This window comes from Papio anubis, chromosome 20, assembly GCF_008728515.1.
Source record: "Papio anubis isolate 15944 chromosome 20, Panubis1.0, whole genome shotgun sequence".
Lineage (NCBI taxonomy): Eukaryota > Metazoa > Chordata > Mammalia > Primates > Cercopithecidae > Papio > Papio anubis.
In genome coordinates this window covers 94,394-370,843 of record NC_044995.1, presented here as the reverse complement: position 1 = coordinate 370,843, position 276,450 = coordinate 94,394, and the positions used below count along the sequence as shown (strand labels likewise).

The window sequence follows — 276,450 nt, the reverse complement described above, 5'->3', positions numbered from 1 at the left end:
GATTGCCTGAGGTCAGGAGTTTGAGACCAGCCTGGCCAACATGGTGAAGCCCTGTCTCTACTAAAAATAAATACAAAAGAAAAAAGAAAAAAAAAAATAGCCAGGCGTGGTGGTGGGCACCTGTAGTCCCAGCTACTCGGGAGGCTGAGGCAGAAGAATCTCTTGAACCCAGGAGGCAGAAGTTGCAGTGAGCCAAGATGTGCCACTGCACTCCAGCCTGGGTGATAGAGCGAGACCTCGTCTCGAAAAATATATAATAACAAAGAAAAATTTAAACAAAATAAAAATGGAAGATACATCGTAGGTGGTGTGTTCATCACATCAGTGTAACTAGAATGGCTCTTTGTCCCTGTACAAGTCAAGCTAACATTGGTGGGCAGTTTCTGGAGGTGAGAGAGCCTCTTACCTCTTTTTTTTTTTTTTTTTTTTTTTTTGCTCTTGTTGCTCATGAAGTGAAATGGCACGATTTCAGTTCACCACAACCTCCGTCTCCCGGGTTCAAACGATTCTCCTGCCTCAGCCTCCCGAGTAGCTGGGATTACAGGCGTGCACCACCACTCCTGGCTAATTTTGTGTTTTTAGTAGAGACGAGGTTTCTCCATGTTGGTCAGGCTGGTCTCAAACTCCTGACCTCAGGTGATCCACCCACCTCAGCCTCCCAAAGTACTGGGATTACAGGCCTGGGCCACAGCGCCCACAGAGCCTTACCTCTTAAAGTTGCATCCCTTTATGCCCAGCAAGTTCTGAGTGACGCCTTCGTACCCTGCTAATGACTACCTCCCCTTTCTGTGTCCACTAAGTTGTCTTATTTCCTGAATCAGTTGTTTTATTAGGGTTGCAAAATGATGATTTTGGTTGTTGTTGTTGTTGTTGTTGTTGTTTTTGAGATAGGACCTCATTCTGTCACCCAGGCTGGAGTGCAGTGGTGCAATTATAGTTCACTGCGGCATCAACCTCCTGGGCTCAAATGATCTTCCCACCACAACCTCCTGAGTAGCTGAGACTGGAGGCGCACGCCAGCGTGCCCACTTAATTTGTAATTTTTTTGTAGAGACGGGGCCTTGCTATGTTGCCCAGGGCGGTATCAAAATCCTGAGCTTAAGTGATCCTCCTGCCTCAGCCTCCCAACATGCTGGAATTACAGATGTGAACCACCAAGCCCAGCCCAAAATGGTGATTTTTTTAAAACATTCAATTGTCCCATCTAAACATGTAGCTGGGGCCGGGCGCGGTGGCTCACGCCTGTAATCCCAGCACTTTGGGAGGTCGAGGCAGGCGGATCATCTGAGGTCAGGAGTTTAAGATAAGCCTGACCAACATAGTGAAACCCCATCTCTACTAAAAATACAAAAATTAACTGGGCATGGTGGCCCGAGCCTGTAATCTCAGCTACTCGGGAGGCTGAGGCAGCAGAATTGCTTGACCCCGGGAGGTGGAAGTTGCAGTGAGCTGAGATCATGCCACTGCACTCCAGCCTGGGTGACAGAATGAGACCCTGTCTCAAAAAAAAATTTTTTTTTAATATATATACATATATATATTAGCTGGGCGTGGTGGCAGGCGCTTGCAGTCCCAGCTACTTGGGAAGTTGAGGCAGGAGAATCACTTGAACTCGGGAGGCTGCTGTGAGCCGAGATCTCCCCACTGCATTCCAACCTGGATGACAGAATGAGACCTTGTCTCAAAAAAATAAAAATAAAAAATAAATATGTAGCTGGAATTCTGCACAGTTTTCTGTCATCCGTAAGGCTATTCCATTTCTTTTCTTACTGGAAAGGCAAAGTAAAGGCTTAATTTTTCCTCTTTATTAACCAAGGCTTGTGGTTTTTTTCCCCCTCTGGCTTTCTCTTTCTGGGTATCATTATGTGCCCAGGTATTTTTAGTGTTCACTGTGTTTCCAGCCATTGCAATGATTCACTTTGTAGTTCAAATCGGGCCGCTGGGAGACCTTTCCGGCCGCTGTGCATCCTCCTAACGCGGTGTCGAGCAGCTCCCCTGCCATCTGGCACCGCAAGGCTCACACTGGAAATTTCCTGTTCCCGGACCAGCCATGTCTCCAAGGGTGTTCATCGCTTCCTGCTTGTTAATTCTACTAAGCATTTTCTATGAATAGACTGACCAGGGAGACGTGTGTGTGTGTGTGTGTGTGTGTGTGTGTGTGTGTGTGTTCATGATATAAACCTTTTCATCTTATATTTGAAACTTTCTCTTACTAAAAATCTGACTTCCCAGTAACATAGTACTTTTCATCTTATATTTGAAACTTCTGGCCGAGGTAGCGGTGGCTCAAGCTGTAATCCCAGCACTTTGGGAGGCTGGGGTGGTAGGATCCTGGAATCAGAAGGTCGAGACTCCATCCTGGCTAACAAAGTGAAACCCCGTCTCTACTAAAACACAAAATTAGGCAGGCCCGAGGTGGGGCCTGTGGAGTCCCAGCTTCTTTCGGGAGGCTGAGGGAGGCAGGAGAATGCGTGGCGGGAACTCCGAGGGCCGGAGCTTGCAGTGAGAGCTGAGATCTGGCCACTGCACTCCAGCCTGGGCGACAAAGCGAGACTCCGTCTCAAAAAAAAAAAAGAAACTTCTTTTTTTTTTTTTGGAGACCAAGTCTACGCTCTGTCACCAGGCCAGGGTGTGCAGTGGTGCAATCTCCAGCTCACTGCAACCTGCACCTCCCAGGTTCAGCTGATTCTCCTGCCTCAGCCCCCAAGTAGCTGGGATTACAAGCACCCATGCCACCACGCCCAGCTAATGTTTGTATTTTAGTAGAGATGGGGTTTCCTGTTGGCCAGGATGGTCTCGAACTCCTGATCTCAAGTGATCCACCTGCGCATCCAGCCTCCCAGAGTTTTTGGGTTACAGGCGTGAGCCACCGCTGTGAATTCACCTTCTTAAAGGGTGCAATTCAATGGTTTTAGTATATTCTACAGACATGTCGTCCATAAAATTTAAGAACATTTCCATCACCCGAGAAAGAAGCCCTGTATCCTTCAGTGGTGGCCTCCCAGTCCTCATCTCCCCAACCCTGGACAGCCTCTGATCTACTTTCTGTGGGTTAGCCTATTCTGGACATTTGTTTCAATGGAGTCATACACTGTGGTCTTCTGTGTGTCTGGCCCCGTTCACTTGGCATCTGTTTTCAGAGCTCTCACCATTATTTGTAGTGTGTGTCAGTGTCTCCAGTCCGTTTATGTGGATAATATTCATAGATGCTTGAGGATAGACCACGTTTTGCTCTTTGTTCATCCATTGACCAATATTAGGTTGTTTCTACTTTGGACTGTAATGAATACGCTATGGGCCAGGTGTGGTGCTCACACCTAATTCCAGCACTTTGGGAGGCTGAGGTGGGCAAAATCACTTGAGGTCAGGAGTTGAGACCAGCCTAGCCAACATGGGTGCAACCCATCTCTACTAAAAGTATAAAAAATTAGCCAGGTGTAATAGCTAGGGGCCTGTAATGGCAGCTAATCAAGGGCACAGAGGCAGGAGAATTGCTTGAACCAGGGGCCGGAGGCTGCAGTGAATGATGCCATTGCACTCCAGCCTGGGCAACAGAGAACTCTGTCTCAAAAAAAAAAAAAAAAAAAAGCAATTAGATCAGCTGCCAGGGCTGGGTGAGAGGAGAATGGGAATTATTTGACTGCTGCTAAGGGGGATGGGGTTTTGTTTTGTGGTGGCCAATTATTTGGAACTAGGCAGAGGTGACATTTGTACAACATTGCAAATGCACTAAATGCCACTGCATTGTTCACTTAAAATGGTTAACTTCATGATATGCAAATTTCACCTCAATTTAAAAAAAAAAAAAAAATTGCTTGCTTGAGGCCAGGGAATTTGAGACCAGCCTAGGCAACATAGTGAGACCCCATCTCTATGAAAATAAAATATGAAAAATCAGAGGCGTGGGGGCAGCATGCCTGTGCCTTCAGCCTCAGGAGGCTGAGGCAGGAGGATCACTGGAGCAGAAGTTTGAGGTTGTAGTGAGCATTGTTTTCTGCCTCCAGCCTGGGCAACAGGACAGCAAGACTCTGTCTTTAAAACGATGGGAGTGCAAAATACAGGTGTGTGTGTGTGGGGGTGTGGGTGGGGTGTGTGGTGTGGGTGGGTGGGTGTGAGGGGTTTGGGGAGTGTGGGTGTGTGGGTGTGTGTGTGGTGGGTGGGTGGCTCAGGGGGTTTGGGGAGTGTGGGTGTGTGTGGGTGTGTGTGGGTGGGGTGGTGTGTGGGGTTTTGGGGGAGTGTGGGTGTGTGTGGGTGTGTGTGTGGGTGGGTGGGTGTGAGGGGTTTGGGGAGTGTGGGTGTGTGTGTGGGTGTGTGGGTGGGTGGGTGTGAGGGGGGTTTGGGGAGTGTGGGGTGTGTGTGTGGGGTGGGTGTGTGTGGGTGTGTGTGTGGGTGCAGGTGTGAGGGTTTAGGGAGTGTGGGTGTGTGGGTGTGTGTGTGTGTGGGTGGGTGTGAGGGGGTTTGGGGGTGGTGGGTGTGTGGGTGTGGGTGGGTGGGTGTGAGGGGTTTGGGGAATGTGGGTGTGGGGTGGGTGGGTGTGAGGGGTGTTGGGGGGAGTGTGGGTGTGTGTGGGTGTGGTGTGGGTGGGTGGGTGTGAGGTTTGGGGTGTGGGTGTGTGTGGGTGGTGGTGTAGGTGGGTGTGAGGGTTTTGGGAGTGTGGGTGTGTGTGGGTGTGTGGGTGCAGGTGGGAGGTGGCGAGGGGGTTTGAGGTGTGGTAGGTGTGTGGGTGGGTAGGTGTGAGGGGGGTTTAGGGGAGTGTGGGTGTGTGGTGTGGAGTGTGGATGGGTGGGTGTGAGGAGTTTAGAGGAGTGTAGGTGTGTGTGTGTGGGTGGGTGGGTGTGAGGGGTTTTGTAAGGAGTGTGGGTGTGTGTGGGTGTGTGGGTGGGTGTGAGGGGTTTTGGGGAGTGTGGGTGTGTGTGGGTGTGTGGGTGGGTGGGTGAGGGGTTTGGGGTGTGTGGGTGTGTGGGTGGGTGGGTGTGAGGGTTTGGGGTGTGTGTGGGTGGTGTGTGGAGGTGTGTGTGTGGGTGGGTGGGTGTGAGGGGGTTTGGGGTGTGTGGGTGTGTGTGGGTGTGTGGGTGGGTGGGTGTGAGGGGTTTGGGGAGTGTGGGTGTGTGTGGGTGTGTGGGTGGGTGGGTGTGAGGGGGTTTGGGGAGTGTGGGTGTGTGGGTGTGTGTGTGGGGGTGGGTGTGAGGGGGTTTGGGGAGTGTGGGTGTGTGTGTGGGGTGTGTGTGCACGCATGCATTTATATGCTGAGATTAATGTCAGGCAGGGTCCACATAGGAGTGTGGGGAAGGCAGGGTGCTTGGATTCTCACAGCTCCATTCTTCTCCCAAGCTCTACCTCGCCTGCCTCCTTGAAGGAAACACGGGGGAGCCAGGACTGGCCATCGCGTTGGTGACAAATATGTCCCAGGTAAGTTGGCAGCTCACCCTCCCCCAGAGGGTGTTGTTCCCACGAGTGAATGTGCCTCTGCCTGTGGCTGGGAGTTAGGTAAAGCGCGTGCAGCCGGGCAGGGCCCACCGCCAGCCGTGCTGTCCCAGGTCTCTGCACCTCTGCTTAGAGAGAGATGCTGCCCTGGGGATTCTCATGGGACCACCCCCACCCCAGTACTGACCAGTCCTTTCCACGCCTCATCCTGGCTGCCTGTGGGCTTCACGTTCTGCTGCAAAGCATGCTAAGAAAGGAGATGAAAGTGTCTTTGGTGGGGCGCAGTGGCTCAAGCCTGTAATCCCAGGACTTTGGGAGGCTGAGACAGGAGGATCATTTGAGGCCACGAGTTTGATACCAGCCTGGGCAACATAGCAAGACCCCTGTCTCTATAAATATATAAAAAAAAAAAATGCCTGGCATGGTGGTGCATGGCTGTAGTCCCAGCTACTTAAGAAGCTGAAGCGAGAGAATCGCTTGAGCCCAGGAGGGTGAGGCTACAATGAGGACTGATCACTCCACTGCACTCCAGCCTGGGGCACAGAGTAAGACTCTGTCTCTAAAAATCATAATAAAGTAAAATAAAAAGAAAGTGTCTTTGTCTTAAGGAACTCAGGGTCTTGCAGGGGACACTAGGCATTTATGCAGCGGGCAGGGCTCTCCTGGTGGCAGCATCCCCCGCGACTGTCGTGACCTGCAGATAACAAGGAGTGGACTGAGCCGTGCCCCAGTCCAAATTTTTTTTTTTTTTTTTTGAGATGGAGTCTTGCTCAGTTGCCCAGGCTGGAGTTGGGTGGCGCCATCTCGGCTCACTGCAAGCTCTGCCTCCTGGGTTCATGCCATTCTCCTGCCTCAGCCTCCCGAGTAGCGGGGACTACAGGCATCCACCACCACGCCCAGCTAATTGTTTGTATTTTCAGTAGAGACGGGGTTTCACCATGTTATCCAGGATGGTCTCGACCTCCTAACCTCGTGATCCTCCCGCCTCAGCCTCCCAAAGTGCTGGGATTACAGGCGTGAGCCACCACGCCCGGCCTACCCCTATGGATTTTTAAGCCACCCCTCTGTGATCGTTTGTTATGACAGCCTGAACAGGCTAATGCATCAGAAAGACACACAGCCGGTCAACTGGTGGAGACTGAAGTCCAGTCGTGGGACTCAGGTACTCTTTTTCCTGAGACGGGGCCAAAAACGATGGTGTGTGCCGGTTGTCCCAGCCACTTGGGAGGCTGAGGTGGGAGGATCACTTGAGCCCAGCAGTTAGAGGCTGCCGTGAGCTGCGTTTGCACCACCGCACGCCAGCCTGTGTGACAGCTCAAGACCCTGTCTCAGAAGAAAGAGCACCTGAGTCATACGACCGGACGTCAGTCTCTACCAATTGAGCGTATGCTCTTCCCGTTGCATTAGGCTCTTCAGGCTGCCGTAACTATCACAGATGGGGTAGCTTAAGCAACAGACATTGATTTTCTCACAATTCTGCAGGCTGGAAGTCCAAGATCAAAATGGCGGCGGGGTTGGTTCCTTCTGGAGGCTCCAAGAAAGAATTTGTTCCATGTTCTTACCTAGCTGCCGGTAGTCACTGGCATCCTTGGCATTCCCTGGCTTGTGGACCCATCACTCCAGTCTCTGCCTCCCTCACCAAATGGCATTCTTTCCTCTTTGTCCCTCCCTCTGTCCACATTTCCCCTTCTTTTATATATATATATATATATATATATATATATATATATATATATTTTGTTTGTTTGTTTGTTTTGAGACAGGGTCTTGCTCTGTTGCCCAGGCTGGACTGCAGTGGCAGGATCATAGCTCATTGCAACCTCCACCTCCCAGGCTCAGGCAATCCTCCCTCCTCAGCCTCCCGGGTAGCTGGGACTATAGGTGCCCACCCACATTCACGGGTAATGGTTATTTTTTGTAGAGACGGGTTATCACTTTGTTGCCCAGGCTGGACTTGAACTCCTGGCCTCAAGCAATCGTCCCGCCTCAAACTCCCAAAGTGCTGGGATTACAGGTGTAAGCCACCGCACCTGGCCAGATTTCCTCTTCTTATAAGGACACCAGTCATTGGATTAGGGCCCACCCAACCCCAGTACAACGTCACCTTTTTTTTTTTTCTTTTTTCTTTTTTTTTTTTTTGAGACAGAGTCTCACTTTGTTGCCCAGGCTGGAGTGCAGTGGCATGATCTCGGCTCACTACAACCTCCACCTCCTGGGTTCAAGCAGTTCTCTGCCTCAGCCTCCTGAGTAGCTGGGACTACAGGCACCTGCCACCATGCCCGGCTAATTTTTTGTATTTTTAGTAGAGATGGGGTTTCACCATGTTGGCCAGGCTGGTCTCGAACTCCTGACCTTGTGATCCACCTGCCTCAACCTCCCAAAGTGCTGGGATTACAGGTGTGAGCCACTGCGCCCGGCCACAGCCTCATCTTAATTCATTGACATCTGCAAAGACTCTAGTTCTCAAATCAGGTCACCTTTGCAGGTACCAAGGGTTAAGACCTCAATGTACCTTTTTTTGTGGAGAACGGGGTCACAGTTCAAACTGATAACAGGACACCCCACTGAGCCAAACCGCATGTGCTGTTTTAGGACTCAGTGACCTTCGCAGACGTGGCTGTGAACTTCACCAAAGAGGAGTGGACCCTGCTGGACCCAGCTCAGAGGAATCTCTACAGAGATGTGATGCTGGAGAACTCTAGGAACCTGGCATTCATAGGTAAGGAGGCCCCCTTCCTGCACTTAGTCAGTGATGGGACCAGTGCTACTTTGGAACCGTGATCTGGGAAGTGCATTGGAAAATGGGAACTGGGTTAAATTCCAGAGACAGAACTGTTGTCCCCCAGGTAGTAGATGTAGGGTTCACCATGAAACTGGAAATAGTTTGTTGCATTATTTTATTTTATTTTATTTTATTTTATTTTATTTTATTTTATTTTTTGAGACAGGGTCTCACTCTATCTCCCAGGCTGGAGTGCAGTGGCATCATCTCAGCTCACTGCAACTTCTGCCTCCTGGGTTCATACAATTCTCTTGCCTTAGCCTCTCTAGTAGCTGGGAATACAGGTGCACACCACCACACCTGGCTAATTTTTGTTTGTATTTTTAGTAGAGGCAGATTTCACCACGTTGGCTGGGCTGGTCTTGAACTCCTGACCTCAAGTGATCCTCCCACCTTGACCTCCCGAAGTGCTGGGATTACAGGCGTGAGCCACCACACCCAACCTTTATTTTTCTTTTCATGAAGGTGGGGTCTCACCCTGTCACCCAGGCTGGAGTGAAGTGGCACCATCACGACTCACTGCAACCTCCGCCTCCTGGGCTCAAGCAATTCTCCTGCCTCAGCCTCCTGAGTATCTGGGATTACAGGCATGCTCTACCATGCCCAACTAATGCATTACATTTTTATTCTCTTGGTGATCGAACAGACTTTGGGGGATCCTTATGTAGGTGAACATGGTACACAGGAAAAGGGTCGTTCTGAGCCCTTTTGGCAGAGTTTTAGTGCATTGATGAGAAAAGTAGAGGGACCACTGTTGCTCTTCTATTCACACATCGTCAGCTTCGGAACCCCCAGCAAACCACAGCTTGTGTCCCATTTCACAGAAAGTCTTGGCATAGTTCCTTTACACCACGTGCTTGCCCAGTGAACGGGATCTCCACTAGGCAAACCCAGTCTGCCCTCTCATTTGGAGCAAGAAGTGGTCTGAAAACAGTGCAGGGCAGTTTTGTCCAGGCATTCATGCATCTCAGTGCCAGGTAGATGTGAACATTACAGGACTGACAGGTTTGTAAACCAGCAGCATAGTAACAGAGCAACAGGCTCATGCCACTGAGACAGCAAGGTTTGCAACAGAGAAAGTTTCATGATTATCTGGTGCCGACCGAGGAGATGGGAGGAGATGCTCAAATTCTTCTCCCTGAGGGGTTTTGGGGTTCTTGTTTTTTTGTTTTTTGAGACTGTGTTTCACTCTTGTTGCCCAGGCTGGAGTGCAATGGTGCGATCTCCGCTCACTGCAACCTCTGCCTCCCGGGTTCAAGCAATTCTCCTGCCTCAGCCTCCCGAGTAGCTGGGACTACAGGCACACACCACCATACCCGGCTAATTTTTGTATTTTTAGTAGAGATGGGGTTTCATCACGTTGGCAAGGCTGGTCTCGAACTCCTGACCTCAAGAGATCCGCCCACCTTGGCCTCCCAAAATGTTGGCACTACAGGCGTGAGCCACTGCTCTCGTTTTCAAGGGGATCATGAAGGGCAAGGGACCGGAGAATTGGAGATGTTGATTGGTCAGAGGAAGGGGGATGAAATCGTCGGGATGAGGAAAGTACATTCTTTGGTGCGTCAGTTTCTCACGGCATTCCTCAGACCAGTTGGCATAGTCATTTCATCAGAATGCAGGACCTGAAGGAATATCTCAAAGTGGAAACTTAATGCTTTATAATTTTCAAGTTGTTATCTACAGAGCAGCTAAGGAGACCTATAGGCCAGGCACAGTGGTTCACACTTATAATCCTAGCACTTTGGGAGGCTGAGGCAGGAGGAGGATTACTTGAGGCCAGGAGGTCGAGACCACCCCAGCCAACATGGCAAAACCCTGTTCTTTTTTGTCTTAAAAAAGTTTTTTTAATTTAAAAAGAAAGGAAAAAACAGGTACCCTCTTGCCCAGGCTGGAGTGCAGTGGTGCAATCTCCGCTCACTGTAATCTCTGCCTCCTGGGTTCAAGTGATTCTCCTGCCTCAGCCTCCCAAGTAGCTGGAATTACAGGCACACACCACAATGCCCGGCTTATTTTTGTATTTTTAGTAGAGATGGGGCTTCACCACGTTGGTCAGGCTGGTCTCAAACTCCTGACCTCCGGTGATCCACCCACCTCAGCCTCTCAAAGTGCTGGGATTACAGGCGTGAGCCGCTGCGCCTGGCTGAGCTTATGTTTTTTGACTTTTATCCATCCTCTCATATATTCATTTTTCCCAGAGAAAGGCCTGTTCCTTTTCTCCTTAAAATTGCACATGGAGGCCGGGCGCAATGGCTCAAGCCTGTAATCCCAGCACTTTGGGAGGCCAAGACGGGCGGATGACGAGGTCTGGAGATCGAGACCATCCTGGCTAACACGGTGAAACCCCGTCTCTACTAAAAAATACAAAAAACTAGCTGGGCGAGGTGGCAAGCGCCTGTAGTCCCAGCTACTCGGGAGGCTGAGGCAGGAGAATGGTGTAAAGCCAGGAGGCGGAGCTTGCAGTGAGCTGAGATCCGGCCACTGCACTCCAGCCTGGACAACAGAGCGAGACTCCGTCTCAAAAAAAAAAAAAAAAAATTGCACATGGAGCCAGCTACTCGGGAGACTGAGGCAAGAGGATCACTTGACCCCAAGAGCTCAAGGCTACAGTGTGTTATGATTAAGCCTATGAATAGCCACTGCGCCCAGTGCCTGGGCAACCTAGTGAGACCCTCATCTCAAAAAAATAAAAATTTCACATGGACTTTCTGTACAATTCTCTTCCACTTAAAATTCCTGATCGTTTCCTTGATCTCTGCAGAACCATTCCTCAGTAACATGACGCTATCCATGTTGAACCCCTGACCTTACCATCCTCACATTCCTGACACTGCGGAATCCCTGAGGTCTTTCTCTGCTTCCTTCCTCTTGCTTTCTTCCCCTTCACGTTTTTTTTTTTTTTTTTTTTTTTTTGAGGCGGAGTCTCGCTCTGTCGCCCAGGCTGGAGTGCAGTGGCGCGATCTCGGCTCACTGCAAGCTCCACCTCCCGGGTTTACGCCATTCTCCTGCCTCAGCCTCCCGAGTAGCTGGGACTACAGGCGCCGCCACCACGCCCGGCTAATTTTTTGTATTTTTAGTAGAGACGGGGTTTCACTGTGTTAGCCAGGATGGTCTCGATCTCCTGACCTCGTGATCCGCCCGCCTCGGCCTCCCAAAGTGCTGGGATTACAGGCTTGAGCCACCGCGCCCGGCCCCCCTTCACGTTTTTATCATATATGTTGGGGGAACATCTAGAAAGAAATCCACACAGAGGCCGGGCATGTTGGCTCACGCCTGTAATCCCAACACTTTGGGAGGCTGAGGCAGGTGGATCACATGAGGCCAGGAATTCAAGACCAGCCTGGCCAACATGGCGAAACCCCATCTCAACTGAAAATACAAAAACTAGCCAGGCATGCTGGCACACACTTGTAATCTCAGATACTCGGGAAGCTGAAGGACAGAAAAAAGCTAAGGACATGGAAGGAAGGAAGGGTGTAAGGAAGCAAAGGATCATGCAAAGGTACTCCAGCCTGAGGCCACAGAGCAAGGAATCTGTTGAAAGAGAAAGAAAGGAAGGAAGGAAGGGGAAGGAAGAAAGGAAGCAGAGGAAGGAAGAAGAAAGGAAGGGAGGGAAGAAAGGAAGGAAGGAAGGAAGGAAAGAAGGAAGGGGGAAAGAAAGAAAGAAATCCGCACAGACATTGCCTGTGTTATCATCTCTAACCCACCTTTACTTTCAACAAAGAATTTAACTTTTGTGCCACTGTATTTCAGACTGGGCGACTCCGTGCGAAACCAAAGATGCAACCCCTCAGCCGGATATTCTTCCTAAAAGAACATTTCCTGAAGCCAACAGAGTGTGTCTCACAAGCATCAGTTCCCAGCTCTCCACATTGAGAGAAGACTGGAGATGCCCCAAAACAGAGGGACCACACAGGCAGGGGGTGAATAATGTGAAGCCACCTGCAGTTGCCCCTGAGAAAGATGAATCTTCTGTTAGCGTCTGTGAAGATCACGAAATAAGGAACCGCTCTAAACCTACCTGCAGGCGTGTGCCTTCACAGGGAGATTCCACAAGACAATGTATCCTGACATGTGACTCAAGTATTTTCAAGTATAATCCTTTCTTAAACGATAGTCAAAAAACACATGAAAACAACGGACACGATGAAGTCTTGGGGCAGAACATTCAGTGGGTTCCGTGTGGGAGAAAAACAGAGCTGAAATCAAGCACATGGACTGGCAGTCAGAACGCCGTGCATCATATACGTGATGAAATTGATACGGGAGCAAACAGGCACCAACAGAATCCATTTGGAAAAGCTTTCCATGAAGACGGATCCCTTAGGGCACACAACACTCGTGTTCGAGAGAAAATGTATGATTTTACTCAGGGCGAGAACACTTCCAGAAATAACTCAGTTCATGCCGTGCAGATGCAGTCGTATACCGCAGAGACAAATAAGAAGGATTGTCAGACTGGAGCAACCTCTGCCAACGCCCCAAAGTCCAGTTCACACAGGAGTCACTGCACTGGAGAGAAAAGCCACAAATGTCCCGAATGTGGGAGAGCCTTTTTTTATCAGTCATTCCTTATGAGACATATGAAAATTCACACTGGAGAGAAACCGTACGAATGTGGGAAATGTGGAAAAGCCTTCAGATATTCCTTACACCTTCATAAGCATTTAAGAAAGCACGTCGTGCAGAAGAAGCCCTACGAATGTGAAGAATGTGGGAAAGTCATCAGGGAGTCCTCAAAATACACACATCTAAGGAGCCACACTGGAGAGAAACCCTATAAATGTAAGACATGTGGCAAAGACTTTACAAAGTCGTCAGGACTTAAAAAACATCTGAAGACTCACAATGATGAGAAGCGCTGTGAATGAAAGGAAGGTGGGAAAATCTTCATCAATTTTCGAACTGTACTGAACATGGGAGGAGGACATATTGGAAGGGAGCTCAAGGGGCTAGCATGCATGAGAACATCTTCCCTGAACTCTCCTATCTTACAGAAATGTGAAAAAAAAAAAAAAAAACCCTGCCAAGGTAAAGTCTAGGGAAAGCCTTTCCTCTTCATTCATCTTGAGTAGACATTTGTTCTCACCCTGGAGAGAAACTGTGAATCTAAAAGGAACATGACAAAACCTTCAGCGTGGTCTCAAATTCATGGTTCATACAAGAACTCACACTGCAGAGCCTCCTTACGGAAGTAAAAACTGTAGGAAAGACCTGCTGGGCGCGGTGGCTCACCTGTAATCCCAGCACTTTGGGAGGACGAGGCGGGTGGATCATGAGGTCAGGAGATCGAGACCATCCTGACTAATATGGTGAAACTCTGTCTCTACTAAAAATGCAAAAAATTAGCCAGGCATGGTGGCGGGAGCCTGTAGTCCCAGCTACTCTGAAGGCTGAGGCAGGAGAATACCGTGAACCTGGGAGGCAGAGCTTGCAGTGAGCCGAGATTGCACCACTGCACTCCAGCCTGGGCAACAGAGCGAGACTCCATTTCAAAAAAAAAAATGTGGGAAAGTCCCCTTTAAACACTTACCACTCATGTTACATGTGAATCCACATCCTGGAGGGAGGCTACAATTGGAATAAAAATAAAGCTTTCAAGGCCGGGTGCGGTGACTCACACCTGTAATTCTAGCACTTTGGGAGGCCAAGGTGGGAGGATTGCTTGAGTCCAGGAGTTTGAGACCAGCCTGGGCAACATGGAGAAACCCCATCTCAACAACAACAACAACAAAATGCAAAAATTAACCAGGCGTGGTAGCACATGCCTGTAGTCCCAGCTACCTGGGGAGCTGAGGCAGGAGGATCGTTTGAGCCTGGGAGCCTGAGGCAGCAGTGAGCTATGTTTGCACCACTGCACTCCGGCCTGGGTGACAAAGTGAAGGAAGGAAGGAAGGGAGGGAGGGAGGGAAGAAAAGAAGAAAAAAGGAAAGGAAAGGAAAGGGGAGAGGGAAGGGAAGGGGAAGGGAAGGGGAAGGAAAGGAAAGGCAAAAGGCAAGGCGAGGCGAGGCAACTTGCGGGTCCAGCTCTTCACTTAGGCACAATGACTGCACAGTAGGACTGAAACACTATAAATGTTAATGATTTTCCAGTTTTTCCGTTCTAAAAAAAAAATGCTACAAGATGAAGGATATCCCTCTTTGCACCCTCCCAGCTCTGCCACATAAATGTTGATATATAGCAGGTTCATTACAACTCACTCACATACACATGTTCTCATTTTCAATGTGAAGCCTTCTTTGAGCCTCATTCAGTTTAGACTTGGGATTCATATGCTCCATGAGACCATTTTTGTCTTATCGGTCACTGCGCAACTGCATTATGGTCAGAGTATGTAGTCTTTTTGGTACCAACTTGGGGTACTTGTTATGACTTTGTCAGTCTGATGTGTCATATTCTGTCAGTTTCCCTGCCATCTCCATTCTTCTCATCTTCTTTACTAAGGGCACATAGATTCACTTTCCACAATGAGCACTGTTTAATGTCTTCTTTTTATTTTTACTTTATTTATTTATGTATTTATTTTGAGACAAGAGTCTTGCTCTATCATCCAGGCTGGAGAGCAGTGGGGCAATCTCGGCTCACTGCAACCTCCGCCTCCCAGGCTCAAGTGGTTCTCCTGCCTCACCCTCCCGAGTAGCTGGGACTACAGACATCCACCACCACACCCAGCTAATTTTTGTATTTTTAGTAGAGACGAGGTTTCACCATGTTGGCCAGGCTGGTTACAAACTCCTGACCTCAAGTGACCTGCCTGCCTTGGCCTCTCAAAGTGCCAGGATTACAGGCATGAGCCACTGTGCCCGGCCTCTTTTTAATTTTTTAAAAGTTGGGAAATGACCAGGCATGTTGGCTCACGCCTGTAACCCCAGCACTTTGGGAGGCCAAAGTGGGCAGAATGCCTGAGGTCAGGAGTTCGAGACCAGCCTGACCAACATGGAGAAACCCTGTCACTACTAAAAATATATAATTAGGTATGGTGGCTCATGCATATAATCCCAACTACTCAGGAGGCTGAGGCAGGAAAATTGCTTGAATCCGGGAGGCAGAGGTTGCGGTGAGCTGAAATTGTGCCATTGCACTCCAGCCTGGGCAACAAGAGTGAAACTCCACCTCAAAAAACAAATAAAAATAAATAAAAGTTGGGAAATATGACTACCTGAAAATGTATGAAAATGTACACATACATTTTTTTTTTTTTTTTGAGATGCAGTTTTGCTCTTGTTGCCTGGGTAGGAGTGCAGTGGTGCGATCTCAGCTCACTGCAACCTCTGCCTCCCAGGTTCAAGTGATTCTCCTACCTCAGCCTCCTGAGTAGCTGGGATTACAGGCACCTGACACCACGACATTTCAAAGTTAATAAAGTGATTGCCCTTATACCCACAATCCAAGCCCATAAACAGCTCATCATTAAACACCAGGCAATTCATGTCTGTGCCTCACAGATATCTCCAGCCCCCAGAGGAAACCACTGTGGTTCATTTTGTTATCATTCGCCCCCCTCCCTCATCTTTACATTTGCACCTATGCAGAAATCCCCAAATACCCTGTTTTCCAGTTTTGCTGATGTTTATGCTACATATGATGGCATGGCATAGAATATTTCTTTGTGCCTTCTTTCAGGAAAAGAAAGGCTAAGCAGGTAGGGTGCAGGTGGCATTCATTCTTTCTTAGTTATATTCATTCCAGAGACCTTGGTTCTGTATCTCACTTTAGAGATTAGAAACACGGCTGCTGATATCAATTTTGCAAAGCCCTCCCAATGAGCATTTTACAAAAGTCATTGTTGGCTGGGTGCAGTGGCTCACGCCTGTAATCCCAGCACTTTGGGAGGCCGAGGCGGGTGGATCACTTGAGGTCAGGAGTTCAAGACCAGCCTCGCCAACGTGGTGAAACCCCATCTCTAATAAAAATACAAAAATTAGTCAGGCATGGTGGCATGCACCTGTAGTCCCAGCTACTCGGGAGGCTGAGGCAGGAGAATTACTTGAGCCCAGGAGGCGGAGGTTGCAGTGAGCTGAGATCGCACCACTGCACTCCAGTCTGGGCGACAGAACAAGACTCGGTCACAAAAAAAAAAAAAAGAAAACGGGAGAGAGAAAAGAGAAATGCCACTGGTAAGAGCAGAGGTCCTCCTAGGCGCCCATTCTGCATGACCCAGCGCTGCTAAGTTCACCTTTCAGTGTTTGGGGAGGGCCTGCAGGTCGGGGACCCCCACTGTGACTGAGCGGGCTCCAGCTTGGCCCTTTCTCCCGGACCCCTGCTGCCTGCATTTCCCAGGAATCTGCCGCTTTATCATAGAATCTGGATGACTCGTGGCCCTCCCCATCCTGGAAGGAATAAAGAGGAGGAGGGGAGGCTGCTCCGCCAGGGCAGCCCCAGACCTTGCCAAGGGGCCTGGGTCCACTCCCACCCCCAGGGAGCGCTGTCAGGAGGAGGACTATGACTGAAATCAGAATGCCTGGATTCAGCTGGGGGTGGAGGGGGCCGGCGCGGGAGGCGGGAAACTATCTGTAGGTGAGGGAACACCCCTCCCGCCTCCAGTCGCTGAGGCTGAACTTAGCCGACTTTGGGGGTTCCCCACCCCCACCCCCAACTGGTCCTCAGTTCTCACAGATGTAAATTGAGAATTTTCAACAATCGGTTTAGCAAATATACGCCAGACCCCCTTCTGAGCCCTTTGCATCTATTAACTCATGTAACGCCTGCAACCCTATGAAGTGGCTGCTGTTATCACTATCACTACAGTGGGGGAAACCAAGGCAGAGCGAGGCCAAGCACGATGCCCAAGATCCCACAGCCAGCAGGTGGCCGGGAGGGGCTCGACCCCGTGCTGTCAGGCACGAGAGACTCGGCTCTTCAGCCCCAGGCCGGAGCCTCCCTGCACTGACGGGGTCGCGAATGGGGGCAGGAGGGTTCGTGTGTGTCCTTACCCCTGGGACGCCAGCTTCGGGGACGGGGACCTCGTCTGGCGTGGGAGGCATTTAATGAGCGCCGTGAACCGAAGCCAGGACGGTCTTAGGAGAGCCACTTCCCTTCTTGGCCGCCTGAAACCCCCTGCAGGGTTCTGCTTCTGGAACTGCATTCGAGGTCAGAGCTTCTAGAACGAGTAAAGCGGATCCTCCGGAAGAGACCCGAACAGAAGGAAATCACTGTCTTGGAAGATCTAAGTCCGGGATGGGACAAAACCCACTCCGGGCGGGGGGCGCGCGCCACCTGGCGGCGGATCCTGCTAAGGCGGCGCCGCCGGGAGACCAGAAACGTTCGATTTTGGCAGTGGGGCGAGGTGGTTGGAATTGACGAATAGGCAGTTGACTGAAAATCATTGTGTGAAACTAAGGACTGTCTACCAGTGGCTTCCAAAATTCTGACACCCAGTAAGAAATCATTTTGTATCAGCACTTTTTTTTTTTTTTTTTTTTTTTTGAGACAAGGTCTTGCTCTGTTGCCCGGGTTGGAATGCAGTGGCACGATCTGGGCTCACAGAAACCTCCGCTTCCAGGATTCAAGCAATTCTCCTGCCTCAGGCTCCTGAGTAGCTGAGATTACAGGCGCCCGCCACCGCGCCTGGCTAATTTTTTATTTTTAGTAGAGATGGGGCTTTACCATGTTAGCCAGGCTGGTCTCGAATTCCCGGCCTCAAGTGATCCGCCCGCCTCGGTCTCCCGAAGTGCTGAGATTGCGGGCATGAGCCACCGCGCCCGGTCGCATCAGCACACTGTTACAAAAGAATACCACCCTCTATAGTCAACAATAATGGATTGTATACTTCAGAATAGCTAGAACATTTTGCATGTTCTCACCACAAAGATATAACAAGCGTCTGGGATGATGGATTTGCTAATAACCTTGATTTGATCACTACATAATTTATATATGTATCGAAACATCACACCGCATCCCATAAATATGTACAATTAAAAACAAAATTTAGGCCGGCCACAGTGGCTCACGCCTGTAATCCCAGCACTTTGGGAGGCCGAGGCGGGTGGATCACGAGGTCAGGAGTTCAAGACCAGCCTGGCCAAGATGGTGAACCCCATCTCTACTAAAAATACAAAAAACAAACAAACAAAAAAAAAACCGGGTGTGGTGGTGGGCACCTGTAATCCAAGCTACTAAGGAGGCTGAGGCAGAGAATTGCTTTAACCCGGGGGGCAGAGGTTACAGTGAGCTGAGATCACGCCACTGCACTCCAGCCTGAGTAACAGGGTGAGACTCTGTCTAAAAAAAAAAAAAGTTTTAAAAATACCACCCTGTATTACACGATGCTTTATATTCCACTCTTTTTTTTTTTTTTTAAGACAAGAGTGTCACTGTCACCCAGGCATGATCTTGGCTCACTGCAACCTCTCTCCCCCAAGGTTCAAGCGATCCCCCTGCCTCAGCCTCCTGAGTACCTGGGATTACAGTCATGCACCACCACGCCCAGCTAATTTTTGTATTTTTAGTAAAGATGGGGTTTCATCATGTTGGCCAGTCTGGTCTTGAACTCCTGACCTCAGGTGATCCACCCGCCTCGGCTCCCCGAGGTGCTGCGATTACAGGCGTGAGCCACCTTTCCTGGCTCACTCCTATTTTTAAATGCTGGTCAGTTTCCCTTAAAATGGTTTCCTAACTCTCTAAGGAGCTGGGATACGGTTTTCCACTGTTCTAGACTATCCCCATGTTTTTTCACTTGACAGAGATTATGATGAAGAACAGGTTCACACCCACACTGCCTCCCAGTGAGCCTTCCTCACCACACAAAGCTGCGTCTGGGATTCACTGCCAGCTCTGGTTTCAGGATGAGTCACAGCTCAGAGTGCTGAAGACACTGGCCCAAGACCACGCAGCCTGGATGTGGCAGTGCCCATTTCTGCCTCACTCCTGGAGGAGGAAAATGATTAAATATCCCTAATTTTACTGCTATTGAGTACAATTTAATTCAGTCCTTCCTCCACTTTTGCTGATAAGATTGAGCTGCACTCACCTGCTATTCTCTTAGACTATACCACGTAAATTAAAGGCATTCCAGAGGTCAAACTTTAAAATGTCTTTTTCACTTTGGGAGGCCAAGGCGGGAGGATCACTTGAGGCCAGGAGTTCCAGACCAGCCTGGCCAACATGGGGAAACCTCCATCTCTACGAAAAATACAAAAATTAGCCGGGCGTGGTGGCACACACCTGTAGTCCCAGCTGCTCAGGAGGCTGAGGCATGAGAATCACTTGAACCTGGGAGGTGGAGGCTGGAGCAAGCCGAGATTGCACCACTGCACTCCAGCCTGGGCATCAGAGCAAGACCCTGTCTCAAAAAAACAAAAAGTAAAAAATCTAGGTTGAATTCTCAGGCGTCTCTAAAGTGGCCTTCGATGTATTCGGAGCTGGGTGCTGCAGGGTTGACCATCTATAAGTGGCGAGCCCAGCCCCGGTCCACGGGAAGGTAGAGGAGGTGAACCTGCTCGGTGTAGGACTAGGATCCTTGAGATGACAGACAGCTGTGGTTAGCCTGAGTCGGTCAAACTGTGGTGGTCTATGAGGCCGTTTTGCATGGGGAGCAAATCAGAAGCCTCAGTCTGCTGTGCTGGCTCTGCTGTCTTTGCAAGGAAAGAGGAGGAAATCGCTCCGAAATGGTAGTTAGGGCTGGTGGTCACGGACTCAGCTCCACACCAAGATGAGACTTTCTGGGCCCCCAGGGAGGAAGAACAGCAGCTCCACTGCCAGGAGCCACGGCTCAGAGGAGCTCCTTTCCACCTCCCTCCTGAAATGCCATTTTCAACTTTCTCCTTTACTCTCCCATCCCCAGAACCTAGTACGATATATGGCACACAGTACATGCTCAATAAATATTTATCAAATGAACAAGGAAAGCTGTGTGGATGTCCCCTCCTGTGCAGCTGTAAGCGGAGAAATCGAGTCTTTTTTTAAAAAAAAAAACTTTCCTACACCAGTTTTATTTAAAACACAAAAATAAGTATTTCTCTTTCTGTAAGGAAAACTGGCTCAAATATTGCTGAACACAGGCCAGACTCAGTGGCTCACGCCTGTATTCTGAGCACTTTGAGAGGCTGAGATGGGAGCATCACTTGAGGTCAGGGGTTTGAGACCAGCCTGGCCAACATGGTAAAACCCCCTCTTAAATACAAAAAAAAAAAAAAAAAATTAGCCAGGCATAGTGGCAGGTGCCTGTAATCCCAGCTACTTGGGAGGCTGAGGCAGGAGAATTGCTTGAACCTGGGAGGCAGAGGTTACAGTGAACCGAGATTACACCACTGCACTCCAGCCTGGGTGACAGAGTGAGACTCAAAAATGAATGAATGAATGAATAAATAAATAGAAAACACTACACTTTCATCTTTATCACTGTTCTACTAATAGTCACATATATTTCTGAGCTTTTACTACATGCCAGGTACTGTTCTAAGGCTGTGTATCAGTTCATTTTATTCTCACACAAAACAGTATGTACTATTATCAAGACAATTTATTTTTATTTATTGATTTATTTTTTGAGATGGAGTTTCACTCTTGTCGCCCAGGCTGGAGTGCAGTATCACGGTCTCGGCTCCCTGCAACCTCCGCCTCCCGGGTTCAAGTGATTCTCCTGCCTCAGCCTCCCAAGTAGTTGAGGTTACAGGCATGTGCCACCACACCTGGCTAATTTTTATATTTTCAGTAGAGACAGGGTTTCACCATGTTGGCCAGGCCGATCTCGAACTCCCGACCTCAGATGATCTGCCCACCTCAGCCTCCCAAAGTGCTGGGATTCCAGGTGTGAGCCACCGCGCCCAGCCACTGTTCTAAGGCTGTGTGTATAAATTCATTGTATTCTCACACAAAAAAGGATGTACTATTATCAAGCCATTTTAAGGGGAGGCTCAGGGTGCTACATTCCTGGATTAGGAAGGCGGATGATGGATTATCTGTTTGGATTTGAACTTTTTTTTTTTTTTTTTTTTTTGAGACAGTCTCACTCTATTACCCAGGCTGGAGTGCAGTACTGTGATCTCAGCTCACTGCAACCTCCGCTTCCCAGATTCAAGCAATTCTCATGCCTCAGCCTCCGGAGTAGTTTGGAAGACAGGTGCACATCACCATGCTCTGCTAATTTTTGTATTTTCAGTCAAGGCAGTGTTTCACATGTTCACCAGGCTGGTCTTGAACTCCTGGGCTCGAGTGATCCACCCACCTCAGCCTCCCAAAGTGCTGGGATTACAGGCGTGAGCCACCACGCCCAGCCTGATTTTTTAAAAAAGTTTTTATATAGCTTTGATACCAACGGATTAAATTTTGACAGGGAATTTGGCATGACTCAACTACAGGAAAGAGTTATCATGGTGTTGTAAGCCCTCTCACTCCTACACCCACCCCCGCTGCAGGAAAGGGTCAAGGTCAGCTTTTTCTCTGTGACCCTGCGACTGGAGTTAGGGCTGTCCATAAATAATCCTTCCTTTCTCTCCTTCCAGACACATGAAAAGACTACGCTTCCCGGTGCCCCTGTGAAGTTCGGGGTGACCAGGGGACCCACTCTGGCTGAGTGTAAGCTAAGAAGACAGGTGTCATATCAGGTCCAAGCCTCGCAAGTCACTGCCTGCTGTGCCATCCTCTCTTCTTCCCGTGCCAAAGGACTGGCAGCATTCCAGATGATGGCTGTGCCATGGGCCTGGGGGACACGGGTGATATGGAGGACAGCGCTTGGCTGGCCCACAAAGGAGAGAAACCTCTGCTGCCTGAGGACCACGGAGAATCTGCAGCTGTGACTGCCCTGACCAACACAGCTCCAGGAGAGGTCTCAGAAAAATGGATGAATAGGCCCGGCGTGGCGGCTCAAGCCTGTAATCCCAGCATTTTGGGAGGCTGAGGTGGGCAGATCACCTGAGGTCAGGAGTTCAAGACCAGCCTGCCCAACATGGTGAAACCCCATCTCTACTAAAAATACAAAAATTAGCCAGGCGTGGTGGTGGGCACCTGTAATCCCAGCTACTTGGCAGGCTGAGGCAGGAGAATGGCGTGAACCTGGGAGGCAGAGGTTGCAGTGAGCTGAGATCGTGACACTGCACTCCAGCCTGGGCAACAAGAGGGAAACTTCATCTCAATAAATAAATAAGAATGCTGAATAAGTGAGTGAATGAATGAATGGCAGGGAATCGGGACAGGGTCACAGATTACCCCCAGGCCGGAGGTAGAGGAAGCAGCCATGCCTGAAGCCGGCTCTCCACACATAGGCTTTATTTCCACAGTCCCATTTTCCCATGCTGAACCTGGCATCTTCGCCCTGACTTTTCCCATGCCCGTCAGCACTAGAGGGCTCTTGGGGAGTGAGGAGCTGCAGAGAGAGGGACACAGGATGTATGCAGAGCCTGGGAGATGGAGACGAAGAGAGAGAGCCAGCAACAGAAGGTGGGGAATCCACAGGGGGTCAGGGCTCAGCAGACAGGGAAGGGGCAGATATGGAGACAAGAAGGATGGACACTGACTGGGAAGCCGAGAGAACAGGAGATCGGGAGGCAGAGGGAAAAGCAGGGTCAGGAGCAGAGAGAAAGGAACCAGGAGACAGAGGTGAGGCAGTGATGAAGGGCAGATGAAAACAGTTAGAGGGGCAAAAAGACAGAGGCCTGGGACTGGGAGAAAAAGACAGGGACCCACAAGGCAAACAGGGAAGTAGAGACACAAAAAAAGACCCCTACAGAAAGCCAGGGCAGGGTGGGGGCTGCAGGCCCCTCATGTTAGCCTCGGGAGTCTTTGCTGGTGGAGGAGCCGGGGCCAGTGCTGGAGGCAGGGCCGGTGCTGGAGACGTGGCCTCTGCTGGACCCGGGGCCTCCGCTGGAATCAGACGCTGTGCCTCCGCTCTCCACACCACCCTCTGTGTTTTCTCCGCCCCTGCTGGACCCCACGTATCCAGTGGAGCCCAGGTAGCTGCTGGTGCTGACAGGTCTGAAGGTCACGTGGCCCCCACTCGAGGCACTGGTGGAGCCAAAGGTCACGTGGCCAGTGTTGGGGTCACCGTGCGTGACGTGACTGGGCAAATGCCCCGGGCTGGACTTGAGGGGACCAAAAGTGACGCGGCCAAGAGAGCCACGGTCTCTGCTAGTCTTGTGGCTCAAGATGGACCCGGGGATGGTACGGGGTTGCCTGGTGGGCACCAGGACGGTACTGGAGCCAGCCCTCTGGGTGCTGGCCAGGTCCGCGCTCAGGGTGCCGTCCAGCTTCGCGGCGGCGTCGGCCAGGTCCTTCTGTTGCTGCGCCTCCGCCTGCTCCTGGAGCTGCACCTGCAGGGAAGGTGAGCTGGGCCCCGACGCACACTGAGGCCTGGCCCCACCCCCGAGGGCCCCAATCTCACCAGCTTCTCCACTTGGCTCAGCAGCTCCTCCCTGCTCATGGGGTAGTCATCGCTGGCCTCAAAACCTGGGGGGTCTTCTCTGGGGAGGGGAAGGAAAACCGGAAAAGACTAGACTCCCAGCCCTCAAAAAGGCCAGTGGCCCTTCCTGCTCAACCCCAGGAACCTCAGTCATTCTCCCACCAGCCCTGAGTGCCCTCCCCTTCTGGGGTACGTGGGGCCCCGTCTTCCCACACAAAGGTGCCAAGCCCCTACTCCTTCTGGCTGCCTCAAAGCACACACCTCATATTCTAAACCCCCAGGGCCACATCCACCAGCCAGTCCCCAAAAGCCCCCCAAAACCCTCTATCCTGTGTGTTCCCTCTGCCCCCATGGAAGCCCCGCCCCCCCTGCGTCCCTCCTGCCCTGCGCCTCTCCTGCCCTGCGCCTCACAGATTGTCAGGGGGCTGAAGTGGGGCCATCTTCTTCGGAAGGTCCTCCAGGCTCTGGCCCAGCGCCAGGAGGGCAGCGTCGGCCAGGGAGGTGAGGCTCTGGAGGGTGTAGAAGCCTGTGGTCAGCTGGGCCACCCCTGAGACCTGCCTCCCGTCCCGGCTCCCTGCCGCCTCCCACCTGGGCATCCAGGAAGGCCTGCACTGTCAGGAGCTCCACCAGCCGCTTCTCGATGAGGCTCAGGAAGAGGCCCATGTCCCGGTCCGCCATGCCGGTCTTGACCCCAAGGAGGTCATCGATCATGCTGCCGTCGCAATGGGCCTTGGTGAAGAGGAGCTGGATATCTGCGTCATGGAGGGCCAGCTGTCAGGGATCTGGCACCGCCAGCTGGGTGCTAGCCCTCTCCCCACTCAGGTCCTCACTGCCCCATTCTACAGAGACTGCCATCAAGGCTCAGAGACCAAAAGGGAGTCACCTGAGCTCAGCCAGCCAGGCAGGGGGAGGGCACTGCTGTGCATCCCTCTCTCCCTGGCTTGTCCTTCAAAATCAGCCTCAAGTATCACTGCCTCCAGGAAGCCTTCCCAGTGACCCCAGCAGAGCTGGCTTGGTGAGTGTGAGACTCAGACGGTGGTGAGGGGCCTGCACTTGGCTTGACACACTGCTGCTCTTCCTATCTTGAAAGTCTCGGCAATTTTTCAATAAGGGGCCCCTCATTCCGCACTGGGCCCCACAAATTATGGTCTTGCACCGCAGACTGAGTTAGGGCCTCCTCTTGCCCCCAGAGCCTGGGCGTCCTCCATCCTAGCCCCTGAGTGATGAGCGCCCAGTACTCAGGTCAGTCCCCTCCAGGGCCTCTCCCCACTCTGCCCACATCACCTAGCACAGGGCTAGGCTCAGCCGTCACGACAGCGGGAAGGAGGACCTGCCCATATTTGAGCTCCTACGGTGTGCCCCGAGGGGGCTCTCCAGATCGCTCCCCACCACCCCCCACCTTTCTCTCCATCTGTCATCCCTTCTAATTCTCATGACAACCCTGCAAAGAAGGCACTGCCATCCCCATTCCCAGAGGGGCTCACAAGGAGGAAGCCACACACCAAGGTTCGTAATTGGTGGAGCTGAGATTCAAACCCAGGACAGGCTGGGTGCAGTGGCTCACGCCTGTAATCCCAGCATTTTGGGAAGCCAAGGCAGGCAGATCATTTGAGGTCAAGAGTTTGAGACCACCCTGGCCACCATGGTGAAACCCTGTTTCTACTAAAAATACAAAAAAACTAGCCAGGCGTGGTAGTGCATGCCTGTAATCCCAGTCACTGGAGAGGCTGAGGCAGGAGAATCGCTTGAACCCAGGAGACGGACATTGCAGTGAGCCGAGATCACACCACTGCACTCCAGCCTGGCTGACAGAGTGAGATTCCGTCTCAAATAAATAAATAAATAAATAAATAAATAATAAAAGCTAACAATAAATGTAAAAAAAAACAAAAAAAAACAAAAAAAAAACAACAAAAAACAAAAAACAGGACAGCCTGACTCCTGAGTGCTCTGCACGGCTACTTCCTGAAAAATAAGAAAGATGAGGCCAGGTGTGGTGGCTCACGCCTGTAATCCCAGCACTTTGGGAGACCGAGGCGGGTGGATCACCTGAGGTCAGAGGTTTGAGACCAGCCTGGCCAACATGGCAAAACCCGCTCTCCACTAAAAATACAAAAATTAGCTGGGCGTGGTGGTGCGCACCTGTAATCCCAGCTACTGGGAGGCTAAGGCAGGAGAATCACTTGAACTCAGCAGGGGGAGGTTGCAGTGAATGGAGATCGTGCCACTGCACTCCAACCTGGGGGACAGAGCGAGACTATCTCTCAAATTAAAAATAATAATAATAATAATAATAGAAAAAAAGAGAAAGATGGGAGGATGCACAGGTGGATGCAACTGATACCCACGGAAAGGATAAAAAAAAAAAAGGCCGGGCATGGTGGCTCAAGCCTGTAATCCCAGCACTTTGGGAGGCCGAGATGGGCGGATCACAAGGTCAGGAGATCAAGACCATCCTGGCTAACCCGGTGAAACCCCGTCTCTACTAAAAAAAATACAAAAAATTAGCCGGGCGAGGTGGCGGGTGCCTGTAGTCCCAGCTACTTGGGAGGCTGAGGCAGGAGAATGGCGTGAACCCGGGAGGCAGAGCTTGCAGTGAGCCAAGATCCGGCCACTGCACTCCAGTCTGGGTGACAGAGCGAGACTCCGTCTCCTACCTAAGAAAAATAAAATACTCGGCCAGGTGTGGTGGCTCATGCCTGTAATCCCAGCACTTTGGGAGTCCAAGACAGGAGAAGCACTTGAATCCAGGAGTTCAAGACTAGCCTGGACAACATAGTAAGATCCCATCTCTAAAAAAAAAAAAGGGAGGGGCCAGGTGCAGTGGCTCATACATGTAATCCCAGCACTTTGGAAGGCCGAGGTGGGTGGATCACCTGAGGTCAGGAGTTTGAGACCAGCCTGGCCAACATGGCGAAACCCCATCTCTACTAAAAATACCAAAATTAGCTGGGTGTGGTGGCGGGCACCTATAATCCCAGCTACTCGGGAGGCTGAGGCAGAATTGCTTGAACCTGGGTGGCAGAGGTTGCAGTGAGCCAAGATTGCGCCACTGCACTCCAGCCTGGGCAAAAGAGCAAAATTCCTCTCAAAAAAATACATAAATGAAAAAAATCTAAAAATTTTTTTAAAAAGGAAACTCTAGACCCCTACCTCATACCATACATGCAAATCAATTTGGCATAAGTCACAGACTTCAATGTGGGAGCTCAAACAATGAAACTTCTAGGAGAAAACACAGCACAATGCCTTTGTAAACTCAGGACAGGCAAACATTTCTCAGGCAGGCCACAAAGTCACTAACTACAAAAAGAAAATTTCATAAATTAGATCTCAAAACTAAGAAACTTCAGTTCATCACCAAAAAAAGTGAAAAGGCAAGCTACAGTATAGGAGAAAATATTTACCAGAAGTCTAGTGTCTAGAATATACAAAGAACTCCTACAACTCAGTTATAGCAAGAAAACCCAACTTTTAAAAAAACGAGTGCACAAGATTGAACAGGAACTTCACAAAGATATCCGAATGGCCAATACGATGCTCAATATTATTAGTCACTAGGGAAATGCCAATTAAATTAATAGAGATAGTACTGCACAAACGTTAGATGGCTAATATTAAAATGGCCAATGGCCAGGCGCAGTGGCTCACGCCTGTAATCCCAGCACTTTGGGAGGCTGAGGCGGGCAGATCACGAGGTCAAGGGATCGAGACCATCCTAGCCAACATGGTGAAACCCTGACTCTACTAAAAATACAAAAATTAGCTGGGCGTGGTGGCACACACCTGTAGTCCCAGCTACTCGAGAGGCTGAGGCAGGAGAATCGCTTGAACCCAGGAGGTGAAGGTTGCAGTGAGCCGAGATCACACCATTGCACTCCAGCCTGGTGACAGAGCAAGACTCCATCTCAAAAATAAAATAAAATAAAAAATGGCTGCCACTAGGAAACGGTGGAGAGGGTGTGGAACATCTGGGACCCCCATATGCTCACATAGGTGAGGGCATAAAATCTTGCGACCAGTTTGGAAAACTGTTTGGCATTTTCCAATAAATATCAACATATACCTACCCTAAGACCCGTCAGTCCCATTGCTAGGCATTTATAGACAGACAGATGTACACGGATGATCCATGGATGAATACTGGATAGATGAATGGATGGGTGGATGACGGATATGGGGCAGTGGGAGGGACAGCATCTGTTTTTCAGTGTTTTGTGAAACAAGTGGAATAATGCCTAAGTGCCTAGCAGAGTGAATGACACATAATAAACATTGCTATTATATTTTATCATCATTTTCTTTACAAATAATAACATTTTTGGTAACCAAGACTAAGAAGAAATTTGGTAACTAAGACTAAGACTAGGAAGACAAAAGTCAAATGTCATTGCAGATAAATGGATGAACAGATGGATGTGGGGCTGTTGGAGGCAGACGGACGGATAGACAATGCATGGAGGGAGGGCGGGATGGATGGATGGATGGATGGATGGATGGATGGATGGATGGATGGAGCAGACACTTGGTTTGGGAGCTGGAGAGGAGCCACCCATGGACAGACAGACTTGGAACAGGTGCAGAGGACAGTCTGAGATGGGTGGGCCAGACAGATGGGACAGAATGGAGCCGGACTGAATGAGACTTGAGCCAGGCCAGATACCAGGGGCAGGTAGTGAGAGACAGATGCTGGACAGACATGGAACAGTGAGACTGGGAAATGAAGGAGGCAGAATACAGATGGTGTGACTGGGCCAAGGCTGGTGGAAGGACAGGCTGGATGGGAAGCAGGTGGGACAGATGAAGGCTGGACAGATGATAGGGTGGGGTGGAGGCAGGCTGCAGAACGGTGGATGGAGCAGACAGGAACGAGCCAGAGAGCAGACGATGGGAGGCTGGAAGCAGATGAAACTTTGGGCTGTGAGATGGTGAGTGGAATGGAGACAGAACAGAGACACTGGGGCTTGAGAGGGGCGGAGTGTTCCTGGGACTGAGGAATGGGAATTGGGATGACCCAGACCTTGGGGCGTTGGGAGGGACATTCTGGGTGGAGGCAGAATTGCTGGGCTGGAGTGAATAAGATATAGGACGAATTAGAGAATCAACCCTAGATGATAGATGGATAGATACACTATTAAATTGCATTAGATAGATGAATAAATTCACACTGATAAGATAGATGGATGAATGGTCACACTGATAGATACAAATTAGGTAAGATGGATAGATGGATAACTGATGGATGGTGGGACAGATGGATGGATGCACTGATGGATGGTCGATTGGATGGATGGATGGATCACTAATGGATGCATTGGGTGGATGGATGGATGGATGCACTGATGGGATGGGTGGATGGATGGATGGATGCACTGATGGATGGGTGGATGGATGGATGGATGCACTGATGGATGGATGGATGGATGGATGGATGGATCTACTGATGGATGGAATTGGAATTGGATGGATGGATGGATGCACTGATGGATGGATGGATTCATTAGATGGATGGATCACTGATGGATGGAGTGGATGGATAGATGGATACTGATGGATGAATTCGTGGAATGGATGATTAGATACTATTAGATGGATGGAATGGAATTATTAGATGGTAGATGGATGGATGGATGCACTGATGGATACCGTTGGATGGATGGATGGATGGATGCACTGATGGATGGGTGGATGGATGGATGGATGCACTGATGGATGGAGTGGATGGATGGATGGATCTACTTCGATGGATGGGTGGATGGATGGATGGATGGATCCACTGATGGATCGATGGATGGATGGATGATGGATGGAGTGGAGTGGATGGATGGATCACTGATGGATGGATGGATGGATGGAATTCACTATTGATGGATGGAGTGGTGGATGGATGGATGGGATATGATGGATGGTGGGTAGATGGATGGATGGATACACTGATGGATGGAATGGAGTGGAATGGATGGAATGCAGTAGATAGGTAGAGTAGATGGAATGGAATGGATGCACTGTGGATGGTGGATGGATGGATGGATGCACTGATGGATGGTGGATGGAATGGATGAATGGATGCACTACAGTGATATGATTAGGTGGATGGATGGATGGATCTGATGGATGGATAGGTGGATGGATGGATCACTGATGGATCATTGGATGGATGGATCTGGATGATCTGGATATCATTGGATGGATGGATGGATCTAATGGATGGATGGATGGATCACTGGATGGGTGGGTGGATGGATGGATGGATTCACTGATGGATGGAGTACTTAGATGGATGATGGATGGATGGATACACTATGATATGGATGAATTAGATGAATGGATACACTATTAGATAGGTAGATGATGGAATGGATGCAATGGATGAATTGGAATGGATGGATGCACTGATGGATGGTCTGGAATGGATGGATGGATGGATCACTGATGGATGGATCGATTGGATGGATGGATCACTGATGGATGAATGGATGATGGATCACTGATGGATGGATGGATGGATGGATGGATGGATGGATGGATCACTGATGGATCATTGGATGGATGGATCTGATGGATCATTCGATGGATGGATGAATGGATTCACTGGATGGAATGGATGATGGAATGGAATCCACTAATGGAATGGAGTAGATAGATGGAATGAATGAATAGAGTAGATGGAATGAATCGTTGCACTGTGATGATGGATGGATGGATGGATGCACTGATGGATGGGTGGGTGGATGGATGGATGGATGCACTGATGGATGGGTGGGTGGATGGATGGATGGATGCACGGATGGATGGATGGGTGGATGGATGGATGGATGCACTGATGGATGGGTGGGTGGATGGATGGATGGATGCACTGATGGATGGGTGGGTGGATGGATGGATGGATGCACTGATGGATGGGTGGGTGGATGGATGGATGCACTGATGGATGGATGGGTGGGTGGATGGATGGATGCACTGATGGATGGGTGGATGGATGGATGGATGCACCCATCCATCAGTGCATGATGGATGGATGGATGCACTGATGGATGGTTGGGTGGATGGATGGATGGATGCACTGATGGATGGAGTGGTGGATGGATGGATGGATGCACTGATGGATGAGTGGTGGATGGATGGATGCACTATGGATGGGTGGGTGGATGGATGGATGGATGCACTGATGGATGGGTGGGTGGATGGATGGATGGATGCACTGATGGATGGGTGGGTGGATGGATGGATGGATGCACTGATGGATGGGTGGATGGATGGATGGATGCACTGATGGATGGGTGGATGGATGGATGGATGCACTGATGGATGGGTGGATGGATGGATGGATGGATGCACTGATGGATGGGTGGATGGATGGATGGATGGATGGGTGTAGGACAGCTGGAGGGACAGATGCTGGATGGATAGATGGACATGAGACAGTTGGAGGGATAGACCCTGGTTGGAAAGATGGACAGATATGGAGCAACCAATAAGCAAGTGAACCAGGTTGTCCATGCAATGCCTCCAAGCCTAATGGTGTCCTTCCAAGTGGAGAAGCCAGGCTTGGGAGGGGGCGCCCGTGGGTGCTCACCAGCCTTGAGCTTCTCCAGCTGTCCCCGCACATCCTGGAAGCGGGCCTCAAGGCGCTCAGCCTCCAAGCGCACCTTGTCCATGCGCTGCTGCAACGCATTCAGCTGCTGCTCCTGCAGCAAATGCCGGTCATCCTTGCTGGTACGTGCACTCACCAATGCCTCCTGCATCTGTGGGCACAGGGCTGAATGTTGGGCCAGATGGCAGCCTCGGGAGCTGGGGGGTGTGGAGCTGGGAAGAAGAGGCAGGAGGGGGGCTGAGGGAGGGGAGGGGGCAGGGAGGCAGGGAGAAGAGGAGGAGATGGAGAGGGCAGGCCTCACTCACCTCCTTGATCTCTTCCTGCACATGCTCCAGCTCCAAGTTCTGCTCATTGATGAAGTTGAACTCAGCAAAGTTGCGCTCCTCGACTGGGAAAGTTGGGCAAGGCGGGGCCCAGAGAGAGGAAGACAGAGATACAGATACAGAGAGAAGAGAGACAGAGAGGCACACAGAAGGCCAGAGAAAGTGAGGATGAGGAAGGCCACACAGAGACCAAGGCAGAGAGATGAACAGAGAGGAATCACAGAGACCAAGAGGCGTGGGAAGATACGGCAGGGGCGACACAGAAACACATACCAAGGCAGAGGGAAAGCCAGAGAGACTCGGTAACAGCAAGGGAGATGGGGAGATGCAGGCAGGGAGAACGGTAGATATGGGTAAGGAGAGAAACAGAGAGGGACAGGGTTGAGGGAAGGATGTGGAGAGTGACCCCAGGCCCAGGAGTGAGGAGGGGATGGGGAGAGGCAAAGACAGGGCCACAGTAAGACGCCAGTGGACATGGGTGGCGGGTCCCAGGCCTGACACCTTGCTCCTCCAGTGCAGGTGGAGGAGTCCCCAGAGCCAGAGCTGAAGCCAGCCTGCACTGGACTCAGGGGATGCCGGGGCCCCTGGGCCTCCTCCCCCCACCCAGGGCCCCACTCACTCTCCAGATACTTCTGCACCAACAGGTCGGGGTCGCTCTCCCCCATCAGCTGGGACAGTTTATTCAGGGCGTCCTCGTAGCGAAGCACTAGCCTCTCCTGGGAGGTCTTCCGGACGCCCTCGGCCACCTCCCGGGCTGGGGGAAGAGAGAACAGCAGGTCGGCCTCCTGGGTGGCCTCCAGCACAGAGACCTCCTGGGTGAGGGTGAGCAAAGCGTGGTCCTGCCCGGGGCACCAAGGAGCGCTGCAGGTGCCCCAGGGGCAGCCAGGCCCTCGAGATGCAAAGGCGGCAGCCCCTGCCTCACCCTGCTTTTCACGCTTCTCCAGGACATCAGAATCTGGCTGCCTGTCATTGTTTTTGAGCTTGAGGAAGCGGTGCAGCTGCTCCAGGTGTGAGATCTGCCGCTGCAGCACCTGCGCCTCCGTCTCACTCTGGGCCTCCTCCTTCTCCGCGCGCTCCCGCAGCAAGCCCATCTTGGCCTTTGCCTCCTCCCTGGGGGGGTCAGCCGGGGTCAGGATGACTGGAGGCTGGGCTGGGGTCGGCCTGGGATCCTGGGGATGGGTGGGGTCAGCCAGAGGTTGTGGGGGTGGGGTGGAGTCAGCTGGTGTCCCAGATGGGCAGGGCCAGCCTGGGGTCACAGGAATGGGGCTGAATCAGGTTGCAGTTATCCTGTGGTCACAAAAAGCAGAGAACTGGCTGGGCACGGTGGCTCAGTCTGTAATCCCAGCATTCTGGGAGGCAGGAGGATCACCTGCGGTCAGGAGTTTGAGACCAGCCTGGCCAACATGGTGAAACCCCATCTCTACTCAAAATACAAAAATTAGCCAGACCTGGTGGTGCATGCCTGTAATCCCAACTACTCGGGAGGCTGAAGCAGGAGAATCGCTTGAACCTGGGAGGTGAAGATTGCAGTGAGCTGAGATCGCACTACTGCACTCTAGCTTGGGTGGCAAGAGCGAAACTCTGTCTCAAAAAAAAAAAAAGACGGAGGCAAGAACTTCAAAAGAGTCCAACATCATATTAAAAACCCAACACAAAACTCTCAGTGTGCTGCTGGCTCACGTTCTTTCAGCAGCCTGCTCTCCTCATCCTTCAGAGTGTACTGTCTCTCTCTATGTAAACTCTCTGTTCTCTATTTGCCTTCAGTAAATTCTCTTTGTTGATTAAATCAGTCTCTAGGCAGAATTCTTTCTCCCAAGTAAGACTAAGAAGCGAGCATTCCTGCATTTCCCGGTGGCAGGTACAGTTTCCTTTTGGAGTGATGGAAATATTTCAGATCTAGACAGAAGTGGTGCGGTTGCACGACCCTGTGAATGGACTAAATGCTGCTAAATTCTGTACTTGAAAATGGTGAATTTTGCCATGTTTATTATTTTAACAGAGAGAGAGAAAGAGAGAAATCACAGAGACCCTAAGGCAGACCCAGGCCACAACTGATGTCAATCAGGGACCGTGAGAAAACAGAAGCCAGAGAAGAACTCAGTAGAAGGTAAGGAAGCGTTTGGAGCAAGAGGAGAAGAGGGCGAAGCTGAGAAAGAGGCAGGGATGGAGTTAGAGAGAGAGCCTGGAGCTCATGAGAGCCCCAGAGAAGGAGAGAGAAGCCAGCACCTAAAGCAGCTTCAGCTCTTCAACTCCTTACAGCGTGTCTCTATCTGAAGGTGGCCCGAGAGAATCTCTGTCCCTTGCAACCAATGCTGACAAATAACAAATTCGCCAGATGCTTCCAGGAACCCTGCGGCACTATATATGTGCTAGATGCACTTTTTTTTTTTTTTTCTTTCTGAGACAGAGTCTTACTCTGTTGCCCAGGCTGGAATGCAGTGGTGCAGTCTTGGCTCACTGCAACCTCTGCCCCCAGGCCTCAAGCAATCCTCCCACCTCAGCCTCCCAAGTAGCTGGGACCACAGACACTCGCCACCGCCACCATGCCCAGCTAAGTTTTTATATTTTTGGTAGAGATGGGATTTCACCATGTTGGCCACGCTGGTCTTGAACTCCTGAGCTCAAGCAATCTGTCTGCCTTGGCCTCCCACAGTGTGGGGATTACAGGCGTGAGCCACCGCGTCCGGCCACTAGATGCATTCTTATGTGCTAGATGGGGTCAGTAGAGGTTAATTTACATGCCCAAGGAAGAGAACAGGACCAGTGGGGTGCAATGGCTCATGCCTGTAATCCCAGCACCTTGGGAGGCAGAGGCGGGTAGATCGTGAGCTCAGGAGTTCAAGACCCGCCTGGCCAAGATGGTGAAACCCCGTCTCTACTAAAAATACAAAAATCAGCCAGGCGTAGTGCCGAGCACCTGTAATCCAAGCTACTCGGGAGGCTGAGGCAGGAGAATCGCTTGAACCCGGGCGGTGGAGGTTGCAGTGAGCCGAGATCACATCACTGCACTATAGCCTGGGTGACAGAGCCAGACACTGTCTCAAAAAAAAAAAAAAAAAAAAAAAAAGAACAGGACCAATGAGAGGGGGGGTGGGGAACTGGTGGGGGAGAGAGAGAAAAGGGGGATATTATGGGGGGAAAAAATAGCTTCTGACGTCTGTTTCATGAGCCCTGAACCTTCCCACCACTGCTTTATGGAAAGGTATGTCCTGAGTCATCTGGGTCCCACAACCCCAGGATACCCGCAGTCCCTACCTGACGGCGTAGGCAGAGGTGGAGGAGAGGATAAGGGAGCTGACCAGGTGCCGCAGGTGGTGGATCTCCTGTGGGGGGAGGAGAAAAAAATCAGTGCCACTTCTTACAACCTCATTGCTCAGAGTCTTTCCTTTTGGCCCCATGCTTCTCCAATAAAGAGCAAAGCTCTTGAGCCTTCCAAATGTGGACCCTCCTCATTAGTGACTGCCCATGAAAGGGATTTTAAAGAGGTATGAGACAAACTGATAAGCTGGATCAAAAGGCTCTTTCTGTAGATAACCACAAACTAAGAAAATATTTAGTAACCTATGGGGGCTGGGTGGAAATGAGGTGGGGGAGATGGAGAGGAAATGACGTTTCTCTAGGCAACCTTTTAGAACAGTTTTGATTTGAGAACCTTGTTAATGTTTTACATATTCATAAAGGAAATTAAATCAATAAAGAGAGGACAGAAAACTAAAACTGAATGCAAATGGAAGCAAGTGAACTTAACTGTATTTAAAAATACTAACAGGGCCAGGCGCGGTGGCTCACGCCCATAATCCCAGCACTTTGGGAGGACGAGGCAGGCAGATCACCTGAGGTCAGGAGTTTGAGACCAGCCTGGCCAACATAGAGAAACTCCATCTCTATTAAAAATACAAAATTAGCCGGGCGTGGTGGCGCATGCCTGTAATCCCAGCTACTCGGGAGGCTGAGGCAGGAGAATCGCTTGAACTCTGGAGGCGGAGGTTGCAGTGAGCCGAGATCATGCCATCACACTCCAGCCTGGGCAACAAGAGCGAAACTCCAACTCAAAAAATAATAATAATAATTATTATTATATTAATAACCACACAGAAGGTCAAAAGAAAAGGAACTAATCCAAATAACTTCTGAATAGAATAATTTGAAAAGATAGGCTGACGCTCATGCCTGTAATCCCAGCACTTTGGGAGGCTGAGGCAGGCGGATCACCCAAGGTCAGTTTAAGACCAGCGTGGGCAACATGGTGAAACTCCATCTCTACTAAAAATACAAAAATTAGCTGGGTGTGATTATGCATGCCTGTAATCCCAGCTCCTTGGGAGGCTCAGGCAGGAGAATCACTTGAACCCAGGAGACAGAGGTTGCAGTAAGCCAAGGTCATGGCCACTGCCCTCCAGCCTGGACGACAGAAAGAAACTCCATCTTGGAAAAAAAGAAAAGAAAAAAAGAAAAGATATATAAATACTCATATTCTCAGAAGACAAAACAAACTGCAAACAAATCCTGAACCCTATTCATCAGGTTTGGGGGTGGTGGTATGGCTGCGGCAATTCTGTAACTCTTATGTATGTATCATATGACTCAGCAAATGAGTAAGTATGTTGATGTGGTTGGGAACTGGTGTTCCCGCTGTGGGAGAAGAGAGCCAGAAAGATGAAATGAAGAGGCCAGGCGCAGTGGCTCATACGTGTAATCCCAGCACTTTGGGAGGCCAAGGCAGGCGGATCACCTGAGGTTGGGAGTTCGAGACCAGCCTCAACAACATGGAGAAACCCCGTCTCTACTAAAAATCCAAAAACTTAGCCAGGCGTGGTGGCGCATGCCTGTAATCCCAGCTACTCGGGAGGCTGAGGCAGGAGAATCGCTTGAACTCAGTAGGCGGAGGTTACAGTGAGCCAAGATCGCGCCATTGCACTCTAGCCTGGGCAACAAGAGCAAGACTCCATCTCAAAAAAGAAAGAGGAAATGAAGAATGCTCAGGAAAAACCTGGTGGTACCGGAATGGAATCAGAGGTATCAACGTGAACTCACTATTGTAAAATATGTCAGCCAGGCGCAGTGGCTCATGCCTGTAATCCCAACACTTTGTGAGGCCAAGGCAGGGGAATCACTTGAGCCCAAGAGTTTGAGAGCAGTCTGGACAACACAGTACTGGACAACACAGTAAGACCCCATCTCTACAAAAACTAAATAGAATTTTAAAACATATAAAATATGTGTGCTTCCTAGCTCTCTCCAGAGAAAGGGCCTCAAAGCAATGACACCCAAGTAGCAACGAAGTCTCTTAGTGCCTCCACACCTACTCTTCCCTAGAAAGAATCGGGACTCCTCAGAACAATGGCCAACCCCAGGGATGGGGCAGAACAAGGTCCAGATTACCTAGGCTATCTTCCTGTGCCAGAAAGTGAGGAAGTACTCCCGAAAAGTGATGGGGTGTGTCCAAAGGCCACAGAAGCCAGCTTGAAGGGGCCCCCCCAACCATATCTGGGACAATTTGAACACTAAAACGAATGGCAGTTACAGATTGTCATCTATAAAGTCAGAATACACTCATGCTCACTGACAAGGAGAAAGAAGAGTTTTTTTTCTTTTTTTTTTTTTTTTTCCAATGAGACGGAGTTTCACTCTTATGGCCCAAGCTGGAGTGCAATGGCGCAATCTTGGCTCGCTGCAACCTCCGGCTCCCTGGTTCAAGTGATCTCCTGCCTCAGCCTCCCAAGTAGCTGGGATTACAGGTGCATGCCACCACACCCAGCTACTTTTTTGTATTTTTAGTAGAAATGGGGTTTCACCATGTTAGCCAGACTGGTCTCAAACTCCTGACTTCAGGTGATCCGCCTGCCTCAGCCTCCCAAAGTGCTGGAATTACAGGCGTGAGCCACCGCCCCCGGCTGAGAAATGTTTCCTTAAGGAAAGTGCCATCTTATAAATGTGGGAGAAATGATAGAGTTTTTTTAAATCACCCTTTTGCAGCCATTACAGTAATAACCGTTCAGGGAAGAATCATTCATGGATGCTAAAATTGATGGCAGTAGCTGCTGGCTGGGGCTGCACACTCCATGCAGCCGGTGGGAGCCCTGCGCCTTCTGAGTTGGGGTGGGAGCTCCCCGGATGCAGCTGTAGCCATCTGAACCACAGTTGCAGACCCAGGCCTTCTGCTCCACGGAGCAGGCAGGATCCCCGCCCTCCTGGGCAGGGCCACAGCTGCCCAAACTGCTGCTGTGGATCTGAGCCTCTCTGTGCTCCTGCAGGGGGTCAGGAGCAGGCAGGGTCTGCCCTCCTGGGTGCAGTTGCAGCCACCCAACCCGCAGCTACAGACCCAGGCCTCCCACTCCAGGGAGCAGGCAGCAGCCAGGCACAAGCGAGGGTCCTGCCTCTTCCGAGTTGGCAGGGTGGGAGCTCCCGGAGCGCCGCTGCGGCCACCCTCCCAACCACAGGACCTAGGCATCTCTGAAGTTCTCTGCAGCCTGCACCCTCAGGAGCCCAGGAAAGCACCCCCCGATCCCTGCAGGCTCAGGGGTGTCTGCTCCTGCTGCTTGGCCTCTCTCCTCTCTTGCACCCACTCTGATCTCAGAGAGGGGTTGGGGTCCAGCCCAGTGCCATGAATGGCAGCAGGAGGCAGACACATTCCTGGGCAGAAGAGGGCAGGTCCCCGGTAAGGTCCCTCCTTTAGGCCAGGGAGGGCCAGGTTGCCAGTACTGCAAAACGAGTGGGGACTTGCAGCACCTCCTCCAGGCCTGCCCGTGGCCACCCGTGGAGCTACCCTCTCTGCTGAGAGCTTCAGAGGCCTGCAGACATCTGAACAACCTGCCTGCAAAGAGGAACCACCCTCTCCAGGGCCTCCTCACGGCTGATAGCTGAACACTAGACGAGACCACCTGCCTACAGAGGAGCTGCCCCCTACAGGTCTCCCCTGAGCTGTCTTAACACTCGATAAAGCTCCTCTTCATCTTGCTCCTCTCCACTTGTCTGCCTACCTCCTTCTTCCTGGACACAGGACAAGAACTCGGGCAAAGGCACCACTGGCCAAGGAGGTTTCCAGCGAGAAAAGTGACGCCCGAAAGATCCCGTAACAAAATGATTGAGTGAAGGTGTGTCAGGGGACAAGATATGTACACAGTCTCAGAGAATCTCCCCACGGACCACACATTCACTACGAAAAGGAAAACTCTCCATTGCAAAAACCTGGCTAGCCAAGTGACCAAAGACAACACCACTAGTCATGGGACAAGCTGACATCAGGTGCCTCCTGAGATCCTGCACAGGAAGGACACACTATCACTGCTGTGACATTCCCCCCAAAGTGCAGACACCAAGTCTAATCATGAAGAAATATCAGAGAAACCGGCCGGGCGCAGTGACTCACGCCTGTAATCCCGGAACTCTGGGAGGCTGAGGCGGGCTTATCACCTGAGGTCAGGAGTTCGAGACCAGCCTGACCAACATGGAGAAACCCTGTCTCTACTAAAAATACAAAATTAGCCAGGCGTGGTGGTGCATGCCTGTAATCCCAGCTACTCAGGAGGCTGAGGCAGGAGAATCACTTGAACCCGGGAGGTGGAGGTTGTAGTGAGCCAAGATTGCACCATTGCACTCCAGCCTGGGCGACAAGAGTAAAACTTCGTCTCAAAAAAAAAAAAAAAAAGACCAGATAAACCCGTGTCAGGGGACATTGCACAACACAACCGGCCTGGATGCTTCCAAAATGTCAACATCATGGAGAAAAAAAAGCCCAAGGGACTGACCCAGATGAACAGAGCCAGAACAACCAAATGCAACGTGGCATTCTGGACCGGAGCCTAGAGTAGGAAAATCAAGTTCACTGTAAAGGACATCACTGGGACAATCAGTGCCTTGAAATATGGACTATTTAGAATTCTAACAATGCTAATGTCCCTGACTTGGATAACAGCACTAAGTAAATGGCGTTGTTCTTAGGAAATGCTCACTAAAGTACTTAGGAGCATAATGTCGACAACATATTGTCAAACAGTTCAGCAATCAGGATAATAACTTATTTTCAGCAAAACAATAATTACACACACAAATAGTAAGAGTTGGGGAGAAAGAGAATAAATGTGGCAAATTATCAACTTGGTGAAAGATATATAGGAGTTATTTGTACAATTCTCGCACCTTTTCTATAACTTGAAATTATTTCAAAATGAAAGTCAAGACCAGACGCAGTGGCTCATGCCTCTAATCCCAGCACTTTGGGAGGCTGAGGCAGGCGAACTACCTGAGCTCCAGAGCTCAAGACCAGCCTGGGCAACATGGTGAAACCCTGTCCCTACCAAAAAAAAAAAATCGGCCAGGTGCAGTGGCTCACACCTGTAATCCCAGCACTTTGGGAGGCCAAGGCAGGCAGATCATGAGGTCAGGAGATCGAGACCATCCTGGCTAACACGGTGAAACCCTGTCTCTACTAAAAATACAAAAAATTAGCCAGGCGTGGTGGCAGGCACCTGTAGTCCCAGCTACTCAGGAGGCTGAGGCAGGAGAATGGCATGAACCCGGGAGGCAGAGCTTGCAGTGAGCCAAGATCGCACCACTGCACTCCAGCCTGTGCAACAGAGTGAGACTCCGTCTCAAAAAAAAAAAAGAAAAATCGTTTTAATTAGCTAGGCGTGGTGGTGCACGCCTGTAGTCCCAGGTCCTCAGGAGGCTGGTGCACGAGAATTGCTTGAATCTGGGAGGCACAGGCTGCAGTGAGCCCAGATTACCTCACTGTGCTCCAGTCTGGGTGACAGAGTAAGACTCCAACAAAACGAAAGAAAAGAGAAGAGAAAGAGAAAGAGAGAGAGAAAGAAAGAAAGACAGAAAGAAAGAAAGTCAAAAGAGAGGGGACAGGGCTGGTTCTTCAAAAGATCCCCGTGGAATGTATAATAAATGGTCTTGCAATAGTCAGGCAATAGATTCCCCTGGGTGATACTATTCAGAATGACACTCTGCTTTCTACAACTATAAATGAGGCCACTTTTTTGTTGGAAGTGTCCTCCAACATTTCCCAGGCTTCCATGCCTTCTGGACTAAAGCAAGCCTACAGCTCTAGTCAATTCCATACTTGAGGCCTGAGTGCTAGAGCAGGAAGGGCAAACAGCTGTGGGGAGGACCGGGGCAGAGGTCCCTCTCTCCTCCCCCGGATTTCAGGGCCACTGACCTTCTTCAGCTTGCGGTCCACGTTCAGACAGCGGTTCCTGTCGATCCGCAGCAGATCCAGCTCCTCCCGCAGGGCTGCGTTCCGCACCAGCTGGTTGTCAAAGTGACAGGTGACCTGGGAGTAGAAAGGCGGATGGAAGAGTGGGTCTGAGGCCAGGCCTGCCTGCCTCCTCCAAGCTCAGCCAAGGAGGAGATGCTTATCAGAGGTGGGGCCGGCCTGTTTCCTGAGAAACATCAGTTTTTTGGGGTTCCTGAAATCAATGTCCACTCCCCTGTAAGGACCCATCAGTCTCCTTTCCTTGGGAACCTCCATCCCTCCAGAATCCTGTGTCCTGACACACATGTGCACACACTGTCCACCATTTCCAGAGCCCAACGACCATGCCCCGTTCTTCCCATAACCCCACAATTCAGGTCGAGGGACCAGGAGGCTGACCCTCACCCTGTCCAACTGGTCTTCTAGGATCCTGATCCTTCGCCTGATCTTGACCTTCTGATCCAGGACGAATCCCGAGGACCTGACATTCTTACTGTGGGTAAAGATCCGTGTCTCCCACTCCTGGATCTAGAAGAAAGAGGACAGTACCTGTTTATGGTTGCCTGAATGTGGGAGAGATTAAATGGCCGAGGGAAAATGAGTCGCTAAGCATGGCAGACATCTGCTGTCCCTGTAGCCCCAGAATAACATCTACCCTTCTGCTGACACTATCCAGCCCTCCATGTGGTTCTGGTGGGCCTTCCACCCACAGTGTGTCACCCTGTCAGCCACAGGACCCAGGTCTGGACACTCACAGGGACTGGCCTAGAGATGGGAATGCGACCCCATGGAGCCAGCCTGACTCGTTTCCTTTTTTTTTTTTTTTTTTTTAATGAGACAGAGTCTTGCTCTGTCGCCCAGGCTGGAGTGTGCAGTGGTGTGATCTTGGCTCACTGCAACCTCCACCTCCCAGGCTCAAGCAATTCTCGTGCCTCAACCTCCCGAGTAGCTGGGATTACAGGCACGTACATCACACCCAGCTAATTTTTGTATTTTTAGTAGAGATGGGGTTTCATCATGTTGGCCGGGCTGGTCTCGAACTCCTGACCTCAAGTGATCCACCCGCCTTGGCCTCCCAAAGTACTGGGATTACAGGCAAGAGCCACAGCGCCCGGCTCTGACTGATAGTCGGGGGAAGCACATGAGAAGGGTGGGATTCCAGGACTTCTCCTGTCATAGCCCCACCACAGGGAGGATCCTGGGAGGATGAGGCCAGTGGACAGAAGTGGAGATGAGAGTTGGAGAGATGGTGAGAACGAACCCAATGACATTAGTATCCCTGGGTCTGCTTATGCCTAAAACCAGCTTCCAATCTGTCCTCATTTCTGTATTCATCGGTACTTATTGGGGTGTGCTGTGTGTCTCCAAGCAAACTGGGGGTTCCATGAGGACAGAGAGTCTTGTGTTTTCTCCGTGTCTGAGACAAAGAAGGTATTCAACATAACATGCGGACTAAACAGACAAATGAATTGCTTAACACTTCAATTTGTGTTCTGCTATGGGTTTAATCATGTCCCGTAAAAACTCATATGTTGGCCAGGCGCGGTGGCTCACGCCTGTAATCCCAGCACTTTGGGAGGCCGAGGCGAGTGGATCACCTGAGGTCAGGAGTTCGAGACCAGTTTGGCCAACATGGTGAAACCTCGTCTCTACTAAAAATACAAAACTTAGCTGGGCGTAATGGCATGTGCCTGTAATCCCAGCTACTCGGGTGGCTGAGGCACGACAATCACTTGAGCCTGGCCTGGGAGGTGGAGACTGCAAAGAGCCAAGATTGCACCACTGCACTCCAACTTGGGTGACTGAGCAAGACTCCACCTCGAAAAAGAAATACCCAAAATGTTGACACTGGGGGAAAATGCAGCAAAGTGTACAAGGGATATCTCTGCATTTTTTCAACTGCACATGAATCCCAACAAAATTTTCTTCCTTTTTTTTCTTTTTTTTTTTAGAGACAGGGTCTCACTCTGTCACCCAGGCTGAGTACAGTGGTACCATCACAGCTCACTGCAGCCTCCACCTCCCAGGCCAGACTCAAGCAATCCTCCTGTCTCAATAATTGCTTTATTAAAGAATAGATGACATACGGTAAAACTGCACATATTTAGTGTATAATTTGGGCTGGGCACGGTGGCTCACACCTGTAATCCCAGCACTTTGGGAGGCCGAGGTGGGCAGATCACCTGAGGTCAGGAGTTCAAGACCAGCCTGGCCAACATGGCAAAACCCTGTCTCTACTAAAAATATGAAATCAGCCAGGCACGGTGGCAGGCACCTGTAGTCCCAACTACCCGGGAGGCTGAGGCAGAAGAATTGCTTGAACCTGGGAGGTGGAGACTGCAGTGAGCTGAGATTGCGCCACTGCACTCCAGCCTGGGTGACAGAGCGAGACTCCATCTCTAAATAAATAAATAAATAAACAAACAAACAAACTGTATAATTTGATATGTTTTGACATAAAATAGTGAAAATATCCATCACCCCTAAAAGTTTCCTCGTGCCCTTTTGTAGTTCCTCACCTCATTCTCTTCCTGCAGTCAAGTCTCCCCCAGCAATCACTCATCTGTTTTCCGTCACTATAGATTGGTTTGCATTTTCCAGAATTTTTTTTTTTTTTTTTTTTTGACGGTCTCACTTTGTCGCCAGGCTGCAGTGTAGTGGCGATCTCAACTTCACTGCTTCCGCTCCCGGGTTCAGCGCCATTCTCCTGCCTCAGCCTCCCGGCTGGCTGTGCTAGCTGAAGACTGCAGGCACCGCCACCCAGCTAGCTTAATATATATATATTTGTATTTTTAGTAGAGGCGGGGTTTCACTGTGTTGTAGGATGGTCTTGATCTCCCGACCTGCGTGATCAGCCCTCGACAAAAATAACTGAGGATTGGCGTGTATCTTACAACCCTGGAATTTTATATTAATGGAATTGTATAGTATGGACTCTTTTGGGGATCAAAGGGGCTATCTGGTTTCTTTCACTCAGAATAGTTATTTTGAGATCCACCCATGTTGTGTGTATCAATAGCCGGGTTCCTTTTATTCATGAGTCACATTCCATTTGCGTAGCTATAGACCTGATTTGCTCGTCTGCCCTTTTAGGACATTTGGGTTGTTTCCGTTTTCGATTTTACAAATCAAGTTGGGTTATTACGAATATTCACGTAAAATTCGTTATATGGACATGGGCTTTCTTTCCTCTTGGGTAAACAACTGAATGTGGAATGTCTGAATTGTGGAATGTCTGAATCATATCGTCAAGTATACGTTTTGGTTTTTGGCAACTGCCAAACTGGGCCAGGCGTGGTGGCCCACCTCTGTAATCTCAGCACTTTGGAAGGCCAAGGAGGGTGGATCACTTGAGGGCAGGAGTTCAAGACCAGCCTGGCCAACATGGTGAAACCCCCCGCTCTCTACTAAAAATATAAAGCAGGGCGCAGTGGCTCACGCCTGTAATCCCAGCACTTTGGGAGGCTGAGGTGGGCAGATCACGAGGTCAGGAGATCAAGACCTTCCTAGCTAACACGGTGAAACCCCGTCTCTACTAAAAATACAAAAAAAAATTAGCCAGGCGTCGTGGCGGGCGCCTGTAGTCCCAGCTACTCAGGAGGCTGAGGCAGGAGAATGGCCTGAACCCGGGAGGCAGAGCTTGCAGTGAGCCAAGATCTCACCACTGCACTCCAGCCTGGGCGACAGAGCGAGACTCAGTCTCAAAACAAAAAAAAATAAATGAAATGAAAAAATAAAAATAAAAATATAAAAATTAGCTGGGAGTGGTGGCACACACCTGTAATCTCAGCTACTCGGGAGGCTGAGACAGGAGAATGTTTGAACCCAGGAGACAGAGGTTGTAGTGAGTTGACATTGTGCCATTGCACTCCAGCCTGAGTGGCAGAGTGAGACTTCGTCTAAGAAAAAAAAAAAAAACCTGCCAAACTGTGTACGAAGAGTAGTGTGCCATTCCACATTCCCACCAGTGGAGTATGAGAGTTCTACTTCCTCCTCATCCTTACCAACACTTGGTATGGTCCGTCTTTTTAATGGAGTTTGGGCAAGTTCTTAATATATTCTGGACACAAGTTCTCTATCAGATGCATGCTTTGCAGATACTTTCTCCCAGTCTGAGAGAAACTTGTCTTTCCATTCCTTGCCTTTGCCAGTTTCTGCAGGTGGGATTCCTTGACTTGCGGATGCCTTACCTGTGGCCACACCGCTGTTTTTTGTTTTTGAAAGGGGGTCTGGGCCAGGCACAATGGCTCACGCTTATCATCCCAACACTTTGGGAGGTCAAGGTGAGTGGATCACCTGAGGCCACGAATTTGAAACCAGCCTGGCCAACATGGCGAAACCCCGTCTCTACCAAAAATACAAAAATTAGCTGGGCTTGGTAGCACGTGCCTGTAGTCCCAGTTGCTCAGGAGGCTGAGGCAGGAGGATGGCTTGACCTAGGAGGCGGAGGTTGCAGTGAGCCAAGATCCTGCCACTGCACTCCAGCCTGGGTGATAGAGCAAGACTTTGTCTCAAAAATAAATAAATAAATAAAAGTAAAAGAAAAAGAAAGTGGGTCTCTCTCTGTTGCCCAGGCTGGAGTGCAGTGGGGCACTCATAACTCATTGAAGCCTCAAACTCCTGGGCTCAAGTAGTCCTGCCCCCTCAGCCTCAAGACACGCACCACTGTGCCCAACTCACAAACTGGTTTTTTAAATGAAGGGTAGACCAGAATTTAGCAGAATGAATTCCACATAAAAAAAAAAAATATATATATATATATATTATTTGCTAAAACTTCTGTTTCAGATATATTAATATGTGTGTGTGTGTTTACATCTGTATGCATCTTGGTGTGTATGAGCTACACCTCATGAGTCACGGTCATAAAAACTTGACAGATCACTGGCCTAGAAAAATCACATTGTTCGCAAGGTCAAATAGCAAGGTCCTGAAACAGATGGGATCCGCAACCTGTCTAGACTGCGGCATTACCACCATCCTCGTTTGCAGATGAAGAAACTAGGCCCCAGAGAGGTGAAAACCTGCCCGCCCGGGGTCACAGAGCTCCGATGGCAGGGCCAGGACTCTAATGCAGGTTTTGGGGACTCTACCACACGACTCTTTCCTGCTTAACCTCACCAGTCCTGTTTGCGAATGCCTGGGACTGTGCTAAAGCAGCAAACATCTATATTTCCACTGAACACAACTCTACCAGATGGATGCTTTCAATAGCCCTTATTTTTTTATTTTTTTAAGACAGTCTTGCTCTGTTGCCCAGGCTGGAGTGCAGTGGCACAATCTTGGTTCACTGAAACCTCTGCCCCCCGGGTTTAAACGATTCTCCTGCCTCAGCCTCCCTAGTAGCTGGGATTACAGGCATGTGCCACCATGCCTGGCTAATTTTTGTTTTTTTTGTAGAGACGGGGTTTCACCACGTTTGCCAGGCTGGTCTCGAACTCCTGACCTCAAGTGATCTGCCTGCCTCAGCCTCCCAAAGTGCTGGGATTACAGGCATGAGCCACTACGCCTGGCCCAATAACCCCAATTTCACATGAGGACGCTAAGGCTCAGAGAGGTTACAACACTTGCCTGTGAGCAGGATCTGCAGAACCCCATCTCGAACCCACCTGCTTGTCCAGGGCCCTGGTCTGCTCCTGCAGCTCCTCGATCTCTGCCTGCACCTGGTCCCGGCCCTTCAGCAGGCGGTCCATGTTCTCCAGCCGCTCACTGTCCCGAAGCCGCTTGACCTGGTTCTGGGCTGCGCTGATCTGCACCTGGAGATTGCCCTGTACCTCCTCCAAGCGCCGGATCTCCTCGCTACCCAGGAAGGGAGGTAGCGGGCCAGTAAGGGGGCAGAACTCAGCATTGCTAACGGCAGGACACACTGCTCCTGCGCTCCCCCTCAGACCCAGGAGTCTAGCTTCCAGCCCCTCTGACCCCCTCCTCCCCAGCTCAGGGCCCAGGCACCCAGCTCACAGTTGCTTGTTGATGCGCTGGTGGACTTCCTTGCTGTAGGCCCGCCTCTCCCCTTCCATCACCTTGCATTGGCGCTGCAGCCTACTCAGCTCCCAATCCACTGAGAACAGGGCCGGCCAAGGGACTCAGTAGGGATCCTGGCCACCAGCTCCTTCCAACCCAGGACCTAGGAATTCTGCTCCCTTTGGGGTCTCACAAACTGCAACTGAACTGCAGATCCAGCCCCCAACATCCCTCTAGGAATGCACCTCAGTTCCAGGATCCCTCGAGCTTCCTCATCCCTCCATACCCAAAACTGAACTCAGGGATTTTTCCCCTAAAACCCACTCCCATCCCACCAGGGGCACTTCTGGAAGGCCTCTGGGTCTTCTGGGACCTGGGCACACCACCCGGAACTGGGAAGGCTCTTGCTCCCTCCCTCCTTTTCTCCCCACCATCAGCAGCCCTCAGCCCCATCCTCTTCCCTCCTCCCTCTCTCAACCCATTCCTGGGCTCGGCCTCATCCTCTCCTACCTGGACCATCACCTCAACCTTTCTCTCAATTTCCAGCCTTCCCGCACAGTCCCAGAGGGTCTCTCTACACCCACAGCCGGCCCTACCCCACCCATAGCAGACCCTACCCCTCACAGGCCTCCCATGATGCCCCAGCACCTGCAGGATAAAGTCTCAGCACCTCAGCCTGGGATCCAAGACGCCAAATGACCTGACCTTACCCACCTCTCCAGCCTTGCCCACATGCTCCCCACCTCCAAAGGCCCAGTAATTTTCAATCGGGGGTGATTCTGCCTTCCAAAAACATTTGCAGTGTCTGGAGACTTATTTTTTCTAGACAGGGTCTCATTCTGTCCCTCAGGCTGGAGCGCAGTGACAGTCTCAGCTCACTGCAGCCTCCACCTCGCAGACTCAAGTGATCCTCCCACCTCAGCCTCCCGGGTAGCTGGGATTACAGGTGCACACCATCAGACCTGGCTAATTTTATTTATTTATTTTTTTGTAGAGATGAGGTCTCACTGTATTGCTCAGGCTGGTCTTGAACTCCTGGGCTCAAGTGATCCTCCTTCTTCAGCTTACCAAAGTGCTGGGATTACAGGCATGAGCCAGCACGCCCAGCCTGGAGGCATTTGTCATTACCATGACTTGTGGGGAAGGGAGGGGCTACTGGTATCCAGTGAGTAGAGGCCATGCACACTGCTTGGCATCCTACAACACACAGGACTGCCGCCACAACAAAGAATTATCCCACCCAAAAGTCAACAGTACTGAGGCTGAGAAAGTCTCCTCTAGCCACATTCTATCACCTCTGCAGAAACACCCTTCCTTCCTTCCTTCTCCCCTTGGCAATTCCCACGGGGAGTTCTGGGCCCCACTCAAACTTCTGCTGCCTGAAGTCTCCAGCCTGCCCCACCGCCCAGGCTTGGCCCACCCACGGTGGTGCCCGCCCCACCTCCCTCAGGGCGCATGTCTCTTCCCACCAGAGGGCGCCCCTGGACAGACACGCTCTCTCCCTCCCTACAGGACCTGGAACTGGGGAAAGCTGGGGGCTGGAAAAGAATGGGTGAGTGATATTAACAATGAATGAATTACCCATTCCCTCCAGAAAGGCTTCGCTTCCCTCCTCGGAGCGGGCGCTCCCTGACAAGCGTCCCAAAGGCATCCTGGCCAAAGAAGGTGGGGCTCCTGTAGGGATGGACATACAAGACCCTTCAGACAGCAGGCGAGCCAGAGTCCAGAGGAGGGTGGGCAATGAACTGAGAGCGACTGGGAATTGAAAGGGGGTGACCCTAGAACCACGCTGGCCTCATTCCTCCAAGAGGGGTTGGAGGGGGACCTCTCTCAGGCCTCGCCACACCTCTCCCGCCCTCCCACTTCTCACACTCTGGGTCTTGCGTCTCGGCTCTGATTCTGGCGCGGGTTTGGCAGGGGACAGGTCTCCTGGGCTCTCAGGATATCCGAGGCCAGGCTGTTTGGTCGCAGGGGAGAGGGAAACCCCGGCCTGCTGTAGGGGGGTTGGGCAGGGTCGGGGGAGTCCTGGGCCCTACCTGCCGACGGGCCTGACCTGTTCTTGGTGCTCCAAGCTCAGTGTTGTGGTCTGGTTACTGGGGAGATAAGGGACCAATGAGGACTGAGGACAGTGGCCAGGGAGGGACCGAGGCCGCCGGAGAAACTATGGAAGGGCGGAGAAGGATGCGAGGCGTAGACCTGCAGGGTTCCCACGGACTTAGAACTGATGGGCGAGGCCAGGCGCGGTGGCTCACGCCTGTAATCCCAGCACTTTGGGAGGCCGAGGCGGATGCATCACTTGAGGTCAGGAGTTCGAGACCAGCCTGGCCAACATGGTGAAACCCGTCTCTACTAAAAGTACAAAAATTAGCTAGACGTGGCGACTCGTGCCTGTAGTCCCAGCTAGCTACTCTGGAGACTGAGGCAGGAGAATCGCTTGAACCTGGGAGGCAGAGATTGCAGTGAGCCGAGATCGCGCCACTGCACTCCAGCCTTGGCGACAGCGAGACTCCTTCTCAATAAACAAACAAACAAAATTGATGGGCGGGGAGGTCTTGCGAGGGGCGGAGCCAGGAGGGCCTGTGGACCGGGGCTGCGGAGCCCTGCGCGGGGGAGGGGCGTGTGAGGCCTGAGAGGGGCGTGCCGTAGGGAGCTGTGATGGGCGGAGCTGAGACCTGTGAAGAGAGTGGGAGGAACTTCAGGGGCGGGGCTTCGGAGCCTGCGAGGGTAAGGGCACGGCCACCTGTACAGGACGGGCTTCGGAGACGGCGAGGGATGGGGCACGAACAGTGTACAGGGCCGGGCTTCGGAACTGGCGAGGGGAGGGGCACGGGCACTTGTAAAGGGCGGGGCTTCTGAGCTGACTAGGCGAGTGGCACGGGCACCCGTAAAGGGCGGGACCTCGGGGCTGGCGAGGGAAGGGGCTTCCCCGTAAGAGGCGGGCTGCGCGGGTCGCGTTTGGAAGGCCTAACGAGGGGCCTGGTGGGAGGCAGGTGAAGGGCGGGCTAATCGGGAGGCGCTCAGGCCTGGAAGGCCTGCGGGAGGTCGGAACGGTCCTGGGGAGCTCGAGGCTGAGGTCTCGGTAGTACCGCGGTCCTGGAAGCGGCGGGAGCTGAAAGAGCCTGCGGGGACCTGTATGGAAGCCCTCCAGGCCGGGCCGAGGTCCTACAAGACGGGGCCGAAGAGGTGCATGTCTTAAGATGACTATGACCACATTAAATTAAGGATTCATAGGAAGGAAGGCGGTGCCGAAGCCGCCAGTTGCTGGGAGAAGGAGCGCTCACCACAGCCTCAGCGATTCACTACGCAACCGCGACCAACGGCTTCCCGGGAAGCCGCCAAAAACCCTTGGCCCCCTACCACGTCCGCGCGCTGGAAGGCGGAAGCGGGCGGGGCCTCGGGCACTCCGTACCGCCCCCGCTTTCCGGCCACGCCCCCGCTGGTTACACCCACTCGCTCTGTAAGGCACGCCCCCTCCGCGGAGGTTGCTGCCCACGTGGGCCTCCCCGGGCGGGCGGGCAGTGGGCGCCTCTCCCTGCAGGCTGGGTGTGCCCGACGCCTGCGGTTTCCTGTGGGAGGAAGCGGCCTGCGTACGCTCAGCTCAGCTCAGCTCAAAGTCTCGGAGGCCCAGGATGGGGGGATCCCGCCGCCACCTTCAGATCCCCTGATTCTTCCCCTTCTACATAGCCGTAGTGTGGGGACCCCCCCTAATAGCCCCATGGTACCCAAGCCTGGCGCCGATTCCACTCAGAGAACTTGATTCTGAGTCCTAGACTCGTGTTTTTCACCTTCCCGGCTCAAGTTTCCATCTTCCTAGCCCCTAGCTCCCCCTAGTCGCCTCAAGAAGATGGAGCCCTCTTTTCCTGCACCCCAAAAGGAACACATGTCTCCCCAGCCCCTAATTTTTCCTTCAGTGACTCAGACTTTACAACTTCCGTAGGGATCTGAGTGCAGACCCCAGTTTCTGTCCCTCTCGGGCACTTAAGTTTGAAACTATTTATTCTCCTCCCCCAGGGACCCTCATTTTCAATTCCCAACTTTAGCCTTGAGACCCAGTGGACCCAAGAATTTGCCCCTTCCCCAACTCCTAGAGACCCTGAATCAGGGTCCCCCAGTACTGACTCCACTCAGAGCCCCAATGCCTGATATGACTAGCACTACCCTAAGAACTGCCCTATAATGTATTTACTATTATCTATTTTTCAGATGAAGAAACTGAGGCATAGAGAAGTTATTAGTAACTTGCCAAAAATTACACAGCCAATTAGTAAAACAGCTTGGATTTTGAGTCCAACCAGTGTGGCTCTACAGTCTGTACTATACTGGTATCCCAGCTTCCAGGTCTCGGGGTACCCAGCCAGGCACTGAACTGTCCATCCCTCAAATCACCAACAGCTATCCCAAACCCAGCTCTGGCCCATCAGATACCCAAACATCCCATCATCCAGTTCCTTTCCCTGGATCCAGGATTTGAATTCCCCTGCTCTCAATTTATCAGAGTCTTGGACACCTGGTCCCCTCCCCAGAGACTCGTGTACATAGTAATCATCACCCCCATCCTAATTTAATATCCCCAAAATGAATAATAATAATTAACATTAAACCTTTGAGGCTGGGCACGGTGGCTCACACCTGTAATCCCATCACGTTGGGAGGCCAAGGCGGGCAGATCACGAGGTCAGGAGTTCGAGGCCAGCCTGGCCAATATGGAGAAACCCCGTCTCTACTAAAAATACAAAAATTGGCCAGGCATGGTAGCAGGCACCTGCAATCCCAGCTACTCAGGAGGCTGAGGCAGGAGAATTGCTTGAACCCAGGAGGTGGAGGTTGCAGTGAGCTGAGATCATGCCACTGCACTCCAGCCTGGATGACAGAGCGAGACTTCATTTCAAAAAAAAAAAAAAAAATTTTGGTACTACACTCCGTTAAAACCTAATGGCTTCCCACTGCACTTAGAATGAAATCCAAGCCCCTCCCCTAGTCTTCAAGGGCACCCTTTGATTTCCCTTCTTACCATTCCCTGTGTCTCCCTATGTGCCAGCCACACTGGCCCTTCTGTCTGCTCCCTGAACAACCTGAGCTTGTTCTCAAAAGCTTTAAGAGCTTTTGCACTTCCTCTTCCCCCTACTTCCCCCCACTGCTCCCCGACCCCAGCGTTCAAATGACTCCTGTCTTCAGCTCAAATTTTACCTCCTCCAAGACGCCTTCCCTGATTCTCCTGTTTCAAGTAGTCTCCCCTGCACTCCGTCATTATCTCCATCACTCTGTTTGATTTATTATTTATTTCTTTTTCTTTCTTTTTTTGAGATGGAGTCTTGCTCTGTCACCCAGGCTGGAGTGCAGTAGCATGATTTCAGCTCACTGCAACCTCCGCCTCCCAGGTTCAAGCAATTCTCCTGTCTCAGCCTCCCGAGTAGCTTGGATTACAGGCGCCCACTACCACGCCCAGCTAGTTTTTGTATTTTTAGTAGAGACAGGGTTTCACCATGTTGGCCAGGCTGGTCTTGAACTTCTGACCTCAGGTGATCCTCCAGCCTCGGCCTCCCAAAGTGCTGAGATTACAGGCATGAGCCACCGCGTCCAGCCTATTGTATTTGTTTTGCAAGGCAGTTATCCCTAGCTGAGATTTATCTTCATCATTGATGTTTTCTCTTGTCTGTCTTCCTCTACTAGAAGACAAACTCCATAATACCAGCAGGGGTCGTGTCTGTTTTCATTATTAACTCCTAGATCAGAGTACATGTTCAATAAATGTTTGATGAAGGAACAGCTTAGGTGTGTGAGTGTACCAGTATTACCTTATTTATTCAGCATAAGTATCAGAATTATTATTATCAGTATTAGTATTTTGTCAGTATTATTATACTCTTGACATAGACTAAGATACTGGAGCCCAGGTGGGTGAAATAATTGGCTCAGTCACTGAGCCAGGAAATGATGGCGCTGGGATTCTTAACTTCTGTCTCCTCCTCCCCGCCTTCCAGAGTTTCACGCATTTCTTTTTTTTTTTTTTTTTTTTTTTTTTTTTGGCCACAGAGTCTCACTTTGTCGCCCAGGCTGGAGGGCAGTGGTGCAAACTCAGCTCACTGCAGCCTCCACCTCTCGCGTTCAAGCGATTCTTGTGGCTCAGCCTCCCGAGTAGCTGGGATTACAGTCGCCCGCCACCACGCCCGGCTCATTTTTGTATTTTTGATAGAGACGGGTTTCCACCATGTTGGCCAGGCTGGTCTCGAGCTCCTGACCTCAGATGATCTGCCCGTCTCGGCCTCCCAAAAGTGCTGGGATTACAGGCGTGAGCCACAATGCCCTGCCGGGTTTCACAAACTTCATCTCCCATCCTCTAACCCCCACCACGGGGCCAACTTCATCAGCCCAATCTCAATGCATGCCACAGAAATCTGGCCTCCTTTCCCAGACTCCTGTCCAGCCCCAAGCTCCATCAGGGAAAGCAGACATCCGGTCCCAAGACAAGACCTCAAAACCCAAGGGTCCTGAGAATCGGGCCCTCCCACCCCTGACGCTTGCCCCTCCCCAGAGCCCCATTCCAAGAGTTTCTCCTCTCAACTCTGGGAGGGAGCCCCAGATGATGTCTGTCTGAGGGGATTGGGTGGGGGCCCAAAGAAAGAGGAACCGGAGTGCCTGGGCCCTCCCACTGGCGGCGGACCTCAGCTGGGCGCGGTGAAAGTGGGTTTATAAAAGGGTCAGTATATATTGCGAGGAGGACAGAAAGAGAAACGGGAGCAAGAGAGAAGGCGGCCCAGACAGTGAGGGCAGGAGGAAGAGAGGAGAGGCAGAAGGAGAGCGAGCGAGAGAGAAAGGGTTCCGGATTGGAGGGGAGAGCAAGGGAGGAAGGCGGTGAGAGAGGCGGGGGCCTCGGGAGGGTGAAAGGAGGGAGGAGAAGGGCGGGGCACGGAGGCCCGAGCGAGGGACGAGACCGACTCCAGCTCTGACTTTTTTCGCAGCTCTCGGTAAGTTTCCAGTCCGTTATTCAGGGCTGGGACTTCTTAATTTACTTGGGAATGTAGCAGTTTGGGAAGGACACCCCCAGGCTGGGAGAGACGCCCCTTACTCTTGGAAATCCTTGTCATTTAATAAGTGATCTCTTAGCACTTGAGGTGGGGATATGGGAAGGGGTGGGGCCCAGCAAAGTTTTGGGGTCCCAGCAGAACCCTCCACCGAAAACTTCCTGCAGTTTTTTCCTCAGCGGTGTCCACTGTCCTCTGAGGGCCCTGAGATCAGGGCATTGCATGAGAACACCCCAAATCTGGGAGACCTCTAGGTCCCCTGTTCCTGGGCACCAAAGGGTCCTGGGAGGCTAACTCCTTCTCAGGCCTCTCTTCCCCGCAACGCGAATCCCATCCATTTCCTCCAGAAGATGTCCAGCAGTCACCAGTCTGGCAGCAGGGTGGGGTGAGGACCTCGTGGACATAGCCAGAGGCTGGGGTTTCCCTGGTGCTTAGAGATGGGGGGGAGCAGGAATGAGTCACCAGATGACTCACCAGGTCCCCCTCCTCCCCTCACCCCAGGAGAGGAGTGGTGTGAGTCAAGGATGCCTGTCGCTGGGGACAGCTCCTCCATCCTGATACATCAGGGTTTGGGGCGGGGGTCTCAACTTGAATTTTCACCATCTGGCCTGTATGTAACCCAGAGACAGGGTTCTGGGGAGAAAGGAGCCACATTGTGAGTCCTCCTCATTCAAGGACCCCAAGAATCCACCTCTGGCCCTCTCCACCCCTCCAGCCAATGGGGAACTCAGGAATCCAGGCCCCAGCGGCCTCCTCCCTGAGAGACCCAGGAGTCTGCACCCAAGCCCTTCCTCCATCAGGAGACATCTCACCTGCCTTTGTGCCTTTTTTTTTTTTTTTTTTGAGACAGTCTTGCTCTGTCACCCAGGCTGGAGTGCAATGGCACGATCTCAGCTCATTGCAACCTTCGCCTCCCGGATTCCAGTGACTTTCCTGTCTCAGCCTCCTGAGTAGCTGGGATTACAGGCGTGCACCACCACACCCAGCTAATTTTGTATTTTTAGTAGAGATGGGGTTTCACTATGTTGGCCAGGCTGGTCTCGATCTCCTGACCTCAAGTGATCCACCTGCCTCAGCCTCCCAAAGTGCTGGGATTATAGGCGTGAGCCACTGTGCCTGGGCTGTGCCAACCTCTTGAGACTCCGTCCCCTGCTCCCCCTCCCCAGGCTTCCACCGCAGCCATGTCACTCCTCTTGCTGGTGGTCTCAGCCCTTCACATCCTCATTCTCATCCTGCTTTTTGTGGCCACTTTGGACAAGGTAAGCCTACTTGGAGCTCAGGGCCCTTCTGCTCCCCTTTGGAATCTTGCCACACCCCTCCTCTAAAGGCACTCTGGCCCCGCCCCCTTTACCTAGTATTTATTTTATATTTTATTTATTCATTTATTTATTTATTTTTTTTTTTTTTTTTTGAGACGGAGTCTGGCTCTGTTGCCCAGGCTGGAGTGCAGTGGCCGGATCTCAGCTCACTGCAAGCTCCGCCTCCCGGGTTTACGCCATTCTCCTGCCTCAGCCTCCCGAGTAGCTGGGACTACAGACATCCGCCACCTCGCCCGGCTAGTTTTTTGTATTTTTTTAGTAGAGACGGGGTTTCACCATGTTAGCCAGGATGGTCTCAATCTCCTGACCTTGTGATCTGCCCATCTCGGCCTCCCAAAGTGCTGCGATTACAGGCTTGAGCCACCGTGCCCGGCCTTTATTTTATTTATTTTGAGACAGGGTCTCACTCTGTCCCCCAGGCTGGAGTGCAGTGGTGCGATCTCGGCTCACTGCAACCTTAGCCTCCCGGTTCAAGCGATTCTCCAGCCCCATGAGCACTGAGATTAGAGGCACCTGCCACCACGCCCGGCTAATTTTTTTTTATTTTGGTAGAGACGGGGTTTCACCATGTTGCCCAGGCTGGTCTCGAACCCCTGGCCTCAAGTGATCCGCCTGCCTCAGCCTCCCACAGTGCTGGGATTATAGGCGTGAACCACCAGGTTAACCCTTTTAGCTCTACCTCCGATGCCTCCTCCCTATCCTGACCCTACCCCCTCTCATATTAAATCCTAGCTCTCCCCAGTTCTGCCCCATCCCAGATACCCCACCCTTTTCCCAGCCCTTCCCACAGTCTCCCTGACCCTGTGCCCTCCCCTTTCCTAACCCTGCCCCTTGTTTCATTCTCTGTCCATCTCAGTCCTGGTGGACTCTCCCCGGGAAAGAGTCCCTGAATCTCTGGTACGACTGCACGTGGAACAATGACACCAAAACGTGGGCCTGCAGTAACGTCAGCGAGAATGGTGAGGGGTGAGGGCGGCGGAACTGGTCTTCAAAGGGGAAGGGAAACCCTTAGTGTCCTCAGGGAACCAAGATTGGGAACCCTCCCCCAACAAAGTTGGAGTGGGCGGGGTCCAGGCCTGAGTTGCTGAGTGCCTAGGGCTAATGCATGTCCCGCCTGTCTGGATGTACCTACGTCTTGGTTTTTTTTCTTTTTCTTTTTTTTTTTTTTGAGACGGAGTTTTCCTCTTGTTGCCCAGGCTGGAGTGCAGTGGTGCAATCTCGGCTCACTGCAACCTCTGCCTCCCAGTTCCGAGCAATTATCCTGTCTCAGCCTCCCGAGTAGCTGGGACTGCAAGTGTGTGCCACCATGCCTGACTAATTTTGTATTTTTAGTAGAGACAGGATTTCACCACGTTGGCCAGGCTGGTCTTAAACTTCTGACTTCAGGTGATCCACCTGCCTCGGCCTTCCAAAGTGCTAAGATTACAGACATGAACCACCGCGTCCAGCCAGTACCTCCTGTTCTGAAGAGGCCATATAGATAAAAGCCTCCTTCTCTGACTCAGAAAGGGTGAGACGGCATGCTATAGGTTTAAAGAATAGAGAGGGGAGGCCAAGGCGGGTGGATCATGAGGCCAGGAGTTTGAGACCAGCCTGGCCAAGATGATGAATTCCCGTCTCTACTAAAAATACAAAAAAATTAGCCAGGCATGGTGTCATACGCCTGTAGTCCCAGCTACTCGGGAGACTGAGGCAGGAGAATCTCTTGAACCGGGAGGTGGAAGTTGCAGTGAGCTGAGATTGCAGTACTGCACTCCAGCCTGGGCGACAGAGTAAGACTCCATCTTAAAAAAAAAAAAAAAAAAGAATAGAGAAAAACCTCCCAAGATTCTGATCCCAAGAGTATTTTTCAAAAGCCTTAAGGAGATGGGGCTGGTGCTCTGAATGGATGCCTGGGACCATTTCATCCAAGTTCCAAGGGAATGGGGCTGAAACCACTTAAGGTGCTAAAGGGGCGGGGCCAGGTGCATTGGAGTGCTAAAGAAATAGAGCTGCATCTATCTAAAGTTCTATGTGAAAGATTTAATGCAAAACTAAGATTAAAGGAAGTGGTCTGCTCTTACCACTTCTATTCAACGTTTTACTGGAGTAGCCAATGCAAGAAGGCAAGAAAAATAAATAAAAGGCATGGGAAATAAATTAGGAAAAAGTGTCTCTATTCCCAGTAAACATGTTGTAGAAAATCCATTAAAATTCTGCAAAGTGGACAGGCACAGTGGCTCGCACCTGTAATCCCAGCACCTTGGGAGGCTGAGGAGGAAGGATCACTTGAGCCCAGGAGTTCAAGACCAGCCTGGACAACATAGGGAAACGCTGTCTCTACAAGAAATTTAAAAATTACCCAGGTGTGGTGGCTTGTGCCTGTGACCCCAGCTACTCAGGAGCAGGGGTGAGAGAATTTCTTGAACCCTGGAGGACAAGGCTGCAGTGAGCCATGATTGCACCACTGAATTCCAGCTTGGGCAACAGAGCAAGACCTGGTCTAAAAAAATAAATAAATAAATAAATAAAATAAAAATCTGCAAAGCAACTACTAGAACTGAGACAGGAATTTAGCAAGGTAACAGGGCTCAAGGTCAACATAAGCAATAATCTAAGTGAGCTTGTATGGGTCTAAACAGGAGCAGGGATGGGGCAGAGAAGGGTCACATGGTGAGCAATCAGGTGGAGCTGGCACTCTGGACCCACCGTGATGTCCCCTTCTGTGTCCTCCTGACTGCAGGCTGGCTGAAGGCGGTGCAGGTCCTCATGGTGCTCTCCCTCATTCTCTGCTGTCTGTCCTTCATCCTGTTCATGTTCCAGCTCTACACAATGCGACGAGGAGGTCTCTTCTATGCCACCGGCCTCTGCCAGCTTTGCACCAGTAAGCACTGCCCCTCCCCACCCCTAATCCCCCAAGAATTGAGCAAAAGGGAAGTGGGGTGCGTCAAGATGCTGGGGGCCCTGAGAATGGGCTTCTCGCAGAAGAAAACAATTTTCAACACCCCAAGAGCCACAAGAGGTGCCTCCGTGGGCTACCTCTCTGCCCCCAGGGATTGCTGGGACTTGTAGTTTTCAGTGGCTAATGATAGTTGTGGCTTGTGCCTATGAGTCATCAGGGAACTTAGAGCTTCAGGGAGCCCGGGCTGGGGAAGGAGGTATAGGTAAATAGTTTTGGTCCCAGGGATTGGGGGTGACGTTGGGGGATAAGCTAATTAGTACCTCAGTAGAGAGCTCTGAATCATAATAGTAATGATATTTATGTCGGTCAACTGCTGTTTCTCGCGTGCCTATTGTGCATCAGACACTTCAAGGAGTTTTGCTTACTTTTTAATTTTTTGACTTAAGGTGCAAAGGGCTAACTTAATCATAGTCCTCAGTTTGGGGAACATTATTTTTCTAGGTTCTTGCAAAGCCTCTCTCTTGCTTTATTAATTTACTACTGCATGTTTGTCTTATAGAAACACATTCAAAAGTATTCCTTGGATGGATAGATATTATCGGACCTAGAGAGATTAAATCGGTTACCTAAGGCCGCGCTGCAGTTGCACGGCGCTGGGGAGAGAGAACCACAACTCCCAGCAGGCAATGGCGCTGCCCACTCGCCCTCCCGCGTTTCTTTGCCCCCATGGGATATTGGGAAATGTAGTCTTCTTGAGGGGCACTGCGTGACGCGTGATTTTCGTCTTCCGCAGGCGTGGCGGTGTTTACTGGGGCCTTGATCTATGCCATTCATGCCGAGGAGATCCTAGCGAAGCACCCGCGAGGCGGCAGCTTCGGATACTGCTTCGCCCTGGCCTGGGTGGCCTTCCCCCTCGCCCTGGTCAGCGGCATCATCTACATCCACCTGCGGAAGCGGGAGTGAGCGCCCCGCCTCGCCCGGCGGCCCCCGCCCGCTCCCGGCCCCCCTCGCCGCGCGTCCTCCAGAAAATAAAACTGTTTTACCGCGGGCTCTGCCTTGATCTCCTTCCTTCCTTCCTTCCTTCCGCCTCCAGGGCCCCAGGCTGCGCACGCTTGACTTCTCCTGAACCTAATAGGGTTCCCACCACCAGCTGCTCAGCCCTCAGAATGCCCATCTCCCAGCCCCCTATCCCTTCTTCCCGAGGACACAGGAGCCAGGACCCCAGTCACCGTTTCCCTCCCACAGACCCAAGAGCCTGGGCCTTCCCCTCTCAAGGCCCAAGAGACCTCTGAGAGGCACCTGAATCTAGACCTTCTGACACTTCTGGGAAGAACCTGGATTCTGGGTCCCAGCAAACCCTCTTAGGATAGGAAGCCTGCGGTGACCAGTCAGTCCTGTCTCTTTGCCCAAGCTTCTGTCACTCTGTTGCTCTCTCTCAGAGCCCCGGGCATAGTGTGTGTTTCTAGATTGTTGGACTCTTTTCTTTTTGTCCAGGCTGGAGTGCAGTGGTGCGATCTCGGCTCACTGCAACCTCCGCCTCCCGGTTCAAGCGATTCTCCTGCCTCAGCCTCCCGAGTAGCTGGGACTACAGGCACGAGCCACCACACCTGGCTAACTTTGGACTCTTTATTCTTTCTACTAACTTTCCATTTGGGAAGAGAGCTTTCTTTTTCCCTCTAGGAAACCAGTCTCTCTCTCTCTTCTTTTTGAGACGGAGTTCTCGTTCTGTCACCCAGGCTGGAGTGCAGTGGCGTGATCTTCACTCACTGCTACCTCCGCCTCCCGGGTTCAAGCAATTCTCCTGCCTCAGCCTCCTGAGCAGCTGGGATTACAGGCGCCCACCACCATGCCTGGCTAATTTTTGTATCTTTAGTAGAGACGGGGTTTCACCATGTTGGCCAGGCTGGTCTCGAACTCCTGACCTCAGGTGATCCACCCACCTCAGCCTCCCAGAGTGCTGGGATTATAGGCGTGAGCCACCACGCCTGGCCCAGTCTCCCTCTCTAGGGACTGAACATTTGGGGTCCTAGAGAGGGAGACTTCCCCTCTCTCCAAAGGCTGGCTCTAGCCCATATGACACGTTAGCAAAAATTAGAAGGCACCCCTTCTTCTTGCTGACCCAGCCCCACACCAGGACACATGCAGGGGTATGAGCTGGATCTTACAGCCACCCAGTCGTGGCTGTGTTCCTTTGTGCAGTTAACAATCTGCACAGACCGGGTTTGGTGGCTCACACCTGTAATCCCAGCACTTTGGGAGGCTGAGGTGGGTGGATCACCTGAGGTCAGGAGTTCGAGACCAGCCTGGCCAACATGGTGAAACCCCATCTCTACTGAAAATACAAAAAATCAGCCAGGCATGGTGGCAGGCGCCTGTAATCCCAGCTACTCGGGAGGCTGAGGCAGGAGAATCACTTGAATCCAGGAGATGGAGGTTGCAGTGAGCCAAGATCACACCATTGCATTCCAGCCTGGGCAACAAGAGTGAAACTCCGTCTCAAAAAAAAAAAAAAAAAAAATCTGCAAATCTGCATAATCGCACATGGCTACCCTATCTCCTCTGTTCATCAGGCCCTGGGACTCCTCAGGAATCAGATTCTCCTAAGATCCTCTTCTATGACTGTCTGTTTCACCAACCATGAACCCAGCCTCTTTTTAGGACTACAGCTTTCTCTGTCTGGGACCCCAAGATCTAGCTAGAGTCCCTCCCTTCTTTCCAGGATTCAATTGCTTTCCTTCCCTCCAACTCCTGCAGCCATTCTACTCATCCAGATTTCTTAAAATAATTTTTTAACTGCTCCTACACAGCAAGGTTACCCTAAAGGCAGTGTGTTGAGAGTAGCCTCATCCAGACTTATTAAACATGATTTATTACTTTGGGACAGGAGACCGGGGAGAAATTGATAGACTAATAAATATTGCACAGGCTGCTGGTGGTGGGGAGATCCAGACCGAGGTAGTTTCTGTAGAAAGGGTGAAGGACCTGGGCGAGGAAGGCACCTGAGATTGCTGGAAGCCAGGTTGGGAGCGAGTCTTGGTGGCGAGGGTGGTTTCTGGTTCACCTACCTAGCACAAGGTCTCCAACTCCTTCAGCCTAGACACCCTGATCAGCAGCTGACCAGCTGGCCTGCCATTTAAGCAGCAGCAATTGATAGCAAGATCAGGTTTCCTTTCGAAATTCTTATTGGTGGCTTCCCTGCAGCGACAACCGGCTGCCCAAGGTTGATGGAACCCAGCAGCTGTCACTGGCCGTTTGCCAGGAGGCAGGGCTAAACGGCCTTGGTGCACATGATGGGCAGTTTGCCTGGAGCGGGCTAAAAAAGACAATGATATATAGTCTCGGGAGGGCGCAGCTTTAACTCTACCTGGCGGTTTACAGAAGCCAGAGCTGAGCAGCTGTGATTGGCAGACACCCCCAGCTCCTCGGTCAAACCACACTTGGATGTTTATGGTGAAGGTGGGACTAAGAAATGGAATAGAAACCGAGCTAAATCGCTTTGATTGGCTGTTCATAGAAGGGGCGGGGGGAACTCAGCAACTGCTGGCTACTTTGATTGGCTGCTTTGCTCAAGCACACAGTGTAGCAAAAATAATTACCTGTCATTGGAAGTTGGAGTCAAAAAGTATAACAGCAATTGACAGCCTGTCGTGAACAAGGCGGGGCTTAGTTCCTAGTCTGCTGACTGGGCAGGAAGGTAGGTTCTACTCAGGGGGTGTTACTGCTGGGCGTGGCCTGCGGGAGCTCGGAAGTGATTGGAGTCATTGGGTCTAGTTTGGGGAAACCCGGGGGTGGGTACAATCCCATGCTGGGGGTCAGGGCCTGCAAATGCGCCAGGGCCCGAGTTCCGTTGAAGGCCACCTCACAGCCTGACTTGGCTAGGAGCCAGTTCTCCACCTCCGACCGGAGCCACCTGGAGGTCTCTGCAAGGGGAGAGGCAGGTGTTCTGAGGTCACACTGAGATCGGGGAAGATTTGGGGGACCAGCAAGGAGGGGCGTAGGGCAAAGAACAGGAAGGGTCTGGGTTTGGGAGAAGCGTAGGAGTGATCTTGAGGCTTGGAAGGGAACGGAACAAGGCCCAGGAGGCTTGAGAGGGCCAGAAGGCCCAGCTCTGGGACTCTCGTCTGGGGATCAGTCAGGGGCTCCTGCGCAGGGAAGGTGGGGGCTCCTGTAGGGAAGGGGACCACCTGGGGCCCGCACAAGGAGCGCACAGGGTCTCTTGTAGGGAGAGTGTCAGCTCAGGTAGAGGAAAAGAGTGACAGGAGGGGTCCGTGCCATGGAGCCAAGACTCCCAACCAGGCTGAGGTTAGGAAAGGGCGGTCACATCAGGGACCAAGATCGGAGGCTGGATTCGGAGGTCCTGTCTGTTGAGGGTCGGGGTCTCTTCGCAAATCCGTCAGGTCCACCCGTGGGAACTGGGGGTGGGGACGTGTCGCGCTGGGGCGGGGCCTCGCGGGGGTGTGGCCCCCGGGGGCAGGGTCCCAGGGTCACGTCCTACCTTCGGGCGAGCCTTGAGTGCCCCCTGGCCGCCGGGCCAGGAAGCTGTGAGCCAGCAGCGCCTCCTTGGTGTGCTCGTCCTGCGCGCGCAGGGCCAGGGCGCTGAGCAGCTCCGAGTTGTTGGACGTACTGCGGTAGTAGAGCATGTGCGCCAGCTCCAGCGCCTGCGCGCTGCGTCGCTGCCCGAACATCTGCAGGCGGGACAGCGCCCCGTGGGCTCAGTTCGGGGTGCGCCCCCACCCATACACAGCCACCGGGGTCACCCACGCTGGGTGTTTTGTTTTTTTTCTGACACGGTCTTGCTCTATAGCCCAGTCTGGAGTTCAGTGGCTATTCACAGGCGAACTCATAACGCACCGAAGCCTTGAACTCCTGGGTTCAAGCCATCCTTGGCCTCCTAAGTAGCTGGGACTACAGTTGTGTGCCACCAAGCCCGGTATTTTTTGTAGAGACAGGGTTCTCCCTGTGTTGCCCAGGCTGGTCTCAAACTCCCAGCCTGGAGCGATCCTAGCTCCTCAACCTCTCATGGTGCTGGGGTTTCACCATGTTGGCCAGGCTGATTTTGAACTCCTGACCTCAAGTGATCTGCCCATCTTGGCCTCCCAAAGTGCTAGAATTACAGGCATGAGCCACCGTGCCAGGTCTAATTTTTGCATTTTTAGTAGAGATGGGATTTCACCATGTTGCCTAGGCTGGTCTCGAACTCCTAACTTTAAGTGATCACCATCTTAGCCAGTCTGGTCTTGAACTCCTGACCTCGTGATCTACCCGCCTCCGCCTCCCAAAGTGCTGGGATTACAGGTGTGAGCCACCACACCCGGCTGGGCTTTTTTATTGTTATTTTTTGATTTGGGGTTTCACTATGTTGCCCAGGCTGGACTCCAACTCCAGGGCTCAAGCGATCCTCCCACCTTGGCCTCCTGAGTAGCTAGGGCTACAGGCATGTGCCACCATGCCTGGTGTGAATTGGGTTTGAAATAGGGTCTTTCAGAGCCTGACAGGCTCCACAAACCCCCTGAGGCCAGAGATGGGTAGGGCGGATGGTCACCATGGGCTGGGACTCAGAGTCTTCTCCCCAGAGGCACCCACCTCCCTGACTCTCATCTCGCCCCTCCCCTCTGCCCTCCAGGGTCGCAGCTGTCCCTCCATGCTTACAACCCTTCCACAGTTCCCTGCAATTCTCAGGATAAGACCTAGGGTGCCACTCTGGGTATTCGAGGCCCTCACCACCCTCTGGGGCCTCCTCTCTCTACCCTGCTCACTGGATCCAGCCCCATGAGATACGCCAGGATGAGCTCATGGGCTCTTTCTCCACCAGGCTCAATCCCCATCTTCCAGAGCTTTCTTCAGATCCTACCTGAGCCCTGGTCCCAAGCAGAAATTGCTCCCTCCCCAGCCCCTCTGTTGGCCCGAGTATCCCAGCACCATTTCAGGCTGTGCAGCCTGGCTATTATCTGCGGGATTTATTACCGGCCTTCCTAAGAACCTGTCAGCATGGCTGAAAACAGCTTGAAAACCAATGAGCCATCAGGTGAATGATCGCGTACGACAGATGCTTCACACCAGTCTACACTCCTGGGGCCGGTGCCAACCCTGGGGAGAATCAGTAAAAGGCAACTCCCCTCTGGGCTGACTCAGCCTCGAGACAGGACACGCATTTTGGCAAGTGGAGCACACGTTGGGGGTCAGCCTCCACCTGGCCCCTGGGCCACGGATCCTTGGATGGTGAACAACCCGTGCAACTGTTCAAGGCAGCCCAGCACTCACATGGAGCAGAATCAAAAGGGAGCTTGTTAAAAATATAGTTCCCTGGGCCCCAGTCCCAGAGTTTCCAATTCAGTGAAACTAGAGACAGGAGCTATAGGTGGCTGCATTTGTCAGCCTGGTCCCCCACATGCGCAGGGTCCACAGGCAGGATGTGGACATGGAACGAACATGCTCACCTTGGAGGCCCGCAGGCCCATGAAGATGGCAAAGAGCAGCAGCAGCAGGGAGGTGGCCACCTTGAGGTTCGGTGAGCACCACCATGCCTACGTTGACGAAGATCGCCACGCCGGAGACCACCAGCATGAGGTTGAGCAGGGCGCGCTGCAGGGTGGGCGTGCGCACCTTCAGCTCCGGCAGCAGCTGCTCCAGGCCCTCCAGTGGTTCAAGATGTACACTGTGAGAACTCTGTCAGTAGCCAGGTGTCCAATCCAGTTTGGTCCGCGCTGCCAGCACCACCCGCTTAAAGTATCATCACTGAGGCGACCAGGGACAGAGACAGAGGTCAGTGAGCAGCTGTCAACTCGGGACGTAGCACCTGCCCCGGGCCGAGCACTGCCCAGTGCTAATCCCAGGACTCACTCGCTTCATGGCTCTACAGTCGCTACAACGCAGATCTCGCTAAAAGCGACTCAGTAACCATGGGGAAGAAACCAGAGATCAGCTGTGTCCAACCACAGCGGATCAGTTCAGTCACACCATCGATCCCTGGTGTTGGACTTGCAGGTTGTTTGTTGGAATCCTGGCCGCGTTGCATCTTCAGAATGTGGACCTCCCTCTCCAAGACTTAGTTTTCCTTATTGGAAAATGGGGAGAACTGTCCCCATCCTTTCTCTTCCCCTGGGAATCGAGTGTAGTACTCACTTTCCCTTGGGAAGAAAAGACAGCGTTTGGATGAGTCACGCCTCCCGTTTCTCAACTTCCCGCCCAGGGCCCAGACACCCAAACCAGACACTGACCTGTCAGTCCCCTCTTGACTCTAACCTTGCTCCCTCTTGCTGCAGCTGGGGAACAAGAGCCGCCTCACCTCTCTGCAGGGGGCAGCCTGGTGAAGAAGCCACGCCTGGAGCCCACGCTGGACTTCCGGGGCATCTGCCCGACTCGCTGGCCCAGGGCCCAGAAGTGGATGTAGATATACTGATCCAAATTTACTGTCACCTGCCGGGGGGATGAAGGAAGCAGTGGCGGGTGAACATGGGCAGGGATGTTGAGGGCAGGATACCAGAATCAGATGCCCCACCCCTAAATAATTCCCCCGTTTCCCATTTATCACTGTCTAGGCAGGGCCATCACATATGGTTGTCCATGTAGTATACTGCACAAGGGTTCATCATCTAACATGGTGCCATTCACGTCGAAGTCATCTTTATTATCGTATTTCCTAGAATCTAAGGTGCCACAGACTCTGCCCGATTACTTTATGAAGCAACTAAAAACTAAATATGCTGCCGATTAAATGATGTCACAGCACCACCTGTAATTCACATCCCAATTTCAGAGACAACAAAACATAACTTTGGAAAAACTACAGTTTAAAATCACTAAAATGTGGAACTTTGGGAGATTTTAGTGTTTTTTATTTTGTTTTTATTTTTATTTCTATTTTGAGATATTGTCTCACTCTGTCACCCAGGCTGGAGTGCAATGGCACAGTCTCAGCTCACTGCAGCCTCCGCCTCCTGGGTTCAAGTGATCCTCGTGCCTCAGCCTCCCAAGTAGCTGGGACTACAGGTGCCCGCCACCATGCCTGGCTAATTTTTGTATTTTTAGTAGAGAGAGGGTTTTACCATGTTGGCCAGGTTGGTCTCAAACTCCTGACCTCAAGTGATATGCCACTTCGGCCTCCCAAAGTGCTGGGATTACAGGTGTAAGCCACTGCACCTAGCTGATTTTAGTATTTCTTATAATTTTGTTAGCATTTTGCGTGCTTTTTGGGGTTTGGGTTTGTATGTGTGTGTGTGCTTTGTTTTGTTTTTTTGAGACAGGGTCTCACTTTGTCATCCAGGCTGGAGTACAGTGGCAAGATCATGGCTCACAGCTCACTGCAGCCTTAAACTCCTGGGATCAAATGATCCTCCCACCTCCTCAGCCTCCCGAGTAGCTGGGACTACAGGCCCGCACCACCATATTCAACTAATGTTTGTATTTTCTGTAGAGACAGGGTCTCCCTGTGTTGCCTAGATGAGTCCGGAACTCCCGGGCTCAAGCAATCCTCCTACCTCAGCCTCCCAAATGCTGGGATTACAGGAATGAGCCACTGAATCTGGCCTTGTATTATATTATTTATTATTACAATTTTGGCAGATGGTGCTAAGTCTCTTGCCGTAAGAGAGCCATATCATATGATACTTTTCCAACAGATGGCAGTGAAGTGACCTGAGAAAGCAGCACCTCCTTTTTTTTCTTATTGCCCAGGCTAGAGTGCAATGGCAAGATCTCGGCTCACTGCAACCTCCGGCTCCCGGGTTCAAGAGATTCTCCTGCCTTAGCCTCCCCAGCAGCTGGGATTATAGGTACCCGCCACCACACCCGGATAATTTTTTATATTTTTAGTAGATATGGGGTTTCACCATGTTGGCCAGACTGGTCTTGAACTCCTGACCTCAGGCGATCCGCCCGCCTTGGACTCCCAAAGTGCTGAGATTACAGGCTTGAGTCACTGCACCCCGCCAAAAGTAGCACCTTCTTTGAGTTCACCAAGCGTGCCACATGGGCGGGAGTCCCAGGCTCAGGACTACAACTCCCAGCAGCCCCTGCCTCCCAGAGGCTCTGCCCCACCCTAGAGGCCTCTAGGTAGTTTCGTTCTCCTGGGAAGCCAGGTACCTGGACCTCATCCTGAGGGTGGTGGACCACCAGCGCGTAGGCCAGGGTGTCCTCGGACAGCGGGGAGAAGTTGGCCTGGGCCAGCAGGGGCTGCAGAGCCCGAAGCACCTCCTGCTCATTGGACAGACGCTGGGGGTCCGTTAGTGATGCCTCCTCGAGGGTCTCCCTGTCAGGGTTGATGGGGTCATACAAGGCCTAAGAGGAGAGTCGGAGAGAAAAAGATGGGTTAGGTCACTGCATGAAGGATTCTGGGGACACCTAAGGACGTCCCTTTCCAGATACTTCCATTTATTTACTTATTTATTTATTTAATTTGAGACAGAGTCTCGCTCTGTCACCCAGGCTGGAGTGCAGTGGCACTTTCTCAGCTCACTGCAACCTCCGCCTCCCGGGTTCCAGCAATTCTCCTGCCTCAGCCTCACAAGTAGCTGGGATTACAGGTGCACGCACCGCCGCACGGCTATTTTTTTTTGTATTTTAGTAGAGAGGGGGATTCACTATGTTGCCCAGGCTGGTCTTGAACTCCTGAGCTCAGGCAATCTGCCCGCCTTGGCCTCCCAAAGTTTTAGGATTACAGGCGTGAGCCACCGCGCCTGGCCTGTGTTTCTTTTTTCCTCTGTCTTTTTTTTTCTTTTTTGAGACAGAGTCTTGTTCTGTTGCCCAGGCTGGAGTGCAGTGGTGCAATCTCAGCTCACTGCCACCTCCACCTCCTGGGTTCAAGCGATTCTCCTGTCTCAGTCTCCCGAGTAGCTGGTGCACACCACCACGCCTGGCTAATTTTTATATTTTTAGTAGGGAAGGGGTTTTACCATGTTGGTCAGGCTGGTCTTGAACTCCTGACATGTGACCTGCCCACCTCAGCCTCCCAAAGTGCTGGGATTACAGGCGTGAGCCACCTTGCTCAGCCCTTTTTTCTTTTTCTTTCTCTCTTTTTTTTTTTTTTTTTTTTTAGGTGGTCTCTCCTGTGTTGCCCAGGCTGGAGTGCAGTGATGCAATCTCAGCTCACTGCAACCTCCACCTCCCAGGTTCAAGCAGTTCTCCTGCCTCAGCCTCCTGAGTAGCTGGGATTACAGGCACACGCCACCACACTCAGCTAATTTTTATATTTTTAGTAGAGACAGGGTTTCACTATGTTGGCCAGGCTGGACTCGAACTCCTGACCTCAAGTGATGCAACCACCTCGGCCTCCCAAAGTGAGATTACAGGCATGAGCCACTGTGCCTGGCAGATTCTTTTCTTATCACCCCCATATCCAATCCTTTGGCAAGTTCACTTACTAAAGCCCTTAATCTTCTTAAATCCATCCTCCTCTTTATTTCCTTTGCTGCTATCTTCTCACTGAAGTCACCTTCATCTCTCACTTAAACAATTACCTAGGGCTTCTGTTCCCCAACTTTTACTCTTGCTACTTTCTTTGTATTTATCTGTTTTGTTTTTGTTTTTGAGATGGAGTCTCACTCTGTTGCCCAGGCTGGAATGCAATGGCACGATCTCAGCTCACTGCAACCTCTGCCTCCCAGGTTCAAGTGATTCTTCCACCTCAGCCTCCCGAGTAGTGAGACTACAGGTGCCCACCACCACGCCCGGCTAATTTTTGTATTTTTAGTGGAGACGGGGATTCACCATGTTGGCCAGGCTGGTCTCGAACTCCTGACATCAAGGGATCCCCCCCATCTCAGGCTCCCAAAGTGGTGGGATTACAGGTGTGAGCCATCGCACCTGGCCTACTCTGGCTACTTTTGAACCAGTATCCACATGGCCATTGGGAAGAACTTACTGAGGCTGTAAACGGCTCCCACGATCCACCCCTCCAACGGCTTCCCACTGTATTTAGAATAAAATCTAGAAGCTTTCCATGACCTTCAAGGTACCTCACAACTGGCATCTACCCTGCCCGCCTCATCTTATGTTCCTACACATCCGCCCTAAAACAGTCTTAAAATGAATGTCGAGTGAGTTTCCAGCTGCCTAGCCTATTTTGCTCACGGAGAGACTGAGTCTCAGGATGACATGTAACTTGTCCCAGACTACAGGAGCCTCCAAGGAAATTTCCCCTCTAGAACACCAGGCCATAAACCTAACCCTCCATGTGTCTCTTGGGGGCAGGTGCCCTATGAAACAGCTTGTTCAGGCCAGGTGCGATTCTGAATTAATGGAAGGAGAGACGGCGGGTCCTCCAAGTGGGAGGAATGGCCTAGGCGAAGGTTTGGTGGTGGGGAAGCCCAGGGCCTCAGAAACAACTGAGCAAAGAGACTGGGATGCAGAAGAGATTCAGAGGCCGGCACAGTGGCTCATGCCTGTAATCCCAACACTTTGGGAAGCCAAGGTGGGAGGATCACTTGAATCCAGGAGTTTGAGACCAGCCTGAGCAACATGGTGAAATCCTGTCTCTGCAAAACTTTTGTTGTTGTTGTTGTTGTTCCAAAGTCTCGTTGTCACCCAGGCTGGAATGCAGTGGCGCAATCCCAACTTACTGCAACCTCCGCCTCCCAGGTTCAAGCAATTCTCCTGCCTCAGCCTCCCGAGTAGCTGGGACTACAGGCTCACGTCACTACGCCCAGCTAATTTTTTGTATTTTTTTTTATTTTTTTATTTTTTTTTTTGAGATGGAGTCTCGCTCTGTTGCCCAGACTGGAGTGCAGTGGCCGGATCTCAGCTCACTGCAAGCTCCGCCTCCCGGGTTTACGCCATTCTCCTGCCTCAGCCTCCCGAGTAGCTGGGACTACAGGCGCCCGCCACCTCGCCCGGCTAGTTTTTTGTATTTTTAGTAGAGACGGGGTTTCACCGTATTAGCCAGGATGGAATTTTTTGTATTTTTAGTCGAGACAGGGTTTCACCATATTGGTCAGGCTTGTCTCGAACTCCTGATCTCGTGATCCGCCTGCCTTGGCCTCCCAAAGTGCTGGGATTACAGGTGTGAGCCACCGCGCCCAGTATTTATTTATTTTTTTTAATTAGCCAGGCACGATAGTGCATGCCTGTGGTCCCAGCTACTTGGGAGGTTGAGGTTGGAGGATCACTTGAGCCCAGGAGATTGAGGCTGCGGTGAATCATGATCATGCCACTCCACTCCAGCCTGGGCGACAGAGCGAGACCCTGTCCCAAAAAAAAAGAAAAAGAGAAAGAGTCAAGTTAAGAAAATCCTCCTCTGAAGTAAGCCCTAGGGCTGTGCCCGAATCCTCCAGCCTAGACTCATTGAGCAGTTCTGGGACTTACAGAGTAACCTTGAGAAATTCCATTCCCAGGCTGAGCTGCAGTTTGAAAGCTGGAGGAGAAAGAAATCTGCATCGATCAAATGTCCACTGTGAACCAGATTCTCTTCTGGAAACTTCACATCCTCCCAGGGCTTTGGGCCAAAATCCTGGACGTTGCACGTGATCCCTGCTGCTCCCTTCCCTGTCACAATAAATCCTGCTGATTCCACCTCCAAGCAGACCGGCACTTCACCCAGCTCTCTCCTCCCCACCAGCCCTGTCCCAGTCCGTGCCAGCCACCACCATCTCATCCTGCCTGGGTGAGCCCAACAGCCTTCTCAATGGTCTCCCCAAATCCTGTAACGCACCCCATCCCCTGCCAGTCGGTTCTGTGCACAGCTTCCAGGGAGATCTTGTCAAATAATAACAACAACCATCATCAATGATAATGGTGCGTATTTACATAGCACTTACTGTGTGCCAGGCGCAGACTGAAGTATGTTACACGCACATTCTCACAGTGTGAAACTCCTCAGTTACAGATGTGGAAACTGAGGCACAGAGAGGTTAAGTAATTGCTCGAGGTCACATGACCAGGAGGTAGTGTAACCAGAATGACACATCTGACCATGTCAATCTCCTGCTGAAACCCTTCCAAGGCTTCTACTGCCCTCGGGAATCAGGATCATGCTTCATAGCAGGGCCTGCAACGCCTCACAGGACCACAAACCCCCTCGGTCACTCCATACCATCCAGACTGTCTTTAGGTTGCCTGGGTGCAATCGCTTATGCCTGTAATCCCAGTAGTTTGGGAGGCCAAGGCAGGAGGATTGCTTGAGCCCAGGAGTTCAAAGCCAGCCTGGGCAACATAGCAAGACCCCATCTCTACCAAAAAAAAAATATATATATATATATATATTTACACACACACACACACATATATATATATATAAATTAGCCAGGCATGGTGGTGCACACCTGTGGGGCTACTCAGGAGGCTGAGGCTGGTGGATTGCCCAGAAGATTGAGTCTATAGTGAGCCATGATCACAGTTTGGCACTCCAGCCTGGGCAACAGAGAAGACCCTGTCTCAAAACAGCAACAACAACAACAAACCAGATTGGTTTTAGTTCCTCCAGCCACAGAGACTTTGCACATGCTGTTGGAAGACTCTTCCTACCCCTTCCTGCCTTCTTCCCTTTTCACTATTGAAGTCTTACTCTCTCTCATATTCTAGCTCCATTATCACTATCAAAAAGCCTCAGAGAGGGGCAGTGGCTCATGCCTATAATGCCAACACCTTGGGAGAACAAGGCAGAAAGACTGCTTGAGGCCAGGAGTTCAAGACCAGCCTGGGGAATGTGGTGAAACCCTGTTGCTACTAAAAATACAAAAAAGTTAGTTGGGCATGGTGGCAGGCACCTGTAATCCCAGCTACTCTGGAGGCTGAGGCATGGGAATCACTTGAACCCTGGAGGTGGAGGTTGCAGTAAGCTGAGATCGTGCCAACTGCACTCCAGCCTGGGCAACAGAATATGTCCCTGTGTGAGGCTCTGTCTCAAAAAAAAAAAAAAGAAGAAGAAGAAGGAGGAGGAGGAGGAGGAGAAGGGAGGAGGAGAAGGGAGGAGGAGGAGGGAGGAGGAGGAGGGAGGAGGGAGAAGGAGGAAGAGAAGGGAGAAGGGAGACGGAAGAAGGAAGAAGGAAAAAGGAAGAAGGAAGAAGCCTTCCTCTACTCATCAAACTGAACAGGGCCACCCTGTGTGGTTGGGCAGGATGTGCACTGCACAAAGGTACCAGATCTAAGGGCAGACTTGTCCATTTATCATGATAGCCACCCTTCAGATGGAAATAAAGGAACAGAACAGCACCATCCACTAGAACTCCCTGCAGTGAGGAAAATGTTCTAGATCTGCACTGTCCAATAAGGTCGACACTGGCCATAGGTGGCTACTGAGCACTGAAACACGATAAGTATGCTGAGAAACAAAATGTTTAATTTTGTTTTAGTTATGTTAAATTTTAACAGCTAGTGTCTACATTTAAATTTTTTTTTTTTTTTTTTTTTTTTAAGACAGAGTCCTGCTCTGTCACCCAGGCTGGAGTGCAATGGCGCAATTTTGACTCACTGCAACCTCTGCCTCCCGGGTTCAAGGGATTCTCCTGCCTCAGCCTCCAGAGTAGCTGGGATTACAGGAGCCTGCTACCATGCCAGCTAATTTTTTTTTTTTTTTTTGGTACTTTTTTTAGTAGAGACGGGGTTTCACTATGTTGGCCAGGCTGGTCTCAAACTCCTGACCTCGTGATCCACCTGCCTTGGCCTCCCAAAGTGCTGGGATTACAGGCGTGAGCCACTGCACCCAGGCTACATGTAAATTTAACGAAGTTCGTGGCTACTATAACGGACAGTGCCAGGCTACAGAAAGAGGCACCTTTTTCTAATTTGCACATGGACCCCAGTATAGCAACCGAGGTCCACTCTGTTATCCGCCTGCAGGGCACCATGCCCATTGCCCTCATGGTCTGAACTTAACCATCACTGGGGAGAGCATCTGATTCATGACCGTCCCCACCATCCACGTTCAGCTCCCAGAGCGCATGATGCAGGCCCAATTTCACTCCTCAATGAAGACCCAGCACCTGGCACCCGGCCTCGCACAAACATCTGCTACAAGAATGACTTAATTGGAGCCGGCGCAGTGGCTCACGCCTGTAATCCCAGCACTTTGGGAGGCTGAGGCGGGCGGATCACTTGAGGTCAAGAGTTCGAGACCAGCCTGGCCAACATGGTGACACCCCGTCTCTACTGAAAATACAAAAATTAGCCAGGCGTGGTGGTGCACGCCTGTAGTCCCAGCTACTTGGGAGACTGAGGCAGGAGAATTGCTTGTACTCAGGAGGCAGAGGTTGCAGAGGTTGCAGTGAGCCAACACAGTGTCACTGACTCCAGCCTGGGAGACAGTAAGACTCCGTCTCAAAAAAAAAAAAAAAAGAAAAAAAGAAAAAAAAGAATGACTTAATTGGGTCTTCGTGGCAATTGCTGCTGCCATTTTCCACCATCAAGCATTCCCTTGTGGCTGTCACATGCCATCAGTCTACTGAGGACTCCCAGATTTCCATCTGCAGTCCAGATATCTCGCTTGAGCTCCAGATCCACACGGCTGGGCGTCTACTCAATACTTCCACACAGATGCCCCGTGGGTCTCTCAACGCCTCTGCAAGGGCATCCTCTTAAACCCACGATGCCCCAAACCTGCTTCTCTCACCGTCGTCCCCATCTCAAAAGATGTAACTCCATCCTTCCAGGTGCTCAGGCCCAAAGCCTGGGGGTCATCCTGGAGTCCTCCCTTTCTCACACATCCAACCCATTGGCAAATCCTGATGGCACCACATTCAAAACAGATGCAAAATCTGACCGCTTCTCACCCCTCGGTCTCAGCCACCCTCCTCCCTGGCCTGGGAGCCCCATCCCCATCCCCAGTGTGTTCCCCAAGCAGCCACCAGAGGGTGCCCGTTGGCACCTACAGCAATTCCGCTCTTTGCTTAGAACATTCCGCTTAGCCACCTGCTTACTCAGTCAAAGCAAAGTCCTCACCACCACCCAGGGGGCCCTGCAGGATCTGGCCTCAGGTCCCCTCCCTCTGCTCTCACCTCCTGCTCTTCCCCTGGTTCGCCGGGCTCTGGCCCCGCAGGCCTCCTGGCTGTTCCTCTACATACCATGCACACTCCTGCCCCAGGGCCTTTGCACGTAGGGTTCCCTCAGATATCCAGAGGGCTTGCTCCCGCCTCCTTCAGGTCTCTGTCTCTGCTCAAATGTGCTCTGCTCAGTGAGGCCTTCCTACCACCTTACCTGAAACTGCAAAACACACCCTCCCTTGCGTTCCTTTTCTCCTTATTAGGTTTTGAAAAAAAGAAAAATACAGCCATCCCTTGGTATCCACAGGAGATCAGTTCCAGGATGTCCCATGGATACCCAAACCTATGGATGCTCAAGCCCCTGATATAAAATGACATGTCTGCAGCCAGGCGTGGTAGCTCACGCCTGTAATCCCAGCACTTTGGGAGGCCGAGGTGGGCGGATCACGAGGTCAGGAGACGGAGACCATCCTGGCTAACACGGTGAAACCCCGTCTCTACTAAAAATACAAAAAATTAGCCAGTCGCGGTGGCGGGCGCCTGTAGTCCCAGCTACTCAGGAGGCTGAGGCAGGAGAATGGCGTGACCCCAGCGGGAGGAGCTTGCAGTGAGCCGAGATCACTGCACTCCAGCCTGGGCGACAGAGCGAGACTGTGTCTCAAAAAAAGAAAAAAAAGATATGTCTGCATATAACCTCTGCACATCCCCTCATATGCTTTATTTTTATTTTTCTAGAGACAGGGTCTAGCTCTGTCCCCCAGGCTGGAATGCCGTGCTGCAATCATGACTCACTGCAGCTTCGACCTCCCAGGCTCAAGCAATCCTCCTGCCTCAGCCTCCTGAGTAGCTGGGACCACAGGTGTGTGCCACCACACACAGCTAATTAAAAAAAAAAAAATGTAAAGGCCGGGCACAGTGGCTCACACCTGTAATCCCAGCACTTTGGGGGGCCGAGGCGGGTGGATCACTTGAGGCCAGGAGTTCCAGACCAGCCTGGCCAACATGGTGAAACCCCGTCTCTACTAAAAATACAAAACCTAGCCACGCATGGTGGTGCACACCTGTAGTCCCAGCTACTCGGGAGGCTGAAGCAGGAGAATCACTCGAACCCAGGAGGTAGAGATTGCAGTGAGCCAAGATCACGCCACTGCACTCCAACCTGGGGAACAGAGTGAAAATCTGTCTCAGAAAAAAAAAGGAAAAAAAAATTTGTGGAGACGGAGCCCTACTATGTTGTCCAAGCTGGTCTCAAACTCCTGTCCTCAAATGATCCTCCCGCCTCAGCCTCCCAAAGTGTTAGCGTTACAGGCATGAGCCACTGTGCCTGGCCATGTGTCCTTTAAATAATCATCTCTCTCTAGATTACTTATAACACCAAATACAATGAAAATGTTATGTAAATAATTGTAATGCTACATTGTTCAGAGAATAGTGACAAGGGAAAAAAAAAGTCTGTACACGTTCACTACTGATACAATTTTTTTCCCAAATAATTTTTATCCACGAGTTGGTTGAATCCACAGATGCAGAACCCATGGATATGAAGGGCTGACTGTGCAGGACACCAGTAACATCTGAATTCAGATCAACGACAAGCAATTTTTTTTTTTCAGACGGGGTCTCACTCTGTTGCCCAGGCTGGAGTGCAGAGGCGTGACTCTGCAACCTCCGCCTCGGCTCACTGCAACCTCCGCCTCCAGGGTTCAAGCAATTCTCCTGCCTCAGCCTCCATAGTAGCTAGGATTTCAGGCGTGCGCCACACCCAGCTAATTTGTTTTTTGTATTTTAGTAGAGACAGGCTGTCACCATGTTGGCCAGGCTGGTCTCGAACTCCTGACCTCAAGTAATCCACCCGCCTCGTCCTCCTAAAGTGCTGGGATTACAGGCGTGAGCCCCTGCGCCCAGCCCAGCAACAAACAATGTTTTTAGTTTATGTCCCCTGCAATATTGGATGACTGTATTGCACAAGACACACATACGCTACTAAAAAATGATCCATAGTTTATCTGACATTCAAATTTACTGGGTATAATGAGTTGAATGTTTTCCCTAAAAATTTACATCCCTTTGGAACGTCAGAATATGATCTCATTCAGAAATAGGGTCTTTGCAGGTAGAATTAAGGTAAAGATATAGATGAGATCATACTAAATTAGGGTGGAATCTAAATCCAGTGAGAGTGACCTTATAAGAGACAGAAAAGGACACACACAGGACACTGAGAAGACAGCCACAGGAAGATGGAGACAGGGGTTAGAGTGACTCATCTATAAGCCAAGGAACACCAAGGGTTGCTGGCCGCTACAGGAAGCCAGGAGAGACACCATGGATGGTTCCCCCTCAGGACCTCCACAAGGAAACACCTTTTAATACATTTCACTACTTTTTTTTTTTGAGACATAGTCTTGCCCTGTTGCCCAGGCTGGAGTGCAGTGGCGTGATCTCGGCTCACTGCAACCTCTGCCTCCCGGGTTCAAGTAATTCTCCTGCCTCAGCCTCCCGAGTAGCTGGGATCACAGGCATGTGCCACCACACTCAGCTAAATTTTGTGTTTTTAGTAGAGTCGGGGTTTCACCATGTTGGCCAGACTGGTCTCGAACTCCTGACCTCATGTGATGCATCTGCCTCAGCCTCCCAAAGTGCTGGGATTACAGGCGTGAGCCACTGCATCCAGATTTTTTCTTTTCTTTTTTTTTTTTTTTTGAGACAGAATCTTGCTGTCACCCAGGCTGGAGTGCAGTGGTGCGATCTCAGCTCACTGCAGCCTTTGCCTCCCAGGTTCAAGTGATTCTCCTGCCTCAGCCTCCTGAGTAGCTCGGACTATAGGCACCCGCCACCACACCCAGCTAATTTTTGTATTTTTAGTAAAGACGGAGTTTCACCATGTTGGCCAGGCTGGTCTCGAACTCCTGACCTTAGGTGATCCACCCACCTCGGCCTCCCAAAGGGCTGGAATAACAGACGTGAGTCACTGTGCCCAGCCAAATGTCACTCCTTTACCTTGTTGATGGTCTCTTCCTCAGTAGAACAGAGCCTGTGAGGCACATCTGTCACGCTGTCCACTGTCCCCTAGAGCCTCAAGCCATTCCAGAGACACAGTAGGTGCCCAGTAAATATTTACTGAGCGAATTCAATGAATGAATGAATCAGGGAAAAAAGATCAGAGAGAGGTCACCCACCAAGGTCACCCACCCCACTAGTGAACAACCAAGCTATTGTTGGAACCGAGGCGATGCTGCTTCTTTCCCTGCCCAGGCCACATCTTCAAAGGACTTAAGTCATCGGCTAATGGTCACCCAGCAGGCCTCACCCGCCTCTGCCACTTCTACCTTGCCTCTGCCTCTGTTTAAAACCTCCTGCCTGGGAGATATATGCTTATTCACTTATATTCTTTCCACATTTCTATATATTTACACATTTCTATAATAAAATGGGCTTTTTTAACTTTTTTTTTTTTTTTTTTAAGAGTCTCGCTCTGTCACCCAGGCTGGAGTGCAGTGGCGTGATCTTGGCTCACTGCAACCTCCATCTCCCGGGTTCAAGTGATTCTCCTGCCTCGGCCTCCCGAGTAGCTGGGACTACAGGCGCCCCCCCCACCACAACTGGTTAATTTTTGTATATTTAGTAGAGACAGGGTTTCACCATGTTTGCCAGACTGGTCTCGAACTCTTGGGCTCAAGTGATCCGCCCGCCTCGGCCTCCCAAAGTGCTCAGATTACAGACATGAGACACCGTGCCCGGCCTTAACTTTTAGAAAAATAGAAAAAAAAAAAAAAAAAAAAAAAAACTGTGGCTCCAGAGGCCACAGGTGCCCTGTGGAAGAGCTTGGAGGCAGGCAAACAGGGACTTGATCTCGACTCCACCAATTATGAACTGTGTGATCCTGGGCACAACCCAGGCCCTCTGAGACCTTCAGTTTCTCCCTGTACGAATGGGCTGATGGCGGCTGCCTCTCCGTACTGCAGGAAGGAGTCAATAAGCCAGACACAGCAAGCGCTCAGCAACGACGGGCTGTGATGCCGCCATTGCTGGGGTTGTTATTATTCAAAGCAAAGCAGGGAGCTGCAGAAGGCTGTGGTGGGATGCAGCGAGGGGTGAATGCAGCAGGCCTGAGTTGTCCAAACCCCGCACAGTCCAAAGAAAGGACAGGCCCTGGACAGCTTCTGGGAGGGAACCTCTAAGCCCTTGGAATGTCCTGACTGATAAGAGCATCTTAGATCAAAACCATCCTGGCTAACATGGTGAAACCCCGTCTCTACTAAAAATACAAAAAATTAGCCGGGCGTGGTGGCAGGCGCCTGTAGTCCCAGCTACTCAGGAGGCTGAGGCAGGAGAGTGGTGTGAACCTGGGAGGCAGAGCTTGCAGTGAGCCGAGATTGCGCCACTGCACTCCATCCTAGGCGACAGTGCGAGACTCCGTCTCAAAAAAAAGAGTGTCTTGATTTACCTGGGGCCTGGAGCCACACTGGATGCTGTAAGCTAATGCTGTGATCTATGGTCAGGGCCTGGAGCCACTTGGTATCAGCTTGGCCTCTGGAAGGGCTGGAGTCTCAGGTCAGCCACCATGCGTATGTGACTGACCCCCAGTAAAAACCCTGGACACCCAGGCTTACAGGAGTGTCCCCGGTTGGCAGTACTGCTTGCGTGTTGTCACACATCTTGCTGGGAGAATTAAGTGCCATTCATGACTCCACCAGGAGAGGACAGCTGGATGCTCACACCTGGTCTGTCTTGGATTCTGCCCCATGTGACTTTTTCCTTTTTTTTTGCACAGAGTCTTGCTCTGTTGCCCAGGCTGGAGTGCAGTGGCACACCCGCTCACTGCAACCTCTGCCTCCTGGGTTCGCTGAGCCTCCTGCCTCAGCCTCCTGAGTAGATGGGACTACAGGCACGCGCCACCATGCCCAGCTAATTTTTGTACTTTTAGTAGAGACAGGGTTTCACCATGTTGGCCAGGATGGCGGGATGGTCTCGATCTCCTGACCTCATGATCTGCCCTCCTTGGCCTCCCAAAGTGCTGGGATTACAGGCGTGAGCCACTACACCCAGCACCCATTTTTTTGAGACACAGTCTTGCTCTGTCACCCAGGTTAGAGTGCAGTGGCAAAATCTCAGCTCACTGCAACCTTCCACTCCTAGGTTCAAGCGATTCTCCTGCCTCAGCCTCCTGAGTAGCTGGGAGCTGGGATTATAGACACATGTGTCACCACGGGCCGGCTTTTTGAGACAGAGTCTTATTCTGTCGCCCAGGTTGGAGCGCAGGGCGGGATTCTGGCTCACTGCAGCTCTGCCTCCTGGGTTCAAGCAATTCTCCTGCCTCAGCCTCCTGGGTAAGCAGTGGATACAGGCACACGCCACCACACCTGGCTAATTTTTGTATTTTTAGTAGAGATGGCGATTCACCATGTTGGTCAGGCTGGTAATTTCTATATTTGTAGTAGAGACAGGGTTTCGCCATGTTGGCAAGGCTGATCTCGAACTCCTGACTTCAGGTGATCCACTTGCCTTGACCTCCCAAAGTGCTGGGGTTACACAAGTGAGCCACCACGCCTGGCAGTACTACCATCTATTAATAGATCCTCCCACAGCAGTTTCTCAGCCCAGACCTCTCCCTTCACCTCCAGATCCACATATTCAAGTCCATCTTTTCTTTTTTTTTTTTTTTTTTTTGAGACGAGTCTCAGCCTGTCAGCCCAGGTTGGAGTGCAATGGCGATCTATCTCGCTCACTGCAAGCTTCCGGCCTCCCCGGTTTACTTATTCTCCTGCCTCAGCCTCCCCGAAAGAAGCTGGGACTACCACGTCATCGCTAGTTTTTTTGTATTTTTTAGTAGAGACGGAGCCACTGTGTCAGCCAGGATGGTTCTCGACCTCCTGACCTCGGATCCGGCCCATCTCGGCCTCCCAAAGTGCTGGGATTACAGGCTTGAGCCATCACAGTCAGTCTCAAGTCCATCTTTCTACCTGGCTTTCTAAAAGGCAGTTCAATGGATAAAGAAAATATGGTCTATATATATCATGGAATACTACTCAGCCATAAAAAGGAACAATATAATGTCTCTTGCAGTAATTGGATGGAACTGGAAGGCCATTATTCTAAGTCAAGGAACTCAGGAACGGAAAACCAAATAGCTTATATTCTTGCTTATAAGTGGGAGCTAAGCTATGAGGGGGGGAAGATATACAGAGTGATATAATGGAATTTGGGGACTCAGGGAGGGGGGTTGGGATGGGGGTGAGGGACTACAGATTGGGTACACTGCTCTAGTGATGGGCACACCAAAATCTCAGAATTCACCACTATAGAATTCATCCATGTAACGAAAAAGCACATGTACCCCAAAAACTATTGAAATAAACATTTTTTTAATTCAAAAGAATAGGCCAGGAGTGGTCCGCCTGCCTCAGCCTCCCAAAGTGCTGGGATTAGAGGCGTGAGCCATCACACCTGGCCAAGTAGCTCAAATTCTTAAGTCCAAAACTGAGCTCTCAGTCCTCCCTGCAGATCTTTCTCCCCATCCCATCACGGTCTTCCCCATCCCAGTAAATGGCAGCTCCATCCTCCGGGAGGCTCAGGCCAGAACCGCTGGAGATGCACCACTTCTCCTCTCTTCCTCCCCACCACACCCCCACAGCCAGCACATCAGCAGAACGCTAATGCCTCCCAACATAACCAGCATCTGACCGCTTTTCACCACTTCCACCGCTATTACCCTTGTCAGAGTTTCCATTATCTCTCACCCAGACAAATATAATAGACTCTTTCATAGATGTCCTTGCCTCTGACAGTCTGTTCCTTACACTGCAGCCAGAGAAATCCTGTTAACACCTAAATCCGCTGCTCACATCTCCTTGGCTCAGAGCCCTCCCATGACTCCCGGCTCACTCGGAGTCAAAGCAAGGTCCTCGGCCTGCGCAGTGGCTCACGCCTGTAATTCCAGCACTTTGGGAGGCCGAGGCGGGTGGATCACTTGAGGTCAGGAATTCAAGACCACCCTGGCCAACATGGTGAAACCCCATCTCTACAAAAAATACAGAAATTAGCAGGCAGAAGTGGTGGACACCTGTGGTCCCAGCCACTCGGGAGGCTGAGGGAGGAGAATCGCTGGAACTGGGGAGGGAGAGGTTTGCTGTGAGCCGAGATCGCACCACTGCACTCCAGCCTGGGTGACAGAACAAAAACTCCATCTCAAAACCAAAAACAAATAAACAAACAAAAACAAAGCAAGGTCCTCACCGTGGCCCGCAAGGCCCAGTACAATCTGTCCCCATCCCCTCTGCCCTCATATCCCACCCTTCCCGCACATTCACTCTCCTACAGCCAGTGGCCTCCCTCACTGCCTCGGGAACACCCAGGCCCCTGCTCACCTCAGGGCCTTTGCACCTGCTCTTCCGTCTGCCAGGAACATCCTCCCCAGGCATCTACACAGCCTGCCTCCCCCTTCGCTGCTTCCTTAGCCCATTATTATCACCTCCTTGGGGAGCCCTTTCCCACCCACCCCATCTGAAACAGGCCCCATCTCCCACCCCCCTTTTTGAGACAGTTTCTTGCTCTTGTCACCAGGCTGGGAGTGCAGTGGCTCGGACCTCGCTCACTGCAAGCCTGCCCCTGCTCACTTATTCTCCCGCCTCACCGAGTAGCTGGGACTACAGGCGCCTGCCACCTCACTGGCTAATTTTTTGTATTTTTAGTAGAGACGGGGTTTCACCTCTAGCCAGGATGGTCTCTCGGACCTCCTGACTGCGGATCCACCCGGCCCGTCTCCCAGTGCTGGACAGGCGTAGCCAACGGTTCGCCCATCTCATCCCTCTTTATGCCACTACTCTGCCTCATTGTTCATGGCACTTATCACCAGCAGGCATCATATTTTATATGTATTTGATTCCTTGTCTCCCCAGTTGGAATGTTGGCTCCACGTTCACTGTTGAATCCCCAGCACTTAAAATAAGGGCCAGGCTCCAAGAAGGTGTCAGAGAATGTTTGCTGAATGAGCGGATGAGCGAACAAGCGCCGCAGGGCTGGAGGGGCTCCATCCTTACCTGCAGCCGGGCCAGGATTTGGTGGTAGTGGAACAGGGTGCAGAAGTCCACGTGGGCCGAGAACGCCTCCAAAGCCGCCTTTTCTGCCGGACTCGAGTGGAATTCCTGTTACCTCAGGAAGCAAAACTTCTCTGTAGGCCTTTTCCCCTTCCCCAAGGGAAAGAATTCTTCCCCTGGCAACCTAACTACACAATCAGAGCTCTGGACTTTGAAGTTTTGTTCTGGGGCTGGGCGCAGTGTCTCGCACCTGTAATCCTAGCACTTTGGGAGGCCGAGGCGGGTGGATCACTTGAAGTCAGGAGTTCGAGACCAGTGTGGCCAACATGGTGAAATCCTGTCTCTGCTAAAAATACAAAAATTAGCCGGGCGTGGTGGTGGGCACCTGTTGTCCCAGCTACTCGGGAGGCTGAAGCTGGAGAATTGCTTGAACCGGGGAGGCGGAGGCTGCAGTGAGTCGACGTCGCACCACTGCCCTCCAAACTAGACAACATGAAGACTCCGGCTCAAAAAAAAAAAAAAAGTTTTGTTTTGGTTGGAAAAAAAGTTTGTTCATTTTACTGAAACTGAGGCAGCCAAATATAGTGAAAAACTATACTGGGCTTAAAAAGCTGGAGGTTCAAGTTTTTGCTTTCACATTTCCTAGCCAATACTCACACAATCCCAGGAACTGTTTGACAGTGTAATGTCATCCTCCAGAAGTAGATGGAATTATTATTATTATTATTATTACATTGAGACAGGGTCTCGTTCTGTCACCTAGGCTGGAGCTCAGTGGTGCAATCTCAGCTCACTGTATCTTCATCCTCCTAGGATCAAGTGATCCTCCCACCTCAGCCTCCTGAGCAGCTAAGACTACAGGTGCCCACCACTATGCCTCGCCAATTTTTTACAATTTTTTGTAAAGGTGGAGTCTCACTATATTGCCCAGGCTGGTCTGAACTCCTGTGCTCAAGCGATCCTCCCACGTCAGCCTCCCAAAGTGCTGGGAGGCTGAGTCACCATCCCCCCAAGGTTGATGGAATTATAACTCCCATTTTTCAGCAGGAGAAACTGAGGCTCTGGAAAAGTCATTTGGTAAGGGCTGCAGTGTCTGTGGGAAGTGATTGCAATCTAGGTCTGTCTGGCTCCAGAGCATACATTGAACCATTTCGGGGTTTTTTTGTTGTTTTGTTTTATTTTTGAGATGGAGTCTCACTCTGTTGCCAAGGCTGGAGTGCAGTGGCCACGATCTCAGCTCACTGCAACCTCTACCTCCATAGTTCAAGTGATTCTCCTGCCTCAGCCTCCTGAGTAGCTGGGATTATAGGTGCTTGCCACCATGCCTGGCTAATTTTTGTACTTTTAATGGAGACGGGGTTTCACCATGTTGGCCAGGCTGGTCTTGAACTCCTGACCTCAGGTGATCCACCTGCGTCGGCCTCCCAAAGTGCTGGGATTACTGGCATGAGCCACCACGCCTGGCCTTGAGCCACTTCTTTATGTTTCCTATCTCAATGTCCTGGGTAATTGTCTTCACTTCTCTGAGCCTCAGTTTCCTCACTGGCAACAGAGGATCACAGCCCCTGTCTCAGAGGGCTATGGTGAGAATCTGATGAGATTACACGTGTCCTGTATACACATGTGTTTACATATGTGGGTATATATTTGTATATTTATGTGTGTGTATATTTGTGTATTTTTGTGTGCATATATTTGTGCGTGTTTGTGTGTGCGTATTTGTGTGTGTGTATTTGTGTGTATGCGTTTGTATATTTATGTATTTGTGTACATATATTTGTGTATTTGTGTGAGAATGTATTTGTGTGTGTATTTGCATATACTTGTGTGTGTATCAAGTCTAGCACAGAATTGAGTACATACAGTAGATGTTCAATAAATAAATGTTAAATGAATGAATGATGGTTGGGTGTGGTGGCTCATATCTGTAATCTCAGCACTTTGGGAAGCCAAGGTGGGCAGATCACTTGAGGCCAAGAGTTCAAGACAAGCCTGGCCGACATGGCAATCCCCTGTCTCTACTAAAAATGCAAAAATTAGCCAGGCGTGGTGGTGGGCACCTGTAGTCCCAGCCTCTTGGGGGGCTGAGGCAGGAGGATCACTTGAGTCCAGGAGGCAGAGAATTGCAGTGAGCTGAGATTGTGCCACTGCACTCCAGTCTGGGCAACAGAGTGAGATCCTATCTCAAAAAAATTAATAATAAACAAAAATAAATGAATGAATGAATAATAATCCTCAAAATCCTCAATAATGACAATGATGACGATGGTGGTAATAAGAACTCAGGTTCTAGAGTGAGACCAAGCCTAGGATGACGTGAATATGACACCCAAGGGTGCAAAATTTAATGGGGCACTCACTCTTAGGGTCAAGCGAATGCCTCACTTGCCTAACCCTAGTCCTGGGCCAGCTCTGGAGTCAGACCACTTTGGTTCAAATCTAAGCCACTATGCTGTGGCCTTGGGTAAGTCACTTTTCTTCCTATGCTTCCATTATCTCATCTGTAAAATGGGGGTGATGGTAGTATCTCTCTTATTGATGATTCAACAATACATGAAAAATGTCTGGCACAGTGCCATAGAGTCAGAGCACAAATTGTGTGATAATAATTATGATTACAGCGTTGTGACTTTATAGGTAGAATTCTTATCAGGTAGTAGACACAGTAATGATGAGGATGATTACTATACCCGTCTTACAGAGGGAAAAACCATGCCCCAGAGAGTGCCTGTTCGAGCCCTCAGAACAAGCCAGAATCGGGAATGGATGCTGCATCTGATCTCGGAGACCTGGCTCCTGCATTCCAGCTCATCTCCCGCCCACCAGGGAACCACGAAGGGACCCGGGAACTGCAACTCCCAGGAGGCGCCAGGGCAGTTCTCTGCAGAACTAGGGCCCTGCCGCCGTGAAGCCTGCTGGGAGCGGTAGTCCCCAGGCTCTTGGACCCGGGACGGGCGGTACCTGTATTAGGAGGCGGAGCAGCTGCTCCTTGGAGAAGGGAATGAAGCGCTCGCGGTACTGCTGGGCCCAGTCGCGGGGCTCCCTGGGGTTCCACATCTTGCGATACTCCCCCATCTTGGCTGCCAGCGATGAGAGGGCCCGGGGGGGCCCGAGGAGCGCGGGCAACAGTGGCCATACTCGGACCCTGAACCCCCAGACCCCCCGGGTCACATGCAGCATGGCTAGACCCTTTCCCTGGAGCCTAAGCAGAGGAAAATGGGCAGGGGGTCAAAGGCCATCTAGAGGAAAAGCGCCCTCTCCACCTCCACGTCCCACCCTCCAGAAGCCGTCTCTACCCCAGGCAGGGCGCAGAGCCCATCTGCTCGCCTCGAAGACCCTGTTGCCTGTCCCCTTCCCACACCGTTCAGTTGGCCTGGGTCCCACACAGGGGTCAGAGGTCTTAGGTTTCGGGGCGTTTTGCAGGCCCAGAGATCCTGTAGTGGTACAACGTTTGTTTGGGGTCTAGACAGCGAGGTAGATCTTAGGAGAGCAGGAATGCTCGGAAAGGTTACCTAGGGGGTGCAGGGCCGCCCTCCCTGGCCATGCAATCCCCCAATCTCTCCCTCACCTTAGCCAAAGCTCGACTGTCATTGAGCCTCCTGCGCATGTGCAGAAAGGCGTCCTGGGCTCCCGAGGTTCGGCTTCAGCCAGCAGTAAAACGCATGCGTAACGCCTGTATCAATGTGAGCTGTCCATTTCTCACTGCCGCCTCCCTATCTCAACTACGCATGCGCTATCTGCCTGCCTTTCTCCACTACTGGCCTCGTTTGGGCGCAACGCATGCGCCACAGGAGTGTATCCTTGTCAGCTTGCTACAAAGGAAAGGGGCGGAGTGGACGCGAGACACCCCCAGAGGAATGGGGCGGGGCAGGGCTCCCGCGCGCAGTACGCCAACGGCGCGCAGTCTAACGTCCGCCGAGGCCACGCCCCCGCTCGTGTCAGCTCCTGAGTAGGCGGAAAGCGGGAGGGGGCGGGACTTGAGCGCAGCCAATCAGCTGTGGAGGAGCGAAAAGGCGGGAAAAAGCGGAACCAAAAGAAGGCGAAGGTGGCGCCAGGGATCAGGAGAGGTGGGCGGGCGAAAGGAAGGGCGGGCCCTCCGGTGACGCAGATTGGCCCTCCAGAGACGGGGCGGCCTCTTCTTAGGCGGCGTCACCCCCAAACCCCAGCACTGCCATTCCAGGTCCTTAAAGGGGAGACCGCGATTCTAAGAAGGTAGCCTAGTGGCAGGGCGTGGCCTCATTCTGAGGTTCCCCACAAATCCGAGGTCCCGACTCCCAGCTTGAGGAAGTGCACTTTCATGAAAATGGAGCTGAATTCGAAAGGGAGGCCCTTATTCTGGGAAAATAGCCCCAAATGACACAAGACAGCCTGAAATATGCCCTGAGATACCTGGGTTCTCCACGAAGGGTGCTGTCACCCCCAAACCTGAAAGGGATTCTTCGGGTTCAGACCTCCCAGGGGCTCTGATGGCCGCACCCCCTAGTCCCCAGAAAATCCCACCTGTGTCCTCTCACAGAAGGACCCAGTCCTGCTCCTGGGTCACAAGACATGGTCCCCAAATATCCCAGCCCTCCCCTGCACTCCACCTCTGGGATCCCTGACAGCCCTCACCCCACAACCCCCTCAGCCCACATTCCTGACTTCTGGAACCTGAAGCAGCTCCTTCACTTATGTCCCCCCACTCCTGGGACCCCCAGAATCCCCCTAACCCCAGGCCCTCCCCAGAATCCCCCTAACCCCAGGCCCTCACCTCTCTGGAATCCTCCGTAGACCCCCTTAACCCACACCTCAACCTAGGGGACCCTCAGCGGCTCTCTCACCCTGCACCTCCACCTCTGCGACCCCTGGCAGCCCTCCCCACACAACCCCATTCCTGGGAGCCCCCCAGCACCCACATCCTATGTCCCCCACTTCAGGGACCCCTAGCAGCCCTCTTACCCCACACAACCCCATTCCTGGGACCCCCCATCACCCCCATCCTGTGCCCCCACTCCTGGGGCCCACAGAAGCCCCCTCACCACACAACCCCATTCCCTGGGACCCACCTGCATCCCCATCCTATGTCCCCACTTCTGGGGCCCCTGACAACCCATTCACCCCACACCCTGACTCCTAAGAGGCTCAGCAGTCGCCTCACCCCACACAACTCCCCTCCAGGGACCCCCCATCCCCACCCCATGTCCCCCAATCCTGGGGCCTCCAACAGCCCATCCACCCGGTTTCCCTGACTGGCATCCCCCATCTGTGTCATCCCACAGCAGCCAAGCCCAGGGCCGGCCTGAAGCCCCCGGACAGCAGTGCCCAGCAGGCAGCGCCCAGCACCCTGACTCCCACCTCCCAGTGGCCCCAAAGGAGAACAGCTGCCATGCACATCCCCGAAAGCCTCCAGGACCTGGCCAGCAGCGAAGCCGTGCAGTTGCTGAGAAGGCCCAAGACCATCACGCGGGTCTTCGAGGGGGTGAGGCCCTCCCGTGGCCCGACTATGCCCCTGGGTGACAGGAGCCAGGAGCTCTCAACTCCCAGACAGTGCGGGAGGTGGGAGGGGGGCAGGCAAGGAAGGGGTCAGACGGGGAGACAAGGCAACAGGGAGCAAATGCTGACACCACCTTTTCCTGAGCACCCCACTATGGGCCCGTGCTATTGAGGCACTTACAGACTCTCATAGTAAGGAACAGCCCTCAGAGTAGGTGCTGCAAGTCCCATCTCCGAGATAAGAAAACCGGCTCAGAAAAGTTAAGTAAATTTTTTTTTTCTTCGAAACAGTCTTAATTAGCCAGGCGTAGTGGCACACACCTATAATCCTAGCTACTGAGGAGGCTGAGGCAGGATCGCTAGAACCCGGGTGGTGGAGGTTGCAGTGAGCGGAGATCGTACTACTGCACTCCAGCCTGGGCAACAGAGCCAGACTCCATCTCGAAAGAAAGAAAGAGAGAGGGAGGGAGGGAGGAAGGGAAGGAGGAAGGAAGGAAGGAAAGGAGGGAGGGAGGAAGGGAGGAAGGAAGGAAGGAGTTTCGCTTTGTCACCCAGGCTGGAGTGCAGTGGCACAATCTCTGCTCACTGCAACTTCCACCTCTTGGGTTCAAGTGATTCTCCTGCCTCAGCCTCCCTAGTAGCTGGGATTACAGGTGTGCACCACTGCGCCTGGCTAATTTTTGTATTTTTAGTTTCGCCATGTTGGCCAGGCTGCTCTCGAACTCCTGACATCAAGTGATCCACCCATCTCAGCCTCCCAAAGTGCTGGGATTACAGGTGTCAGCCACCACACCCAGCCTCAGTAAATTTCTTAAATCTGGGATGTCCAATGGGGTAGCCACAACCACATGTGGTTACCTCACGTTGCGCTAATTAAAAGAGTTCATTCTTTAGTCATAGTGGCCACATTTTAGGTGCTCAACAGCCACATGTGGCTGGGGACTCTCAAACAGTACAGACTGGGTGTGGTGGTTCATGCCTGTAAAGCTAGCACTTTGGGAGGCCGAGGTGGGCAGATCACTTGAGGTCAGGAATTTGAGACCAGCCTGGCCAACATGGCAAAAACCTGTCTCTACTAAAAATACAAAAATCCAGGCATGGTGGCATGAGCCTGTAGTCCCAGTTACGTAGGAGGCTGAGGCTCGAGGATGGCTTGAGCCCATGTGGCGGAGGTTGCACTCCAGCGTCGGTGACAGAGTGAGACCCTGTCTTAAAAAAAAAACAAAACTGTGGCCAGGCGCAGTGGCTCACGCCTGTAATCCTAGCACTTTGGGAGGCTGAGGCGGGCAGATCACGAGGTCAGGAGATCAAGACCATCCTGGCTAACACGGTGAAACCCCGTCTCTACTAAAAATACAAAAAAATTAGCCAGGCATGGTGGCGGGTGCCTATAGTCCCAGCTACTCGGGAGACTGAGGCAGGAGAATGGCATTGACCTGGGAGGTGGAGCTTGCAGTGAGTGGAGATCACGCCACTGCACTCCAGCCTGGGCAACAGAGTGAGATTCTATTTCAAAAAAAAAAAAAAAAGTGCAGATATGGGACATTTTCATCATGCCAGAAAGTTCTGTTAGACAGTATTGGCTAAGGTCACTCAGTAAGAGGCAGGGGCAGGATTCAAACTCAGATCTGTAAGATGCCAGAGCCCATTTATTTTCCACCTCCCAGTTGAGGGAGGAGGAGGAGAGGAACAGGGGCTGGGGCCTCTAGGAAGAGAATAAGGAGTGCAGACCTAAAGTGCCAGATGTTGGGTGGTCACTGTGTGCCAGGCACCATGGCACCGTTCATTTCATCATCCCCACATTCCTAAAGAATCTGGACACCTGAAGTCAAATCCTCATTCAGCGCAGACTTTGCTCTGTGATCTTGAACCAATCACTGCTCATCTCTGGATCTCAGTACATGAAGGGTTAGAGCTGTGGCTCTGACCTTTAACCTGTGCTGCTTCCACCGCTCTGCTTTAACAGAATTGGAAACTAAGGCCTAGGGAGACGATGAGACTTGATCGAGGTCTTGGGAGTAGGTGGGGTTCCCCAGCTCAAACCCAGGGTCTCCCCTAAGTCCTAATCCAGAGTATCTCCTCTCTGCCCCTTCTAGAGCCTGAGGTTGGAGAAGGAACAAACAGGCCTGGAATCCTGGCTCAGCCACGTGCTGTCCATGCAAAGTGACTTACTGCCCAGTTTACCTGGGCCAGGCCTGGCATCATTACCAACAGCAGCATCTTTCTTTCTCAAAAGTGTCCCTTTTGTTTGATGGCTTGCGTGGTCACTCTGTGTCTGTGTGACCCTGAGCAAGCTATTTGATTTCTCTGAACATCTCCATACTCTCGTCTGTAAAAAGAGGATCCTAATACTCTACTCCTAGGAAGGACCATTGTGAAAATGAAACAAATTAATGCCTATAAACTGATTAGCGTGGGACAGGCAAGTAGTGATCTTTCCTTAGTGATTTTTCTTTTTTTTTTTTTTTTTTTCAGACAGAGCCTTGCTCTGTCACCCAGGCTGGAGTGCAGTGGTGCAATCTCAGCTCACTGCAACCTCCGCCTCCCGGGTTCAAGCAATTCTCGTGCCTCCCGAGTAGCTGGGATTCCCAGCATGCACCACCATGCCTGGCTAATTTTTGTATTCTTTGTAGAGATGGGGTTTCACCATGTTGGCCAGGCTGGTCTTGAACTCCTGACCTCAAATGATCCACCCGCCTCGGCCTTCCAAAGTGTTGGGATTACAGGCGTGAGCCGCCGCACCCAGCCTTAAACAGTGATTATTATCAAAACAAACCATTACTCGTGAGTGAGGAGAGGGCCTAGGATGATCGAGATTTTTGTCCATTGTCCTTCCCCAGGGAAAGAGGGGAATCTTGAAAACTACATCCCAGCCCCTGATCTTTTGCTGGTGTTAACTTCGCTACTCCTCACCACAACCCTATGACACAGGCATTATGATCCCTGTTTAACCCAAGGGGAAACTGAGGCTCACAGAGGCTGAGTGGCTTGCCCAAGGACATCACCCAGCTAATGAGCAAGGCCAACTCAGATCCACCCACCCATCTGGAAAGCCTCAGAAGGCAGGGCGGGTGGCAAGGGAGACGGAAGCCCAGCTGGTGTGGACTGATGCAGGGAAAGGGGAGGAAGAGCCGCCAACCATGCCAGACGTTCTGGTCACGGACTTTGCCTGCCGCCTCCATCCACCCTCCCCACCCCCCCGCCCTCTCCTCCTTCCCCCCTGGTCTGGCTCCTCAGTAGGGAGTCTCTGGGCAGCTGGTACTCTTGTCCTCACTGCCGCCTGCCAGCTGGTGCCTTAACTGATGAATCTTTGCTCCCTCCCTAGGGACAGGCCAGGGAGGGCATGGAAGGAGTTTGGACTGAGGCTTCAGAGGGATAGGGTCCCTCCAGCCCGGATGAGCCCCTGTTCCTCCAATCTCCAGTGCCCCGGGCTCATGCCACAGCCCAGGGTTTTGGGGGTCAGTGGACAGACAGCCCACCCACCTAGATGTCAGGAGGGCTGGATTCCAATCCCCCTTCCACCGCTTACTGACCTTGAGAGGACGCCTCCCCTCTCTGGGCAAATCACAAGAATGACCATTTTCCTGAGCACCTGGTAGACCCAAGCCCCTACCCCGCATTCCTCCTTTTCATAGCATAGAAACAGACCAGGAAACTGAGGCTCCAAGAGATGGGTGATTTGCCCCAGGCCATACAGCTGGCACAGTCAGACGCGTCTGGCTCTTTCCACTCCACCAAAATGGCTTCGATTTATCACCTGTGAAACAGAAATGAATTAATAACCTCCACCACGTGGGGCCGGTGTGAGGTTCCAGGGAGGTAGCACAGGTAAAATGAATATGGTCTCAAAAATGATCGATGTGCTTTCCCGTCCTCGACCTGGCTCTGCCTCAGACCAGCAGGGCCAGACACTCCCTCTCTATAGTCAGTTCTTCTGCTCCAAAATAGGCAGAAACATCTTACAGCCTCCCTCCAAGGGTTGCTGTGCGGATCAAGTGAGATGATGGATGTGAATACCCTTGGTTATTGCCGAAGGGCTAGGCAAAAACAGGGAGTCCGGGTGTTGCTGTTGTTGTTCACAGAAGGCAATTAAGGCAAAGGAGAAGGGAGGATGGACGGAAGCTGAGGAGTTTAGGGGTCAGTTCTTTGCCTCCTCCATCTCCACTCTGAAGGGCAGGGCAAGAGTCGAGACAAAACCAAAGTCATTCACTCTTTCAACATACATTTGCTGAAGTCCAGTCTAGTGCTGGATGCTGGGGATAGGGAGGAGGGGCCCGGCAAGGTGGCTCACACCTGTAATCCCAACGCTTTGAGAGGCCAAGGCAGGAGGATTGCTTGAGGCCAGGAGTTTGAGACCTGCTTGTGCAACATAGTGATACCATCTCTACAAAAAATTAAATATGAGTGAGGCATGGTATTTCGCACTTGTAGTCCCAGCTACTCAGGAGGCTGAGGTGGCAGGATCGCTTGAGCCCAGGAGGTCGAGGCTGCAGTGAGCCGTGATCACGCCACTGCACTCCGGCCTGCAAGACACAGTGAGACACTGTCTCAAAAACAGAAAAAAGAGAGAGAGAGTCCTGTGTGGAGCCTGTCCAGGAAGAGTTCCAGTTCTAACGAAGGGGAGATTTTCTTTTTCTTCTGTGTTGAGACAGGGTCTCACTCTGTTGCCCAGGCTGGAGTGCAGTGGTGCAGTCACAGCTCACTGCACTCCCAACCTCATGGGTTCAAGCGATCCTTCCGTCTTAACCTCCCAAAGCACTGGGATTACAGGCACGAGCCACCACACCAGACCAAAGGGAAGATTTTCAACAGTCTGTTTCCCTTGGCCTACCCACCCTCACCCCCAACCCCTATCGCCAACACTGCCACTTCCAATCAATCACCAAGTCCTATTTTACACGCTAAATATTACTGAATTCCCCAGGGCTCTGGCCTCAGCGTTTCTCGCCTGGGCCTCCCCGCCTCCTCTCAGGTGTGTTGGCCTCTTGTCTTGCCCACCTCCAATCCATCAGCCACGTGACCGCAGAGGGCTTCTCTAACCCCAAGGCTGACCTTGGCTGTCCCCTGCACAGAATCCTCCCATTCATAACATTGAATGCTTTCCATGGCTCCCCAAGTCTGGCTCCTGGCCCTGGTGTTCCAGGCCTCTTAGAGCCTGGCTCCCACCCACTTTTCCAGCCTCATCTCACACCAAAACCCTCCAGTGAGTTTCTCTCTTATCTCTGAAGCTGCCCGCTCTGCAGCATCTGGCTTTTCCACGTGCTGTCCGCCCTGCCAGGAATGCCCTTCCTCCTCTTGTCTGCCCAAGAAACTCCTTGTTCTTTAAGGTCCAGTTCAGAACTCACCTTAAATCCAGCCCTCAGTCCGGCTTCCGCCTTGACTCTCTCCCTGACCCCAGGCCCCAGCCTCCTCCCCACCGCCCCATCTACACACCAGCTCATCTTTGTCTGGCACAGACCTGCCCTGCTGCATTGTGACCATCTGGGACAAATCACTGGGGATTCAAATTTTCACTGAATTTCGTTGATAGGAGCCCCCCTACTCAAGGCGTGTGGTCCAGCATGAGGCAGGAGAGCAGGCAGTCAAGGGCAGACTCAGGAGCCAGGTTGCTTCGGTTCAAATCCAGGCTCTGACACTGACACTGACCAGCTGACTTTGTGTGTGTGTGTGTGTGTGTGTGACAGGGTCTCACTGTGTCTCACAGCCTGGAGTGCAGTGGCACTATCAGAGCTCACTGCAGCCTTGACTTCCGGGTCTCAAGTGATCCTCCTACCTCAGGCCTGCAAGTACCTGGGACTTCAGGTGCACGCCACCACACTGAGCTCATTTTTTTTTTTTTTTTTTTAAATTTTTTGTAGATACTAGGTCTCACTCTGTTGCCTAGGCTGGTCTCCTGAGCTCAAGTGATTCCTCCCACCTTGGCCTCCCAAGTGTTGGGATTACAGATGTGAGCCACCGTGCTTGGCCTTTTGTTTGTTTGTTTGGTTTGAGACAAAGTCTTGCTCTCTCACCTCAGCTGGAGTGCAGTGGCATGATCATGGCTCACTGCAGCCTCAACCTCCTGGGCTCAAGTGATCCTCCTGCCTCAGCCTCCCAAGTAGCTGGGACTACAGGTATGCACCACCACCCCCAGCAATTTTTGTTTTTAATATTTTTGTAGAGACTGGGTCTCACTCTGATGCCCAGGCTGGTCTCGAACTCCTGGCCTGACACAATCCTCCCACCTCAGCCTCCCAAAGTGCTTGAATTACAGGCATGAGCCACCTCGCCCAGCCAGCTAATTGGGTTCAGCCAATTCCTTATCCTCTCTGTGCCTCAGTTCCATTATCTGAAACACATGGCTGTGAGTCGTGCCCGCATCCTAGGGTGGCTGTAAGGATGACCTGGGTGAGGCTTTGTAGACTGTTTCTGTGGTTTATTTAGCAAATACACATAGAAGACAGGCATGGACGCAGACTGTGCACCATGCACAGACAAGAGGGACAGGGTTACCAGATCAGTGTCGTTATTTGTCTAAAACAAAATCCCGAAGCCATAAAACAAGGCAAAATGTTAATATGTGTTAGTTTGGCCAGTCGACACTGGGCGTTTATGTTTCTCTTCGTATTTTTCTGTATGCTTGGACGATTTTGCAAATTGAACCTAAGAAATGAATAGGAATTAGTGAGGCCAGGAGGGAGGAGACAGAAGTCGCAGAGGGAAGGGCTCTAAGTGCCTCCTCTCATTTAGTCCTCAGAACCACCCCAGAGGGAAGAGCTGAGAGGCAGAGAGAATAATCACGACTGCAAACACTGATTCAGCTCTTCCCATGTCCCGGGCAACGGGCCAAGCATTTTATACGGGTACCTGGGTTTGGTGGCAGAAGGAGAGTGTGGAGGAGGCAGGGGTGAGTGGGGAGAGATGAAACTGGAAGAGTGAGGGGAGCGGAGATTCTGCAGGGCCTCCAAGGCCAGGCTTCAGGGCTGGGACTCAGTCTTGAGGCACTGGGGAGCCATGAGGGACTGTGGGCAGGGAGGGGCAGGGTGTGGAAAGACTCCTCTGGGGCCGTGGTGGGGATGGGCTGAGGTGGGGGAGACTGGAGGTGGGAGGAGGCTGGGAGGAGGCTGGGGCAAGGGCCAAGGAGAGCGGACGAGGCCTGAGCCAGGATGCAGCGGAGGGGACGAGGGGCAGGAAGCTGAGGGCTGTGACACTATGACAATGACAAGGAGGGAGGGGCCCAGACGGACCAGTGACTGGGTGTACAGAAAGATCGACAGCACCAGGGAGGAAGGAGGAGCAACTTCAGGGAGAGACTGAGCTCCTCTCTGGCCCCTGGGAATCCACAGGTCTTCTCCCTGATTATCTTCTCATCCCTGCTGACCGATGGCTACCAGAACAAGATGGAGTCTCCGCAGCTCCATTGCATTCTCAACAGCAACAATGTGGCCTGCAGCTTTGCCGTGGTAGCCAGCTTCCTGGCCTTCCTCAGCTGCCTGGCCTTCCTCGTCCTGGACACCCAGGAGACCCACATTGCTGACACCCGCTTCAAGACAGCCTTCCAGCTCCTGGACCTCATCCTGGCTGGTAAGCCCCCAGGACCTCCCACCCAGAGCTGCCCCTCCTCCTGCTCACAGCCCTCCTGGCTCCCCAGGGCCTCCCGGGCACAACCCTTCAGCCGGCCTCCACCCTGACCGTCCTCCCAGCAGGAGGCATCTGACCACAAGTGGCCCAGAGCTTCTCACTGCTCCTGACACCTGCTGTCTCCTCCTGGGGAATTATTACTACCCTTTAGACTCTGGGTAAGGGTCACCTCTTCTGACCCCCAGGCAAATTATAGCAGCCTCCCTTCTGCCCTGTATTTTCTTTGCTTCCCTCGTTCACAGAAAATCTTTATTTTTATTATTTTTTGGAGGGGATGGAGTCTCACTCTGTCGCCAGGCTGGAGTGCACTGGCACAGTCTCGGCTCACTGCAACCTCCACCTCCCGGGTTCAAGCGATTCTTCTGTCTCAGCCTCCCGAGGAGCTGGGATTACAGGCGCATGCCACCATGCCCAGCTAATTTTTTTTTGTTTTAGTAGAGACGGGGTTTCACCGTGTTAGCCAGGATGGTCTCGATCTCCTGACCTCGTGATCTGCCCGCCTCTGCCTCCCAAAGTGCTGGGATTACAGGCTTGAGCTACCACGCCCAGCCAAAGTCTTGCCTCCTAACCACTGCCAAACACTCCCGATGGAGCCTGGCACACATCTAGCACAAAATGTGTGTCCTTCTTTGGGGCCTGACCTCCTTCCTCTCGGTCTATTTGATCTCAACTCCTCCCCACCCTGCCGCTCCTCCTCCCCACTGGGCCACTCCCAGTGACTTAGGGCCAAGGGAGCCCTGGAAGGTCATTCAATCTCCTGCTATGCAGGAGAACTCCCTGTGAGGGTGGAAATGTTCTGTGCCCGCACTTTCTCATGCAGGAGCCACTTCCCACCCGTGGCTACTAAGCACTTTAAAATGCAGCCACTGGCGGGACACGGTGGCTCACTCCTGGAATCCTGGCACTTTGGGAGGCCACGGCAGGCAGATCACTTGAGGCCAGGAGTTCGAGACCAGCCTGGCCAACAGGCGAAACCCCATCCCTACTGAAAATACAAAAATTAGCTGGGCAGGGAGGTGAGTGCCTGTAATCCCAGCTACTCGGAAGCCTGAAGCAGGAGAATCGCTTGAATCCGGGAGGCAGAGCTTGTAGTGAGCTGAGATTGCACCATGGCACCCCAGCCTGGGCAACAGAGCCAGACTCCGTCTCAACAACAACAACAACAAAAAGAAATGTGGCCAGTGCAGCTGAGAAACTTTTTTTTTTTTTTTTTTTGAGACAGAGTTGCACTCTGTCGCCCAGGCTGGAGTGCAGTGGCACAATCTCAGTTCACTGTAACCTCCGCCTCCCAGGTTCAAGCCATTCTCCTGCTTCAGCCTCCCGAGTAGCTGGGACTACAGGCGCCCGCCACCATGCCTGGCTAATTTTTCTTTTTTTCAGTAGAGACGGGGTTTCGCCATGTTGCCTGGGCTGGTCTCAAACACATGGCCTCAAGTGATCCATTTGCCTCAGCTTCCCAAAGTGCTGGGATTACAGGTGTGAGCCACCTCGCCCGGCCTAAAATCCTGTGTTAATGAATAGAAATTTAAACAGCTGCATGTGGCCGGCAGCTCCTGTATTAGACAGCGCAACTCTGCTCCAGCAGCTCGCTTTAGGGAAGGCAAGGAGGGATTGGGGAATGACTCCTGCGAGATGTGTCAACACAGAAGCTGATACAAAAAGTATTTTTCTTTTTTTTTTTTTTTTTTGAGACAGAGTCTCGCGCTGTCGCCCAGGCTGAAGTGCAGTGGCGGGATCTCGGCTCACTGCAAGCTCCGCCTCCTGGGTTCACGCCATTGTCCTGCCTCAGCCTCCTGAGTAGCTGGGACTACAGGCGCCCGCCACCGCGCCCGGCTAATTTTTTGTAGTTTTAGTAGAGACGGGGTTTCACCGTGGTCTCGATCTCCTGACCTTGTGATCCGCCCGCCTCGGCCTCCCAAAGTGCTGGGATTACAGGCGTGAGCCACCGCGCCCGGCAAAAAGTATTTTTCAATAACACGTAGAAGGTCGTGCAGCAAGACTGCCAGCCCCATCCTTCCCGTGCCTCAGCAGCCCTGCCTGAGCGAGCTTTCCTCCTGCCCCCTCTTCTCTCCCTGTGACACCGCAGTTCTCTGGGCAGTTGTCTGGTTCGTGGGTTTCTGCTTCCTGGCCAACCAGTGGCAGCATTCGCCGCCCAAAGCGTTCCTCCTGGGGAGCAGCAGTGCCCAGGCGGCCATCGCCTTCACCTTCTTCTCCATCCTTGTCTGGGTGAGGACAAGCCCCTCCACCGCCCCTCCCTAGGAGGGGCACCCTCTGCAGGGTGGGGTTGAAAGGGCTAGAACATTCCTGCTCTCACTTAGCTCCCCTGGGAGTCAGGGACGAGGGGGCTCCCCCAGGACTCCGCTGGTCCCTTCCAGGTGCCGCTTCATCTGAGCAGCCACAGCCCAGCATCAGGGCCTGTGCTTTGGCCCAGGGCTCCTGGACAGTGAGCAGTCCAAACACCGGTACCCTTTGTCTCCTTCCCAGGCCAGTCCCCAGCCCAGTCCCTCTCCTGACCTGCCCAGCCCAAGCCAGCCTTCAGCACGCTGTTTTCTGCCCACAGATATTCCAGGCCTACCTGGCATTCCAGGACCTCCGAAATGATGCTCCAGTCCCTTACAAGCGCTCCCTGGATGAGGGCGGCATGGTGCTGACCACCCTCCCCTCGCCCTCCGCCACCAGCTCTGTGAACATGCCCACCACTGGCCCCAACAGCCTGAGTTATGCCAGCTCTGCCCTGTCCCCTTGTCTGACCGCTCCAAAGGCCCCCCGCCTCGCTATGATGCCTGACAACTAAATATCCTTATCCACATCAATAAAGAGAGAATGCTCCCTCCAGAAGGGTTTCTAAAAACAGCCCTCAGTCCTTATCATGTCTGTTCCACTCTTGTCCCTTGAGTGGCGAAGGTGGGTAAGAATCCCACAAGGTCACCATTGGGGTCTCTGCACTGGGTCACATTTCCATAGCATCCCCTGGAGCCATCATTGGGGCACCACCTTGACAGTGATGGATTGGAAGTGGTGAGAGGAGGGAAGCACTTTTTTTTTTTTTTTTTTTGAGACAGAGTCTCACTGTGTCGCCCAGGCTGGAGTGCAGTGGCACAATCTCAGCTCACTGCAACCTCTGCCTTCCAGGTTCAAGCAATTCTCCTGCCTCAGCCTCCCTAGTAGCTGGCATTACAGGTACGCACCACCAAGCCTGGCTAATTTTTGTATTTTCAGTAGAGACGGGGTTTTACCATGTTGGTCAGTCTGGTGTCGAACTTCTGACCTTGTGATCCGGCCACCTCGGCTTCCCAAAGTGCTGAGATTACAGGCGTGAGCCACTACGCCTGGCCAGGAAGCACTTTTTTCAGGCCTGTTGCACACTAAGTCCTGTCATTACTCCTTGAGTCCCCACACTGGCCAGGGGAGGAGGCACAAGGAGCCTCCTCTTACAGTTGAGAGAGAGTTCAGAGAGAGAAAATGCTTCCGCCTGTGGAGAGAACACCAAAAAGAAGGGCCAACAATGGGACCCAGCCCTGTCACTCAAGCCCAAGCCCTTTCACTCCCCACGGTGACCAAAGACTAAAAACCATGGCGTGTGAGGAGTCGGTGAAGGAAGGAGGTGCTGAGTCCGCAAACGAGATTCAAGGGAGACCCTTGTCTTCAAATATTTCAAAGAATATCTTCGGGGAGGAGGGGTTTTTATTCCAGGAGAACCCCAGTGGTAAGCGGGGGACTCGGGCACAGGCCACAAACATTCTGACCTGTAGGAGCCAGGCAGGAAACCCCAGTGGGTGAAGCGCCTATTAAGGGAGTAGTGGGGACAGGGCCACGTCCAGGAGGGGCAGCCTCCAATCAGCGCACATTCGGTAACGGGGTCTGAAGTTTCTTTTCTTTTCTTTTCTTTCTGAGATGGCATCTTGCTTTGCAGCCCAGACTGCAGTGCAGTGGTACAATCATAGCTCTCTACAGCCTTGACCTCCTGGCATCAAGCAATCCTCCTGCCTCAAGCCCCAAAGTAGCTGGGACTACAGGTGTGTGCCGCCACTCCCGGCTAATTTTTCAATTTTTTGAAGAGATGGGATCTCACTGTTGCCCAGGCTGGTCTTAAACTCCTGGGTTCAAGCAGTCCTCCTGCCTTGGCCTCCCAAAGTGCTGGGATTCTTGGCATGAGCCACCACTTGGCCAGCCTGGGGTTTCTAGAACAGTGCTGTCCACTTGAAATCTGATGTGACACCCAAGGAGAGTTTAAAGTAGTCTAGTGGCCACATTGAGAAAAGTAAAACAAGGCTGGATGTGGTGGCTCATGCCTGTAATCCCAGCACTTTGAAAGGCCAAGGTGGGCGGATGACTTGAGGAGGCCAGAAGTGCAAGACCAGCCTGACCAACATGGTGAAACCCCGTCTCTACTAAAAATACAAAAATTAGTCGGGTATGCCTGTAATCCCAGCCACTTGGGAGTCTGAGGCACGAGAATCACTTGAAACCAGGAGGTGGAGGTTGCTGTGAGCCAAGATTACGCCACTGCACTCCAGAACGAGACTCTGTCTCAAAAAAGAAAAAAGTAAAATGAAACAAGTAAAATTAATGTTAATATTTTATTTACGTCAATATATCCAAAATATCATTTCAACATGTAATCAACATAAAAATAATTAGTGAGGCATTTTCCACTCTTTGGTACTAAGTTTTTGAAACCCATTGTGTATTTACACCAATAGCACGCCTCAGTGTGGACTCGCCAGGTTTCAGGGGCTCAATGGTCACACATAACCACTGGCCACCCTACCAAACAGTGCAGCTATAGAAACTCCAGTTTTTCTACGACAATTTGGACATCCATTCTGTGAGGGGGTTTTAAAATGTGAAATCTGCCGGGCGTGGTGGCTCACGCCTGTAATCCCAGCATTTCGGGAGGCCGAGGCGGGTGGATCATGAGGTCAGGAGTTTGAGACCATCCTGGCTAACGTGGTGAAACCCCGTCTCTACTAAAAATATAAAAATTCGCCGGGCATGGTGGCGGGTGCCTGTAATCCCAGCTACTCAGGAGGGTGAGGCAGGAGAATCGCTTGAACCCAGGAGGGGAGGTTGCAGTGAGCTGAGATCGCGCCACTGCACTCTAGCCTGGGCGACAGAGTGAGACTCCGTCTCCAAATAAAATAAAATAAAATGTGAAATCAGGCCAGGTGCAGTGACTCACACCTATAATCCCAGCACTTTGGGAGGCCGAGGTGGGTGGATCACAAGGTCAGGAGTTCAAGACCAGCCTGACCAACATGGTGAAACCCCACCTCTACTAAAAATACAAAAATTAACCAAAAAACACAAAAATTAACAAATACAAAATTTACAATTTGTATTTGTAAAAATACGAAAATTAACTACAACCAGCAGGTACCTGTAGTCCCAGCTATTCAGGAGGCTGAGGCAGGAGCATTGCTTGAACCCAGGAGGCGGAGGTAGCAGGGACCCGAGATGGCGCCACTGCACTTCAGCCTGGGTGACAGAGCAAGACTCTATCTCAAAAAAAGAAATTGAGGCCGGGCGCGGTGGCTCAAGCCTGTAATCCTAGCACTTTGGGAGGCCGAGACGGGCGGATCACGAGGTCAGGAGATGGAGACCATCCTGGCTAACACGGTGAAACCCCGTCTCTACTAAAAAGTACAAAAAACTAGCCGGGCGAGGTGGCGAGCGCCTGTAGTCCCAGCTACTCGGGAGGCTGAGCCAGGAGAATGGCGTAAACCCGGGAGGCGGAGCTTGCAGTGAGCAGAGATCCGGCCACTGAACTCCAGCCTGGGTGACAGAGCGAGACTCCGTCTCAAAAAAAAAAAAAAAAAAAAGAAATTGAAATCGGTGGGCAACAAATACAAAATAAACGTTGGGTAGGCCAAATGAAACACACCGCCTGGGGCCATCGTGGCCTGCAGAGCACTAGTTCACAAAGCGGACAAAAGGATACGAGATGTGGGGAATCAAATTTGGGTTCCATTAGTCCTTTTCTGGAGGCTTCCTGTGTGGCTGGCCCTGTACCTGGAGGTGTAGAAATAACTACGTGAGGCCGGGCACAGTGGCTCACGCCTGTAATCCCAGCACTTTGGGAGGCAGAGGTGGGCGGATCACGAGGTCAGGAGACCATCCTGGCTAACACGGTGAAACCCCGTCTCTACTAAAAATACAAAAACTTAGCCAGGCCTGGTGGCGGGCACCTGTAGTCCCAGCTACTCGGGAGGCTGAGGCAGGAGAACGGCGTGAACCCGGGAGACGGAGCTTGCAGCGAGCCGAGATCGCGCCACTGCACTCCAGCCTGGGCGATAGAGCAAGATTCTGTCTCAAAAAAAAAAAAAAAAAAAAGAAAAGAAATAACTATGTGGTCCCGCTGGGCGTAGAGAGAAAACAGCAGCAGCGCAGGGAGACAGGAGGTGTTCTGACATGGAAATGAAAGGACTCAGCGCTAGACATCCCTCTGGATAAGCTTGGGTGTGTCACTGGGTCCGAGTTGTATTGGCTATAAAACTAAATAATTAGACAGATTTTTTTTTTTTCCCCAAAGACAGGATCTCTGTTGCCCAGGCTGGAGTGCAGTAGAGTGATCACGGCTCACTGCAGCCTCAACTTCCTGGGCTCAAACAATCTTCCCACCTCAGCCTCCTGAGTAGCTGGGACCAAAGGTGCAGGCCGCCATGCCCGGTTAGTTTTTTGTTTTTTATTTATTTATTTTTTTTTGAGATGGAGTCTCACTCTGTCACCCAGGCTGGAGTGCAATGGCTCAGTCTCGGCTCACTGCAACCTCTGCCTCCCAGGTTCAAGTGATTCGCCTGCCTCAGCCTCCTGAGTAGTTGGGACTACAGGCGCATGCCACCCAGCTAATTTTTGTATTTGTAGTAGAGATGGGGTTTCACTATGTTGGCCAGGCTGGTCTCGAATTCCTGACCTCGTGATCCACCCACCTTGGCCTCCCAAAGTGCTGGGATTACAGGCGTGAGCCACGGCGTCCGGCCTCTTTTTTTTTTGTTTTAAAGAGGGTGTCTCACTCTTTTGCTCAGGCTGGTCTTGAACTCCTGGGCCCGAATAATTCTCTCACCTCCACTTTCCAAAGTGCTGGGATTACAGGCGTGAGCCACTGCATTCAGCTAAAGAATTGAACCGGATTCAGATGGATGCTTTTCAGACTCTTCAAAGAGATGCCAGCCGGGCACGGTGGCTCATGCCTATAATCCCAGCACTTTGGAAGGCCAAGGCGGGTGGATCACCTCAGGTCAGGAGTTCAAGACCAGCCTGGCCAACATGGTGAAACCCCATCTCTAAAAAATACAAAAATTGGGCTGGGCACAGTGGCTCACACCTGTAATCCCAGTACTTTGGGAGGCCGAGGCAGGTGGATCACTAGGGAAGGAGTTCAAGACCAGCCTGGCCAAGATGGTGAAACCCCATCTCTACTAAAAATACGAAAATTAGCCAGATGTGGTGGTGGGCACCTGTAATCTCAGCTACTTGGGAGGCTGAGGCAGAGAACTGCTTGAATCTGGGAGGCGGAGTTTGCAGTGAGCCAAGATCGCGCCACTGCACTCCAGCCTGGGTGACAGAGCGAGACTCCATCTCAAAAAAAAAAAAAAAGAAAATTAGCTGGGCACAGTGGCAGGCACCTGTAGTCCCAGCTACTCGGGAGGCTGAGGCAGGAGAATCACTTGAGCCTGGGAGGCAGAGGTTGCAGTGAGCTGAGATTGTGCCACTGTACTCCAACCTGGGCCATGAAGCAAGACTCGCTCTCAAAAAAACAAAAAAGCAAAAAAAAAAGAGATGCCTCAGGGCTGGGTGTGGTGGCTCATGCCTGTAATCCCAGCACTTTGGGAGGCTGAGGCTGGAAGACTTGAAGTCAGGAGTGTTTGAGACCAGCCTGGCCAACATGGTGAAATCCTGTCTCTACCAAAAAATACAAAAATTAGACCGGGTGTGGTGGCTCACACCCGTAATCCCAGCAACTTTGGGAGGCTGAGCCAGGTGGATCACCTGAGGTTGGGAGTTTAAGACCAGCCTGGCCAACATGGTGAAACCCCGTCTCTAAAAAATACAAAAATTAGCTGTGTGTGGTTGCGGGCACCTGTAGTCACAGCTACTTGGGAGGCTGAGGCAGGAGAACTGCTTGAACCCAGGAGGCGGAGGTTGCAGCGAGGTGAGATCGCATCACCGCAGTCCGGCCTGGGTAACAGAGGAAGACTCTGTCTCAAAAAAAAAAAAAAAAAAATTAGCCAGGTTTGATGGTACACGCCTGTAGTCCCAGCTACTCTGGAGGCTGAGGTAGGAAAATCACTTGAACCAGGGAGGCAGAGGTTGCAGTGAGAGAAGATCGTGCCACAGCATTCCAGCCTGGGAGAGTGAGAAAAAAAAAAAAAGAAAAAAAACAGGTGGCTTGGGTTGAGCAGGCAGCAATACAACCCCTTCCCCAGTCAACCCCAGAGAGTGAGCAGCCCTGCTCCTGTTTTCCATATTCGGCTTCCAGGCACAAATCTAAACAGAAGGTCCCTTGACTTAAGAGAAAGAAACAACAACAACAAAAAACACTGAAAAACCACATAGCGTTGGTTAAACACACAAGCCCTGGCATCACAAAGCCCAGGTGCAAAGCCCACCTTTGCCACTCACCGCCTGAACCTGTTTCCTCATCCACAAACTGCCCCCTCTGTAGGGAAGCCATGAGGGTCGCGGGAGCTCATCCACGCAACACACAGTGCCTGGTCCCTTTCAAGAAGAGCTCAGGAAACGCCAGCTCCCGGCCTCCTCAGGCTTCCAGAGCCAGGCTCCAGGGAAGCCGCAGGCAGTTATACAGTTTAGGAAGGTCTTAGAGGACATCTAGGAAGTTTGACCTAGTCAAGGGTCAAAAATCCAAAAGCTAACAACAGCCAGGCAGGTAACATAAGTGAAGAAAGTAGGCCAGGTGTGAGGCCAATCTGGAGAGAGACAAGGAAAATATTTCACTTTCCTCTTAACTTCGCAAACAAACAAAAATAACCACATGGCGTCAGCCCAATAATAAATGTAACAAGCCTGCAGCCAAGTCCTGGGGACTGTGGTGAAAAGAGCTGCGTCCCATCCATTCAGATCCAGCCATCTGTTGCCATCCAGAAATGAGGACCCAGCATTGTTAGACTGATGGTTGTTTTTTTTTTTTTTTTTTCAAGAGAAGCCAGAAATCTAGATTCTAGACTTTAATGTGAAAATCTGGTTTTTAAAGGCTAGTGACCCATTCTTGTTTTTTTTAAGAAAACAATGCCTCAACAGAAAATGTCAAGTTAGGGTGGGACGGGGGCTGCCCACGTGTGGTCCCTGACATACATGCTCTTTTTTGTTTTGTTTTGTTTTGAGATGGAGTCTCACTCTGTCGCCCAGGCTGGAGTACAGTGGCGCAATCTCGGCTCACTGAAACCTTCGCCTCCTGGGTTCAAGCAGTTCTCCTGCCTCAGCCTCCTGAGTAGCTGGGACTACAGGTGTGCACCACCACGCCCAGCTAATTTTTTTCGTATTTTTAGTAGAGACAGGGTTTCGCCATGTTGGCCAGGCCGGTGATCCTGACCTCAGGTGATCCACCTGCCTCGGCCTCCCAAAGTGCTGGGATTACAGGCATGAGCCACCACGCCCAGCCAATGCTCCTGAAGGTCCTCTGCAACCCTGAGGGTTTGGAGAACCATCAGACAAGTTCTGTGCCAAGGTAAGAAGACTCTTCAAGATTCTCTCCAAAACTTCTTCCCAGCAGCACCGCAAGGAACTGCACAGCTGAGAGTCTTGGGAGACCCAGTTTCTCCTCTTCCTGCTCCTCCCAGGCCTCGTCGCCTGCAGATGGTCAACAAGGCAAAAGCAGAAGCAGAAAGAAGGGCAGGGGCGAGACCCCACACACGCCAGAGACAGAGCGGCAAGGAGCAGCGAAAGAAAGGTTTCATTTTCTTCTGTTTATTTCAAGAGAACAAAGAATCAACCATCAGTTCTGTACAAAAACATGGTGTGAGAGCCATGGGACCCTCGGCCCAGCCCCCTTCCTGCACTTGAGCCCCGCGTCCCCCTAATTTGCCAAAAAACCATGAGAAGACCAAAAAACTCAAACTCTGGGGGAAAAAATTACTATGAAAAAAAATCAGGGGAGACCTTCCTGGGCCTCCCTTTCTCCCTATCCCCAACCTAGAAATTTAGGGGGGGTTGCGGTTCATGGCCATAGCAGGAGGTGGGGCAGATGGGTGTCGGTAGATTTAGTGTTTGGCAACCAGTGGGGCTGGGGGTGGGATCTGGGAGGGAGCCGAGGGGCCTGGGGAAGGGAAAAGATCTTGGACCCTGCCCTGGCCCACAGGACACTCAAAAACACTTTATAAAAATTGGGGCCACAGAGTAGAAGAAAAACGAGTCATCAGAATCAAAAACTAAAGAGTGGAAAGATTTTTTTTTTTCTTCTCTAAAAGGCAAAAAACTACAAACAGCCCAAGTCCTGAGCTCCCCAAGACCTGGATCCTCCACTGTCCCCCTGAAACCCGGCAGGAGGCGGGATGCGGAGCGCGAGAGGTGGGTTCTTAAAAAAATCACCCCTGGATGGGAAAGTTCTTCATCTTCTGCCGCCTTCCTCTGCCTCCCGCCGCTGCCGAGGAGAGAGATGGAGAGGACCGGGGCTATGCCGGCAAACTCAACTTCTTCCCCTTTAGGACTGTGAGGAGAGAAAACAGGGAGGATGTTACCGCTGGGGCCCCTGCAGGGAGGGGACAGTCTCCCACAGCCAGAGCAGGGCAGGCACGCTAGATGGGCAGGTCCACAGGGAGGGAGGTCCCCAGGACTCACGAATACATTCCTGGTTTCTTTCTTTCCTACCCCTTCTCGCTACTGGCAATTCTCTTTCTTTTTTTGAGACAGCATCCCACTCTATAGCCCAGGCTGGAATGCAGTGGTATAGTCACAGCTCCCTGCAGCCTTGACCCCCTCAAGCAATTCGCCCACCTCAGCCTCCCAAGGAGCTGGGAGCACAGGCATGCACCACCATGCCCAGCTAATTTTTTAATTTTTTATTTGCTGTAGTGACAGGGTCTTGCTACGTTGCTCTGGAACTCGTAGGCTTAAGCACTCTCCCAAAGTGTTGGGATTACAGGCATGAGCCACTGTGCCTGGCCAATTCTCTTTCTATGTATTTTTTTTAAGGGTTTTGTTTTGTTTTGTTTTTCTGAGACAGGGTCTCACTCTGTCACCCAGGCAATCACAGCTCACTGCAGGCTTGAACTTCCCAGACTCAGGGTATCCTCCCACCTCAGCCTCCTGAGTAGCTGGAACCACAGGTGCACGCCACAACACCCAGCTAATTTTTCCATTTTTTTGTAGAGACAGGGACTCGCCACGTTGCCCAGGCTAGTCTCAAACTCCTGGGCTCAAGCCGTCCACCCGCCATGGCCTCTCAAAGTGCTGGGTTTATAGGCGTGAACCACCACACCTGCCATGGCCTCTCAAAGTGCTGGGTTTATAGGCGTGAACCACCACACCCGATCGATTATTTCTCTTTACTTGTTCATTCACCATCTCCTCCACCAGAATAAAAGGGAAATAGAGGTCTTTGTCTGTCTTTTCTCCTCCTACTGTATCCCCAGAGCCTGGCACCTGGCTGGGGACACAGAAAGTACTCAATACGTTCGTTGAATGAATAAATGAACGAATCTCAGTGGGCTGAGTCCCTGCCCTGCCTGGCCTGCACTCCAAGTGACATGGGGGCTAAGGACAGAGGCTAACGGTCTGAATTCCTAGGAGGATGGTGGGCCTGCAACCCCAGAAACCAGGTGAAGAAACGCTCCCTCCTTTGCATAATACAGGGGTAAGGAGACAGACCCCAGGCCCCAGGCCCCAGGGAGGGCAGGAGCCGCAGAAATGGGAGGTTCCCGTCCAGCCGCCCCACATCCCGGCTACCTTTGGTGATATAGAGGTAGAAGAAATCGCAGTAGAGGACTGTCTGGACCAGGCCTGCCACGATGGCGATGAGGTCGAAGAAGCCCTCGAAATGGTAGCGCCAGATCCAGTTGAAGAGATAGAGCGTGCGGTAAACGCCCAGCGCAAACAAGTAGTGGCTGGTGATGGTCTCCGCCTCGCCAGTCTTGCTCACCATGAACAGCTGCGGCAAGATGGCCACCGACTCCAGGTAGATGGAGAAGGTCCAGAGGATCTGCAGAGAGACCAAGGACAGGATGAGGTGGGAGGGGACAGGGCGGGAGAGAAGGCAGAGGACGACATGGCAGTTACAGGTGCTGCGAAGGTGGAGAGAGAAAGAAGGTAGTCCAGGCGCTGCCACGTGCCACACACAGTTCTGCCTGAGTTACTGGTATCTCTGATTTAATCATCACCATGGCCCGGCGAGGAGATCCTATGATTAGCACACTTATTCTACAGATGAGGAAACTGACACCAGAGAAGGTAAGATACTCGCCCAAGACCATGTAGCCAGCAAGCAGCAGAGCAATGATTCGAACCAAGGATCTGCGGTCCGTCCTCATGAACACTTTGCAGTCGAGCCTCTCTGAAAGGCAGGCTGGGCTGGAATCTTGCCTTGGAAATTTCCCTTCCTTTTTCTTCTTTTTGAGATGGAGTCTCACTCTGTCACCCAGGCTAGAGTGCAGTGGAGCGATCTCAGCTCACTGCAACCTCTGCCTCCTGGGTTCAAGCGATTCTCCCGCCTCAGCCTCCTGAGTAGCTGGGATTACAGGCGCCTGCCACCACACCCAGCTAATTTTTGTATTTTCAGTAGAGACAGGGTTTCACCATGTTGGCCAGGCTGGTCTCGAACTCCTGAGCTCAGGTGGTCTGCCCGCCTCGGCCTCCGAAAGTGCTGGGATTACAGGCGTGAGCCACCGCGCACGGCCCACATGCCATTTCCTGCGGCATGTTGCATATGCTGTTCCCGCAGCAGGAAAAGCTCTTCCCCACACTGTCACACATCTGCCTACTCCATATTCTCCCAGCCTCAGCTCATCAGTCACCTCCTGAGAGGGACCCTCCCTGGCCATCCTTCCCCCAGGACTGTCACACCATCTTATCTCCTTCCTGGCCACCCGCACCAGCAATTGAGCTCTGTGAAGGCTGGGATCCTACTTCTTGTTCACCCCGCGGCCGTAGCACCTAGTACAGTTCTTGAATGAGTGAGGAAATGGGAGCGAGCATCTATAAAGGGGTCCCCATGTGCTCAGCACAGGCCACCATTTAGGCAGCAGTGACAACCATCATTCGTGAGCAGGACAGGACATCATGGGACAGGGGAGAAGACATCTGCCAGCCCCCTTTCAGTTCCCAGCTCCCTGAAAGTGCCACCTGGGGTGATGTGTGATCTGCAGACACACTGAAACCTCCCCTCAGAGTGCAAAGCCAGGTGGCAGGTGTGGCTCCTCGGCTGTCTTGGTTTGTGGGAGGAAGGTGGGGGCACCAGTACCTGTTCATAACAACTCCAGCTTTTCTAGCATTTACGACATCCAAGGCACCGCTCCTTAGGGTGTTCACTGGCCTGAGCCTTAACCCCATGAGGTAGGTACTGTTGTCATTCCCATTCTACAGATGAGGAAACTGAGGCCCAAGGGATAAGAAACATGTCCGGATTCCCACTGAGGCAGGTAGAGTCCAGGACCTGCTCCCAGAATCCTCCAGAATCCTCCAGGGAGGCTCTCGTCAAGCCAGGTTAGTTGATGCTGCTGGGACACGAAACCATGAAATTCATGCCCATTCAACTCTTACCCCTGGGGTTGCCCTTAGGGAATAGAATCATAGCTCAGGCAGAGATAGAAGGTCTGTTGCATTTTTTTTTTTTTTCTGAGGCGGAGTTTCGCTCTTGTCACCCAGGCCGGAGTGCAGTGGCGCAATCTTGGCTCACTGCAAACCTCTGCTTCGCGGGTTCAAGTGATTCTCCTGCCTTAACCTCCCAAGTGCCTGGAATTACAGGCACTCACCACCACACCCAGCTAATTTTTGTATTTTTTTTAGTAGAGACAGGGTTTCACCACATTGGCCAAGCTGGTCTTGAACTCCTCACCTCAAGTGATCCACCCATCTCAGCCTCCCAAAGTGCTGGGATTATAGGCGTGAGCCACTGCACCCAGCCTTATTGCATTTTTATCTATTCCATGATGTCGAATTTTTTATTTTTTTATTTTATTTTTTATTTTTTGAGACGGTGTCTTGCTCTGTTACCCAGGCTGGAATGCAGTGGTGCGATCTCAGCTCACTGCAACCTCTGCTGGCCAGGTTCAAGTGATTCTCCTGCCTCAGCTTCCCGAGTAGCTGAGATTATAGGTGCGTGCCACCACGCCCGGCTAATTTTTGTATTTTTAGTAGAGATGGGGTTTCAGCATCTTGGCCAGGCTGGTCTTAACTCCTGACCTCGTGATCCATGATCCACCTGTCTCAGCCTCCCAAAGTTCTGGGATTACAGGCATGAGCCGCTGCGCCCAGCCTATCTGAATTTTTAAAGAATATTTTCCTTAGGCCAGGCATGGCAGTTCACACCTGTAATCCCAGCACTTTGGAAGGCTGAGGCAGGCGGATCACTTGAGGCCAGGAGTTCAAGACCACCCTGGTCAACATGGCAAAACCGTCTCTCCTAAAAATACAAAAAAATTTTACCTGGGCATGGTGGCCGCTGCCTGTAATCCCAGCTACTCGGGATGCTGAGGCATGAGACTCTCTTGAACCCGGGAAGCAGAAGTTGCAGTGAGCTAAGATCATGCCACCCCACTCCAGTCTGGGCGACACAGCAAGGCTCAAAAAAAAAAAAGAGGCCTGTGTTCTGGTCTGGCCTCCTCCACCTTTAGCAAGCCGCACTACCTCCCTCAGCCTCAGTCAGTCTCCCCATCCTCAAAATGGGTCTAGTAATCCCTAGTCAACAGGACAGTTATGAGCTAAGTCAAGGGCTTGGATAAGTGATCCAAGCAAGGTGATAACAATATATTTGCAAAGTCCAGGATTCCCGCCACAGTATGATGCAGCCTCCCTCTGGTATCTCTGACCCATGGGCCAAAGTCACCCTCTGTTGGATTTGTCTGGCCTGTACAGTGCTTTTAAAGCTATATTTTGAAGGCCAGGCACAGTGGCTCATGCCTGTAGTCCTAGCACTTTGGGAAGCCGAGATGGGAGGATTGCTTAAGACCAGGAGTTTGAGACCAGCCTGGTCAACATGGCGAAACCGCATCTCTACTAAAAACACAAAAATTAGCCAAGCATGGTGGCAAGCGCCTGTAATCCCAGCTACTCAGGAGGCTGAGGCAGGAGAATCACTTGACCCGGGAGGCGGGAGTTGCAGCGAGCCAAGATCACGCCACTGCACTCCAGCCTGGGCGACAGAGCGAGACTCCGTCTCGAAAAAAGAAAGCAAGAAAGCAAGAAAGCAAGATAGTTTGAATCTGTGGCTAAAATTTTAAAATGCTACATCTTGCCTGAAAACTCCTGAATTATGGCTGCTGTTGAAAAGATCAGCACATCTGGCCACCCAGGCCTATCTTCCTATAAGGCAGGAGTGGGCATAGATAAGAAAAGGTTGCCCTGAATTTATTATTCCTGCCAGGCCCCAGGACGCAAGAGATCGCAAACTTAGCATTGGTTCTCCCAAAATTCCTCCCAGGAGTTTGTACAGGTTCCAGCAAAAACACCATGGAATAAAAAAATCATAACAGCAAACATTTAAAAGTATGAGAGATGGGACTAAACACTTCAGTCACTGAACACTGACACGGCACTTCCTACCTCACCCCAGACACTGTGCTTTATTCATACCAACCTCTCATTTGAACCCGATGACACAGGAACTGATTATCTCCATTTTACAGATGAGGAAACTGAGGCACAGGGTAGTTATGTGATTTACCCAGAATCCCATAGCTGCTACGTGGTAGAGGCAGGATCCAAATCTTTACACTCTGACTCTAGAGTCTTTATGTGTTTTGACACCAGGCAATGCTGCAAAATCTCAGTAAATTCTCACAATGCCCTGATCACAACTTTACAAATGTGGAAACTGAGGTACAGAGAGGTCAAGTCACATGCCCAGGATCATGCTAATAGAAACTAGCAGATTTGGGGCCAGGCGTGGTGGCTCATGCCTGAGGTCAGGAGTTCGAGACCAGCCTGGCCAATATGTTGAAACCCTGTCTCTACTAAAAATACAAAAATTATACTGGCGTGGTGGTGGGCAAATCTGCAATCTCAGCTACTCAGGAGACTGAGGCAGGACAATCACTTGAACCTGGAAGGTGGAGGTTGCAGTGAGCCAGAATCGTGCCACTGCCTCCAGTCTGGGCAACCAAGCGAGGCTGTTTCAGAAAAAAGAAAGAAAGAAAGAAAAAAGAAACTAGCAGATTTGGAATTCAAATTCAAGAATGCTGGGCCAGGTGTGGTGGCTCACACCTATAATCCCAGCACTTTGGGAGGCCAAGAGAGGCAGATTATTTGAGCCCAGGAGTTTGAGACCAGCCTGGTCAACATGCGAAACCCTGTCTCGACTAAAAATACAAAAATTAGCAGAGCATGGTGATGTGCACCTGTCTTCCCAACTACTCGGGAGGCTGAGGCAGGATAATTGCTTGAACCTGGGAGGCGGGGGTTGCAGTGAGCCGAGATCGTGCCACTGCACTTCAGCCTGGGCAACAGAGTGAGACTCTGCCTCCAAAAAAAAAAAAAGGATCCCTAAGCCTCAGTTTCCTCATCTGTAAAATGGGGCTGCTGAGAAAGGTAAGTAGGTGAAATGCTTAGGGTAGCGACTGACACATAGTGAGTCTTGCTGCTGTTGTGTGAATCTCCTCTGACCCCACAGCCCATGCACTGAACTTATGCGTCCTAAAATAAGGCAGTTTGGGCATACCCTGCAGAAGGAAGCCTGTGAGAGGGTCTCCTGTCACCGCTACTCTGCCACAACCATCCCCCCAAATAAGGAGTCACAGCAAGGCGCCTACCTCCAGAGGGGTGAAGTCATGATTGACCAGGAATGCCAGAATGGCTGTGGGAACGACCAGGAACTCCACTCTGAATGTGTCATGGTTCCCATCGTAAGTGGCTTTGAACTTGCTATAAATCAACCAGACCGTGGTGAAGGAGCAGGCTATGTAGACCACCTGAGGAGGAGGATGATGAAAAGGGGCCTCAACTCATAGGCCAGGGTCTGTGCCCCAGCAGGCTCAGACCCAGGAGTCCAGACCCCTCCCTCAGACCCAGGAGTGCAGGCCCCCAGCCCCTCCTCCCTCAGACCCAGGAGTCCAGGCCCCCAGCCCCTCCTCCCTCAGACCCAGCAGGCCCCCAGCCCTCCCTCCCCTCAGACCTTTCAGGAGTCCAGACCCCCAACCCCTCCTCCCTCAGACCCAGGAGTCTGGGACCCACACCCGGCTCCAGTGCTTCAGTGGGGACCAGAGGGGTGGGGAGGAGCCTCTACCTTCATACACGTGTTGTAGAGTGAGATGTAGTTGGTGAAGAGGTCCAGATATCGGGCAGTGAACACCACAGCAAACAGGACCTGGCTCTTCCCTGAAATTCCTGTGGTCCAGAGAGAGACAGAGAGAGGGAAAGAGAGAGAGGGAGAGAGAGAGAGAGCGAGCAAGAGAGAGGAGGCTGGGGGTGGGCTGCATGGGCAATAAACTAAGGCACGGCGCCCGGGACCAGCCTGGAGGCAGCTCTGGAGTGCAGCTGTCCCCGGAGGCCTCCCCAGCCGGCCCCGCCTCATCAGGGCCCTTTCCCACGGCCCACAGCCAGGGGGCAGCCCAGGCCCCCGAAGCTACTCCAGCCCGAGGCTCCGTCCCAGACTAGGCCTCATGGCCACCCCTGACCCCCTCGGGGTCCTCCTTCAGTCCGGACCTGAGCTGGGGCCTAGGGAGGACCTCCCCTGACCTCAGCCCCCCGATCTGGTCACCTTCCTCCCGTTCCCTTCCTGGCCGCCACGGTCCACGTCACCAACTCACAGCCACCTCCCCGCCTGCCATGGTTCCCTGTTCCCGGTCCGTGAACCCTCGGGCTGCCCAGACTGGGGCTGGGGGTGGCTGAATTGGGGGCCTAAAGCCATTCACATCAAACTGTATGCACCCCCGCCAGTCTGGGGAAGGGAGCTGATCCCCTGAAGACCCACAACCTAGAAGAGAGATCCCCAGCAAGCAGTGGGGGTGGAACCTGTGCCCCTAGTGCCCCCAAACCCTGCCTGAGTCCTGGGACGCCCCCAACCCCCGCCCTCAATCTCTCTCCTTCGCCAGCCCTGGTGGGCCTCTCACCGGCACACGAGCGGGACTTCCAGATTTTGAGCAGTAGCAAGATGATGGCGAGGAGGTGGGAGAGGTCTCCCAGGAATCGGAAGAGATTCATGGCTGGGGGGCCCTGGCAGGGCTGAGTGGGAGGGAGGCAGGCTGGCGGGGGGCTGCCCCCCGAGGCTGCTGGTCTGAACGGGAGGCTGGGCTGGGGGGAAGGGAGAGGGACCCTAGGTGCGCTCCGCTCCGGGGAGGGGACTCTGGGAGGGGGAGCAAAGGCCGGAGCTGGCGGCGGAGCTGGAGCCGGGAAGAGGGAGGAGAGCGGGAGGGGGAGGAGTCCGGGCCGGGAGGCTCCGCCCCCGAGGGCGGGGCCCGGATCCCCGGCGCCCCCTATCGTCCACCTCCTGCTTTGCCGTGGCGGCGCTAAATGCACCCCCAAAGCTGCCCCTTAGGAACTTGGGAGGGTCGCAGGGTTCGGAAAGTGCCAAATCCGGCACCGGCTTGCCCAGGCAGTCTGTGTCTCTGGAAGGGACGCAGTCCAGTACACCACCCTCGGCCCTTGCAGGGATGTAGAGGCTGCCCTCAGCTTTAAAAATCCTGCAGGAACCCAGAGGCTCAGCTGCCAGCTTCTGCCCCTTTCAGGCACTCTAGCTCAATCCCCCAGAAGACAAGAAAGATACCCCACCCACTTCCTCCCCTAGACCCAGGACTCAAGGCCCCAGCCCGTTCGTCAGACCCGAAAAGTCCTAGGTCCCCAGCCCTCCTCCTCCCAGACCCCAGGAGAGTCCCAGGCCCCAGCCTCTCCCTCAGACCCAGGAGAGTCCAGGCCCCAGCCTCCTCCTCCAGACCCAGGAGTCCAGGCCCCAGCCTCCTCGGGCCCAGGAGTCAGTGGCCTCCTCCTCAGACCCAGGAGTCAGGCCCCAGCCTCCTCCTCAGAGTCCCTCCATCCATTCCCCTCCATTCCATTCCCTCTCCATCCATTTCCCTCCCTCCATGTCCATTCCCTCCTTCCATTCCACTCCTCCTCCCTCAGACAGTCCAGGCCCTCTCAATTGCGTCCAGACCCCTGTCCTCCTCCTCAGGCCAGGAGTCCAGGGCCCAGCCCTCCTCCCTCAGACCCAGGAGTCCAGACCCCAGCCTCCTCCCTCAGGCCAGGAGTCAGGATACAGCCTCCTCCTCAGACCAGGAGTCGGTTGTATCCTCCTCAGACAGGAGTCCGGACTGAGCCCTCCTCCCTCAGGCCAGAGTCAGGCCCCAGCCCCTCCTCCTCCCTCAGACCCAGGAGTCCAGGGCCCCAGCCCCTCCTCCCTCAGACCCAGGAGTCCGGGCCCCCAGCCCCTCCTCCCTCAGACCCAGGAGTCCAGGGCCCCAGCCCCTCCTCCCTGAGACTCAGCAGTCCAGGGCCGCAGCCCTTTTCCCTCCTAGGATGCTGTTCTTTGGAACTTAGGGTCCCACCCCCACCATCTTATGGCTCAAGCTTCCTAACCTTAAGAATCTAGATCTACGGTTTCTTTCTCCCTTTACGACCCACACATTTAGGCCCTGATTCTCTTCTTTTTCAGGAATGTGCACCTCACCCTGCTCTCCCAGACCTTGAGGATGAAGGAAACAGGAACCCCACCCAGGAAGCTCAAGGCTGAAACTCTGACCCAAACTATCTCAGGAGCCCCTGGCCCTGGCTTCCCCCCTGCTCCAGAATTTCTGCCCTGCCCACACACACACACACCCTCTTCCACCCAGCTGTCCTGCCCCATGCTCTACCCTACAGCCGAACGGGTGGCTTCATAAAAGTGCCAGGCCCAGCCCCCTAGGAGGGGAATAGTGGGCATCTGGGTGTGGGACCCTCGGGGAACAGCCTGTGGTCTGGACTCCTGCGTCTACGAGGAGACAGATGCTGCTTCCCTTCTGGATGATGGGGTACCCACAGGTGATGGAGGCCAGGGTCCCTCAATAAAAGAAGGGGAGCAGGCATGTTGGTTTCTTCACAGGGTTGGAAGGACTGGGTACCCAAGGGGGACATCCACGAGTCTTGGGTCCCTGAAGGTGGCTTGTACTGGGGGAGAGTCTGGATGACAGAGTCCTTAAAAGAGACTCTGACTTGGAGGCGGGCCCCAAATCCCTGGGTCCCAGTGGAGAGGGGACTCCTGGGTCTGAGGGAGAAGGGACTGGGGGGCGGGACTCCTGGGTCCACGGTGGAGACCTGGTTTTCAGGCCTGGCCTTCTGGGGCAATAAAAGCCACAGATTGAGTCTTAGTATGGCGAACACTGAAGTCCGGGAAAGGCCTCCTGTTTCCAGAGCCTCAAGGCAGGGATGGGGCAGGGGGCAACAACCCCCAGACCTGAAGTCTAGCTCTGAAGCTGATGTCTCCATACCGGGTTCTGAGTCCCTGCCTGCCGGTCCCCAGCCCGACTTCTTCCTTCCGTTTTATTTTCAGCCCCTCACTCCCCTGTCCCAGGAGGAAGGCAGAGGCTGGTAGCTGGGGTGGGGGGCGGCCCCCTCCCCAAGCCTGGCAGGAGGAGGGGTCCCCAGGGAGGCCAGGAGGGGGGGCTGTGGGTCTCCCGGCAGTGGCGGACGGGGACTGAATGTTAATCGCATCCCGAGTGAGTGTGTGTGTGCGAGAACACAGCAAGTGTGTGAGTCCCTCCCGCTCCGGCTCCTCCAAGCCGCGGCCGCCGCCGCCACCCTCGCCCGCAGCCTCCCGCAGCCTCCCTCGGCCACCGGTGCCCTGCTGGGGGGTGTCGCCTGGGTGGGTCCGCCTGGCCCCCAGGGGTCTCTCGAGCGTCTGCCATCTGCCCGGTGAGGATCTGTATGTCCGGGTGTCTGAGGCTGGCTGGTGGAGGGGGGGTGTGTCTGTAAGCGCTGCGGCGGTGGAGGGAGGGAGGGGTCTGTCTGTCTATACCGACCCTGAGCCGCCTGCCTGGGTGTCATGGGGCCCCCACTCCTTCCCCCCGGCCCCCCCAAAGCCAGATGGATGGTGTGTACCTGGGTTCTGTGCCTCCTGCCTGCGTCCGGCCAGGCGTCTGGGCGTCCCCGGCTGCCTGTGTCCTCCTGTCTGTCCAAACAGCCCCTATTGGCAGTGGCAGCCTGGCCCCCATTAGACCCCCCACTCTGTGTGTGTGTGTCTGTGTGTGTGTCCCTCCTCAAGCTCTGGGGGTGTTGGGGAATCCCAGGGAAGTGAGGTCGTGCATGTGTGCGTGTGTGTGTTTCTGCCTGTGTTTGAGAGTGGGGGCATCTGGGGGGGTCTGGAGGTGGCCAAGCGAGGAAGGGAAAAGCAGTTCCCTAAGCAGGCAATCTCCCGCTCCTCACACACACACACACACTAGCCACCAGCTTCAGAGGTGACCCAGACAGACAGACAGACACAGACGCTGGAAGGGGGGGTGGGGGGGCTGAGGGCACAAAGCGGGGGTGCGAGTGAGCCAGGGAGAGGCGGGACTGGACACATGGAAAGGGGGGAGGAGCCGGGGCTGAAGCGGCAGAGGGGGGCACCCCGGGTGGGCGGAGGGGGGATCCCCACGGGGTCGGGGCGGCAAGAGGACACCCCGACAGCCTCCGCAATGTCCGGGGCCCAACTTCCAGAGCAACATGTGTAGCCACGTCCTCGCCTAGTCCAGGTGGCCGCAACCTTGGGGGAGAGACAGGGCAGGACAGGACCAAGGAAGAGGAAGGAGAGACGGAGCCAGGGACAGACAGGAGGTCCGGGCTGCCGCTGCTGCCGCCACCACCACTGCCGCCACCCCGGGGCCTGCCCCCCGACATCGGCTCTCTGAGCCCTCCTCGGAATCTTGGGGTCACTGGACACCGGGTTCCGGTCCTGGCCCCCCCACCATCCCCCCCACAGAACAGGGTCATGAAAAGGTAAGGCGGGGACAGGGGATGCAGGGGTGGTGGTGGGAATGTGGACCCCCAAATCTAGGACAGGGGAAGTTGGCCAGGAGCCTCTTGGAGGGAGGGGGGTTGAATGGTGGGCAGGGGTCTTGACCCCCACCTAGCTCCCCTGTCCCTCAGGGACTCTCCTCCACCCTGTCTCTCTCTCCCTCTCTGAGCCCCTTTTTCCTAGGTCCCTACACCTCAGACCTTTCACGCCCCCCATTTCTCTGACACTTGACTCCCTCTCCCCAGCCCCACATACCTGATGCCCCATATCCCTGTGCCTCCATCTATCTCACTTCTCCCTGTACCCCCCCCCCCGCATCAGTCCTCCCCATCGCCGGCCGGCCCTCTCCCTCTCTCCTCTCGCTCTCCCCTCCCATGTCAGAGCTATGAGTCTGCTATTAATACCCCTGCCAAGGACCTTGAGGGCATCCAGGCCCCCAGCACCCCTCGCCCCAAGCTTCCACCCCTTCCTCAAGGTTCTGGAACACCCTTACAGCCTCTTCCAAGCATCAGGATTCGGGTGGGGAGAGACCGGTGTTGTGTGTGTTGGGGGGTGAGGGGGGAGGAAACGGGATGCCGTCTGCAGCACAACTCGAGGTTGCGGGGGGGAGCTGTTGATCAAAGTGGCCGCTTCTCTCTTCTGTGTTGGATGCTGTGGGGGGCAATGAAGACAGGGACACCCTAGGAATTTCTGGCACCCTCCTCCTCCTCCCCGCTTGGGGACAGGCTGTGCTACGTACAGGATCTAAGTGGGGTGACTAGGGAGGCTGGAGCTGGGGGGGGTCACCCAGGATGTTGGGAATGATGGGGTTTGAAACCTTAAGGGAGGAGAAGAGTGGGAACCCAGACTCCTGGATCCTTGGGGGAAGAGGGGAGCTGGGGACCTGGACTCTTGGTTCCTGCGGGGAGAGGAGGCTGGGCACTGGAGTTCCAGAGTCTTGGGGCAGGAGGGCCCAGCCTCCTGGGTCCTGGGAAAGAATAGGACCGAATGCCCAGACTCCCAAGGCCTGGGGGAGGAAGGGTCTGCCAGAAGGACTCCTGGGTCTTTATGGGAGGAGGTAGGGGATAGCGCTTCTGACTGAGGAAGGACAGGCTGGGAGCTCAGTCTCCTGAGTCCCTGACAGGGCAGGGGATGAGAGTCAGGGACTTTAGCCTTGTGCAGATGGAAGTGGAAACGGAGGCTCATGAGGAGGTGGAGATGGAGGCGAGGGTGGGGGTGGGGGGTGTTGAGAGGCTGGACTCTGTGATCCCTGAGGGCGTGGGTTCTGGGGGCTGGGCCTTCAGAGTCCTGGAGGACTGGGGATGTCCCTCCTCTGTCCCTGGAGTGGGGGAGGCTGCTCTCCCTAATCCCTGTGGGAAGGAACTGAGCATGCAGCCCCCGTGAGAAGGGTGGGGCCAGGGGCTGCCCTCCTGGGCCTCGGCAGGGAGCAGGACCCGGGGTCCCTAAGAGCAGAAGCCAGGTAGGGGTGGGTCTGGGAGAGGCAGAGGAGGGGCTGGAGGGTGAGCAGCCACTGGGAAGGGAGGGGAGCGCGAGTGTTAACCCCGCGGGGGCCAGGCCACAGCTGTGGGTTATTTTGGGGCGGAGTGGGGGGGTTATTCTGAGCGCTGATTGAGCCAGCTGCTTGGGGAAGGGCAATGGAGAGGAGGGGCGAAGAGGAGCCAGGACTGGGGAGGGATGGGCATACTAGGAGCCCCCACCCCCTTCCCTGGGGAGACAGGGGCCGCGATCTCTAGGAAGGTGAGGTGGTGGGCAGAGGGGAGGGGCTGTGGTCTCGAGGCAGGGGGGTGGGGGTGGGCCTTTCCCCAACCCTGGCTGTCTGTGGGGTGGACGAGGCCTGCGCTACCATGGCAACCGGACAGGAGCCTGACAGCCAGGAGAGAACCCTTCCCTGTCTGGACCCTCACCCCTTCAGGAAGCCCCTAGTGCAGACTCCAGTCCTTCTCTGGGAACCAGGAGTCCAGACTCCCAGTGCCCTCCTCCCTCAGTCCCAGGCAGGACCCAGGAGCCTGGCTTCCAGCCCAACCACCCCAGGCGGCTAGTATTCAACAGGGGACACAGGAAGAGAGGCTGTATTTCCTCTAATTTACCAAATTGCTCCAGGCTGGGTGCCAGGGACCCCTCCGCCCCACCCAGCTCTCTACAGCTGTGCCCCCCAACCCCACATCCCAGCTGGGGCCATGACTCTCTTGCTTTGAGAATGAGGGGACAGGGGCAAGAGTAAGGGGACAAAATGGGTTAGGGGTCTGTGGTCAGGGTGAAGGGTAAGGTCACCCAGGGATATTCTCTCCTTGGGGTGCCCCACTAATTTCTCTTTCTCTCTCTCTCCCCACACACCTGACCCCTTTTCCCTCTCTCATTTTTTCTCTCCCTTTTATTTCTGCTCCCTCCTGCCACTCGCTTTCCCCGCCTTACTTTCATGTCTGTGCTGGGCACCTCCCTGGTGGGGGTCCCGATCTTGGCCTTGCCTCGCTATTTCTGTCCTCCTGTTTTCACTCCGCTCTGCCTGCCTCCCTCAATCTCAATTCTGTTTCCCCATCCCTTATGTGTGCGTGTCTCTTGGCGGCCTTGGGGTCTCCATCTCCCTCTTCCTGCCTTGCTGTCTTCTTCTCTGTCCAACTTTCTTGCCTCACTTATCTCTCCCGCCTTCCTGCATCTCTTCCCGCCTCTATCATCCTCTTCCTGGGCCTCCCTCATTCCCGTTTCTGTCACTCTGTCCTCTCTCTCTCCGTCTTCTCCCTGTCTCTGTTGCTTCTTCCGTCTCTCCCTTTCTTCCTGCCACTCTTTCCCTCCCTGTCTCCCTGGGTCTCTCTCTATTCCTATCTTGATCCCATCTCTGTGGGTCTCCCCATCCCCACCTCGTCTGTCTCTCTTCTTCTCTCCCCTCTTACTTCTGTATCTTTCCCTGACCCCATTATCCACCCTTTGCGTCTCCCCCAATCCCATACACCACTTCTTCCTACCTCTGTCTCGCCCTATCTCTGCGTCTCTCCCTGTTTCACCTCTTCCTCTGGTGTTTCTTCCCCACCTCTCTCTTCCACCTCCCTCTGTGTCTGTGTCTCCCTCTGTCTCTGCCTGTCTCTCCTCCATCTCTCTGTCCCTCTGCCCGTCTCTCCCTCTGTCTCTCTCCCCTCCATCTCTCTCGTCCTCCGTTCCTGTCTCTCCCTCTGTTCCATCACCCCGACCGCTCCCTGTCCTCCCCATCTCGGCGCCTGTCCCTCGCTGCATCTCCTCGGTGTGTCTCTCTATCTCGTCTCCCTGTCTCTGCGTCTCCCGTCTGTGCCTCCCTCTCCTCTCTGTCTCTCCCGGCCCTGGCGCTCAGAGGCCGCCCGGCGGGGCCCGCAGGCGATGCGCGGCGCCGGTGGCCCCCGCGGCCCTCGGGGCCCCGCTAAGATGCTGCTGCTGCTGGCGCTGGCCTGCGCCAGCCCGTTCCCGGAGGAGGCGCCGGGGCCGGGCGGCGCCGGTGGGCTCGGCGGGGGCCCCGGCGGGGCGCGGCCGCTCAACGTGGCGCTCGTGTTCTCGGGGCCCGCGTACGCGGCCGAGGCGGCACGCCTGGGCCCGGCCGTGGCGGCGGCCGTGCGCAGCCCGGGCCTGGACGTGCGGCCTGTGGCGCTGGTGCTCAACGGCTCGGACCCGCGCAGCCTCGTGCTGCAGCTCTGCGACCTGCTGTCGGGGCTGCGCGTGCACGGCGTGGTCTTCGAGGACGACTCGCGCGCGCCCGCCGTCGCGCCCATCCTCGACTTCCTGTCGGCGCAGACCTCGCTGCCCATCGTGGCCGTGCACGGCGGCGCCGCGCTCGTGCTCACGCCCAAGGTGCGCGCGACCGGGGGCGGGGCGGGGCCACAGGAGGGGCGGGCCTGGGACAGCCAGCGGGGGCGGGGCCTAGAGGGGGCGGGGACTGTCCTGTGGGTCCGCATCTGGGACAAGCCGGGCCCAGATGGCAGGCAGGGCTTAGGGCTAGGTAAGAGGCGGGGCTGACTTGGAGCGGGCTGGTCTGTAGGGTAACCTGGGCTGTTAGGGTCAGAAAGAGGCCAGTCCTCGATGATCAGAGTATAGGGAGGACGTGGGCCCATTCATTGTAGGTAAAGGTCTGTGGAAAAGGCGAATCGAGGGAAGGGTTGGGGACTGGTAACGAAAAGGGACTAGCCCCAGATGGCAAAATCTGAGGGAGGGGTGGGATCTAGGATCAGCGCAGGAAGAAGTCAGTTGAAAGGGAATGGGCCTGGGCGCGGTGGCTCACGCCTGTAATCCCAGAGCTTTGGAAAGCCGAGGCCGGCGGATCACTTGAGGGCACAGGAGTTTGAGACCAGCCTGGCCAACGTGGTGAAACCTCGTCTCTATGAAAAATACAAAAATTAGCCGGGCGTTGTGGCGGGCGTCTGTAATCCCAGCTACTCGGGAGGGCGAGGCAGGAGAATTGCTTAAATCCGGGAGGCGGAGGCTGCAGTGAGCCGAGATCGTACCACTGCACTCCAGCCTGGGTGTACACAGTAAGACTCTGTCAAAAAAAAAAAAAAAAAAGAAAGAAAGAAAAGAAATAGAGTTCAGAAAGAAAGGGGCGAAGTCTAGTGGAGAGGTGGCAGCCAGGAAGTATCAGAGGTATCAGGTACCAAGGACAGAGTTCAGGGAGGCGTTCGGCCAGTTGAGCCTAGGGTCTAGATGTAGGCTAGGGATGGAGGAACCATCTTCTAAGTGGAAGAGTCGGAAAAGAGGAGGAGTCATTAGAGAGAGGAGGACGGGCAAGGGGTAGAACTAGGAAGCAAGGAATTGAGGTTTAGGGCGAGGCCAGTCAGGGAAGGAGTGAGTCAGGGAAGGGGGCGGGGCTAGCCAGTTAGGGCGGGGCAAGGTAGGGGCGGGGCCTAAGCACTCTAATAAAGGGGTGGGTCTAGGGAGGAAGCCGGTCCTGAGAGTAGGGTTTGAGAAGGGGTGTACCCCCTGTGAGGTGTGGAAAGCTAGAGTCCAGAGGATGAAGGCTTATGGTGGAGACGGACTTGAAGTAATGAGGAACAAAAGGAGCCTGCTGGGTGGATGGAAGGAAAGGCTTGACTTTGGTGGTGGAAGGAGTAAGAAGAAGGAGAATGGATGAAGCCAATGGATGGAAGAATGGGTGGTGGGAAGGGGTGGAAGGAATGGATGGATAATGGAGGGAGCTCTCAATCTGCCCATTCCCTCATGCCAAAGGGCTCATATGCCGTGTGACTGCATCACTGTTGTATGCAGAGGCTCCTAGTACTCCTGTCCAGAGCGTTCTGGGAAGAACCTCTGTCCGACTTTTTTGTTCCCCTTGGCATGGTACTTTCAGGCAGATACCCTGGGAAGGCAACCAGCCCTTTGTTTGTTTTGTTTTTGTTTTTTATTTTTTGAGACGGAGTCTCAGCTCTCTTGTCAGCCCAGGCTGGGAGAGTGCAGTGGCCAGGATCTCAGCTCACTGGAAGCTCCCGGCCTCCCGTGGTTCACGCCTATCTGCCTCGCCTCCCAAGTAGCTGACCGCAGGCGCCCGCCACCTCGCCCGGCTAGTTTTTGTACTTTTAGTAGAGACGTGTTTCACTGTACAACTGTGATGGTCTCGATCTCCTGACCTCGTGATCCGCCCGCCTCGGCCTCCCAAAGTGCTGGGATTACAGGCTTGAGCCACCGCGCCCGGCCGCAAACTTATTTCTTAACTGCCACTTCCGAGGCATACTCAAAGACGTGATCCCTCGTGCCTTCATTGCTGCTGAGAAGTGTGGTCCGCTCTGTTTCATTGTCCGCTGGGCACTGTGGTCGGCTCAGTGTACGCCCATAGCATTCTGGGAAATGTAGTCCCCTTGCTGCCCCCGGATGGAAGAAAGAGTGATCTTCGCAGCTCCATCTGTGCCCCATTGAATGCTGGGAATGTGGTCCCCTCAGCCCACCTTCACCTACTGAAGGAAGAGGTTCTCCTTGCGTTACAGTAAGACCTCATTTCCGGCCAGATGCCGTGGCATACGCCTGTAATCCCAGCACTTTGGGAGGCCGAGGCGGGCGGATCACCTGAGGTCAGGAGTTTGAGGCCAGCCTGGCCGACATGAAGAAACCCGTCTCTACTGAAAATACGAAAATTAGCCGGGCGTGGTGGCGCGTGCCTGTAATCCCAGCTACTCAGGAGGCTGAGGCAGGAGAATCGCTTGAACCTGGGAGGCGGAGGTTGCAGTGAGCCGAGATCGCAGTGAGCCAAGATCGTACCACTGCACTCCAGCCTGGGGGAGAGTGAGACTAGGTCTCAAAGAAAACAATAAACAAAAAGACCTCATCCCCTCAGGACAGTTGCAGTGTCCCCTACGCATTTTACCACAGGCATGAGCCTAGGGAAAAAGCCCACTTGCTGTTCTCATTGCATTACAGGAAGATTTATTGAGAGCTGATTCTGTGCCAGGGCTGTTTTAATTCCTGGGGAATACAGTTCTAGAGGGGGGAAAAAAAGAGAGGGAGATGAGGTCCCTGCCTTATAGAGCTTGCATTTTAATGGTGAGACACACAAAACCAGTAACAGTAAAATCTGGCAGTCCTGGAGGAAATCAACACAGGATGTTGTAATGACTGAGGATGGAGTTTCAACAGATGGCAGTCAGGGGAGGCCTCCCTGAGGCGGTGACATCTGAGCTGGAGGTGTCAGGTGGAGGTCTGGCATGGAGGAGCTAGGGAAAAGTGTCCCCAGGAGAGAACAACGAAGGACAAAGCCCTTAAAGCAGGAAGGAGCTTGATGTATTTGAGGAAGAGCAAGAAGGGAGTGTAGCTGGAGCACATTGGGGGATTGGGGTGGCAGGAGATGAAAGGTCAGAGAAGCAACAGGGGCCAGGTCATGCAGGGCCATGGCGAGGACTTTGGCTTTGATTCTGAGGTAGAATCACTGGAAGGTTTTCAACTGAGAAGGGATGTGATCCAATTAATATTTTGAAACAATCACTCTGGCTGCTGTTTGGAGAATAGACTGGAAGATGCAAGATTGAAAACAGAGATGAGCTGGGCACACTGGCTCATGCCTGGAATCCCACCACTTTGGGAGGCCGAGGCGGGTGGATCACTTGAGGTCAGGAGTTTGAGACCAGCCTGGCCAACATGGTGAAACTTCTCTCTACTAAAAATACAAAAATGAGCTGGGCGTGGTGGTGCATACCTGTAATCTCAGCTACTCGGGAGGCTGAGGCAGGAGAATTGCTTGAACCGGGGAGGCGGAGGTTGCAGTGAGCAGAGATTGTGCCATTGCACTCCAGCTCAGGCAACAGAGGAAGACGCTGTCTCAAAAAAAAAAAAAAGGCAGGGGTATAGATTTGTCTGGAGCTCACACGAGAGGTTATGACTGAGGACAGGAGCCATTAGCATATCCAGCACTATCCAATAAAACCTTCCGCAAAGATGAAGGTGGTCTATAGCTGCTCTGTCCAATTTGAAAGCCACAAGCCACATGTGGCTGTTGAGTACTTGACATGTGGTTAGTGCAACCAGAAAACTAACTTTTAAATTCTATTTAATAGTTTTTTCCTCTGGTCCTTGATTCAGGATAAATTTTATTTAACTTGAATTTGAATTTGAATTTGAATAGCTATGAGTGGCTAACAGCCACCATATTGGATAGCGTGGCAGACAGTATTTTAAACTCATGGGCCTGGTTGAGATCACCAGGGAGAGAGGAATCAAGAAGACAAGAGAACACTAAGGCACTCCTATACTTAGCATTCTGGCTGAGGAAGAAGGGCCAGCAAAGGAGGCAGAGGAAGAGGTGACAGAGAGGTAGGAGGAAAACCAAAGAAGGGAAAGTACACTTTGCAAAGCTTCTTCCAGTTGGAAAATGCCATCAGCACCCTCATTGCATGCTGGGAGATGTAGTCTCCTCACTGCCTTCAGGGAACCAGTCCCTCTCAGTGGGTGCTGGGAACTGTAGTTCCCTTACTGGATGCTGGTTGTGTTAATGACAGTGATGTTAACTGCCGGAACAGATGAACTCCCAAATCTCAGTGGATCACCCAACAGGAGGTTATTTCTCATTCACATAAAATCCAGTCCAGGCGCAGTAGCTCACGCCTGTAATCCCAGCATTTTGGAAGGCCGAGGCGGGTGGATCATCTGAGGTCAGGAGTTCAAGACCAGCGTGGCCAACATGGAGAAAACCTGTCTCTACTAAAAATACAAAAATTAGTCGGGCATGGTGGCACACGCCTGTAGTCCCAGTTACTTGGGAGGCTAAGGCAGGAGAACTGCTTGAATCCGGGAGGTGGATGTTGCAGTGAGCCAAGATTGCACCATTGCACTCCAGCCTGGGCAATAAGAGCCAAACTCCGTCTCAAAAAAAATCCAAACAGGTGTTCCTGATTGGAGGTGGCTTTCCTCCATGCGGTGACTCGGGGTTTCAGGCTCTCTCTCTCGTGGCTCTGTAATCCCTTTCAGAGGACTTCAGAGTTTTCTGGGGCCTCTGCATCTGCCCTCAAACAGGGAAAAGAGTAAGCTTCAAGAGTAAGGTTTTGGCCAGGTGCAGTGGCTCAAGCCTGTAATCCCAGCACTTTGGGAGGCCGAGACGGGCGGATCACGAGGTCAGGAGATCGAGACCATCTTGGCTAACATGGTGAAACCCCATCTCTACTAAAACAATACAAAAAAACTAACCGGGTGAGGTGGCGGGCACCTGTAGTCCCAGCTACTCGGGAGGCTGAGGCGGGAGAATGGCGTGAACCAGGAAGGCGGAGCTTGCAGTGAGCTGAGATCCGGCCACTGCACTCCAGCCTGGGCGACAGAGCGAGACTCCTTCTCAAAAAAAAAAAAAAAAAAAAAAAAAAAAGAGTAAGGTTTTATTAGGCCGGGTGCGGCAGGAGAATCACTTGAACCCACGAGGCGGAGGTTGCAGTGAGCCAAGATCATGCCGCTGCTCACCAGCCTGGGCGACAGACAAGATTCTGTCTCAAAAAAAAAAAAGAAAAAGAAAAAGAAACAGTAAGGTTTTATGGATGAGTCTAGAATAACTCAGTCACGTGGCTAAGCCTAATCCAGATCTAGCCCTGTGCCCCAGGAGGAAAAGGAGATGGATTTAGTGAACCTATCTAGTCAGTCTGCCATATTGGGAGCTGTGGTCTTCTTATTCATTGCTGAGAAATGAGGTCCCCACATCGGGAGTCCTGACATCCTCGTCCCTCCTGGCAGGAGAAGGGCTCCACCTTCCTGCAGCTGGGCTCCTCCACCGAGCAACAGCTTCAGGTCATCTTTGAGGTGCTGGAGGAGTACGACTGGACGTCCTTTGTAGCCGTGACCACGCGTGCCCCTGGCCACCGGGCCTTCCTGTCCTACATCGAGGTGCTGACTGACGGCAGTCTGGTGGGCTGGGAGCACCGCGGAGCGCTGACGTTGGACCCTGGGGCGGGCGAGGCGGTGCTCAGTGCCCAGCTCCGCAGTGTCAGCGCGCAGATCCGCCTGCTCTTCTGCGCCCGAGAGGAGGCCGAGCCCGTGTTCCGCGCAGCTGAGGAGGCTGGCCTCACTGGGTCTGGCTACGTCTGGTTCATGGTGGGGCCCCAGCTGGCTGGAGGCGGGGGCTCTGGGGCCCCTGGTGAGCCCCCTCTTCTGCCAGGAGGCGCCCCCCTTCCTGCCGGACTGTTTGCAGTGCGCTCGGCTGGCTGGCGGGATGACCTGGCTCGGCGAGTGGCAGCTGGCGTGGCCGTAGTGGCCAGAGGTGCCCAGGCCCTGCTGCGTGATTATGGTTTCCTTCCTGAGCTCGGCCACGACTGTCGCGCCCAGAACCGCACCCACCGCGGCGAGAGTCTGCATAGGTGAGTGGGGCTGGAACGGGAGGGATGTGGGAGGGCTCCCAGAGCCTAACTACCTGCAGTACTCACTGAATGAGTGGCTCAGATGGTTCACATCCGCTCTTTGAGCCTCAATTTTCTTTTCTGTAAAGTGGGTGCAACTGGGTCTCTTTTCTGAGGTTAAATCAAGTAATTTGGAAAAAGCGTCTGAGATAAAGTGAGTGAATTACTATATTTCATGACTCTAAGACGCATAATTTTTCACATTTTAGTGTATTTGAAAACGAGATGTGTCTTATAACTGATGGCTTATCATGGCTTAATTGGCAGCACTTTTGTCCTTCTTTGTGGTGCATCTTTTTTTTTTTTTTTTTTTTTGAGACGGAGTCTCGCTCTGCCGCCCAGGCTGGAGTGCAGTGGCCAGATCTCGGCTCACTGCAAGCTCTGCCTCCCGGGTTCACGCCATTCTCCTGCCTCAGCCTCCTGAGTAGCTGGGACTACAGGTGCCCGCCACCTCGCCCGGCTAGTTTTTTGTATTTTTTAGTAGAGACAGGGTTTCACCGTGTCAGCCAGGATGGTCTCGATCTGCTGACCTTGTGATCCTCCCGTCTCGGCCTCCCAAAGTGCTGGGATTACAGGCTTGAGCCACCGCGCCCGGCCTTGTGGTGCATCTTACACTTGAGAGCATTTTAGATTTAGTCTAAATACCTAGACTATAAACTGAACTTCAGTAGCAAAAAAGACCCAACAATCCAGTGGCCCATATGAGGTCGAAGTTTGTTCCTCTTTCACATAACAACCCAGAGATGAGCATTCCTGGTTATCAGGAGACTGCTGATCCATGTGATCATTCAGGGACCCAGGGTCCTACCACCTGGTTGCTCTGGCCTCTCTGCATAGTCGAAGCAGGTCGTGCGGATGTCTGAATTGCAGCTCATGAGAGGGGGAAAAGAGAGGAAGTGGACAGCAAGCACTTTCCTTTTGAGTAAGTGAGGCAGAATGGACACACCTCATACCTTACTGTTGAGAAGGTAGTCATATGGTCAGGGCTGGCTTACTGGTTGTTGACAGTGGTGTCCATTCTGATTGGCTAGACGTCTGCTGGGATTGGCTAGACGTCTGCTGGGATTAGCTAGATGCCTGTTCTGGTTAGCTAGACGTCCATTCCCATAGGCTAGACTTCCATTCCTGGCTAGACGTCCATTCCGATTGGCTAGCGCCCGTGCAGTGCCGATTGCTAGATATTTTGGTTATTACTGCGGCTCATGGCATAGGCCAACTGCAAGGAAGACTGGGAAATGTCAATCCTAGCTGGACAAGTGTGTGCCCAATTTACACACTATGATTTTAGAAGAGGAGAACAGAGTTTGTTGGAAAACAGCATCTCCACGATAGGAAGCTCTGGGAGTGGAAAAATTGATGAATTTGGTGACAGAACTGTGAAAAGAGAGATCTTTAATCCTGAATGAGGATGAGGTGAATTTGGGAAGAGATGATGGGTGGGGAAGAAGACCTAAAAGAGGGGAATTGAGAACTGGTGAGATGGAAATCAGGATCCCCGAAAAAAAAAAAGGGGGTGAGAAAAGCATCCCTTCTTCATAAATACTTACTGAGCACCCGCTAGGAACTAGGGCTCATGCTGGGCGCTGGGAACATAGATGAATAAGACCATGGACTTATTCTTCAAAGAACGCAGGGTCCTGTAAGAGTGGCAGACAGGGACGGGGATAATGGCAACGCAGCATGATGCTTGCAGTAATGGAGGTCATGCGGGCATGGCGGGGGCACGGAGAGAAGCACTGGCTAAGCCAGGAGATTTTCGGATGCACGAAGCAGAGTCTCATTGGAATTTCCTTAGGGAAAAGGGGGTTTATTGGAAAAATAAACACAGAGAGGAATGAGAAGCCAGGAATTGAGGCTAAGCCTGGGGCCAGCTATTGTTTCAGCTCTGTCTGGTTCCTTCTTTTTATCTTTTTTTTTTTTTTTTTTCTTTCTTTTTTCTTTTTTTTTTTTTTTTTTTTTGAGATAGAGTCTCACTCTATTGCCCAGCTGGAGTGCAATGGCGCGATCTGGGCTCACTGCAGCCTCCACCTCCCGAGTTCAAGCGATTCTCCTGCTTCAGTCTCCTGAGTAGCTGGGGATACGGGCACATGCCACCACGCCCAGCTAACTTTTTTTGTATTTTTAAGAGAGACGCCATGTTGGTCAGGCCAGTCTGGAACTCCTGACCTCAAATGATCTGCCTGCTTCGGCCTCCCAAAGTGCTGGGATTCCAGGCGTGAGCCACCGCACCCGGCTGGTTCTGTCCTTCTTACTCTATGCTTTCTCCCTCCCTCCCTCTGTCCGTCTCCTCCCTCCCTCTCTCTTTCTCTTTGTTTCTCAGGCTTGCCTCTCCCAGAGGCTGTTTAGTTCTTTACCCAGAATTTCTTCTCCCTCATAACTTCAGCTCTTGCTGGTCACAACTCATCCCTCCAGATCTCATAGCAAAATGTCATCCCAAGAGAGAAAATGTATCAGCCTCAGTCTGCCTTCCAAACCAGGGTGCAAAAGTCACAAGTCAGCCTGTGGAATCAGGAAGGTTTCTAGGAGGAGATATCTGAGCTGTGACTGAGGGATGAATTGCTCATTGATTCATTTATTGATTGAAACGCCCTTTATTGAAAGTCTACTATGTGTCAAGCATTGCTTTAGGCACAGGGTATATATAGTATTAAATAAGGTCCTTGCTCTCTCAGAGCTTACAGTCTAATAAAAGAGAAACGCAATGAGCAAATAAGTAAAGAAAATGAAATATCAAGCAGGCAATAACTTCTGCTATGAAAATCAAATGGGGGAATGTGATAAGAAATGCATAGGGGGCTATGCTAGGTGGGGTGGTCAGGAAAGGCCTTTCTGAATAGGTGAAATTTGGAGGTTAAAAAACATGGATAGCTAGACCGTGGCTCACGCCTGTAATCTCAGCACTTTGGGAGGCTGAGGCAGGAGGATCACTAGAGGCCAGGAGTTCCAGGCCAGCCTGGGTAACATAGTGAGAACTCCATCTCTACAAAAAATTTAAAAATTAGCTGGGCATTGGCTGGGCATGGTGGCTCATGCCTGTAATCCCAGCACGTTGGGAGGCTGAGGTGGGCAGATCACGAGGTCAGGAGATCGAGACCATCCTGGCTAACACGGTGAAACCCTGTCTCTACTAAAAATACAAAAAATTAGCCGGGAGTGGTGGCAGGCACCTGTAGTCCCTGCTACTCTGGAGGGTGAGGCAGAAGAATGGTGTGAACCCGGGAGGCATAGTTGGCAGTGAGCCAAGATTGCACCACTGCACTCTAGCCTGGGCAACAGAGCGAGACTCCATCTCAAAAAAAGAAACAAGAAAAAAAAAATTAGCTGGACTTGGTCGTGTGTGCCTGTAGTCCTAGCTACTTGGGAGGCTGAGGTGGGAGGATCACTTGAGCCTCAGAGATTGAGGCCATAAGGAACTGTGATCTCTTCACTGCGGCCCAGCCTGTGCAACAAAGTGAGACCCTGTCTCTAAAATAATTTTAAAAATTAAAATTTGAGAAATAGGTAGGCAAGGTGTGCTGGTTCACACCTGTAATCTCAGGGCCTTGGGAAGCTGAGGTGGACGGATCACTTGAGGTTAGGAGTTTGAGACCAGCCTGGCCAACATGGGGAAATGCCGTCTCTCCTAAAAAACACAAAACTTAGCTGGGCGTGGTGACAGGTGCCTGTAATCCTAGCTGCTTGGAAGGCTGAGGCAGGAGAATCACTTGAACCCGGGAGGCGAAGGTTGCAGTGAGCCGAGACCACACCACTGTACTCCAGTCTCAGTGACAGAGCAAGGCTCCGTCTTAAAAAAAAAAAAAAAGCGAGAGAGAGAGAAAGAAATGGATAAAGCGAAGGAGCCAAGCATTGGAAGATCTCAGTGAAGGGAGAGGGAACAGCAGGTGCAAAGCCTATGGGGCTGGAACTGCCTTGTCTTAGTCTGTTTTGTGTTGCTGTGACAGAACATCATAGGCTGGGTAATTATAACACACAGAAATTTGTTGGCTCTTGGTTCTGGAGGCTGGGAAGTCCAATATCAAGATGTCACCATCTGGGGAGGGTCTTCTTTCAGCATCATTACACGATGGAAGGCATCACATGGCAGAAAGGCAAAGAGAGAAGTGGGGGAGATCAAGCAAACCCACTCCTGCAACAACAGCCTTAGTCCATTTGTGAGGGCACTGGAGCCTGCATGACCGAAATGCTTCTTAAAGGTTTCACCTCCGAGGGCTGGGTGCGGTGGCTCACACGTGTAATCCCAGCACTTTGGGAGGCCGAGGCGGGCAGATCACGAGGTCAGGAGATCGAGACCATCCTGGCTAACATGGTGAAACCCAGTCTCTACTAAAAATACAAAAAATTACCCAGTGTGGTGGCGGGCGCCTATAGGCCCAGTTACTCGGGAGGCTGAGGCAGGAGAATGGCGTGAACCTGGGAGGCGGAGCTTGCAGTGAGCGGAGATTGCACCACTGCACTCCAGCCTGGGTGACAGAGTAAGCTTCAGTCTCTAAAAAAAGGAAATAAAAAGGTTCCACCTCCTAATTCCCAATACCATCACAATGTAAATGAAATTTCTTTTTTTTTTTTTTTCTTGAGAGGAAGTCTCGCTCTGTTGCCCAGGCTAGAGTGCAGTGGTGCAATCTAGGCTCATTGCAACCTCCACCTCCTGGATTCAAGCTATTCTCCTGCCTCAGCCTCCCGAGCAGCTGGGACCGCAGGTGCCTGCCACCACACCTCGCTAATTTTTGTATTTTTGTAGAGATGGGGTTTCACCATGTTGGCCAGGCTGGTCTCAAACTCCTGACCTCAGGTGATCTGCCTACCTCAGGCTCCCAAGGTGCTGGGGTTACAGACATGAGCCACTGCACCCAGCCGTAAATTTCAATATGAGTTTTGGAGCAGACAGACATCCAAATTATAGCTTGCCTGTTTGGAAGCCTGTTTGGGAGCCTGCAATGCTGGTGTGGCTGGAACATAGTGGGCAAGGGGAAGGAAGGTATGAGTAGTGGATGGAGAGGGTTGCAGGGCCCAGCTTGTGAAGGGCCTTTAGACCAGGGGCAGGGGTTTGGACTTCATTATTGATTTATTTATTTAGTTTGAGACAGAGTCTCACTCTGTTGCCTGGCTGGCTGGAGTGCAGTGGCGCGATCTTGACTCACTGCAACCTCAACCTCCCTCCCGGGTTTAAGTGATTCTCCTGCCTCAGTCTCCCAAGTAGCTGGGATTACAGGAGCCCACCACCATGCCTGGCTAATTTTTGTATTTTTAGTAGAGACGAGGTTTCACCATGTTGGCCAGCCTGGTCTGAAACTCCTGACCTCAAGTGATCTGCCCCCCTCAGCCTCCCACAGTGCTGGGATTACAGGCGTGAGCCACCACGCCCAGCCTGGATTTGATTCTGAGAGTAGTGGAGAGTTCACTGGAAGTAGTATTCCAGTCAAGAAACAGCATGTGCAACAACCCAGAGGGGAGAGAAACTTGGGCAGATGGTGGGACCACAACAGTTCCAAGCAGATGAAGGCCACAGAATTAGGAGTCAGAGTGACAGGCCCGGCATGGTGGCTCACGCCTGTAATCTCAGCACTTTGGGAGGCTGACACGCAGATCACGTGGTCAAGAGATTGAGACCATCCTGGCCAACATGGCAAAACCCCGTCTCTACTAAAAATACACAGATTAGCCAGTTGCAGTGGTGTGTGCCTGTAATCCCAGCTACTCAGGAGGCTGAGGCAGGATAACCGCTTGAACCCAGGAGTCGGAGGTTGCAGTGAGCCCAGATCATGCTACTGCACTCCAGCCTGGGCAACAGAGTGAGACTCTGACTCAAAAAAAAAAAATGGAGTCACAGTGGTGACAAGGCTGGGAGGTGGGTGGCACCAGGCCTTTGCCTTCAATGCCTGGTTGAGAGGCCTGGATCTGTTCCACAGCACTGCCAAGCCAGGGGTGGGTGATGAGCAGGAGATGGGTGGCATGAATTTTGGGTATAGAAAGACGCCTCTGGGACCTGGTAGGGAACAGACTGGAGTAGAGAGATTGGAGGCTGGAGCCCAGGCAGGAGGCTGGGATGAGGGCCTAGGAGGGCTGTGGGGAGGCACAGAAGAAGACAGAGCAGAGAGAGCCCCAGCCCAGGAAGAAGGAGACTTGGGGACAGATGGGCTGGGTAGGGGGAGGGAAGAAGGCAGCTGAGAGTCTAGTCCAGTGACTGGGTGGGTGACATGAGAGGCAGAGTATACAGGGCAACGTTGCATAGTGAAGATATCGAGGAGTCCAAGGACACCCCCTGCCATCCCCGGCCCTGGGCACTTCTACCCGGAGGAGGAGACGTTTGAGCTCAGTCTTTAAGACACATAGAGTTGGTCAAGGCCGGGAGCAGTGGCTCATGCCAGTAATCCCAGCACTTTGGGAGGCCAAAGCAAGTAGATCATCTGAGTTTGGGAGTTTATGATCAGCCTGGGAGACACGTCGAAACCTTGTCTCTACCAGAAATACAAAAATTAAAATTAGTTGGGCATGGCGGTGCACATTTAAAGTCCCAGCAGCTCCTCAGGTGGCTGAGGTAGAAGGGTCACTTGAGCCTGTGAGGCAGAGGTTGCAGTGAGCCAAGATCACGCCATTGCACTCCGATCTGGGTGACAGAGTGAGACCCCATCTCAAAACAATAATAATAATAATAACAATAATAATAATAATAGGCCGGGCGCGGTGGCTTATGCGTGTAATCCCAGCACTTTGGGAGGCCGAGGTGGGCGGATCACAAGTTCAGGAGTTCAAGACCAGCTTGACCAACATGGTGAAACCCCATCTCTACTAAAAATACAAAATTAGCTGGGCGTGGTGGCCTGTGCTTATAATCCCAGCTACTCAGGAGGCTGAGGCAGGAGAATCGCTTGGACCTGGGAGGCGGAGGTTGCAGCAAGCTGAGATGGCACCACTGCGCTCCAGCCTGGTGACAGAGCAAGACTCCATCTCAATAAATAAATAAATAAATAAATAAATAAATAAATAAGAAGAAGAGTTGGTCAGGATAAGGGGTGGTATAAGGGTTTTCAGGCAGAAAGAACAGCATCTGCAAAGGCCTAGAGATAAGAAATCACTTGACATGTTTGGGAGTCACCTTACAACCAGTGTTGACACAGGAAAAAAAAAAAAAAAAGAATTATGGGGTGAAAAGAGTTTGAGAGTGGGAAAGTCTCAGATATGCGGCTTCAGAGGAAGGCAAAGCCAGAACAAAAACGGACTCTCGGGGCTTGGCACAGCAATTCACGCCTGTAATCCCACCACGGTGGGAGGCTGAGGTGGGAGGATCACTTGAACTCAGGAGTTCAAGACGAGCCCAGGAGAAATAGTGAGACTCTATCTCTACTTAAAAAAAAGAAAAGAAAAGAAAAAATAAAAAGAAAAGAAAAAGAGGCGGGCCAGGCCAGGCGCAGTGGCTCACGCTTGTAATCCCAGCACTTTGGGAGGCTGAGGCGGGCGGATCACCTGAGGTCATGAGTTCAAGACCACCCTGGTCAACATGGTGAAACCCCATCTCTACTAAAAATACAAAAAATTAGCTGGGCATGGTGGTGGGCGCCTGTAATCCCAGCTACTCGGGAGGCTGAGGCAGGATAATTGCTTCAACTTGGGAGGCAGAGGTTGCAGTGAGCCGAGATCATGCCATTGCACTCTAGCCTGGGCAACAAGAGCAAAACTCTGTTTCAAAAAAAAAAAAAAGCATTAAAAAAATAAAAAAAGAAAGAGGCGGGGCACGGTGGCTTATGCCTGTAATCCCAGCACTTTGGGAGACTGAGGCAGGTGGATCATATGAAGTCAGGAATTCTAGACCAGCCTGGCCAACGTGGTGGAACCCCGTCTCTACTAAAAATACAAAAATTAGCTGGACATGGTGGTGCACACCTGCAATCCCAGCTACTTAGAAGGCTGAGGCAGGAGAATCACTTGAACCCAGGAGGTGGAGTTTGCAGTGAGTGAAGATCACGCCCACTGCACTTCAGCCTGGGTGACAGAGCAAGACTCAGTCTAAAAAAAAATTTAAAAAAACTGGGAAAAATAGTCAAATCTCATCTCTGCTTTAAAAAAGAAAGAAAGGGCCGGGCGTGGTGGCTCAAGCCTGTAATCCCAGCACTTTGGGAGGCCGAGGCGGGCGGATCACCAGGTCAGGAGATCGAGACCATCCTGGCTAACACGGTGGAACCCCATCTCTACTAAAAAATACAAAACCTGGCCGGGCGCGGTGGCTCACGCCTGTAATCCCAGCTCTCAGGGAGGCAGAGGCGGGAGGATAGCTTGAGCAGGAGTTGAACCTGCCTGGGTAATATAGTGAGACCCCGTTCTCCACAAAAAGGAAAAAAAAAAAAAAATACAAAAACTAGCCGAGGCTGGGCCCGAGCCTGTAGTCCCAGCCTACTCGGGGAGGCTGAGGCAGGAGAATGCGTGAACTCAGAGGAGGGCTGCAGTGAGTGAGATCCGACCCACTGCACTCCAACCTGGGCGACAAAGCGAGGCATAGTCTCAAAAAAAAATAATTTAAAAAAAAATAAAAAAGAAAGAAAGAACAAAAGGGGACTCTAGGGCCTCAACTCCAAGCTGAGAGTCTGGAACCTTATCCTGGGGTCAATGGGCAGCCAAAGGGAGGGTGCTGAGCAGGGAAGGGGTATATTCGCGTTTCTGAGCCCTTGGGGGTGAAAGAGGAGAGATTCCAGCTCTGGGCTGGGGCTGATGGGTAGAAAGGGGACTTTCTCTGCCTTCAGCTGCCAAGGTCCAGCCCAGGTCCCAGCACGTCTCCTTTCCCTCCTCCTGGGCAGGTACTTCATGAACATCACGTGGGATAACCGGGATTACTCCTTCAATGAGGATGGCTTCCTAGTAAACCCCTCCCTGGTGGTCATCTCCCTCACCAGAGACAGGACGTGGGAGGTGGTGAGTCACAGCCCAGACCTCGGGCATGGCAGAGGGCCTGGACTCCTGCATCCCGGCAGAGGGAGTTCTGAGGTCCTGGACTAAGAGGGAGGAGGAGACAGGGAGCCTGGACTCCTGGGTCCTGGGATCTGAAGGTGGGAGGGGCTCCTGGATCTTGGAGGAAGCTGCTGCCCACACACCTAGGTCTGAGGAAGAGGATCATGATGGCCAGGATACACCAGGAAGCCTGACTCTCCTTCCCTTTGGCCAAGGTGGGCAGCTGGGAGCAGCAGACGCTCCGCCTCAAGTACCCGCTGTGGTCCCGCTATGGTCGCTTCCTGCAGCCAGTGGACGACACGCAGCATCTCACGGTGGCCACGCTGGAGGAGAGGCCGTTTGTCATCGTGGAGCCTGCAGACCCCATCAGTGGCACCTGCATCCGAGACTCCGTCCCCTGCCGGAGCCAGCTCAACCGAACCCACAGGTGACAGCTCGGGATCCAGCAGTTCCGGCTCCAAAACCCTCCTCCCGTGAAGCCCAGTAGTCCGGGCCCCCAGCCACCTCCTCCCTTGGGACCCAGGACCCACAAAGCCCTCCAGCTTGGTGACCTTGGGCAAACCTCAGAATTCTTTGAGCCTCAGTTTCCCCCTGAAAGCGCTAACCATAGTTTTAGCTGCTGCCTGTCCCTTCCTCCATATCCTCTCTTCATGGGAGAATCTAAGGAGGGGGTCCCCAAACTCCCCAAGCCTGGTCACTGCCCGCAGCCCTCCACCGGATGCCCCCCGCCCGGAAAAGCGCTGCTGCAAGGGTTTCTGCATCGACATTCTGAAGCGGCTGGCGCACACCATCGGCTTCAGCTACGACCTCTACCTGGTCACCAACGGCAAGCACGGAAAGAAGATCGATGGCGTCTGGAACGGCATGATCGGGGAGGTGAGGGGGTGGACGGGAGGCAGGGAATCTTCAGGACGGAGTGAAGAGGTGGGCACCGCCCGGCGCGGAGGCTCACACCTGTAATCCCGGCACTTTGGGAAGTCGAGGCGGGCCAATTGCCTGAGCTCAGGGGTTCGAGGCCAGCTTGGGCAACACAGTGAAACCCCGTCTCTACTAAAATACAAAAAATAAGCCATGTGTAGAGGCAGGCGCCTGTAATCCCAGCTACTCGGGAGGCTGAGGCAGGAGAATTGCTTGAACCTGGGAGGCGGAGATCGCGCCACTGCACTCCAGCCTGGGCACAAAGCGAGATGCCGTCTCAAAAAAAAAAATTTAAAACAAGAGGCGGGCACCCTGGGGTAGGGGCGCGGCCAAATGGAGGAAACACCTGATTCGGGGCCTGGGGCGGGGCCGCGGGAAGGACAGGCCTTGGAACAAGGGGCGGGATCAGGAGGTGTCAGGGGCGGGGCTTGGAGGAGGGACTTTGGGGCAGAGGAGGCGGGGCTAGGAAGGTGGGACTCCTAGGAGAAGAGGGTGGGGCCGGGAAGATGTGGACCAAGGCCTTGAGGACTTTCTGGGAGCAGCGGGCTAGGACGCGGGCTACCAATTCCCAATCTTTTTCCCCATCTCTCACCTCCGCCCTTCCTTTCCCCACTCTGCGTCCCCCTCCCTCCTCACCCACCCCGCAATCCCTTTTAGCCCTTTCCCTCACCCTGTCACTGATCTGCTCCCGGGGCCCGTCTCTGCCCGCCGTCTGTGTCAGTCTGTCCGCTTGAGCCAGGTTCCCTCGCCCACTCCTCATCGCCCCCACCCCAGGTGTTCTACCAGCGCGCAGACATGGCCATCGGCTCCCTTACCATCAACGAGGAGCGCTCCGAGATCGTGGACTTCTCCGTCCCCTTCGTGGAGACCGGCATCAGCGTCATGGTGGCGCGCAGCAATGGCACGGTGTCCCCCTCGGCCTTCCTCGGTAAGCTGGGGCCCTGGGACAGGGAGCCAGCCCTAGGCAAAGTAGCTGCCCCCAACCGTGTGGGCCCTGGGATCAGAAAACCTGGGTTCCCGGTATCATGGATACTGAACCTCCAATGCAACTTCGGTGAAGTGACATCATTTCTGAGCCTCAGTTTCCTAATCTACAAGATGGAAGAAATAATTTCCCTACCCAGAAGACATTTTGTCAAGAGGCTAAAGAAGCTTGAATTCAGGAGCCGTCTCTTGCACTGCAGCTTCCAAACGCTGCACCTGGTTTATATCCATAAGGTTGAATTATTTTTTCTCAAAGAGAGCCCTCCAAATTGTGCAAGCTTCAGGCCCCACAAAACCCAAGTGTTTTGCTGTACCTAAGTATAAGACGAAGAGAACAAATTAGCATGGTACCAATACCTTGTAAGCACTTAAGTCACCATCAGTGTTTACTGAGCACCTACTATGTGCCAGGCGGTGGGCTCCACACTGGGAACACAGTGGCAAAGGAGGAAGACACAAATCCCTGTCCGCTAGGATCTCTCAGCCTTGTGAAGGAGACAGAAGATAAACTTCTCTCTCTCTCTCTTTTTTTTTTTTTTGAGACAGAGTCTCACTCTGTCGCCCAGGCTGGAATGCAGTTGCAGTGGCATAATCTCGGCTCATTGCAACCTCAACCTCCCTCCTGGGTTTAAGCAATTCTCCTGCCTCAGCCTCCCAAGTAACTGGGATTACAGGCAAGCACCCCCACGCCTGGCCAATTTTTGTATTTTTAGTAGAGACGGGGTTTCACCATGGTGGCCAGGTTAGTCTCAAACTCCTGACCTCAGGTGATCCGCCCACCTCAGCCTCCCAAAATGCTGGGATTACAGGCGTGAGCCACTGAACCTGGACAAGGATTTTAACTACAGAGATGGTGTGGGGATATATAATAAGATTTAGGCTTTTAAAATATCCAGCTCTGTGTAATCCCAGCTACTCTGGAGGCTGAGGTGTAAGGAAGGCTTGAACCCAGGAGGCAGAGGTTGCAGTGAGCCAAGATGGCACCACTGCACTCCAGCCTGGATGTCAGAGCCAGACTCTTATCTCAAAAAAAGAAAAAGAAAAAAATCCCAGTTTGTGGAAGCAAGTGGCTGGTGGAGATGCTACTGCAAGGCTCATGCCAGAGACAGAGTGGGGGTGTGCAATAGGAAGGCGACAACAGACAGACGCAGGGTGTGGTTAGGGAGCTGCCCACCAGATGGGCTGGTGGCTTTGGGATGGATAGGGTAGATGGCCCATTGCTGAGCCAGAGAAGCGTGCCTCCGCCAAGGGCAACAGTGCTTGTCAGTTTCCACTTGCTCTCTGAAGTGTGAGCAAAGCTCCTGGGAGAGGGGAGGGGCTGGAAGAAGAGCCATCCCTTCCTTTGTATTTTGTTTTCTGTTTATTTTGCCCAACGGTGTCTCCTGTGGCCTCCTCTTTGCACCAAGGTCTCTGCAGGGCACACTGAGAAGCACCACGTGGGGCCCCTGTTTGCAGGCAGCACACTGCAGGGGAGTGACAAGGTCCTATTTATGCCCCCACCAAGTTGCCCAGCAGAGGTGACAGGCGTGTCCCCAGCTGCCGCAGTGACAGTCCAGGGTGCTGACCTTGCTGTGACGGGGGCAGTCCTGGCAGCTCACACTTGGCCCTGGGAAGTTGAATCACCTGGTCCTAATCTCAATGAAATGGTGATTTGGGTTTATTGCTGGTGAGCTCCAGGGGTGACACACGGTTATCGAATGTGAGGAGGGGACCCGTGAATGGGAGGTTGTCTAGGACAGCGCAGGGTGTTACCTCTAGCAGGGGCACCTAGGAGACAAGTAAGAGAGGGTGTCGCTGGTTCAGGCACCTGCGAGTTCTCTCTTTTTTTTTTTTTTTTTGAGACAGAGTCTTGCTCTATCACCCAGGCTGGAGTGCAATGGCACGATTTCAGCTCACTGCAATCTCCACCTCCTGGGTTCAAGCAATTCTCCTGCTTCAGCCTCCTGAATAGCTGGGACTACAGGCATCCACCACGATGCCCAGCTAATTTTGTATTTTTAGTAGAGATGGGGTTTCACCATGTTGGCCAGGCTGGTCTTCAACTCCTGTCCTTAGGTGATGCTCCCACCTCAGCCTCCCAAAGTGCTGGGATTACAGGTGTGAACCACCACGCCCAGCCACCTGTGAGTTCTGAGTAGTTAAAGCATGGGTGACTGACAGAGTGATTAGGCCAGGGAGGAGAGTGTGACAAGGCTGAGTGGCAGGGACTTTGTCCTGGGGGTGCTAGGAAGCCCGGGGAGGGCTGTAAGCAGGGGAGGGGCCAGGTCGTCTCTGTGCTGTGTGGGGGATAGGCTGTAAGAGACAGACAGGAGCTCAGGACGCTGGGGAAATGGTTGGTGGGAGATGAGGCCTGAGCCCTGTTGGCCATGAGAATGGAAAAAGAGAGGCCCAAGTAGCATCAGGGGCAGGAGCGTGGGGCTGGAGACTGACAGGCTGTGGCCAGCGAGGGAGAGGGAGGGGAGATGGCACATGGGGTTTGGGCCTGTGACTGGGTGGATGGTGGGGCTCCCATCATGGGGAGCATGGGAGCTAGTCTGGGCTCAGCATGGGACATGATGAATGGCCTGGGGGGATGGCTGGGGTAGGTGGAGGCTTGGGCCTGTGACTCAGGAAACATTTAGGAGACAGTTTCTATTTGTGGCTGAAACCACAGACATGCCTGCGATGGCTCTCTTTGAGAATGGCTGCCTCTTAGGGGTCTGGGTGAGCCATAAGACTATCTCAGAGATGGAGAAACAGAGAAAGGGCCAGAATAGGATGGGGTCAGATCTGGGCTGCACCTTGTTCACCTTCAGGTAGTACCCTAGGTGTTTTTTTGTTTTGTTTTGTTTTTGTAGAGACAGGGTCTCACTATGTTGGCCAGGCTGGTCTTGAACTCCAGGCATCAAGTGATCCTCCTGCCTCAGCCTCCCAAAGTTCTGGGAGTACAGGCGGGAGGCACCGCCCCAGCCTCATTCCCTAGTCTTTTGCTTGGCTGAGCCATGACCACACACTCCCTTGTCCCCAGAGCCCTACAGCCCTGCTGTGTGGGTGATGATGTTCGTTATGTGCCTCACTGTGGTCGCCGTCACTGTTTTCATCTTCGAGTACCTCAGTCCTGTTGGCTACAACCGCAGCCTGGCCACGGGCAAGCGTGAGTCCCCCTTCCTCCATCCCCCGGCCTCGGAGCTCCCGAACCACAGAGAGAGAGAACTACATTTCCCAGCAGCCCCTGGAGGGGGGGGTCAAGCTAGGGCGCCAGATGCCTTGAGGGCCACTGGGAATTGTAGTTCTTCCTTTTGCTCCCTTATTGAGAAGGGATTTGGGGTCCATGTCCACGTCCTGGCCCCCTGCAGGCCCTGGAGGCTCAACCTTCACCATTGGGAAATCCATCTGGCTGCTTTGGGCCCTGGTGTTCAATAATTCAGTGCCCGTGGAGAACCCCCGGGGAACCACCAGCAAAATCATGGTGCTGGTGTGGGCCTTCTTCGCCGTCATCTTCCTCGCCAGCTACACAGCCAACCTGGCCGCCTTCATGATCCAGGAGGAGTACGTGGATACCGTGTCCGGGCTCAGTGACCGCAAGGTGTGTGTGGGTCCAGGGATGGGCTGGGGCTGGAGGTCACAGAGCTTGGCATGTGGTAGATTAGAGGGGATTCTTGCGGGGGAGGGAGTGGGGGGAGGGCGGGAAGGGGGTCTCTGAATTCCAGAATGGTAGAATGGAATGTTGTGGATGGAGAAAGAACACGGTTCACGATGCGCCATTTTAAATATTCCTAGGGAAGAGGGTGTCCTTGAATGTTCTAGGGGCAGTTGTGCCAAATGGGATATTCTAGAACCAGTGCTTCTGTCAAACTGTGAGGAAGGATTAATTTTTGAAACTCCTAAGGCCGGGCGTGGTGGCTCACGCCTGTAATCCCAACACTTTGGGAGGCCGAGGTGGGCAGATCACGAGGTCAGGAGATCGAGACCATCCTGGCTAACACGTGAAACCCCGTCTTTTCTAAAAGTACAGAAAATTAGCCGGGCGTGGTGGCGGGCACCTGTAGTCCCAGCTACTCTGGAGGCTGAGGCAGGAGAATGGCGTGAATCCAGGAGGCGGAACTTGCAGTGAGCGGAGATCGCACCACTGCACTGCAGCCAGGGCCACAGAGTGAGACTTCGTCTCAAAAACAAAAATAAAAAAAGAAAGAAAGAAACTTCTAGTCTATTGCAGACAATGCTTTTGTAAAATTCAACGGAAATGAATTATTAGAAAAGTAAAATAAGGTCTAAAACCAAGACAGACAAAAGTCAAACCTGGCCAGGCACCGTGGCTTACGCCTGTAATCCCAGCACTTTGGGAGGCCGAGGTGAGTGGATCACCTGAGGTCAGGAGTTTGAGACCAGCCTGGCCAACATAGTGAAACCTTGTCTCTACTAAAAATACAAAAATTAGCCAGGTGTGGTGGTGGGTGCCTGTAGTCCCAGCTACTCAGGAGGCTAAGGGGGGAGAATCGCTTGAACCGGGGAGGTGGAGGTTGCAGTGAGCCATGATTACACCACTGCACTCTAACCTGGGTGACACAGTGAGACTCTACCTCAAAAAAAGAGCCAAACTCATATTTTTATTTATTAGATTCAACAGACAAGTAACGATCCTGTCAAATCGTTCTAAATGCTCACTCCCTCCATTCCTGTACGCACCTCACTGCAATCACCATTTGTTGAGGGACTGGTGGTTTGCAGAGCACACTTTGAGACTAAAGTGATTAACCAGCTGGGTGACATGACCTATTAGAGGCTTGAGAAATCAGTTTGATGGGTTGCAATAAGCAGTTTTTAATGGAATGGTGTAGAATAGAATAGAATAGTTGACTGCATCTTATGTAGTAAGTTTGGTTTTGCAAAACTTGTTTTAGTTGGCTGGGCGCGGTGGCTCATACCTGTAATCCCAGCACTTTGAGAGGCCAAGGCGGGCGGATCCCCTGAGGTCGGGAGTTTGAGACCAGCCTGGCTAACATGGAGAAACCCATCTCTACTAAAAATACAAAATTAGCTGGGCATGGTGGCGGGCACCTGTAATCGCAGCTACTCGGGAGGCTGAGGCAGGAGAATCGCTTGAACCTGGGAGGTGGAGGTTGCAGTGAGCCAAGATTGCCCATTGCACTCCAGCCTGGCAACAAGAGCGAGACTCCATTTAAAAAAAAAAAAAAAAAGTGAGGCCGGGCGCGGTGGCTAACGCCTGTAATCCCAGCAGTTTGGGAGGCCGAGGCGGGCGGATCATGAGGTCAGGAGATCGAGACCATCCTGGTTCACACGGTGAAACCCCGTCTCTACTAAAAAATACAAAAAATTAGCAGGGCGAGGTGGCGGGCACCTGTAGTCCCAGCTACTCGGGAGGCTGAGGCAGGAGAATGGCATGAACCTGGGAGGCGGAGCTTGCAGTGAGCGGAGATCGCGCCACTGCACTCCAGCCTGGGCGACAGAGCGAGACTCCGTCTCAAAAAAAAATAAATAAATAAATAAATAGTGAACTATTTCTGAACGGATTGGTAAATAGCAACAGGCCCCAGCTCCTGCCATGCCAGTCTCTGCCCCCGGGACCTCCCGCGATTCAGTAAGTGAAGGCTTAACGCCTGGCACATCAGGGGCCTCAGGGAGGCTTCTCATGAACTTTTGGATTACGTGTCTGCAACTGTGTGTGCTGGGTGGGAGTGAAAAAGCATTTCCTAAGGTAGTGAGCAAGTGCTGAGAAATACGGAATACTTCTGGGACCGGGGTGTCTGCCAGATAGCGGGTGTCTCTCAGAATGGGGGCTTTGTGTTAGGGATGTCCCTGCGGAGGGTGCCCTAATCACTCCCCATTCTGCCCCAGTTCCAGAGGCCCCAGGAGCAGTACCCGCCCCTGAAGTTTGGGACCGTGCCCAACGGGTCCACGGAGAAGAACATCCGCAGCAACTATCCCGACATGCACAGCTACATGGTGCGCTACAACCAGCCCCGCGTAGAGGAAGCGCTCACTCAGCTCAAGGCAGGGTCAGCGCAGACTCGGGCCGGGGGTGGGGGTGGGGCCACTGGGGACCTGAGGATGCTCAGAGTTGGCAAGGGGTCCAGGTTCATTCCTTCAGTCCCAGAGGTCAGCCCTGGGTGGGTCAGCTTGGGGGGTGGAGGTCACCCAGGGTGGAAGGGGACTCCTCCTCCCAGGAATAGGTTCCTTGGGATATTTTCTGGGATGCAGTAGTTCTGGATTCTGGGGTGAGACTGACAGGGCTCAAATCTTTGCTCTTCCCCTTCTTGGCTTTGTGACCTTGGGCAAGTTACTCAGCCTCTCTGAACCTCTGTTTCCTCCTCTATAAAATGAGGATAACAAGAGTATCCCAACTGTAATGCTCATAAGGTCGTTACAAGAATTATACTAGCAAGCCGGGCGCGGTGGTTCACGCCTGTAATCCCAGCACTTTCAGAGGCCAAGGCAGGTGGATCACGAGGTCAGGAGATCTAGACCATCCTGGTCAACATGGTGAAACCCCGTCTCTACTAAAAATACAAAAATTAGCTAGGCGTGGTGGCACGCGCCTGTAGTCCCAGCTGCTCAGGAGGCTGAGGCAGGAGAATAGCTTGAACCCGGGAGTTGGAGGTTGCAGTGAGCTGAGATCATGCCACTGTACTCCAGCCTGGCAACAGAGTGAGACTCCATCTCAAAAAAAAAAAAAGGGAATTAAACTAGTTAATCCATTCAGAACATTTATTTATTTATTTAGAACAGTGCCTGGTGCACTATCGGTGTTTGCTGATATTATCATTATCATTAGACCTGAACTCACTGGAATCAATGCTTGGATTGTGTTTCTTATCTTTTTACATCCCTTTCCCAGATCATAGGGATGAAGTTAAATTCAGAGGCCAGGTTCAGTAGCTTACGCCTATAATCTCAGCACTTTGGGAGACGGAGGTGGGCAGATCACCTGAGGTCAGGAGTTGGAGACCACCTGGCCAACATAGTGAAACCCCGTCTCTACTTAAAATACAAAAATTATGGCCGGGCGCGGTGGCTCACGCCTGTAATCCCAGCACTTTGGGAGGCGGGCGGATCACAAGGTCAGGAGATTGAGACCGTCCTGGCTAACACTATGAAACCCCGTCTCTACTAAAAAAAAAAAAATACAAAAAACTAGCCGGGCATGGTGGCGGGCGCCTGTAGTCCCAGCTACTCGGGAGGCTGAGGCAGGAGAATGGCGTGAACCCGGGAGGTGGAGCTTGCAGTGAGCCGAGATCGTGCCACTGCACTCCAGCCTGGGCAACAGAGCAAGACTCGTCTCGAGAAAAAAAAAAAAAAATTAGGCTGGGTGTGGGGACAGGCACCTGTAATCCCAGCACTTTGGGAGGCCAAGACAGGAAGATCATTTGAGGTCAGGAGTTCGAGAACAGCCTGGCCAACATGGAGAAACCTTGTCTGTACTTAAAATACAAAAATTAGTCGGGCGTGGTGGTGGGCGTCTATAATCTCAGCAGCTTGGGAGGCTGAGGCAGGAGGATCACTTGAATGCAGGAGGCGGAGGTTGCAGTGAGCCGAGATTGCGCCACTGCATTCCAGCCTGGGCAACAGAGAGAGACTCCGTCTCAAAAATAAAACAAAACAAAAAAAGTTGAGTTGAGGCCCCAAAGTGCAGCCCACGATTCCAACAAGGCTGAGCACAGTAACTCTCTCCCTGTCCTGCATTTACTTAGTCCTTCCGTGTGCACTTTTCTTCTCCTCTACTCTACACCGGGCAGTGAACAAATAGACCCGATTCCTAGGTCTAGAGGTGGGAAATGAACAATAAACATGCAAACAGAAAAATCAAGATCTTTTCAGAAAGTGATGGTGAACTAGAGGGTGGCTGGGCTGGGATACTTTCACCAGGGTGTTCAGGGCAGGCTTCTCGGAGGAGGTGACATTTGTGCAGAGCCCTGCAGGAGGTGAAAGAGCTAGCCAGGTGGACTTCCGAAAGCAAAGCCTTCAGGTGGAGGAAACAGGGTGTGCAAAGGGCCTGAGGAAGGTGTGGTGTTGGTTTACTGGAGGAACAGCAAGAAGGCCAGTGTGGGTGAAGGGCAAGGAGCTGAGGTGAGAGAGTAGATGAGGGGAGGATTCTGGGCATGAGGCCAAGGTCAGGGCTGGACTTGACACTAAGGGCAGTGAGAAGCCTTGGGGAGTGAAGACTTTATGTAAGGAAGGGTACGATCTGATTTCTGTTTTTGTTTGTTTGTTTGGAGACAGGGTCTCACTCTGTCACCCAGGCTGGAGTGTAGTAGTTCGATCTCAGCTCACTGCAACCTCCCCGTCCCCTGGGTTCAAGCAATTCTCCCACCTCAGCCTCCTGAGTAGCTAGGATTACAGGCGTGCACTACTATGACTGGCTAATTTTTGTATTTTTGGTAGAGACGAGGTTTCACCATGTTGGTCAGGCTGGTCTTGAACTCCTGACATGAGGTGATCTGCCTGCCTCAGCCTCCTGAAGTTACGAGATTAGAGGTGTGAGCCACCATGCCTGGCTTAAAAAATTTCTAATGCTCGTTGCAGTGGCTCACACCTGTAATCCTAAAGCTTCGTGAGGCCAGGGTGAGAGGATCACTTAAGACCAGGAGTTCAAGACCAGCCTGTGAAACATAGTGAGACCCCTTGACTCACAAAAAAAAAAAATGTTTTTTTTTTTTTGAGATGGAGTCTCGCTCTGTTGCCCAGGTTGGAGTGCAGTGGTGCAATCTCGGCTCACTACAACCGCTGCCTCCCAGGTTTAAGTGATGCTCCTGACTCAGCCTCCCAAGGAGCTGGGACTACAGGCGCCCGCCACCACACCCGGCTCATTTTTGTATTTTTAGTAGAGACGGTGTTTCGCCATGTTGTTCAGGCTGGTCTGGAACTACTGACCTCAGGTGATCCACCTGCCTCAGCCTCCCAAAGTGTTGGGATTACAGGTGTTAGCCACCGCGCCTGGCTAACAAAACATTTTTAAATTAGCCAGGCGTCATAGTGCGCACTTGTAGTCCCACCTACTTGGGAGGCTAAGGTCGAAGGATCATTGAGCCCAGGGGATGGAGGCTGCAGTGAGCTATGATTGCACCACTACACTCTAGCCTGGGTAACAGAGCAAGACCCTGTCTCAAAAAAAAAAGAAAAATTTAAGAGCACCAACTTTATGCCAGGTATAGTTCCTGCACTGGATAACAACAGTTAACAAAATAGGTCAGTTTCCCACATTAGCTAGGAGTGCTTTAACAGACAGAGGTTTCTTTATCTCTCCAATAAGAAGTCCAGGGCTGGCATGATAGCTTAAAAATACCATTAACAATCTGAAATCTGCCTGTAATCCCAGCATTTTGGTAGACTGAGGTGGGTGGCCTGCCCAACATGGTGAAATCCCATCTCTACTAAAAATACAAAAAATTAGCTGCGTGGGCCGGGCGCGGTGGCTCAAGCCTGTAATCCCAGCACTTTGGGAGGCCGAGGCGGGTGGATCACGAGGTCAGGAGATCGAGACCATCCTGGCTAACATGGTGAAACCCCGTCTCTACTAAAAATACAAAAAACTAGCCGGGCGAGGTGGCGGGCGCCTGTAGTCCCAGCTACTCGGAGGCTGAGGCGGGAGAATGGCGTGAACCCGGGAGGCGGAGCTTGCAGTGAGCCGAGATTGCGCCACTGCACTCCAGCCTGGGCGACAGAGCCAGACTCAGTCTCAAAAAAAAAAAAAAAAAAAAATTTAAGCTGCGTGTGGTGGTGTGCACCTGTAATCCCAGCTACCCGGGAGGCTGAGGCAGGAGAATCGCTTGAACCTGGGAGGCGGAGGCTGTGATTAGCCGAGATCGTGCCTGCACTCTGGCCTGGGCAACAAGAGCAACACTCTGTTTCACACCAAAAAATGGGGCCCAGAACAACACCCCCTTGCCTGAGGCCTAAAGTAGGTATTGAATTTGTAGAATTATAAACAGAGATGTTAACACACAGCACAGAACGGGAAAAGTAAATTTTTTTTTTTTGAGACAGAGTCTCGCTCTGTGGCCTAGGCTGGAGTGCAGTGGCGCGATCTAGGCTTACTGCACGCTCCGCCTCCTGGGTTCACGCCATTCTTGCCTCAGCTTCCCAAGTAGCTGGGACTACAGGCGCCCGCCACCACGCCCGGCTAATTTTTTGTATTTTTAGTAGAGGCAGGGTTTCACTGTGTTAGCCAGGATGGACTCAATCTCCTGACTTCGTGATCCACCCGCCTTGGCCTCCCGAAGTGCTGGGATTACAGGTGTAAGCCACCACGCCCAGCGAAAAGTAACTTTTTTACATTGTGCATTCATCCATCCATTCATTACTTTCAAGAAGTACTTACCAAGTACCTTTGATGTGTTCGGCTCTGTGCCAGATGCCTAGGTCCCTGGTAACTTGAAGCCTCCCTTCTAATGGAGGGAGGTGGAAAACACACATATGTTATAAATATCTACCCCTTAAAGTATATCAGATCTTGAAACATGGAGTTTCTCTCTGGCCGTCTTTCTGTCCAGCTCTGTTTGCTTCCAAGTTGCACCCCATCTAATTCCCTTCTCTCTGGAGGACGGTTTTCTAAATCTCCCCATAGGATGCCCCACGGCCTGGGAGTTCCTCACAGCATCCTGGGGATGCTTAACAGCAGTGAGTTTAGAACCAGATGGAGGCCGGGCCCAGAGGCTCACGCTTACAATCCCAGCACTTCGGGAGGCTGAGGCGGGCGGATCACTTAAGGTCAGGAGTTCAAGACCAGCCTGGCCAACTTGGCGAAACCCCATCTCTACTAAAAAGACTAAAATTAGCCAGGTGTGGTGGCGCACACCTGTAATCCCAGCTATTCTGTAGGCTGAGGCGAGAGAATTGCTTAAATCCGGGAGGCGGAGGCTGCAGTGAGCCGAGATCGCGCCACTGCACTGCACTCCAGCGTGGGCGACAGAACAAGACTCTGTCGCAAAAAAAAAAAAAAAAAAAAAAAAAAAGAACCAGATGGTCCTGGGTTCCAATGGGAGCTACATCCCTTACTTGCTCCTGAGCCCGAATTTCCAACTCCCTATTACGGGGGTCAACAATCCCTCCTGCCCATCAAGTGGCTCTGGGAAATGGTTCCGTGTTACAGCCCCACATACTGAGGATCTGATTGGTCCAGCTGGGGGGGGAGGGTCAAGTGTCTATGCCAGCATGGACCAATCAGCAGCATGGTGGGGTGGGGCGTGGTCATGTGGTTCGCCCAGATCATCTTCCGCATTCAAAGGTGCGAGGACCCTATGGGCAGGAAAAGCCTCACATTTGTCTCTAATCACCCTTCTTTCACCAGCCTCATGCCTTCTCGTCAGCTTTGAAGCTTGATGGGCCCCTCAGCCCTCTTCCCAGGGCTCCCCCATTTGGAGAGCCGTCTTGTGCCCGGCACCTGTAGTCTTCCTTCACATTCCCCTGCGTGGAGAATGAAGTTTTTCCTTCCTCAATTCCCTTTTCTCCCTTTCATTAATCAATTTATTTGCCAACACTTGGTTATTGTCAAAATGAAGAACTGTCCCTCCCCCTTCCTTGATGTCGGTGGTTTGAGGGGTTTCCTTCTGTCTTTTTAGAGCAGTGCTGGGGAACCTCTGCATCATTTACAATTTTCTAGTAGACACACTGAAATTTATTTTTATTTTATTTTATTATTATTATTTTTTTTTGAGACGGAGTCTCGCTCTGTCGCCCAGGCTGGAGTGCAGTGGCGCAATCTCGGCCCACTGCAAGCTCCGCCTCCCAGGTTCACGCCATTCTCCTGCCTCAGCCTCCCATGTAGCTGGGACTACAAGCACCAGCCACTGCACCCGGCTAATTTTTTTTTTTTTTTTTTGTATTTTTAGTAGAGACAGGGTTTCACTGTGTTAGCCAGGATGGTCTCGATCTCCTGACCTCATGATCCACCTGTCTCGGCCTCCCAAAGTGCTGGGATTACAGGCGTGAGCCACCGCGCCCGGCCTGAAATTTACTTCATGATTTTTTTTTTTTTTTTTTTGGTTTTTTGACATGGAGTCTCATTCTCGCCCAGGCTAGGGTGCAGTGGTGCGATCTTGGCTCACTGCAACCTCCACCTCCCTGGTTCAAGCAATTCCCTTCCCTCAGCCTTCCGAGTAGCAGGGAGTACAAGTATGTGCCACGATGCCTGGATAAGTTTTTTTTTTTGTATTTTATTGTATGTATGTATATATATATTTAGAAGTATGACTGTCACTTTATTGCTTTCTGTATAATTTTTTTTTTTTTTGTATTTTTAATAGAGATGGGGTTTCACCATGTTGGTCAGGCTGGTCTCGAACACCTTACCTCAGGTGATCTGCCCATCTTGGCCTCCCAAAGTGCTGGGATTACAGGTTTGAGCTACCACACCTGGCCTCAAAATTTATTTTATGTACTCCAATAGTTCCAAAATGTTATTTTGACATGCAATCAATATAAAAATTAATAAGATGTTTTATGTTTTTATTGGTACTTTTTGGCAGGGGATCCAGTGTATAGTTATCCTCATGGCACATGTCAGTTCGAACTCGGTGTATTTCAAGAGCTCAGTAACTACATCTGGCTAGTGGCTGTCACAACAGACTGTAGAACTAAAACTGTATTTTAAAAATATTTTCTGGGCCGGGCGCGGTGGCTCACGCCTGTAATCCCAGCACTTTGGGAGGCCGAGACGGGCGGATCACAAGGTCAGGATATCGAGACCATCCTGGCTAACACGGTGAAACCCCGTCTCTACTAAAAGTACAAAAAACTAGCCGGGCGAGGTGGCGGGCGTCTGTAGTCCCAGCTACTCGGGAGGCTGAGGCAGGAGAATGGCGTAAACCCAGGAGGCGGAGCTTGTAGTGAGCCGAGTTCGTGCCACTGCACTCCAGCCTGGGCAACAGAGCAAAGACTCCGTCTCAAAAAAAAAAAAAAAAAAATTTCTGTTATTTTTCTTCCCTCCTTGCCTTCCTCTCTTCTCTTGTTCCTTTCTTCCTCTTCCTCCTTCTCTTCTTTCTCTCACTTGTACTTTTTTCCCTTCGTGATCTCTTCCTTTGCTTTCCTTCACCCTGATGTCATTCAGGGTCTTCATGCCCTGGATCTAGATGACATTGGCTCCAACCCCTCTTCCTGAGAATTCTGCAAATTCCTGGGCTTCTCGCGGTCACCCTGGCTTCTAGCTCCTTTTTGCAGGATTTAATTCACTTTCTGGACCATCTCACTGGCCACAGTTTGTCTTCCCAGTTCCAGGGCCTATTACCAGAATTGGAACCCACCCCTCCCTTAATCCTCACATAAACCCCCACTGGCAGTAAGCGGGGCTGTGGACTGAAGACTGGGAACAGCACTGTCCTGTAGAATGAATGCGGCATGCATTGAAGTGTAATTCTAAGTTTTTAGTGGCCACATAAAAAGACCTAAAAAGAAGCAGGTGGCCGGGCACGGTGGCTCACGCCTGTAATCCCAGCACTTTGTGAGGCCGGGGTGGGTATATCACCTGAGGTCAGGAGTTCGAGACCAGCTTGGCCAACATGGTGAAACCCCGTCTCTACTAAAAATACAAAAATTAGCCCTGCTGTGGTGGCACGTGCCTGTAATCCCAGCTAATCAGGAGGCTGAGGTAGGAGAATCGCTTGAACCCGGGAGGCAGAGGTTGATTAGTGTGCCGTGATCACACTACTGCACTCCAGCCTGGGTGACAGAGTAAGACTCAGTCTCGAAAAAAAAAAAAGAAGAAGAAGCAGGTGAAGCTGGGCTAGGTGGCTCACACCTGTAATCCCAGTACTTTGGGAGGCCAAGGCAGGTGGATCACTTGAGGTCAGGAGTTCGAGACCAGCCTGACCAATATGGTGAAACCTGGTCTCTACTAAAAATACAAAAATTAGCTGGGCATGGTGGCGGGTGCTTGTAATCCCAGCTACTTGGGAGGCTGAAGCAGAAGAATTGCTTGAACCCGGGAGGCGGAGGTTGTAATGAGCCGAGATCGGGCCACTGTACCCCAGCCTGGGCGACAAAACGAGACTTCGTCTCAACAACAACAATAAAAAGTAGGTGAAATTACTTTCTCTTTTTTTTTTTTGAGATGGAGTCTCGATCTGTTGCCCAGGTGAAACCATGTTAGCCAGGACGGTCTCGATCTCCTGACCTCGTGATCTGCCTGCCTTGGCCTCCCAAAGTGCTGGGATTACAGGTGTGAGCCACCGCGCCTGGCCGGAAATTACTTTTAATAATATATTTTACCTATGTCCAAAATATTATTTTGACACGTAATCAGTATAAACATGGTTGAGACCGTTTGCATAATTTTTTTTCCCCACATGCTGTCTTTGAAATCAGGGGCATTTTACACTCACAACACATCTCGGTTCAGAGTGGCCACATTTCAAGTGATCCATAGCCCTAGTGGCGTGTCACTGCCACACTGGACCGCCCAGGTCAACATCACCCAAACGCAAAAAGTTTCCTAGTGAACATAATGAATAGAACACATAAAAGGGCGCTGGCCGCACCCCAGGACCCTGGGACTTTTTCACTTCCTTACTCGGAGCATTCTCCCCAGCCAGCCTGCCGACTCTTCTCTCCCTCTTCCCGCTTCTTCCGTTTTATTCCTCCCCAGCCCTTCCCTCCAGGAAGGACCCTGAGAATTCCAGATTCTCTCTCTCTCTCTCTCTCTCAGGCAAAGCAGAGTGCCTTTCCAGGCTGCCACCTCCCACCCCTACTTCACTTGCACCTTCCTCAGAAGGCAGGGATGGCTGCAAACAGAATCACTTTCCTCTTTTACCCCTTCAGGGATACCTCACACTGCCAGCTTGCTCAGTCCTTGCAGTTGGAGAGCAAGAATTCAGAGACTCTCGGTGGGGAGGGGGGGAAATCCCACGAGATGGAGTCTCGCTCTGTCGCCCAGGCTGGAGTGCAGTGATGCACTCTCGGCTCACTGCAACCTCTGCTTCCCGGGTTCAAGCGATTCTCCTGCCTCAGCCTCCCGAGTATCTGGGATTACAGGCATATACCACCACCCCCAGCTAATTTTTGTATTTTTAGTAGACATGGGATTTCACCATGTTGGCCAGGCTGGTCTTGAACTCCTAACCTTAAGTGATCCACCTGCTTCAGCCTTCCAAAGTGCTGGGATTACAGGTGTCAGCCATCATACCCAGCCAATGCCACTTTCTGAATCTACTTGGTTCCCGAGTTTTGGATAGCAAGTGGTGAGAATGTGACTAGCAAGAGAGACCAGCCCCATCTCTCAAAATGAACCTAAATCTGTCCCCACCTTGAGTTCAGAGAAAGCAGGATACCTGTATTTTTTTCCCCATACAAATGTCAGCCACATCACCAGCCTTTAATACGTAAAAATAGCTGAGACCTCATCCCGTGTCTTTTTATAGATATTTTTCATCTTTTTTTTTTTTTTTTTTTTATTGAGATACATACATAGATACAGTGAGGTACAGTGAGGCACAAAAAGCATGTAACTCATTATTTATACATTCATAGACAGCCATGTGACCAGGTCCAGACTCAGATATGGTGAATTTCCCAGCTTCTCATAAAGCTTCTCCTGCCCCTCCAGTCACCACAGAATATCACATAATTAGTTTTGCCTGATTTCGAACATCCTCTAAATGGAGTCAAACAGTGCATTTAAGACCTTTCTGTCTGGCTTATTTTCCTCAGTGTTATCACCAGATTGTTCCTTCATTGCTGAATATCATTGAGTATACAATTATATAAATGTACCATAATTCTTTCATTCTACTGCTGGTGGACATTCAGGTTATTGCCAGTATTTGGTCATTATGAACATTCCGTTTTTTTTTTTTTGAGACAGAGTCTCTCTCTGTCGCCCAGGCTGGAGTGCAGTGGCGCAATCTCGGCTCACTGCAAGCTCCGCCTCCCGGGTTTGAGCGATTCTTCTGCCTCAGCCTCCCCAGTAGCTGGGATTACAGGCGCCCACCACCACGCCCAGGTGATTTTTGTATTTTTAGTAGAGATGGGGTTTCACCATCTTGGCCAGGCTGGTCTTAAACTCTTGACCTCATGATCCACCTGTCTTGGCCTCCCAAAGTGCTGGGATTACAGGCGTGAGCCACCCTCCTCGGTCTATTCCTGTATCTTTTTAATTTACTTTGATGTTTATTATATATCAAGTCCCGTTCTAACTAAGTTCAAATTAGTTTGCAAAAAATTAATCAAATCAATGTTTTGATTCATAGTCCTGGAGACTAGGCATCCTCTTGGCTCCTTCAGAGGGCTGTGAGGTAAGGATCTGTCCAGGCCTCTCTCTCCTTGGCTCTTGACTCTTGATCCCTGTATCTCTTCCCATCATCTTCCCTCTGTGTGCGTCTCTGTGGCCAAAGTTCTTTTTTTTGTTTTGTTTTTTGAGATGGAGTCTTGCCCAGGCTGGAGTGCAGTGACATGATCTCAGCTCACTGCAACCTCCACCTCCCAGGTTCCAGTGATTCTCCTGCCTCAGCCTCCCTCCTGTAGCTGGGATTACAGGTGTGTGCCACCAAGCCCAGGTAATTTTTGTATTTTTAGTAGAGACAGAGTTTCACCATGTTGCTCAGGCTGGTCTCGAACTCCTGACCTCAGGTGATCTGCCTGCCACAGCCTCCCAAAGTGCTTGGATTACAGGCATGAGCCACCACGCCCGGCCCAAGTTCCCCTTTTTATAAGGACACTAGTCATACTGGACTAGAACCCAACCTAATGATCTCATTTTAACTGGATTCCCTCTGCAGAGGCCCTATCTACAAATAAGGTCGCATTCTGAAGTACTGGGGGCTAGGACTTCAATTTGTGAATTTGGGGGAGGGAACACAACTAAAACCCTAAGATCTCATAAAAATCTTAGGTGGGTATTATTGGAAACATGAGGAACAGCAAGCTTCCTGCATCTAAGTGGCAGAACTAGGACTTGAACCCTGACAGCCCAGTTCTACAGCCCAGTTTCTCACCACTAGGCTATATTGCCTCACATGTGCTCTGAGCAACCCAGAATCACGCCTTTTGTCCCCTCCCTGGAAGCTTCATGATTCACAAAGGACACCCCTGTGTTTCTCATTGTCACCTCTTGCTCTGATTTCCTGCTTCTGCTGAATTCTTTTTCCCCAGTATCCCTTGTTACTTTTTTTTTTTTTTCTAATTTTTAGTTCTATATTTATCAGAGTTCTCCATCCACATAGTTTGGAGAGTCAAATACAAGAATTTTAGTTTAGTTTAGTTTGGTTTTGGAGTCAAGGTCGCACTCTGTCACCCAGGCTGGAGTGCAGTGGCACAATCATAGCTCACTGCGGCCTCAAGCTCCTAGGCTCAAGCGATCCTCCCGCCTCAGCCTCTCAAGCAGCTGGGACTCCAGGTGTGCACCCCCACATCTGATTTATTTTATTTTATTTTATTTTATTTTATTTTATTGAGATGGAGTCTTGCTTTGTCACCCAGGCTGGAGTGCAGTGGTGCAATCTTGGCTCACTGCAACCTCTGCCTCCTGGGTTCAAGCGATTCTCCTGCCTCAGCCTCCTGAGTAGGTGGGATTACAGGAGCTGCCACCACGCCCAGCTAACTTTTGTATTTTCAGTAGACACAGGGTTTCGCCATGTTGGCCAGGCTGGTCTTGAACTCCTGACCTTAGGTAATCTGACCACCTCGGCCTCCCAAAGTGCTGGGAATACAGACACGAGCCACCAGGCCTGGCCTAATTTTAATTTTTAAATTTGTATCCGTGTGTGTGTGTGTGTGTGTGTGTGTAGAGACGAGGTTCTCACTATGTTGCTTAGGCTGGTCTTGAACTCCTGGGCTCAAGTGATCCTCCTGCCTCAGCCTCCCAAAGCGCCAGGATTACAGGCACGAGCCACCGTGCCTGGCAAAAATTTTCTCTTTAAGGAAAAAAATGGCACCCTCCATTTCTCTCACCCCAAAAGAATCTACCTTTACTTCGTTTATTGTGTCATTTTGCGATTTATCTCCCTATCTCTAAATACCATGTTTGTATGACTACCTCTTGATTTTTCAATTTTAGGCATTTTCCATCCGCTTCTCACTATGGAAGACATACTCATACTCTTATTTAAATCAATTCAGCCTCCCACATTGTGACTCTGACTAGATGAATATTCAGTGTTTACATGTTATGACTATGTAAATGCTCTCACAGCTGCCACAGTAGTAAACCATGATTACTTTCCTCTCCTACACAATTCTTTGTTTTTCTTTCTTCTTTTTTTTCTTGAGACAGGGTCTCACTATGTCGCCCAGGCTGGAGTGCAGTGGCATGATCTCGGCTCACTGCAATCTCCGCCTTCCAGGTTCAAGTGATTCTCCTGCCTCAGCCTCCCGATTAGCTGGGACTACAGGCGTGTGCCACTGCACCCAGCTAATTTTGGTATTTTTAGTAGAGGTGGGGTTTCACCATGCTGACCAGGCTGGTCTCAAACTCCTGACCTCAAGTGATCGGCCTGCCTTGCCTCCCAAAGTGCTGGGATTACAGGGCGTGAGCCACATCTGCCCAGCCGAGATGGGGTTTCACCATGTTGGCCAGGCTGGTCTCAAACTCCTGAGCTCAAGGGATCTGCTCACCTCAGGCTCCCAATGTTGAGACGACAGGTGTGAGCCACCATGCCTGGTCTATTTTTCTTTTTCTTTCTTTTTTTTTTTTTTTGAGACGGAGTCTCGCTCTGTCTCCCAGGCTGTAGCACAGTGGCGCCATCTCCGCTCACTGCAAGCTCCGCCTCCCGGGCTCAGGCCATTCTCTTGCCTCAGCCTCCAGAGCAGCTGGGACTACAGGCGCCCACCACCACGCCCGGAGAATTTTTTGTATTTTTAGTGGAGACGGGGGTTTCACCGTGTTAGCCAGGATGGTCTCGATCTCCTGACCTCGTGATCCGCCTGTCTCGGCCTCCCAAAATGCTGGGATTACAGGCGTGAGCCACCGTGCCCGGCTGCCTGGTCTATTTTTCTTGAGTTAGTAACTGTCTTTTTGTCTTTTTTCGTTTTCTTTCTTTTTTCAGTTGCTTCATGGCTGAGTTTTCTTTGTGGTTAACTAATTCAAACCCAAATTATTTGTTAACTGTCTAAATCTCTTCTTAATATGTTCAGAAGTATCTTAATATACTTAATATGTTAGAAGTATCAGACACTCTGTTAATTTCTTTTTTTTTTTTTTGAGACAGGGTCTCACTCTGTCACTCAGGCTGGAGCACAGTGGCACGATCTCGGCTCACTGCAGCCTCTGCCTCCTGGGTTCAAGCAATTCTCATGCCTCAGCCTCCCAAATAACTGGGATTACAGTCGTGCAGCACCACGCCCAGCTAATTTTTGTATTTTTTGTAGAGTGGGGTTTTGCCATATTGAACAGGTTGGTCTCAAATTCCTGGCCTCAAGTGATCTGCCTACCTCGGCCTCCCAAGTGCTGGGATTACAGGTGTCAGTCACTGTGCCTAGCCTTGTCAATTTCATCTTATTGAAGAAGTTGCTTTCCTGACCTTATGGCCGGCCTGCTCCAGCCTGGGGCACAGCCCCCATCTTGGGATCACATTTCACCTTCATCCCTTCATCTCTGGTTTGGATCCTGTTGTAGCACAAATCCTAACTCTTTCTGGGTTCTTTTGAGCTTCCTGACAGAGGCATATAGCAGGTATATTTTTGGAGACATCGCAAATCTGAAAAGTCTTTTTTCTGTCCTTGTACTTGATGGACAGTCTGGCTGGGTATAGAATTCTGGATTAGAGCTCATTTTCCTTCAGAATTTGGAAGCGTCACTCTATTGTTTTCTAATATCCAGTGCCACTATAGAGAAATCCAAGGGCATTCTTATTCCTATGCCTTTGTATGTAACTTGTTGTTTGTTTTCCTTGTCCTTGGTGGACTGACATTTATCAGTGACATGCCTTGATCTGTTTTTTTTTTTTTTTTTTTGAGACGGAGTTTCACTCTTGTTGCCAAGGCTGGAGGGCAATGGCACGATCTTGGCTCACTGCAACCTCTGCCTCCCAGGTACAAGCAATTCTCCTGTCTCAGCCTCCCAAGTAGCTCCGATTACAGGCATGTGGCACCATGCCCAGCTAATTTCTTTGTATTTAGTAGAGACAGGGTTTCACCATGTTAGTCAGGCTGGTTGCAAACTTCTGACCTCAGGTGATCCACCCAACCCAGTCTCCCAAAGTGCTGGGATTATAGGTGTGTGCCACTGTACCTGGCCTGTTTTCCTTTCTTTTCTCTTTCTGTCTTTCTTTTCTTTCTTTCTTCATTTCTTTCTTTCTTTCTTTTCTTTTTTTTTTTTTGAGACAGGTTCTCACTATGTTTTCCTGGCTGGTCTTGAACTCCTGGGCTCAAGTGATCCTCCTGCCTTGGCTTCCCAAAATGCTGGGATTACAGGCGTGAGCTGCTGCACGTGGCCATTGATCTGTTTTCATTGCTGGGTCTTTCTTTTTTTTTTTTTTTTTTTGAGACGGAGTCTCGCGCTGTGTCACCCAGGCTGGAGTGCAGTGGCGCGATCTCGGCTCACTGCAAGCTCCGCCTCCCAGGTTCAGGCCATTCTCCTGCCTCAGCCTCCGAGTAGCTGGGACTACAGGCGCCCGCCACCACGCCCGGCTAGTTTTTTGTATTTTTAGTAGAGACGGGGTTTCACCATGTTAGCCAGGATGGTCTCGATCTCCTGACCTCGTGATCCGCCCGCCTCGGCCTCCCAAAGTGCTGGGATTACAGGCTTGAGCCACCGCGCCCGGCCCATTGCTGGGTCTTTCAATCGTATCCTCATGTCATTTGTTCTGAGAAAATTTCTTGAATTTTCTTAAATTCTTTTATGTACAATATCTCCCTCTCCTTCATTTCTCTGTTTGTTTATTTAGTTATTTATCTATTTATGTTTAGAGACAGGGTCTCACTCTGGAGTGCAGTGAGGCAATCATAGCTCATGGCAGCCTTGGGGTCAGCCTGCTGGTCAGGCTGGTCTTGAACTCCTGACCTCAAATGATCCACCACCTTGGCCTCCCAAAGTGCTGGGATTACAGGTGTGAGCCACCACGCCTAATTAAAGGCCAGGCACAGTGGCTCACACCTGTAATCCCAGCACTTTGGGAGGACGAAGAGGGTGAATTGCCTGAGGTCAGGAGTTCGAGACCAGCCTGACCAACATGGTGAAACCCCATCACTACTAAAAATACAAAAATTAGTCGGGTGTGGTGGCAGGCGCCTGTAATCCCAGCTACTCAGGAGACTGAGGCATAATCGCTTGAACCTGGGAGGTGGAGGTTGCAGTGAGCTGAGACCAGGACATTGCACTCCAGCCTGGGCAACGAGAGCAAAACTCTATCTCAAAAATAAAAAATAAAACATAAATAAATAAATAAAATTTAAATCCAAATAGCCATATGTGGCAAGCTAGTGGTTGCCATAGAGGACAGCACTAGAAAATTCCATCTTTACAGTGAGGCACAAGGGAGAGGCAGCTCCCAGGGCTCTGGCCAGCTCGGCGGCCAAACGTGGGCTCACCCTACCGCTGCGGTCAAGCAACGCCGCAGGGGGAGAAAGGAAATGCACGTCCTAAAAGGAAATAGAGAAACACAGCTTCTCCTCCCAGCCAGTTCTTGGTGCCCATTCCATGAGAGATGTCCAATTTCTCACTCACTCAAGAGGGGCAAAAAAGGAAATATCGAGGCCCCTTGCCCTAATGTAACCATTATTTTTTATTTCTTTTGGATCAATTAAAATATGGATGAATTCACACTCACACATTCCAAACTAACAGTACACACTGTTCTCATCTTGCCTCTTTCCATGGAGAAAGCCCTTTTGGCATCTTTTCTGTGTTAATGGAATCCTACTTCTCAGCTCCAGTGTCTGGGCCATGGAAGGCCTCCGTTGGACCAGTCTGAATTTACTCATTTGGCCACTTCTTTTCTTTTCTTTTGAGATGCCATCTCACTCTGTCACCCAGGCTGGAGTGCAGTGGTGTGATCTCAGCTCACTGCAACCTCCACCTCCCGGGTTCAAGCGGTTCTCCTACCTCAGCCTCCCAAGTAGCTGGAACTACAGGCGCACGCAACCACACCCAGCTAGTTTTTAAATTTTTAATAGAGATTGGGTTTCACCATGTTGGCCAGTCTGGTCTTGAACTTCTGACCTCAGGTGATCCGCCCACCTCAGCCTCCCAAAGTGTTCTTGGGATTACAGGCGTGAGCCACCATGCCCAGCCCACTTCTTTTCTTTTGAACTTCTTTTTTAAAAAAATTTTAATTGTATTTTTTTTGTACAGATGGTCTCACTATGTTGCCCAGGATGGTCTGAAACTCCTGGCCTCAAGCAATCCTCCCACCTTGGCCTCCCAAAGTGATGGGATGACAGGTTTGAGTGACCACACTAGACCTGAACTTCTTTTGTTAAATTTATTCCTAAATATTTTATTTTATTTTTATTTCTATTTTTTTGCCGGTCTCAAACTCCTGAACTCAAGGGATCTGCTGGCCTCGGCCTCCCAAAGTGCTGGGATTATAGGCATATGAGCCACCACAACCGGCCTAGATTCTTTTAATTTCATTTTAATTGTTCATTGCTAGTATACAGGAATATAATTTATTTTGTGTATATATATATTTTTGAGATGGAGTCTTGCTCTGTCGCCCAGGCTGGAGTGCAGCGGCTGGATCTCAGCTCACTGCAAGCTTCGCCTCCCGGGTTCACGCCATTCTCCTGCCTCAGCCTCCCAAGTAGCTGGGACTACAGGTGCCCGCCACCTCGCCTGGCTAGTTTTTTGTATTTTTTAGTAGAGACAGGGTTTCACCGTGTTAGCCAGGATGGTCTCGATCTCCTGACCTCATGATCCGCCCGTCTCGGCCTCCCAAAGTGCTGGGATTACAGGCTTGAGCCACCACGTCCGGCCCCTTGTTGAACTTCTATTAGCCGTAATAATTTTTATTATGGATCTTTTGGGATTTTCTGTATACAATTCTATTAATTTGCTAGGGCAGCCATAACAAAATACCATAGACTGAGTGGCTTCCACAGCAGAAATGTGTCGCCCCGCTATTGTAGAGGCTAGGTCAAAATCGAGGTGTCAGCAGCGATGGCTCCTTTTGAGGGCTGTGGGAGGACCTGTTCCAGACCTTCCTCCTCGGCTTGTAAAAAGCTGCCTTCTTCCTCTGTCTCTTCACCTTGTCTTCCCTTTCAGTGTCCATTCAGCCACCTCTTTTTTTGTTTTGTTTTGGAGACGGAGTCTAGCTCTGTTGCCCAGGCACCATCTCAGCTCACTGCAAACTCCTCCTCCCAGGTTTAAACAGTTCTCCTGCCTCAGCCTCCCGAGTAACTGAGATTACAGGCACGTGCCACCGCACCCGGTAATTTTTGTATTTTTAGTAGAGACGGGGTTTTGCCATGTTGGCCATGCTGGTCATGAACTTCTGACCTCAGGTGATCCATCCTAGGTTCAGCAATTCTCCTGCCTCAGCCTCCCGAGTAGCTGAGATGATAGGCACCCACCACCACACCGGGCTAATTTTTGTATTTTTAGTAGACATAGGGTTTTGCCATGTTGGCCAAGCTGGTCATGAACTCCTGACCTCAGGAGATTCGCCCCCGGTGGCCTCCCAAAGTGCTGGGATTAGAAGCGTAAGCCACCACGCCCAGCTGTTCAGCCATTTCTTATTAAGCACCTAGTGTGTGCTAGGCACTGTTCCAGATCCTGTGGATACACTGGTGAATCAGACGGGCAAAGTCCCTGCCTCATAGAACTGAAATTCCAGTGAAGGGAGACACACAATGCACGGAATAAATGAGAACATTCTATAGTGCACTCCAAGGGGATACATGCTATGGGTAAAAATAGGGCAGGGTGAATGCATTTGGGAAACTGGGGCGGGCGGCTGGAGGTTGCAGTATCAAATAGGATGCTCAGGAAGGTGTCTTTGGAGCAAACACCTGATGGACGTTGTAACTGCCCAGTGGGTTCACCTTGCCTGCTGCCTAGACAGAGGCGATTTATCAAGACAGGGGGGACTGCAATAGAGAAAGAGTAATTCACGCAGAGCCGGCTGTGCGGGAGACTCCATTTTATTATTACTCAAATCAGTCTCCCTGAGCATTTGGGGATCAGAGTTTTGAAAAGATCATTTGGTGGGCAGGGGCTTGGGAAGTGGGGAGTGCCGATTGGTTAGTTTGGAGATGGAATCACAGGGCATCAAAGTGAGGTTTTCTTGCTGTTTTCTGTTGCTGGGTGGGACGGTAGAACTGGTTGAACCAGATTACCAGTCTGATCAAGTGTAGGGTCTGTAGAATATCTCAAGCACTCATCTTAGGTTTTACAATAGTGATGTTATCCCCAGGAGCAATCTGGGGAACCAGAGGATGCATGACCCCTAAATGTAATGTCTAATCTTGTAGCTAATTTGTTACTCCTGCAAAGATAGACTGGTCCTCAGGCAAGAAGGGGTCTTTTCAGGAAAGGGCTATCACCGATTTTGTTTCGGAGTCAACCCATGAACGAAATTCCTTCCCAAAGTTAGTTCGGCCTATGCCCAGGAATAAGCACGGACAGCTTAAGGGTTAGAAGCAAGATGGAGTTGGTTAGGTCTGATTTCTTTCACTGTCATTCATAATTTTGCAAAGGCAGTTTCAAGGTAAGACAGTGAGTCAGGCAGCTACCTGGGAGAAGGATGTTCCAGCAGGCAGAACAGTCAGTGCAAAGGCCCTGGGGCGGGAGCAAGCTGGAGAGGTCCAAGTGCATCTCCCAGGCCAGAGTGAGGGGGGCTTGGGAGATGAGGGCAGACGGGTAAGGAGGGATAGGGGGTGTCAGGTGCCACAGGGCCTCGAAACTCAAGGTGATCCAAGTCACTCTGAGTGACGAGGGGAGCCAACGGAGGGTGGTGAGCTGAAAAGGGACAGCGCTGACTCAAATGTTAAGATCCCTCTGATGACAGAGTAAGAACAAACAAGAAAGAAAGGACGGATGCAGGGAATTTTAATTTTTCCCAAACCTACACCCAAACAAAAGCTGTAGGAAATGGCTGAGGTCTTTTAGTTTTGTTTTTGAGACAGGGTCTCCCTCTGTCACCCAGGTTGGAATGCATGGCACAATCATAGCTCACTGTAACCTCAACCTCCTGCCCTCAAGCAATCCTCCCACCTCAGCCTCCCAAGTAGTTGAGACGACAGGCGTGTACCACCAAACCTGGCTAATGTTTAAAGTTTTTGTAGAGACAGGGTCTCCCTTTGTTGTCCAAGCTGGTCTTGAACTCCTGGACTCAAGCAGTCCTCCTGCCTCAGCCTCCCAAAGTGCTGGGATGACAGGCATGAGCCAGGGCCCCTGGAATGGCTGAGTTTAAATAGATATTTAGGGACCATGAGGGCGTGGTGGGGTGGATGTGAGAGGGGAGGGAGACAGTATATCCCAGAACAACTGAGCAAACAATTGAAAGTAAATGCTGTTAGAGCTCCTCTTTCTGAAATCTCTCAAATATTTCCACCACTGGGAACCTTGACTTTTAGCTTTCTCCAAAATTCAACTGGAGTCTCTCCTTCCACTCCCCATTGTCCTCTAAGGACCCCGGAGACACTCCTTCCATCTTATCCCAGTCCCAGCCCCTCCATCCCTCCCCTTCAACCTAACTCTAGAAACTTCACGTGTTCTTTCTGCTTAAACATCAATAGCAATTCACCTTTCACCCCCAAGGGCATCTTCCTAAACAAAGAGAAACATAGGGAAAAATTACAGTTTGCCTACAAGGCAGAAGTGCCTGCAGGCAGTGGCTGTATTTTTCTCACCTATACTTATGTTTCCAGATGTCATCTGGGAACTCCCTGTTAGGATCTATATAAAATTAATTCAAGGCCGGGCGCGGTGGCTCAAGCCTGTAATCCCAGCACTTTGGGAGGCCGAGATGGGCGGATCACGAGGTCAGGAGATCGAGACCATCCTGGCTAACACGGTGAAACCCCGTCTCTACTAAGAAATACAAAAAATAGCCGGGCGAGGTGGCAGCGCCTGTAGTCCCAGCTACTCGGGAGGCTGAGGCCGGAGAATGGCGTGAACCCGGGAGGCGGAGCTTTTGCGAGACTCCGTCTCAAAAAAAAAAAAAAAAAAATATTAATTCAAACCCCATTCTACAACAGTGGGATGATGAATGTCCTCCCCAGGTTTCTGCTAATTCTCCAGAGCTTCACATTCTCCACCCCCGAGTCTTTGCTTCAGCTAGAGAGACATTCAGTTTGGGGAATCCACTTCCTGTCTGTTTCCCCACTTAGCACGTATGGACTAATTCAGTCCTTTTCCCTGATTTCTATGCAACCAACCACACACACACATGGCATTTATATGTGAGCCTGTGAGTGTGTGGACAGGACTTTTCTGAAGGTTTGGGGACACAGGAGGACTTAAATCAACAGACGGGCTCACCACTCAAAACTGGAGGTTAAGTATTCCCTGGAAGATCCTTTGGCTTCTCTTCAACTCAGCATCCAGCCATGCTTTTTTTTTTTTTTTTTTCTTTTTTTTTTTGAGACGGAGTCTTGCCCTGTCGCCCAGGCTGCAGTGCAATGGCTTGATCTTGGCTTACTGCAACCTCTGCTACCCGGGTTCCAGCAATTCTCCTGCCTCACCCTCCGGAGTAGCTGGGATTACAGGCGTGCACCACCACGCCCAGCGAATTTTTGTGTTTTTAGTAGAGATGGGGTTTCAGCATGGCCAGGCTGGTCATGAACTCCTGGCCTTGTGATCCACCTGTCTCGGCCTCCTAAAGTGCTGGGATTACAGGCATGAGCCACCGCCCTTGGCCCTAGCTTGTCTTATCTGTCTTTATCTTTATCTATTGTCTTTATCTATCTATCTTGGCTTCCCAGAACTGTGCTGTACAATACTTACTTCCATTTAAATTAATGAAATTACATAAAATGTGGCCAGGAGCTAAGGCTCACGCCTGTAATCCCAACACTTTGGGAGACCGAAGTGGGCAGATCACCTGAGGTCAGGAGTTCAAGATCAGCCTGGGCAACATGGCAAAACCCTGTCTCTACTCAAAGTACAAAAATTAGCCGGGCATGGTGGTGCACACCTGTAATCCCAGCTGCTTGGGAGGCTGAGGCAGGAGAATCACTTGAGCCCGGGAGGCAGAAGTTGCAGTGAGCCAAGATTGTACCACTGCACTCCAGCTGGGTGACAGAGCAAGACTCTGTCTCAAAAAAAAAAAAAAAAAAAAAAAAAATTCACCCCTTTGTCACACTGGTCACATTTCAGGTGCTAGAGAGCCATATGTGGCTCTTGGCTGTCATGCTGGACAGCGAAGAGGGAACATTCCATCATCAGAGCACGTTCTTTTGGATAATGCTGGACTCAGGAAGGAGAGGTACCTCCCTCTAAGAACTAGTCTAATGTCTGCAGTTAAGATGACCAAAATTTTACCCCACAACAAATATAATTAAGTAAATAAATATGAAATTATATATATATATTTTTTCTTTTAGACAGGGTCTCACTCTGTCACCTAGGCTGGAGTACAGTGGTGCAATCTCAGCTCACTGCAACTTCTGCCTCGGTTCAAGCAATTATTCTGCCTCAGCCTCCTGGGTGCAGGGGACTACAGGCTCGGCCACTGCACCTGGCCTAATTTTGTTTTTGAGCTTTTTTATTTTTTTTTTTTTTTTGAGACGGAGTCACTCTGTCACCCAGGCTGATGCAGTGGCCGATCTCTGCTCACTGCAAGCCTCCGGCCTCCGGTTTACACCATTCTGCCTCAGCCTCCTGGAGTAGCTGACTACAGGCACCCCGGCCACCTCACCTCGCTAGTTTTTGTATTTTTTTAGTAGAGACGGGAGCCACCGAGTTAGCCAGATGGTCTCGACCTCCTGACCTCAAGGATCCGCTTCCATCTCGCCTCCCAAAGTGCTTTGGATTACAGGTTTGAGCCACCGCCTAATTTTTGTATTTTTAATAGAGATGGGGTTTCATGTTGGCCAGGCTGGTGTGGAACTCCTGACTCCTATATGACCTGCCTCGCCTCCCAGCTGGGATTACAGGTGTGAGTCACTGCACCCGGCCAATATGAACTCATATTTTATATAGGATTCTGGGAGTAATTTTTTTGTTCATTTTTTTGTTTTTAGAGAAAGGGTATCCCTCTGTCACCCAGGCTGGGGTGCAGTGGTGTCATCATAGCTCACTGCAGCTTCAGACTCCTGGGCTCAAGGGATCCTCCTGCCTCAGCCTCCTGAGTAACTGGGAATATAGGTGCATCACCACACCTGGCTAATTTTTTTTTTTTTTTTGAGATGGAGTCTCGCTCTGTTGCCCAGGCTGGAGTGTAGTGGTTCGATCTTGGCTCACTGCAAGCTCCGCCTCCTGGGTTCACACCATTCTCATGCCTCAGCCTCCCAAATAGCTGGGACTACAGGTGCCCGCCACCGTGCCCGGCTAGTTTTTTTTGTATTTTTAGTAGAGACAGGGTTTCATCGTGTTAGCCAGGATGGTCTCGATCTCCTGACCTCATGATCCGCCCACCTCGGCCTCCCAAAGTGCTGGGATGACAGGCGTGAGCCACCGCACCCGGCCTAATTTTTTTTTTATAGAGGCAGGGTATCACTATGTGGCCCAAGTGTTGGGATTACAGGCATGAACCACCACACCCAGCCTAACTTTTTAAAAAATACACCCCATAGGTTGGGTGTGCAAGCTCACGCCTGTAATCCCAGCATTTTGGGAGGCTGAGGCAGGAGGATTGCTTGAGCCCCAGAGTTTGAGACACTAGCCTGGGAAACAGAGTGAGACCCCATCTCTAAAAACAAAAGAAAAATATACATATACATATTTTAAAAATATATAAAATATACCCCATACATCCTCACCTGTCAGATCATAAGCATTTATCTGACACCACAGAAGAGTTACACAGTATTCCTCTGTGTGGATTCATTTATTCATTCACTCATTTATTCTGCAAGTATCTATCAACGCCATCCTATGTGCCAGGAACTATGCCCCAGTCACAGATGAGAATGAGACCAACTGGGACCCTGGGGGTCTTGCAGTCTCATGGGGAAGGTTGAGATGAATCAAACCACCACAGAAATAAATGTAAAATGACAGCAGTTGTAAATGAGAGTGATAGCAGCATGTGCCATAACAAATGCATCCATGAGAACTAACTCCACAGCCCTGCGCCTCTTCCCGCCAAGTCTTAGAAATCAGGGCCTAGGTTGGGCACGGTGGCTCATGCCTGTAATCCCAGCACCTTGGGCGAAACCCACTTTGGGAGGCCAAGGTGGGCCGATAACCTGAGGTCGGGAATTCAAGACCAGCCTGACCAAAATGGAGAAACCCTGTCTCCACTAAAAATACAGAATTAGCTGGCCGTGGTGGTGCATGCCTGCAATCCCAGGTACTCTGGAGGCTGAGACAGGAGAATCGTTTGATCTGGGGAGGTGGAGATTGTGGTAAGCCCAGATGGCACTATTGCGCTCCAGCCTGGGCAGGGCCTAGGCCAGGTGTGGTGGCTCACGCCTGTAATCCCAGCATTTTGGGAGGCCGAGGCGGGTGTATCAACTGAGGTCAGGAGTTCAAGACCAGCCTGGCCAACATGGCCAAACCCTATCTCTACTAAAAATAGAAAAATAGCCATGTGTGGTGGTGCATGGCTATAATCCCAGCTACTTGGGTGGCTGAGGCAGGAGAATCGCTTGAACCTGGGAGGTGGAGGTTGCAGTGAGCCAAGATCACACTTCTGCATTCCAGCCTGGGGGACAAGAGCGAAACTCAGTCTCAAGAAAAAAAAGAAAGAAAGAAATCAGGGCCTAGTGGGAGAACCCAAGCAAGTTAAGGTATGTGTCTGGGTCTGTTTTCCCATCTGAAAATAATGGTTATCTCCCTACAGGCTCACACCTGTAGTCCCAGCACTTTGGGTGGCCAAGGCGGGAGGCTCACTTGAGCCCAGGAGTTAGAGCCCAGCCTGGGCAACATGGAGAAACCCTGTCTCTACAAAAAATACAAAAATTAGACAGATGTGGTGATGTGTGCCTGTAGTCCCAGCTACTCAGGAGGCTGAGGCAGGAGGATCAGTTGAACCCAAGAGGTCAAGGCTGCAGTGAGCTATGATGGTGCCACTGCATTTCAGCTTGGGCAACAAAGTGAGACCTTATCTCAGGAAACAAACAAAAAAAAAAGAGTTCTTAGACTAGATAGAACAATGTCTGGCACAATATAAGCAATCATTCACTCGCATTATTATTTTTTTCCTCATTTCTCCTTCTAAGCCTCGATCCTCCTCTTTGTTTTGAGATGGCATCTATCTCTGTCACCCAGGCTGGAGTGCAGTGGCTCGATCTTGGCTCACTGCAACCTCTGCCTCCCAGGTTCAAGTAATTCTCCTGCCTCAACCTCCTGAGTAGCTGGGATTACAGGTGCCCGCCACCACACCTGGCTAATTTTTGTATTTTCAGTAGAGATGGGGTTTCACCATGTTGGCCAGGCTGGTCTGGAACTCCTGAGTTCACAGGTGATCCACCTGCCTTGGCTTCCCAAAGTGCTGGGATTATAGCCATGAGCTACCATGGCTGGTCTCAATCCTCTTTTTTAAAATGCAAGAGTAAATGGACTCCTTTGGAGGACTACAGTGAGGACTAAAGGAGTAACTATTTCATTCTGTTCTGGCCGCCTGCCATGGCTCATGCCTGTAATCCCAGCACTTTGGGAGGCCGAGATGGGCGGATCATGAGGACAGGGGTTCAAGACCAGCCTGGCCAACATGATGAAACCCTGTCTCTACTAAAAATGCAAAAAGTAGCTGGGCATGGTAGTGGGCGCTTGTAATCCCAGCTACTTGGAGGCTGAGGCAGGAGAATCGGGTGAATCTGGGAGTTGGGGCTTGCAGTGAACCAAGATCATGCCACTGCACTCCAGCCTGGGCAACAGAGTGAGACTCTATCTCAAAAAAAAAAAAAAAAAAAAAAAGTCACAGCTAACACCTCCTTTGCCTGAGGTACTATCTAACCTTTGCCTATAGTCCCTGCTCCTGGGGAGGCTGAGATAGGAGGATCGCTTGAGCCCAGGATTTCTGGTCCAGTCTGGACAACCGAGCAAGACCCTGTCTCTTAAAAACATACTTTTGCAACAACTCTGAAGGGAGATATTGCTGCCACGCCGATTTTACTGATGTTGAAACTGAGGTACAGAGAAGTGTAATGATTGGCTCAAGAGCTCAGGGCCAGTTAGGATTTGGAGCAGTTGGAGGTTAGAGGTGAGGAGGTTCCAGGCCTGGCAGCGAGGCATCTAGGTGGGACTGACCCTGCCCTCCATTCCCCCTCCCTCCAGGAAGCTGGATGCCTTCATCTACGACGCTGCGGTGCTCAACTACATGGCCCGCAAGGATGAGGGCTGCAAGCTTGTCACCATCGGCTCCGGCAAGGTCTTCGCCACGACAGGCTATGGCATCGCCCTGCACAAGGGCTCCCGCTGGAAGCGGCCCATCGACCTGGCGCTGCTGCAGTTCCTGGGGGATGGTGCGGCTGCGCGCAGGGATTTCCACAGCGGAGAGGGGGAGGGCGAGGCCCCTGGGTTCTGGGGAAGAAAGGGACAAAGGCCCGGACACCAGGGTCTGAGGGAGGAAGGGGCTGAGGGCCTACACTCCCACATCACAGACGAGGGTCCTCAGAGGGTACTCATAGCAGGTGACTTTTGACCGCCCCTCCCCAGATGAGATCGAGATGCTGGAGCGGCTGTGGCTCTCCGGGATCTGCCACAATGACAAAATCGAGGTGATGAGCAGCAAGCTGGACATCGACAACATGGCGGGCGTCTTCTACATGCTCCTGGTGGCCATGGGCCTGTCCCTGCTGGTCTTCGCCTGGGAGCACCTGGTGTACTGGCGCCTGCGGCATTGCCTGGGGCCCACCCACCGCATGGACTTCCTGCTGGCCTTCTCCAGGGTACGGGGCAGAGAGGGAGGCAAAGAAGGGGAGATGGCGGGGGCAGGGGACAAAGGTAAAGCCGGGCAGTGACTTGGAGATGTGGGTCGAGATGTGGATAGTGGGGAAGAGAGCGGGAGACGCAGGCTGGGAAATGGAGAGGAGGGAGGGACTGAGGGGAGGCAGGTAGGCCTCCTGGGCACCCCGCGCTGACCCCCATCCTGTCCCCGAACCCGCAGGGCATGTACAGCTGCTGCAGCGCCGAGGCCGCCCCGCCGCCCGCCAAGCCCCCGCCGCCGCCGCAGCCCCTGCCCAGCCCCGCGTACCCCGCGCCGCGGCCGGCGCCCGGGCCCGCACCTTTCGTGCCCCGCGAGCGCGCCGCAGTGGACCGCTGGCGCCGGACCAAGGGCGCGGGGCCGCCGGGGGGCGCGGGCCTGGCCGACGGCTTCCACCGCTACTACGGCCCCATCGAGCCGCAGGGCCTGGGCCTGGGCCTGGGCGAGGCGCGTGCGGCACCGCGGGGCGCAGCTGGGCGCCCGCTGTCCCCGCCGGCCGCTCAGCCCCCGCAGAAGCCGCCGCCCTCCTACTTCGCCATCGTACGCGACAAGGAGCCGGCCGAGCCCCCCGCCGGCGCCTTCCCCGGCTTCCCGTCGCCGCCCGCGCCCCCCGCCGCCGCGGCCACAGCCGTCGGGCCGCCACTCTGCCGCCTGGCCTTCGAGGACGAGAGCCCGCCGGCGCCCGCGCGGTGGCCGCGATCGGACCCCGAGAGCCAACCCCTGCTGGGGCCGGGCGCGGGCGGCGCGGGAGGCGCGGGAGGCGCGGGCGGAGGAGCCCCGGCCGCTCCACCCCCGTGCCGGGCTGCGCCGCCCCCCTGCCCTTACCTCGACCTCGAGCCGTCGCCGTCGGACTCGGAGGACTCGGAGAGCCTGGGCGGCGCGTCGCTGGGCGGCCTGGAGCCCTGGTGGTTCGCCGACTTCCCCTACCCGTACGCCGAGCGCCTCGGGCCGCCGCCCGGCCGCTACTGGTCGGTCGACAAGCTCGGGGGCTGGCGCGCCGGGAGCTGGGACTACCTGCCCCCGCGCAGCGGTCCGGCCGCCTGGCACTGTCGCCACTGCGCCAGCCTGGAGCTGCTGCCGCCGCCGCGCCATCTCAGCTGCTCGCACGATGGCCTGGACGGCGGCTGGTGGGCGCCGCCGCCTCCACCCTGGGCCGCCGGGCCTCCGCCCCGACGCCGTGCCCGCTGCGGGTGCCCGCGGTCACACCCGCACCGCCCGCGGGCCTCGCACCGCACACCCGCCGCTGCTGCGCCCCACCACCACCGGCACCGGCGCGCCGCTGGGGGCTGGGACCTCCCGCCGCCCGCGCCCACCTCGCGCTCGCTTGAGGACCTCAGCTCGTGCCCTCGCGCCGCCCCTGCGCGCAGGCTTACCGGGCCCTCCCGCCACGCTCGCAGGTGCCCTCACGCCGCGCACTGGGGGCCGCCGCTGCCCACAGCTTCCCACCGGAGACACCGGGGCGGGGACCTGGGCACCCGCAGGGGCTCTGCACACTTCTCCAGCCTCGAGTCCGAGGTATGACGCGGCCCCGGGGGCCCCACCGCCCCCTTGGTCAGCGCAGGCCACGGCCCGAGGGGGCGCCCGCAGTGGACAGGACCCGCGTGGGTTGGGAAGGAAAGCAGTGGAACTGGCTGGACCCCGCCTGGAGCAGCGTCCTGCGCCCCCTGGTTCTGGAGGAACCGCAAGCCGGAGAGGATTTGGTCCCCCCAATTATCACCCAGGCTGAGAGCGAGGGGGCGGGGGCCTTGGAGCCCACCGGACTTTTTTTTAAACCCGACAAGGGCTTTTTAACGTCACCAGATGGGGCGGGAGGTGGGGGGGTCACGCCACTCCCGCGTCCCACCTCCACGCCCGGGGCCGTGGCCCCCACATCACTGTGCAGCTCCCCGGCCCCAGCCACGCCTCCGGGGAAGCCCGTTTTTAACCTTTCATTCATTGGGACTCCAAACTGTGAGACGCGTTTGCCAAACTGTGACCCCAGACCTTGGCCCCGCCACACAGAAACCCCTGACCCAGACTGTGACATCCGACTCCTAAAATGGTCATCCGACTCCAGACTGTGACCCCTGACCCCAGACTGTGCCCCGACCAGACTGTGACCCTTGACATGAAACCGTGACACCCCCTCCTCCTCTTCCACCCTCGGTCGCTTTTCCCTACTCTGACCTAGGACACGTCCCCAACGGAAGCCCCGCCTTCCCTTGCATCGCGATGAACCCAACCTCCCTGAAGCCAAAACTTCCCACCCTGCCGCACCTCCCGACACCCCACTTGTCACCAACCACATCCTCTCCAAATCCAACCCTTATTTGCGACCCTTCAGTGATGACCCAGCAGTCCTCCAAAAAACCTCCTCTTCCCAGATCTCCAGCCGGGTCTGGGGCTGGGTTGCGGAGGGGAGGGTCTGGGAGTCCACACTTCTCCACCAACCTCCCTTCCCACTCTCTTATTCCACATTGCAGTGTTTGGAATAAACCATGTTTTTATGCCTCCTCAGTCCAAGCCTAAGCTCCGTGTCTGTTAGCCCCCCTCAACTTCTCTGGAGGAAACAGAAACACAAAAGTCCCACAGGGGAAGAGGAGACAGAATTAGAGAGAGAACAGAGGCTCTGAAAGGAGGTGGGTGGGGAGACAAAGACCAAGAAAGAGGAAGTGGGAAGAGACCCTGAAAAGAGAGAAATCCAGAGGGTACTGGGGCAGACAGAGACCCCAAGAGAGTGGTGAGATAGATCCGGGAGACAAAACATATTAGGATCAAAAGTATGGTTTTATTTCCTATGGCTATAGGCACCAAGGCTTGCTAGATTCTTAATATCCTGTTCATGCAAGCTAGGAGAGTGTCTGACATATCCCAGCCAATCCGCATTATCTTGAATGCTGTTAATCTCACCAATGAGAATCTATTTCTAACATTTCATTATGTCAATTAGCCAAACCGCTGGTGCTGATGGGCGATAAAGAGAGACGAAGCACTTGTAATAGCTGCCTCCAGAGGGTGGACTTTCTGATTAAGTGCTCGCTGACCAGAGCTGCAATGTGAATGTCTAGTTAGGCAATTGACTGCCCCTAGAGGGTAGATTGAACCGCCTAACTTACAGATAATATCCATCCTGTCTACAAGAAGGCATTTTTGAAACAAAGCCATCAAAACAGAGAGAGGAGAAGAAACCGGCCTTTTGGGTCCTCAGGGAGCAGAAACCCAATCTCCTTGCCAGTGAGAGAGCAAATTTGCATACATGAATAATTAAGTGGAAAGAACGCTCTGGGAATCAAAGTGGAAGATGCGGAAAACAGGCCTCCCGTAGAACTACAACTCCCAGGAGGCCTTGCCACTACCGCGAGGAACAGCGCCCAAAGTCACGCGAAGATGCAGTTTCTCCGTATCCGCAGGCTTTTTTCGCTGGCGCCATTACTTGAGTTCTCCTCCCGCGTTGCCGCATTACCCTCTCGAATGAGCTGTCCCTGGGGTTTCCAAGGTAACCGCGCAGGAGGGCTGATCTCATTAGGCGGAAGGCGAAACCCGGAAGTGACGCTCTTACCGGACGTCAGCAGTGAGAGGGTTCGAAGATGGCGGCGCGCAAGGGTCGGCGGCACACGTGTGAAACCGGGGAACCTATGGAAGCCGAGTCTGGCGACACGAGTTCCGAGGGCCCGGCCCAGGTCTACCTGCCCGGCCGGGGACCGCCGCTACGCGAAGGAGAGGAACTGGTCATGGACGAGGAGGCCTACGTGCTCTACCACCGAGCGCAGACTGGTAGGGCTGAGTCCGGACTCCAGGGTCCTGAGGTGGCTAATCCCCAGCCTTTAACCTGAGAGGTGCTCGGGAAGAGAAGGCTGGGGTCCAAGAGAGGATTTCACACCGGAGGCGGTTGATCCATGAGGGAGACGGGGACTGAGCTCTCACTGTCCCGTCTTAACTCGTAAACCCCTCCTTCCATCCCCAGGCGCCCCCTGTCTCAGCTTTGACATAGTCCGGGATCACCTGGGAGACAACAGGACAGAGCTTCCTCTTACACTTTACTTGTGTGCTGGGACCCAGGCTGAGAGCGCCCAGAGCAACAGGTAAAACCCGAGGCGTTTCCAGGACCAGGAGGCTCAGTTTCCAGCCCCTTCCTCAGGACCCAGGAGTTAGGGCTTCCAGTTTCTGTCTCTCGCAGACCCAGGAGTCTGGGTTTCCAGCCTCTCTCCTTCCTAAGAATCGTGGCATCTAGTGCGTAACTCACCCCACAATTTCCCCCAGACTGATGATTCTTCGTATGCACAATCTGCATGGGACGAAGCCCCCACCCTCAGAGGGCAGTGATGAAGAAGAGGAGGAGGAAGATGAAGAGGATGAGGAAGAGCGGAAGCCTCAGCTGGAGCTGGCCATGTTGCCCCACTATGGTGGCATCAACCGAGTTCGGGTAGGTGTGGTCCCAGGAACCTGCTCTGTGTACTCTGAAACACACCCGACCCGACCCCTGTGTCCCTAACTCCCAACACATCCTCATGTCCTTTTTTTTTTTTTTTTTTCGTTTTTGAGACCGACTCTTGCTCTGTCACCCAGGCTGGAGTGCAGTGGCACAATCTCGGCTCACTGCAACCTCCGCCTCCCAAGTAGCTGGGATTACAGGCACACGCCACCACACCTGGTTAATTTTTGCATTTTTAGTAGAGACAGTGTTTGGCCATGTTGGCCAGGATGGTCTTGAACTCCTGGCCTCAGGTGATCCGCCCGCCTCGGCCTCCCAAAGTGCTGGGATTACAGGCTTGAGCTACCGTGCCCGGCCTTTTTTTTTTGAGATGGAGTGTCTCTCTGTTGCCCAGGCTGGAGTGCAGTGGTGTGATCTTGACTCACTGCAACCTCTTTTTCCCAGGTTCAAGCGATTCTCCTGCCTTGGCCTCCCAAGTAGCTGGGACTACAGGCGCCTGCCACCACACCTTTATAATTTTTTGTTTTTTGGGTTTTTTTTTTTTGAGACGAAGTCTTGCTTTGTCACCCAGACTGGAGGGCAATGGCGTGATCTCGGCTCACTGCAAACTCCGCCCCCCAGATTCAAGCGATTCTACTGCCTCAGCCTCCTGAGTAGCTGGAATTACAGGCACATGCCACCATGCCTGGCTAATTTTTGTATTTTTAGTAGAGACGGGGTTTCACCATGTTGGTCAGGCTGGTCTCGAACTCCTGACCTCGTGATCCGCCTGCTTTGGCCTCCCAAAGTGCTGAGATTACAGGCGTGAGCCACTGCGTCCGGCCAATTTTTTGCATTTTTAGTAGAGAAGAGGTTTCACCGTGTTGGCTAGGCTGGTCTCAAACTCCTGACCTCAAGTGATCCTCATGCCTCAGGCTTCCAAAGTCAGGGTATGTTTTATGTTCTTCACTTTTCTCTTTGGTAACATAGTGAGTTACAGAACTTATCTGATGGGGCTGGCATGAGGTCAAATGAAATAACATATAGTGCCTAGAATAGCACCTGGTTGTATGTAATAGGAGGTATGTATTTTCTGTTACCATTCAGGAACTATTTTTGGTTGTGGCTGTTTGTTTTGTTTTTGAGTCAGGGTTTCACTCCCATTGCCCAGGCTGGAGTGCAATGGCATGACCTCGGTTCACTGCAACCTCTGCCTTCCAGGGTCAAGTGATTATCCTGCCTCAGCCTCCCAGGTAGCTGGGACCACAAGTGCACACCACCGCGCCCGGCTATTTTTTGTATTTTTAGTAGAGACGGAGTCTCATCATGTTGGCCAGGCCGGTCTTGAACTCCTGAACTCAAGTGATCTGCCCACCTTGGCCTCCCAAAATGCTAGGAGTATAGGCATGAGGCACTGTGCCCAGCCTGTTTATTTGTTTTTTTGCTTCAAAGCTAAAACATCTTCTGATCAGGTAGACTTGTAAATAGAATGATATGGTATGTGAAGAGCACTTAGAGCAGTACTTGATTTATAGCTGGGACTGTCTGTTTCCATGAAATTATTTTTGCTATGTTTCAGTACTGTTCTAGATGCAGAGGATTTAGCAGCAAGCAAAAGGTCTGCGGCTCCATGAACTTACACACTAGTCGGGGAAGGGAATGAGATGAAACTAAGTAAATGTGTACCATGTCCAAAGGTGTTAACTATCCTGGAAAAAATTCAAAGGAAGCAGGGGAAGAGGGTTAGGGTGCTCCAGGAGTGGGTTGCTATTTTTAAACAGTGTGGTGAGGAAGTATTCAGTCATAAAATGCCATTTGAGTAGATATTCACAGGTAGTGGGGCAGTGAACCCTGGACAAGAATTTGCAGGCAAGGAAAACACAAGTTCAAAGGCTCTGGAGTGAGCTTGGCATGTTTGAAGAGTTTCAAGCGAAGCTGGGGAGTCCAGTCTGTCTGGAGCAGAATGAACAAGGAGGGACAGTGACACAATTTGGGGGGCGGGCACAGAGAAGACATTGTTCAGAGCCTTGTTGGCCACTTTAAGTACTCCAGCTTTTAACTGGGAGACATTGGAGGGTTCCGGGCAGAGGAAAGACAGGGTCTGGCTTTTGTTTTAAAGTGATCCCTCTGGCTGCTGTTTTAAATATCAATTGCAGAGAGGCAAGGGTAGGAGGAAAGAATCCTGTGGGAAGACTTATAGTATTCAGGGCAAGGATGACATCAGCAGTAGTGTGACAGCAATAAAGATCATGAGAAGGGGGTTGGAAGTGAGGGGTTTTTTTTGTTTTTTTTTTTTTTTGAGACGGAATCTCACTTTTGTCACCCAGGCTGGAGTGCAATGGCACAATCTTGGCTTATTACAACCTCTGACTCCTGGGTTCAAGCGATTCTCCTGCCTCGGCCTCCTAAGTAGCTGGGATTACAGCCACCCACCAGCACGCCTGGCTAACTTTTGCATTTTTAGTAGAGATGGGGTTTCACCATGCTGGCCAGGCTGGTCTTGAACTCCTGACCTCAGGTGATCCGCCCTCCTCGGCCTCCCAAAGTGCTGGGATTACAGGCGTGAACCTTTGCGCCCAGCCCTGGAAGTGAGCATTCTTAGTGTAGCCAGCGTAGGTGCTGGGCATGAGGAAGAAGGGACAAGACAAGAATGAGTCCTGTAGTTTTGGGCCTGAGGTGGAGAGGGAGCAGTTGCAGGTGGCGATTAGGAGCTTGACATTGGTTAAGTTTGAATGCTCAAGCTGGCATAGTGGCTCACACCTGTAATCCCAGCACTTTGGGAAGCCAGTGCAGAAGGATGACTTGAGACCAGGAGTTCCAGACCAGCCTGGGTGATAAAGTGAGAGCCTGTCTCTGCAAATAAAATTTTTTTTTTTTTTTTTTTTTTTTAATGAGACACAGTCTCGCTCTGTCACCCAGGCTGGAGTGCTGTGGCGCGATCTCAGCTTACTGCAAACTCTGCCTCCTGGGTTCACGGCATTCTCCTGCCTCAGCCTCCAGAGTAGCTGAGACTACAGGCGCCCGCCACCACGTCTGGCTAATTTTTTGCATTTTTAGTAGAGATGGGGTTTCACGGTGTTAACCAGGATGGTCTCGAACTCCTGACCTCGTGATCCGCCTGCCTCAGCCTCCCAAAGTGCTGGGATTACAGGTGTGAGCCACCGTGCCCGGCCTACAAAAAAATACATTTTTAAAGCCAGATGTGGTGGTGCTCACCCATAGTCCCAACTACCTGGGAGACTGAGGTGGGAGGATCACTTGAGCCCAGGAGGTTGAGGCTGCAGTGAGCCGTGATGGCATCACTGCACTCCATCCTGGGCAGCAGAGCTGGACCCTGTCTCAAAAACAAAAAAGTTTGAACGGTCAGTGCAGTAGGAGTCTGGAGCCCAGGAGAGATGTCAGGGCTAGGGGTACTAGAAACCTTGTGGCTAGACTGGGTCTCCTGGTGAACACACACAGACGCAAGGAGATCCAAGGACTGAGCCTTGTGGCCTTCCAGCATTTAGAGGGTTACCAAGACCAGGAGCCTGAACACCCTCCCAAGGACTGGCAGGAATTGCAGCCTCAGCTCCCAGGCATCTTGGGGCTCTATCCTCCCACCTCAACTCCCCGCTCCGCCCACTCCCACCCCGCTGTGGAGAACTGTCCCGGTTACCATGCTGGTTTTTGCAGGTTATGATTTTCTTCCCACAGAGGTTTCTAGGAGCTGTAGTTCCAGGCCTCGGAGATCTGAGGAACCGCGCTTCTGGTTCTCTGGGATATGGGGAGCTTGTGGTCAGTGCCCCAATCCTCCTCTCCGCTCATTTCACATCACCCTTCCTCCCCCGGCTCTTCTGCAGGTGTCGTGGCTGGGTGAGGAGCCCGTGGCTGGGGTGTGGTCAGAGAAGGGCCACGTGGAGGTGTTTGCGCTGCGGCGGCTTCTGCAGGTGGTGGAGGACCCCCAGGCCCTGGCAGCCTTCCTCCGGGACGAGCAGGCCCAAATGAAGCCCATCTTCTCCTTTGCTGGGCACATGGGCGAGGGCTTTGCCCTTGACTGGTCCCCCCGGGTGCCCGGTGAGTCCCTGGGGTGTTGAGGAGTTCCCGGGAGGTGGGGCAAGCAGGCTCCGCAGCAAGGGGCGGGGCGCTTAGACTCCAGGGAGGGGGGCGAGCTGCGGCCAGGTGGGGCGAGGTCATTTCCTGACTCCCTTCCCCAGGTCGCCTGCTGACCGGTGACTGTCAAAAGAACATCCACCTCTGGACACCTACGGACGGCGGCTCCTGGCACGTGGACCAGCGGCCATTCGTGGGCCACACGCGCTCTGTGGAGGACCTGCAGTGGTCACCGACCGAGAACACGGTGAGGGTGGGCGGGGGTCTGGTCGTCTAGTTCTGATGGAGTTCATGCCAGGGACCTAGACTCCTAGGTCTGAGGGAAAAGAGGGCTGGGAGCCTGACGGAGACTTAGTTTCCAGGCCAAGTGCTAGTAAGGGGGACAGTGGAAGAGAGAGTAGCCCACCGCTGCCGGGCATCGGGACCACTCAGACTCCGCCTCCCCCAGGTGTTCGCCTCCTGCTCAGCTGATGCCTCCATCCGCATCTGGGACATCCGGGCAGCCCCCAGCAAGGCCTGCATGCTCACCACGGCCACCGCCCATGATGGGGACGTCAATGTCATCAGCTGGAGCCGCCGGGAGCCCTTCCTGCTCAGTGGCGGGGATGACGGGGCCCTCAAGATCTGGGACCTTCGGCAGTTCAAGGTATTTTCCCAGCCTGCCCCCGGGGTCTAGAGAAGCTTGCTCCCAGCAGCCCTGGGATTTGTAGGATCCTCCCTCCTTGAGTGGTTTTATTCAGCAGAGCTGGAGAGCCCTTAGAACTAGACACCCGCCTCTTCAGGGTACAGAGGAGGAAACAGGCTCAGCAAGAGGAAGGGTGGTGCGTCTCCACTCTTGGAGTCACTCACTCCACCAGGGGAACAGCTGACAAGAAATGGAGGGGCTAGGGCTGCAGAGACCAGAACTCTCACCTGCCTGTGGGCAGAAGTACAGCCATCTGTACAGCCAGTGCTGAAAGCTTCAGAGAGTGGTAGATTTATAGATGCAACTGAGAATCGGGGCCCAGCCTGCTCGTTGTAGGAGAGGACTGAGGCACAGAAAGGACAGGAGCCGCTGTGACATGACAGCCAAGCTAGGGGTTGACACTGTGGAGCTGGGAGGGTCCCCGCGCAGGAGGAGTTGCAGTGTCTGGCATCCCTCTGGACAAAGCCACAGCTTTGTGTGGCTCTGCCTTCCTGGGCTGCCATGATGTCATCCTTTTTCCCCTCCAGTTTGATCGTTTCTATAGCATCAGCCCTGGGGAAGAGGCTGGAGATGGATTCCAGCCTCCCAGGCCCACCAGGTCACACAGGGCCCAGCTTGTTGACCATTGGAACTTCAGAGCCGCTTCTCCTAATGAGAGAGACGCCAGTTGAGCGGAGCCTTTGCTGTAGTGAAAGTGCTGTCATTCTTAGTCTTTCTCTGGGTCGGCTTCCGGGGATTGTGCTTCTGCCTCCTTTCAGGCCTTTGTAGAATCTGCCGGGAGAGCTCTGGGAGAGCCATGCCCTCCGTTTTTTGTTTTTTTTTTTTTTTTTTTTTGAGACGGAGTTTTGCTCTTGCTGCCTAGGCTGGAGTGCAATGGCGCGATCTTGGCTCACCACAACCTCCCCCTCCTGGGTTCAAGCCATTCTCCTGCCTCAGCCTCCCGAGTAGCTGGGATTACAGGCGTGCACCACCACGCCTGGCTAATTTTGTATTTTTAGTAGAGACGGGGTTTCACTATGCTGGCCAGGCTGGTCTCCAACTCCTGACCTCAGGTGATCCACCCACCTCAGCCTCCCAAAGTACTGGGATTACAGGCGTGAACCACCGCGCCCAGCCCATGCCGACCTTTTACAGGGAAGGAAACAGGCAGGCAGAGGGAAGAGCAGCTGTGACCTGAGCTGGGAGGGGCTTCTTTGCAAGTCAATCCCAATTCCCAGCAACCCCTGGGCTGGTCAGCCTTCTTAGCAGCCAGAATTACCCTGTGTCCCTTTTCTGGACTGTGGGCTTGTGAGGGCTTAAGAGGTGGGGCCCTGGCTGAACCCTGAGGCTCGAGAGGGGTTGGGGGTTCTGCCTGGGTCCCCCCGAGGAGTCAGGCTGAGGCATTCAGAGCCCACCACTCCCATCCTGTCCTTCTAGTCTGGCTCCCCAGTGGCCACCTTCAAGCAGCACGTGGCCCCCGTGACCTCCGTCGAGTGGCACCCCCAGGACAGCGGGGTCTTTGCAGCCTCGGGTGCAGACCACCAGATCACACAGTGGGACCTGGCAGTGGAGCGGGACCCTGAGGCAGGCGACGTGGAGGCTGATCCCGGACTGGCCGACCTCCCGCAGCAGCTGCTGTTCGTGCACCAGGGCGAGACTGAGCTGAAGGAGCTGCACTGGCACCCGCAGTGCCCGGGGCTCCTGGTCAGCACGGCGCTGTCGGGCTTCACCGTCTTCCGCACTATCAGCGTCTGAGGCATCCCACTGGCCCTGCTTTTGCTTCCTGCTTGGAAACTGAAGTCGAACTGGGCCCCCCGGAAGGGGTTCATTCGGGTCTGTTGACTGGGACTGGCTGGCCTCTGGGTTCATTCGGGTCTGTTGACTGGGACTGGCTGGCCTCTGGGCGGCCATGATGGATTCTGTTTGATGTGGTGTTCTCTAGAAGGCCTGGGTCTGATCCAGTGACTCCTCTCACCAAAGAACTTGGTTTAACCAGGGCTCTGTAAGACCACTCCCACCCAGAGACTTGTGTGGCCTGGTGTGGCCTGTGTGTCGATGGATTCCTTCCTGTCAGCTGTCACCCATTTGACCTGTGCCCCAGAACCCAGTTTTTTGTTTGAGACGGAGTCTTGGTCTGTCGCCCAGGCTGGAGTGCAGTGACATGATCTTGGCTCACTGCAAGCTCTGCCTCCTGGGTTCAAGTGATTCTCTTGACTCAGTCTTCCGGGTAGCTGGGATTACAGGCATGTGCCACCACACCCTGTTCATTTTTCTATTTTTAGTAGAGACGGGGTTTCACCATGTTGGCCAGGCTGGTCTCAAACTCTTGATCTCAAGTGATCTGCCCACCCCGGCCTCCCAGAGTGCTGGGATTACAGGCGTGAGCCACCGCGTCCCGTTTTGACTGCTGGTTCCCAGCAGGAAACTCGGGGGATATACAATGGCTGCATCAAATTTGAGGTGTGGGTTCTTCCAACACAATTTGCTTCTGCCCCTTGTCTTCCTGCCAGCTGGGTTTGACCAGGATTTCCCCGTGTGGGGGCTACATGCGACCCCCTCCCCTCCTCCCTGACCTAGAAGCTGGTGCTGTGTCGGGAGGAAGGTCAGGGCTCCTGAGCAGCAATAAAGGACCAGGAAGAGGCCTGAGGTGCGTGTGAGACTCTGGTCCTTTGGCCACAGCCCTGTGAGGAAACTGGGGGGAGTTTGGGGGTGGGGAGGAATTTGGTGCCCGCTGCCCCCAGGCCGCTAGGCTAGGGGAGGCCACTGGGAGTCCAGTGCAACCCTCCCTCCGCCCACTGGGTGCTGCCACGTTCTACCTTCTCTAAGTGTCCGTTCATCTGGAACTCACTCGAGCTGTGACAGGGGCCTTACCCCTGCCCCCCACCAGCTGATGAAGGCTTCATCTCAGGGAACTCAGGAGCGCCCATTTCTCCTTCAGTCCTTCTCCCCTTTATCACGTTTCTTTCTTTGTGTCCCCCTCTTTCAGAGTCTCGTGTCCCCCACTGTCAGTTTCCCTGCCCCCCCAGTTGCTGTCTCCTCCGCCGCTGTCTCCTGTCCAGCCTGCCTGGGCTGTGGCCCAGCCGCTCTGCCTGGCCGGCCTCCCTGGCTCCCCCTCTGCGGCTCTCAGCAAGCCCCACCCCCGGCCCCCCTCCATCCAGCCTCTGATCCGTCTGTGGACTCCGAGGTCGGGTGCCTGTCACACGGCCCCTGGGACCAAGGACAGACTACAGCCCCTTGGCACCCACAGAGGCTTCCCCTCAGCCCTAACCAAGGAGCCCCCAGCGGAGGGCATGGGGGTGGGCCGCCCCACCAGGTATGTGCCTCCACGCAAGGCCCCGCTGAGCCATCCCCTCCTGCTCTGCTGCATCGTCCCCATCCACCTCTCCCCCAGCATCCCTGTCCTCAGCGTGGCCCCCTCAAGGAGGTCCTGTCTTTCCATCAGCGACAGGCTCAGCGCCAGGAGAATCTACCCCCAGGTTCAGTGCCTCCACCTCTCACCCCATCCCCATGTTATGCATTTTCTCACTGGCTTCCATCCTTTCAAACAAAGCCTCTCTCTCTCTCTCTCTCTGTCTCTTTCTCTCTCTTTCCCCCGCTTCTCTGTCTCTCCCATCTCTCTGCCTCTCTGTGTCTTCACAATTTCATCTCCCCATGTCGCCGTTTCTTAAAACATTTCTTTTCTCTTTTTCATTTTCCCAATTGCCTTGTCTACCTCTGTCTCCTCTGTCTCCCTCCATCTAGGTCTCTGTCCCCCCCTCTCTCTGGGTGTCTGCCCCCCTCTGTCTCAGAGTCTCTGTCCTGTCACCGTCTAAGTCCCTTTCTCTCTGGGTCTCTGTCCTTTCTCAAGGTCTCTGTCCCTTTCCCTCTGGATCTCTGTCCCTTTGCTTCTGGGTCCCTGTCCTGCTTGGTCCCTGTACTTTTTCTCGGGGCACCCTCTCAACACCCCTCCTCCTTCCCATCTCTGCATGTCCTTGTCTTTCTGCAGTCTCTGCTTTCCAACCTGCCATCCAGCCCCCACTGGTAGGTGGGGAGCAGCGGGGAACACCCCTGGTTTTGGAAGAGTGAGAGTGTTTATTTGGGTGGGTAAGGGTGGGGCCTGGGGGTGGGGCTTCTTGGCCTCAGATTAGACAGTGACTTTGACACGAAGTTGAAGCACCTTAAGCCCTGTATGTCCTTTATATGGAAACATTAAGCTGCTCTTGCAGGTCAGGTGGAGGATCCCTTTCCCTCCCGCCCTGCTTTTGCCAGGGGAGGGGGGTGCCCCGAGCCTGAGTCACAGCCAGCCTGGGAGCTGGGCCATATTGGCCACAGACAGCCCCCTGGTGAAGGTCCCCGTCGGCTTTGGGAAATAGACGTGGGTCTGCCTCACGGGGCTGAGGTGGGACTGGAGGATTTCAAGGGCAGAGCTCTGGGAAGGAAAGAAAGGCTTAGGACCCAACCGGCATTCTCCCTGGCACTGCGGGGACCTGGCCAGCTCGTGGCGTTCCCTGAGCCTGTTCCCCAGCTGTGAAAGGGGGTGATGATCTTCACCTCCCAGCATCCTGAGCGGCCAAGGTGAGCAGTGGGGTCTGAGAGTCCAGTGGGGGCTGCGGGCATGTCGGGAGCTCACTGCGAGGCCTCGCCTGTACTAGGTGTGTTTGAAACCAGAGTGCACTTGGGAAGACAGTGGTTTGGCACTCGGGCAGTGGCTCCCAGGAGGCCTGGGTGGGAGGCTAGGTTTTGCCACTCCTCTCCCCACTGGCTGAGAGACCTGTCACAAGGGACTAACCTGAGCCTCAGCTGGCTTTTCTGTGGAAAGCCACGTCCCTTCATCAAAGGGCTTTGGTGAGAGATGGGCAAGTTGGGGTGAGAGGTCCAGGCTGGGGACTGGGGAGCACAGGTCAGTGTCAGTGCCCATCTCCTCCCCAGCCCATGGGGGTGGTTCCCGAGGGTGGAGCCAGTGCAGGCTGGGGATCCCCAGGCTGGGGAGGGCTGCAGGTGTAGACGCTGCATCCTGATGTTGCCCTCCAGACTGCCCCCTTGAGCAACAAGCCTATTTCCCCTTTTTGGGAGAACAGTCTCTAACATGCAGGGTTGTCAAGGGTGAGACAGAGTCAAGGTTGGGGTACATTGTGGGCGCCGGACACAGCCAGGCTGGTCCCCTCTCACCTCAGCCTCAGCTTTGCCTCTGTCAAGTGGGCCTAATGAACCCCAGCGAATGGCAGGGCTGCCCCGGTGGTTGTGGGAAGCAGGTGCAGGGCTTTGGGAGACCCAGTTGGTGCCAAACTTGACGTTGTCTCATGGTCTTCTTTTCAAATGGAGTGTGCCAGGCCCTGCCAAGAAACCCCTGAGGATCCCCAGGTTCCAGCACACATTATTGAACCCCTGGTATGGTTTGTCCTGATCCAGCCAGTTCCTGGGAAGTTCCCAGCACAGGGCCACGTGTTCGGTAACCTTGCAGCGAACCCTGAGGGCGATGAGGGGTGCAGGTCCATACCTAGCCCTTTCCTTTCCTCCACCCTGACAGACTGCTGCCATTCCCTCCATTTCTTTGCTTCATTTATTTTTTATTATTTATTTATTTTTTAGAGACAGGGTTTTGCTGTCTTCCCCAGGCTGGTTCTCAAACCCCTGGCCTCACGCGTTCCTCCTGAGTTGGACTCCCAAAGTACTAGGATTACAGGTGTGAGGCACTGCATCTGCCCTCTGTTTTTTTTTTAAAGAGATGGGGTCTCACTGTGTTGCCCAGGCTGCAGTGCAGTGGTACCATCATAGCTCACTGCAGCCTTGAACTCTGGGTTCAAGTGATCCCCTACCTCAGCCTTCAGAGTAGCTGCATCACCATGGCTGGATAATTTTTGTTTTTAAGATAGGATCTTGCTGTGTTCCCCAAGCTGGTTTCAGACTCCCGGTTTCAAACAATCTTCCCACCTTGGCCTCCCAAAGTGCTGGGATCACAGGTGGGAGCCACCATGCCCAGCTCCCCCAGGCCTCCTGCCTTTCACAGATGAGAGAGCTGAGGCTCAGGAAAGGATGTGACCTGTTGTCAGTCACACACCTAGTAAATGGCTGAGCAAACTGAGTCTCTGGAAAAGGAAGCCAGGGATCCCAGGGGACATGGTAGGTGAGCAACTAAGCCAGGATCAGGCCCTTATCCAGAAGGCCCTTCCTGGTCTTTTAAGAAGTCCCAATTTCCCCACCTTAGAATTGAGGAAACCGAGACTCAGAAGGAGTTGCCAAAGATCAGAGGGTCAGGCATGAGCCCATTTCATTTATTTTACAATAGCTTCATTGAAATCTAATTCACATCGCATATCATACACTCATTACGGTGTACAATTCAATGGCTTTTAGTATATTCACAATTGTGCAGCCATCACAATTATTATTTATTTTTTTGAGATGAAGTTTTGCTTTGTTGCCCAAGCTGGAGTGCACTGGTGCAATCTCAGCTCACTGCAACCTCCACCTCCTGAGTTCAAGTGATTCTCCCTCCTCAGCCTCCTGAGTAGCTGGGATTAAAGGCACGCGCCACCATGCCCGGCTAATTTTTGTATTTTTAGTGGAGACGGGGTTTCACCATACTGGCCAGGCTGGTCTCGAAGTCCTGACCTCAAGTGGTCTGCCCACCTTGGCCTCCCAAAATGCTGGGATCACAGGTTGGGAGCCACCATGCCTAGCTCCCCCAGACCTCCTGCCTTTCACAGATGAGAGAGCTGAGGCTCAGGAAAGGATGTGGCTTGTCGTCAGTCACACACTTAGTAATATGGCTGAGCAAACTGAGTCTCTGGAAAAGGAAGCCAGAGATCCCAAGGGACATGGTGGGTGAGCAACTAAGCCAAGATCGGGCCCTTATCCGTATGATAAGAAGGCCTTTTCTGGTCTTTTAAGAAGTCCCAATTTCCCCACCTTAGAATTGAGGAAACCGAGACTCAGAAGGAGTTGCCAAAGATCAGAGGGTCAGGCATGAGCCCATTTCATTTATTTTATAATAGCTTCATTGAAATCTAATTCACATCTCATATCATACACTCATTACAGGGTACAATTCAGTGGCTTTTCATATATTCACAATTGTGCAGCCATCACAATTTTTTTTTTTTTTTTTTTGAAACGGAATCTTGCTTTGTCGCCCAAGCTGGAGTACAGTTGCGCGATCTTGGCTCACTGCAACCTCTGTCTCCCAGGTTCAAGTGATTCTCCTGCCTCAGCCTCCCGAGTAGCTGGCATTACAGGGGCGTGTGCCTGTAATCACCACACCCGGCTAATTTTTGTATTTTTAGTGGATACAGGGTTTCACCATGTTGCCGAGGCTGGTCTCAAACTCCTGACCTCAAGTGATCTGCCCACCTTGGTCTCCCAAAGTCCTGGGATTACAGGTGCCAGCCACCGCGCCCGGCCAGCATAATGTTTTCAAGGTTTATCCATGTTGTTGCATCTATCAATACTTCATTTGTCTTTATTGTAAAATACTATTCATTGGATGAATATGCCACATTTTATTTATTCATTAGTTGGTTGATACTTGGGTTTCCACCTTTTGGCTATTATGAGTAATGCTGCTGTGAACATTTGTGTACAAGTTTTTGCATCTGTTTTCATTTCTCTTGGGTACATAAGTATGAGTGGAATTGCTGGGTGATGTGGTAATTCTATGTGTAACCATTTAAGTAACTGCCAGACTGCTTCCTACAGCAGCTGCAAGTTTTCATTCCCCCCAGCAGTGTATGAGGGTGCCAATTTCTCCACATTCTTGCCAACACTTGTTTTTTTTTTATTACAGCCATTCTGAGTGGGTGCAAAATGGTATTCCTCTGTGGTTTTGATTTGCATTTCTCTGATGACTGATGATGTTGAGCATCTTTTCATATGTTTATTAGCCATTTGTATGCCTTCTTTGGAGAAATGTCTATACAGATCCTTTGCCCACTTTTTTTGTGCCTCAGCCTCCGGAGTAGCTGGGACTACAGATGTGCACCACCAGGCCCGGCTAATTTTTGGATTTTTAATAGAGATGGGATTTTGCCATGTTGGCCAGGCTGGTCTCAAACTCCTGAGCTCAAGTGATCCAGCTTCCTCGGCCTCCCAAAGTGTTAGGATTACAGGCGCGAGCTGCTGCGCCTGGCCCCCTTTGCCCACTTTTAAATTGGGTTATTTGGGCTGGGCACCAGCCAACATGGTGAAACCCTGTCTCTGCTAAAAATACAAAAATTAGTTGGGATGGTGGCGTGAGCTGTAATTCCAGATACTCAGGAGGCTGAGGCAAGAGAATCTCTTGAACCCGGGAGGCAGAGGTTGCAGTGAGCTGAGATTGCACCGCTGCACTCCAGCCTGGGCGACTGAGACTGTGTGTGAAACAAAAAAAGGTTGGCGGGGGGCGGTTATTTATCTTTTCATTATTGAGTTGCAAGGGCTCTTTATATAGGCTAGATACAAGTTCCTCATCAGGTATATGATTTGCAACTACAGTATCTTCTCCCATTCGTGGGTTGTCTTTTCCCTTTCTTAAAAAATTTTTTTGAGACACAGTCTCGCTCTGTCGCCCAGGCTGGAGTGCAGTGGTGCAATCATAACTCACTGCAGCCTCCAACTCCCGGGTTTAAGCCATCCTCCCACCTCAGCCTTCCAAGTAACTAGGACTACAGGTTTGCATTACCACATCTGGCTAATTTTTAATTTTTTGTAGAGCAGGCCCCTTGCTATGTTGTCCAGGCTGGTCATGAACTCCTGGGCTCAAGTGATCCTCCTGCCTCAGCCTCTCAAAGCGCTAGGATACAGGTGTGTACCACCTCACCTGGCCTCTCTTCACTTTCTTGACAGTGTCTTTGGGAGCACAAAAGTTTTTCAGTTCTGGCCGGGTGCAGTGGCTCACGCCTGTAATCCCAGTACTTTAGAAAGCCAAGGTGGGAGGATCACTTGAGGTCAGGAGTTCAAGACCAGCCTGGCCAACATGGTGAAACCCCATCTCTACTAAAAATACAAAAATTAGCCAGGCGTGGTGGTACGTGCCTGTAATCGGGAGGCTGAGGCAGGAGAACCCAGGAGACAGAGATTGCAGCGAGCCAAGATTGCGCTACTGCACTCCAGTCTGGGTGACAAAGTGAGAGTCCGTCTCAAAAAAAAAAAAAAAGTTATTTAGTTCTGATGCAATTCAATTGATGTAATTTTTTCCTTTTGTTACTTTGCGAGCCTGTTTTTCAACCACAGTCAACCTCAGAGCCCTGAGGCATCTCTCCATGCTGAGAACCAGTTACACCTTACAGTTAGGAGCATGGACTCTGGAGCTGGATGGCTAGCGTTTAAATCCCAGTTTACTTAGCTGTGGTCTTGGGGAAGTTACTTAAACTTTCTGTGCTTCAGTTTCCTCATCTAGAAAATGGGGATAATGATGTCTGCCTCATAGGCTTGCTCTGAGGCTCAAATATGTAAATTCATGTAAAGTGCTTACAACAACCTCCAAACTGTATAAACAGTATAATTGATAGAACACAAATTATTAACAGTACATAGATTTAGCACTGTATAAATGCATGCTGTAATTATTGTGGCACTTGTTAAAAAATCGTTATTGTTACAATATTTTCTGTTGTTGTTATACAAGTATCTTCTATAGTATCATTGCTGTTTATGCTGCATCTTCCAACTTGGAAGGGGAGTATGGGCCAGGTGGGGTAGCTCAGGCCTGTAATCCCAGCACTTTGGGAGGTTGAAGAGGGAAGATCGCTTGAGGCCAGGAGGTCAAAACCAGCCTGAGCAACATAGTGAGGCCCCTGTCTCTATAAAACAAAAATTAAATTAATAAAACATTTTTAAAAAGAGGTGGCTGGCCGGGCGCAGTGGCTCACGCTTGTAATCCCAGCACTTTGGGAGTCCGAAGCGGACGAATGACGAGGTCAGGAGATCAAGACCATCTTAGCCAACATGGTGAAACCCCTTCTCTACTAAATTACAAAAACTGGCCGGGCACGGTGGCTCGAGCCTGTAATCCCAGCACTTTGGGAGGCCGAGACGGGCGGATCACGAGGTCAGGAGATCGAGACCATCTTGGCTAACACAGTGAAACCCCGTCTCTACTAAAAAAATACAAAAAACTAGCCGGGCGAGGTGGTGGGCGCCTGTAGTCCCAGCTACTTGGGAGGCTGAGGCAGGAGAATGGCGTAAACCTGGGAGGCGGAGCTTGCAGTGAGCTAAGATTCGGCCACTGCACTCCAGCCTGGGCGACAGAGCGAGACTCTGTCTCAACAACAACAAAAAAATCACAAAAACTTAGCTGGGCGCGGTGGCGCGGGCCTGTAATCCCAGTTACATAGGAGGCTGAAGCAGGTGAATCACTTGAACCCGGGAAGCAGAGGTTGCAGGGAGCTGAGGTTGCAGTGAGCTAAGACTGCGCCACTGCACTGCAGCCTGGCGACAGAGCAAGACTACGTCTCAAAAAAAAAAAAAAAAAAAATTACCCAGGCGTGGTGATGTGCGCCTGTAGTCCCAGCTACTCAGGAGGCTGAGACAGGAGAATCGCTTAAACTTGGGACGCGGAAGTTGCAGTGAGCCAGGATCGTGCCACTGCACTCCAGCTTGGGCGACAGAGCGAGACTCTTTCCTCCCCCCCCCCAAAAAAAAACACAAAAAGTATAGTTCCACCTATTTGACAGATGAGGTCACTAAGCACCACCGGGGAGCATGCTTGGCCGATGAGCTCACCTATTCCTGGTGCCCCTGACGTTTCTACCGGTTTCTTGTCCCAGCAGGTTGGGGGCGCCTGCCCCCCACTAGTCCAAGTGGAGGGGGTCCCTCCGCCCAATGGGCCTGGCCAGGGCCCTACGCCGCCTCAGCGGCGCCCTGGATTCGGGAGACAGCCGGGCGGGCGATGAAGAGGAGGCCGGGCCCGGGTTGTGCCGCAACGGGTGGGTGCCAGCGCGGGTGCAGTCACCGGTGGGCCGGCGCCGCGGTCGCTTCGTCAAGAAGGACGGGCACTGCAATGTGCGCTTCGTGAACCTGGGTGGCCAGGGCGCGCGCTACCTGAGCGACCTGTTCACCACGTGCGTGGACGTGCGCTGGCGCTGGATGTGCCTGCTCTTCTCCTGCTCCTTCCTCGCCTCCTGGCTGCTCTTCGGCCTGGCCTTCTGGCTCATAGCCTCGCTGCACGGCGACCTGGCCGCCCCGCCACCGCCTGCGCCCTGCTTCTCACACGTGGCCAGCTTCCTGGCCGCCTTCCTCTTCGCGCTGGAGACACAGACGTCCATCGGCTACGGCGTGCGCAGCGTCACCGAGGAGTGCCCGGCCGCTGTGGCCGCCGTGGTGCTGCAGTGCATCGCCGGCTGCGTGCTCGACGCCTTCGTCGTGGGTGCTGTCATGGCCAAGATGGCCAAACCCAAGAAGCGCAACGAGACGCTGGTCTTCAGCGAGAACGCCGTCGTGGCGCTGCGCGACCACCGCCTCTGCCTCATGTGGCGGGTCGGCAACCTGCGTCGCAGCCACCTGGTCGAGGCCCACGTGCGTGCCCAGCTGCTGCAGGTGCGGACCTCCGGAGCCCTGGGGGATTGGGGGAGATGTAGGCCCGAGGGTGAGGGGCATGCGGTCCTGGAGGGAGCGTGGACTACAACTCCCAGCAGCCTCTCAGGCCTGTGGCTTGCGAATGGGTCACACTGGGCAGTTGGGGATGTAAACCCAAGAGAGAGGTCTGTGATCAGCTCTTCCTGGAAACCTGGACTTGGGACATACAGAGCTTCCTGTGGCTTGAGGATGGGCTGCCTGTGGGTAGACCCGAAAGGGCCACACCTGGGCCTGTCAAGGCCCTGGGCCGTAATTCCCAGAAGCCTCTGGGTCAAGGGACCTGCCCAAAGATGGGGTGGCCTCAGATGCAGCTTTGTAGGGTGGTGGTGGAGGGCCTGCGTGACCGTTCTATTACTCGGGTGTACAATTCCCACTGGACCCTGTGGCACAGACGGGGGCCTGTGACTTGAGGCTCCCGGGAGAAGCAGGCCCTGGAACGGGTGCAGTTCATCACTGTGGAGCATAGTTCTCCAGGCCTCTAGGTGTGGGGTCCTGCAGCATCTGTGGGGGAATTCATTCCCCAACTCAATGGCCCATCGTGTCCCACCAGCCTCCTGCCCTCTGAGAGCAGGGTGGGAGGTGGCAACAAAACGAAACTGCACCTCCCATTGGCCCCTGGGGTAATAGCTCCCTCCCGTGCCCTGAGGAAGGGGCCTTAGTGTTCCTAGAATTGTGGTCAAATTGCTCAAACATCTCCGTTCCCCAGAAACTCTGGGCCAGCAGCTGCCATTGCCCAAGTAAAGTGACTTTAGAACTCTGGGCTGAGGTTGGACTTGGAGAGGATCAGGGGTGGTGGGAGCTGCAACTCCCAGCCGCCTCTGGGGTTCCTCTACTTGGGGCTCCCAGAGACAGTTACAAGAGGAGGATAGGTGCCCACCTCCCACTTCTATCTCCTGCCTGATGCCTTGAGATGCCAGGATTCATGAATCGGAGGGACACTGGCTCTTGCAAAAGTCTGTGGGGCAGTGACTTGGCCTGGGAGGTGGCTATGGAACCAGCGGGTAGGTGGGGGGGAAATACCCACACCCCCACCAAGCTTGCTCACACAGAATGACATGGAAGGGTTTGCAGTTGCCCTGGCAGCTTGGATAGCTCAGGGGAGAGCCCAGGGATAAGCCTGAGGCAGTGGTGGGTACAGAATGTTGGACCTGTGTTGTCCTAACTCTCCCTTCTTGTCATCTGGTTTATCTTTCTCTGGCCACATACTAAAAACCATTTTTCTCTCCCCTTCCTTCTCCAATTCTCTGCTGGATGTCATTCTTATTTTCCGTTGTCGCTTCGATTTCATCTCTGTCTTGCTGATTTCTGTGTCTGTATGTCAATATCACTCTGTTCTTCTCTCCTCCTTCTCTTCCCCCGCCACACCCCTCTTCCCATTTTCTATCCCCAAACCCTGAGTCTCTTTCCTCTCTCTTCATCTCTGGGTCTCTGTCCCCCCTCCTCCCATCCTGGATCTCTGGCTTCCTCACTGGGTGCCCTCCCCTGCATCTCTCTGGGTTGCCGGCCCCATCTCTGGATCCGTGTTCTCACCCTCTCCTTCACTCCTGTGGTCTTTACCTCCTTCTTTCACTGAATCTCTTCCTCTCTCTCACTCCCTCTGTCTCTGCCCATCTCTGTGCTCCCTGCTCTCTGTCTTTGGCTCCTCGCCTCCCCCTGCAGCCCCGTGTGACCCCAGAGGGTGAGTACATCCCGCTCGACCACCAGGATGTGGATGTGGGCTTTGATGGAGGCACCGATCGTATCTTCCTCGTGTCCCCTATCACCATCGTCCATGAGATCGACTCTGCCAGTCCTCTGTATGAGCTAGGACGTGCCGAGCTGGCCAGGGCTGACTTCGAGCTGGTGGTCATTCTCGAGGGGATGGTTGAGGCCACAGCCATGACCACACAGTGTCGCTCGTCCTACCTCCCTGGTGAACTTCTCTGGGGCCATCGTTTTGAGCCAGTTCTCTTCCAGCGTGGCTCCCAGTATGAGGTCGACTATCGCCACTTCCACCGCACTTACGAGGTCCCAGGGACGCCGGTCTGCAGTGCTAAGGAGCTGGATGAACGGGCAGAGCAGGCTTCCCACAGCCTCAAATCAAGTTTCCCCGGCTCTCTGACTGCATTTTGTTATGAGAATGAACTTGCTCTGAGCTGCTGCCAGGAGGAAGATGAGGATGATGAGGCCGAGGAAGGGAATGGGGCGGAGACAGAAGATGGGGCTGCTAGCCCCCGAGTTCTTACACCAACCCTGGCGCTGACCCTGCCTCTGTGATGCAAACTGATGTAGCCTTCCCCATGTGTGCCCCCTTCCCCAAGGTAGCAAGATGGAGAGATAGGGCTCTCTCCTGGGATGGGGGCAGGTGTTCCTGAAGACCAACAGGCCTGCTGGGTAAATGACTAGGTGGGAAGGTTCTGCCATGTCTGGTGACCCACCATGGACATACTGGACCTTAATTTTAATTTCTCTGCTTCTGTGCTGTCTCCTGAGACCCCTTTATGAGCCTGATCCCTGAGTCTCACCAGAGTTCTGGATCACCCAAGAGGAAAAGACTGGTGGTTCTAGATCCCTCTATATGGGGGGATCTGGATTGTTGACCGGGGTGAGAAACCAATGTGGTATAGACTGCCTCTGGGGAAGCACGTTGGCTGTTCTTGAACAGCATCAGAGATCAAGAGTTTGTAGGTCTGGATTTACCTAAGCTTCAAGGGAGTGTTGCTTCTCAACTCAGCCAACTGAGTAGCAAATCATTTGTTCTAGACCACCTAAGGAGGGAAGGTTATGGAATGCCCCAAGTATGGAAGATCATCTTGATTGACCAAAGACAAAAAAGAAAAAAGAAAAAGAAAAAGATCTGTGGTTCCAGAAAGCTCATTAGTTGAAATTCCGTGAGTCTAGGTTGACCACAGAGGCGAGCACTGGTGATTCTGGGACAGGTTTGGCCTGGAGAGTTGAACTACTCCAGAAACTAAAGAGTAGTGTTTCTAGAATGCACAAAACGTTGTGGAGTCTGTGGGTTTGGAAAGACTAAAGTAACAGATTAGGAGTTCTTGATATTAGATAACGCCAACTTCTGGCTGTAGAGCACCCAACCAAGAGAGTAAGCAATGCTTCGAAAGGATCCACGGGGTGGGTTTTTTTTAAGTGCCATTCTAGAATGTCCAAAGGGAATCAGGATTCTGTGGCTCTAGACTGATCACAGAGTCAAGGAAGCAGTGGCAATTCTAGATGTCTGAGATTTTGCTGGTTCCAGCTTGGCCAATGGAGTTGAGAATCTCGATGATTCTAGATGACTTCTTGTGGTTCTGTAATGCCAAAAGGAATGAAGGCTCCAGGCATCCAGAGTTGTCCATTACCAAAGCCTGTAAGTTCTCATCACCTCCAGGTGGACTTCTTAGCAGTGCCAGGAGGTGGACTCGGGACTTGAGAAGCAACAATTCTGGGTTGACCCAGAAGTTGAAGGTTCAGGTGAGGCCCTGTAGGGCACAGGGCTAATTAGTGGACAAGGGAAGGGAGAGGCCCAGGGCTGGTGAGTCTAGAGTGCTCTGGAACCCTACACCTAGTGATGTGTGTCTATTTCTTTTTTTCTTTTCTTTTCTTTTTTTTTTTTTTTTTTTCTGAGACGGAGTCTTGCTCTGTCACCCAGGCCGGAGTGCAATGGTGTGATCTCAGCTCACTGCAACCTCCGCCTCCCGGCTTCAAGTGATTCTCCTGCCTCAGCCTCCCGAGTCACTGGGATTTACAGGCATGAGCCACTACGCCCGGCTACTTTTTGTACTTTTAGTAGAGACGGGGTTTCGCCATGTTGGCCAGGTTGGTCTCAAACTCTCGACCTCAGATGATCCACCCGCCTCAGCCTCCCAAAGAGCTGGAATTACAGGCATGAGCCACCATGCCCAGCCGTGTGTCTGTTTCTTAAAGATGTTATACATATGTATATTGTGTATATATATAAAATATAAATACAGATATCTATTTTTTTCCCCTGGTCCCTACAACAGGCTTAGAGATGGAGCACTAGCTAATTGGAATGAGGTCCTTTTCAAGGACCCCAGAAGCTTTGCTCTAAATCCCAATACCGCCTCAACTTACTGTGACACTTTGGACTCCTCTTTTTTTTTTTTTTTTTTTTTTTTTTGAGACGGAGTCTCGCTCTGTCGCCCAGGCTGGAGTGCAGTGGCCGGATCTCAGCTCACTGCAAGCTCCGCCTCCCGGGTTTACGCCATTCTCCTGCCTCAGCCTCCCGAGTAGCTGGGACTACAGGCGCCCGCCACCTCGCCCGGCTAGTTTTTTTGTATTTTTTAGTGGAGACGGGGTTTCACCATGTTAGCCCATGTTGGGATGGTCTCGATCTCCTGACCTCGTGATCCGCCCGTCTCGGCCTCCCAAAGTGCTGGGATTACAGGCTTGAGCCACTGCGCCCGGCCTGGACTCCTCTTCATGTCAGCTTCCCCATCTGTAAAAATGGGATATTGGAACTTGAAGTTATTCAGGGGCCTTTCCAGCAGGATGAGTCCTCACTTCACCGAGAGTGGGATGGGCATGTGAGTCCTGGGAATTTCCCTTCTCTCCCCAGTGCTGGCTCATACGACCTTCCAGGAGAGGCTGGGATATAAGATACTCTCGGAGGCCGGCTCTGAACTCGGGTGTCTGAATCACAGGGCAAGGGTAGGCGTGGGCTGTGGCTAACAGCCAGAGTCACCTCCCTGGCCCAACTTGCGGATCTGGGGAGGAGGAGGTAGCTCTGGACACTAGGGTTCTTCCCATTGTGGGAGAATGACTGTTTTAGGGGGAGACCCATCCCCCAGATTAAAGAACTGGGAGCCCTAGAGGGTGTGTCTGTGCATGTGCTTCTCGGTCCTCGGACCTGGCCCCCTGCCCATGCTGCCATCTACCTAAGTGCCCCGCAGGCTGGGAGCCAGCTGCAGAGGGAGCCAGTGACAGGGAGGAGGACGTGTTCCTACCCTGTATTCTGGACCGAGGGCAGCCACTGTCATTGCCATTCAGCCTTCACAAGTGCTGCATCAACCCAAATGCCCCCATCCAGCTTCTCCATTTCCCTTTATCCCTCGGAATCCCCATGTAATAACCGGATGGGATTAATTAGCTGGCTGCTCTCTCAGCTCAGGGTGTCTGGGGTAGGTAGGGACGGGGGCAATGGAAATGCAAGGTTGGGGAAGGATGTTAAGTTGGAAGTGAAGGGGCAGGGAGGGGCTTTTGTTTGGAAGGAGAGTGGGAGCAGGGCAGCCCAACCTGGGTTTCCACTGGGGAGGGCAGGGCCTGGGCCACTCATAAAGGTCAGTGAGGGGATTAGAAGCCTCCATGTCTAATCCGGCAGCTTAACCAGGTCCTGGCCCCGAATCCGTCCCCACCTGCCCAGCCCAGGGACAGAAAATGAGGACGAGGCCCAGACACCACTTCAGCCCCCATTATGGCTTCGCTCTTTACAGGGGTGCCTGGGTTCCCCATTCCAGCCAAGCCTTTAATCCCATTCCCTTACAAATAATGGGACCTAGAGGCTGGGGAAGGGGAAGGGGCCTCAGAGGAGGGAGGAGTTTAAGAAGGGCAAGGTTGGCCAGGCATGGTGGCTCGCCTATAATCCTAGCATTTTGGGAGGCTGAGGCAGGTGGATCACCTGAGGTCAGGAGTTTGAGACCAGCCTGGCCAACATGGCGAAACCCTGTCTTTACTAAAAATACAAAAATTAGCCGGGCATGGTGGTGGGCGCCCGTAATCCCAGCTACTTGGGAGGCTGAGGCAGGAGAATCGCTTGAAACTTTGGGGGAGGAGGTTGCAGTGGGCTGAGATCACGCCAGTTCACTCCAGGCTGGGCAAAAGAGCAAAATTCAGTCTCAAAAAAAAAAAAAAAAAAAGAAGGGCCATAGTATGAGAGGACAAGGGGGGATGTGAGGGGAGCCAGGGAGGACGAAAAGGCTTCTGAGATGGGAGAAGGAATCAGAGAGGTGGGAGGACGCTGAGGAAAGGGGAGTTGTCTTAGCGGGAGGATGCTTGGGGAAGGGAGGAATCTCAGGAGGATGCTAAGCTAAGGGGAGAAGTTTGGAGAAATGAGGGAGGAGTCTGAGCGGCAGAAGGTACCAGGAAGGCTGAGCCTGTGCTTTCACTAAATTTGATCTTCCCCTCTTCCATTCTCCATGACCGATACCAGATAGCATAGCACTTAGAAAAAAGAGTAAATCTTGGCCAGGCGCGAAGGCTCACGCCTGTAATCCCAACACTTTGGGAGGTCAAGGTGGGTGAATCACTTTAGGTCAGGAGTTCGAAACCAGCCTGGCCAACATGGTGAAACCCCGTCTCCATTAAAAATACAAAAATTAGCTGGGCGTGATGGTGCATGCCTGTAATCCCAGCTACTCGGGAGGTTGAGGCAGGAGAATCGCTTGAACCCGGAGGAGGAGGTTGCAGTGAACCGAGATCGCGCAACTGCACTCCAGCTTGGGCGACAGAGCAAGACTCTGTCTCAAAAAAAAAGAAAAAGAAAAAACGAAGAAGTCTTTCGTTTCACCACTCCACGACTCCGAAGAGGCTGAGGGGGATGGGGAGGGCATAGATGGTCGTAAGGCAAGGGTTTGGAGGTAAGAAGGGGCTGAGAGGGGAAATACACGGAGAAGAAAAGCAAATAAAAAGGAGGCCGAAGGCTGCTCCCGGTTGCATGGCAACCTCTGCAGTCAGAAGCCAGCATGGCCTGCTAGGAGGTGTGGCTTACGGAAACAAGCCAGTTCTAGCCCCGCCTCCTGGCAACAAGATTAACCAAGTACCGCCCCCTAGCAACGGATTATCGGAGGCGGGGTTCGGTTTACCTAGTCTCCAAGTGTCCAGGGCCTTTGAGCAGGCGCAGAGATGTCCGTACCGCGTAGGTCCGCCTCCGCGCAACACCTTTCTGGGGCTTCCCATTGGAGAGCAAGCCTGTCAAGTGCTTTCTGTTGTTTCGGAGGCGGGGCCTGCTGCCCTGCCTGCAGTCCGATTGGCCCCGCGGGCCGTCTACCTCTGGCCGGACATACCGACATCAGCTTTTTGTACGACTGTTGGCCCTGGAAGACGATCCTTTGGTGGCGAGGGCGGGGAGGACGAAAGCGCCCACTGTGGATTGGACGGTGTCAAAAAGAGGGGCGGTCCCTACTGAAGGGGCGGTTGAGCGACCAAGGGAGAGTCTTTTCAGCGCTGAGGTCTGGCGCTGAGGAGGCGGCGGTGGCTCCCGGGGCGTTTGAGCGGGCTCACCCGAGCCCGCGGGCCAACGCGGATCCAGGCCCGACCGGCGGGACCGCCCCGGACTCCCCGCGGGCCTTCCTAGCCGCCATGGAGGACGGCGTCTATGGTAGGTCGGGGAGGGGCGGGGTCGGCTGGGAGCTGCTGGAGCGTTTTCTCCTGAACGTTCCGCCGCGAACGTTTCCCCCTGGAGCGCGCAGCCCAGAAGCGTTCGGCCCAGTAGTACACTTGTCGCGTCGCTTTTGTGGGGCGCTGGACGGGCTTCCGGCGGGGCCCGAAAGCGGGGCGTTCCAGGCCATTGTTTGGGCTGAGCCTGTTTCCGGTGGCGGCGGGAGGGGCGGGATGGAGCGGTGGAGGCGAGGCCGGGGCGGAACCATTCCCGCTGGAGGGGCGGGCAAGCCCAGCGTCTGCCGGGGCCGGGGAGGGGCGCTCGGGTTGCGGGGAGGGGAGAAATCTTGGGGGGCGGGGGCCTTCGATGTCCCGCCCCGTCTTCCCAACTCTCCCGAGCTGTCATCAGCTCCCCCGGCCGTAGTGACTGTTCATGGACCCAGGAGTCCGGATAACCAGGTCCCCAGCTACCTCGCCAGTAATGGAGTCAGAAAACCAAGGCCTCAGTCCCCTTCCAAGTAATGGACCTAGAAGCTCAGGCCCCCAACCCTTTCTTCCCTCACACCTAAGAGCTCAGGCACCTATTCCCCTTCTCCTTCAGACTCTGGAATCCGGGCCCCAAGTCCCCTCCTCCCCCCAGGACTCAAGAGTTTAGAGCCCCGGCCCTTCTCTGCACGGAGGAATCCAGGCCCCCAGCGCAGTCTTCTGTGCAGACATGGAAGGCCCTTATGCATCCTCTCCCAGCTCTGTCCGCCCCCAGATTGCAGGAATTCAGGCTCATGGTCCCCAGCACTGACTTTTAAACCGTGACCCCGACCCCTAGAACCCCCAGACCTGACTCCGGAGGAGCGGATGGAGCTGGAGAACATCCGGCGGCGGAAGCAGGAGCTGCTGGTGGAGATTCAGCGCCTGCGGGAGGAGCTCAGTGAAGCCATGAGCGAGGTGGAGGGGCTGGAGGCCAATGAGGGCAGGTGAGGGCTGGGGCGGGTGACCTGGGGGGCGTGGGGTTGACTGAGACCAGGAATGCCCAGGCATTAACCCCCCCATCCCCCACCCTGCTCTCTGCTCCTGCAGTAAGACCTTGCAGCGGAACCGGAAGATGGCAATGGGCAGGAAGAAGTTCAACATGGACCCCAAGAAGGTGCTTGGGGCCACAGGACTGGGATCCGCTGGGCAAACATCCGGGCAGGGGCTTCTGGCACCTCCAGGTTCCAGAAGCGTGATGGTTCCGGGTCTCTTCTAGGTGGACAGACTTGGTCCTAATCCTTGGATTCAGATACTGGCTGTCCATTTGTTCTCTGAACACTGACCAAGTGTTCCAGCCCTCCTGACGCTTATGTTTCGTCCCCTGACCTGAAGGTTGTCTTCCACTTTCTAGTTGTATGGGCGCACTTCTAGTCCCAAGATGAGCTCGAGTCTTGTAGGGCTGTAGACAAAGTGATATGCACAAAGGAGAGTTGACCTCCCTCCCGCAAAGGTGCCATGACAGAGGGAGGTATCAGGGTAGTAGATTTCTGGAGGAGGCAGGCTGGTGGAGTCAGGGAGGGCTTCCTTGAGGAGGAGACATTCAGGTCGGGTTTGAAGGATGAGTAGGTGTTCACTAGGTGGAGGAATGGCTTTTGTTCACTTACTTTTTTGTTTTTTTTTTGTGAGACAGAGTCTTGCTCTGTCACCCAGACTGGAGTGCAGTGATGTGATCTCGGCTCACTGTAACCTCCCCATCCTGTGTTCAAGCGATTCTCCTGCCTCAGCCTCCCAAGTAGCTGGGCTTACAGACTCCCGCCACCATGCCCAACTAATTTATGTATTTTTAGTAAAGATGGGGTTTCACCATGTTGGCCAGGCTGATTTCAAACTCCTGACCTCAGATGATCTGCCCACCTCAGCCTCCCAAAGTGCTGGGATTACAGGCATGAGCCACCATGTCCGGCCTGTTCACATACTCATTTAACACCCGTTCTCTTTTTTTTTTTTTTTTTTTTTTGAGACGGAGTCTCACTCTGTCGCCCAGGCTGAAGTGCCATGGAGCAATCTCAGCTCACTGCAAGCTCTGCCTTTTGGGTTCACGCCATTCTCCTGCCTCAGCCTCCTGAGTAGCTGGGACTATAGGCGCCCGCCGCCACGCCTGGCTAATTTTTTCTATTTTTTTAGTAGAGACGGGGTTTCACCGAGTTAACCAGAATGGTCTCGATCTCCTGACCTCGTAATCCGCCCGCCTTGGCCTCCCGAAGTGCTGGGATTACAGGCGTGAGCCACCGTGCCCAGCCTTTAACACCCATTTTCTGAGGCCTCTTGAGAGCCTGATCCTGTGTAGGGCAATGCTGGGGACCCAAAGAAGAATTAGATGCTGCCCTGTGCTCAGCCCCTGGACATGGATACCCCAATTCAGAGTGAGATATGGCAGCAGTAGAGAGGGCTTCATAGCACAGAGAGCAAGAGAAGCCTCCAGTCTAGCAAGGGCTTGGAGTTCACAGCCCTTGAGGGACTGCGTCTGCTCAAGGTTGTCACGTTATTCTTTCCTGAAGCAGTTGGAATTCTGTTCAGTCATTCAACACACATTTATTGGCTGGGTTCCGTGGCTTATGCCTGTAATCCCAGTGCTTTGACAGGCCGAGGCGGGAGGATTGCTTGAAGGCAGGAATTTGAGACCAGCGTGGGCAGCATAGTGATAACTCATCTCTGGAAAAAATAAAAATAAATAAATTATCCAGGTGTATTGGTACATGCCTATAGTCCCAGCTTCTCAGGAGGCCGAAGGGAGAGGATCCCTTGAGCCCAGCGGTTCGAAGCTGCAGTGAGCTGTGATCACGCCACTGCACTCCAACCTGTGCAGTAGAGCGAGACCAGGTCTCAGAAAGAAAAGAAAATGTACTGAGCATCTGTTCCTTGCCAGACCCTGTTGTTGGTGCTGGAATTAACCAGGCAAAGGCAGAGAGGGTAGGCCATGAGGTGCAAAGGCCATGAGTTGGGAAGAATCCTATTTAAGACCCTTGAGAAGGCTGAAAGTGAAACCTGGCCCTGGTCTGTTGAGGGTGGGGGTAGGTCTGGTTGCTGAGGTTCCCAGGGAGGTGAGGGGGGTAGCTTTCTGGCTCTCAGCACTGAGACCTTGTCCCCACTCACCAGGGGATCCAGTTCTTGGTGGAGAATGAACTGCTGCAGAACACACCCGAGGAGATTGCCCGCTTCCTGTACAAGGGCGAGGGGCTGAACAAGACAGCCATCGGGGACTACCTGGGGGAGAGGTACGGCCACCACTCAGCTCCTGTGGGGCCCGCCCCTCCCACTACCTGCGCCCAGCTCCTGCCCTCACACCGGCAGCTCGCAGGTGGAACAGCCCTGCAGCCTCCCCACAGAGAGGCCCTGGCAGATGCGTCTTCTGACTGGACTGTGACAGAATGGACGGACACAGGGGCTAGGGGAGCCTGCGGCCACCCGAGAGCATCTGGGGATGCGGGGCCTTCTGGAATTACCTGGGGGTTGTGGGGAAGCATCCATTTATATCTGAGAAGGGTGGAGAACATCTCTCAAGGGTCATGGGAGCATGAGAACAGGGGTAAACCATGGCTGTGCATGGGCACTGGGTTGCCATCTGGGAGCTGTGGGGACCATTGGGCCCTTGTGGGGAGCCTAGGAGTTGTGGGGGTCATTTGGAAGCCTAGAATGCATGGGACTGGACATCAGATGGTTGGAGGCCATCTGTAGACGTCTGGGAATCAGGGATTTACAGAGATCTGGGGTGCGTGGGAAGCATCTCTGGATGTCTGGGGGAGATGGGGACTGTGTCTGGATACCTGGGGAGTGTGGGGATCGTTTGAGAGAGGTGACAGTAGGTAGCATACATGTTTGCGGGATTTCTCCCAACTGTACAAAGGTCTGGCTTAACCTGGGTTCCCAAGCCATATATTCCTCCCAAGAGTGTGTTCTGAGTATCCCCCACCATGGGGGCAGGCCTCTGTGGGAGCCCAGCAGGAAACTTCACCCTCCGCAGAGGGCAGCTGTGGTGCAGTAGAAGGGGCACGACTTCCCCAGGGCCTTGCCTCCTGCCCACTCCTGCTCCATCCTCTCCAAACTGCATTGACTTTGTCCTGTCCTTCCAGGGAAGAGCTGAACCTGGCGGTGCTCCATGCTTTTGTGGATCTGCATGAGTTCACCGACCTCAATCTGGTGCAGGCCCTCAGGTGAGTGACCGGGAGGGGTTTGGAAGGCCAGGAATGTACCTGTCAGGGCCTTCCTAGTTACAAGTGACAAACCTTAAGAAAAAAACAGAAACAAGCAAAACAGAAACAAAAACTAGGGAACCGAGTGCGTCCTGCACCATCAAAGTCCAAGGTTATGGCCTCCTTCAGGCATAGCTATATCCAGGAGCTCCAATGGTGGTCAGAAAGTCGACTTTCTTTGTCTCTTGTATTTGCCACTGTGTCAGCATTGCTCTCTGCAGACCCTCTTACCTGATAACAAGCCACGACCAACCCCCAGACCTGTCTAGCAAACTTAGCAGGAAGAGGCTATTTCTGTACCGCTCCACAACACTCCTATGGCCAATGCCCATTGGTCAGATTGGATCACGTGACCTTACCTGAACCACCTGCTGAGGCCGGAAGGTTGGGATTCCTCATGGACCAGTTCCTATCACAGGGACTGAGAGTGGGGACAGGCTCCCGCCAGCCCTAGCATCCATTCCTGGCCCCTCCCCAACCCAGGCAATTTCTATGGAGCTTTCGCCTCCCCGGAGAGGCCCAGAAAATTGACCGGATGATGGAGGCCTTCGCCCAGCGATACTGCCTGTGCAACCCTGGGGTTTTCCAGTCCACAGGTGCGGGCCCCAACTCCTGGATCCTGGGAAAGAGGAGACGGGGGCCCAGACCCCTAGGTCTGAGGGAGGGAGGGGGCTGGGAGCTGGGGGTCCTGGGGAGTGGGGGCACTGGGGGCTGACATGCCTGGGTCGTCACCACCTGCCCTGTCTGGTGCAGACACGTGCTACGTGCTGTCCTTCGCCGTCATCATGCTCAACACCAGTCTCCACAATCCCAATGTCCGGGACAAGCCAGGCCTGGAGCGCTTTGTGGCCATGAACCGGGGCATCAACGAGGGCGGGGACCTGCCTGAGGAGCTGCTCAGGGTCAGCCCGCCTTCCTTGCCCCTCAGCCCTGTCCCTCTTCCTGCCACAGACACCCCCGCCCCACCTGTGGTCTCCTAGTGCCCAAGCTGTCTGCCGTCACCCCCAAGATGGTGCGATCGTGCCAACTCCTGTGTGATCTTTTTCTCTCACTCTGGCTGCTTCTCTTCTTGACTGTCTCTCTCAGGCTTTGGCCCTGACATTTTTGGCCTGTCTGTCTGCTCTATCTCTGGCTGTCATGCTTTCTGGCCCTTGATTGGCCTCATTCCCCATCTGTCTGTTTCTCTGAGGACGGAGCCGGCTCTTCCACCTGTCACCAGGGCATCTCTTCTTTCCTCCCCCACCTCGGCCTCCCTTCACTTCTCTGCCTTTCACTTCCCCTCCTCCCCAGCCTGCCCCTCTCTCTTCCCCACCATGAGTCATCCCACCCCTGGTCTCGCTGCCCCCCACCCTGAGTAACCCTTGGCGGGGGGGGGGGGTCCCAGGGGCCTTGAATGGCTAATGGAGCCTTCACTCCTCAGAACCTCTACGACAGCATCCGAAATGAGCCCTTCAAGATTCCTGAGGATGACGGGAACGATCTGACGCACACCTTCTTCAACCCAGACCGGGAGGGCTGGCTCCTGAAGCTGGGTACGTGACCTCCTGACCCCGCTGGTCCCTCCACAGGGGGACATTCGTGGGTCTGGGCCCTGGACTCAGCTTCCACACAAACCTGCTGCCTGAACTGAGGCAAATGATTCGACCTCTCTGAACCTCAGTTTTCAACACCCAAAAAATGGTGCTGAAAATAAAATCAGGCCTGTGTGCTGGGCGTGGCCTGTAGTAAGTACTTCCCAACCCCTTTTCTTTACCCACGAATGTTCATGGAGCCCTTCTGTGCCAGGCCCTGAGCTGGGCTGAGGACGCAGTGAGAGGCAGGTGACATTGTCCTTTTGTGGGGGAAGAGTTCACTGAGGCTTCTCCCTACTGCGTTAACCCAGCCCAAGGGAGCCAAACCCCCGGAGCATGTTATTCCCCTTGGCAAGAACTCCCAGGGTCCCAGGCAGGACTGAGCCCGCACTCCAAGGCATCAGGCCCAGAGCACTGGCTGATCCAGGAGCCATCCTTCCCGAAACACCACCCACAGGCAGAAAAGAGCCAAACAGGCGAGGAAACCTGTCCCAGATTCTGGCTCCCGGCTGGGGCGGGAATAGCCAGGGCTGGTGCAGATGAGTCGGGAGACCCAGCTGAGATGGAGGGGGGAGTCTTCGTCGTAACATGTGGCACTGGCACATTCAAGGTTGGTTAGCATGGATCAGACAGGATCGTAGCATGATGAGGGGTTAGCACGAGGACTGGAGTGGTTCTCAGCCCTGGCTGCACATGACATTTGCCTGGGCACCTCGAAAACTCTGGTGGCCAGGCCACAGACTCCTGAAGTCAGGCTTTCAGGAGCAGAAGGGCTATCAGTCACCGTTTAAGCTCGCAATGCATAGTTGAGGTTGAGAGACACTGGCCTGGAGCCGTGCCTGGTAACAGTGGGCGCCACCTGTGTGTGAGATGTGGTTTATAATGGAGAAGCGGTGCACAGCTGCTCCAGCGAGACAGAGCTGGGGAGTTACAGTCCAGCACAATGGTGGAGGCTTCCCGTGGCAGCAGGAGAGCCCACAGGAAGCTTCTAGCTCAGTGAAGGGAGTCAAGGCCGGGCTTCTCAGAAGGAGGTTGGACAGGGCAGCTTTGGCCTCTTGAGTCTTGGGGGCCTCTCCATGTGGAACTGTCTCTTAAACCAGGGCATCACCGCCTCCACAGATGCCAGGGTTTCCTGGTAAATGTAAAATACGCAAGTCAGGCTGGGCACAGTGGCCCACCCCTGGAATTTCAGCATTTTGGGAGGACAACGCAGGAGGATTGCTAGAGGTCAGGAGTTTGAGACCCACCTGGGCAATATAACGATATCCCCATCTCTACAAAAAATTAAAAAATTAGCCGGGCCTGGTGGTGCAGGAGGATTGTTTGAGCCCAAGCAGTCGAGGCTACAGTGAGTTGTGATTCTGCCACTGCACTCCAGCCTGGAGTGGGTAACAGAGCAAGACCCTGTCTCTGTAAGATAAAAGTAAAACATGCAAATCTCTGTCCAACCAACACTCCGGTCCAGATCCCCGCATTCGATCCAAGGGAGGCAGACTGCTGGGGGAATCTGAGAGTCCTCGAGGCGCCCCTGGCAGTGAGTGGGCCAGAAAGAAGCAGGAAGGCGCCAGCGTCACGCGGAACTGCTTCCCTCAAAACTGCGCCTGTCAGGCCGGGCACGGTGGCTTAGGCCTGTAATCCCAGCACTTTGGGAGGCTGAGGCGTGCGGATCACCTGAGGTCAGGAGTTCGAGACCAGCCTGGCCAACATGGTGAAACCCCGTCTCTACTAAAAATACGAACATTAGCCGGGCGTGGTGGCGGGCGCCTGTAGTCCCAGCTACTTGGGAGGTTGAGGCACAAGAATTGCTTGAACCCAGGAGGTGGAGGTTGCAGTGAGCTGAGATTGCGCCACTGCACTCCAGCCTGGGCAACAGAGCGAGACTCCATCTCAAAAAAAAAAAAAAACTGCCCCTGTCAGCAGGAACCTTTCCCATTTCCCAGATGAGGAAATTGAGGCTCACGCCTCAGTTTGGCTTTGAGTCCCATCTAAGGCTGCCCAGCCCAGGGACGTCTCTGACCAGAAGGCCTCTGTTCCCTTTGTGCCAGTTCGCCAGGACCCCTTCCTTAAAAGATGGAAATACAGGAGTGGAGATTGGTGATGGTGGTTGCTACTCCATGCCTAATAAAAGCCATTCTTACTGTCATTGTTTAACCCTGGGCCCACAAGGAAGCCAGAAGCAGGTTATTTTGCTACAGGAAGGTGGAGGTTGAAGTGAGTCTGCAGGCTGGAGTACAGAGAGTCCAAGAGAGTGCCCTGAGGTCACACAGCCACTTTGTGCAGGAGCTGAGATGGGCCCCCACGGCCTCCTCAGGCCAAGGACTGGGGGTTTTGCCTTCTCCCCTGTGGTGCCACCTCCAGGGGAGAGGCACTTTTACCATGTCGAGGGAGGACCCTCCTGGTCTAGGACAGACCTTAGGGAGTAGGCTGGGGCCCTGTACCGAAGCAAGGGGTTTTCAAGGCTGCCACCTGGGGCTCATGGCCCTTGGCCTCTCTGGGAGGGAGGGGCCCCAACCATCGCCCCCTCATGTGGATGTAACTGGTTTTCTTCCCTCTCTCTCCCTCTCCTCCCTCTCTGCGTGTTTCTCTCCTGTGTTTGCCTCTCTGTCCCGCCCCTGCGCATCCCTCCCTGCGCCCACCCTATTTCTGTTGTCTGCGGCTCTTGGGGGTGCTCCATTCTCCTGCCTTCCCTTCTCCTGCACCTGGTCCTGCCTGCTTTCTCGCTGTCTGCCCCAGGAGGTAGGTACACGACCTGTCTTTGTCTCCCATCACTAGACGAGGGGAGGGGCTGCCCTGGCGCCCTGGCCTCCTGCCCACAGGAGGGGGCTGGGGGCTCAGGATCCTGGGCTGGGGCTGACAGACTTAGAAAATGTGGAGCCCCAAGCTGGGGGTGGACGATTCCTGGAGCCCCAGCACGCCTGGCCCTGCTTGTCTGTCTCCCCCCACGCAGTGGCTTTGTCCTAGGCCCCAGGAGCCCCACCTCTACCGCTCTTGCTCTGCTTCTCATGCCCCTCCTATCTCCCAGAGGCCCTGTCCCCCGTTGAGCCCAGGCCCCTCCCGCCCCTTCCCTTCTAGGGGGCCGGGTGAAGACGTGGAAGCGGCGCTGGTTTATCCTCACAGACAACTGCCTCTACTACTTCGAGTACACCACGGTGAGCGGGGCCCGGCTGGGCCCTTGGGTTCCGGGAGGAAGGGCTGCGAGCCTGCACTCCTGGGGCTGAGGGAGGCGGGCTGGGGTGAAGATTTGGAAGTCTGAGTTCTGTTCAACTTGCTTCTTAGGACAAGGAGCCCCGAGGAATCATCCCCCTGGAGAATCTGAGCATCCGAGAGGTGGACGACCCCCGGAAACCAGTAAGACCCTCTCTGTACACCTTCCTGCCAGGGCGGGGCCTCCTCTGCCCAGGGCTGGCTCTTAACCTGCGCCCTTCCTCTCTCGTCCCCAGAACTGCTTTGAACTTTACATCCCCAACAATAAGGGGCAGCTCATCAAAGCCTGCAAAACCGAGGCGGATGGCCGAGTGGTAGAGGGAAACCACATGGTGTACCGGATCTCGGCCCCGACGCAGGAGGAGAAGGATGAGTGGATCAAGTCTATCCAGTGAGCCTGGACTCTTGGGTCTGACGGAGGAGGGGCTGGAGCCTGGACTCCTGGGTCTGAGGGAGGAGGGGCTGGGGGTCTGGACTCCTTGGCCCTCATCCTGGGACCCCTCCCTTTCTGCAGGGCGGCTGTGAGTGTGGACCCCTTCTATGAGATGCTGGCAGCGAGAAAGAAGCGGATTTCAGTCAAGAAGAAGCAGGAGCAGCCCTGACCCCCTGCCCCCAACTCCATTATTTATTACGGAGCTGCCCCGCCTCGGTGGCCGGACCCCTGGGCCTTGGGGCTGTGGATCCTGGTTCCCTGTTTGGAAAATGCACCACCTCTAGCTCCTCTCTGTTCTTTGTAATTAACACGCTGTTGGTAATCTTATTAATTATTTAACCACTTGGCCTGCTGACCCCCTCATTTCTTGGGATTGACAGAGCTGAGGTGCTCGGTGGAGCCAGCCTGTTTCCCTGGACAGGGGCCTGGACCTGTCTGTGTCTGTGGGTGCTGCCTGGGTGTGGCTCCTGGGGCCTGTCCCGATGGATCTGTTCTGGTTTCACCCCGAGCCCAGCAGGAGTGGAGGAAAGGGAGAAGGTTAATGTGGTGGAAGTCTGGAGTTGGAATTGGCCAGAAACGGAGTTTAGAATGCAGGGGTTCAGGGTTAAGGTCTAGCGTTCATTCTAGAAGTTGCCTGACAGCCATCAGCCAGTTATGCTACAGCCATTAGCTGGTTCCCATCTTTGCTTTCATGGGGCTTGAGGTCTTTGAGGGGCAGGAGATAAAACTGATGAGGTGAGCTGGGCCAGGGCCTTGAGGACAACCTGGAGCTGGAAGAACTATAAATGTGACCACCTCGGAGGGTCAGGGAAGAATGAGCGGGGAGGTGGCTGTGTTCTGCAATGGCCTTGCTGATGGGATGTCCTGAAGGGCTGGGCACCCTTAGATGGGGCCAAGAGGGTGGCACTATGGGCTAGTGCCAGAGCCAGGCTTGTCTGTCCCCAAAGGATTAGCCTCCTTTGGAGGACATTTTGTGTCAGGGATAGGGCTGAGGACTGGCGTTCTTAACGTCTTACCTGAGGTTCTAGACAGCCAAAGAAATGTGAGGATCACCTCTATGAAGGTCAAGTCTTGGCATGCGGGGTACCCCTGAATCCTGGGCTAAGGCCTGTGCCCTTTTGCCCTCCAGTTGGGGTATGCGTGGTGTCCCCAAAGAACAAGGGCTCGTGGATCCCGAGAAGGGTGCAATGGCGGAATGGGAGGTCCCATGTCACTCTCCCATGCCCGCCTTTGAAGCCAAGGAGCTCTTTAGTTAAAAAACAAAAAACTGCAACTCCCGGCAGGGCCCGGGACAGGGACAGGGACGTGGGTGGAGAGGCATCGGTGGCCCCGAGGCTTGCCGCGAGTTGTAGTCCCTCCTGCCCGCTGTGTTCGCTGTTGAGCTCTCCGATGGGGTCTGGCGCTTGGGAATTCTGGGCCTTTATCCCTGTCCCGCCCTTGGCCACAGGCACCCGCCGGCCTGCAGAGTCCCGCAGTGCATGTACCCTGCGCCCCTCCGCGGGAAGATGGACTACAGTTCCCGGCAGGCTGTGCGGCGCCCCCGCCACGGTAGACCCAGACCCGAGGTTTTCCGGGCGTCGCAGTTTCCCGAGACTGTGGCGGTGTTTGCCTTCTTTTTCTTGGTTCGATCCTGTACTTTTGTGGAGGGTAGAGAGGAGGCTTTGACCGCCGTGGCCCAGGGGCTGGTGGGAAATGGAGTTCCAAATGAGAAAATAGAATTCCCCACTTCTCTTTCCCACAGGTGCCAGGGAAGTGGAGTCATCGACCCAAGAAGGTCATGGGAGATGAGGTCCCGGGGTAAACAGCGGGTCCTGCCACTAGGCCACCCTTTTCTGCCACCTCCCCGGATGAATTGCGTGCAGGGCGGCCGGCTCTGTTGCGGGCAGAGGCAGGAAAAGGCGCGGAGCCCGCTCGTGGCGAAGAGGGGAGTGCGGTGGGAGGGGAATGTGGTGGGAGGGGAATGTGGTGGGAGGGGAGGGCAGAGGCAGGCGGCCGGTCGCGTGAGGCCTGGGCAGCCCCGGGAGGGCCTCTGGATGGATTCTTAAGAGATGGATGCCGTGCAAGGGCAGGAGGCAGGGGCCTGACATGTTTGGATTGAAGTTGCAGGAGGGGCCCCTGGCTGCTGCAGAGAGAATAATTTGGAGGCGAGCAGGGAGGTGAGAGAAGACTGTGCGGTGCAGGATGGCGTGGCTGTGGAGGCAGAGAACGGTGGGCCACGCTAGGAGTCTTGAAAGAGGAGCCAAAAGGACTTGCTGAGAGCTGTGCAGCTGGTGAATGACAGTGCCATGGCTGAGGTGGTCGAAAGGGAGTATTTTAGGGGAAATCAGTCATTCCGTTTTGACCAAATTAAGCTGGAGATACCTGTGGGACATTCCAGCCAGGCTGCATCACTGCACACTGACCTTCAGCGTTGCCCACAGTCCATCTTCCCCCAGGGCCTGAGGATTCTGACTTCTGGCTCCCTCCTCGCCCAGGACCCCTAAGCTCCCAGCATGCTTCTTTTTTTTTGTTTTGTTTTGGGGGTTTTTTTTTGGTCTTTGTTTTGTTTGTTTGAGAGGGAGTCTCGCTCTGTCCCCTAGACTGGAGTGCAATGGCTCCATCTCGGCTCACTGCAACCTCCGCCTCCCAGGTGCAAGCAATTCTCTTGCCTCAGCCTCCTGAGTAGCTGGGATTACAGATGTGTACCACCGTACCCAGCTAATTTTTGTATTTTTAGTAGAGACGGGGTTTCACCATGTTGGCCAAGCTGGTCTCGAACTCCGGACCTCAGGTGGTCCACCTGCCTCAGCCTCCCAAAGTGCTAGGATTACAGGCGTGAGCCACTGCGCCCGGCCTCAGCCCACTTCTTTCAGGTGGCTATGGTTTGGATATCATTTGTCCTCACTAAAATTCATGTTGAGATTCAAGCCCCAGTGTGGCAGGTGTTGGGATGTGGGGCCTGATAGGAGCTACGTGGTCATGGAGGTGGATTCCTCATGGATAGATTAATGCCTGCCTTCAGGAGTGAGTGAGTTCTCACCCTTGGGAATTTGGGAATTTGGTTTTCTCTCCTTTGCTTCCTTCAGCACCACGTGATCTCTGCGCACACAGCGACATCCTTCTGCCCTCCCCCTAGAGCAGAAGCAGCCTCAGGGGTGAGGGAGGTCCTCAGTGAGTGCACCTGCCCAGTCTTGAACCTTCCAGCCATCAGAATCTGAGCCAAATCAACCTCTTCCTTCATAAAGACCCAGCCTCAGTTCTTCTGTCAGAGCAACACAAAATGGACTCAGCACGGGTCAAATTGTGTCTCCCCACCCCACAAAAAACTTTATATTAAAATCCTAATCCCCAGAATCTCAGAATGTGATCTTATTAGGAAATAAGGTCATTGCAGATATTATCAGTTCAGATGAAGTCATTCATGTGGACCCTAATCCAGTAGGATGCGTGTCTTTATAAAAGTGTGGACAGAGACAGACACACAGAAAGGACACCGTGTGGAGGTGAAGGCAGAGATTGGGGTGATGCCTCTACAAGCCGAGGAAAACCAGAGCTGCCAGCACACCCTCAGAAGCCAGGTAGAGGCCGGGAACTCATCCTCCCTCGCAGCCTCAGGAGCGGCCAGCCCTGCCGACACCCTCATCTCAGACTTCTGACCTCCAGCACTGGGAGACCATTAGTTTCTGTGATTTAAGCCACTCATTTTGAGGTACGTTGTTATGTCAGCCCTGGAGAACTAACCACTCCTCCCTCAGACCCAGGAGTCCAGGCCCAGCCCCTTCTTCCCTCAGACCCAGGAGTTAGGGACCCTGCTCTCTCCTCCCTCAGACCCAGGAATCCAGGCCCCAGCTTCTCCTCCCTCAGATCCAGGAGTCCAGGCCCAGCCCCTCCTCTCTCAGACCCAGAAAGTCCAGCTGTCACCTTCCCCCTGGTTTGGTTCATGCAGCACCCACCCTGTGGAAGGTGTCTCAGGATCACTTCAAGCACCACCAAGGACTCGCATGCGACCCTAATGCTGCGGTCACCTTAACTCCAAGGCCGGAGTCTACACTACAGCCTCCCTAATAGAGGGAAAGGACTGGATTCCCACCCCTTGCTCCTTCCCTCTTCCCGCATCCAAACTACATCCCGCAAATACACCAGTGAACCTGGTACCAAGGTGATGGCAGATAGGTTGAGACCAAGAGATCAGAGCTGCAAAGACAAACCCGGTCAGAGGGAAAAAGAGTGAGAAACAGAATCCAGGAGAAACCGAGAACAAGAAATAGAGACAGCCTGGCGCGGTGGCTCACGCCTGTAATCCCAACACTTTGGGAGGCCGAGGCAGGTAGATCATTAAGGTCATGAGTTCGAGATCAGCTTGGCCAACATGGTGTAACCCTGTCTCTACTAAAAATACAAAAATTACCCAGGCCTGGTGGCAGGCACCTGTAATTCCAGCTACTTGGGAGGCTGAGGCAGGAGAATCAGAGCCACGTTTCTGCAAGGTGCCCCGCAGTGGTGGCCAGACACTATCCCAGGGCCAGGGGCTAGTGGGGCAGGCGCTCAGAAATGACCTGCTCATGCCTACACTGGAGGATTGCAGTGAGCCAAGATCGCACCACTGCACTGCAACCTGGGCGACAGACTGAGATGGTCTCATAAAAAAAGGAAATAGAGACAAAAGCACAAGGCAGAAGGCCATAATAGAGACAGGAGGAGGTGACAAGGAGACACAGACAAGGAGAAAAAATGTGGAGGCAGGGAGGAACTCGAGACAAAGACATCGAAATAGAATTAGACAGGGAGGAGGAGGCCGAGAGCAAGAGACTTAGATGGGGAGACAGGAAAACTTCAGATCAGATGGAGACCAAAACTGGGGCAGGGTGAGACGGGGAGCCAGAAGGACGGAAATGAGAGAGAGCGCGCCACACGGAGAGGTGCGGTTAGGTAAAAGCAAGGGATGACAATGTCAGCAAGGTGGGCGTCACATGGAGAAACGGGTAAACTGAGGCAGCACCACGGTGGACAGGGAGGTAGACCCCGACCTTCAAGGAACAGGCAGTGCCGACCTGAGGCGGGCGGGATGTGATCATAATCCATTGTGGGCATGAGCAGGTCATTTCTGAGTCCCTGTTCCACTAGCCCCTGGCCCTGGGATAGTGTCTGGCCACCACTGCGGGCCACCTTGCAGAAACGTGGCTCTGACCACAGCCTGCACCTTCCCCACCCCACCCCAGTGGATTCCTTATTTATTTATTTATTTTTGAGATGGAGTCTCACTCTCACCCAGACTGGAGTGCAGTGGCATGATCTCGGTTCACTGCAACCTCTGTCTCCCGGGTTCAAGCGATTCTCTTGCTTCATCCTTAGGGATTCTTGAGCCTGCAGTGCTGCTGCTGTAGCAGCCGAGGTCGGGTGATGCGCACACTAGGCGCAGAGCAGGGATCTGGAGAAGCAGAGAAGCCAGGGCCTCGCCACTGCGCGGGAGTTTCCGCCTCTGAGCATCGATGTTCCATCCGCCATGCGGGCCGGGCCAGGGTCGCACTCGCTCCCTGCATCCTCCCCGCCTCACCTCGTGAAACACGCACAGGCCCCGTGTTCCTCCAAAAAGTTGTTTTTGTCTTTTTTAAATAATGTGAAAATGCCACGCGAAGGTTTGAACCAGAGACCCCTCCAGGGGCCGGGCTGGGGAGGGAAAGGGGAGACGCGAAATGGGGGGGTCCAGGTCCCCGAAGCCTGCAGCCCCTGTCTGGAGCCAGGAGTGGGTGAGGAGGGACCTCCGCTGTGTCGAGGGGCTCCAGGCCCAAAAGAGTTCAGTTCAGTTCCGAGAAAGGCGGCTCTCTATGGAGGGGTGGGGGGATTCCTGCCTCATTTGGCACCAAGGGGATCAGGGGGGTCAGGGGAGCCATCTGGGGGGCTTGGGGGCGGGGGGCCGGGGCCTCCCGTTTGGCACATGGTGGGGGAGGGGGAGGGGGAGGGCCCAGCCTCAGGGGCCTCCCCGGAGGCGGCGTCTGCGGTGGTGGCAGTGGCGCCGTTGTCCACAGAGGATTCCATTCTCAACCCCTCTTCTGAGGGTGCCGGGGGGTCGGGTCTTCGGGGAATCAGTTCTCCACGGGGCCTGAAGATGGACAGAGGAGAGAGAGAAAGGAAATTACTAGGGGGACAGCCTCATGCCTTCTAAGTCACTCAGTGGAAAAGCCCTCACCCATCGTGGCCCAAAAGATCTGCGTTTCTTCTCTGTCCTCACCTACTCTTCTTCCCCCCTCTGCTCCAGCCACGGGGCCGCCTGCTGTTCCTCCAGTGCTCCCAGCACGCTCCGACCCCAGGGTCTTTGCACGTGCTGTTCCCGCTGCCTGGAACATTCTTCCCCCGTGACTAAGGCCCCACCTGCAACATCCCCTCCACTGAGTCCTTCCCCAACCATACTGAGTCCAGCAGTCACCCCTGCATGCTCCAGTCTTTCTCACTCATTTCCCTCTGACTGTTTTGCGTTTGTCACTCTGGGATTACCCTGTCCTTGTTTTTGTTGTTGTTGTTGTTGTTTTGTTTTGTTTTGAGACGGAGTCTCCCTCTGTTGCCCAGGCTGCAGTGCAGTGGCGCGATCTCGGCTCACTGCAAACTCCGCCTCCCGGGTTCATGCCATTCTCCTGCCTTAGCTTCCCAAGTAGCTGGGACTACAGGTGTCCGCCACCACGCCCAGCTAATTTTTTATAGTTTTAGTAGAGACGGGGTTTTACCATGTTAGCCAGGATGGTCTCCATCTCCCGACCTCGTGATCCACCCGCCTCAGCCTCCCAAAGTGCTAGGATTACAGGCATGAGCCACTGTGCCCGGCCAACCCTGTCCTTGTTTTTTTTTTTTTGGTTTTTGTTTGTTTTGAGACGGAGTCTCGCTCTGTTGCTCAGGCTGGAGTGCGCGGTCTTGACTTGCTGCAACCTCCGCCTTCTGGATTCAAGCAATTCTCCTGCCTCAGCTTCCTGAGTAGCTGGGATTACAGGTGCCTGCCACCACACCCACACCCAGCTAATTTTTCTATTTTTCTTTTTCTTTTCTTTTCTTTTTTTTTTTTTTTTGAGATGGAGTCTTGCTCTGTCACCCAGGCTGGAGTGCAGTGGTGCAATCTGAGCTCACTGCAAGCTCTGCCTCCCGGGTTCATGCCATTCTCCTGCCTTAGCCTCCTGAGTAGCTGGGACTACAGGCGCCCACCACCACGCCTGGCTAATATTTTGTATTTTTTTTAGTAGAGACGGGTTTCACTGTGTTAGCCAGGATGGTCTCCTGACCTCGTGATCCGCCCGCCTCAGCCTCCTAAAGTGCTGGGACTATAGGCATGAGCCACCGCGCCCGGCCAATTTTTGTATTTTTCATACAGACAGGGTTTCACCATATTGGCCAGGCTGGTCTCGAACTCCTGACCTCAAATGATCTGCCCGCCTCGGTCTCCCAAAGTACTGGGATTACAGGTGTGAGCCACCGAGCCTGGCCTACCCTGTCCTTGTGGAGGAGCTTCCTGTCTGCTTGTTCCTATAGAATGTAACCTCAGTGATGACAGGGGCTGTGGTCACTGCTGTGTCCCCAGCATCCCGTCTGGCACAAAGCACCCCTTTTCCCTGTGGAAAGAGCTGTCCCCAAGAACTCCGACCAAACTTTCCCATGACTCTAGCTCTGACCTCCCTGGGCGAGCGGAATGAAAGCCCCATCCATTGCACAGACCAGAAAACTAAGGTCCGGGAGGTGCAGGTTCTCGCTGGGGGCCTCATATCAGGCTCCCTCATGCTCCACCCTGTACTTCTTACCTGGGGGGCCTGGGTCAAATCATTGCCCTCACTCCCAGCCCCTGAGCTTCAGTTTCCCTCTTTCAATGGGAAGCATGACCTTCATGCTTCATGAAGACTTTGGGCTATGTGGCATCTCTTAGTACCCAGTAAATGTTTGCTAAGTGGACAGAGCCACACTGAGCAGGGCAGAGGAGAGGACCCGCCTCAGGCCCCCACGCCATGGTCTTGGGAGCCAGACAGGCGCAGTAGCTCGTAGCCCACGCTGCTGCAGAAGTATTTGTCAACTGAGCGAAGGGATTTGGGGTTTGGCACGATTGCGCCCTCCATCTCCTCTGCTGATGATTAAAGGTGAAGTCATTCTCGCTTGCCGGCCCTGCCAGCTCAGCCCTGACTCACCACTTGGCAGTATCCCCATACCCTGGAATGCACCCCCACTCTGTCCTCACAGAGGCCCTGCGATGACGGCTTCAGGGAGGAAGTGACATTCAGAGTGAAGCCTGAGGATGCAGCCAAGTGAAGGAAGAGTCAGCCCCCAGCCCTGTCCCGCCCGCCCTTGACTCTCTGCCCTGTCCAACCTCTCCATTCCCATGGCCCTGGCTCACTGTGCTTTCCCCAGCCTCTCCCCAGCCTCCCAGCTCCCACTCTTGCCCTTCTGCCCCCAAGAGGCCCCAGAGCAGTCTTCCTACACCCAACATTGACTTCCCTCCCCTGCTTATAGTCTTCCATGGCTCCCTAGCACCCCCAGGACAAAGTCCCAGTCCTCAGTGCACCCCCTGCCCTCACTCCTCAGCCCTCCATGCGCTCTCAGTAACCCTCAGTCACACCAGTCTCCTTCTGTTCCTTGAGCAGGCCAAACTCTCTCTTGCCTCAGGCCCTGTGTGCAGGCTGTCCCCTCTGCTAGCATGCAGTCCCCTTCTCCTTCACCTAGTCAATGACAACCAACCCTTCCAGTCCCCAGTTAAATGACACTTTTTTTTTTTTTTTAGATGGAGTTTCGCTTTTGTTGCCCAGGCTGGAGTGCAGTGGCGCGATCTCGGCTCACCGCAACCTCCGCCTCCCGGGTTCAAGCGATTTTCCTGCCTCACCCTCCCAAGTAGCTGGGATTACAGGCATGTGCCACCGCGCCCAATTAATTTTGCATTTTTAGTAGAGACAGGGTTTCTCCATGTTGGTCAGGCTGGTCTTGAACTCCTGACCTCAGGTGATCCGCCTGCCTTGGCCTCCCAAAGTGCTGGGATTACAGGCGTGAGCCACCAGGCCTGGCCTTAAATGACACTTCTAAGGGGAAAATAAAACCCTTTCCTCTTGTCATCTGCTTTCTCTGCAAGCCTGAGTTTGCAGTTATTCATTTGTCATAGCAGCGTGTGGTCAGCATCTGCAGGGAGGACCAAGCAGGCTCACCCATCTTGCTCCACTCAGAATCCCGTGCCCAGCATGGCGCCTGCACGCAGAGGATGATCAGAAAACATCGACTTAATTTTAAGTGCAGTAATAGCTAATAATAATAATAGCTAATGGGGCCGAGCACAGTGGTTCATGCCTGTATTCCCAGCTGGGAGGCTGAGGCAGGCAGATCGCCTGAGGTCAGGAGTTCAAGACCAGCCTGTCCAACATGGTGAAACCCCGTATCTACTAAAAATACAAAAATTAGCTGACTGTGGTGGCGGGTGCCTGTCATTCCAGCTACTCAGGAGGCTGAGGCAGGAGAATTGCTTGAACCCGGGAGGTGGAGGTTGCAGTGAGCCAAGATCACGCCATTGCACTTCAGCCTGGGCAACAAGCGCAAAACTCCATTTCAAAAATACTAACTAACTAAATAATAATAATTGCTAATGGTTAGAGACCGCTGCTGCATGAACAGACTCCGTGCTGCATACATGCATACACGGGAGGATTAAGCCATTTAATTCCCTCAGCAATCTTATGAATTAGATCCTGTTATCATTCCCACCCTATATATGAGGGAACTGAAGCACAGAGAGGGAAAGCGACTTGCCCCAGGTCACACATCTAAGAAATGGCAGGGACAATATCTGGACTCGGGCAAGATTGGGGAAATAGGAGTGAAACCCTCCAGTGGCGCCTTCTACCTTAGCTCTGATACTGGGGATCACCACCTGTTCCGCCCGGATGGGTACAAGCCCCGTGTCCTGGGGTGTTCCCTGGCTCGGCAGCAGGGGGCAGCAGAGAGCCCAGTCCCTTTCCAGTCCTGCGCTGGGACCTGCCAATATGCCCTCCTCTCCCTGAGAGTGGCCTTAGCATCGCTAAGAGTTGGAAACTAGGGGCGACATGACCCCTCTCCCAACGTGGCCACGAGGAGTAACGATATGGTGCATATGAAACTCCAGGAAAGACATCTGACCAATGTTCACTACTAGAGAGGGCACAGACTCAGAGGCCGAGCAACTGCCGCTTTGAATCCCAGCTCCTCACTTCTTTCCGTGCCTCGGTGTTCTCGTTTGTAAAATGGGGACGAGATTGGCCAGGCCCGGTGGCTTACGCCTGTAATCCCAGCACTTTGGGAGGCCGAGGTGGGCGGATCATTTGAAGTCAGGAGTTAGAGACCAGCCTGGCCAACAAGGTGAAACCCTGTCTGTAGTAAAAATACAAAAAAAGTAGCTGGGCGTGGTGGTGCATGCCTGTGAACCCAGCTACTTGGGAGGCTGAGACACGAGAATCGTTTGAACCTAGGAGGCGGAGGTTGCGTTGAGCACTGCCCTCCAGCCTGGGCGACAGAGCGAGACTCCATCTCAAAAAAAAAAAAAAAAAAAAAATGAGGACGAGACTAGAATCCACCCCATGGGATCGCAATGAACATTAAATGGGTTAAACTGTGGTGAGGCACTGCAGGGTCCACGCGAGAGCAGCGGTGCCGCTGTGACTGCTCTCTAACCCCCAGCTGTGTCCTCCCTGCTCTGGTTCACACCAGCCGGCTTTGAGCACTCTGGGTTTTTCTCTCCTTGTCTGCCCCTGAGCACCGTGTTCCCCAGAGGTGGGATCAGGATCCGGCAAGTGCCAGACCGGAGTCTGAGCCCAGAGATGGGACAAAGATGGGCAAGAGTTGGGGGTGGGGGGAATCCCCACAGAAGGCGAAACTGAGGCTCAGGGGTTGGGGACAGCCGGCCTGCCTGCCTACGACCGTCTGATGGACATCGCCTGGTCTGAGCTGGTTCCAGAGCTGGGTGGGGTGTCTGTTGACTGAGAGGGGAGAGAGAAGAGACTGGGAAGAGAGAGGCAGGGACATTGAAAGAACAAGAAGTTGGCAGTGGAACATAAGGGGACAGAGATGGGCAGAGGAGGGGCAGGGCCGAGGATATGGTACCTGCGGGCCGGGCGTCGGGGGCCCGGGCGGGTGGCCCCGGGGTCTCCAGCGCAGGCGAGACGGAGAAGCGGGAGAAGCACAGCGGGGGGCCTGGAGGGGGGAGGAGGGGGAAATCCTCCGCCCACTCGAAACTGCCTCCTGCAGCAGAAGACCGCAGTCAGGCCGCAGGCACCTGCGGCGCTCCAGCCCTCCGGTCCCGCCCCTCCCACCCCATAGGCCCCGCCCCGTCCGCCCCATGGCTCACGCCTCCTCCTGCCCCATTGGGCCCGCCCTCACCAAAGCCGCTGTCGTTGCTGGGAAACCCATCTCCGGGGGTGGCGGGGTGGGGAGGCGTCGGGGGCGCTGGAGGCGTTGACGGGTCCGTGTCCCCCTCGGGGGGGCCCTGGACGCTCAGCTCGTTGGTTGGCGTCTCCTGTGAAGGCAGATTAGCGGGAAGCCAGAGGGGACAAACCGTCACGTCCCATTTACCGCATCCCCCAAAAGCAACAAAACTGGCTAATATTTCTGGGGCTCTAGGAATCCCAATTTATAATCACACGCTCTGGAGGGGTGGCTGGAGCCCCTAATCTGGCTTCGAAGCCTCGGGCCAGCCTTAACCTCAACCTGGCCCGAGGCTACTTACCTGACAGCTGAGCCCCACGCACAGCTAAGTAGCCCAACGTAAGGATTCTCTCCTGGCTCATTAACGCGCGGCCTCCACCCGATCCCCTAACCCAAGGCGATCTCCATAGGCCCCACCCCGTCCCTGTCAGTCCCACCCACCTCTGAGATCTAGACCTGCTCCAGTGGCCCTCCCAACCCCTGCCCCATCCTGAGCGCATCCCATGCTGGGCATCCCATGCTGGACGCAGTGACCCTGCCCCCGAACCCTCCCTCAGAAGTAGACCTGCTCCCGCCCTCCAAGTTCCACCCCTCTGAATATATTTCAGTGGCCCAGTCCCCAATTCTTGGCCTTATTTCCATTTCTCTCACAATCTCAGCCCGGTATACCCGCCCCAGGTTCATCTAGACAAGGCCCCAGTTCCTCAGCACCATTCGCCCTCCCTTTTTCTCTTCAACACCATCTGTGTTTTTCTTTTTGTTATAGACAGAGTCTCACTGTCGCCCAGGCTGGAGAGCAGTGTTGTGATCATGGCTCAATGCAGCCTCAACCTCCCGGGCTCAAGCGATCCTCCCACCTCAGCCTCCCGAGTAGCTGGGACTACAGATGCGCACCACCACACCAAGGTAATTTTTTTCTTTTTAAGAGATGAGGTCTCGCCATGTTGGCTAGGCTGCTCTCGAACTCCTGGCTTCAAGTGATCCTCCCGCCTCGGCCTCCCAAAGTGCTGGGATTACAGGCGTGAGCCACTCGCGACTGGCCTAACTCTTAACACAATCCTCTACCCATCTCTCTAAAGACCCGTCCCAGTCGTTAGGTTCGCTCATCCCTGACCCCACCCCAAAATACCTTAAGACTGCCTGCTGCATCTCTGAAGCTCACCTGCAGCCTAGCCATGGCCCTTCCCTAGTGGGTAAGATCTGCTCCCTCCGGAACCAGCCCTACAGATACTAGAACTCTAGTCAACAAACAATGCCCAAACTCTCAGTAGGCCCCGACCACACCATCCAGGCCACTTCTCAACACTTCCTCCCTAGTCTCTCCAGGATCCCATACTTGACTACCCAGTACCCCCTCTTTCCTTCCAGACTCACCCTCACTCTCCAGGCCTCTCCTCGCCCTCTACACCCCGCCCCCATCACAAGCCCTGCCCTCACCCTAGGTCCCACCCCAGCTCTAGGCTCGGCCCGTCCTCCCGGCCCTGCCCCACTGTCAGGCCTGCCCTCACACTCAAAGCCTCCTCCCATCTTCCTAGTCCCGCCCCATTTCCCTGACCAGTCTCTTCCCAGAGCCCGCCTTCAACCCCTAGGCCCTGCCTGCGCCCTGCTCGATCCTCCCCGCCTTAGGCTCCGCCCCCATTCCAGCCGTGGACTTTCTCCAGGCCTCCTCTTGCCGCACCACAGGCTTGGCCTCCCTCAGGCCCCGATCCAGACTCTGTCCCGATCCTAGGCGCGGTCTCCTTCCAGGCCTCGCCCCCGCTGTAGGCTCAGCCTGCCTCCAAACCCTGCTCTAGACCCCGCCCCACTCTAAGCTCAGCCTTCGTCTAGGCCCCGCCCCAGGCCCTGCTCCTCTAGGATCGACTTCCCTCCAGGCCCCGCCCTGGGCTCCGCCCCACCCCACTCTAGATTCGAACTCCCCTTAGGTCCCGCCCCACTTCAGCTTGCCCTCCCTCCAGGCCCCGCCTCAGGCCCCGCCCCACTCCAGCTCGGTCTCCCTTCAGGCCCCGCCCCACCCTAACTCGGCCTCCCTCCACTCCAGCTCTGCCTCCCACCAGGCCCCGCCCAACTCTAAGCTCGGCCTCTCTCCAGGCCCCGCCCCGCTCCAGGCTCCGGCTCCCTCCAGACCGCGCCCCCGCGGGTTCCGCACCTGGTCGAAGAGGTAGACGGTCACGTCCCCGTGGAAGGAGACCATCTTGCGCTTCCTCTCCAGCTCGCTGTCCTCTGGCTCGTCGGCCCCGCGCGGAGACTTGAGCAGCCCCCGCAGCGGGCGGGCCGCGTCCGCGTCGGCGCTGCTCACCACGACGGGCACCGGGGCTGCTCGCGCCCTCCCGGGGCCCCGCGGCCCCGCCGCCGCGCCCGACGCCGCCGCCTCCTCGTCCTCCTCCTCGTCCTCGTCCTCGTCCTCCCCGTCCTCCTCCGCCGGCCCCGGCGCCCCCGCCCCGCCGGCCTCCCCGCCAGCCGCCCCGGCGTCCGCGCCCTCCCACGGGGGCCGCCGCGGGCCCGGCCCCGGGAACGGCGTGAGCGTGAGCGGCGGCAGCGCCAGCGAGAGCCGGGAGAGCCTGGCTGCGAGGGGAGAGACCTGGTGAGCCCCTGTCCCGGGGAAACTGAGGCAGGCCCTCCCCCTAGCTGTGTGGCCTCAGGTAAGCCCTCCGCACAATCTGGGCCTCAGCACCCACTTCGTGAACGGAAGAGCTGCCCCGGGGCCTTTCTCCAGGCAGTGTGGGAAAGGTCCTCTCCAGTTCTCAACCTCCCCAGAGCTCCCCAGTGCCAACGGCTTTAAGCCCCAACTTCCCATAGCCCACCAGGCCCGCATGCCCTGGCCCTCTGATCTCTCTGGCCTCTGTCCCCACCTCCTTTGGCCTGACGTCCATCTAGCCACATGGGCCACCCCACCATTCATTCCTCCCACCGAGTAGCTGGGACTACAGGCACGCGCGCCACCATGCCCGGCTAATTTTTTGTCTTTTTAGTAGAGATGGGGTTTCACCATGCTGGCCAGGCTGGTCTCGAACTGCAGACCTCGTGATCGCCCATCTCGGCCTTCCAAAGTGCTGGGATTACAGGCGTGAGCCACCGCGCCCGGCCTGGACTGCCTTTTCTAATGCAAGTCCTGCACATCCTCCAGCTCTGGGCTTTCAAAGCCTTCAGAGATCTCCTAGGGCTCCTGGGAGGTTAGGAGCACCCACTCTGCACCCCATCCACCGAGCACCTTCCTTCTGAGCGGATTTTCTCAGCGTGTAATTATACTTCTGTGGTAGTGTGTTTGCCTCGATAAAGAACAGAGACCGAGTCTGGCTCATTCATAGCCTCATTTCCAGGCCCCAAGCACATAGAAGTACTCAGTCAATATCTGTAGGATTAATGAGTGAATACTCCCGCTGTGTGAAAAAATGACCAAGGCACTTCCCCTCTCTGGCGCCTGATCGCCAAAGTTGGGGTGTCTAACCATCTCCAGGCCCCTTCCCTGCTCTAAGACTTTTCGATTTTAGTCTGCTAGGAAGGAAGGACTTGAGGTCCCTGGAGGAGGAAACCTGGCTTGGAATCCCAAGTTTATCTTTGCTTGCTGTATGTCCCTGGGCAAACAGATCCACCTCTCTGTCTCTCTCTCTCTCTCTTTTCTATTTTTTTTTTTTTTTTTTTGGTGGGGAGGGGGATGGAGTCTCGCTCTGTCACCAAGGCTGGAGTGTAGTGGCGCGATCTCGGCTCACTGCAACCTCCACCTCCCAGGTTCAAGCAGATCTCCTGCCTCAGCCTCCTGAGTAGCTGGGACTACAGGCACGTGCCACTACACCCGGCTAATTTTTGTATTTTTTAGTAGAGATGGGGTTTCATCATCTTGGCCAGGCTGGTCTTGAACTCCTGACCTCGTGATCTGCCCTCTTTGGCCTCCCAAAGTGCTGGGATTACAGGCATGAGCCACCACACTCAGCTAGATCCACCTCTCTGAGCCTCTGTTTCCTCACTGGCAAACGAACAGCGGTCACTTATCCCTCCATTACTGCATAAGTGAACTGCCCTTTGTGGGCTGATAGCAGGGGCAAGAGGAAGATTTAGGTGGGGCAGGGAGAAAGATGAATGCAGATGATCCCTCTCTGGTCCTCATTCACTCTACTCAAGTTTCACTACCTTTTGCTAATGTCTTTTTTTTTTTGAGACGGAGTCTCACTGTGTTGCCCAGGCTGGAGTAGCAGTGGCCGGATCTCAGCTCACTGCAAGCTCCGCCTCCTGGGTTTACGCCATTCTCCTGCCTCAGCCTCCCGAGTAGCTGGGACTACAGGCGCCCGCCACCTCGCCCAGCTAGTTTTTTGTATTTTTTAGTAGAGACGGGGTTTCACCGTGTTAGCCAGGATGGTCTCGATCTCCTGACCTCGTGATCCGCCCGTCTCGGCCTCCCAAAGTGCTGGGATTACAGGTTTGAGCCACCGCGCCCGGCCTCTTTTACTCTTTCTCTAAACATGGTGAGCCAGTGCCCATCTCAGTGCCCTCTATCTAGAACACTCTCCCCCCGACGTCCACCTGCCTCACTCCCTCCTTTCCTTCACATCTGCTCAAAAGTCACACTTTTGTTAACCAGACATCTCGGAGTGGTGGGGTTATGGGGGATGCTGCATAGAGGGTTTTTGTTTTTGTTTTTGTTTTTTTTTTTTAAACGAAGTCTCGCTCTTGTCTCCCAGGCTGGAGTGCAGTGGTACAATCTCGGCTCGCTGCAACCTCCACCTCCTGAGTTCAAGCGATTCTTCTGCCTCAGCCTCCCGAGTAGCTGGGATTACAGGCACCTGCCACCATGCCCAGCTAATTTTTGTATTTTTAGTAGAGACAGGGTTTCACCATGTTGACCAGGCTGGTCTCGAACTCCTGACCTCAGGCGATCCTCCCACCTCGGCCTCCCAAAGTGCTGGGATTACAGGGGAGAGCCACTGCGCCCAGTCTAGAGGGGGTTTTTCTGGAGCTATGAGTACGCAGATAATTTAAAAATTAGGAAGGCTTCCTGGAAAGGGGAAATTTGGGGTCTTGAAGGATGCGTAGTTCACTTGGAAAAAAGCAGGCTATTCTCTGCCTCTTTTCACCCCCCAGTTCTAATCCAACCCAGATCCTCTGAGGCATTTTAGCTGCTCATCTCCCAACATTTTCATGCCGCCTGGGCTGTTTCCTGATACAGCTGGTCACAAACTCCCTACAACAATCTCAAGGAAGTGACAGTGTTCGAACACCACAGGCTTTGAGGAATAAACGTCCTCTGTCCAGCCCACTTCCTGACCCTTGCCCACTGAGCCACAGGCTCCTCTCTGGAGATGATAACTGTTTCCTCAAGCGTGGCTGTGAGGTTGCCAATATAAAACAGGACCCAGCCACTTATAACTTTCATACCCATATTTAAGGAAATTGCGCCTCCCAGAGATTCTGCTGGAACTGTATTTCCTATGTCCACATCTAAACAAGGGCTATTTATTTTTACCCTTCATTTATATATATATATATAAATATATATATATATATTTTTTTTTTTGAGACGGAGTCTCGCTCTGTCACCCAGCCTGGAGTGCAATGGTGCGATCTCGGCTCACTGCAAGCTCCGCCTCCCGGGTTCACGCCATTCTCCTGCCTCACCCTCCCGAGTAGCTGGGACTACAGGCACCCGCCACCTCGCCCGGCTAGTTTTTCGTATTTTTTAGTAGAGACGGGGTTTCACCGTGTTAGCCAGGATGATTTCGATCTCCTGACCTCGTGATCCGCCCGTCTCGGCCTCCCAAAGTGCTGGGATTACAGGCTTGAGCCACTGCGCCCGGCCACCCTTCATTTATCTTAAACAGTTTTCTCTGTGGCAAAACACTTCCTGCATTTCTACCAAAACTTAATTTTCAGAAAAGGCATATCTGTGCCTTCCAGCTCACTAGTCCCATGGTGGTGGAGTTGGGTCAGGGCAGGGTCTGACGCTCCCTGGGTCCCAGCCTTGGGCAGCTCAGGGCCTGGCACACAGGGGGCCTGGCACACTGGATAGATGCCTTAGCTTGGAAAGTTGTTTTTGTTGTTGTTGTTTTGTTGTTGTTTTGTTTTGTTTTGGAGACAGAGTCTTGCTGTCATCCAGGCTGGAGTGCAGTGATGTGATCTCGGCTCACTGCAACCTCTGACTCCCAGGATCAAGCTATTCTTGTGCCTCAGCCTCCCGAGTAGCTGGGACTACAGGTGCACGCCACCACGCTGGCTAATTTTTTTTTTTTTTTTTTTTTTTTGAGACAGAGTCTTGCTCTATGGCCCAGGCTGGAGTGCAGTGGTGCAATCTTGGCTCAGTGCAAACTCCGCCTCCTGAGGTCAAGCGATTCTCCTGCCTCAGCCTCCCGAGTAGCTGGGATTACAGGCGCCTACCAGAAAGCCTGGCTAATTTTTGTATTTTTAATAGAGACGGGGTTTTGCCATGTTGCCCAGGCTGGTCTTGAACTCCTGACCTCAGGTGATCCGCCCACCTTGGCCTCCCGAAGTACTGGGATTACAGGCATGAGCCACTGAGCCCAGCCAGCTTATTAAGTTTAAATCAGCACATGCTGGCAGCCTGGGGGCCTTGAGCCATCCACAGACAGGCTTCCTTCGAATTGGCTGCAACCATAAAAACAAAACTAAACAAAAACCAGAGCTCTGGTTTAAAAGGGAAAAGTAGCAGATTCGCCAACATCAGGTGCACATTCCTGAGAAGTGGCTGCCCCGTCTACACAGGGCATTTTCTTCTGAAGCCCCACTCTGCCTCCCCAGCATGCTTCATCCATTTCCCTATGTCCTCTGGCCCCTGTGGGCATGGGTTTGAGACCCCTGGTCTAAGTGAATTGCAATAATAAAAGCAAGTGCTTACTGAATCCCCAGCTCTGATTAAGTGCTTTGGACGTCCTCATTCATTTAACCTTCACAGCAACCCTATGAGGTAGGTTCTAACCCTGCCATCCGTTTTTGGCAGATGAGTAAACTGAGGCACCGTGCAGCAAGGACATTTGCCCAAGGCCAAAGAGCTAGAGAGAGGACCGAGCCAGGATGTGAGCCCAGGTGGTGCGGGCTTCAGGGCCTGCATTCATCACTGCCAGCCCGATCCGGCATCTTTACCCACACTCACCCTCCGCAGCCTCGGAAACAGCCGGACCTCAGCCCTGACTGTGCCCCGCAGCCTCCTCACCTTTGATCTGCTCGCTGTTCCCCTGAGGGGGTCCCAAGTCCAAGAATAGTCGTGGCATCTCGGGGCCCTTCCTCTCGGGCTTGGGGGGGTCCCCGTCTCCGCTGGGTGCCGTGTCTCCGCCGGCCCTGCTGTCTGGGGCCCCGGGCTCTCCCTCGGGGGCCACCTCCGGCCTGGCTCTCGGGGGCGCTGGCTCCAGCCTCCTCGGCTGTGCCTCCGGTGGCGGTGGCAGCGGTGGCGGTGGTGGCTGCGGCCTCGTGTAGTCTACCCATCCGGCCTTTGCGTCCACGCCGCTTCCGGGGCCGCCGCCGGGGGCCGTCCCCGTGCCCACTGGGGCTCGGCCCCCACTCCCGAGGTCCAGCCTCCCAGCCCCTGGGGCTCTCGGCGCCCCCCCAGTCTCGGGGGCTTTCCTCTCGGTCCCGGGTTCCAGCGTCCCGTTCTTGGGGGCTGGGCCAAGGGGGCCAGGGGCTGTCTCCCCGCCGTTCCGGGAGGAGGCCACTGCGCTGGGTGCAGGGGCTCTCTCCAGAGAGGTCTCTGGGGCTGGCTCCCCGATCGTGGGGGCTGGACCCCAACTCTCGGGCGTCTTCTCCCAGGGCCCTGGGGCTCTCCAAGGCCCAGTCTCTGGTGGCCTCTCCGTGTTCCTGGGGAATCTCAGGCCCCCATTCTCTGACACCTTGTCCTCGTTCTTTGGGGGTGTCAGGCCCCCATTCACCAGCACCTTCTCCCCGGCCTCTGGGGACCTCAGCTCCCCATTCTCCAGCGCTTTCTCCTCCCTCCTTGGGGGTGTCAGCTCCCCATTCTCCAGCACTTTCTCTTCTCTCTCGGGGGACCCCAGGGCCCCATTCTCCGCTGCCTTCTGCTCGATGCCTGCCTTCTCCTCGATGCCCGGGGCTCTCTGGTCCCCGTTCTCCAGCACTGTCACCCCGTTCACTGGGAGGCTCGGGCTTGGGGCTTGTTTCCCGTTGCCCAGGGCTGTCGGGTCCCTGTTCAGGCCCGGGACTTTCTCTCTGTTCCCGGGGCCTCTCCCCGCCTTCCTGGGTCCTGTCTCCCGGGCTGTCGCCCCCTTCTCCCCCAGGAGGTTCCTTGTCACATCCTCCCGCAGGGACATCAGCAGCTGCTCGGTGCTCACTTGAACCACGAAGGTCGGCTTCTCCCGGGGCCCCGGGAGCGGGAGCGGACCCGGATCTGGAGGTGGCCGGGGCGCTCCTGGGTCGGGTGGCTCGGGGGGAGCCCGCGGCCGAGGGACCCCTTCCTCCTCGGCCGCCCCCCCACCTGGGAAGGCTCCCTCGGGGGAAAAAGGGGTCTCGGTCTCGTAGCCGCTGTCCCCCGGCTTGGGGCCCGGCGACGAGAGGCCTGAACCGGGACTGGCCACGGCCGAAGGGGGGTCGGGGGACACGGCCGGGTCCGCGGGGGGGGGCGGCCCTCGGGGGGGTGGGGGCAGCCAAGAGCAGGGTGGCCCCCCCAGCCTGCTACGGCGTCCCCCCGCTCCAGTGGCAGGCAGGAGCAGGCCCCCTCGCGGCTGCACAGAGGACAGGGTAGGGGACCCCTGCGGCTCGGGCCACCTCCAAGGCTGCTGCTGTCTTCCCCTGGGGAGCTGCCCTCCTCCTCCTCTTCTTCTTCTTCCACCCACGGGGCAGTCCCCCGCTCCCCCAGGACCTCGGCAGGGTCTCCCGCCAGGGTCTCCCCGGCACCCCGGCCCTCGGGGTCCCAGCCGCTCAGCAGGAAGCTGCCTGACGCTGAGGACTGGGCTGGGAAGGGCCGGGGTGCAGGGAAGAGGGGGGAGGCCCAGGTCTCGGACACCAGCTGGGGGACCTCGGAGGGGGCCTGGGGGGCCTGAGGGGCGGGCACTCCTGGGTCCAGGGGGTCCCAGTCGTTGGGGAAGAGGGGCTCAGGAGGGGAGCCGTGCTCCTCCAGGCGGATGTAGTACTCGCTGCTCACAGAGGGGCTGCGGGCGCTGATGACAGGCAGCACGCTGGGCGTGGACAGCGCCTCATAGAACGGGTTGGAGGGGTTGGCGTGGGGGGCCGGGGGGGCCGACGCCGGCTGCCAGGCGGGTGCCCCCCCACCCCGCCCGGCCCCACGCCGGGCCTTCTCCCACAGGCACTCGAGGTTGAGGCCGCGGCTGCTCTCGGTGACCGTGAGCACATCGTCAGGGTCGGCTCCAGGGAAGCCATCCAGTAGGGGGAATGGCGAGGAGAGGGTCCCCGGGCGGGGTGCACTGTGTGCAGGGGGCCAGGGCCAGGGGAAGGGACCGTCTCGGGGTGGAGGTGGCGGCGGTGGGGGCCGGGGGGGCCGCTCGGAGAGCAAGTAGGTGAGCTGCAATTGGAGATCAGAGGCTGAAGGGCGCTGGGCAGGTGGCCGCCAGCAGGACTGAAGGATGTCATACCTGGGGAGAGGTAGGGCAGAGTGAGCAGGGCAGAGATCCAGGGAGGGGAAAGAAACCCAGGGAGGGGACAGACAACCAGAGAGAGGGGGACAGAGATGCAGAGGGGAACAGAGATCCAGAGAGAGGGGGACAGAGACCCAGAGACAGAGGGACAGAGGCCCAGAGAGAGAGGGACAGAGATCCAGAGAGAGAGGGACAGAGGGCCAGGCTTGGTGGCTCATGCCTGTAATGCCAGCACTTTGGGAGGCTGAGGCAGGTGGATCACCTGAGGTCAGGAGTTCAAGACCAGCCTGGCTAATACGGTGAAAACCCATTTCTACTAAAAATACAAACAATTAGCCTGGTGTGGTGGTACCTGCCTGTAATCCCAGCTACCTGGGAGACTGAGGCAGGAGAACCGCTTGAACCCGGGAGGCGGAGGTTGCAGTGAGCCAAGATCGTGCCATTGCACTCCAGCCTGGGCAACAAAAGCAAAACTCGGTCAAAAAAAAAAAAAAAAAAGAAAAAAGGAGAGAGAGGGACAGAGACCCAGAGAGAGGGGGACAGAGACCCAAGAAGTGGGGCAGGGATCCAGGGAGAAGAGGGGACAGAAGAGGACAGAGATTCAGAGGAGGTAACTGGGCTGGGGAGCTAGGTACTGAGACCCAAAGAAGCAGGGGTGGGGGTAAGATGCCCATAGAGAGAGGGTGACAGGGACCTGGAGGCAGAGGGGACACAGCAGCAGATGGGAACAGCTGGTGAGGGTGGTGGTGTCCCCGTTTGGGCTGTGAGCACTGGAATCAGACAGGTAAGAAGCAGGGGTCTCTTAGGATGAAGTGGGTTCAAATCACAGCTCTGCCATTCCCTGCCTGTGTCCCCCTGCAAGTAGCAGATGCTGGCAGAAATGGGGGGGACAGCTCCTCTTCACTCTTGAGGGGTATGGAGGGCAAACGGGATGTGGGCGATGTGGGAAACGAGACGGAGAGCTGGGACCATCCTGGGTGGGGTGCGGCAGGCCAGGAGCCCCGAGTGGGCTAGCCCTCACCAGTAGTCTGCATAGGGCAGCTTGAGCCTCGGCCGGGCCAGCTTCACGTGCTGCTGGCGGACCACGAAGGCGAGGACCTCCTCGTCTGACAGGTGGCGGTAGGGTTGGGCCCCAAACTCAAACAGCTCCCACAGGGTCACCCCCAGGGACCTGCAGAGAGCAGAGAGAGGTCAGAGCCCAGCCCTGACCCGCCCAGGACTCAGTTTCCCCATCTGTAGACCCGGTGGCATCTAGTAACCCTTCCATCTTCCTGGCCTGCCTCGGCCCCCGCGGCCCGTGGTCCTCACCAGATGTTGCTCTCGCGGCTCTGGTCCACCACCATGAAGGTCCCGTGGAGCTCCCCGAGGAGCTCAGGCGCCGCCCAGCGCAGCGGGATCCACAGGCGCTCTGGGGTCAGGTAGTAATCCTCCTGGGGGAACCAGGGCGGTGTCAGGCGAGTCAGGGCACCCCACAGCCCCCACCCCGACGGAAGGAAGCCCTACCTTGTAGTTGCTGTGGGCCAGCCCGTAGTCTCCGATGCGCACGGTCAGGTCAGAGGTCAGCAGGCAGTTGCGCAGGGCCAGGTCGCTGCGGGAAGAATGAGAGGAGGTGAGCGCAGGGGCAGCCCTCCAGCCACGCCCTGGCCCCGCCCCTTCACACTGACTCCACCCCTTCCATTTGATCTGTCTCTCCCCTCTGACTGCTTTCATTCTCCCCTGCTGTCTTGTCTTCTCCCCATCCCTGGTTCTTCCAAGTCTCCTCTCCTTTTCCTCTGCACTGGCTCTTCTTCATCTGACCCTTCTGGCTTCTCCTACTTCTCTGTTGACTCCTCCCCCTCCTCTCCCGGCCCCTCCCCTCATCACTTGACCCTGCCTCCCCCTCACTTGGTTCCTCCCATTCCCCTCCTGGCCCCTCCTCCTCCAGACCCTTCTCTGTTCGTCCCTATTTTGTGTCAGCCAGGCATAGGTACGCCCCTCCTTTAGCCCCTCTCCTGCAGCCTCACCTCCTTCTCCCTTTCCCTTAGTAGCTCCTCCCGCGGTTCCCCGGCCCGCCCACCTGTGCACGTAGTTGTGGGAATGCAGGTGCGCCAGCCCGCGGGCGATCTCCAGGCCCATCCTCTGCAGCGTCCGCAGGTCTCGAGGGGGTAGCTCAGGGGACAGGCCCTCGGGGGGCCGCTGGGCTCGGAGGTAACGCTTCAGGTCCCCCTGGGAGGGAAGCAAAGAAGGTCAGCAGCACCAGGCCTCCAGCCAGTCTGCCTGGAGGATGGAATGGCCTCTGCTGTCACTGGGTAGCCCCTCTGAGCCTCAGTTTCGCCTGCTGCTTGCAGCAGGTAATAACACAGCCTATCTTGCCTGCTTGTTCAGGGCAACCCCCAGGACAGTCAGCACTCATGAAATGTTAGCTCATGCCACACATCATCTACGATGATGATGATGACGACGAAGTCCAGGGGCACCAGGCTTGGCCCCGGCCCCGTCCAGCTCTCCCCTCTGCCCTTCCCCAACCCCCCAAGACCCTCACCAGTTGACAGAACTCCATAATCAGCAGAAACGGCAGTGTCTCCACACACAGACCCAGGCACTGGAGGACATTGGGGTGCTGCAGGCTCCTGTGGAGTGAGGAGGCGGCTGGGTTGGGAAGACAGCCCCTTCCTCTTCATCCAGCCCCAACCTCCCAGCGCAGCCAAACTGCTGCCTCCACCCTTTTTTTGTTGCTGTTGTTGTTTTGAGATGGTGTCTCGCTCTGTTGCCCAGGCTGGTATCCTGCCTCAGCCTCCTGAGCAGCCAGGATTACAGGCATGCGCCACCACGCCTGGCTCATTTTTGTATTTTTAGTAAAGACGGGATTTCACCATGTTGGCCAGGCTGGTCTCGAACCCCTGACCTCAAGCAATCCACCCTCAGCCTCCCAAAGTGCTGGGATTACAGGTGTGAGCCACTGAGCCCGGCCCACTCTTACCTTTTTGATCTGTTTCCTCACCTCAGAGTCTCTCTCCTTGACCACACCCCAGTCCTTCCCCAGATCCCCATCTCTGGATGGCCCTCACTGACCTGCTCCTGGGGCCAGATCCCCAGGGACCGCTTTACCTCTTCTTCCTCCTCACACCTCACCTCCACCTTCATTCCTGCCCCCGACTCTTCTCAGTCTTCTCCTCCTCATCCCCACAGCCTCCTCCTGGTCTCCCTGGCTCCAGTCTCTACCCTTCCCTTTGCCCCTGACCTGCTTTTCACCGCACACAACCCTCTGTCGCTCCCCAGCACCCCAGGATAGAGCACCAGCTTTTTGATTCCTCCTGCCCCTCAGGCTGGCCCAGGAGTCAGCTTTATCCTATGCGGATTTTCCCAAACCTGCAGGCCCTTGCTTAGGCCCGGGCCTTTGTACCCACAGTTTTCTCTCTCTCTCTTTTCTTTTCTTTTCTTTTTTTTCTTTCTTTTCTTTCTTTCTTCTTTCTTTCTTTTTTGAGACAGAGTTTCGTTCTTGTCACTCAGGCTGGAGTGCAATGGAGTGATCTCAGTTCACTGCAACCTCCACCTCCCGGGTTCAAGCGATTCTCCTGCCTCAGCCTCCCGAGTAGTTGGGATTATAGGTGCACGCCACCAAGCCCGGCTAATTTTTGTATTTTTAGTAGATACGGGGTTTCACTATGTTGGCCAGGTTGGTCTCGAACTCCTGACCTTAAGTGATCTGCCCACCTCAGCCTCCCAAAGTGCTGGGATTACAGGCGTGAGCCACCATGCCCTGCCTGCACCTATGGTTCTCTCTCTGCAGAACACCCTCCTCTGATCAGAGTTCTCTTGGCACCCCCGGGCCTCTGCCTCAACATCATCTCCCCTGGAAGCTTCGCTGCTCCCCAGTGCCAGGTTGGATACCGCCCCTTTACCCTCATGCTGTGGGAAAGAGTCAGACTCGGGGGGTTTGAACCCTGACTCCCACTTTCCTAGGTGTGTCATCTCAGGCAAGTCACTTCCCTGCTCCCTGCCTCAGTTTACCTCATCTGTAAAAGGGGGACAGAGACAGCAACTTCCTCCGAGGAATTTCATGAGATCTGAGAAAAGCTGGTATGTGCTGAGATCCTAGCAATTACTGCTGTTTTTTTTTTGAGGCGGAGTCTTGCTCTGTGCCCAGGCTGGAGTGCAGTGGCGGGGATCTCAAGCTGCAGGCTCCGCCTCGGGTTCACGCCATTCTCGGCCTCAGCCTCCCGAGTAGCTGGGACTACAGAAGCCCGCCACCTCGCCGACTGGATTTTTGTATTTTCTTAATAGAGGCGGGGTTTCCGTGTTATGCAGGATAGTCTCGATCTCCTGACCTCGTGATCCAGCCCGTCACCGTACTCAAAGTGCTGGGATTACAGGCGAGCCACCTTGACCAATTACTGCTGTTTTAATGGCAACATGTTATTTGATTTTATTTTCACCCTGCATTTTTTTTTTTTTTTTTTTTTTGAGACAGAGTCTTTGCTGTTTTCACCAGTCTGGAGTACAGCGGTGTAATCTCGGCTCACTGCAACCTCTGCCTCCCAGGTTCAAGTGATTCTCCTGCCTCAGCCTCCCGCGTAGTTGGGATTATAGGTGCACGCTACCACACTCAGCTAATTTTTGTATTTTTAGTAGATACGGGGTTTCACCATGTTGGCCAGGCTGGTCTTGGACTCCTGACCTCAAGTGATCTGCCCACCTCGGCCTCCCAAAGTGCTGGGATTACAGGCATGAGCCACCGTGCCCAGCCTTCACCCTGCATTCTAACTGTATTTCCAGGGATATTCACTCTCCATGAGCTTCTTCCTGTCCTACATCCTTTGCATCTGCTGTTCCCTCTGTCTGGATTGCACTTCCCATGGTGCTTTGCATGGCCAGCTCCTCCAGATCAACCCAGCCTCCCTGATGGTCCTGTCCAAAGTGGGCCCTGTCTCTGTCACATATTGCCTCAATTCCTCATGGTACTTGTCATTCTCTGACAGTTTCTCTCTCTCTTTCTCTTTTTTTTTTTTTTTTTTGAGAGAGAGTCTTGCTCTGTCGCCCAGACTGGAGTGCAGTGGCACAATCTTGGCTCACTGCAGCCTCCGTCTCCCAGGCTCAAGCAATTCTCCTGCCTCATCCTCCTGAGTAGCTGGGATTACAGTCATGTGCCACCATGCCTGGCTAATTTTTGTATTTTTATTAGAGATGGGATTTCACCATGTTGACCAGGTTGGCCTTGAACTCCTGACCTCAGGCAATCTGCCTGCCTCGGCCTCCCAAAGTGCTGGGATTACAGGTGTGAGCCACCGCGCCCGGCTGACAGTTTCTCTTTTTAAAATGGATTTATGGCTTGGCATGGTGGCTCTCACCTGAAATCTTGGCACTCTGGGAGGCCGAGGCAGGAGGATGGCTTGAACCTAGAAATTTGAGACCAGCTGGGGCAACATAGTGAAAATCCATCTGTACAATTAAAAAAAAAAAAAAAAAGAGGCCGGGCGCAGTGGCTCACACCTGTAGTCCCTGCACTTTGGGGGACCGAGGCAGGTGGATCACTTCAGGTCGGGAGTTCAAGACCAGCCTCATCAACATGGAGAAACCCCGTCTCTGCTAGAAATACAAAATTAGCCAAGTGTGGTGCTGCATGCCTGTAATCCCAGCTACTTGGGAGGCTGAGGCAGGAGAATTGCTTGCACCCGGGAGGTGGAGGTTGCAGTGAGCTGAGGCCGTGCCATTGCACTCCAGCCTGGGCAACAAGAGTGAAATTCTTTCTCAAAATCAAAACAAAACAAAACAAAAATACCTGTAATCCCAACATTTTGGGAGGCCAAGGTGGGTGGATCACCTGACGTCAGGCGTTCGAGACCAGCCTGGCCAACGTGGTGAAACCCCATCTCTACTAAAAATACAAAAAATTAGCCAGATGTGGTGGTGGGTGCCTGTAATCCCAGCTACTCGGGAGGCTGAGGCAGGAGAATTGCTTGAACCCGGGAGGCAGAGGTTGCAGTGAGCTGAGATTGTACCACTGAATGCCAGCCTGGGCAACAAAGCAAGACTTCATCTGGGGGAAAAAAAAAAAAAGACAAATAAATAAATAAATAAAAATAAAAGTTAGCCAGGCCTGGTGGCTATGCAGGAGGCTGAGGCAGGAGGATCACTTGAGCCCGGGAGCTCAAGGCTAAAGTGAGCCTTGCAGGGGAAAAAAAGTCTCTCTTTATTTATCTGTTGTGTGCCTTTTCCACTAGGGGGTGAGCTTTCCTAGGATGAGAATTTGGTGTGTCTTCCTGCCTGTGTCCCCTGTGCCTAGGCTAATAGATGCTGAATAAACACATGCGGAGAGAAGGACTGGCTTGGTAGTCTGCAGGAGGAAGAGAATATTTCAGGCTTGCAGCCCAGGGTCTGGCCAGGAGTAGGTGCACAGTAACTTACTAGTTATTTTCCTACTGGGTGCCTGGCGGGAGGCAGAGCCACTTGTGTGCTGTGGGGCCGCTGCCCGGTACCCAGCCGTCTACTGCCTGTGTGTAACCACAGCTCTGCTGTTTATGCTGTGTGTCCTTCTCAGGAGAACAGGGTCTCTTGCTCCTGCTTGGCGGAAGAATTGTGCAACAGTGTTGTTGTTATTGTTGTTGTTTTCTCGCTCTGTCTCCCAGGCTGGAATGTGGTGGTGTGATCTCGGCTCACTGCAACCTCCACCTCCTGGGTTCAAATGATTCTCCTGCCCCAGCCTCCCGAGTTGCTGGGATTACAGGTGCCCGCCTACCACACCTGGCTAATGTTTGCATTTTTAGTAGAGACAGGGTTTCACCAGGTTGGCCAGGCTGGTCTCGAACTCCTGACCTCATGATCTGCCTGCTTCAGCCTCCCAAAGTGCTGGGATTACAGGTGTGAGCCACTGTGCCTGGCCAATTTTTTTGTATTTTTGTAGAGATGGGGTTTCACCCAGGCTGGTCTCCAACTCCTGAGCTCAGGCAATCTGCCCACCTCAGCCTCCCAAAATGCTAGGATTACAGGCGTGAGCCACCGCGCCCAGCCTGACAAAGCCACCGTACCCGGCCCGACAAAGTGTTCACAAGGCTTCTGCCATGTGTGAGGCTTAAACAGTGGCTGGAGTTCCCAGCACTTGGGGCGGCTGTTGTAGGAGGAAGCCAGGATTCACTGTACACCCACAAATCTGGCCAAGGCCGGCCGCTCTGCTGTCAAATCCTCCCAGCAACCTGCTAGGCAGGATGATGATCCCCATTTGATCCAGGTGGAAACAGAGGCTCAGAGAGGTGAAGTGACTTGCCTAGGGTCACACAGCTGGTAATGATGGGAATGTTGGGATTTCATCTCGGGTCTGTGGCTTGCTCAGCAAACGTCTACAGAGAGCCAACAGCACTTGTGCTGGGGTAACGAGATGGACCCCGAGCTGCTGCTAGTAGAGACCTGCACTGTCCAACAGAGCTTTGCGAAGGTGGGAATGTTCTGGACCAGCCCTGCCTACCAGGGGAGCCACTGGCTACAGGTGGCTATCGAGCACTTGAGATATGATGAGGGTAGCTGAGGAAATGTGTTTTTAATTTGATTGCATTTTAATTAGCTTACATTTTATGTATTTATTTATATAATAGAGACAGGGTCTTGCTCTGTCGCCCAGGTGGGAGTGCAGTGGTACAGCCATAGCTCACTGCATCCTCCAATTTCTGGCCTCAAGTGATCCTCCCACCTTGGCCTCCCAAAATGCTGGGACTACAGGCGTATACCACCTTGCCCATCTTAGCTTAAATGTAATAGGCATATGTGGCCAGTGGTTGCTGGCACAGGTTTAGGGAGAGACAGGCAATAAGCAAGTAAGCAGATGATACAGTGACAACCTGGGGTACAGGTTATGAAGAAAACACACACCATGACGGGGTGGAGCATCCCGGGCCCCTCTTTGGAAGGAGGAGAGGAGTAAGGGAAGGTGTCTCTGAGCTGAGGCCTGAGGAAGGGAAGGGTCCCCATCCACACCTAGGGGTGTGCAAGGAGTGATATTCTAGAGAAAGGATATAGCAAGGAGCAATGCGCTGGGGCAGGGAAGAGGCTTCCGTGGGGAGGGTCAGTGGGGAGGCCAGGGTGGCTGGGGTGAGGGGGACAATGAAGGAAGGGGACTGTGTCAGACTCTGCAGGGCCTGTGGGCTGTCAGGAGGAGCAGATGTGTCCTGTAGGCAGTTGGGAGCCATGGAAGGTTTTGGAGCAAGGGAGTGCCAAAACCCGCTGTGTTTCTCAGGGTAAAGCCCACCTTTACAACTGCTCTGATAAGGGGTCTCTGCAAACACACCCTTTCCAAAACAGGGAACTCACTACTTCACAAGGAATTTATCTGGCAGGTGTTTACCTAGACACCATCCTAGAAGCACTGAGAGTGCAGAAGAGACCAAGCAGGGCAGGGATGGAGCTCCACAGTGGCCTGCTCAGGAACCTAGTCTGTGGCCTGGGGAAGGGAAGCACCAGCCGGTACCCAACATTGAACATGGGAATCTCACATCCTCTCAGCTGCCCACTTCATAAGGACACTAGGGCTTCTTGGACTGACTTTCCAGATGAAGATCCGGAGGTTCAGAGGGGAGAGGAACAGGCCTCTAGCTCAGCTTCTGGGCTCCCACCTCCTCCGCCATCCTGCCTCTCATTTCCCACCCTTAGCTCGGTCCAGAGGAAGAACCTGAGGTTCAGGGAGGGAAGTTCTCCTGCCAGAGCTGCACAGCTGGGAAGAGGTAGATTCCACGTTTGACCCATACAGCGCTCCTTCCACTCCTGAATGTCACCTCAACAAGGCACACACCCACTGAAATACCCCCAGTACCTGTACGGCTGGGCTTCCGAGATGAACTTGCGTTGCTCCAGGGGCCCTGCGCTGGCTCGGAGCTCCTTCACCACCACCTGGGCAGGGGTGTAGTCGGAGAAAATCTCTCCCAGGATCACCTGGTCAAGGGGAACCCAGGAGTCAGCGAGTGCCAGTTCCCCAGCCCCATCCCCTGGGACCAGCTCCACTCCACCACACAGCTCCCAACCCCCGGCTCCTTCCCAGCTTCTCCCTCCACATCCCACCACCCTTGACCCACACCAGACATGGGGTGAGACACTCACGGGCCCAGAATCCGATGGACGCAGGGACGGATGGAAGGATGGACAGACGGACGGACGCGTGGAGAGCCGGGTGGCGCGGCGGAGTGGTCAATGGAGTGAGGAGGGAGGCGCTGACTGACAGATGTCGGGGATGGGGCGGGTGGGAGCCGGTGAGAGGTGGACGGAGGGGGAATGGGAGGCTGAGGGGGCACGGGGAGGAGGCGAGGGATAGATGAGAAGTGGTGAGAGCAGGGGTGTGGACACAGAACAGGAGGACAGCTCGGATCCATGGAGCCCTGCCTCCCCTCCCCAGCCCACTCACCTTCCCAAACCAGCCACTCCCAATCTCCTGCAGGTAGCTGAGGTGCTGGCGGCTAAGGCCCAGGGGGGTGGTCATGTCTGGGGAGGGCAAGAGGGGAAAGCCCCTGAGCCTCTCCCCCTTCCCGAGTGCCACCAACACACCCCAAGTCAGTGGGGACTGGGGTCAGAGCAGACATCACTCTCTTTTCATTGGCTGCCACCCACATTCCATGTCAGAATCTCAGCTTCTTCATTGGCTGCTCACAAGACTCCAGCATCCAATCAGTCCTTCCCTTTGGCATCCCAAGCTCCTATGATGTGATTTCAGCCTCCCATTGGTTGCCTCTGAGACTGTGCTCTATGCTAATCTCACCACTGCTTGCCCCACAAGAATCCCCAAATCTGGTTTTGGATTAAGCAATGGCTACCACCAAGATGATCTTTGTCTGCCTTCCCATAGGCTGCTTCCAGGATTCCGGGGCTCCCACCTATGCCTTTCCCGTTGGCTGCCCCTGGTCTCAACCGCCCCAGCCCCTAAAGGAAGACACTCAACATCTTCTGGCCTTTCCCGGGACACCATGGGATTCCGGTCATGGCGTGGGGCAGTACCTGAGTGTGAAGGCTGCGGGGCAGGCATTGGTAAGGAGACCTCAGCCAGTGGGAGAATGTAGACATCAGGCAGCGACTGTGAGGAGGAGGTCTCCTCCGCAGGGGGAGTGTACTCCCCGGAGCAGTCCTCCCCTTCAGGGTTCTCAAACTCCTGGGGCCGAGAGAGGCGAGGAGGAGTTGGAGAACGCAGGGCTGAGAGACACGCCATCGTCTTTCTCTTACGTTTGTCTCCCCTTCATTTTTGTAACTGTCTCCCAGTCCCAACCCAATTTCCATCCCCCCGTTTCTCCATCCCAAGGCTCCAGATCTTGCCATAGCTTCAAGCTAGAAGGTGCTCTCGGATTTACTGCCCCCCTCTCCCCACCAACCACCTGTGTTGGGGGTAAAGGCCTTGCTGGAGTCTTCCTCCCCAGGTTGAATCCCCTCATGCACCTCACCTTGAAGCCGACATCGCCCCGTTTGCAGCACAGACAGGTGAGGAGGAGGAAGATGAAGGCCAGCAGGCCGGAGCAGGAAATGAGGACCACAGCGTAGGGAGGAGCCAGAGGAGCCCGGCCCAGGGCGAATCCATCTGCGGGCACAGGGCTGGGCTGGGGTCCCAGCTTCAAGTCCCTGGATACCGGAATCATGCCCCCTCCCGTCCCGGCACGTCTTGGACTACAACTCCCATGATGCTCTGCGACCAGGGTCCCTTGGCAGAGGTGCAGAGTGGCCCAAGGCATTGTGGGAGTTGTAGTTTGGGGCCTTCCCAAGTGGTTGGATTGGGGGTGGGGTCTCTCCTCTGGTCCCAAACTGGGACCCCCCCACCTCACCCCACCCCATCCCCTCACCCCAGGCTTGGATGAATTCCAGTGAGGGCTGAAGGAAAGAGGAGTAATAGTGAAGCCTGGAGCTTGCAGAATTTAAAATACGCTCCCATGGACAGCCTCATTACCCCCTCATTGGGGAGGAGGACGAGCTCTAAGCTGCAGGCTGGGAGAGGATTCTTGCCCCATGCTGGAACCCCCCAGTTTGTGGGGTTGAGATCTGTCTCTTTTAGGGACGCTTGGCGCACACCGATGTCCTCTATCCCCAGCCCGAGACCCAAAGAAGGGAACTCCGCAAGCCCTGGGTCTCCCCAGAAGCCAGAGACAGCCTCTCGTGTTGTGTCCCCCTTAGAAATAGTATTCCTGTCCTCTGCCCCCAATTCTCCCAGAGGCCCTATCCTTCCCCGGCTTCCTGCACACACCAGCACAAACACATGCGTGCACGCATACACACATGTTGCCCAAACGGAGCCCCCTCCCCACCCAGCCCCCAGCCTCCCTCCCACAGGCCCTGCTGACAGAGGCACCGTCCCCGTCTCTCCGGGCCCGGCTGGGCTGCGGGAAGACGCGCACCAGGTGACGGGGCAGGACCTGCAGACAGACCCCTGGGAAGACAGCGAGGCCACCGCGCGGGTGGGGGCCGCCGGACAGACGGATGGCCCGACAGACTCACCGGGGTGGGCCGGGGACGCCAGGCAGCCGGAGGCGGAGACGGCCGCAAGGAGGATGAGGGCGCCGGGGGCAGGCATCTTGTCGAGGATGGCAGGGAGGTGGAGGTGGTGGCGGCTGGGGAGGAGGGGGGGGCGGGCCCTCAGCCCCCAGCCATGGGGACCCGCGCGACCCTGGCCTCCTCCCGGCCCAGGAGAGGGGCAGGAGACGCAGGACAGGGGGAGGGAGGGGCTGCTTGCTGGCTCAGGTACCCCCCTCCCCCTCTTTGAAGGGACAGACGGATGAAGGGATGGAGAGGCGGACAGAGGAGAGGAGCTGGGGAGCCGGGGTTGCTGGGGTGGGGGGGAGAGGGTAGGATGGGGGGGGCGAGAAAGAGGGCCCCGCCCCCGAGGGCAGCCAGGATTGGGGGAGCAGAGAGCCTGTCACAGGAAGGGTGGGAGGAGGGAGGATGGAGCGTCGTCATGGCAACTGGCTCCCCCGTAGCATTGGCTGCCAGGAGGGAGGGGAGGAAATGGGAGGGGGAGGGACAGACAGGGACTGGCACACGCTTGCGGCGGGGAGGGGGAAGGGGGGGGCAGGGCCCACGGGTGCCTGGCCCGGACACCGCTGTGACATGCCACCAGCATGGACACATGTGCTACACGCCAAGATGCAGATGTCAGGCACGCGCAGCCCACACACAGCTGACACACGTTGCAGGGACCCTCATAGACAAGCGCATCACATACAAAGGTGGACAGCCATCAGCAGACGGGGACACGTACACGTCACACACAAAGACGCAGGGACCGCACTGGAAACGCACAGGCAGGCCGGCTTCCAGCACAGATGCACCCGGCCACGCAGGAACGTCAAAGCATCACAAAGACCCACACATGCCCCAGACAAAGTAAAGCCCCAAATCCACAGACGCACACAGCACAAAGATCCCCACGGACACCACTGTGACATGCTGACACTCATAGTCACAGCCACGCAGAGAGCCCCTAGACAAATGAGCAACAAAGAATACCCACAGACACAAGTATCACATACATGCATGTCACATGGACATGCACAGACAGCAATTGCATGGACACACGCAGACACATACATCATATGAACTAACATAGACACGGACCCAGCAGCTACACAGAGACAGGCACATCACATACGTGAGTACACAGAAACATAACACATGCATATATATGGACATGTAACATGCATCATTCACACGGACACACACTTCACACACATGGATACATACAGACACATTACCTACACATGCATACAGGCACACACAACTCATACACACAGGGCTACATAAATCACATGCAAAAATGCACATAAATACACCACACACTGATATACACAGACACATATAACATGCACATATACACAGTCACACACTATACATAAACACAGACATAGGCACACAGATCAAATACATAGACACACAGAGATGCATGTATCACATACCTAAACAGACTTGGACACACACATCACAAATACACACACCTTTCACACAAGGTTACAAAGACGCAGAACCCCACCACAGTCACACATCACATGCAGAAACACGCACGGGCACACATAACACATACAAAGATTCACACACCCACAACACAGACACAGACACGCGCACAGACACACGGATCGCAAATACCCACGTTTCCCGTGAGGTTTCGCAGACATTACACAACCACAGCACTTGCCTCATACAAAAGATACATGATCATAGTTTATTTAATGTATTTATTCTTATGAGTATTTAGTCTGTGCCAGGTATCGTCCGCAGCGTTTTACACGTACAGAATTACCTTGCAATCCTCATAACCGCCCTCTGAGACAGGTATTTTTAAATCATGCCCATTGTACAGATGAGGCAACTGAGGCACAGCGCGGGGTAGTCACCTGCCCCAAGGCACACAAGCCGGGAAGTGGCAAAGCTGGGACTGGAACCCGGTCCATCGGGGACACCGACACATCAGACAAGGACACACATACATCACGTGCCAGGCCGCCGCCGTCTCGGGGTCACATCCCACCCTCCAGCGCCCCGAGCTGCAGACACACCCGGAAGCGCGGACTCCCACCCTGGGCGCGGACCTCTCCATCGTCCGTGAGCACCTGCGAGGCGTTCCCCTGGGTGAGGCTGGGCCGGAGCTGCGCACCCAAGACGCAGCCTCAGCAACACTCGGCGCAGGCGACCCAGCCCCCCACCCCAACCCCCCAGCAGGGGCCCAGGGCTTTCCACCAAAACGCGCAGCCGTGGCGCACACCGGCCGGGCAGTGCACACTCCCCGCAGAGCGCAGCCCTCCTCATCTGGGGGCTCAGGGGAAGGGGGAAGGGGCTGCCTTCGGGGTGTCTCATTGGAGAAACTGAGGCAGGTTCATCACGGGAGGGAGGGGGCGCACGGAAGGGCTGCAGGGTGGAGGGGATGCAATCGGGGGGCGGGGAGTGAGAAAAGACGCAATTTGCTGCCCCGGTGGCTGAAGGGCACAGAACCTGGCGGAAGCAGAGGCTTATGGGAAGTGTAGTCCTGGCCTTGAGACTTGTAGGAAATGTAGTCCTGCTCAACCCAGTAAGGAGGCTCAGGTTAAGCCGCGGCTGGATGCGGGTAGCAGAAGCCGAGGGAGGGTCCGCTGCATGGGACTTTGGAAGTGACGTGAGCAGAATTATCGAGTCCTAGGGAGTGGCACAAGCGGGGCTGCAGTCCTGACTCTGGCCCCAGCTCGCTTGTTCATGTATTCACTCAACAAACGTTTATTAGGCACCCACTATGTGATTAGGCAGGCGCTGGGCCAGAAGCTGGGGCCGCAGCAGGAAGCAAGCGAGACGTGTTCCCTCAACTTCTGGAAGTCTCGAGGATTCAAGGAAAGCAGCCACGAGTGGAATAATTGCACATTAGGGCTTAAGCACTGCCAGGCACCTCTGAGTCAGGGTGGGGATGGAGTGGGTCTTGTCTGGGGAGTAACAGGGGGTTCCCTAGAGCTTTTCAAACTGTGAGCGCCCAGCCATTAGCAGGGGTGATATCAAGATCCTCGGTGGTCTCAGAAACAAAGTCACTCTCTGAAAAGAAAGAAAGACAAAAAATACTCCGTGGCAATCAGCATTTTTTTTTTTTTTTTAATGGGGGGCCGGGCGTGATGGCTCACGCCTGTAATCCCAGCACTTTGGGAGGTTGAAGGGGGCGGATCACGAGATCAAGAGATCAAAATCATCCTGGCCAACATGGTGAAACCTCGTCTCTATTAAAAATACGAAAATTAGCCGGGCATGGTGGCAGTTGCCTGTAGTCCCAGCTACTCAGGAGGCTGAGGCAGGAGAATCTCTTGAACCCGGGAGGCAGAGGTTGCAGTGGGCCAAGATTGCCACGCCACTGCACACCAGCCTGGCGACAGAGTAACACTCCGTCTCAAAAAAAAAAAAGTAAGGAAAGAAAAAAAGAAAAGAAAAATGGAATAGAATAAACTAGAACTCCATAGCAGACTGCATGCTCAGTATAAAGGAAATGTTAATGTATGAAACTTTTTGTTGTTGTTGTTGAGCCAGGGTGCTGCTCTGTTGCCCAGGCTGGAGCGCAGCGGTGCAATCATAGCTCACTGCAGCCTCAAACTCCTGGGCTCAAGCAATCCTCCCACCTCAGCCTCTGGAGTAGCTGGGACTACAGGTGCATGCCACCACACCAGGCTAATTTTTAAAATTTTATTTTTGTAGAGATAGGGAGTCTCCTTGTGTTGCCCAGGCTGGTCTCAAACTCCTGGCCTCAAACAATCTACCTCCCTCAGACTCCCAAAGTACTGGGATTACAGGCCTGAGCCACCGTGCATGGCCCATATATGAAACTTTTCTTTCTTTTTTTTTTTTTTTCTTTGAGACAGAGTCTGGTTCTGTTGCCTAGGCTGTGCAGTGGCATTATCTCTACTCACTGCAACCTCTGCCCCCTAGGCTCAAGCAATTCTTCTGCCTCAGCCTCTCTAGTAGCTGGGATTACAGGTGTGTGCCACCACGCCCGGATAATTTTGTACTTTTAGTAGAGACAGGGTTTCACCACGTGGGCCAGGCTGGTCTCGAACTCCGGGTCTCATGTGATCCACCCCCCTTGGCCTCCCAAAGTGCTGAGATTAGCGGTGTGAGCCACCACACCTAGCCGAGGCTTCACACTCTTAAACTGTTTCTTTTGTAAGGTGAGATTGTTCCTAACTAAGTCTCACCATGGAATACTCCAGCATTGGATGACAGGTTGGCTGCCAAGCCCCTCTGGGGTTGTTCAACAGAAGCAGTAGATACTCCTGTGACCTTGTTTAAAATCTGAAAAATCGGCTGGGCGCAGTGGCTCATGCCTGTAATCCCAGCACTTTGGAAGGTCGATGCCAGTGGATCACTTGAGGTCAGGAGTTTGAGACCAGCCTGGCCACAGAGCGACAGAGTGGAACGCTGTCAAAAAAAAAAAAAAAAAATTTCCAAATGACACAATGCCACGCGATGCACTGAGTTTTTTTTTGAAAATGGTTTTTTTTTTTTTTTTTTTGAGATGGAGTTTCATCTCATTGCCCAGGCTGGAATGCAATGGGGGTGATCTCAGCTCACTGTAACCTCCGCCTCCCGAGTTCAAGTGATTCTCCTGTTTCAGCCTCCTGAGTAACTGGGATTACAGGCGCCCGATACCAGGCCTGGAAATTTTTGTATTTTTAGTAGAGACGGGGTTTCACCATGTTGGTCAGGCTGGTCTTGAACTCCTGACCTCAGGTGATCCACTCGCCTCGGCCTCCCAAAGTGCTGAGCTTACAGGTATGAGCCACTGCGACCAGCTTTTGGGTTTTTTTTTTTGAGACAGAGTCTTGCTCTGTCGCCTAGACTGGAGTGCAGTGGTGCAATCTTGGCTCACTGCAACCTCCTCCCAGGTTCAAGCAATTCTCCTGCCTCAGTCTCCCAAGTAGCTGGGATTACAGGCGCCGGCCGCTATGCCTGACCAATTTTTTGTATTTTAGTAGAGACGGGGTTTCACCATATTGCCCAGGCTGGTGTTGAACTCCTGAGCTCAGGTGATCCACCCGCCTTAGTCTCCCAAAGTGCTAGGATTACAGGCTTGAGCCACCACACCCCACCAAATAGTTATTTTTATAAAAATAGGTTTATAAGTTAACTTGCAATGGAAACCCAGTGCTTTGGGAGGCCAAGGTGGGAGGATCCCTTGAGGTCAGGAGTTCAAGACCAGCATGGCCTACAAGGGAAAACCTCGTCTCTATAAAAAATACAAAAATTAGCTAGGCGTGGCGGCGCACACCTGTAGTCCCAGCTACTTGGGGGGCTGAGGCATGAGAATTGTCTGAACCCAGGAGGTGGAGGTTGCAGTGAGCTGACATGGTGCCACTGCGCTCCAGCCGGGGTTACAGAGCAAGGCTCTATTTCAAAAATAGCAACAAAAATAAATTTGCTGAATGAAGGAAAGAACAAGGTTATTTCCTGCAGGTGCATTTGATGACTGATTCAAGCCGGGAGCACTCCCCGGTCCCTTGGGTGTTGTCCACTCAGCACAAGTTCCCAGCTGATGGACTATGACTGTCCATTCCAGGGAAGAGGAAGAGAAAGTTGTCATGAGGACGCAGAAGGGTGCACTGCACTGAACCAGGGTTCCTTGCAGAGAAGCCTCCAGAGAGGATGATATTTAGGCCCAGCTGTGGCTGGGAGCAGGGTTGAGGCTGAGGCTGGGGGTGGGGAGCTGAGCAGGGAGGGCTTTCCAAGCAGGGGCCACAGAGAGCACAAAGACCTGGAGCTGTGGAACCGCTTCGGACCTTCAGGAAACTTGCACCTGCCCCGCCCACCGCCTCCCCAGCGCGGTGGCTCTGGCCCAAACCTCCCAGTCATCGCCGACTGGCTGTCTTTTTCCCACACCTCCATGTCCAGTCCATTAGCTGACTCTACTTTCAAAATATTTCCAGAATCTGGCCACCTTTCACCACCTCTGCTTCCACCCTCATTGTTTGCTTGGACTATTGCAGTAGCCTCCTTGATGACCTCCACACTCGGCTCCTCACCCCATCGTCTCTTCTTGCTACAGCAGCCAGGAAAGCCTCTTAACTCCAAAGTTAGCTGATGTCCCTCCTGTGCTCTCAACCCTCCCCCAGCTCCCATCTCACTTGGAGTAAAGGCCAACATCCTCCCCATGGCCCACGCGACTCTAAATGATCCGCCCCTCCAAGTCTGTCTACCCTCTTGCTGGTACACTTCCCCTTGTTCATTCCCTTCCAGCCACGCTGGCCTCCCTGTTCCTCCAACACTGCACAGGCGAGAAACAGCTTCGGGGCCTTTGCACTCAGCGCCCTGTGTTCTCCGGGGACTCCCCATTCCCCAGATCTGCACCTGGCTGACGTCTTTGTTTCAATTAAGCTTCTGCCCACGTGTGGCCTCCCCAGAGATGCCTTCCTTGGCTACCAAGGCAGCAACCCTGACCCTTATGCCCTTCTTGTCCCTTAACCCATTTAATTTTTCTTTCTTTCTTTTTTTTTTTTTTTTTTGAGACCTAGTTTTGCTCTTGTCGCCTAGGCTGTAGTGCAATGATGCGATCTCGGCTCATTGCAACCTCTGACTCCCCGGGTTCAAGTGATTCTCCTGCCTTAGCTTCCCAAGCAGCAGGGATTACAGGCGCCCACCACCACGCCAGACTAATTTTTGTATTTTCAGTAGAGATGGGGTTTCACCATGTTGGCCAGTCTAGTCTCAAACTCCTGACCTCAGGTGATCCACCTGCCTAGGCCTCCCAAAGTGCTGGGATTACAGGCGTGACCACGATACCCAGCGTCCTTTATTATTATTTTTTTTAAGACAGAGTCTTGCTCTGTCACCCAGGCTGGAATGCAATAGAACAATCTCAGCTCACTGCAACCTCTGCCTCCCAGATTCAAGCGATTCTCCTGCCTCAGCCTCCTGAGTAGCTGGGATTACAGGCACCACCAAGCCCCGCTAATTTTTCTATTTTTAGTAGAGATAGGGTTTCACCATGTTGGCCAGGCTAGTCTCGAACTCCTGACCTCAGGTGATCCTCCAGCCTCTGCCACCCAAAGTGCTGGGGTTACCGCGGCCAGTCCCTGTATCATTTTTCATAATTGCAATCAGCTCCACCTGACTTGGGGCCGCATATTCGTGCATGGAGCCCTGGAGAACAAGGATCTTTGCTTTTGTTTCCTGCTATGTCCCCAGCGCCAGGTACACAGAAGAGTCTCAGTGAGTGTGACTGCAGGAATGAGGCTAGGATGACAGGGAGAGACAGCCCCAACAGTGGGCAGAGGTGAGGTTGCCAGAGGCTCTGTCTGCAGAGCCAAGGAGTTGAGTCTCCACTGGGAAAGTGAGTGTGTGTGCAAGCAGGGTGACCAGGGTGACCAGGCTGCAGGACTGGGGGGACACGGCCTCCTCCTCTTTTATGAAACTGAAGGACCATTAGGGTATGAGAGGCTGGGGGAGGAATATTCCATGAGGCCAGGATGCTGCCTCAGACTTCATTCACTAATTCATTCATTCATTCATTCATCCATTCAGCAAACAAAACAAGCCCCCATTCCAGCAGGCCGGTTGGGTGGACGAAAAGAAAGAAGCTGGGCCGGGCGCGGTGGCTCAAGCCTGTAATCCCAGCACTTTGGGAGGCCAAGACAGACGGATCACGAGGTCAGGAGATCGAGACCATCCTGGCTAACACAGTGAAACCCTGTCTCTACTAAAAAAAAAAAAAAAAAATACAAAAAACTAGCCAGGCGAGGTGGCAGGCGCCTGTAGTCCCAGCTACTCGGGAGGCTGAGGCAGGAGAATGGTGTAAACTCGGGAGGCGGAGCTTGCATTTAGCTGAGATCCAGCCACAGCACTTTGGGCGACAGAGCGAGACTCCGTCTCCAAAAAAAAAAAGAAAAGAAAGAAGCTGAAGGGACAGCAATATCAATAATGGTATTTTATTTCACTTTTTTTTTTTTGTTTTTACTTTTTAAATTTTTTCTTTTCCCATATCTGCCAAAACAGCATTTATTTCACTTTTTTTTTTTTTTAAAGATGGAGTCTCGCTCTGTCGTCACCCAGGCTGGAGTGCAGTGGCCGGATCTCAGCTCACTGCAAGCTCCGCCTCCCGGGTTCACGCCATTCTCCTGCCTCAGCCTCCCAAGTAGCTGGGACAGGCGCCTGCCACCTCACCTGGCTAGTTTTTTGTATTTTTAGTAGAGACAGGGTTTCACCATGTTAGCCAGGATGGTCTCGAGTTCCTGACCTCGTGATCCGCCCACCTCAGCCTCCCAAAGTGCTGGGATTATAGGCTTGAACCACCGCGCCCGGGCCTATTTTTTTTTTTTTTTTTTTTTTAAGACAGAGTCTCTCTTTGTTGCCCAGAGTGCAGTGGTGCGATATCGGCTCACTGCAGCCACCGCCTCCTGGGCTCAAGAGATTCTCCTGCCTCAGCCTCCTGAGTAACTGGGATTACAGGCGTGTGCCACCACGCCCGGCTAATTTGTGGATTTTTAGGAGAGGCGGGGTTTCACCATGTTGGTCAGGTTGGCCTCAAACTCCTGACCTCAAGTGATCTGCCTGCCTTGGCCTCCCAAAGTGCTGGGATTATAGGTGTGGGCCACCACAGCCTGGCCTATTTCACTTTTAATGGAGGTATAATTTAAAACAATAATAAGCAGAGATTTATTTTCTATTTATTTATTTTTTTTGAGATGGAGTCTCGCTCTGCCGCCCAGGCTGGAGTGCAGTGGTACAGTCTTGACTCACTGCAACCTCTGCCTCCCAGGTTCAAGTGATTCTCCTGCCTCAGTCTCCCAAATAGCTGGGATTATAGGCATGCACCACCACGCCTGGCTATTTTTTGTTTGTTTGTTTGTTTTTGTATTTTTTAGTAGAGACGGGGTTTCACCGCATTGGGCAGGCTGGTCTCGAACTCCTGATATCAAGTGATCCACCCTCCTCAGCCTCCCAAAGTGCTGGGATTACAGGCGTGAGCCACCACGCTCCGCCAGCAAGCAGGGATCTTAAGGGTACAGTTTGAGGCCAGGCATGATGCCTCATTCCTGTGATCACAGCACTTTGCACTTTGGTGCAAAGTTTGAGAGTTTGAGACGAGCCTGGGCAACATAGTAGGGCCCTGGCTCTACAAAAATAAACATTAAAAAATAATCTGGGCATGGTGGTGTACACCTGTAGTCCCAGCTACTCAGGAAGCTGAGGCAGGAGGATCACTTGAACCCAGGAGTTGGAGGCTGCAGTGAGCCATGATTGAACCACTGCACTCCAGCCTGGGTGACGGTGTGATACCCTGTCTCTAAAAAAAAAAAAAAAAGCTGGGTGTGGTGGCTCACACCTGTAATCCCAGCACTTTGGAAGGCTAAGGCAGGTGGATCACTTGCGGTCAGGAGTTCGAGACCAGCCTGTCCAACATGGTGAAACCCTGTGTCTACTAAAAATACAAAAATTAGCCGGGTGTGGTGATGCATGCATGTAATCCCAGCTACTAGGGAGGTTGAGGTGGGAGAATTGCTTGAACCCAGGAGGTGGAGGTTGCAGTGAGCCGAGATCACTCCACTACACTCCAGCCTGGGCAACAGAGTGAGACTCCATCTCAAAAAAAAAAAAAAAAAAAAAAGAAAAAAAAAAAAAAGAAAGAAAGAAAAAAAAGAGGGAGAACACGATGGCCTGGGAAGAGAAAGCTCCAAGAGCTCCAAGATATGATGTGAAGTGAAAAAAATCAAGTCACAGAACAATGAGAATAGTGTGATACAATTTACATAAGAAGAAAACAAGCCGGGCGTGGGAACCTTTCTTGTAGTTCCAGCTACTCAGGAGACTGAGGCAGGAGGATCCCTTGAGCCCAGGAATTTGTGGTGGCAGTGAGCTATGATCGTGTCACTGCACTCCTGCCTAGGCAACAAAGAAAGATCCCATTCCCATCTCTAAAAATAAGAAAAAAAAACAGAAAGCAACAACAATCCAAAGCTGCCTTTTTTTTCCTTTTTTTTTTTGAGATGGAGTTTTGCTCTTTTGCCCAGGCTGGAGTACAGTGGTGCAATCTTGGCTCGATGCAACCTCCGCCTTCTGGTTTCAAGCGGTTCTCCTGCCTCAGCCTCCCTAGTAGACGGGATTACAGGCACCCACCACCATGCCCAGCTAATTTTTGTATTTTTATTAGAAACAGGGTTTCACCATGTCTGCCAGGCTGGTCTCGAACTCCTGACCTCGTGATCCGCACCCCCCCTCAGCCTCCCACCAAAGCTCCTTTTTTCTGTGTGTGACTGACTCTTGCTCTGTCGCCCAGGCTGGAGTGTAGTAGCACAATCTTGGCTCACTGCAACCTCTGCTCCCTGGGTTCAAGCAATTCTCCTGACTCAGCTTCCTAAGTTGCTGGGACTACAGGCGTGCACCACCACGCCCTGCTAATTTTTGTATTTTAGTAGAGATAAGGTTTCACCATATTGGCCGGGCTGGTCCTGAGCTCCTGACCTCAGGTGATCCACCTGCCTCTGCTTCCCAAAGTGCTGGGACTGCAGGTGTGAGCCACTGCACCTGGCCCCAAAGATGCTTTTTGATGCACACACACACGCCCAGAAAAAGGTGTGCAAGGATAGTATAGTAATGAAACTGAGGGTGCACATGAAATGTGAGGTCTGTATCATTCAATATTTTTGTTGTTGTTTGAAATGGAGTCTCTCTCTGTCACCCAGGCTGGATTGCAGTGGCATGATCTCCATGCACTGCATCCTCTGCCTCCCAGGTTCAGGTGATTCTCCTGCCTCAGCCTCCTGAGTAGCTGAGACTACAGGCATGTGCCAATTTTTTTTTTGAATTTTTAGTAGAGATAGTGTTTGAATTTTTTTTGAATTTTTAGTGGAGATAGTGTTTCCCCATGTTGGTCAGTCTGGTCTCAAACTCCTGACCTCAAGCGATCTGCCCTCCTCAGCCCCCCAAAGTGTTGGGATTGCAGGCGTGAACCATTGTGCCTGGCCTCAAATTTTTTGAAAAGAAAAATATATTCATACATACTGAGTATGCTTATATTTTTATTTTGTTCATATTTATTTATTTATTTATTTATTTATTTTTATTTTATTTTTTGAGACGGAGTCTCACTCTGTCGCCCAGGCTGGAGTGCAGTGGCGCGATCTCCGCTCATTGCAAGCTCTGCCGCCTCCCGGGTTAACGCCATTCTCCTGCCTCAGCCTCCCTAGAAGCTGGGACTACAGGCACCCGCCACCACGCCCGGCTAATTTTTTTGTATTTTCAGTAGAGATGGGGTTTCACCGTGTTCGCCAGGATGGTCTCAATCTCCTGACCTCATGATCCACCCTCCTGGGCCTCCCAAAGTGCTGGGATTATAGGCGTGAGCCAATGCGCCCGTTTTTTTTTTTTTTTTTTTTTGGATATGGAGTCTGGCTCTGTCGCCCAGGCTGGAGTGCCGTGGTTGATCTCCGCTTGCTGCAAGCTCCGCCTCCCGGGTTCAAGCGATTCTCCTGCCTCAGCCTCCCGAGTAGCTGGGATTACAGGGACGCTCCACCAAGTCCGGGTAATTCTTGTATTTTTCGTAGAGGCGGGGTTCCACCATGTTGATCAGGCTGGTCTTGATCTCCTGACCTCGTGATCCACCTGCCTTGGCCTCCCAAAGTGCTGGGATTACAGGTGTAAGCCACTGTGCCTGGCCCCGGCCGCCATATATTTTAAATTGTCAGTTTAAAATTCAGATAGGTGGCCAGGCGTGGTGGCTCATGCCTGTAATCCCAGCACTTTGGGAGGCCGAGTTGAGTGGATCACCTGATGTCAGAATTTCAAGACCAGCCTGACCAACAGGTCAGAACTCCGTCTCTACCAAAAAAATACAAAAATTAGCTGGGTGTGGTGGTGCGCACCCATAGTCCCAGCTATGTGGGGAGGCTGAGGCAGGAGAATTGCTTGAACCCTGGTGGTGGAGGTTGCAGTGAGCTGAGATCGCACCACTGCACTCCAGCTTGAGTGACAGAGTGAGACCCTGTTTCAAAAAAAAAGAAACAAAAAGAAAAGGAAAAGGAAGGAGGAAGGAGAGAGAAGAGGAGGAGGGGTGGATAATTGATGTTGGGTATCAATAAGGAGGCTTTGCATTTTAAGTTAGGCCTGTTCCTAAAATATCTTGAATGCCAGGTCAGTTGCTTGGATTGTATTCTCTGGGCAGTGGTGAGCCATGGGAGGTTTTGGAGTGAGGTAGAACATCCATACCCAAGCACAGCAGTTAATCTTTTTCTTTTTTTTCAGGGACAGGAGTCTCGCTATGTTGCCCAGGCTGGAATGCAGCAGCTATTCACAGAATAATCATAGCACACTATACCCTTGAAACCCTGAGCTCAAGCAATCCTCCGACCTCAGCCTCCCAAGTAGCTGGGACTACAGGCATCCACCAGCGAGCCTGGCTTACCGGTCCCTTTTTTAAGAGATTACTTCCTTGGCACCACAATCTAGATTATTTCCTTTACTATATGCTCTCAAAGAACTTGGCTTCTTTATTTCAGAGCATCTTATTTTGTTAGCATATTATATTGAGTAATATAATTAAGTAGTGCAATTATAAATATCTACTCCCACTACACTGCTGGTGTCAGGCAAGCAGGGACTACCTTGGTCTTGATTGTAGTTGTAAGATCTGGAAGCTAGCTCAGTAAATATCTGTTGAACAAACGAATGAATACTCTAGCACTGTTGTTTGAAAGATAGCACCTCCTCCATCCTTCCAGAAGTTCTCATGACTGAACGCACCCGAAAGGTTCTTGGCCTGGGGTCCAGGGACCCTTAAAAGGCTTGTAGATATAATTCATGGGGTCTATGGCCTTAGATAAGAAGAAAAATCACATTTTTATTTTCACTAAGCTCTAACTGATATCTAGTATTTCTTCCTATTTTCATGGCAGATTGTATTTTCCAAAGATAGCCTCAATAATATTTCCCATACTATATGCTTTTCCAGATATTGCCACTTCCCCATTGGGAAGTGAAAACTATGTCTCTACACCTTGAACCTGAAGGGACTACCTCAACTAACAAGGATTCAACAGTAGTGCTTCTATGTGACTTCTGAGGCCAGGTTGTAAAAATACCATGCCTTGTTTTCTTAAAACAAACACTCTTACAATTCAGCTTCCATGATGTGAGGAAGCCCAAGAGTCTGAGGAAGCCCACATGGAGAGGAAATGAAATCCCCAGCCCTTAATTCCCTCTGAGCTGCCAGCCAACAGCTAGCATCAATTCTTAGAACTCAGCCTCCATGCTGTGAGGAAGCTCAAGAGTCCACGAGAAAGCCCACAAAGAGAGAAAATGATGTCCCCAGCCCTTAGTCCCCACTAAGTTGCTAGCCAACAGTCAGCACTAACTTGCCAGCCATGTGAGCTATCTTGAAAACGGTTTCTTATTAGAGGCACTGAAGATATAAATAGAAAAATAAAAATAAAATCAGAAAGCTCCCAGAGGAGCTGCCTCAGTTGTTGCCTCATTGATCAGAGATGAGCTGCTTCTTCTGAACTCCACCCAAATTGAAGACCTACAAACAAAATAAATAATTACCATTGTCTTAAGCAATTAAGTTTTGCAGTGGTTACACAGCAATAGATAACTTATACAATTATGAATATAGGTAACATTAACAAGACCTATGATTTTGTTTATTCTGGAATTTATTATTCTAGCAACATAAATCACAGATATTTCCAAATCACATCATGGTTGTTGCAAATTCTTGAAATATTCTTTTGCTTCCTCACTGTTTTGAAATATCAGTTATAGGTTGGGCGCAGTGGCTCACGCCTGTAATCTCAGAACTTTGGGTGGCCGAGGCAGGTGAATCGCCTGAGGTCAGGAGTTTGAGACCAGCCTGACCAACATGGATAAACCGTGTGCCTACTAAAAATACAAAATTAGCCAGACATGGTGGCACGTGCCTGTAATCCCAGCTACTTGGGAGGCTGAGGTAGGAGAATTCCTTGAACCTGGGAGGCAGAGGTTGCAGTGAACCAAGATCGCACCTTTGCACTTCAGCCTGGGCAACAAGAGCAAAACTCCATCTCAAAGAAAAGAAAAGAAAAGAAAAGAAAAAGAAATATCAGTTACTAGACTTGCTATTAGATCTGCTAGATTTTTTTTTTTTTTTGAGATGAAGTCTCACTCTATTGCCCAGGCTGGAGTGCAATAGTGTGATCTCGGCTCACTGCAACCTCTGGCTCCCAGGTTCAAGTGATTCTCCTGCCTCAGCCTCCTGAGTAGCTGGGATTACAGCCACGCACCACCACACCCAGCTAATTTTTGTATTTTTAGGAGAGAAGGGGTTTCACCATGTTGGCCAGGTTGGTCTCGAACTCCTTACCTTGTGATCCGCCTGCTTCGGCCTCCCAATGTGCTGGGATTACAGGTGTGAGCCACTGCACCCAACCTGATTTTGTTTTAAAAACAGAGACATTGTCTCCCTATGTTGCCCAGGTTAATTAAACTCCTGGGCTCAAGCGATCCTCCTACCTGGGCCTACTAAAGTGCTGGGATTATAGGCATAAGCCACTGCACCTGGCCAGATCTGCTAGCTCTTGTTATTTAATGTTAGTAAAGAAGCATATAACAATAATGATTTATTATTTTTTATTTCATCTGAATTAAATTTAAAAAAATCATCTCCAAACTCAAACAATCATTGTTTATTATATCATGATTTCTGCGAGTCCAGAGTTTGGTGTTTCATGTGGTTACAGAGATATATCAACTGGGGCTGTGGTTATCTGAAAGCTTGACTGAGGCTGGATGATTTGCCAGCTGGGCTTGTTCACATGGCTGGCCTGTTGGAGCTGGCAAGATGGTTCCTCTCCACAGAGCTGCTTGAGTGTCCTCACAACATGGCAGCCAGCTTCCCCCCCAAAGCAAGTTATCTATGGTGGAAGTTGCAATGCCTTTTGTGACCTAGTCTCAGATTTCTTTTACTGTCACTTCTGTTACATTCCTTTGATCCCATAAGCCAAACCTGATTCAATAGGAAGGAGACTACATACACAAAGACCACTGGGTGGCAGGAATCGTTGGGCGCCATCTTGGAATCTATTTGCTGCAATCTGGGGTTGATATCACATGCAGTTAAAATAACTGAAACTCGGCCGGGCACGGTGGCTCACGCCAGTAATCCCAGCACTTTGGGAGGCCGAGGCGGGCAGATCACGAGGTCAGGAGTTCGAGACCAGCCTGACCAACATGGTGAAACTGCATCTCTACTAAAACTATAAAAATTAGCCAGGCTTGGTAGCACACTCCTGTAATCCCAGCTACTCAGGCTGAGGCAGGAGAATCGCTTGAACCCAGGAGGCAGAGGTTGTAGTGAGCCGAGCTCGTGCCACTGCACTCCAGCCTGGGCGACACAGCAAGACTGCCTCCCAATAAATAAATAAATACACAAATAAAACAATAAAGCTCATCCATCCCCAATTGTCTGGGACACTTTGATTTATTTCTCTTTCTTTGTGTGTGTGTGTGTATATATATATATATATATATTTTTTTTTTTTTTTTTTTTGAGACAGAGTTTCACTCCTGTTGCCCACGCTGGAGTGCAATGGCGTGATCTCTGCCTCCCGGGTTCAAACAATTCTCCAGCCTCAGCCTCCTGAGTAGCTGGGATTACAGGCGCCCACCACTACGCCCAGCTAATTTTTGTATTTTTAGTGGAGACGGGGTTTTTCTGTGTTGGTCAGGCTGGTCTCGAACTCCTGACCTTAGGTGATCCGCCCACCTCGGCCTCCCAAAGTGCTGGAATTACAGGCGTGAGCCATCATGCCCGGCCGATTTATCTTTCAAAGCTGTGGCTGAAATGTTCCCCACTGACCAATGACACTGCTGACAGCCCCTGGGGGACCACGTTGATCTGTTCCCGGTGACCTAGCTGCCTTGATGCGTCCAGCGGGTCGTCCCAATGTCCCCTCTGGCTTTGCGCTTGTGTGTTTGCACATCTGCTGTTAATTTAAATAAGACAAAACCCTCACTCTGTTTAAATGCAGAGAATACAGAGTTGTGGGTTTTTGTTTCCTTTTTTTGTTTTTTTGTTGTTTTTTTTTGAGACGGAGTCTCACTCTGTCGCCCAGGCTGGAGTGCAGTGGCCGGATCTCAGCTCACTGCAAGCTCCGCCTCCCGGGTTTACGCCATTCTCCTGCCTCAGCCTCCCCAGTAGCTGGGACTACAGGCACCCGCCACCTCACCTGGCTAGTTTTTTTTTGTATTTTTTGGTAGAGACGGGGTTTCACGAGGTTAGCCAGGATGGTCTCGATCTCCTGACCTCGTGATCCGCCCGCCTCGGCCTTCCAAAGTGCTGGGATTACAGGCGTGAGCCACCGCGCCCGGCCCAGGGTTGTGAGTTTTATTTTACCTTTTTTACTAAGGGGAAAGAGCGTGATGCATATGAATGATCCTCTGTTGGCTCGACAAAGGCATCTTCTAAGTATGCCTTTGGAATTCAGAGTTGGCAGTTAAATTCCGATGGTCACATTTGAGAAGTAAGAAGTTATCTTGGGGATGGAGGGAATGGGAATGAGGGCTCCTGGGATGAGGGATGGGAATGGGCTTCTGAGAGGCTGGGAATATTTTCTTTTTTTTCTTTTAAATCTGGTTGCAGCATAACTGATGTGTCCATTTGGAATTAATTCATCAAGCTGTACACTTTTGAAACGTGTTGTCTTTTTTTTTTTTTTTTTTTGGAGACAGTCTCACTCTGTCACCCAGGCTGGAGTGCAGTGGCGCAATCTCAGCTCACTGCAGCCTCCGCCTCCTGGTTCAAGCAGTTCTGCCTCAGCCGCCCAAGTAGCTGGGATTACAGGTGCCGTGCTGTCTTATGTTTGTACAGTATAACCCAATAAAAACTATAAAAAAAGTTATTGACAGGGAAACAAATAATCAACTAAGATAACAAATGAGAGTCAAAGACTTTTTAGAAACAGAATTGTCCAACGGTTAAGAGCCTGGGCTGTTTATATTTGAATCCCAGTGTGCCACCAAGGCTGTGTAACTTTGGATAAGTTACTCAACTTCTCTGACCCTCAGGTTGTATATCTATGAAATGAAGATAACACCTACGTCTGCCTTAAACAATGAGAAGCAGGAAATGTGATTAAGAATTAAGTTTAAGACTGGACGTGGTGGTTCACACTTGTAATCTAAACACTTTGAGAGGCCGAGGCAGGAGGATCACTTGAGTCCAAGAGTTTGAGACCAGCCTGGGCAATATAATGAGACTCCCATCTCTATAAATTTTTTTTTTAATTAGCTGGGCATGGTGGCACCTGTGATCCCAGCTATTGAGAGGCTGAGGCAGGAGGAATGCTTGAGCCCAGGAGTTCGAGGCTACAGTGAGCTGTGATTGTGCCACTGTACTCCAGCCTGAGTCACAGAGTAAGATCCTGTCTCTAAAAAAACCCCAAAACAAAACGATAGAGTTTACTCAAGCACAAAGTTTGAGACAGCCACAGACTCTGAAAGAATGTGGTCATTCTTAAGTGGCGAAGAAAAGGTTTCACTTATGTAGGCAGAAACAGAGAAGTTTAACAGCCTTTAACATGTTCCATACAAAGCCAGTACACTACGTTCTGTGATATGATTGGTAGCAGCTAGCTAGATTTTAAGGAAGATTTCTGTTTTGTTTTGTTTTTTTGTTCGTTTGTTTTTGAGACGAGTCTCGCTCTGTCGCCCAGGCTGAAGTGCAGTGGCGTGATCTCGGCTCACTGCAGCCTCTGCCCCCTGGGTTCAAGCGATTCTCCTGCCTCAGCTTCCCGAGTAGCTGGGACCACAGGCACCCGCCACCACGCCCGGCTAATTTTTGTATTTTTAGTAGAATTGGGGTTTCACTATGTTGGCCAGGCTGGTCTCAAACCCCTGACCTCAGGTGATCCGCCTGCCTTGGCCTCCCAAAGTGCTGGGATTACAGGCGTGAGCCACCATGCCGGACAAAGAAAGATTATTTTTAACATTCCAGGAAGAGGGATAATGATCTGAGGGGGTCTTATCTCTGACGCCATTCCATTATTTCTCATCATTTACGGGAAAAAGCGGAAATTTCAGTTGCCGGCTGCATGACTCAAGCCACTTAGGTTTCTCTTGAGGCTCAAAATAATGTAATGTTCCAACAGCTTTAAGTTTGACTGATTTAATTTCACACCTACTGGGCAGAATTACCTGAGATAAAGAGAACAAAGCATCTAGCCAGGTAGTTGTCACAGAGCAGATGTTCAGTCAATGATATTCGTATCGTTTTGGTGGTAGATGTGATAAATGGGTAAATAAATAGAAAATGGACCAGGAGTGGCGGCTCACGACTGTAATCCCAGCACTTTGGGAGGCCGAGGTGGGCCGATCACTTGAGGTCAAGACCAGCCTGGCCAAAATGGTGAAACCCTGTCTCTAGGAAAAATACAAAAATTAGTCGGGCGTGGTGGCGTGTGCCTATAGTCCCAGCTACTCAGGAGGCTGAGGCAGGAAAATCACTGGAACCTGAGAAGCAGAGGTTGCAGTGAGACGAGATCAGGCCGCTGCACTCCAGCCTGGGTGACAGAGCAAGACTCCATCTCAAAAAAAAAAAAAAAAAAAAAGAAAGAAATAGAAAATGCAGAACTGTTATGCCAATAAAAAATGGACAAGGACGTGAACAGACAAGTCACAAGGCAGAATGACAGTAGATTACCAACTGGTGGGAAGACATTTATCCTCAGTACTCACTATTTTTAAATTTCTTTGTGTGTGTGTGTGTGTGTGAGAGAGAGAGAGAGAGGGAGAGAGAAAGAGAGAGTCTCACTCTCTTGCCCAGGCTGTAGTACAATAGCTCAATCTCAGCTCACTGTAACCTCCATCTTCCAGGCTCAAATGATCCTCCCACTTCAGCCTCCTGGAAAGCTAGGAGACTACAGGCGACCACCATCACACCTGGCTAATTTTTTTTTTGAGACGGAATCTCGCTCCGTTGCCCCAGGCTGGAGTGCAGTGGCGCAATCTCGGCTCACTGCAAGCTCCACCTCCTGGGTTCATGCTATTCTCCAGCCTCAGTCTCCTGAGTAGCTGGGACTACAGGCACCCGCCACCATGCCTGGCTAATTTTTTGTATTTTTAGTAGAGATGGGGTTTCACCGTGTTAGCCAGGATGGTCTCGATCTCCTGACCTTGTGATCCGCCCACCTGGGCCTCCCAAAGTGCTGGGACTACAGGCGTGAGCCACAATGCCCGGCCACCCTGGCTACTTTTTATATATTTAGTAGAGACGGGGTTTCACCATGTTGCCCAGGCTGGTCTTGAACTCCTGGACTCAAGCGATCTGCCCACTTTGGCATCCCAAAGTACTAGGATAAATAATTTATTATTATTGTTGTTTTTTCATTTTTTGTAGAGGTGGGGTCTGGATATGTTGCCCCAGGCTGGTCTTAAACTCCTGGGCTCAAGTGATCCTTCTGCCTCTGCCTCCGAAAGTGTTGAGATCACAGGCATGAGTCACTGCACCAGCAAGTAGTAACTGTCTTACTAGTATGTATTGCTCTCTGAAGTAATCATGTCCACTTATTTGTCTGTATGTTTACTGTCCATCTCCCCTCTTCTCACCCCTTAGAAAATGAGGTCCCTGCCAGGCACAGTGGCTCAGGCCTGTAATCCCAGCACTGTGGGAGGCCAAGGCGGGTGGACCACGAGGTCAAGAGTTCGAGACTAGCCTGGCCAACATGGTGAAACCCCGTCTCTATTAAAAATACAAAAATTAGCCCAGGCTGGGTGCAGTGGCTCACACCTGTAATTCCAGCACTCTGAGAGGCCAAGGCAGGCAGATCACATGAGGTCAGGAATTCGAGACCAGCCTGACCAACATGGAGAAACACCATCTCTACTAAAAAATACAAAATTAGACGGGCATGGTGGCACATGCCTGTAATCGCAGATACTCGGGAGGCTGAGGCAGGAGAATCACTTGAACCCGGGAGGCGGAGGTTGCGGTGAGCTGAGATCATGCCATTGCACTCCAGCCTGGGCAACAAGAGTGAAACTCTGTCTCAAAAAGAAAAGAATGAGGTCCCCGAGGGCAGGGCTTGTGTGTCAGTCTTGCTCACGGCTGTCTCCCAGCACCTAGAACACAGGCTGCCATACAACAGGTGCTCCAGAAACTATTTGTGGACTCAATGAGTGAATACATAAATGAAAATGAGAGTCAACTCTTCACTTACCAAATTAGCAAAGCTCTCTAAAAGGCTTACATTCAGTGCCAGCGAGGATGCCGTGAGTGTGAATGAGTGGAGATTATTTTAACTTTTCTAGATGCCAACTTGGTACTCTTACCGAGTAATTCCATTTCTGGGACTCTGTTCTAAGGAAATAATATAAGATGTGCACAAAAGTTTATGCATGAAGATTTTCTCTATAGCATTATTTGTAGCAGTAAAAATAATAGAAATAGCTTTAATATTTGTATCACAAAGTTTATGTATTTCTAATAATAAGGTCTAGAGAAAGGCTTTGTAAACTACAGAACAGCAATATTGTGGAATATCATGTCATTATTTTAGTTAAAATGGAAAAAAGGTTTTATGGTATATTAAGTAGAAATACATAGGGCTGGACATGGTGGCTTACACCTGTAATCCCAGCACTTTGGGAGGCCGAGGCAGGTGGATCACCTAAGGTCATGAGTTTGAGACCAGCGTGGCCAGCATGAAGAAACCCCGTCTCCACTAAAAATACATAAATTAGCTGGGTGTGGTGGTGCGCACCTATAATCACAGCCACTAGTGGGGCTGAGTCAGGAGAATCGCTTGAACCCCAGAGGCAGAGGTTGCAGTGAGCTGGGATCACACCACTGCACTCCAGCCTGGGCGACAGAGTGAGACTCCGTCTCAAAAAAAAAAAAAAAAAAAAAAGTTATGTGTAATACAGCAAGATATAAGATGATATACGGTCATCCATTGGAATCCATGGGGGATTTGGTTCCAGAAGCCCCTGCAGACACCAAAACCTGAGGATGCTGAAGTCCCTGATATAAAATGGCATAGTGTTTGCATAGAACCTGCACATATTCGCCTTGTTTGTTTATTTATTTATTTATTTATTTATTTATTGAGACAGAGTCTCGCTCTGTCACCCAGGCGTGCGTGCAGCGGCGCGATCTCGGCTCACTGCAATCTCCGCCTCCCGGGTTCAAGCCATTCTCCTGCCTCAGCCTCCCGAGTAGCTGGGATTACAGGCATGCGCCACCATGTCCGGCTAATTTTTGTATTTTAATTTTATTTAATTGTATTTATTATGTATTTATTTGTTTACTTATTTTGAGATGGAGTTTCACTCTTGTTGCCCAGGCTGGAGTGCAATGGCATGGGCTCCACTCACTGTAACCTCTGCCTCCTGGGTTCAAGCAATTCTCCTGGCTCAGCCTCCCAAGTATCTGGGATTACAGGCACGCGCCACCACGTCCCGCTATTTTATTTTATTTTATTTTATTTTATTTTATCTTATCTTATCTTATCTTATCTTATCTTATTTTAAGATGAAGTCTCACTCTGTCGCCCAGGCTAGAGTATAGTGTCGCGATCTTGGCTCACCACAACCTCTGCCTCCCAGGTTCAAGCGATTCTCCTGTCTCAGCCTCTGGAGTAGCTGGGACTACAGGCGCCCGCCACCACGCCTGGCTAACTTTTTTGTATTTTTAGTAGAGATGGGATTTCATGGTGTTAGCCAGGATGGTCTGGATCTCCTGATCTTGCGATCCGCCCGCCTTGGCCTCCCAAAGTGCTGGTATTACAGGTGTGAGCCACCGCGCCCGGCCTAATTTTTGTACTTTTAGTGGAGACAGGGTTCCACCATGTTGGTCAGGCTGGTCTTGAACTCCTGACCTCAAATGATTCACCCACCTTGGCCTCCCAAAGTGCTGGGATTACAGGCGTGAGCCGCCGCGCCTGGCCTCCTCCCGTATATTTTAAATCATCTCCGCGTTACTTGGAATGCCTAATACAGTGCAAATACTAAGTAAATAGTTGTTATACTGTATTGCTTAGGGAATAATGACAAGAAAAAAGTCTCTACACATTCAGTACAGACACAGTTTTTTTTCCTGAATATTTTTGATTCACTGTTGGTTGAATCCACGGATGCAGAAACCCACGGAACTGGTACGCAGTAGCACCTCCTCTCTCTCACACTATATATAGAGAGAGGGGATTTTATTTATATATATCAACGTAGTGTAAATGTAAGTTTTCATATATACATGTGAAATTGGTAGGACAACAACAGGATGGTAACCACACAATTTTACAAAGATAAAACCTGGAAATACTGGAAATAGATGTGTCAGAATGCTATCACTGGTGGGAGAAACGTGGCTCTTTGCTGGGGGACATACTCTTATCTGTGGGATGTGTCTCCTCACAGAGTTTTTTTCTGTATATTTTTCCCACATATTTATTTATTTATTTTTAATTTTTTAGGGGGTGGGGAGACAGAGTCTCGCTCAGGCTGGAGTGCAATGGCATGATCTTGGCTCACTGCAATCTCTGCCTCTGGGTTCAAGTGATGTTCATGCCTCAGCCCCACCAGTAGCTGGGACCACAGTCACCGGCCACCACACCCTACTGACTTACGTATTTTTAGTAGAGATGGGGTTTCGCCGTGCTGGTCAGCCTGGTTGGTCTCAAACTCCTGGCCTCAGGTGATCCACCCACCTTGGCCTCTAAGTAGCTGGGACTACAGATGCATGCCACTATGCCCGGCTAATTTTTTTATTTTGTAGTGATGAGGTCTCACTATGTTGTCCAGGCTGGTCTCCCACTCCTGACCTCAGGTGATCCTCCCACCTTGACCTCCCATAGTGCTGGGATTACAGGCCTGAGCCACCATGCGTGGTCCTATTTATTCATTTATTTTGTAGAGACAGGGTCTTGTTCTGTTGCCCAGGCTGGAATACAGTGGTGAGATCATGGCTCACTGCAACCTTGACCTCCTGGGCTTAAGCCATCCTCCCACCTCAACCTCCAAGTAGCAGCCGGGACTACAGATGCATGCCACCATGCCTGGCTAATTTTTTAATTTTGTATAGATGAAGTCTCACTATGTTGTCCAGGCTGGTCTCCCACTACTGGCCTCAAGCGATCCTCTCACCTTGGCCTCCCAGAGTGCCAGGATTTCAGGTGGGAACCACCGCACCCAGCCTCGGTTTGATCACTTTAATTGGCTGCATCGCATGTCCGAGAATGGCTGTGTCTTGGTTTATTTAATTCTTCCTTTACGCATGTCGTCTGGGTTATTTCCAACTTCTTTCCCATGACAAACATAAACAACACTGCCGTAAACATCACTGAGTTCGTGTTCACGTATGTCTCTAGGGAGATTCGGAGACGTGGAAATTCAGGAACGAAGGGGGCCCATGTCTAAATGTCAACTGACCTGTCCCACGGCCTCCAGAGAGACTGCACGTCCCTCCTCCTCCATTGTTTTGCAATTTTCAGGTTTTCGATTTTGAGCCTGTGTTATTTTTCTTTTCTATTTATTTATTTATTTATTTATTTTTTTTTTTTTTTTTTGAGACGGAGTCTCGCTCTGTCACCCAGGCTGGAGTGCAGTGGCCGGATCTCAGCTCACTGCAAGCTCCGCCTCCCGGGTTCACGCCATTCTCCGGCCTCAGCCTCCCGAGTAGCTGGGACTACAGGCACCCGCCACCTCGCCCGGCTAGTTTTTTCTATTTCTTAATAGAGACGGGGTTTCACCGTGTTAGCCAGGATGGTCTCGATCTCCTGACCTCATGATCCGCCCGTCTCGGCCTCCCAAAGTGCTGGGATTACAGGCTTGAGCCACCGCGCCCGGCCCCCTATTTATTTATTTATTTTTATTTTACTTGAAGTTCTGGGATATATGTGCAGAACACGCAGTTTGTTATATAGGTATACACGTGCCATGGTGGTTTGCTGCATCGATCAACCCATCATCTGGGTTTTAAGCCCCATATGCATTAGGTATTTGTCCTAATGCTCTCCCTCCCCTTTCACCCCATCCCCCACCAATAGGCCCCGGTGTGTGATGTTCCCCTCCCTGTGTCCATGTGCTCTCATTGTTCAACTCCCACTTATGAGTGAGAACATGCGGTGTTCGGTTTTCTGTTTCTGTGTTAGTTTGCTGAGAATGATGGTTTCCAGCTTCATCCATTTCCCTTCAAAGGACATGAGCTCATTCTTTTTTATGGCTGCATAGTATTCCACAGTGTATATGTGCCATGTTTTCTTTATCCAGTCTATCACTGATGGGCATTTGGGTTGGTTCCAAGTCTTTGCCATTGTAATATTTATTTATTTATATTTAAGACAAGAGTTTTGCTCTGTCACCCAGGCTTGAGTGCAGTGGTGCATTCTCGGCTCACTGCAACCTCTACCTCCCGGGTTCAAGTGATTCTCCTGCCTCAGGCTCCCAAGTAGCTGGGATTACAGGTGCACGCCACCACACCTGGCTAATTTTTGTATTTTTAGTAGAGACTGGGTTTCACCATGTTGGCCAGGCTGGTCTCGAACTCCTGACCTCAGGTGATCCTCCCACTTTGGCCTCCCAAAGTGCTGGGATTACAGGTGTGAGCCACCACACCTGCCCTAAATGAAGCTTTATTAAGTTTGAGTTCAACATGTATGGCATGAATTCTTCCCAGTTTGTTGAGAGAACTGTGGGTCCATGGTGCTGAGGGGAGTGGCCAAAGCCCCTCCTCCTGAAACCCCAAACCAATGGGGGAGACAGACGGAGCTTCCGACTTCCTTAGCCTGGGGACTGGCTTTTACAAACTGCACAGGGCTTGGCACGGTGGCTCACGCCTGTAATCCCAGCACTTTGGGAGGCCGAGGCGGGCAGATCATGAGGTCAGGAGTTCAAGACCAGCCTAACCAGTATGGTGAAATCCCATCTCCACTAAAAAATACAAAAAATAACCAGGTTTGGTGGTCTATGCCTGTAGTCCCAGCTGCTGGGGAGGCTGAGGCAGGAGAATCGCTTGAACCTGGGAGGCAGACATTGCAGTGAGCCAACATTGCACCACTACACTCCAGCCTGGGCAATAGACTAAGAGTCCATCTCAAAAAGAAATTAAAATAAACGTAAAAAATAAATAAATAAAATAAAATAAACAAAAATGAAAACTGCCCAGGAGTCGGGCGTGGTGACTCACGCCTGTAATCCCAGCACTCTGGGAGGCCCAGGCAGGCGGATCATGAGGTCAGGAGTTAGAGACGAGCCTGGCCAATATGGTCGACCCTCGGCTCTACTAAAAATACAAAAATTAGCCTGGTGTGGGGGCATGTGCCTGTAATCCCAGCTACTCAGGAGGCTGAGGCAGAAGAACTGCTTGAACGCGGGAGGCGGAGCTTGCAGTGAGCCGCGACCGCGCCGTTGCATTCCTGCCTGGGCGACAGGGCGAGACTCCGTCTCAAAAAAAAAAAAAAAAAAAAACAACAAATTTCCCAGGAAATTCTGATGCGCAGCCCCTCGTGGGGACTAGTGGCCTACAGCTACTCCTTATTAACCATTTATTATGAGCCGGGAAAGGTGCAAAATGTTTTATCCTTGAGTCCAGTTCATGTCTCTAGCACCGCCTTCCGCCAGCTTCGACTCGGACAAGTGACGTCAGTGCCCTGTATGTTGGTTTTCTTATTGGTGAGATGGAGATAATAATAGTGCCGACTCATAGGATCATCATGAGGCTGAGAGGCCTAGCTGTGCAGATCTCTTGGCACCGTGCCAGACACTGAGGCTGTGCTACACAAGTGTTTGACAAATATAATAAAACTGATGGCTAGGCACCCGTAAATCCCAGCACTTTAGGAGGCCGAGGCAGGCAGATCACTTGAGGTCAGGAGTTCAGGACCAGCCTGGGCAACATGATGAAACCCCATCTCTACTAAAAATACAAAAATTAGCCGGGCATGATGGCGTGCGCCTGTAATCTCAGCTACTCGAGAGGCTGAGGCAGGAGAATCGCTTGAACCCGGTAGGCAGAGGTTGCCGCGAGCCAAGATCGCACCACTGCACTCCAGCCTGGACGAAAGAGCAAGACTTCATCTCAAAAAATAACTGACTGTGTATCTTGGAGTGACAGAACTGTCCCTGCTTCTGTAATGTGCCTATCTATGCATTGGCGAGGCATGTCGATCTTGCAGCTGGGAGAGAGTTTACACGGGAGGAGGCAGCAAGAGGGATCCGTCCCCAAGCACAGAGGAAAACCGAGCTGGGACTCAGCCCTCACGGTCCTGCCACTCAGCCAGCTGAGAGGCACGGTCCCACCTCCAGACCCTCACCTGTGCTGTCTCCTGGGTCCAGACGCTCTTTCTTTTTCTCACCTCCTTCAAAGGCTTGTTCCAATGTCATCACCTCGGTTTAAAGTGGAAATTCAGCTTAACCCCTTCCCTACCGGTGCCTACCGTCTCCCGATTGGCCTTATTCTTCTCCATGGCCCTAAATGTAGACATTTACCTGGAAAGAGCCCCCTGCAAGGCAGCTGCATACCATTCTTAAGACTCTGTGACAGACGGGGCGCGGTGGCTCATGCCTGTAATCCCAGCACTTTGGGAGGCCAAGGTGGGCGGATCACTTGAGGCCAGAAGTTCCAGACCAGCCTGACAACATGTTGAAACCCATCTCTACTAAAAATACAAAACGCTTGGTGGTGGTGAGCACCTGTTATCCCAGGTACTTTCGGGAGGCTGAGGCAAGGAGAAATCGCTTGAACCCGGGAGGAAGTTGCAGTGAACTGAATGGAGACCTCCCTCCAGCCCAGGCAACAGAGGCGAGACTCTGTCTCAAAAAAAAAAAAAAAGGCGAATTTGTGATTGAAGTAAACCTGTAATCCACCACTTTGGGAGGCGAGGCAGATTGTGGATCCACGAGGTCAGAGATGGAACCATCCTGGCTAGCTACAGTGAAGCCAGTCTCTACTAAAAATACAAAAAAAACTAGCGAGGCCGAGGAGTGGTGGAAAAGCCTGTAGTCCCAGCTACTCGAGCTGAGGCAGAATGTGGGAACGGAGATGAGCTTACAGTGAGCTGAGATCCAGCCACTGCACTCCAGCCAGACTACAAGAGCAAGCACTCCGTCTCAAAAAAAAGGACTCTGTGACTACATGTATACACACACACACACACACACACACACATATATATATATATATATAATTTTTTTTTACAGACAAGGTCTCACTATGTTGCCCAGGCTGGTCTTGAACTCCCTGAGAGCTCCAGCAGTTCTCCCACCTCCTCTCTCTAAAAGTGTGTTGGGATTACAGGCATTAGCCACTGCACCTGGGCCCACTAATATATATATATTATTGTATATATATATATTTTTGAGACAGAATCTCCCTCTGTGCAGCCAGGCTGGAGTGTAGTGGTGCAATCTCGGCTCACTGCAAGCTCCTCCTCCCAGGTTCCTGCCATTTCCTGCCTCAGCCTCCCGAGTAGCTGGGACTACAGGCACCCAGCCACCATGCCCTGCTAATTTTTTTATTTTTTAGTAGAGACAGGGTTTCACCGTGTGGGATGGTCTTGATCTCCTGACCTTGTGTGATCCGCCCACCTCCCAGCCTCCCAAAGTGCTGGGATTACAGGCATGAGCCACCGTGTAGCCGATTTTTTTGAGACAGAGTTTTGCTCTTGTTCCCAGGCTGGAGTGCAATGGCGCTATCTCGACTCACTGCAACCTCTGCCTCCCAAGTTCAAGCAATTCTCCTGCCTCAGCCTCCTGAGTAGCTGGTATTACAGGCACCTGCCACCACGCCCAGCTAATTTTTTGTATTTTTAGTACAGACAGGGTTTCACTATGTTGGCCAGGCTGGTCTCGAACTCCTGACCTCAGGCGATCCACCCGCCTCGGCCTCCCAAAGTGCTGGGATAACAGGCGTGACTCACCGTGCCCAGCCAATATTTTTAAAGGTCATTTTCTAATTGACACTAGGTGTGTGGGCCACCAGCTCCTCCCCCATGTTCTCTGCTCCGGCCACACTGGCGTCCTTTACATTCCTCTATCATGCCAGGCACCTTTCCACCACAGGGCCTTTGCAATGGCTGTTCTCAATGACTGCAGTACTCTTGCCCCAGATATGCACCCAGCTTACTCCCTCACCTCCATCAGGCCACCTCCTCTGAGAGGCCCACCTTAACTGCCCACCTAAAGCATCCCTTAGTTTAGCCAGGCATGGTGGTGAGCCCCTGAAGTCCCAGCTATTCAGAAGGCTGAGGCAGGAGGACTGCTTGAGCCCAGGAGTTCGAGACCAGCATGGGTAGCATAGCCAGACCCCACCTCTACAAAAATAAAACATAACAAATTAAGGCCAGGTGCGATAGTTCACGCCTGTAATCCCATCACTTTGGGAGGCCGAGGCCAGCAGATCACCTAAAGTTGAGAGTTCAAGGCTAGCCTGGGCAACATGGAGAAACCCTGTCTCTACTAAAAAAAAATACAAAATTAAGCCAGGCGCGGTGGCTCACGCCTGTAATTCCAACATTTTGGTAGGCCGAGGCGGGCGGATCACCTGAGGTCAGGAGTTTGTCTCTGCTAAAAATACAAAATTAGCTGGGCGTGGTGGTGCATCCCTGTAATCCCAGCTACTCGGGAGGCTGAGCAGGAGAATCGCTTGAACCCAGGAGGTAGAGGTTGCAGTGAGCCGGGATGGCTTCACTGCACTCCAGCCTGGGCGACAAGAGTGAAACTCAGTCTTAATAATAAAATAATAATAATAATAATAATAAATTAGCCGGGTGTGGTGGCGCATGCCTGCCTGCAATCCTAGGTACCCAGGAGGCTGAGGCAGGAGAATCGCTTAAACCCAGGAGGCAGAGTTTGCAGTGAGCCGAGGTCGCACCACTGCACTCCAGCCTGGGCGACAGAGTGAGACTCCGTCTCAAAAAAAAAACAAAAAACGCTCACTCCATCACATCTGCCGTCTCTTTTGTGGTGGGAGGTCACATGTTCGCACTTTCCAGGATTGGGACCTGAATATCTCTGGGGGGACAATGTTCTGCCCACCATGAGTCCGTTCTCACTTTTTTTTTTTTTGCCACTGTGTCTCCAGTGCCTGGAACAGTGCCTGGCATGCAACAGGTGCTGGGGAATGAATGAACATGAATGGATGGGACCCAGCGGCAGGAAGGGCTGGATGCATGTGTCATGGAGCATGTTTTCGGGGACTGAGGGCCAAGGAGGAAGCCAGGCCCCTGGAGGAAGTGGGGGCAGTGCCCTGGCCCGAGGCAGGAGGAGGAGGAACGGAACAGGGATGAGCAAGATGAGGGTGGGAGGCGGAAAGATGAAGCAGCGATTGGGGCGTCCTGTTCTCCTGTAACCCGGCCTCCTGCCCACCCGTGCGCCACCCTCGGGCTGGGCCCAGGCCTCTCTGAAGCCACTGCAGGGAAGGGGGGTATGGGGGGGTGGTAGTGCACGGGGATGCCCAACTGGCACAGCTGGTTTGGCTGGTCCTGGCGTTTGGCAGAGGAAAGCACCGGGGACAGGTGAGGATGGTGTTGGGAGCACCCCAGGCCCAAAAGACACAGGGGAGGAGCGGCTACTGTGCTCACTGGTGCAACCCTATAAACCCAGACCCCCCAACACAACACTCCCACCCCACACCCCTCACTTGGCTCAGTCTGTCCCAGCCCAGGAAACCAGAAACTCAACCTCCCTGACCCCGAGCCCCAGCCCCTCCTCCCTCAGACCCAGGAGTCCAGATACCCAGCCCCTCCTCCCTCAGACCCAGGAGTCCAGACTTCAACTACTCCTCCCTCAGGCCCAGGAGTCCAGATCCCCAGCCCCTCCTCCCTCAGACCCAGGAGTCCGGACCCCCAGGCCCTCCTCCCTCAGACCCAGGAGTCCGAGCCCCCAGCCCCTCCTCCCTCAGATGTAGGAGTCCAGACCCCCAGCCCCTCCTCCCTCAGACCCAGCAGTCCAGGCTCCCAGCCCCTCCTCCCTCAGACCCAGGAGTCCAGCCCCTCCTCCCTCAGACCCAGGAGTCCAGATCCCCAGCCCCTCCTCCCTCAGACCCAGGAGTCCAGGCCCTCAGCCCCTCCTCCCTCAGACCCAGGAGTCCAGTCTCCAGCTCTGGTTCCCTGACACATTGTCACTACAACCGTGGCCTGTTGGACCCCCTGCTCTGTGTGCACCTGCCTCTCTCCCCACCCTGTTCTCCTTTTGTGACCATGCAGCCAGTAAGGACCCAGGTTCCGGCCTTCAGTCCCTCCACCCCATTCGCCCAGCATCCCTCCCCAGTCTCTGTCATCTTGGGGACCCAGGAGCCAGCACTCTCAGCCGCCCCCTCCCAAGAGACGAGCCTAGGTGTGATGTGGGGCCCACCCCCACGTGGCCTCCAGCCCAGCCCCAGCCCAGCTCAGGGCAGGCGGGGCATGAGTGTGAGTGTGAGTGTGCGGGGTGGGGCGGGCGGTGGTATCGGCCCTGGGGGCCTGTGCCGGCACATCGTGCGGATGGAGTAATCAGGGTGGGGTGGGGAGCAGACAAGGAGGTTTCGCTGCACCCCAAGATGGACCCACTGATTAGAGGGGATGGCTGGGGGGAGGCAGCGTGGCTTTGAGGTATCAGCCACCACCTCTCGCCCCACCCATCTCAGGTTACCTCCTCAAGGGGGCATTGCGTGGGCTTGGGGACAGGGGTGTCGTCTACCACCCGCAACCTCCCGCCAACCCCCTTCCCCAGGTCCACGTGTCTAAGTGTCCCATTTTTGTCTGTCTGGGTCACCAGGGTCTGGCCCAGGCCCCTCCTCCATCAAACCCAGGGGTCTGGGCCCCCAACTCTGGACCGTGCCGCCTCCCCACCCTATTCGGGTTCCTCCTTCCATCCTTCCTGACTTGGGATTTGGACGCCCCGCCCCCAGCCCCTGCCCCCTCGGGAATCCAGCCTCTAAGCAGCCAGGGCTGGCTGTCCTCAGGCTCCCAGAACTCCCGGCAATGACTGGCTTTTAATGGAAAGGTCAGGCTCTGGAGGTGACAGTGGCCTCAATTCTGTGGAAACGTGACCTCATGACCCAGTGACCTCCCTTTGCCCATGTCTGAGCTCCAAGAGCAAAATGGCACATCCCAGGGCTTGGGGGGCAGATGGGCCCCCCCCCCCAAGAGAGGCCAAGGAATTGCTTCAGGGTGGGAATCCCTGCTCTCCACCCTCAGCCCACTGGCAAGGCCGCTTCCAATGCCCTCTTCACAATCAGCCCCTGAGGTGTAGAACAGGAGACAGCCTCCCTGTGGTCGGTGGCACACAGGGGACCTGTCCATTGTCCTTTGGGTTTATAGGAGTGGAGGGCATGTCCTGACTGGCCCAGCCCATCCCCACCTGCCACACTTAAGCCCCCAGGGATGGGTGTGAGTGTCCCTGGATGCCCTCACAGTCAACCCCTACCCAGGAACCCAGGACTACCTCCCTATCCCGAATGCTACTCTTTGTTTGGGGGGTTTTTGTTTTGTTTTGTTTATTTTGTTTTTTGAGACGGAGTTTTGCTCTTGTTGCCCAGGCTGGAGTGCAATGACACGATCTCGGCTCACGGCAACCTCCGCCTCCCAGGTTCAAGCAATTCTCCTGCCTCAGCCTCTCAAGTAGCTGGGATTACAGGCACGTGCCACCATGCCCGGCTAATTTTGTATTTTTAGTAGAGACGGGGTTTCTCCATGTTGGTCAAGCTGGTCTCGAACTCCCGACCTCAGGTGATGTGCCCACCCTGGCCGCCCAAAGTGCTGGGATTACAGGCATGAGCCACCGCGTCTGGCCTGTTTTGTTTTTGTCACCCAGGCTGGAGCACAGTGGTGCAATCATAGCTCACTGCAGCCTCCACCTCCTGGGTTCAAGTGATCCTCCCACCTCACCCTCCCGAGTAGCTGAGACCACATGTGCATGACACCATGCCCAGATAATTTTTTTTTTTTTTTTTTTGAGACAGAGTTTCGCTGTGTCGCCCAGGCTGGAATGCAGTGGCTGGATCTCGGCTCACTGCAAGCTCCGCCTCCTGGGTTCACGCCATTCTCTTGCCTCAGCCTCCCCAGTAGCTGGGACTACAGGCGCCTGCCACCTCGCCCAGCTAGTTTTTTGTATTTTTTAGTAGAGACGGGGTTTCACCAGGTTAGCCAGGATGGTCTCGATCTCCTGACCTCGTGATCCGCCCGTCTCGGGCTCCCAAAGTGCTGGGATTACAGGCTTGAGCCACCGCGCCTGGCCAATTTTAACATTTTTTGTAGAGATGAGGCCTTGTACCCCAGGCTGATATCAAACTCCTGAGCTTCAGCGATCTTCCTGCCTCAGCCTCCCAAAGCGCTGGGATTACGGAGGTGAGGCGCTGAGCCCGGCCCCCAGAGGCCCCCTCTTTGGCCTGGCAGAAATACCTCCCAGTGTCTTTCCAGCCTCTAGGCCTTTGTCCCTGCCAGGCCCTGTACCAAGATGCCTTTTCCACTGAAGTCCCACCTACCCACCTGGTGAGTTCCTCTGTCCTTGGTTTTGCCTTCTGGGGCATCCTTTTCCTGGGAAGTCATTCCTGGCCTCCCAAGAAGGTCCTGGCCTCTACAGCCAGGATACAAAGCACACAGAACTTAGCCTGAGCCAGCAGTCAATACAAATAGCCTCCAAGCCACACACCATAAGTTGCCACATTTTTTAAAAAAAAGCAAAAAGAAATAGGTGGCCAGGCATGGTGGCTCACGCCTGTCATCCCAGCACTTCGGGAGGCTGAGGTGAATGGATCATTTGAGGTCAGGAGTTCAAGACCAGCCTGACCAACCTGATGAAACCCCGTCTTTACTAAAAATGCAAAATAATTAGCTGGACATGGTGGTACACCCCTGTAACCCCAGTTACTTGGAAGGCTGAGGCAGGACAATCGCTTGAACCCAGAAGGCAGAGGTTGCAGTAAGCCGAGATCGCACAGATCGTGACAGAGTGAAACTCAGTCTCAAAAACAAACAAAAAAGAAACAGGTAAAATTAATCGTAGGTTTCTCCAGCTTTAAGACTGGAAGGGCCAGGTGCGGTGCCTCATGCCTGTAATCCCAGCACTTTGGGAGGCTGAGGCAGGAGGATCACGAGGTCAGGAGTTCAAGACCAGCCTGGCCAACATGGTGAAACCTCATCTCTACTAAAAATACAAAAAAACAGCCAGGCACGGTGGCTCACGCTTGTAATCCCAGCACTTTGGGAGGCAGAGGCGGGTAAATCACGAGGTCAGAAGATCGAGACCATCCTGGTTAACATGGTGAAACCCCGTCTCTACTAAAAATACAAAAAATTAGCCAGGCGTGGTGGCGGGCGCCTATAGTCCCAGCTACTCGGGAGTCTGAGGCAGGAGAATGGTGTGAACCGGGGAGGCGGAGCTTGCAGTGAGCCGAGATTGTGCCACTGCATTCCAGGCTGGGCAACAGAGCGAGACTCTGTCTAAAAAAAAAAAAAAATACAAAAACAAAAAATTAGCTGAGTGTGGTGGTGGGCGCCTGTAATCCCAGCTACTCAGGAGGCTGAGGCAGGAGAATTGCTTGAACCCGGGAGGTGGAGATTGCAGTGAGCCAAGATCATTCCACTGCACTCCAGCCTGGGTGACAGAGCAAGACTCTGTCTCAAAAAAAAAAAAAGAAAAAGAAAAAAAAAAAAAAGACTAGAGGGAAAAAAGAAAAGAAAATAATTAATTGTAGGAATAGATTTTATTCAATTTGATGTATCTAAAATATCACCACTTCAGCATGTAATCAATATAAAAATTACCCATGAGATGTTTTATATGCTTTGTATCTCAATTTTGATGCTCAATTTCCAAAAGTTACATTAAAATGGAGACTTACCAAGGCATTAATATCATGTTTAAGGGGAGAGTATTTTATGTTGTTTCTGTTTTTAAAGTTAAATTTAAGTTAATTAAAATGAAATAAAATGGAAAATGTTCACTTTCTCAGTCACATTGCCACATTTCTAGTGCTAAATAGCCACCTATGGCCAGTGGCTTCTGAGATGGACAGCACAGGTCTAAGCCATTTACTTACCTGTCTTGTTTGTGGACACAATACCAGAGACTGACCCAGAGGAGGTCTCTGCAGATATTAGTTGGAGAAATAGATGATTGGATATCTGGATGAATGGATGAGTGGATGCATGGATGGATGGATGGATGGGTAGATGGTTGGATGGATGGATGAATGGATGGAGGATGCATAGAAAGATGGATGCATAGATGGCTGGTTGAATGGATACCTGGCTGAGTGGATGAATGGAGGGAAGGATGGATGGATGGATGGATGGATGGATGGATGGATGGATGGATGGAAGGTTGGTTGAGTAGATGCTTGGATGGATGAATGGATAGATAGTGATGAATGGATGGATGTATGGATGGATGGAGGAATGGTTGGGTGATGGTTGGATGAATAAATGGCTGAATGAATGGAGGATGGATGGATACATGGATGGTTGGATGGTTGGGTGGCTAGATGAATGGATGAAAAATGGATGGATGGGTGATGGATGGCTGGATAGATGGATGATCGAGTAGAAGGTTGGATGGATGAATGGATGGATGGATGATGAATGGATGGGTGATGGCTGGCTGGATAGATGGATGATTGAGTAGAAGGTTGGATGGATGGATGAATGGATGGAGGGATGGGTGGTTGGATGGGTAGATAGATGGATGTTGAATGGATGATTGGATAAGTGGTTGGGTAGCTGGATGAATGGGTTGGGTGGATGGATGATGGAAGAATAGAGGGACAGGCGGATGCATAGATAGAGGGATGAACAGCTGGAGGAATGAATGAGTGTATAATCCTTGCTCCTCTCACTACCCATGACCAAGTGGCACTGCGTTTTCCACTTGCATTTTCCCACACTCTTCATCTTTTTTTTTTTTTTTTTTTTAATTGAGACCAAGTCTTGCTCTGTCACCCAGGCTGGAGTGCAGTGGCGTGATCTTCACTCACTGCTACCTCCGCCTCCCGGGTTCAAGCAATTCTCCTGCCTCAGCCTCCTGAGCAGCTGGGATTACAGACACCCACCACCACTCCCGGCTAATTTTTGTATTTTTAGTAGAGATGGGGTTTTACCATGTTGGCCAGGCTGGTCTGGAACTCCTGACCTCGTGATCCACCCGCCTCGGCTTCCCAAAGTGCTGGGATTACAGGCGTAAGCCACCGGCTCCGGCCCACTCCTTCATCGTTCTAGTCTCATCCTTGTCTCCCAGATGTCCAATCCCCTCAGATTCATTTCTGGGGGATTGTACTAGTATCCCTGCACTCCCATAATTGGCTAAAATGTCACTCTGGTGTCTTCTGGTTCTTCCTTGCCACCTCTGGGAGTGGACCCCTCGCCTCCCAGAATCAGGCTTTTGCATCTCCTCAGCTCCCTCCTCATTTTCCACAGAGATTCGACGGACTTCTCCTTGCACCACCATGACCCTCACTCATTCCATCATGTCTTCCTCTGACGATTCATTCATTCCACCAACAGGCACTTATTGAGCATCTACTATATTCCAGGCTCTTCCCTTGGGAAACAACTGAAGATGTGACATAGAACAAGCCCTTCTTTCATGGGGTTGACAGTCTCGTGGGGAGACAGATGATAAACAAGACAAAGAAGCAAAACATTTAGGAGGTCAGGTGGTGACGAGTGCTATGGGAAAAAGTAAAACAGGAAAGAGGAATGGAGAAGTTGGTGGATGAGCCTGGGGGAGGTGACACTGGGCAGACTCGCACGAGGGGAGCCCACGAAGCTCCCAGGTATCGGGAACCGCATGCCAGGCGGGGGAAAAGCAAGGGCAAAGGCCCTGCAGTAGAAACCTCCCCTGGGTCTTAGGCCTCCTAGTTTGGCCAATTTCTTGCCACTGCCCACTCAGGTACAACCTCAGGCCCTACTGCTCCCTTCCCCGACCTTCCTGTGCCCCAGGGCTGCCTCCCCACCTGCCTGCCAGTTTCCCTCTCAGGACCCCTAAGGACCTGGGCATTCCCTTCCCCAGACTCTCCCCACCTCCCCGCCCCAGCAACACACAGAGCCAGGACAAAGGGTCATTGAATAGAAAACAAAGGTGTTGGCAGTCCAGCCCGAGGCCAGGTGGGGTGTCATGGTTCAGTCCCCCACCTCTGATATCAGAGGGGTTCACTCAGCCTCAGAGGGGGAAGCCTGGCCCTCTCACCCTTCCACCCGCCCTGCAGGAGACCCCTTTTCACAGCAGGGAACATCAAGGCTTAACACTGAAAGTACCAAGGCAGAATGTTGAGGATGTGGAGTCAGTGGTGGCTGGGGGCAGGGGTGGGCGCTCCCACAGCTGAGCCTCCTGGAGACGGGTCTTGGGGTGGTGAACTGAGAGATGGGATATCCCAGAACCCTCCTCTTCTGCTCGCCCTCAGAGTGAAGGCGGGCAGTGCTGTGCGACCTGGGAGAAGTCACATGACCTCTCTGGGCCCCCTTTCTGCATCTGTTCGATGACTCTGACATCTTCCATCCCCCTCACCTATGCAACAATAATTGGTCAGTAAATACAATTTTATTTGTTTTGGCTTTTTTTTTTTTTTTGAGACGGAATTTTGCTCTTGTTGCCCAGGCTGGAGTGCAATGGCACGGTCTTGGCTCACTGCAACCTCTGCCTCCAGGGTTCAAGCGATTCTCCTGCCTCAGCCTCCCGAATAGCTGGGATTACAGGCACCTGCCACCATAATCTGCTAAATTTTTGTATTTTTAGTAGAATGGGGTTTCACTGTGTTGGCCAGGCTGGTCTCGAACTCCTGACCTCAGGCGATCCACCCGCCTCGGTCTCCCAAAGTGTTGGGATTACAGGCATGAGCCACTGTGCAGGCCTTCTTTTGGCTTTTTGTTTGTTTGTTTGTTTGTTTTTTGAGACGGAGTCTCACTCTGTTGCCCAGGCTGGAGTGCAGTGGCCGGATCTCAGCTCACTGCAAGCTCCACCTCCCGGGTTCACGCCATTCTCCTGCCTCAGCCTCCCGAGTAGCTGGGACTACAGGCGCCCACCACCTCGCCCGGCTAGTTTTTTGTATTTTTTAGTAGAGACAGGGTTTCACCATGTTAGCCGGGATGGTCTCGATCTCCTGACCTCGTGATCCGCCCGTCTCGGCCTCCCAAAGTGCTGGGATTACAGGCTTGAGCCACCGCGCCCGGCTTTTTTTTCTTTTCTTCTTTTTTTTTGAGATGGAGTCTCTCTCTGTCGCCCAGGCTGCCGTGCAGTGATATGATCTCAGCTCTCTGCAACCTCCACCTCCCAGGTTCAA

General features: G+C 52.9%; 13 protein-coding genes and 1 long non-coding RNA gene across 37 annotated transcripts in view; 8 read left to right on the top strand and 6 right to left on the bottom strand.

Moving 5' to 3' along the window:
• The window catches only part of LOC116271750 (uncharacterized protein ZSWIM9-like), a 21,680-nt gene extending 16,296 nt beyond the window's left edge, over nucleotides 1-5,384 (bottom strand). Inside the window, exon 1 of the mRNA XM_031660359.1 lies at nucleotides 5,343-5,384. Within this exon, the coding sequence (XP_031516219.1) occupies nucleotides 5,343-5,384 (42 nt within the window). The remainder of the gene's footprint in view (nucleotides 1-5,342) is intronic.
• Nucleotides 1-13,804, top strand: part of ZNF114 (zinc finger protein 114) — a 75,858-nt gene extending 62,054 nt beyond the window's left edge. For all 3 annotated transcript variants that reach the window (XM_031659093.1, XM_031659095.1, XM_031659094.1), the window contains 3 exons: nucleotides 5,332-5,409; nucleotides 8,017-8,143; nucleotides 11,957-13,804. In XM_031659093.1, coding sequence (XP_031514953.1) covers nucleotides 5,401-5,409; nucleotides 8,017-8,143; nucleotides 11,957-13,074 — 1,254 coding nt within the window. In that variant the 5' untranslated portion in view covers nucleotides 5,332-5,400 and the 3' untranslated portion in view covers nucleotides 13,075-13,804. The remainder of the gene's footprint in view (nucleotides 1-5,331; nucleotides 5,410-8,016; nucleotides 8,144-11,956) is intronic.
• Nucleotides 13,805-22,394: 8,590 nt separating this feature from the next.
• Nucleotides 22,395-51,827, bottom strand: CCDC114 (coiled-coil domain containing 114). Of its 17 annotated transcripts, none has more exons than XM_021931256.2 (17): nucleotides 49,899-50,017; nucleotides 49,290-49,779; nucleotides 48,654-48,710; nucleotides 48,199-48,291; nucleotides 46,615-46,714; nucleotides 46,266-46,455; nucleotides 41,062-41,184; nucleotides 40,621-40,734; nucleotides 34,713-34,780; nucleotides 32,380-32,567; nucleotides 32,077-32,211; nucleotides 31,440-31,522; nucleotides 31,117-31,285; nucleotides 24,129-24,292; nucleotides 23,952-24,049; nucleotides 23,523-23,601; nucleotides 22,395-23,451 (listed from the first exon to the last, which is right to left on the bottom strand). In XM_021931256.2, the coding sequence occupies exons 4-17, from the start codon at nucleotides 48,266-48,268 to the stop codon at nucleotides 22,909-22,911; spliced, it is 2,124 nt and encodes a 707-aa protein (XP_021786948.1). In that variant the 5' UTR covers nucleotides 48,269-48,291; nucleotides 48,654-48,710; nucleotides 49,290-49,779; nucleotides 49,899-50,017; the 3' UTR covers nucleotides 22,395-22,908. The 17 variants fall into 17 exon arrangements, with proteins under 17 accessions (XP_021786948.1, XP_021786949.1, XP_031514952.1 ...); XM_021931257.2 differs by having other exon boundaries at nucleotides 48,671-48,710; XM_031659092.1 differs by having other exon boundaries at nucleotides 49,704-49,779.
• A 1,473-nt stretch (nucleotides 51,828-53,300) lies between these two features.
• On the top strand, nucleotides 53,301-58,888 carry EMP3 (epithelial membrane protein 3). Its single transcript, XM_003915815.5, has 5 exons — nucleotides 53,301-53,582; nucleotides 54,806-54,898; nucleotides 55,815-55,917; nucleotides 57,681-57,821; nucleotides 58,633-58,888. The coding sequence occupies exons 2-5, from the start codon at nucleotides 54,821-54,823 to the stop codon at nucleotides 58,800-58,802; spliced, it is 492 nt and encodes a 163-aa protein (XP_003915864.1). The 5' UTR covers nucleotides 53,301-53,582; nucleotides 54,806-54,820; the 3' UTR covers nucleotides 58,803-58,888.
• Nucleotides 58,889-60,685: 1,797 nt separating this feature from the next.
• Nucleotides 60,686-85,690, bottom strand: TMEM143 (transmembrane protein 143). Its single transcript, XM_031659090.1, is given in 9 exon segments — nucleotides 60,686-61,759; nucleotides 62,335-62,524; nucleotides 64,277-64,342; nucleotides 64,344-64,573; nucleotides 65,126-65,255; nucleotides 66,921-67,115; nucleotides 81,787-81,891; nucleotides 84,745-84,985; nucleotides 85,352-85,690. Coding segments are annotated over 9 exon segments (1,395 nt in total). The 5' UTR covers nucleotides 85,375-85,690; the 3' UTR covers nucleotides 60,686-61,544.
• A 61-nt stretch (nucleotides 85,691-85,751) lies between these two features.
• On the top strand, nucleotides 85,752-105,299 carry SYNGR4 (synaptogyrin 4). 5 transcript variants are annotated; one of them, XM_003915822.5, is made up of 5 exons: nucleotides 85,752-85,828; nucleotides 87,042-87,241; nucleotides 94,581-94,818; nucleotides 96,962-97,101; nucleotides 97,436-97,728. In XM_003915822.5, the coding sequence occupies exons 2-5, from the start codon at nucleotides 87,149-87,151 to the stop codon at nucleotides 97,667-97,669; spliced, it is 705 nt and encodes a 234-aa protein (XP_003915871.2). In that variant the 5' UTR covers nucleotides 85,752-85,828; nucleotides 87,042-87,148; the 3' UTR covers nucleotides 97,670-97,728. The 5 variants fall into 5 exon arrangements, with proteins under 5 accessions (XP_003915871.2, XP_009193140.2, XP_003915870.2 ...); XM_009194876.4 differs by having other exon boundaries at nucleotides 85,775-85,850; XM_003915821.3 differs by having other exon boundaries at nucleotides 85,817-85,995.
• On the bottom strand, nucleotides 104,779-113,394 carry KDELR1 (KDEL endoplasmic reticulum protein retention receptor 1). Its single transcript, XM_003915823.2, has 5 exons — nucleotides 113,091-113,394; nucleotides 112,265-112,365; nucleotides 111,792-111,950; nucleotides 106,777-107,029; nucleotides 104,779-105,538 (listed from the first exon to the last, which is right to left on the bottom strand). The coding sequence occupies exons 1-5, from the start codon at nucleotides 113,179-113,181 to the stop codon at nucleotides 105,504-105,506; spliced, it is 639 nt and encodes a 212-aa protein (XP_003915872.1). The 5' UTR covers nucleotides 113,182-113,394; the 3' UTR covers nucleotides 104,779-105,503.
• A 6,646-nt stretch (nucleotides 113,395-120,040) lies between these two features.
• GRIN2D (glutamate ionotropic receptor NMDA type subunit 2D) lies at nucleotides 120,041-171,977 on the top strand. Its single transcript, XM_031659088.1, has 12 exons — nucleotides 120,041-120,751; nucleotides 126,089-126,708; nucleotides 135,534-135,648; nucleotides 135,900-136,111; nucleotides 136,392-136,560; nucleotides 137,377-137,530; nucleotides 140,594-140,719; nucleotides 140,922-141,151; nucleotides 143,422-143,582; nucleotides 168,833-169,020; nucleotides 169,214-169,446; nucleotides 169,665-171,977. The coding sequence occupies exons 1-12, from the start codon at nucleotides 120,287-120,289 to the stop codon at nucleotides 171,000-171,002; spliced, it is 4,011 nt and encodes a 1,336-aa protein (XP_031514948.1). The 5' UTR covers nucleotides 120,041-120,286; the 3' UTR covers nucleotides 171,003-171,977.
• Nucleotides 171,978-172,234: 257 nt separating this feature from the next.
• Nucleotides 172,235-181,270, top strand: GRWD1 (glutamate rich WD repeat containing 1). Its single transcript, XM_003915825.5, has 7 exons — nucleotides 172,235-173,234; nucleotides 173,425-173,542; nucleotides 173,721-173,883; nucleotides 177,711-177,924; nucleotides 178,065-178,207; nucleotides 178,409-178,606; nucleotides 180,062-181,270. Exons 1-7 carry the CDS (start codon nucleotides 173,048-173,050, stop codon nucleotides 180,377-180,379), a joined length of 1,341 nt encoding a protein of 446 aa, XP_003915874.1. The 5' UTR covers nucleotides 172,235-173,047; the 3' UTR covers nucleotides 180,380-181,270.
• A 105-nt stretch (nucleotides 181,271-181,375) lies between these two features.
• Nucleotides 181,376-184,219, top strand: LOC116271617 (extensin-like). The gene has a single exon (XM_031659087.1). It carries the CDS (start codon nucleotides 181,515-181,517, stop codon nucleotides 182,646-182,648), a length of 1,134 nt encoding a protein of 377 aa, XP_031514947.1. The 5' UTR covers nucleotides 181,376-181,514; the 3' UTR covers nucleotides 182,649-184,219.
• Nucleotides 184,220-188,954: 4,735 nt separating this feature from the next.
• KCNJ14 (potassium inwardly rectifying channel subfamily J member 14) lies at nucleotides 188,955-193,256 on the top strand. The gene is made up of 2 exons (XM_031659086.1): nucleotides 188,955-190,114; nucleotides 191,813-193,256. The coding sequence occupies exons 1-2, from the start codon at nucleotides 189,401-189,403 to the stop codon at nucleotides 192,407-192,409; spliced, it is 1,311 nt and encodes a 436-aa protein (XP_031514946.1). The 5' UTR covers nucleotides 188,955-189,400; the 3' UTR covers nucleotides 192,410-193,256.
• LOC116271616 lies at nucleotides 193,247-194,532 on the bottom strand. The gene is made up of 2 exons (XR_004180219.1): nucleotides 194,496-194,532; nucleotides 193,247-193,611 (listed from the first exon to the last, which is right to left on the bottom strand). It is a non-coding gene; the product is annotated as an uncharacterized LOC116271616 (long non-coding RNA).
• Nucleotides 194,533-196,969: 2,437 nt separating this feature from the next.
• CYTH2 (cytohesin 2) lies at nucleotides 196,970-208,151 on the top strand. Of its 2 annotated transcripts, none has more exons than XM_003915824.5 (12): nucleotides 196,970-197,468; nucleotides 198,291-198,438; nucleotides 198,542-198,608; nucleotides 200,591-200,709; nucleotides 201,565-201,645; nucleotides 202,168-202,280; nucleotides 202,438-202,586; nucleotides 203,105-203,216; nucleotides 206,328-206,404; nucleotides 206,532-206,603; nucleotides 206,696-206,850; nucleotides 206,974-208,151. In XM_003915824.5, exons 1-12 carry the CDS (start codon nucleotides 196,994-196,996, stop codon nucleotides 207,059-207,061), a joined length of 1,656 nt encoding a protein of 551 aa, XP_003915873.2. In that variant the 5' UTR covers nucleotides 196,970-196,993; the 3' UTR covers nucleotides 207,062-208,151. The 2 variants fall into 2 exon arrangements, with proteins under 2 accessions (XP_003915873.2, XP_021786968.1); XM_021931276.2 differs by lacking the exon at nucleotides 196,970-197,468 and adding an exon at nucleotides 197,582-197,985 and having other exon boundaries at nucleotides 203,105-203,217; nucleotides 206,326-206,404.
• A 4,300-nt stretch (nucleotides 208,152-212,451) lies between these two features.
• Nucleotides 212,452-241,544, bottom strand: LMTK3 (lemur tyrosine kinase 3). The gene is given in 18 exon segments (XM_031660358.1): nucleotides 212,452-212,971; nucleotides 217,954-218,091; nucleotides 218,230-218,365; nucleotides 220,421-220,836; nucleotides 225,431-226,852; nucleotides 226,855-227,813; nucleotides 228,838-228,987; nucleotides 229,125-229,246; nucleotides 229,320-229,404; nucleotides 229,873-230,021; nucleotides 230,338-230,425; nucleotides 236,593-236,711; nucleotides 237,178-237,254; nucleotides 237,765-237,915; nucleotides 238,202-238,335; nucleotides 239,244-239,658; nucleotides 240,162-240,225; nucleotides 241,393-241,544. Coding segments are annotated over 18 exon segments (4,794 nt in total). The 3' UTR covers nucleotides 212,452-212,954.
• Between the last annotated feature and the right edge of the window lie 34,906 nt (nucleotides 241,545-276,450).

What these genes read in the sequence shown, in the direction of transcription:
- GRWD1 (XM_003915825.5), top strand. Translation starts at nt 173,048, where the DNA reads ATGGCGGCGCGCAAGGGTCGGCGGCACACGTGTGAAACCGGGGAACCT. An exon ending in CTACCACCGAGCGCAGACTG is followed by an intron (nt 173,235 to 173,424) that starts GTAGGGCTGAGT and finishes TTCCATCCCCAG; the next exon opens with GCGCCCCCTGTCTCAGCTTT. An exon ending in GAGAGCGCCCAGAGCAACAG is followed by an intron (nt 173,543 to 173,720) that starts GTAAAACCCGAG and finishes AATTTCCCCCAG; the next exon opens with ACTGATGATTCTTCGTATGC.
- GRIN2D (XM_031659088.1), top strand. Translation starts at nt 120,287, where the DNA reads ATGCGCGGCGCCGGTGGCCCCCGCGGCCCTCGGGGCCCCGCTAAGATG. An exon ending in CAGCTCAACCGAACCCACAG is followed by an intron (nt 136,112 to 136,391) that starts GTGACAGCTCGG and finishes CACTGCCCGCAG; the next exon opens with CCCTCCACCGGATGCCCCCC. An exon ending in GCTGCAGTTCCTGGGGGATG is followed by an intron (nt 169,021 to 169,213) that starts GTGCGGCTGCGC and finishes GCCCCTCCCCAG; the next exon opens with ATGAGATCGAGATGCTGGAG.
- KDELR1 (XM_003915823.2), bottom strand. Translation starts at nt 113,181, where the DNA reads ATGAATCTCTTCCGATTCCTGGGAGACCTCTCCCACCTCCTCGCCATC. An exon ending in GAAGTCCCGCTCGTGTGCCG is followed by an intron (nt 112,366 to 113,090) that starts GTGAGAGGCCCA and finishes TCTGGACCACAG; the next exon opens with GAATTTCAGGGAAGAGCCAG. An exon ending in CTACCTCTATATCACCAAAG is followed by an intron (nt 105,539 to 106,776) that starts GTAGCCGGGATG and finishes CTCTCCTCACAG; the next exon opens with TCCTAAAGGGGAAGAAGTTG.
- EMP3 (XM_003915815.5), top strand. Translation starts at nt 54,821, where the DNA reads ATGTCACTCCTCTTGCTGGTGGTCTCAGCCCTTCACATCCTCATTCTC. An exon ending in CAGTAACGTCAGCGAGAATG is followed by an intron (nt 55,918 to 57,680) that starts GTGAGGGGTGAG and finishes TCCTGACTGCAG; the next exon opens with GCTGGCTGAAGGCGGTGCAG. An exon ending in CCTCTGCCAGCTTTGCACCA is followed by an intron (nt 57,822 to 58,632) that starts GTAAGCACTGCC and finishes CGTCTTCCGCAG; the next exon opens with GCGTGGCGGTGTTTACTGGG.
- CYTH2 (XM_003915824.5), top strand. Translation starts at nt 196,994, where the DNA reads ATGTCCGTACCGCGTAGGTCCGCCTCCGCGCAACACCTTTCTGGGGCT. An exon ending in GGGCTGGCTCCTGAAGCTGG is followed by an intron (nt 203,217 to 206,327) that starts GTACGTGACCTC and finishes CTTCCCTTCTAG; the next exon opens with GGGGCCGGGTGAAGACGTGG. An exon ending in GAGTGGATCAAGTCTATCCA is followed by an intron (nt 206,851 to 206,973) that starts GTGAGCCTGGAC and finishes CCCTTTCTGCAG; the next exon opens with GGCGGCTGTGAGTGTGGACC.
- KCNJ14 (XM_031659086.1), top strand. Translation starts at nt 189,401, where the DNA reads ATGGGCCTGGCCAGGGCCCTACGCCGCCTCAGCGGCGCCCTGGATTCG. An exon ending in TGCGTGCCCAGCTGCTGCAG is followed by an intron (nt 190,115 to 191,812) that starts GTGCGGACCTCC and finishes CTCCCCCTGCAG; the next exon opens with CCCCGTGTGACCCCAGAGGG.
- SYNGR4 (XM_003915822.5), top strand. Translation starts at nt 87,149, where the DNA reads ATGCACATCCCCGAAAGCCTCCAGGACCTGGCCAGCAGCGAAGCCGTG. An exon ending in TCACGCGGGTCTTCGAGGGG is followed by an intron (nt 87,242 to 94,580) that starts GTGAGGCCCTCC and finishes GGGAATCCACAG; the next exon opens with GTCTTCTCCCTGATTATCTT. An exon ending in TCTTCTCCATCCTTGTCTGG is followed by an intron (nt 97,102 to 97,435) that starts GTGAGGACAAGC and finishes TTCTGCCCACAG; the next exon opens with ATATTCCAGGCCTACCTGGC.
- CCDC114 (XM_031659091.1), bottom strand. Translation starts at nt 48,307, where the DNA reads ATGTCCATCCCTACAGGAGCCCCACCTTCTTTGGCCAGGATGCCTTTG. An exon ending in TAGAAGACCAGTTGGACAGG is followed by an intron (nt 40,735 to 41,061) that starts GTGAGGGTCAGC and finishes TTCTACTCCCAG; the next exon opens with GTCACCTGTCACTTTGACAA. An exon ending in AGGCCTTCCTGGATGCCCAG is followed by an intron (nt 24,050 to 24,128) that starts GTGGGAGGCGGC and finishes TACACCCTCCAG; the next exon opens with AGCCTCACCTCCCTGGCCGA.
- LOC116271617 (XM_031659087.1), top strand. Translation starts at nt 181,515, where the DNA reads ATGAAGGCTTCATCTCAGGGAACTCAGGAGCGCCCATTTCTCCTTCAG.